At 38.6% G+C, this 203,228-nt stretch overlaps 2 protein-coding genes and 1 long non-coding RNA gene across 7 annotated transcripts; 1 reads left to right on the plus strand and 2 right to left on the minus strand.

Annotated features, from left to right (window-relative positions):
* Positions 1-4,595: 4,595 nt before the first annotated feature.
* On the minus strand, positions 4,596-112,504 carry triob (trio Rho guanine nucleotide exchange factor b). 4 transcript variants are annotated; one of them, XM_058392942.1, is made up of 58 exons: positions 112,249-112,504; positions 102,278-102,328; positions 80,184-80,258; positions 79,209-79,323; positions 77,811-78,003; positions 74,912-75,400; positions 73,424-73,546; positions 66,434-66,625; positions 63,328-63,459; positions 62,332-62,562; positions 60,898-61,020; positions 59,891-60,082; positions 57,242-57,411; positions 56,773-56,947; positions 54,053-54,248; positions 53,030-53,196; positions 52,561-52,680; positions 52,051-52,242; positions 49,437-49,586; positions 48,462-48,576; positions 48,209-48,324; positions 46,568-46,690; positions 45,987-46,178; positions 45,700-45,815; positions 45,370-45,436; positions 43,599-43,708; positions 43,449-43,518; positions 42,415-42,504; positions 41,628-41,720; positions 41,329-41,440; positions 40,308-40,498; positions 39,575-39,676; positions 39,091-39,233; positions 36,374-36,473; positions 33,312-33,555; positions 24,306-24,574; positions 23,359-23,529; positions 20,371-20,463; positions 20,125-20,273; positions 19,920-19,986; positions 19,458-19,561; positions 18,057-18,126; positions 17,851-17,940; positions 17,668-17,760; positions 17,242-17,292; positions 17,050-17,127; positions 16,251-16,442; positions 15,852-16,032; positions 15,291-15,739; positions 12,966-13,219; positions 12,358-12,463; positions 12,040-12,067; positions 11,754-11,916; positions 10,973-11,094; positions 9,798-9,870; positions 8,896-9,096; positions 8,142-8,280; positions 4,596-7,829 (listed from the first exon to the last, which is right to left on the minus strand). In XM_058392942.1, the coding sequence occupies exons 1-58, from the start codon at positions 112,313-112,315 to the stop codon at positions 7,284-7,286; spliced, it is 8,826 nt and encodes a 2,941-aa protein (XP_058248925.1). In that variant the 5' UTR covers positions 112,316-112,504; the 3' UTR covers positions 4,596-7,283. The 4 variants fall into 4 exon arrangements, with proteins under 4 accessions (XP_058248925.1, XP_058248939.1, XP_058248933.1 ...); XM_058392956.1 differs by lacking the exon at positions 102,278-102,328; XM_058392950.1 differs by lacking the exons at positions 102,278-102,328; positions 112,249-112,504 and adding an exon at positions 89,519-89,630.
* Positions 112,505-114,403: 1,899 nt separating this feature from the next.
* Positions 114,404-200,575, plus strand: dnah5 (dynein, axonemal, heavy chain 5). 2 transcript variants are annotated; one of them, XM_058402298.1, is made up of 80 exons: positions 114,404-114,641; positions 129,050-129,184; positions 129,278-129,362; positions 130,981-131,111; positions 131,970-132,188; positions 132,628-132,765; positions 132,856-133,032; positions 133,135-133,248; positions 133,376-133,483; positions 133,791-133,913; positions 134,051-134,266; positions 134,482-134,508; positions 135,243-135,350; positions 135,429-135,514; positions 135,713-136,034; positions 136,162-136,368; positions 136,962-137,133; positions 137,615-137,760; positions 138,051-138,225; positions 138,687-138,932; positions 139,618-139,814; positions 140,959-141,052; positions 141,131-141,273; positions 141,429-141,630; positions 145,130-145,365; positions 145,447-145,665; positions 145,903-145,965; positions 146,373-146,611; positions 147,700-147,940; positions 148,020-148,219; positions 148,462-148,615; positions 148,689-148,852; positions 148,982-149,138; positions 149,235-149,447; positions 150,383-150,607; positions 151,696-151,868; positions 154,014-154,192; positions 154,720-154,907; positions 155,788-155,982; positions 156,095-156,229; positions 157,176-157,283; positions 157,486-157,639; positions 157,728-157,874; positions 158,561-158,802; positions 158,921-159,091; positions 160,393-160,597; positions 162,301-162,443; positions 162,572-162,706; positions 162,803-162,925; positions 163,139-163,352; positions 165,181-165,404; positions 166,229-166,427; positions 166,573-166,745; positions 167,165-167,295; positions 168,439-168,592; positions 170,339-170,606; positions 171,925-172,156; positions 172,839-172,953; positions 174,492-174,668; positions 175,277-175,480; positions 176,965-177,144; positions 177,651-177,788; positions 178,627-178,762; positions 179,188-179,504; positions 179,968-180,123; positions 181,600-181,782; positions 184,839-185,082; positions 185,209-185,323; positions 185,659-185,849; positions 187,551-187,672; positions 188,116-188,265; positions 188,715-188,960; positions 189,795-190,014; positions 191,081-191,286; positions 193,588-193,791; positions 195,425-195,640; positions 196,320-196,532; positions 197,136-197,288; positions 197,574-197,805; positions 199,738-200,575. In XM_058402298.1, exons 1-80 carry the CDS (start codon positions 114,552-114,554, stop codon positions 199,887-199,889), a joined length of 13,935 nt encoding a protein of 4,644 aa, XP_058258281.1. In that variant the 5' UTR covers positions 114,404-114,551; the 3' UTR covers positions 199,890-200,575. The 2 variants fall into 2 exon arrangements, with proteins under 2 accessions (XP_058258281.1, XP_058258291.1); XM_058402308.1 differs by lacking the exon at positions 134,482-134,508.
* LOC131361287 (uncharacterized) lies at positions 174,580-177,014 on the minus strand. Its single transcript, XR_009205993.1, has 3 exons — positions 176,876-177,014; positions 175,331-175,484; positions 174,580-174,718 (listed from the first exon to the last, which is right to left on the minus strand). It is a non-coding gene; the product is annotated as an uncharacterized LOC131361287 (long non-coding RNA).
* Positions 200,576-203,228: the final 2,653 nt, after the last annotated feature.

A 203,228-nucleotide genomic window follows, 5' to 3' on the forward strand; every position in this document is an offset into this window, starting at 1 on the left:
TGTCTGATACTTATATCATTTTCTACATTTTCTACAAACATAAGTCTAGAAAAGATTCTAGGAAAAGGTGGTCACGTATTGGTTAGAGGCTGCTAAATTGTATTGTATTGTATTAAAGCAGATTTTAATGTATTACAAAAATATTGCACTGTTGCCCTGGTAACACATTGTTTGGGATCATATTGTAGCAGATTTATCAAAAATCGAATTGCTGCTTAATAAACAAGTTTTTCTTTTAATCTTTTTTTGGTTTTCTGTACAAACAACTTGGATTAATCATATGAGACGACTGGTCTTATAAAATATTTATCCTTATATTATGAGAATATTTCATCCAACAGTTCATTTGCTTTGTGTACTATTAGTGTTTTATTGGGTTTAATCAATCATTTTAATCATCAAGGCCTGAAAATGACCATGAAGGTGGCAAATTTAAAAAAAAAAAAAAAAACTGACCTTGCATTGTCTGAAACATAATAAAAAAATTTGAAATAAAAAAATCAACATATGAATGTTTGATAAAATATGAAGAACACAAACCTACGTTTGTGAATGATTGAAAAATATGCATTGAAGGCTGGATACAGCTATGCTGATACAAATGATCTGCAGACATTTCGGCTTCTACATAAATTGATTAAAAAGATTTTTCACAACAGATTTTCGGACATCACTGCACGCATTAAGACTCTGCAATATTCACTGAAAGATGGCGAGCTCCCCCTGCTGTTAAAGCCTCTTCCTCTTCAGCTTTTGCTTGCAGGTAAAGCTACACTGAGAGAGCCAGTGGTGTAAAAACTTTATTCTACATGATGGTCAGTTGAGACACACAGCTTTCAGATCAAGGGTCATATAAACGGGTTGTTTCGGTTTTTTACGTATACCCTAAATACTGCACACCTGTGTACCCTGAAAGAGAGTTGAGAGTCTCTCTTGAGGATTCAGATTAGATAAAGATAGCTGTGGGTGCATGCAAAGTAGTGTACATGTGCGAACACACAGAGTTGTGGTATGTTCACTTTTCACACCTGAACAAAGATGGGGGTTGTGAAAGATTTTTATTTCACACTATCAGACAAACAAGTCATCATTGCATGCAAACACGCAGAACAATGTTTTAATTCACATACTTCTTATCTCAGGGGTGGGGGAGAATGTCTAGAAAATAATTCTTGTGTCAAGTGTAAGAGTTGTGGTAGCATGTTTTCAGAGTAGTATGTTTTCAGACAGGCCTCAACACCTTCCCTGAAATGCTCAGTGACTTGCACAAGTTCTCACAAGCACAATGCAACGTGCAACGTGTCACAAAGCAGCCATGGTTGACTGTGTTACATCTGGTGTAAACTGTGCAAAAGGTGTTTTAACGTGCATGATGAGCAACATGTTTACTATAAAAATAAATATCTCAGTCAACAGTTTCCCAAAGTTTCTTTACTAACAGGCTGCATGTTATCATTAAATGAGTAACAGGGATTTTTTTTAAACCCAGAAATCACCTAATGACTGAATACAAAAACAAGACAATTTTCTTCCTGGATTTTCAAGAAATTCTACTGATGCGATACTGATACTTCAGGTGGCTTGGTAATGTGTTCAGGGAGCAGGGTTGAGTGAATGCTGAAGTTTTCTGAAGCTTCTATTTCATATGTTAAAAAAGTGTTCAAAATTCAATTCAGTCTGATTCGTAGAGCGCTTTTGCAGAAATATACAGAAAAATTTGTTATAAATTCATCACTAACGAGCAAAGCCAAAAGTAAGGATAGTGAAGAAGTCCTCCCTGAAACAATATGGGGAAGAAACCTCGAGAGAAATCAGACTCAAAAAGGGAACTTTATCTTAGTGACACCAGTGCGATTATAAATAATTTCCCTTCTGTAAGGAAATTCATTCTAAATTTAGCAGAAAGTTTTACCTGAAGTTTAAATGGTTTCTAAGTGGTGCCATCCACAGCATTCTCATGTATCTCCATGCTGTCCATGTTGGACATCCTTGGCAGTGACGAGCTGCCTCCAAGTGATGAGAAGTAATGAAATTGTTGAGAGCACGTATTTTACCTTTACATATACACTACTCACAAAGGATATTCAGCTTTCGGGTGAAATTTCAGGATGCACCTAAAATGTACTATAACCTTTCCAGGTGAACTTAATTTGACCTTCTCTACACTTTTGAATGCACATGTCCAACTGTTCAGTGTTTCAGTACGTTTTGCATAACTTGCTGTTCTCTAACAAGGTGCTTAACGGCAAAATTCACAACTGGTGTTTGATCCATGAATCGACCAATAAATTTTCTGGTTCAATTAGAATTGGTATTTAAACAGTCCTCTTCATCATGCTGTTCACATTTTGACATCATGAGACCAAGACCACACCTAACAATTGATCAACAGTACCTCACCATTGCGAGGCTTCAAACAGGATGTTCTCAGAGGGAAGTGGCCACTGAGCTTAGAGTGTCTCAGAGTGTCATCAGCAGGTTGTGACAGAGATTTAGAGAGACTGGAAGAGTCACAGAAAGGCATAGAAGTGGACGTCCTTTGGCCACATCCCACGTTGATGACCGCTTCATTGTGAACAGTGCCCTGTGGAACCGGATGATGAATCGCATCATTAGGGAACGGCTGCTGGAGGCTGGGGTACCTCAAATGGAGTGGCCTGCACTTTCTCCAGACCTGAATCCCATAGAAAACCTATGGGATCAGCTGAGTCGCCGTGTAGAGGCTCGTAACCCTGCACCCCAGAACCTCAATGACCTGAGGGCCGCCCTTCAAGAAGAGTGGAATGCCATGCCTCAGCAGACAATAAGTCGACTTGTGAACAGCATGAGACGTCGCTGTCAAGCTGTAATTGATGGTCAAGGGCACATGACAAAATATTCAGACATTGACATTTTTTGTTGTGGTATACCCACCACTGTTGTTGGCTTTTGTTTCAATAAATTGTTTGCGATGAGGAAATCACCATTGCATGCTTCTACTTAAATGCCCTACTTTCATGATATATCACTGTAGCGTGAACTTTTTACATTTTCCGTAAATTTCACCCAAAAGCCAAATATCCTTAACTTTTTGTGAGTGGTGTATAATTATGAACATAAGACTCTTACCATTGTTTGTTCCACATAGTCACTTATCTAAAATTTAAATCTACATATGGGCTGCACAATGGTTGAATTTAGCATGTAGTTTGACATGATACTGTATTAGAACAAATGCATTTATGTTGACCTTTTGATTTTAGTTAAAGATCAGAATCAGGAAATGAACAGCACTGTCACCTTTACTTCCCCTGCCAAAAAATGTAAACATAATCATAAAACTATAACTTTTTAATAAATCTTTCACACTAAATTCCCTAAGTAGAGGTACTGGAAATAATTTTGAATATGTTTCACAATTCTGGTACTTTCTATGGAAAAGTATAGTACAAATTGTACATTATTCATTCAAGAGGCCCTGTTCCAAAGCCCCATGTACTGTGACTGTAATCTACATAAACTGCAATATATGATAATATAATAAGTGATATCTTTTGATTATCAAGGAACTTTTAGTACTTGTTTTTTTCTTTGTATAAATATTTTGTACAAATGATCATTCACTGCAAATGAACTTTGGAGCAGAGCGAGTGTCTTTGTTCTACACACTTTCCTACAAGGGTGCAGATAACATCAGATATGTGTTTGTTCAGATCTTATCTTAACATCTGCAGATGAAGTGGTTGCCTGCAATTTTCACACCTTTACACTTCCTTACTCATCCTGGGCAGGTTGCTAAAAGGCATGAAGGTGCTTCAGCACAGATTTGAAAGGGTACACATACAAAACACTTAACGTCAAATTACATTTTGGGGCAAATCAAGTGCTTGTTCAAGTTCAGCTGTTTATAGAACCCTTAATGCTTTGTAAATGTTTTTGGACACACTTTAATTAACAATATTTTTGTTGAAATTTGAAATGAAACTGACTTTCTAGAAACACTGCCAGTGAATCATCATTATTCTGTAGTTAGTTAGAGCAACAGCACCATCTTATGGGAAATTTTTGTGTTAACCAATTGCCTCTTCTACAAATTTTACGTCTAAATGTATGGGTTTTAAAAAAGTCTGCTGTGTTATGAATTGATATTAACCTTCATTAAAAGTGTAATGATCTAGAAAAATCCATCAGCTGTCTTGGTTCTGAAAACCGTTGTTCTGTCAGTAAAACAGTGACATCTCTACTTAAAAAATAAATAAATAAATAAATAATCCCAACCAAGATAAATATCTTGTATCAGATCAACAGGGGAATGCTTTTTACTTAGTCTGGTTTGTTTGAGGTTTGCCTGTGAAGACTGAACTTGTGTTTTCCCAGACAGCACACTAATAATTAAAGGAAATGAAACTAAACCAAAGGAAATTTGAGGTTCTTAATCTGAGATATGATAAGAAAACAAAACAAAAAAATGCTAGCTAAAAGTTCACATTAGCCATTTCCATAAGGCAACAATGTTCTAGTTTAAGCTGAAACTCATTAACACTACACGTCCCGTTCGACTCACATGAACCTCAAGACAAAAAGAAAACAGCAGACCAAAAAAAAAAATACCAATAAAACGTTTTTTAATGTGTTTAATCTCAATAAAATATGTACAGCACAGAATGTGCAAAGGCATGGTTTCTGTACAAAGAAATTTACACAACAACGTGAGAGCCAAAAGCATTCAAAATGGAATTTGACCGCATGTAGAAAATAGGACGTAGCTACGAGGGTCTTCATAGTTGTTCGATTCTGTACAGCTTTACATAACGACAAAATAAATTAGAACAAAACAAAACAAAAAAACTGACCTTGTGTTGACCCATGCTTACTGACACGGCTTAACGTTCAATAAAATCACAACAAACCTGACTTTAAACAGGAACTAAACGACATTAAAACAACTATAATTAGAGATTAGCCTTGACCGGTTGTACAATCTTGAAGTAGCGAGTGACAGACATTGTTTATCCATGCAAATATACATCTTATACAAATACTAAAATGCTCAAAGAATGCGTTGAAATGATTGAAAGATGTAGCACTACTTCAGTTATTTTAGCAATTAAAAAAACAATACACAACAAGACAATAAATAAAGATTAATCTACACAAATGCCTGCATCATCATTGTTTTTAATCATTACTGTGAAACCAAGTGTGGGTTAACTTTGGTATAAGAATAATGAGAAGTCGTAACATTCAAAAATAACCAAGTGCGACAAAGATACAAACAACTTCCACAAAATAATACTGAACACAGGGAACTTAGCAAGAAATAGCCACAAAAATGAGACACCTCTGAGATTCATCTATAGTGGCTTATACACACACTCAGCATCAGCAGGTTTTAACACCACTTCTCATAAATAGCTGCGAAAATCCCAAACATTGCACATACACGGTTCCAACAAAATATGAGTGCACATTCACGCGACACTCCTGCGTACCTGGTAAGTCAAAAGGGGTGCTTCATTCAACGCAAAAGCATCTGAAATCAAATACATCACTGCAAAAATATAAACACTTCCTTGTTAATTTCTTTTCACAAACTGAAGGTTTATGTTAATCGGGTCACAAAGTTGTAAAGCAGCCTGCTTGCTAAGCTAGCTAGCAAGCAAGCTTATTAGCATGTATAGTAAACTACACCAGGAAAATATTTGCTGTTAGCTCATGAATACAAAAAAAAGAGCTTCTCACCATGTTACAGATGCTTTTAATATCAAATTCATGAGAATCCAATGTAGAAGTAGGGAAGAGAGACTTAACACGAAGCTACACGAAAGAGAGTCGGCTAGTTTAGTTAGCGATCTATGAAATGACAAGCATGATGGTGTTATTAGCAAGAAAGTAGAAACTTCTACAGAGTAAAATAAAGAGGTGTGAGATCAGGATAAACTCAAAGGACTGCTGGATCACAGTCTTCATGTAAGGATGACGTGAAGACAATATCACCACTATCAGCAAAATGGTATTGTGGGTAATGTAGAAAATGACTTACCAAAATAAAAACAGACCATGAAATTTAAAAAAAAAAACAAAAAAGTATAACAAACACAAACCATGGAGGGCATCGAGGCTCACATTAAGTAATTTGCAAGTCGTACACGGTGGACTTTTCCTTTAAGATGGCGATTCAAGTAACGTGAAATGGTGAGAAATCATCGGAGAGACAGATTAAAAACAATACTTAAACATCCAAGATGAACAGGTCCAGCTACAGTTTCTTTATTTCCAATGGACAAAATTGAAATTTTAAAAAAATGTATGGATTTGTTCCTCATACGTGCAGTATTTCTGGAAAAACTTGTTCGATGCACTTTATGATTCCATGGCTACAGCAATTCCAAGATGAATGGGAAGCATGATGCGTAACCAGTTTCATTTCTTTCGCTTTATATATTTTTTTGTACTCCAAAACGTCAAAGATCTCCTTTGCTGTGCTTCTATACATAATTTATACAAAATGCTTTCCTGAATACAGCTATACAGTACTGCAACAACCTGATTCAAAATACTGTCAAAAACAAAAGGCTTGCCCTTTTACTGGCTCATAGAAGAAAACTCTCAAAAAAGTCTCATTTGTGCTTCTGTGCATTTTTTTTTTTTTTTGTACAAAGAGGACATGGTAATGAGGCTGATGTGATCTGGATTTGTTTCCAAATGCAGGGTCTAAGGGATTTCAAGGGTTGGGAAGGGTTGTAGAGTTTTGTCAGCAACAGCAGCAGCAGTATACAAACAGCATGCCACTTTACGTGGCTTTAAAATAAAAAGGACGAGATTCCAGTTGGATTTCCATTTATGTATGATTTTTGCTCACATTCTTTCTTTAGAGCTTTCAAGATTCTTGGCATTTTCCACCAAAACATCAGTCTCCACTTTCAGGGCATCACTGTGGATTGACTCCATACTATCCATGATAGTCTTGACAGAGGATGAGGTGGTTGCCGGACATCCGAGTTCCTCCATGCTCCCTCCATCTTCCAAACTCCTGTTTCATATTCATGAAAAAACTTGAGGCATGGACTCTTGAGGGATGAGATGACTGCTGGGGCTTAAACGCTGGCTCACTCAGACTGAAGGCTCAGAGTTAGAATCAAATTTACTATTTGATTCCTCCACCCTCTAGAGACCTTCCGAGCTTCAGACTTCCTTCTTGCTCTAGGCGCCTTCATACCTGCCTCAGGAACCCACTTCCATTACACCATTACGTCGCTCTGTAGAAGAGGACCAGGTCTTAAGGGAGAACCCTCCGTGCTCTGTCATGCCTTACCCAGCAGCCGGCTTCTTAAAAATGTCCTCAGGTTATCCATTGGCCTCAAGTCACTCTGGTGCTTGCGCCTCTCAATGAAGGCCACAAGTCGTGCAGTGTCAAGGCGGACCAAACCGGAAGCAGCTCGGGGACGGAGCCATGGCTCACCCTGGAGGCAGGCCTGAGCTGAGGGTCGTCTGGCGGCTTCGGAGTGTAATAGCAAACACACAAAATCACGCGCTGCTCGGCTCACACCTCCAAAATAGTCTTCGGGGAAGCTGAAGTCCAGACGGCAGATGTTGAGGCACGTCTCCTCTGCACTCTCGTCTAAAAATGGGGAGGCACCACTCAGCAACACATACGCCAGAACACCAACGCTCCAGAGATCAGAAGTCAAAGCCACTGGCTCGCCAAGCACCACTTCAGGTGCGCTGAACTCAGGGCTGCCCACCAGAGGGTGAATGTAGGGGGAAGAAGATAGGATCATGGCATCGCCGAAATCTGTCAGCTTGACAATAGATTGAGCAGATGCCTGCTCTACCACTACATTCTCTGGCTGTGAAAGAAACAACAGATCAGATATTGCTTCAGGTATTGTGCCACAAGTCCACCAGGTCTTTTCAATGTTAGTTGTTGTCACAACATGGCAAAGACATTGAGATGCTAGGTTAATGATTGGAATGTTGTTGCTCAAGGGCCCAATAATGGCAGCTTGATGTTGCGGGGATTTGATCCCATGGTTCGAGGTTGGCTCTTGAGCAAACCTTTTATTCTTAACTGCAAAGTTATATCTACCTTTGGATAAAATTGTCAACCAAATTAAGCCAGTGAAAAAAAAATTCTGTGAAAAATCTGATCAGGCCCTTACCTTCAGGTCGAGATGAGCTATTCTACAAGTATGCAGGTAGTGTAAAGCTTCTAATATGTCCCGCAGGTAAAGAGCCACCTTCTCTTCAGTCAGGTTCCCCCAGCTCACTATGTAGTCCAGGAGACGACCCTGGTCAGCCCTGCAGGCCAACAACAACGAAATACTAATAACATCGTAAAACTGTTCTGGAAATCAGTCTGAATGTCCTGTTTGCTAGACTTTTTGCCCAATTGTTACTGAATGTTTAGTGCCTTTCTACGTTTCTTTTCCATATTCCCTAATTTTTAGCTTCACATTAAATTGTCCTTTCCGTGTTCACCTGTTGCTTGTATTCCCCTCCATCTGCCTGTCTGTACTCTCTGTCTCTCTGTGCTGCCTGTGATTCATAGTTATGGATTTATCTCACTTGTATTATTTAGTTATCCTTAATTTTTAGTCCTTTTTTTGTGGGCTGAAATGTTATATTTTACTATTTTTAAGCCTGTATATTTAGTATAATTCAGTATAATGAACTACATTACAGCCCAGCATAACCATGGCATCTTTTGATAACAAGGAGACTTGCAACACATTACATGCTCTAAGATTCAATTTGTCTTTAAAGTCTTTTAGTCCAAGTAAATCTAAATTTAAACACTCACTTCCTTTTAAACACTCAATTTCTGGCTTTCCACTCTCTGCACCCTACACTGTCAAAGTTCTAAGAATAAAACCATGACCAACTTGACAATGCCCAGCAATTTGGAGAGCTTACATTTCCAGCACGAGCACGTAGCTAATGTTGGTTTCGAATGTATCAAGCAGGCCCACCACGTTGGGATGCTGCAGGCAGCGAAGCACGTTCAGCTCCTTCATCACCTGCTCACGACGCATCAGCTTCTTGTTCACCAACTTTGCTACCACTGAACGCCGTGAACCTTGCTGTTCACACCACTTAGCCACGGAGAACCTGCCTCTGTACAGATGGTAACAAAATACAAAAGGGTGCAAGTTCATTTACTAACAGCTACACAAGAGGACTCCATCTGTTAAATGAGCAAAAATATCATGAATATGCAATTAGGGACATGCTAATATATTCATTTAGCATCTGCAATGATTTACAGTAGACTGGCAATGACCTGAAGTGCAATGACTAGTTATACCAAAGGGCAGGTATTAAATATGATAATTAATCAATAATAAGTTTATTTTCCCTAAAATGATATTGTTCACTAGGTTTATACAATCATTTCTCAGAATGAACAAACCATTTCCTTAAAATGATGACATCACCAATGGAAGGTTGCTTTGATATTAGATATTCACAGTACATTCAAACATTTATTTGCATTTTTTTTTTACATAGAACTAAAAAAAGGTTCATTTACACAAACAGTACAGATGACAGAAACATGGCATGTGGTGAGGTCTAATTTAAGGGCTTGACTCTTCAGTGAGTATCTTAGAGACCCAAACAACTCTAAACTATCAGCGTAAGCTAGAAGCCCATTTAAATATCGGTTTCTATGACTACTTTGTACTTGACATTATTCATGCAATTATTTGTTGTGTATCATTTGCATGCATTTGATCCCCTCAAATGTCTTTCAGTAAGCCAGGACTTCAGACTTTTGGGCCTGACTGTGCTCGTGTCAAAAGGGAGATTCAACTCACCTTCCGAGCTCCATTACTTCAGTGTAGAGCGACTCGAAATTCTCCTTCCAGATTATTCCATCACCGTAGGTACCTGTGCAAAGCAAAAGAATCATGAGGCAAGGCTGAACAGCTTGTCCATCAGTGAATGCTTGGGCTATAATTCTGCAAAAAGAAACACTTTCAAAATGAAAAAAAAATATATATATATATATAATATATATATATTTAAACAAGAGCTTGAATAAGCGATTCATTCACTTGAATCATTTTGTGCAATTCAATAAAAATTATTAATATTTTTTTATTTTTTTTATTTAACTTCCTTTCTTAGTTTCCTTTGTGGTTAAAATGTTCTGCACGCAGACATGTGGTTCTTCAGCTTTTCCATTACCTAAATGTCAATAAGCAGTGTGAAAACCATCTCACAATTTGCACAAATTTAATGCACTTATTTTGGTAACTTCCTGTTTTAACGTTGGTAAGACACTTTTGATAAGACCATTTTTTTGATGCCCTGCTTTGAGCACAGGAATCAGAATGAATTCCTCTCACTGCAGACTGATCCGTTGATGCTGTGTTTTTGTTTTTTTTAACATGACATTAGTGGTCTTTTCCAGAATGATCCACAGTGCTGTTGTCTTCAGTCACCAGTTCAATACTGGAGTATCACAGAACACATGTCGTTTGAGTCTATAGACTTCATCATCATCTGAATATGACCATTGCTATGAGTTGGAGATTTCTGATTGGTGGACTATTCTTAACGTTTCACACTTTGGTTTGTGTACGTGTTTGTAGATGAAACCCTAAATTTACTAGTGCCTGAACGGTGTGATGTCAAAGCAGAGTTACTGTTACCATGCCAAAGGTAAATAGTTTCCAGTAGCAGCATGTTCTCAAGTGTTTTTTTGGCTCTTTTATACGACAGCAATTGGCCACTGCTAACATTTTCCATCACCAGCTTCTTTTTAAAAAAACAACAACAACAACAAAAAAAAACACAGCTTGTCATAGATCTCATAATGCCGACATCTTGTATCTTTTGTTAGATATAAAAACATAACCATGGAGACAGTCAGGCCAGAATGAAATGAGACATCAAAATAACTTGTCATGGTTACCATGGCTACGTGCAAGACAATAGGCAAAATTGTGGAGTGTGTGTTCATGCTGAGCGTCAGACACACTTGTACCTTGCACTCTGAGGCAGGAGGACGAAGTGACCGTCCCGACGTCGTTAGTGGCGGTGCAGGTGTAGGTCCCACCGTCATCTACGGTCGCGGGTGAAACGCGCAGGGTCACCTCGCCCGTATCGCTGTGAAGACGCACAGAAGTAGGAACCGAAAAAATGTTTAAAAATAATATTATGTGCACAGCAAAGTTTAATAGAGAACAGATTGTGCGGCTGAGTGATTCATGCCCAGGACACTTTAGTAGTTCCTTCTACAGCATAGCAGTTATTGTAAATATTGGAGAAGTGGTAACTATGTGACAAAAGTCTTGCTGCTATGTCTACCGCAGGAATGTAACACAATAAAAAAACAATGTTGTAATACGAATAGAAGGCACACTATGTATTTAGATACTAAAATACTATGTATTTATTTAACATTTGATCCCACTGGACCAAGGATCATGTAGAGTATGAAGCTTGTGGCATAAACACAGACTATGATTATTAACAAGAATGTTCAGCAGTCCTTTCTGCCTAATCAGAGCTTTTGTGGTTTATATCCACAAAAGCTCTGATTAGGCAGAAAGGACTGCTAATAATCGTAGTCTAGAATATCCACCTTCTAGTTTAGATTTCGGGAAATAAATGATTAGAAAATAACTGCATGGGTAAGAAAAAAAAAACCCATACAGTTTTCTAGTTGGACTGTGGTGCCACCTAATGGCCAAGTTGTGTAATTACAAACACGTATAAATGAATTACAGCTGAATGAGTTCTGTGACTTGTGTCTGCTTGTGTACCTGTGTGTCAGTGTGTATCGTCCACCGTCACTCAGAGTGCTCTGATCCGGTCCTCGCCAGGAGACGGAGGCTCTTGGCTGACCGCCGACCTTACAGCGCAAGGTCACGCTCTCTCCGCTCTCACAAGCCAAATCAGTCAGTGGCACCAGAAACTCTGGCGGAACTGAGACACAAGACAGAGAAACACTTCAGTTTGGCTGATATGATCTTTATAAAAAAATAATAATAATCATAATTCACAATAATAATAATAATTATAATTTTATTATTTTTTTTATTTAATTACCATCGTAGATGTAGTTCGGATTAAGAAGCTGAAAGAGAAACAAAAAGCTGTAAGAAAAGTCTCACACATTATCATGCGCTCCGGCACCAATTTTAACATCGCACCCTGTCAACACACACAGCTGCAGCACATACATAACAGCTTCACAAAAGAGTACAGTGTGTCACAACTGGTGAATGTTAAATGTTAACAGGTGAATGTTAATTGGTTTGTTTGCTTAAACAAATAAATGAATACATTTTCTGGATTTGTGGTCATTATTTAGCTGTGTAAAACGTTTAGCTAAATAGAGATGAAGTGAAATGAAAGTATGAATACCTTTACAGAAACCTTATTCTCCTGCCGACACTCTTTCCTTCCCTCTTTATCTCTCTTCTCGGATTTGCGGCGGATGCGTAACGCTGTGTGCCATGACGATGACTTCCTGGGTTTGTAATGAGAAAGCGGGAGATAAACAAGTGCGAAGAAATGAGTCACAATTTGTGTATAGAAATTAATTCTAAAATTTCTCACTTTTTTAATACTGAAATGTCTGATGTCTGTTAAAAGTACAATTTGTCTTTTTTTTTTTAATGTCCAGAGCTGTCATAATGAAGAAAATGTATTTACGCCATTTCTATTAGCAGACATGTAAACCCAACTCTGAATACACATAACTTTCTCTATGTAAATATTGAATACATCAAATTTACTCACACTTGGCTCTATTTGTCTCTATAGCACATATGTGTAAAGGTGTAAGGATTCATAATTGAACTTGATAAGCTTAATGAACTGTCCTGTCCTGAATTATTCAGGGACACAAATTTATGCTGTTGTCATGCTTGTTGTCATGTACTTGGAAAGCTTACATTAAAATTTTGTAATATACAAAATGAAGTCTAACTCTAATTAGAATTTAATACACAGCAGGTCGTTTTGCATACTTTAGGGTGCTGTTGGTGTAGTCGGAGGCACGGATGGAGGTGTGGCCTAGGACATGGGCGGGGATCCATCCCTCTGCTGCCGGGCCCTGTTCAGTGGGAGCTCGGAACACTAGGAACATGCTCTGCTGGTTGGAAGCCAGGATCTGCACAGCCTCGCCCTGATGCACGCTGATCTCGTCCTCTTTTAAAGCCACATAGTCCTGGGTCACCAGCATGGTGGACATGCTGCTACTGCTGCTGCTGCTGCTTTCACTCTGACAGCACAACATGCGCAGAACATTACATTAAATATCAGCTTTGTTTGTTTGTAAATGCACACAGTGTTCCCCAACACTAATGAGTCAGATGTTAGGTGTCTCACACAGTATCCTAGGCTGTGTCTCAATCAGGTCCCTAGTTCACTAGCCAGGCTCTGTCAAAAAGCCCACAATGCACTGTAAAAACCAGGGAGTTTCGATGCTCACCATGTTCCTTTAACAGAAATGACATCACATTTTCTGGGCCAACTTCGTCTACAAACATAAGTAGCTTGTTATCATTGCTGTAGCAAATGTTTACTTATGTTAACTTGTTTTTCATTTATTTGACAATACGGTTTGTGGGAGGTCTAATGACTTTTAAGTGTTTAATGATTTTTTTAAAAAATTCTAGAAATGTAGCTAGAAAACAGCTAGAAATGTTGCAAGGATATATAACAACAATAAACAAAATGAAAAAAATTATGTCAGAAAGATTTTTAATCATCAGTGTCCCAAAGTGTAGCGAGCCAGGGTCTTTACCAGTGTCCGAACTCGTGTACACGATATACTGACTTATGACCTAGGGAGCATGGTAGCTGGTTGAGACACAACCTTTGACTTCTATTAGATGGTCATTTTAATGCATGCCGTTTGCCAATAATGCATGATTATGTTTTAGTCTTTTTTTCTATTTTTCACTTTAATGTTACATCACAATACAACAAATGGAAAAGAAAAATCTCTTCTCCAGTCTGCATTTTCTATCCCTGACTTTTTTTTTTCAGGTTAATAGACAAACACTTGTATTAGTAGTCAAAGGCACTGGTCTATAGTTCTGACCTGGACACTTTAAGTCAAGAAAAATCTGGCAGCCTCAAAGGTGGTCATTTTAGTAACTAAACCATGTCTACAGAGTAACTATGATTGGCTTTAAAGGTCTCAAACAGTTGAAGGATATTTGGATCGTACTAAAAACAAACAACAAACAACAGCTTACTTAATTCATGTTAATCTGATGTATAAATAAAGCCACAAACTTTTGATAATGATCTACGCCAAGGGGAGGACATTGTGTATAAATTCTTCTTAGTTGAGGGTGACGACACAGTTGGGATGCCATTGTCATCTCATTAAACACAAGATTTTCTAATCATTAAACTACTTATTTCTGTGAATCTCAGGCTTGAAACATCATTTTCTGAGTCGTCGCATTATAGGTAAAAATCTCCATTTTGGTTCTATTTAATCCCATTATATTCTCTCGACCCTGAACACGTTCACCAAATATGAAATATCTAGAATGTTTCAAGTTGCATCATCTAAATTTCCTGAGAAGGATCATGAGAAGATGAAAATCATATTCTGTTTTCCTTCATTGCAATGATAATGTGATGCTGGCTGTGATAAAACCTTCAACCTTCAATGTTACTTTGTCAGAAAAAAAAAGGAAATAATTTGAGTTATGTGAGCACACATCTCAACGTTTAAATGCAAGTCTTCTTCGATTCAATGTTGAAAAAGAGCTACATGGTTTAATTGGCACCGGTATTGTGGAATCACCCCAAACTGTTTCTTTCTTTTATTTGTAGTTTTATTGTATTGTACTGCGTGATTATATACAGTTGACATACTGTATATAGTGTGTATGCATGTATAAAGAATGAAGAAATGTTTAGTGGCATGAAAGCAAGGAATCAGTTGAGTCAGGAAGCTTCTCTTCATTAGGCAGCTTTAGTTTAACAGCATCGTCTTCTTTATGGCTTCTCAAACCTTTCCGAGATTGTTTAAAGCAGCAGTGGCAGCAGACTGAGTAAAAAACAGCCAAACAAAGAATGTTAGTATGGGTTAGACTGCTTTCTTGGATTGAGCTCTTTCTATGGTAGAAGAATGAATAGCAGAGGACAGATGTGTAGCCTTTTGGAGAACATTGAAGAAGCCGAGCTATTTCCGGTTTAGTAGTGGAATGCAGATAAGCTTAGGCCATTTGAGCCGGCGAGAAGTTTCTCTGGTTTTGGAACACATCCCGTCAGGAAAGTTAGTAGGAAGCCGGAATGAAGCCTGGGTTAGGAGAGAGTTGGGTCCTTACCCCGTTGCTGTGCAGGGAGTGCTCGCTGGCCGAGGAGCATGTGCTGACCCGGTCCGGTTCCTTGCGCTTCTGGTTCTGCTCTGGAACTGAAGCCCAAATGGACGACGAGGAGGCTTTGATGCCAGAGTGGCATGAACTCAGGGTGTTTGTTGAAGGTGAGATTAGTGGTGAAGGAAGCCCTGATCGAGGTCTGGATAAAGCGAGGGACATTGGGGACACAGCAGCTCGAGGAACTGAACGGGTCTCCTCGCGCTGCTCATTCAAGGGGACCTCGAGCAGGTGTGTCCCGAAAGTCTCAGGGAACGTACCTGAGGCTGATGGGGGGTGGGGCTGCATGGGTTGGGGAATTCTGGATCCACGAGGTCGGGAGCCCATGGGGACGCTGGTGCCTGGGTTGGAAGTGCTCGCGCCCACATGGTTCCGCTGGTACTCGATGGGAGATGTTAGTGCTGTGGGACAGAAAAAAAACGTTTTTAATAAAATTCTAGAATAAGAAGCACGTATTAGTAGATTGCATTGCTGAAAGCATAGTGTCCCAATCCTTATATAGAAGCGCATTACCATTGAGGAAGTTCCTCTGGTTCTCCAGTATGCTGCTAATCTGTTGTACCCATGTATGACACACAGCCGGGCTAGACGAGTGAAGGACGAAGCGCTCTGCGCCACCTGTAGATGACCTCGATGTGAGAATGAACCTACAGGGGTCGCTGTCTGAACTCTCCTCCAGACCCAACCAGCTGACCTGCAACCGAAAGAGAGACACAGGACGTCATTTTTCAAATCATTTAAGCCACTGAGAAAGACAGTATTGGAAATCATACTGAAGAGTGACATGTCATATATTCATCTGTTTATATTATTGTATTGTGATGTTGTGTAGCCTAGTTTTAGCCACACAGCTGCACATCTCTTGTGATTGGATTTGGCAGTGGTTTGGTGCATATTTTAAGAAATTCTCACCTTGATGCTACTCTTGAACAGATATCCTGGAGTAGAGAAGCCCTTCTTCTTATCAAGTGGCTCACTAAAGATAACGATCTGCTCGAAGAGGAAGACACGCCTCTCCTTGGCCCGGGAGAGTAGGCTGGAATCCTGATCTGACACCATAAATGTGTCTTGGAGGAGGAGCCGGCCCTGAGCTACAATTTTGCCCTAAACAAACACGGGGGGAAAATTAGAATAATACTCAAATGACCTTTTACAAAGCTTACAACATATACTATATTGGTTAAATAGGGGCCCTGAGGAACCTGAGATGGTTGAGGTGTGTTAGTCTGGTGGTTCAATTATCCAATCCTAAATTCCTTTTAAGAATTTGAATCTAGTAAATTGCAGGGAATAGAGTTCAGGCCATAACTTTTTTAAGGCCATTTACTGCACTTCAATTAACAGCCATATGTAGACCACAACTGATATTTCCAGTTGCAATCTTTTTGTTATACTATTTAAGGATTTATCACTTTTTAAAATGTAGCTTCTCAGTTGAAATAGCTGATTCTGGAAATGAGATCATACAGCATGGAAGCTCCTGTCCATCAACAAAGCCCTCTTTATAACTGTATGACCAGGTCTTCCTTAAAGAGCGAGCAAACATTTATTATCTGCATATGATGTCATTTACACAATTATTCTTTGCATATCAACAGCAACATGTCCAAACAAATCAACCTCCTTATTTCGCATCTCAGTAAATCAGGGCTTCTGTATCTCTTAACAAATCGTCCACTTGAAAAACTCATCCAAATGGTGAGAGTCTTACATCGAAGCCCTGGAGACGTCCCACGTTCATCATATCGTTGCAGCGTTTGGGCACAACACACATGACCTCTACTGCTTTCTGTAAAACATGGATGTACTGTAAAATGCAGCTTTTTATTGAACTAAACAAGGAAATGACTCAAGGGTGAGATAGTGGGGTGGAAAGAAAAAATGCCAAAGATGATGTTTTTACCTCTAATTCTGCCGAATCGACGCCAGCCTTTTTGGAGAACTTTAGAAAGTCCTGAAGCAGGAAATGAGCAGAAATAAACCTTAATTTCATCTCACTGAAATAAGACAAACCATCAGAGCAAGTTGTCGGGAAGACATGTATTTTTAGTACATTTGAAATTACATATGCTTGTGTATAAATGATGTCACACATTTAATTATATATTGCAGTTCCTAACTTGACATAAATCCTTTATTATGTTTCTGTAAATATGAATGTACCAAACATCACATGTTCATACCAGCTGCCCTGTCTATAGAAAGGCTCCTGTGTCATTTTTTTAATCTAAGTGCACGGAGTAATTCCATAACAGTGTTAAAATACATGATTACATCTGATCCCCAGGCACCACAGTAAGAGTGTATGAGTCAGAAGGAAACTCCTCACCTTTAACAGGAGCTGATACTTCATAATCCTCTGTACAGGTTTGATAAGCAAGTCTGTGATCTGCAGCCTGTGGCCCAAGCGCTGCTTTAGATCCTGTCAAAACACTTTCAATATGAAATCAGGTCCTGTGGCAATGTGGCTAATCATGAATTGATGACTTATTGATTCAGACTTGTTTCTTACCTCAAAATATGTGTCTATGTACTCAGATACAATGTGCTCAGATTTGGGTTTGTTCTGGCAGTAGACGATGTACATGTGTAATCGGCGCTCCTGTAAGACAATCAGACATTATCAACACAAAAATAAACAGTAAAGATTTATATAATCTTATGACAGCAACATGTATCACCACTAAAATGTAAAGTACAGTGGGAATCAAGACACACTTGTTTGATGAACAAAGATGCTAGCCTATTGGGATCCTCCAGGCACTTTTCCAGTTCAGCCAGGAAGAAGCTATGGAAAAAAAATAGTAAATTAAAAAAAAAATGGGGCAAAGTGTGCTTATATATCTACATTCTGATCCAAACGGACTTGTATATAACTTCATTAGGTTTTAAGTTTGGGACAAATCATTTTAATAATAAATTATTAAAGGACATTTTTGGAACAAATTCTTTTGATACCTTTATGCTCTAAATTTCAAATGGAATTACGTTAGAATACTATAGAGATATAGATTAATGTAGTTAATATGTGAAAACTGAGGAAAATTACATAATTTGGCCACAAATCAATAAATAATAAGGACCAAAACATATAAACAATCTTTTGGGGTCAGATTCTTATGGGTCTGCATAGTTTAGTCCAAAATATACATATTTATCTGATGCTGATATAAATTGGACCAAATTGTGTTGTCTTTTGAGTCTATGTTTCAACTCTAATCACCAACTACACCAATCAATACCTAATGAGTCTATATTTTGGTCCAAATTATGTTAAAACCCATTGGACCTATATTTTAGATACATCTTGAACCTACATATATGTCAACATCAGGGTTATATTAACCCTGTGGCCTAAAATATAGATCCATATATGCTTTTGATGAACATAAATAAAATGTACACCTAGAGTATATGAACTAGGCCTGTTAATCGATTAAAATATTTAATCGCGATTAATCGCATGATTGTCATGAGTTAATGCTCTCTCTCTCTCTCTCTGTGCCTGCCTCCCTGCGTGTTTGTTTATCCGCCGCTTCTACTTCTTTTCCGATTCCTGTTAGCGCTGCAGTACACTTACGCTCATCCCAAATGCTCTCATTGGTTGACACACGTCATCACCTTTATCCCAAGCCAATACGAAATGAGATCCCACCCCTCCTGTCACCCATGGTTTGTCTGTGTGTGTATTCAGAGCCACTGAGCAGCAGACTTTTTAAATTATTTACAAAATAATAAAAACTGCGTTAACGTGCGATAGAATATTTGTCGGCGTTAATGAATTAATGAGTTAACACGATAATAATGCGTTAACTTCCCCAGCCCTAATATGAACACAATTTGGCCCAACATCTACATCTTCACAACCATAATCAGGACCTAAAATACTTTTTTGGGCCAACCCATGTAGCCCCACCATGGTATAATATTTAAAATCTGAACACACTGTGTGTATACTTTATAGACTTGTCTGTATAGACTTGTGCTGTATCCACTGTAGCCATGGAGACTAGGATATGAAGGGATCTATAATTTCATCTTCCGCTGAGGATTTCTTACAGGCATCTTTAGAAATGTAAAATGAACAGGTGGATGCAAAATCCAGCATGCTAGACCTACTCTTTGTGCCAGTCATAGATCTGATGAATGTTTCCGAACACAATCTTGTCTTTGCCCTTCATGTCATCCGGAACCCCCTCCTCCTTCATACGGCTCATGTAGCCCTGCAAAGACAAGGAGAGTCCAAGAACATCGTTACCAGGGAGACAATGGCATGGATGTTAAACATGCAGTGGCACAATCTGAGGAGGTGGCACCACCCACAGCCACCAGTTCACTTCCTGTTCCAAGCCTCCACATGAGAACGGCTGTGTGAGACAGTTCTGTGACATTCTCAAACTACAAATGTGTCCATGAGGTTTGAAAAGGGTGAGTCATCGGATTCAACCGAACAGTTTACTGTATAATTATCCACATCCTGCTACACACAGCTTCCTATACTTTTCCAGTTCTAACAGGCATCATATGACCTCTGAATCTAATTCTAGACACCACAGTCCTATGGTTTGACCTCATTCTTACCTCCACCACCGCACCCAGGTCTCTAACATAGTCTCGCTCTGTGTCGACCAGCTCCAAAAGTACATAGCTGCAAAGAGATAGAGGCAAGGTTATATAAGGACATCCAAAAATTCTACAAAATAATTTAAAACAGTTTACCCCCTGGACTTTTGATTCTGTATTTAAAATAAACAGGACTAGTTAACCCTGGGATGTAGGTGCTTACTGGCGCTTCTTGAGTATGCTTGTTTTGCGTTCATCCATCTCTTCAGCAGGTGAAGAAGAAGAGAGCAGGGAGTTATCTGAGGGGTTACAGGAGGGACTGTTGCTGTCTACATGATCAACTGAGAGAGAACTTGGCCGATCCTCCAGACTCTGAGAGACAAAAAGTTATAGAGAAAAATGAGGAGTAGAATGACAGAGCAGGATAAAAATAATTAAGCTTACAATGATTTTAAGAAGCACAACATACCATCTTGCTCTTGACAAGTTCTTCAATGGCGCTGACAAGTTCAGCAGCACTTGGGGTCTCTGAACTGCTGGGCCGCCCAGAAAGGCGGGAAGCCTGAAGGTAGAGAGATAACTATAAGTTTATGAAATTGACCCAGTTCTAGGCCTGCCTTATGTTTTTGCAAAGCACCATTTAACAACCGTTGCCATCCAATATTGCCTAGATCAAGCTTTCAGCATCTGGCACACCAGCACATTCTGTGGACAAATTTTAATGGAGAAACCCTGAAACTGAGCGTGCAGAGGAAACCAGAGTACCTGCTGAAGACCTAGGTAAAACTGAACATAGACAGTAACCTGAGCATCAGATGAAACCTGATCCCTGGGACCCTGGAGTTAGGGGTGAGGACAGTGCTACCAGCTGCACCACCGTGCCACCAGGGCCAACCCCAAACAAAGTCTGCTTTGTATTGGATTGCTAATGGGTGTCACTTAACAATCACACCATCACCAAAGTTTGTTCTGTCTGCTCATATGTGAGTCCATTAATCTGCACTTTAGCTGGATATATGAAAGTAATACATTTTTTCTTGTAATTTAATAATTCCCATCCACTAGTTTTCCCTTTTCTTGTGGCAGCTACCAACTGAGGAGGGTGATGGTTAACATGTGCATCTGAAGATACACTTGAAACCAGCCTCACAGGGCAGCTGTCTATTTGGAAGAAAGCACTTTTGCTGTCTTGGATTTCTTGCTAAGGATATCTTTGCCAGACATATAGATGACATTGTCTATTTTAAAATCCTGAACCTTAAAACAGATCTTGTAGTAGACGCTTAATCAAGAACTTAGCCTAGATAACAACAGTAACTAAGTGTGGGAAAAGTCAGTTGGGTGTGACCATTTGGCTACTGATTTAATTTAGTTAAATATTAGCTGGAGCGGGGTAGAGGTGGCTGATATCATCAGAACAGCTTTCTACAATAACCACTGGCATTACAGTCTCAAATAATAATAAAAACTGGTAGGTATTTATATATTTTTAACTGATTTGTTATGACTGTTTCAGGTTTTTGGCAAACCTTGGGTACTGTCAAAAATATTTCATCATATTTGTCAAATTTTCAATACACAGGTATAATTTGGACTTATATTCATTAATCCAGAGTGAACAAATTCTCACCGTTGCAGTTCAAGGATCCTGTCCAATCAAGGTATGGGCAGTGGCTGGGTCCAGGATGGTTAGCCAATACTTACAAGGCTTAGGGTGGGGCTTGGCTTGAAAAGGCTTTTAGGTTCAAGGAACTACGGGTACTGGTAGCACATTGTGGTACATACTTTAAATACTCCATTAAAGGGTAGGGGGCATATTGTGCACTACACACTAGGGTTTAGTTTTGGCTTTGACCAGGTCTGACCAATCAAAACCAGAGTCGAGGGGCAGATGGAGTATTCAAACAAGCAACATTTGAGTAAAGGAATGGAAAGAATCAGAAACACATTTAAGGCATTTAAAGAATGGGAATAAGGAATTAAGAAAGAAGGATGGGTTAAGAAGAAGACTGGCTTTGCTGGAAAAGGAAGCTATATGGAGAGGTACAGAAACTGAGACAAAACAGACATGGAACAAAAATCGACAAAATGCTGTGAGGTGAAACCAGATTAACAAAGACAAAAAGTCAATAGCATTAGATGAAAAAGAGTAAAAGAAATAACAGTTTTAGCCAGCATTTGGGATAAACTGTAGCAACCACTAACTTAACCCCTAGTATCTATCCACATTAGACAAATCAACTACGGTTGCCTGAAGTGCCTTAGTCTTTATCAGTTTCGTAACTCTGTACAAATCCTTGTAGCATTTTGAAAACAAGATTTCCATGGTAATATACATTCTGTATCAAAGGAACATAGTACTAGGGCTGCACGATTATAACAAAAATCATAACTGTTGATTATTCCCTTGAAATTGTAATTGCGATTATTAATTACGATTATCACAATTTACATTAAATGATGCTTTGAATAGCTTTATACCATTGTTTAAAGTAACTGCATGCCATATTTTATATAAAAATTTTTAAAAAGCTGAAAAACTTCTATTGCTTAAGACTCAAATGTCACCTACACATTGCTTTGCATTGCATTGGTTTTTTTAAATAAAAAAAAAATTAAAAAGGAAATATATGCAAATATATATGGAAAGAATGCTAAACTAAAAATAAAATTAATTTATGAATCTAGGCTAAGGAGTTGCGGGAGGGGATGACATATCTCTTATCCAGTGTGTTTATGAGTATTTTAAACCCCGCGCTGGAAACTGTACTAATCGGCGCCATGTCTTTTGCAATGAAATGCGTAATTGCTTCAGTTATCTCCATTTGTCTTGGAGAAGCTGCCGGATACGGAGAAGCACAAAACGACGCTGAAGTGTTTTTTACGCTAAAACACTGGTCGTATTGCACTCTGTGGCTGAATTTTAAATGATTGAATTATTTCGTGGTGTTGCTTGATGGTGCAGAAACACACTATAACATGCCGCTCGACATCATCGCTGGTGAATCAAAAATAATTCCACACCACAGATAAAGCATTTCTTTTCGGTTCTTGATTCTTGATTCTTCTCAGCAACACTTTGCAAACTATCTGATGTTTCTTTAGCAGCGCACATGCTCGCGAAATTAACATGATGAGATAGACATGTGCAAGTGGATAATCAGGGCATGATAAGGACACGTCTACAGACTATTAGGCCTTTATTCGCCCCTCACAATTTAACATGCAATAAACACTCCTTAAGCACACAGAATAATATAAGTAGATATTTTTTTCTGTAATCGCAGCGTGGAACAATTACGTAATCATGGCATCTGTAATCGCGATTAGAAAATCGATTAATTGTGTAGCCCTACATAGTACTACCAAACATTGCAGATATCTATATGATGGCATTGCTATACATTAAATTCTCTTCATCTTAATCAGTGCTATAGGTGGAAGGGAGGAGCTTTACCTTTTCATCCTGCGAGTCCTGATGGAGGAGGCTATGCTGTTGAATGGCCATTGGTGGTGGCAAAGGCACGGAATCGGCGCCCTCTTCTCCCTCTTCCTCTCCACAGCTCTGCATGCCTGAAGAGGATGATTTGGAAAGTGTGCCGCTGCTCAGGCCCTCATATCTCATCCTCTGTAGAGATATAAAAGAAGAAGGAAAATGAAAAAAAGATTCTGTGCTTTTAGTCAAATGTGAATCTATGCTATTTGATTATTTCCTGTAAAAAACATTAGAAACTACAATACCTAATAACTTTTCCATCACTAACACAGAACTTTAATCCCAAAGCTACCATTGCACTTGTAGTATCATTTGGGATCATGAAGGAAATATTATCATTCTTATTTAAATTGTTAAAAATAGAACTTTCTATCCATCCAGTTTTTGAATAAATTGTCCTGTGCAGGTTCAGAGGGAGCCTGAAGCATATTGCAAGGGAACTGGTGCAAAAGGCAGGGAACAATCAGAACAACGTGTCAGTCCATAGCAAGGCACAATCACACACCCATTCACATATTACAGTCAATTTAGAGACACCAATCAGGTTACAAAAAATGTTTTTGGACTGGAGTGTCCAAAGCATGAGAACAAGCATGGACAGGAATCAGACCTCCAACCGCAGAGGTGCGAGGCATTATGCTAACCACTGAGTCACCGTGCCCTGATATAATTTTACCAAAGCTAACTGAATTAAGTTCCTTAACAAACCTACCCACTAGAAATGGTATGTAATCACAGGGGCATGTTCTAAGGCTACGTATTATTTTGCAGATCTAAGATATCCCAATCTCTTTTTCTGGGATGTCTAGTCAATAAACTTTTCTAATCTTGAATGGATTTAAAACATGGATTATACTGTATGTACATTTTACAACCTGCATTTTAATTACTTAGTCTTCGCCTCTTACCTCCTCGAGAGACTCGTCCTGTGGTGTTGCCGCATTTTCGTCCGAGTCCCTCTGCGATTCTCCACTCTTGCGGTTCTTTTTGTGCTTATGTGCGAGTTTCTTGGCATGTCCATCTGCTTTACCGCTGCTAAGACGTCGCACTGGACTTGTCAACCACTTGCGCAGGGTATTTCCAGGACGCTTGCCACCGGGCGAGCCGTGCAGGTGCCCTGGCTGCAGGGTGGCGCTGCCTGATATTCCCCCTTCATTACTTGAAACGGAGAGGGTGTCTGGAAACAAGTATGAAAGGGGTGAAAATGCTGCAATTTGGCATATTACACATTGCATTCATATCATTTGTATGTTATGCTCTACTATTGAATATATATATATATATATATATATATATATATATAAAATAATTAACAAGGTTGACCTAAAGAACAACCGCAACGTTAAAAGGTGAGTGTTAATGTGGCAGCTTAGTGGTTAAGGCTGGTTGCCACTGCTGGGCCCTTGAGCGAGGACTTTTACCCTCAATTGTGATAAATGAGATAAAATGAAAGTTGTTATTTCTGATCGTTGTCATGCTTACAGTGCAACATTCACATACTGAATTGTATAAGGACCCTTTAAGTTTGTTTCCTGTCAAGGTTTCTTCCTCATGTCTTCTCAGGGTTTTTTTTCCTTGCCTCTGTCACCTCTGGCTTCCTCATTAGGTATAAACCAAAATCTAGATTTATATCCACATATCTGTAAAGCTGCTTTATTGTATGAATAGTAAAGTCCCAACTGCTTGCTCATATACAGTACATACACTTGTGTGAGATTGCATGCTTTGACGCCAGAGACTCTGAACCAAAAAGCTGCACTGCTATTTTTAGTTGACTGCACCGTTTTCTCTTTCTACCTCTTCTCAGAAGGGAGAAGCTTTTTTTTTTTTTTTTAACTTCAGTACTGCGGCCGTTGAGCTGAACCAAGCAGAGCCTTATGTAAAGCTCGTGTAAGATGTTCTGCATTCTACTGATCTTCCATGATCTCCTCTAGAATCACAAGTCTTAATAACCCAGCGTTTTTGGAGGTTGCTAATTGGGAGCATTATTTTTGGGATGCTTGCTAATAAGGGTCTTTACACCTGGAGTGTGAAATGTGTAGAATATACCAGTAAAAATAGCCCGTGTTGTATATATGTATAACAATCTCTGAATAATGTGAAAAAATGTTTTTCTAGTGCACGTCAGTTCTGCAGGTGGAAACAGCTTCTTGATTAGAAAAGAGAACCCATGATATTTTCTAATGAACGTGGTTGGAGGTAAAATCTAAACAAATCCATTGTTTAAACCACAGACAACCAGTAGTAAGTCTTCCACCAAGCACCATATTAATGATTATGACAACGATTATGATTATGATTAATTATTATCACCATATCCCATATGCCTCTTCACAGTGAACACCGCTCTGGATTTATAGCTGCAATGCACGCTTGACAGTTAAGGTCCGTAAAAAAACAGAGGCTGACATGACGATACGTTTTCAGCTGTTGTACTCTGTGATTGGAAACGTTGCTTTGACCTCTGTAACGGTGACCTCTGAACTGTCGCTCGCTCGCACACACACACACACACACACACAAACATACATACACAACATCTGCCAAAATAACACAACACAAATAAAACCCAGTGTAGACAATGTCTTAGGCACTTATATTCAGCTCGACGTGAGTTTATGCCATCACAACAATTCTAACATTACACATTTATATTGTGTAGTGTTTTGTATATTTGCCTAAACTTTTATACAGTACCACATTATTCTGAATGCTTAACTCTGTTTGGTCTGAATCTGCTGATTTCTTTTCTGTAAAAGCAGCTCTCAGTAGTTCTGAATACAAGATTTATATTAATGTGCTGTGTCTTATTCTTTTACAGTGTTTTTGAAAAGTATGACAGACGCATCACATTTTTATTTTTTAGGTTCGATTTTTACAAACAGTTTAAAACTGTTGCTATGGTGATGTAAGAAGACGTTCATTCACCATTTATGGAAGGAGTTTCCAGTGCCTGAGCTGTAAAGCTATAAACGTTTACTTTTTCTAGCAAATGAAAGTCTTCAGAGGAGAGGACTTTGCAAATTATCATTAAAAAAGTCTGCAGTGGCAACTAACGGTTAGCCTCTGGCACATTAGAGTGACAACTGTTGGGGTTTATTCCTCTACATGTTTTACTGACATGCTTATAGACATGCTACTTTCATTTAATTGATAATAAATGATTTAATATGAAATACTCATCACTGGAAGATGTTTTTCTCACAATAACCAACACATTTAAGGTGTGTGTGAGAGTGTGTGTCCCTTAACACCTTCAATGCATCAAAGTCTGCAAGAAAAAGGACGTCATTCACTCCCAGCCAGAGGTGTTGCATATGCAGTGACCTGAGAAACAAAAGCCTCTATTCATATCTGTGTTAATGAGCGCTTCTTCCATCAGTCTATTTTAACTCCGAAGGAACCGGTTCTTTTCAGAGGCAGAAGAAAACTAAGGAATAGATATATTTCTCATAATATTGGATCACTTTATGGGTAGTGTTCTGGTGGCATAGAGCTTTCTGTGTGTTTTCTGTTCACAATAACAGTTCACATATTAATAATATCTACAACTTGAAGCTATGTGATGTAAGACTAGCATTCCCATTTTCTAACTTTTTTTTAAAAAGTTGCTTGTAGCAATCAGCATTACACATCGCTAGGTGAGATACAGTAAAATAAAGCTAGTTGAGTAGAAATAACAGCTCTTACCCAATAAATGATTTTGATACAACGAAAACAAAAAAAGGGTATTTTCATTGTATCACATTTCTGAAAAGAAACAAATTCCACTCTTTGTTGCAACCTAACTCGATGCAAGGTACTTAATGTAGCTAGCTAACAAACAGCTCTAAACAGAATGTTGTATTACTGTAATACATACAGTAGTAGGTTACTCTGTCTGGTATCAGTACTTTTCTAATTTGACCACTTAATACTAATAAACAGTTTGAAACTTTTTTCCAATTTGTGTCACAAGATGAGATACTAACTTTTACTAAGTCTACTTAGCTTATAGCTTATGCTCTTTCCATTACCAAACTTTTTTTAAATGCAGTGACAGAAGCCTGTTCATTTTGTGACACTTTTTTGTGGATATGGTACTTGGATAAAGGTCTTGGATTTTCTTCTTCTTATACTTAAGTGTCAAGGTTTAACATAAGTTTCATTATTATATACTAAGTTTACAACAGGACCAGCATTATCAATCTCTGTCTTATCACCTGAGGAAAAAGTCACTCATGAGCCTCACTTTCTGATTTTCGCTCGACTGATCACACTAACATCTGTGATAAAACAAGTGTTCAGATATTCAAACAGCTGGTATTTGATTACACTCTGAGTTGATGAGGCTTATATCTGTTTCACTGTGACAGGTTTTTCCGGCAACTTGATCAATTCACATTCAGCTAGCAAAGATTTAGCCGTCTTTAGTCAGGCTGAATGTTTTTATTGCTATGTCTGTTCGTACAAATTTTGTAGGCAGACACCAAGACAAGGTTAGAAGGTAGCCAAAATAAAAGCGTTGTTGTTTTGTTGTTATTTTGGCTAAAATACATGTTGTTTTGCCTAAAATATGTTCTTGAAGTACAGGTGTCAAAAGATATTATTGGCCTCAGTTCAGACGTAGTGGCATCCAGTGGGTTCCATAAAAATCTACAGACTTTCTTTCGCTGAACACCTTGACAGAAAAGCCTGATTAGTGCAGGGTGTTTTGGAGGTCTGTCGATTCAGCTGACCACTCATGCAGAACCGAGCATGGATCCATTAGTTATGTTATGTTTGACATAATCAGCTAATTGGGTGAAGTTATGTGTGTTTCTCCGGAGCCGTCCTTTGATGAGGACTGACCTCCTTTGAAGGCCCTGGTTTAAAGCTTCATGTTAACATGATGCAGGGACTTGTCCTGTCTGTTCCACCTCGATTTATGAGGGAGTCAATAGTCATGACACATTCTTGTCCTTTGGGGTGTGAAAGAAGGTCAGGTCCTGAGCAGTCTTAAGTCCTTGCAGTCTCTCAATTAAACAAAGATGTCTGCTTCATTTCCTCTGGACTTTCTAAAGACAACCCTGCACACCAACTGTTCGGAGTGCGACCATTTTAATCCTGAGTTTAGTGTTCTCAAAAGCAGGAGAGCAACCCACGATGCATCAACAGAGATGACCCAGTTACTTAATCCGTGAGCCGCAAATAAACAAGCATCTGTGACGTTGATTTATTTCATTGTTTTTATGTTGCCTTCAGATATAAAAAGCCAGCTGTCAAATGAATGATCTTCCAGTTACAGCCAAAATAATTGGCTTGTCTGAGAATGCTTGCCGAACTTAGTGCATGCACCACAAACAGAGATGTAGAAAGCAATGCAAGGAATGTACCACAGACCCCCTGGAGGCACTTCAAGCCCAACAACATACACAAAAATAATAGGTGAGAACGGGGCTGGCTCGTGTGGGGCAAATGGAAAAGAATGTATAAATAACTGCATTTGAACTCATAAATTAACATCTATAAGAAATCCTCAAACATAAAGCAGGATCCTGTATTATTTAGTCATCAGACTGTATAATATCAAGATCATTAAATACACCAATGGTAGAAGATAAATCAAGAAATAAGTAGATACTAAAGTAGAACTACACAAAGAAAGAGGCTGAGCTGTCAAGTCCATGGTACTTACCTAAATCCAGGAGCCAGACCTTGCAATTTTCAGTGTGTCCACTCGTTGATTTCAAATGATACATGGGACTTAAAGACAAAAGTGAGCTCAGACTGTGTGCCATGCTCAAAAGAGGTGTGGGTGCACGGCGTCTACTGAATGGTTTAACGGCAAACTGAAAATCTCCTGACACATAACGGATGAAGGAGGGAAAGAAAATGTGAGAGCAAAGTGAAGGGTTGTGCTGAGTAGAGAGACTGAGGGAGGCAGGGAGGGTGGAACAGAGAGAGAGAGAGAAAGAGAGAGAGGGAGGTAGGAAAGGAGGAATGGAGGGCGGGAGGTAGAGAAAAAGAGGTGGTTGCTGAAGGAAAAGAAGACACGGAGGAGGGGAAAGGACAAGCAAGACACTTTCCACTCTTGATGTAACTTAATAAAAAATAAATTTAACTTATAAAACTTAAAAAAATCTCTTTAGTACCTTCCTCAAACCATTCATTGAGCCCTTGTACTCTCTTGATAGGGAAGGAGTAATCCTGGAAGAGACCAATCTGGTCAGTATAGGAAGGTACAAGGAGAACCTCAAGAATTTTCTACTGATTTGCTCTGATCTGATCCCAGATCCAGTGGGCTTGGAATGCAGATAGGTTGGAAAGAATCTCTTCAGGAAGTGTAAGCTTGAAACAGATAAACCTAGACTAGCTAAAGGTTGTCTGGGCATTATGGACCAAAGTATATTTAAGCATGTTCCATTTGCCATTTCTTCTAGGTATTATGAGAGTACTTGTAGACATTTATAGAGAACATTACTAAATGTTTCCACAATGCTGTTATGAGATTTTCAATTGTAGGAGCAAACAATGCTAAGAAGAAAATCCTAACAGGCAGAGAGGAAAAAGATGCCCACAGTCCAGCCCACTCGGGTTCTATTGGCTCACAAGACCAAGCCTTGTAATTTCTTAGGTCAAAGAGCAAATTGATGACATTGCTTTAGCTGAAAAAGCAAGAGTGTAGTTTGTAGTTTGAGTCTAGACTCGTAAATGCTTATGGGCATCTTTGGGGATATTTCCATAATGTTCATGGGAACATTATGTGAGCAACATTCATGCATTTTTAAATCAAACCTTTATTACTGTAGATTTTTAGTACACTACAGGAATGTTACAGTCTTTTGAATACATACCGACTGTTCTAATAAGGTTCTTTCTTAGCCAGGTGGCAAGAACACTGGACTAGATTAAGACTGGCAGGTTTGGGTAATATCAGGTCACCTCAGCATTTCACCTACACAGACAAGTCCCTCTCTGATGAGTGATGGCCGATTAGTGCAGGAATATAGTAATGGCATAGTGAGGAGTACAAAGGTCCCCCTGTTGAAGGGTGTGTTTGGCTGGTTCCAGTGCCTGGGCCGTGGCCAGTAGGGCTTCTTCCTGTTGCTCAATGAAGACACACAAGGCTCCTTTGCCACTCCTTCCAGCACCAATCAAGATTCAGGGAAGGATTCGCCTTTGGTTCCAAAGAGTGACTAGCATGAATCATATACTGCTACACCCCAGTTGTCAAGAAAATCTATTTGATATTTCAGATCTATGGACTGTCTCTTTTTACACATTCTATAAATACTTACCGACCCTTGCTAAGAGAGCACAATCTGTGACCTTTCTCACGACTGCAGTCAAAAGATATACAGTCTTTCGAATGATGGAATGAGAACCTGACCTGGGGCAACCCTAGTTCTCTGATTCTGTAGCTGAAGGCAGGGTGATTCAAACATAGATAAAATTACACTCTGTAAATGCCTTGTATACTTTCAGGGTTGTAAGGTGGTTGTTAATTACTCAGGCAAGTCATGGATGGCTTGCAGGGCCAACAAACACTTCCACAAATTCCACAAATTCTTCATTGCATTGAACAGGTGTGATATTGTGAAAATAACCAGCTAACGAGCACTGCCATGATTTTATTCAGTGGTCAAACTTAAATTCTTCTAGTCCACATAAGGTCAAGACCCTGCAAGTGTGCACTGATTATGTGGTTTTACTGTTTAAAATACTTCACTAATTTTACCTTTCCTGTGGCAGCAAATTTATTTCATCTGGCTTGGATCTGTCTTTTATTACCCTTCTCATTGACTTTTTTTGAGATTCTGGATCTTTCCATTAGTGTTTTCCCAATTATGGCATTCGTCAATATTACCAGCATCTATTTGTTTAATCTGTTTAAAGTAAGACATTTGTTACAAAAACCCCACTAAGGGCTGATTTCTATAACAGACTGCACAATAAATTGTGTTCACTATGTATAATACAATGAAGATCCTTCAATGATAAACCTTTGATTATTAGCTTGATCTGGTAAATAAAGTTTCAAATTTTGGTTTATTGCTGCTACTTTACCTGTGGCTGTATCCTTTCCTCTCCACCTAGACAAGCATTGCAGCATTTTTCCATTTTTTATGAATTATTTTATTTCAATTCATAATTACTTAAAAAAAATTAAAGATGATTTTTTTTTTTTTTTATTTCACTGACTGCCTGTGGGTACCAAGTAATTATATCAGTTGCCACTTTAGCTTTAATTTGTTATTTAATAGATTTAATTTATTTCTTTTTTTAAATATACACCTGATTAGTATACACCTTATTATACACCTTAGTATACACCTTATATTATTCCAATATCTCTAAAAATGCTAACAATAAACATACCATTACAAATATTCACTAATTAATGATCTATTGAGAACCACATCATACTTTAAAGGATAACCAGATAATAGATGGGGGGGGGATTAATAATTCTCTAATATACTCTGCTAGAAAATGGCTATAAATGGGTAACATGCTCTTAGTCGGATGTTGATTCTTTTTCACATTGTGTTCTACAAAGGTAAAAAAAAAATAGACATGAATAGCCTTACTCCTGGCAATAGCTTCATTACAATAACAGTCCAGTCATCCCTTTAAAGCTGACCTCAGTTGCCTACGCTTGGTAACCGTGCCAATGAATGCACCTGACTTCCTCTTTGTTAGAAAAGTCTGAGCAAGCAGAGCGCTTTACATGATGTACTGACTCACAGACATGACAGTACACTGCTCTAATCGAACTGGTACATGTGGTCAGAAATGCTTAGAAAGCATGAACATATATATATAGATAATTTGCCATTCTCTCTTTGGACCTTCTGGATTGTCGGAAATACCCTGAAGCCATTTGATGGATGCCACAGGTTGCCACGTGACACAGTGTCTTCATAGTGTACTGCACTGTGAAGCATGCAGTGGTGAATTATGACTAGGGGTGAGACTAGTGTTCTGTTCAGTATAATAACCTAGTCTAAAAATATCACAGATTCCCGGTATCATGCCTATCAGTGATGTTTACTCTGACTAAGACAAGAATATCCACATATGAATCTCAAAGGATTGACAGTTTTTTGTGGACTCTCTGACATTAATTGACACTGCCAGGAAGCCCTGCCCCTTGCCTCATCACACACACTTTCAAGTAGACTCGCAGGACATTCAGAATGTGAAATAAATCTCTACTTATAAAGACTTGAAAAGTCTTTTCATTTGACATATGTGGTACTACAGACTACCCATCGTCTCTTTGAGCATGTTTACCATTGTATCTACTATCCCACAAGCATATCTGCAAGTCATAGATGACTGAAATACACCAAAAGACTTAAAATCCACTGATCCTAAGTTTTAAACCTACACTGAATTACCAGCCAACTAAAGGTTGGCATTCTGAGTCATCCTTGAAACAGCTGGAATCCTCCTACACCAGTAAGGACCTGTCTGTATGGAAAGCCCCTTAGGCTAGGGAATGAAATATTTTCTCATGAGTGGACCATACAGAAGCTAGTCTAAGCTCAATGGTGTGGAACATCAAACACCACAAAGCTGAGTCAAGAAAGTCATCTCACTCCAGCTTTGACTAAAATGCCAATAAAGCAGGGGAGTCCAATCTTGTCTAGAAATGGCCAGTGTGCCTGCTGGTATTCATTCCATCTAAGCAGTAGCAACACCTAAAAGTTAATCAAAATCCAAGATCAACTGATCAAACAAGTGGAATCAGATGTGGTTCCTGCTTGGTTGGAACAAAAACCTGCAGTCACATCAGATTTGACAACCTGGCAACAAAGCTTTAAAATCTGAAAATCATCATTCAGAAACATACTCCCTGAAGATAAGACAAAAAACCTGGAATAACCCTCAATCAATCCCAGTAACTAAACATGACTCGCTCTTCGGTGAAATTCCATCCAGCTTACCTTTATGGTTGAAGATCCCCTCCATCTCCATGCTGCTGCGAGAGTGGGCAATGCAGAGCATGGCACTGGGTACCAACCCTTCCTGGGCGGGTGAGCGGTCAGTAGTGCGCACCAGGCACCAATCGGGTCTATCCAGAGACCTCTCTAGCACCTCCACGGTCTGACCTCGCTTCACACTCAGCTCTGAGCCATTACTGGCCATGAAGTCATGGATGACCACAGTCAACTCGCAGCCACCAGACAGCTGTGGAAGACAGCAACATACATCTGTTTATAGCAGAAAAGGGTTGCAAAAGGGCGACCCTGGTTCAGTCCTGATCTTACTGCCTGTGTGGAGTTTTGGATATTCTTATGTTTGCATGGGTTTTCTTCAGGTTCTCTGGATTTCTCCCACTTCCTACATGTAGGTAGGTGCACTGGCTACTCTGTACTGTGGTAGCCTAGTGGTTACAGTGTTGGACTACTGCTTGGAAGGTTGTGAATTCAAATCCCAGGACCACCAAGCTATAAAATGATATAAATTGTAAGTCGCTCTAGATAAGGGTGTCTGCCAAATGACAGAAATGTCAATTTAAAAAAGTCAATAAACTACCCCTTGGTGTGATTGAGTGTACACCTGGTGTGCTGTGATTGACTGGTGATCCATGCATGTTGTATTCCTGCCTTGCACTCAATGGTCCCAGGAGAGGCTCTGGGTCCACTATGACCCTGAGCAGCAGTTAATGAAGATGAATGAATGGCAGATGAATCATGCATTAAGATATCTTAGATGCTTGTAGCTTTAGCACAAAAGCAATCATTGGACACCATGCACATCTAGGCTAATAGACGACACTTTTGATAAAAAACTAAGGAAAGGAAAGTTATGTAAATATTTTTTTTAAAAATGGATTATCTTGAAAGTCCTGAAAGTCCTGAAATGGGTACCATGTCCAGACATTACAGCTTAAGCTAACAGGTGTTGGTTTAAAAAACTGTTCATTATTTCCTTTTTAAAAAACAAAATCATATTTTAAATGCCATGTTACACATTATAGCATGTAAAAACTACAACTTGTTCAGCACAGCACCCACATAACGTATGAGCCATTTAAAAGCATCAATTCATAAGACTGTTTTATTTAACATGGACTGGACCTGTACAACAAATAATTTCAAGAGAAGATCAAATTTAAATTTGGTGAATCAATTTGATTCAAATCAATTGTTCACAAACATGATTCAGCATTTGAGTCAATCACATACCCACTGGTAGTGTGGCATAGCCAGTGAACAGAGGAGGTGTGCCACAGACGCTGAGCTTTTACACTCCATATCTTCACCTTCTGTGATCCACATTAAATATCAAAAAAATTCAAAGTCAGCTTTAATATCTACCCTTATAATCCTTATACATAGTGACAGAAAGCAAAACTCAAAAGGAACACAGCGTTCCTCTCCGTCATCTGCTCTCGCTGCCTGGTCCTTCAGCATGCTGTTGGAGGCTGATGACACTTCTCAGCGTCGCCGCGGCGACAGCATCACACGCTTCCCAAGACGGTAGAGCCATTTAAAGGAGCGGGAGACTAATTAAAACCGTGCATATGTGACGCGCATGGCCGGCCATGACCTTTTCACCTCGTCACATAGTGTGTTGACCAGTGCAACAGTGATATAGTGTGTCTGTGTCGGATTGCTAATTAAATCCTTTTTTAGCTGGACGGATTAATGAAGACATTTCAATGTTGAAAAATATATTTAAAAAAGAAATAGACAAATATGGAAGGAAATGATGTAGTCACACAGGACAGGTCACTTTAGAGATGACAATAATAACGTGTGTGTGTGTCTTGTAGAGGAAATAGATCTCACTACTAAGACCTTGTGCTCGTTACATAGGTGTTGCACATGATCAATACAGACAATTGTAATGAGTCATTTAAGCTTGATTCATTCCTTTCGTACAGTTTTTGAGTTTGGGTGATTGTGGGGCAGGGAATCCGATCATTTACAAATGAGCTTTAGTGTTTGAGTCAGTGAATCGTTTTGTGCATGAAAAAGATTTCATGTTTGATTCAATGAATTAGTTTGTTCATGAGCTAAATTCAGTGTTTGAGTCAATGAATCATTCTGTTCATAAACAAGCTTTGGTGTTTGAATCACTGAATCATTTTGATCAAAAATATGACTCATTGTCTGAGTTAGTGTATGCATTTTCTCACGAATAATTTTGGCCATGAGCAAGACTCATTGTGAATCCATTTCTTCTTGTGTAATTAGATAGATAGATAGATAGATAGATAGATAGATAGATAGATAGATAGATAGATAGATAGATAGATAGATAGATAGATGTGTACATTAGATTTGCAGTAGCCAGCAAATCTGCCTAGTTCAAGATTATTGATGTTTGTGTCTAGGTGTGCATTTAATTAAGTTTGTGCACACAGGAAACTGAGCGTGCCTGTGTGTGTGTGTGTGTGTGCTGGATGGAAGGCATGTGATGGCGATCGGGTGACAAAAACAAGTCTGTGGGAGAGGCGAGCTCAGCCAGAGAGTGGGTGGAAGAACGTCTGTGCTGTGAGGAGAAACTCCAGCGACGGCAGTAACTCTGTCTCCAGGTGCTTAGTTTGCTAGCTGACTGCAGCTTGGTTTATTATTGTAGCATGCAGACATCCAAAGAAAAACGGAGCTCAGAGCTAAGTCACATTTTAGTCTAATACATCTAGACATGGTTAGAAATAAGATGTGTGTATGATTCCATGTTTCAGAAATGCATACTGTAAATCATACTGTAGAAGAGGCTATTTACATCTGGCTAGCTGTGCTGAAATGCAAGGTGACCATGAGTTACTTTGCTAGCATGAGCGTCTTTCAGAAGGAAACACAATGATATAAACACATTCGAAATAAAAAAAAAAATGCATGGAAGCTCATGCACATCAACAAAGCAGTATTTTCACTTTCTTTCTAGTAGACTTCCTTTTATTTTATTATTTTATTATTCTTATTTATCCTGTGATAAATCCATGCCAGCCACATCAACGTGTTTCATTTTGGTGGGTGTATGTCTTCGCACTCACCTTGTCACTGTCCAGGGTGTTCTGGGAGGTGCGGGAGGCAATGGAGATTGTGTCTGGCTGGCTGCTCACGTCACCCTGACTGTCCAGCTCCTCCCCTTCTCTGTGGGTAAGATAGGTGAAAGTCAGGAAAGTGAAAACATGCACCATGAAGAGATCTGTCTGTCTTGCTGCTTCTCTCTCTCTCTCATCTATCTTCCGGTTTATCAGGCTGTCTGTACAGATATTTGCCTTTCAATCTTTTCCATCCATCCATCCATCCATCCATCCATCTATCTAATTGTTCCTCTGTACCCTGAGGATGCTCTTACAAAACTCTGCATGCTGGGCTTCCACTGGGTTTTTGTCCCATTTTTCAAATTCTTGATTTAGAAGAGGACCCCAGACTTTACTGCTATGTAGTACAATTGGTTGTATAACTGTTTGGAATATTTTGAGCCAGATTCTAATTGGGATTTGAACTTGGGTAGATTTTTAATGGCATAGAAAGCCCTTCTTGATTTCTCCTTAAGTCCATCCACAGACAAGCTGAGATTCCCATTTGCACTATATTTCAGCTCGAGGTATAGTGTAGTTGATGTTGGTCATACCAAAGGGTGAAGTTGCATCTCTTTCCCTGACCTCTGGATGGTTTTTGAAAGATTTGAACCTTTGTTTTGGTTGGTTTTCTAGTCCTTGACCCAGGTCTGACTGAACCTGTGCAGGATGTCAGTGTTCTGCTGCAGAGCCTCCTCTGTAGGAGACAGCGGGACCAGGTCATCTCCATAGAGAATTGACTTTATATTGGAGTCATATAGTGTGAGGCCAGGTTCTGCTGATTGATCTAGCTCTAGTTTTGCCAATTCATCAGCCCTGCCTCTGACCCTGCCCCTGAGTGAAGAATTCAGTTTTAAAATTTCCAATTATAATCACACGTTTATTTTTTGAGTACATTGTTTTTATGATATTGTCTGTATTTCCCCCTACTGTATACCAATTTCCATAAGTTTAGACCTTGCTACATATTGAATGAAATGCTTTCTGAAATCTACAAAGCAAGCAAATATTTTGGTTTTGTTCTGATATATTTGATATATTTGCCAATTGGGGCATGTAGTATAAAGATGTGGCCTGATGTTTTTGGTATGGGTCTTGTATTGATGATGCTGCAGAACAACCTCCCCAGATGCCTCTGTCATTGTTTGGGTTTAATTTGTCTGCATTCTTGAAAATGAGTATTATGGTTTCTTTATTCCAGCTGTCAGGGAAATGACCATCACTCAGTATGAAGCTGAACTGTTTTAGTATGGCCAATCTTAATTTGTGGTCTGTATATTTGAGCATTTCATTCAGAATGCCATCTGGTTCACATGTTTTTTTGTTTCGTAAGCCTGCATTTTATCAGTCAGTTCTTTGTCTGAAAAGGAAAAGTCCAATGGGTTTTAATATTTACCAACTGTATGTTCCATATTGATAATTTTTTCATATATTTGGGTTTGTTTGGGATTCATTTTTATTGCTATAAAGTTGTTTGAAAAGATTTTTCCATATGTCTCCATTTTGCATGGTCCCTTGTTGATGGTTTTTATTCATAAAATTCCAATTGAACCAGAAACTGTTCAAATTCAGAGATTCTTCAATAGTTTGAAGCTGATTTTAGATGTATTGTTCTCTCCTCCTTCTGAGTGTATGTCATATTTTGTATTGACTGTGTTTTTCTTTCTCTTGACTAGCCTTCTTAATATTCTTAGATCTTTTGAGGTTGGGTAATATTGCCAAATAATCAAATATGTAATTTATGTTCTCATGCCGTCTCCATTGTGAGGGTAAAAATTATTTAGAAAGTTGTTTACAAGTGAGCCTACTTTTGGGAGGCTGATAGCTGTAAATTTTTTTCTGTGCTGTTTTGAGCCCATCTGTAGTGTTCTCTAATGTTATTCAGCTTACTGGGCTGTGGGTGTATGGTAGTGTTTTTTGCCCTTTTGTGATACACTGTGATTTGGCTGTGAAATGAAAGGAGTGTTAGTGGTTTGACTGTGAATGCTCTGAAGGAGAATGGATCTAAGTCTCTGATCATGTAATCAGCTGTTGAGCAACCATGAAATTAACTATAGGTGTACGCAGCTTTGCACAGGACTCGCTGAAAACACTCAGTTTTTGCACGAACCCTTAAACCTTATTATCTTTATTGGCTTTAAATTTTTAGTATTTAGAATTTTTTAGTATTTATTACCTTATTACCTATGCTTGTGGATAATGCTGGAAGTTGTAAATTTCCCATTGGGATGAATAAAGTATCTCTCTGTCTCTCTCTCTCTATCTATCTGTCTATCTATCTATCTATCTATCTATCTATCTATCTATCTATCTATCTATCTATCTATCTATCTATCTATCTATCCATCCATCCATCCATCCATCCATCCATCCATCCATCCATCCAAAAGAGCCTCCACTCACCATACTGTTGACAAAGTACAGACCAAGGCTTTGACCGAGCTCAATCAGAAGCTTCCCATGTTTACATATGTGGTTGTCAGAGTAATTCCTTGGGAAGTTTACTATGTTTCATGGGAAGCTTTGAGCAAAAATTTTGTTATTCCCATTATCTTCGGTGTAGTCGGATAGTGGTTCTGTCCTAGCATTTAGATCCTCCCTCTCTCTCTCTCTCTCTCTTATTATTTGATGAGTCAGTCTGTCTATCTGTTTGTCTGTCTGTCTGCTGTGTTAAATTGTTGTACCTTCGTCCCTTCAGTCTTGCTCCCGTGGTGGTTTTAGGGATGTGGATGGGTTCTTTCAGAGCCCCCCGCAGGTGAATGGTACGTTCCTGAATCACTTCACGCACGTGTTTGATCCACTCCTGCTTATTCTCAATGCTGGAGGCCTGTGAGTGCAAATCACACACACACACACACACACACACACACATACACACACACATACACACACATGCTCACTTTACTATGTAGACTTGAGTGGTTACATAGGCATGTAAGTCCATCATAGCATCACAAGTGTGTGTGTGTGTGTGTGTACACGCTCGCATTTTACATGACTCATCAGTCTTAACAGGCCTGTAGCCCACACAGACACACTCCTGAGTTATATAAGCACAAAGAATGATGTACAGATTTGTACAAATGACTCCTGAAAGTTTTCCAATCCTGCTAAAGTCAACAAGCAGATGGTTCCAGTGTTCCATCAGCCACGAAAGCCGACGCCCACCTTCAGGACGATCTTGTTGTCTGAGGTAGGCGTGCGTCCGACCCAGAGTGCGAATTTACATGGATCTCCTTCCACGTGCTCCGTCACTCCCAGTTCAGAGGTCTAAAGATTGAGAGAGAGAGAGAGAGAGAGAGAGAGGTGAAAAGAAAGAAATTAGTTCAAAACATGTGCAGAAATAGTAAATCGGTATATTACTTCAAATTCAAATTTTATTTTTCACATAAACAGTAAATCATGTATTTTAGTGTCATAATAAGTAAAATAAAAATCAAATAAAAATAGTCACAATAAAAACAGAAGTAGAATTACCTGTACAAAAGAAAAAAAAATATATAGAGATATAAATATCTATACATATGTGGCAGAACAGGACGACTGTTGTGAATAAAGTGCAGATAGGTCCAGTTTTTTTGTGCTATACATGTACAAATCAGGCTGAAGTATTAGGTATTGTGCAGAAAATTCTAGAAAAGTTCAAGCTCTAGTTCTATGTGTTGAGGGCAAATGGTTACATAACTGCATCGCTTGAATTGAATTGGAAATAGTGGCTTAAATGAAGTCAGTAATTCTAGAATTGAGAGCATGCATATATCCTGATCAGTGGGAAGAAATTTCAGAAAGGTTTTTCCGCCACGTTCAGGTCCTTCCTCAGTAATTACTGCAGGACTAGAGACTGTCTAATGTTCCTTAAAATTCACCTACATGAATGTAACTCTGAAATGAAATGTCGTACCAGTAGCTTGCTCTTGTATAGGTACTTGCTCCTGCCATTAGAGTCTTTGACGTCTTTGCTGAAGATGAGCGACATCTCAAACAGGAAGAGGTGGCGCTCTCGACCCTTGCGGATCAGCGTCTTGGGGTCCCACACCTGGAAAGATTCCTGCAGGATGAGCTCGCCCTGAGACTCGAGATTCTCATCGAAACCTGAAACGGAGGTAAGAAAAGGTGTGGGAGAAAGAGTCAGAGATGAGAAAAGGGGAGAGATGTAGTGAAGGGGATGGGGTGAAAGAAAGAGGAAGATAGAAGGATAGAACAAGATTGAGACAGAAGGAAAGAGTTTGGTAGAGTGAAAAAGAGTAATGGGACAAAAGGAAGGGATGGAGACAGATGAACAGAGAAATGGAGAGAAGGAAAAGTAAAAAAAAGTGAAAGAGGGATGAAGAAAAAAAGGCATAAAACAAGACTGATAGAAAGGGAGATGACAGAAGGAAAGATAATGAAAGGTGGATAGTGGGAAAGGTGACATGGAGAGAAGGAGAGAGAGACAGAGATAGGTGTTAAAGAGGTAAAGAGAGATGGAAAAAGTGTAGAGGGAAAGTGTGATTTAGACAGAAAGATGATGGAAAAAGAATGATACGGGGATAGAAGAGATGTACTAAAATAAGAAAAGTGTGTGTGTGACAGAGAGAGAGAGAGAGAGAGGGAGAGAAATGGAACAAGAGAAAGAGGTAGAGAGATGGAGAGAAGAAAATGTGGAATATGTGACAGAGATGAAGTGTAAAGATGGAAAGATGGACAGAAGGAAAGAAATATGTATAGATAATAGAGAGAGGGAAATGGAGACAGAGAGACGGAAAAGAAACAGAGAAGTTAGTGAGAAATGGAGATGAAAAAAGAGATGAAGAGGAAAAAAGAGTGATGGAGAGAGAAATTAATAGAGTGATGGAGAGAAACTGAAAGAGATATGGGGAGTGGAAAAGACAGAAAGATAGTGAAAGTATGTGTGTGTGTGTGTGTGTGTGTGATGCACTGACCCTCTAGCATGCTGAGGTGCATGGCATCGTTGGCTTTCTTGGGCACGCTGAGCATGACCTCCAGGCCGTCCTTGATCTCACCTTTGCCCTCCTCACAACAGGTCAGAAGCTCCTACACACACACACACACACACACACTGGTATACTCCTTATAAAACAATAAGACCCCTGCTGATGAGGTTCTTGCAGAATTAGTGTGTCATAAACCAGTTGAAAGTGTGTATTATTGATCACACACACACACACAGACACTCACACATACATACACACAGCTTGGTGCCATCGTCTGGCCCACCCACCTTGAGGAGCAGCTGGTACTTGGTGATTCTCTGCACAGGTTTAATGAGATAGGAGGAGATGGAGTTTGCCAGCCTGTGTCTCTGCTGGATCTCCTACACCCACATCCACACACACACACACACACCACACACATACACACACACATGTCAGAAAGAAATACAGCCAAACTGAAATGAACAACATCACTGTGTAAAAATAGGGGCGAGCAGCATTGAGGCGGAGCCAGCGGGTCAGACTGGGCATCAGTGTTGAGATGATTGACAGGCGAGGGTTCTTGCAGGTCTCCATCACTTTCTCCTCCAGATGGAGAGAGTTTTCTGAGTTAAAGGGGAAATCTGACTGACACACTCTCTCTCTCTCTCTCTCTCTCTCTCTCTCACACACACCACACCACACAAATACTGGTTCTTGACACAAACAATGATTTCTGACTCACGATTTGAGTTTTCTCACATCAAATTAGTAAAAAAAAATGAAAGAGAACTCAGAAAGGAAGCTATTGGGGAAAAAAAAAACATATGACCTTGCTGGGACCTTGACAAAATGATTCAGCCACAGTAGTATCTAATGAGAATCTCAGATGAAAAGACCTTACTTTTTAAACCATTACACACAGGGGTGTACAAACTTTTGCACATAAAGAAATATGGAGAATGTTTGTAGGAGAGGTTGAAATACCAGTTAAATTTTAGAACATGACGAAAAAAGGAGGTCGGATATGTGTCCAGCAAGACGTTACAGGGGGTCATTCATAATTCATTTATTTAGCATTTAGTTTACACTTACGTCAAAATAGGAGCTGGCATGATCCAAGATAAGCTGAGTGGAGTCCGGCTTGTTCTTACAATAGTTCACGTACATTTGGAACTTGTCCGCCTGTAGGAGACAATAACACGATATTTAAAAAAAAGTGTGTGATATCTAGAAACTCACTGCCAATTTAATAGGAACACCTGTGTACCTGCTTATTGAGGCATTTATCCTATCAGCCAATCATGTGGCATTACAGCACACATACAAGTCAAGAGCTTCACAGCAGAATTGTGATCGATGTGACTTTTAACCCTGGCATGGTGGTCAGTACCAGATGGGCTGGGTGCTGATCTATTGGGATTTTTACATGCAACAGTTTCTAGAGTTTACACAGAATGGTGTAAAAACTGAAATAAACATTGATTTCTGCGGGTTCAGCCCTTGAAAGATAACAAAGGTCAAACTGGATCTGGAAGTGTTCTCTAAGATGCTGTTATAGAAAATTAATCAACTCCTTTCGACCAATCAGAATTGTGAATTAACCTTGTGATTCGATAAACATTATACTACAACACTGCTGTATTCTCCGTTCTGATTGGTTGGTAGTTGATAATTAATTTTCTATAACAGCAGCTTTGGCAGTACTTCCATCTGTAGTGCAAATCACTGGTTTACATACTGTACATTGATGCAGTCATTTAAATACATTACCGTTTCTATGGTAACAACGTACACAAGGACTTGCAAGAAGTATAAGAGCTTTAAAGTGTAATTGTTGCTACAATAAAGTTTTCTGTAAGGATACGTTTACGTTTATATGTTTATTAATGGAAAAAGTCTCCAGTTTTCCAGTAACTGTGCTGTAACGGTGATATAGTTAAGAAATAGAGGCTGGTTAGGGAAGGACTGTTTATAGCTGCTATAACATAAGTGAGAACAGGAACAAATTTTTTTGTGTTCTATAACATTAAATATAACTTTAAACCTGTGAATCTTCTGTTTTCTCATTTAGTTATATATTATGAGTCTGATTTTCTTGAGATTTGAATTCCCACCAAAACACTCACCCATGTGACAAAGCAATGACCAACATCTTCAGGCAGCTGCTCATATTTCTCCAGCTCTTTCAGGAAAATGCTGAAAGACAAGAATCAAAAGAAGGGGTGAAAACCTTTAAGTATAAATAGAAACCATTTCAGGACTTCAAGGACACTTACTTGTGGTGGAACTCGTAAATGTCCTGCATGTTGCCGAAAATGATGTGCTCTTTATTGACGATCCCTGGTGGAATCTCCTCCACACCGCTGGTCATCTCCCAAAGATATGTCTGCAACAGTGCAGGAAAAATGTTTCTCCTTGCTATGCTTGTAAATTTATAGCAATTTATTCTTTGCTTTCTTTTTTCCTTCCTCATGTGATACTTCCCTTTTTTGGTTGGCTAGTCAAGTAAAAAGGGATCTACTGCTAGTGCTTTAATAAAAGGCTGAAATGTGCTAGTTTCCATGCAAACGTGGCTAGCAAAGTGATAGTAAATAAAAATCTTAGAAATCAGTTCTGCTAAATATACTAATCACATTTCTATTTCATATAACAAGATCATATTAGCACCCTGAAAAACTGGGTAGGAGTATCCTTATCTTTTTCCTGACATGCTAAAATATGCCAATCTAACAGCACTTTTCCCAACGTTAAGTATTGTTATCCAGTTCCTGACATGATAATTTGCAGGTTCTCTGCTAACAATGTAGAGTACGCTAGTATTTTTCCTAATATGATCAAGATTCTTTTATAAGACCAAGGGAGCTAATAATAGTACAAGAGGCTGGACTGACCTAGTGCATTTCCTAGCCTTCAGGAAAGTATGCTAGTTCTTTTGCTAGCCAAACTGGGTCTGGTGATCTTTCATTTCAAGTGGATCTTTATTAGCACCTTTAAAATAACATGTCCAAGTATTGTAAATATAGTTCTCTTGGCATGGTTCACTTTAAATTCTTTCGTAAAAAGCATTTCACTACAGGTCGTACTGTGCATGATTTCGTATGTGACAAATAAAATATGAATTTGATTTGGTTGAATGTGATTATATTTCTTCTAACATTTGGGTGGTATGCTATTTTTTTAATCAAATATAATAAAGTATGCTCATCCTTTTGCAGTACTTGGAGATCTAATAGTTCTTTGGACAACAAGGCACGCTTTGGTTAAGAGGCTGAAGTAATTAACTCTTTTTCTAGGAAAATAAAGTCTAGTCTAGCTGTCTAATAACTAGCTTCTTAAAAAACAAAGCAGGAGTACAATAGTCATTTTCCTGGAAACTGGAACTTGCTAGTTTAGGGTTGAACATGCTAGTATTAAGTATGATCGTCCTTTTGCAGGACAGAGTTCGGACACTTCTCAGGACAACATGGTTCTTAATCTGTGCTTGTTACTTTGACTGGGTCGACAAATTAAATCTATGGGCTAAGAGCATTTGCTAGCCTGCAGCTAACTAGAGAATGTTTCAGATAACAGTGTGAAGTGTATTAGGATCCCATTAACAATAATATATATATCTTCATTTTTAATGATTTTTTTTGGCATGCAGCTGAAGTACACTAATATATTTCCTCACTATACTATGATGGTACTTTTGCTAAAAGTGTAAATGCTAAGAAGCTGGAATAAGGAATAAGCTAGCTTATTTGTTAGCCGATGCTAGTCAAAATGAGTCTTTCAGATAACAGTATGTATCAGGAGTATCATTTTTTGGTCTATGCTTGTTCTTTCCTAGCGGATTGTTTTTTCCTAGAATTTCTTACTAATATTCAGACGTATGCTCAATTATTTTGCAAGACCAATGGATCTAATGACTTTTTTTTTTGTAACAGGGTTGATTATGCTAATCTTCAGTTCTTCAGTCTTGAGGATGTATGTGTAAATGCTAGTTTCTTTAAAACCCATGCTAACTTCTTTAAAAACAGACACTGCTAAGAACCTAGCTGTACTCACGTCCATGCACTCGCGCAGGTCTCTGACATAGGCCTTCTCTGTCTGGATCAGCTCAGCCATTATGAACCTATTATGCAGGAGACACAAACACAACCATACAACATAATGTACACACAAGATTTGTTAGACAAGTGTGTGTGTGTCTTTAAAAATACGATACAACTGCTCTGGGAAAGGCTCTGTATTTAAGAGCTGAACTACTGTGGTTAGAAAATTATACAGATCCATGTCCGGGTTCCTTTCAGCGGATATGGGAGTGTGTCTATTTCAGGACTTATTGAGTTCTTGGTGTGTGTGTGTGTGTGTGTGTGCGTGTTAAATCAGACGTACTCTTTTCGCCGAGCCGACTTGCGCTTCTCCTCGTTGAGCTCATGATTGGCGTCTCGGAGCTTGACCTCAGCTCCAGGCGCGCTTGCTGAAATGATGTCCAGCTGCAGGTCTTTACTCTGCGGATACATATGTTTTTAATGCATAGAAAATAAAATAATTGGAATCCTTTATTTACTACAGCAGGCTACACAATATAGATACAGTATGTCTATTTCACAGGTTACATCATTACCATGCACATCTTTCCACACACACACACACACACACAAATCACGTGTCCTAATCACCTTGTTGGAATCAGAGGATATCCCCAGCGCTTTTTCCAGACAGCAGCGGTATTTGTCCATACGGAGTGAGAAGTCGCGGTAGCGCTTGTCCACTGATACCACCCATTTCTTGATCTCGCCCGCATGGGAGTGGCCCTTTTCACAAAAGCCGTCTGCCAGCTGGATCAGCAGCTTCACCCGCTCTTTGGTTTGCTAGAGAGACGAGGAGAACGAGAGTGAGAGACACTCGCTGACTCTACAGCTTCAGCCTGCTTTCTGGCAAGTCTAAAAAACGAAATCTCATGACTTGTTCAAATGTTGCTTGGATTATCGTTCATATCACATGTCATGTGCTTATGTTTATCACTGCCATGTGCATTTGTTTTGATTTCAGAGGCTCCGCCATGTCTTATCACAGGTTTATGACCCTAATGTGTTCACCTGTTTTGTGTTTCACTTTGATTTGATTGTCCATTTCTACTCCTATCTTCCCTTGTCTCAATGGTAATCTTCCAGTTTTCAGTTCAATTGATGAATTAATGGCTGATGTCATGAAGCTGATATAATTGGCCTCATTAACACACACACACACACACACACACCTTGGCTGTGATCTGAAACTCCTCATGCTCCTTCAGCAGTTCCTGTGTGTGGTGGATGCTGGAGCCTGTTGACGTGTGTGTGGACAAGTAGAACTCGCCTGTATCGTGGATCCACTCCAGAGCCTAAAACAGAGGAAAATGAGTGTGTGTGTGTGTGTGTGTATTTGTGTGTGTGTGTGTGTGAGAGAGATTTTTAGGTGTCCAGTAGAGGGAGCTCTCAGCCTACACACAATACTGTATCAGAATACAATAATAATAATAATAGTAATAATAATAATAATAATAATAATAATAACAATACACAATAATACATTAATTCCTAGTTTGTTACACAGACATGTGTTATTATTAGCATTTATTATTACAAATGCTAATACTATATTTACCTTTGAATTTGCAATGTTGTACACCCTCAATAACCTGTGCATTCTACAATAATAATGTAGTGAAAATATATTTTGAATAATCTGAGGTATTCACTAAAGAATTATGACAATGTGTCCAGCTACAGTATTAAGAAAAAAAGTCATAATAAGACCAAAAAAGGGGAAAAAAAACAAAAAACAGCTTATAAAAAATTACAGCATAACCTCTGACTCATTTAAAAGGGAAAATAATAAATAAATAAATAAATAAATAAATAAATAAAAATTGAATGTAAAAATAAAAGCTAATTAAGCAACACAATACCAAAGGCATTTATAAATAAATAAATAAAAAACCTAAGAAGATAAAGAGTATAGTGTATCTGCAAAGTCAAGAGCTCATTAGTGATATCATACTTATAGCCAATAAAGCCTGATTGTATGAAATATGAATCAATTCCAAGTAAGAAGAGTAGAAACTAAACTAAGTAAACATGCATGATTGTGTGTGTGTGTGTGTGTGTGTGTGTTCAGAACGGAGAGAATTTCCTCAGCTATAATTATCCATGCCTTAAATACAGGGCCTGTAATTGTAGCTGCGGTGGAGACGGTTCCCGTGTAGAACATGCCTATTCCCGGATCGCTGCGATCCATAATTACTACAATTCCAAAACATTTACATAGTAGAATATCATGACCTACATTTTTTAATTTAAATATATTGTGAGAATAAAAAAAACAAGTGTATATTAGGTATATTAGGAATATTTATGATATTCAGCCTCAATATATCAATCTGACTGATATGAATCAATGTTTATTGACATTTTTGCAGTTTGCATTAAATTAAACTCAAAATGTATTTATCTTTCAGTTATAATTAAACAATCGTTCTCTAGCATTTTACTGAAATGAATCCAATTGTTACTGAGGAACCACAAAGCGTAAAACCCTTTGCCTCTTTAACCCAATAGTTTCCTTTGACACTGGAGACTCCTTCAAAAAGCGCGAAATAAAAGCTTAAATAATTGATTAGTTTGCGATGTCCTATCATTAGGTGTGTTTTTGTGAAATATTATTTTAGCAGAAACGGGAAGGTCATGAGAAGAAATACAACAATACAATTATTAATTTGGTGGCATAATAGGAAAACAGGAAACAAATTACATTACCATAGCAACAGTAACTAAACACTACATACGTAGTTTCAGCATTAAGTTGGTCATTTGCCAAAATATCTGTGTGTCTGGGTGTGTGTGTGTGTGTGTGTGCTGACCTGCTTTGCACTGCGCTCAAACACCACATACTGCTGGCACTGGTCAAGCCTCCTCTTCCTCATCGTCCAGAAGTGAAGAACTCTGTTCTCCCTTTGCAGCAGCTCATTCAGGATATCTACACACATGCACACACACATACATGCACACACAAACATACACATTATGGTCACTAACAGATCTCATTCACTGTACCCTTTGCTACACAGTGTGTGTGTGTGTGTGTGTGTGTGTGTGTGTGTGTGAAGCGCTTACTCTTGACTTGCTGTTCAGGAGCTTTGATCTGTGCCAGCATGCCCGGCATGTTCACACTGTTCCTGTGCAGGTACTTCATAAACACGTCTGCATTGCGTCGTGCCAACGTGCATGCCTGCAAGGGAAAAAATAGGGCTTTAATTTTTATAGATATTTTCTGGTCAAGAAAAATAAAGGAATTTATTTATTGATTAATTCAAAATCCATTTCCCTATTGAAATAAATAAATAAATAAATAAATAAATAAATAAGGTCAGAATAATTAATTAATTAATAAATGAATTTATTATTGGGAACAGTAAAAAGTTTTTTTAAATGTAAAACATATCCAATTTAAAACAGAAATATATAATACTAATAAACAATACATTTTATATATATAACATGTTTAATACAAATAAACAAAGTAATAAAAGCTAATTTATTTAATTTTTTCTGAATCAAATATTTGTTCCCAGAGATAAAGATTAGTTTTTTACTCACTATTTTCCAGTGATTTTTAACATATTAATAAGAAATACAAAGTAGAAGTAGCAAAGAAAGCAAAAGTTCAAACATGAGCAGAGACTCATTAGCAACCTGAGAGACCACGAGTGTGATGGTGTTGATGGATGATGGTGTTAGCATAAAAGTTGACGCTGAATTGTTTAAGCAGAGAATTCACAAAAGGAGGTGAGACAGAGTGCTGCTGCATCACAATTATTAGGTGGAGATGACATTTAGCAAGGGCTTAATCACACTGCATCACTATTAGCAAGAACAGTATTGTAGATAATGTAGGAAACCACAATTTGATCATAAAGTAGATCTTGGACACTACTTTTCACTAGACTTTTCCTTTAATATATAACTCAACATCATAGTTAACCTTGTTAGCTAATATTCCCGAGTAAATGGACTACGTTGGCTAGCTAGCTAACTAACGATCATAATCATCTACAATTTTAATGTGTGTGTCTGTGCATCTAACTGCACCTTGAGGAAGGCCTCCTTCTGCTCCAGGTGTTTGCTGATCATCGGGGTCACGTGATCCGACTCAGAGTTGGGCCCGAGCTTATCGGATCCACCGCACCAGTCCTCTTCCCGCTTGTACTCCTGCTCCAGACTCTCTAACACACTGCACACCTAAAAACACACATACACACACACATTATAAACCAAGCCTGAGATTTACCTTCCTTCTTCCCTTATTTGCTGATAAGGTTTTGTTGTAACATACCTCCAAACTTTGTACTCTTGTCTGTACCATTTGTAGAAACATGTCCCTACTAACTCTGCACCCTTGTTTCCTCAATCCCTTGTCCACTTGGTTGTTTGATGAATGCTGAAGTAGTAGGACACTTAAGACCACAATTCCCCCCTTATTCTCCCCTCTGTGTCCTAGTTTCCTTTGTGAGTTTCATGCATCTAACCTATTTCCTGTGTTTCTTCTGAGGATTCATATACTTCTTTGTCCTAAAATGCCACCCTTGTAACCTTGTTCCCCTGGTGAACATTGTAACAGTATGAGTCTGCATAAGTTCATACAAATATGCTATTATTTCCTTGTCCCCTTGCTTAATCAAAGTTGCAGTAGTATGTCTCCTAATCCTGTACCCTTCTTCCCTCTTTACCTTGTCCTCTTGTTCCCTTAATTCTCTTGTCACCTTGTTCGGTCAAAGTTGCAGTAGTATGTCTCCTAAACCTGCACCCTTGTTCCCTCATTACCTTGTCCCCTTGCTTGGTCAATGTTGCAGTAGTATGTCTCCTAAGCCTGCACCCTTGTTCCCTCATTACCTTGTCCCCTTATTTCTCGTCACCTTGTTCGGTCAACGTTGCAGTAGTATGTCTCCTAAGCCTCTACCCTTGTTCCCTAATTATTTGTCTTCTTGGACCCTTAATTCTCTTGTCACCTTGGTTGGTCAAAGTTGCAGTAGTGTGTCTACTGTATTAAGCCTGCACCTGTGTTCCCTCATTACCTTGTCCCCTTAATTCTCTTGTCCCCTTGCTTGGTCAATGTTGCAGTAGTATGTCTCCTAAGTCTGCACCCTTGTTCCCTCATTACCTTGTCCCCTTGCTTGGTCAATGTTGCAGTAGTATGTCTCCTAATCCTGCACCCTTGTTCCCTCATTACCTTGTTCCCTTATTTCTCTTGTCCCCTTGTTCGGTCAATGTTGCAGTAGTATGTCTCCTAAGCCCGCACCCTTGTTCCCTCATTACCTTGTTCCCTTATTTCTCTTGTCCCCTTGTTCGGTCAATGTTGCAGTAGTATGTCTCCTAAGCCCGCACCCTTGTTCCCTCATTACCTTGTTCCCTTATTTCTCTTGTCCCCTTGTTCGGTCAATGTTGCAGTAGTATGTCTCCTAAGCCCGCACCCTTGTTCCCTCATTACCTTGTTCCCTTATTTCTCTTGTCCCCTTGTTCGGTCAATGTTGCAGTAGTATGTCTCCTAAGCCCGCACCCTTGTTCCCTAATTACCTTGTCTCCTTGCTTGGTCAATGTTGCAGTAGTATGTCTCCTAATCCTGCACCCTTGTTCCCTCATTACCTTGTTCCCTTATTTCTCTTGTCCCCTTGTTCGGTCAATGTTGCAGTAGTATGTCTCCTAAGCCCGCACCCTTGTTCCCTAATTAGCTTGTCCCCTTGTACCTCTTCATTCTTATCACTCTCAAGAGAGCACGCTTGTTCCTTTGTTCCCCTGTTCCCTTGGTCCCTCATTCCCATGTGACCTTGTTTGCTTGATGAACATTGTAGGAGTATGACTCCAGTGATCCCTCTCACTACCTTGTCCCCTTCTTTTCTCTTTACTTTGTCCTCTACTGGCTTGGTGAATCTTGTAGCACATGACTCAGAACTCCTCAAATGTGTCCCCTTGTTAGCTTTACTTGCTTGGTGAAGACCTGCTTGGTGTAGTAGTATGGCTCCTAAGACTGCACACTTGAACAGTCATTCCCTTGTCCCCTTACTTGCTTAGTGAATGTTGAAATAGTATGGTACCAAAGACTGCACCTTCGTTTCCTTATTCCACTGGCCTTTGCCCCCTTGTTCCCTCATTTCCTAGTTGCTAGCTTGGTGTATTGTCTCACATTGCCTCTGAGGTGCCAATTGTTCCCTTGTTCAAACCAGTGGTGAATTTTAGACTAGTATGGCTCCTAAGACTGCACCTGGTTGCATCCTTGCTTTCCTGTTCCCTTAAATGCTGAGAAGGTCTGCAGAATTATTTACTCTAATTTGCTCCCTTATTCCCTTCTTCCCATGTACCCTTGCTTCCTTGGTGATTTTTACAGATTGCACCATTGTTCCTTGGTGTACATGAATTCTAACTTGGTCCTTGGTCCGATCACTCACCCCCTCTCACTTTCAACTCTTTCCAGCACTAAAATAAAGGGTTTGTAGGTATGTGTTTGCATTATAACAAAATTCCCTTCTTCTTCATTCTCTTCTCATTAACTCTTAACTTGCCACCCTGCTCCCTTAGTCCTCTTGTTCCTTCACCTATTTTGAGATTTTGTCCTAAATTTGCACCATCTTTTCTTTGTTTATAGAATGATCTATAGATGTTTGTATAAGTGTATACGCAGCCTTGTTTACTTGTTCACTTGTCCCTTCACCTGCTCTGAGGTTTTGTAGAAGGCCACAGAAGCATTGACCAGTTTGAGTCGGTCTTCCATCTTGAGCATGAGCTGCTGCCAGTGAGATGCCACCTTCTCAGCACACTCGCGGATGGTCTCGCTGTCATAGTGAGCCGCCTGCAGCATAGCCTCAGCCTTCTGCTGCACCTGCAGTGCGCTCTGGTGTGTCTTCTACAGCCCAGACAAGGACAGGGAAGAATTGCAATGCACATTTCACTAGGACTCAAGAGCTAGTGCATTAGTCAGCAAGGATCATTATGTAAACTGCATTATTGTGGCATTTCTACAGTATAACATCCAGGAACAACTGCTAAGTCTTGTATGTTAAAATGTGTATGTTTTTTATGTACAGTACCTATCATCATAAAATGCTCTAATGAAAGTCTATTATTATTATTATTATTATTATTATTATTATATAACATCTTTCACACTTTTCAGAAGCACATAAAAGCGTGTGTGTGTGTGTGTGTGTGTGTGTGTGTGAACCTCGATGGCATGCTGGAACTGCTCGTGTTCCCTCTGTAGCTGCTCGGCCTCCTGCAGAGAACTGGCTGTGATCAGGCCGGCATTCAGCATGGACTCACCGTTACGGATCCATCCCAGGACCTGCAACACACACATGCACACACACACACACAAATACACACACACACCTGTTTAAGACCTGACACTACTCATAGTGTACTAAATTGGTACTACAGCATAGATTTTTAAAAACATTTTTATATCACTATTACTTTAACCCGCTGCTTAAAATTAAAGTTGATACCAATGCCAAAGTTTCTTCATCAGTTTTAAAAACTAATGAAACATGATTAACATGATACACTACAAATGTTTTTATTTTTCTGCAAAGATCTTGAGCCAGAACCTGCAAAGATTAATGACTTGTATGTGTAAAGTGTTAGTACACACTATATACATATAGTGTTTTTTGTAGGAATGTGTGTGTTACCTGTTTGACCTCAGCCTGTAGGTGGCGCAGCTGGACACACTGCTCCAGGTGACGGCGGTGATGCTCAGCCGCTGCGTCCAGCTCCTGCTGCTTCTCATGCAGGAAGTCCAGCAGATCCTGAACACGTGTGGCCATGTCCACATCCCGATCGCACAACAACTCTATACCTAGAGAGAGAGAGAGAGAGTGAGAGAGAGAGAGAATCATTCATTAATATATTACACTTATAATCATTGACAATTTGCTGTAATATAAGAGGAATAAATGTTTAATCAGTACACATTATTATTTTCTTATTATAAATAATTATAATGATTATAGGTCAAAAGGTTTATGAAAATCTGATAAAACAGATTTCTCCTATAGTGGAACTGCACTAAAATCAAACATCAGACAAATACCAAAGGACAAGATGCAATTCTGCAGTACACACACACACGCACACGCACACACACACACACACACACAAATAAGACTGTACTCACATTTCACTCCTGCAACCAAGAACTGCATCGGGCTGAAACTCTGAGCTGACTCCACCATTGCAATTCTATTAGGTGTGTGTGTGTGTGTGCATGCGTGTGCCACTGAGATGTCTGATAAAAATTGGTTTCGCTCCAATTCAACTGTCTTATGTGTGCTATACAGATTTTAAATGTGTGTGTGTGTGTATGTGTGTGTGCGTGTGAAAGGGAGGGAGCGAGTGTGTTAGGCAGCCAGAGCAGAATGTCTAGTGATTTCTACAGGATTACAGCAGTGTGTTAGTCTGCTCCCGCTGTGTGAGCTGGCTTTGGTGTATAGCATTAGTGTTAGCTGCTCCACCCCCTCTTAAGCCTACTAGGTTAACCCTCATTCTCATACTCACACACACACATACACACACCGACACATACATACATACATCGTAAAAACACAATAGAGTAATTATACCTAGTCCATTCCTAATGCCATTAATATTTAATACTAAAAAAGACAAAAGTGTGTGTGTGTGTGTGTGTGTGTGAGTACGACACACAGACCCACCTGAGGCCTGCACTTCAGTGACATACTGCAGCAGCTCCTGGCCCTGGTGGATGGCGTGGAACGTCAGGTTGTTCATAGTGAGCGCTTTTTCTGCATGCTGCTGAAGTCTCTGCTCAGCCACAGTCAATTCCTCAGTGTCAAACTCACCAAGCTGCTGGGACAATTCATCACTCCACGACTCCAGGTCTGAGATCACCTACAAACACACACACAAGCACACACACACAAACACACACACACAAACACACACAAGAGGCCTAAATGAGCATGAGAAACTTAAGTACTGTCTCCAGTATAATATTGTGTGTGTGTGTGTTCAACTGCTGTGATGCTAATTAGGAGTGTGTACCTTCTGAGACAGTTCCTCTCCTTCTGAGACACTTCTGAAATCAATACATGAAGCCACACCTCTTTCATAGACTAGTTGAGATAAAGGCAACACCTCCTTCATCTATACTGCAATCGAAGCCACACCTCCTTTACTCTGAAATACGCAGAAGCCATGCCTCCCACATTTTGACCGAAAGACACAGAAGCTACACTTCCTTCACTTTAAGATACACAGAAGCCACGACTCCCACATTTTGACTATGACTGAAAGACACAGAAGCCACACCTTCTTCACTTTCAAAGACACAGAAGCCACGCCTCCTTAACACTGACTGACAGACACAGAAGTTAAACTTTTTTTAAAATGCCAACTGACACGAAATGAACGTAACTTTCACAATCATAGAAGCCATGCCTCCTTCACTTTTCCAGCCTGAGTCGTCATGCTTTCTGGAATTTCACAGACAGATGAGGCCACACCTCTTTCAATTTGATTAACAGATACACAGGTCACACCCCCTTTACATTGTCTAACAGACACAGAGAAATCAATGATTTTGACTTTTACTAACAGATACACAGGCCACACCTCCTTGTTTAGAAATAGATAGAGAGGCCACACCTCCTCACATGGACTAAGATAGAGGCCACACCTCCTGTAAATGGAATTAGACACAGAGGCCACACCTCCTCCATGGGGATGAGACACAGTTGCTATAAGTCCTCCACTAAAAATATTAGCATTTTTAAATCCGTATAAAACTGGGGCAGCCGTGATGAATAAGACTGCTTTGTACAGATGCCACACCACAAGATGGCGGTAGAGGGTTAGATGGAAAAAATTCTGTTCAAGTTTATTTACTTTGCAATTAGCAAGTTAGACCACACAGTTTAACAATTGACTATATGTTTCTGCCCGTAATGTTTTTTTTTATTATTATTATTATTATTATTATTATTATTATTATTATTTGTTATTAGCTCACATATTAGCTATACATATTTGTTAGCAGTTATTTTATGCTTTTCTGGTTAGATATTAGCTCACTGGCTAATAGCTAATAATTACCACATAAGTTTTAGAAACAAAATGGTGTTTGAGCCTTGTAGTGGAAGTTGCTAATTCTTTTTTATTCATTCTGAGTATTTTATATTTCCGGTGCATCTCAGGAGTGAAGAAAATCATTTAAGGGGTTACATTAAAAAAAAATATTTTGACTCATTTTGAGCTTCTGTGCTAGCAAAAAGCTCACAAGCAAAAATAAAAAGGGAGTGACATTAAACATGATAACCTCAGCCAGCTGTCTCATTGCCAAATCTCTCTCTCTCTCTCTCTGTCTCTCTCTCTCTCTCTCTCTCACACACACACACACACACAGTCCTGAAACACAGCCTCATATGAAACACAATGTTCTTTATCACCATAAACCCTGTCTTATGAATCATTCGGCTTTGCGCAACAATAACGTTAATATGTTACGTACGACAGATACAGACAGATTCACAACATGACATTAGAAAATATTCCTGGGCACAGATCTGCTCTGCCTAGAAGTACCTGAAGAAAATTACCTCGAGATGACTCCCACCTTGAATGAAAAGAAACATCTTCGTGTCTTCTTTTTCTTGGAGTGTTAAGTTGGAAGCAGTGGTTGGACACAGGAGCAGAAGTCAGGAAGAACGCGAGCAAAGGGAGTGTTTCAGGACACACACACCCACACACCCTAGTGCTGTCACTGATGGGCGCTTCCCACCCAACTCTTCACTTAACTTCCGTTATACGATGTTCAGGTATTTTCAGGAAAGACCATTCACCTTCTCATTCCTGACTCAAAAGTTACTCCTGTTACCAAAGGACCTGGCTGATGACTCCATTGCTCTGGCTATGAACTCGTTTATGAAAACGATAGCACCTGGTATTAGGTGACATTACCCCAGCCACTAATAAGCAGCATGTTTTACAGGGATCAGGTTACATTGGTTGTAGATCAGGTGTCGTGGGTGATATTGAAATCTCCTAGACTCACTTTGGCTAACATCCATCATTTAACTTTTTTTTTTTTTTTTTACTTTACCTTAAATTAAAGGCATGATCCTAGATGGATGTATCCTATAATTGCCAATTAACAAATAACTGTCCATACTCAATATCTATAAAATAAAATGCAAAATAATATAAAGCACAGGATGAAGGGCTATTCTAGAAGCTGATGAACCGTGCTCATGGAAACCATTTTGCATTCATCTAGAACTATTCCTTTGCAACATACAATACTGTTTAGATGTTTATTTTGTTTACTTTGTTTATTTGACCTGGCTGGTCAATGGACTGTAGTTCTTGCCTCTGGTATGATTTTCAGCAAGCAGTGAGCTGAACTGAAGGAACTCACGTCAATGGCGTCCCTCTCGAAAATGCGCAGCTGGAGGAACAGCTCCAGTTTGATCTTCCTCTCCTGAAAGAGCTCTTCCATGCGAGCCTGAGCCTCGTCCAGCTGCTGCAGCACACTTTCAATGTGTGCCATCGAGCTGTTGTGCGGAGTTTTGTTACTGGAGATTGCGGAGTCTCTGTAGATGAGAAAAATGGCATGGGTTAAAAATCTACCATTTTCTGAACTGCTTATCCTGCCCAGGGTCCCAGAGTCCTATCCCAGGTTGGAGACACCCTGAACAAGGTGCCAGTCCACCACAGGACATAAGCACACACACACCACACTGGAGGAGGAACCCAGAGTAACCAGAGGAAACCCCTGAAGCTGAGGGAGAGCAAGACAGTATGCAGTAAATGAATAAGCTGTTACTATGGAATCATTGCGAATTCAGCAGCACTGTGGTATAGCTCTTTCACTGACATTTCAGTACCTGAGCTGTTGAATGAGCTCCTCGCCCTCTTTGATGACGTTGACGGTAAACTGCAGTGTGGTCTGCTGCTGCTGCCCAAAACGCTTGATCAGATCCTGCACGGCCTCTACCGACTCGGCATACACATCATCCAGCAGCTCCTTCTGCAGCTCCTCCAACCATGTCCACAGCTGGACAAAATAAATAAAAAAAAAGCTAGTCATTTTTGCTGTTGTCACCTTTGTTTTGCAAACTGTTAACGTCTGTAAATTGGCCTTGAGTAAGATACATTGATAAGAATCCAGGTATGGGAGGCTCTGCCCTCAGGCCGTGGGTATTTTCCAATATCTATTGTGCACTTTTCTGGCATCGATCTTCAGGATCTAATTACCTTGCCAAGCTTACTTGGCATACAGGTGCTGGAGTCTAAGCTTATGAACACCATGACATGACCTTTTGGAAGCATGATAGTTTATGGACTTAGTATGTCATGGCACAACAAATTACTGCCGATGCTTTCTCTATATTTTTAAAATGAATAGCCAAAGAATACAAAGTGCTACAGGTCAGGTTCCATTCCTGGCCAAGTAACTAATCCAGCCACTGAGGGTTTAACTATCGGTGCTATTTCATTAATCTGCTAAGCTGCTGAACAATGATGGTGGATGCCAGTTTTTGGTGAGGAAATGGCAATCAGAAAATAGAAAAAAATGTCAAAGGTTAGTCATGGGCTACATTGACTGAATGCCATCTTTCTGAGACAGTAGATGGTTATCTGATACATTTACTGACAAGACTCCCAAATGGTAGAACTCTGAATTGCAAGACCACAGTGTCATCTCTCAGAGCTCATGGGTTCTATCCAATAAAAGAGAAGAACACAATGGCGGCACATTAGCAGGGAAGTGGTAGCTCAGTGGCTAAGACATTGGTAGATGGTTGTGAGTTCAAATGCCACTGCTGGTCTTTTGAGCAAGGCCCTTAACCTTCAACTGCTCAGATATACACTACCAGTCAAACGTTTGGACACACCTTTTAATTCAATGTTTTTTGTTTAGGGATTTATTTTCTACATTCTAGAACAATACTGGAGATTTCGAAACTATGAAATAACACACATGGACTTAAGTAATCCATATGTAATGACAACAAAAAACAGTCAGTTGTTATTTTAAGACACGAAGGTCAGGTGTTCTGGAATAGTTCTTGCAAGAACAGTATTGTCAAGTGCATTTGCAAAACCCATCAAGCACCATGATGAACTGGCTCACATGAAGACCATCCCAGTAAAGCAAGACCAAAACTTACCTCTGCTGCAGAGGAGAAGTTCATTTAGAGTTACCAGCCTCAGAAATCACCAATTAACAGCACCTCAGATTAGAGCCGTTATGAAGGCTTTACAGAGCATCAGTAGCAGACATATCTCAATATCAACTGTTCAAACAAGATTACAATCATTGTTTTACAATGTAGAAAGAAATAAATATCAGGAAAGACCATGGAATTAGAAGGTGTGTCCAAACTTTTGACTGGTAGTGTATAAATGAGTTAAATTGCTAGTAAGTTGCTCTGGGTGTCTGCCACTGTATAGTAATGTCTGAAGGAAGCAATGAGAGGTTTATTAACTGTATGGAAAGTATAGCTACTGAAGATATGTTTATCTAAAAATTCTGAATTGTCTAATAACTGTAAGGGCGTCTATTGAAAATGAATGGCTCTGGGAATGTTGTATGATGGAAAATAGAATTCATTGTTGTTGTTGCATGCTTTAATTTTTTATTTCTAAACCCAGCAGCTTTAAAAGGGCCAGACAGACTCCAAGATATAAAATGGATAAAAGGACACACAGATACAAGGCTGACGAGATAGAAGTGATGGGAGGGAAACTCAGCTTTCCTGGTGCTGTTGCCATCTGCCTGTACTGGCATGCCAAGGAAAGTGGAGCTCGAGTCCCAGCAAGTCTGGCGAAAGCTTTTTTTTCCTTCTTCCCTTATTCCATTTCCATCTCAACCTCTCGCTATGTCCATCCCACAGTCATGAACTGGAAGCCTGTGCTAGTCTCTATCCTGCAGATAGCAGATGGCTAACCTTGTGCCATATGGGCGCATTAGGATAAGTGTTATTTTATGCTATTTACTATGGCATCGCTTATGCGACGCAATTATCTTCGCTAATGCGTGCGGACTACGAACACAACCAAGGGCAGGAGTCCAGGGTCTATCAACACTCCAACCGACTTCAATGGACCACAGTTTTGGAAAGAAGGGGGGAGATTTTGGCTCTGCAAATGGAGCTAGTTACACTATAAATAGGGTAATAGTATAATATTGATTCTACATTTCAATAGCTCTCACACAGCTAGCTTCATTAAAAAATGTTAGCATGCAATTCTGAAATATTTGGCTAAAATGTTTGGTATAAAACCAGAAAAGATGACTGCTGATGTAAACTAGCTGGCCTTAAAGCAGACCACAGATCCAGACATATATACAAAGATGCATCAAAACAATCATGGAAGAACAGGGTCAACACCAATTAACCAGTATTATTTAATGGAGATCAATAGATGTCTCTGGTCAGAAAGAAAATACCAAAGTATTGCTCACTTTAAGCCAGAATACAAAATTTGTTGCTTCTGAACTGAACAGTGTCTTGATCACAGAAACGCACCTCTTTGCCATGAGTATGGAAAGCCACGGACATGTCCAGGAGGACTTTTCTCTGCTCCACGCGCCTCACAAAGTCCTGAATGCGGTCCTGCAACTGATGGGCAGCCTGGTAGATCTCCTCCGGGTCACACTCGCCGGTCTGAGCCAGCTGTTCGGCCGCCTCCAGCAGTTTGTCAGCATTAGTGTATGTATTCTGAAAAAGATCCGAACAGACTCAAGTGATACAAACTTTTAATGGACCTTCATTGACTTCGCTTTTACTTCCTTTTGGTTGCATTCACATCAAGTTCTTGGTAATTAATAAAATGTTGCTTGGCATAACATTTTTAATTTTAGTTAGATTTACACTAGATAACTACTTTTTTCTTCAGTAAATTCAGAGCAAAGACATATCCTGGTGTGACAATTTTTTTTTATAATATTTTAATCATTTATACGAAGAATAGGATTACAGTTGTTGATGTAGTGACTACAGTTTTGACATGGGCTCTGTCTCCAGATCTGTTGTTTACTCAAGTTGTGCTACTGGGAAGTTGTATTTACAAGCAGGGACGTAATTACAAAGTCTGGTGCATACAAATCACTTTGGATGAAGCAAGATGAATTCTCTTAATTAATTGGAAACAATATAGGAATAACTCCACTTCTAAAAAATGAATATTTTTTAAAAATGTTTTTATTAATTTATGTTAATAATTTATGTTAATGTATGACCCTAACCTAATGAAGACATCCAAGGGTGCCAGTACTTTAGTCTAAGTTAAACTTAGGGAAGGCAGGCATGCAAGACAATTCAACATGGGTTCTTTCAAGGGAAAAAAAAGGAAGACAAACATTGTAGATGTATAGAGCACGGTTTAAAATTGACGTTTGCCAAATGACCTCATGTGTATATGTACCAAATAGTACCATGATGCAATGGCAAATAAAGGTTAGCATAATTCCTCAACTCTGAGCTTTATGTGGAATTCTGCATGTTTCTGTGGATGATTTGGTTTTTCTCCTCACCTGTGCCACCTCTTCAAAATCTTCATGGCGTTTCTGCAGAGCTCGTGCTCGGTGCAGGGACTTCCCCACTCCTGTGTGCTTGCTGAGAAAAGCCTCGCCGTGATTCTCGATCCAGTCCAGGACCTGATGGAAGAAGCAGGAGATAGTAGGAGAAATATTAATATAATAATAATAAGCAGAAGAAGAAGAAGAAGAAGAAGAAGAAGAAGAACCACTAGGGGGCTCCTGTGAGCAAAATATGAGCCTCTTGTGAGATGAAAAAAAGCTTGCAGTGAAGTCGGTATCCATCTAGTTTGATTTCAGACCACATCGTTTTGAACCTACAAAATGCTCAGTCTGGGACTTTTATGGGCTAGTGAAGCTGTGTGCCGTATCATGTGTATGGAAATGTGTTGTGTTTAAGATAGGAGACATTAAGGAGACATTTGTTAACACTGAAGGACAGAGTGGTGTGATGCCTTATGTCATGAAGCAGACCATCGTGACCTTGATTATTTTCCAATAACGACATCCCCTGAAGTGTACATTAATGACTAGAGTCACAGTGCCTATGGCTTCCTTCAACAACCCGAATAATCAACACATCACACTCTTGCACGAGACAGATTAACGCTAAATTTTTTCTTACTGCTTAATATTTTGCGATTTATTCTTTCTGTATTAAAGGCTTCATCTCAAAAGCTCCTTTTTGTGAATACAGCCCCAGTGCTCTATTCACTATAGCACTATAGCACCTTTAATCTGGCATATGGCGTTCTGAACGTTTCCATGTGTATGTATGTGTGTGTGTGTGTGTTGTGCATGGTGTATTAATACGAAAGTGGAGAAGGAGACCATTTGCTGTACAGATGTGTTGCATGGGGGACCCCTTCGCCTGCCTATTATTTTACGGGGCATACCCTTGATGTAATAAGCCTGCTGAACAAAGTTACCATGGCAACCCAACCTTTAAGGAGCACATGTATGTGTTTGTAACTGAATGTTGAGGTGGAACTGAAAGAACTGAAAAAGTAAGAGAAATAAGAGACCTAAGAAGTGGGCTAAAACTGCTTTTTTTTTTCTTTTTTTTTTGGGGAGGCACAAGCAGTTTTTGATGATTTGATCCGAATCTCACTCATGGAGTGTCACAGAGTGTCATTATTCCACACAGAGTGTTCCTGATGTAATACACACAAAAATACACACACAGAAACCCTGACCAGACAAGAGCTTTGTGCGCTCTATACAGTAGCTATGTAGCTACTTTGTCTACAAACACGGCAGGCAGCTTGTGAATTCTTTTTGAATGTTCATTAGATCAAATGTTATGAAATATTGTCTAAGAATGGTATTGTTCTACCAAGGATGATGGCATTCCCAAATGCTACAGATTTATTAATTAATTCAAATTAATTGAAACGACTTTGCATGAAGGTTGACTGGATGGCGGCGTACCTGTTGGACATCTTGTTGAAAGACGCAGAGCTGCAGGCGCTGGTGCAGACGGAGTTTGCGGTGCTGCCAGATGTTCTCCAGCTGCCGCTGGTGATGCAGCACCTCGTGGATGATGTCCAGGACGTGGTTCACCGCCTTGGAGTAGTTGGCCGATGCTGTTAACGAATCGGCGCTGCCTTGAGTCAAAGGGCGCTGGAGTTTGTCCAGTAGTGCTTTCCCATCTTGACTCACCTGTAGAAACATGGATTCTGTAAAATTCCTACAAAACCATTAGGCTTTTCCAATTTTAAATCTACAATATTAGGAAAAAAAATGAAACATGTAGAATAAGCTGGCTGCATAAATATGTACACCCCTTTCTTTTGGGTTAGAGCCTACCACCTTCATAAATTTTTGTGAATTTAAAAATATTTATATTCAAATCTTCCTGCATAGCCATCTTCAAGTCATTCCAAAGGTTCCTGTTAAACCTCCCTAGCATCTCCCTAGAACGATGCTGCCACCATCATGCTACAATGTGGGTACAGTGTTCTTTCACTTGTTTTTCTTGGTCTTATCTGTTTACAACATTCAACAGGCTTGAGATCACTTCAATTTAATAGACCTGGAGCGGTTTTTAGAGCAAAGGAAGACTGGTATAAAACTTTTCAGGTAAACTCTTACCCAAAAAAACAGGTTACAGTTTTTCTTCTTTTTCATATTTTTTCTTTTCAGTTTAATTTTCTTGCTAGTAATCAGATCTAACATGATTTATCTTGGTTTAATTTTTTTCTTTTTATATCACAGCAATTTCCAACAGGGTTTAAACCTTCTGATATCCGCTGTAGCTAGAAGTTATCTTGCTTTGCTAGCTAAAAAACAGCCAAAAGAGTCGAAGTAAAACAACGTGACATGAGTGATGTGTTGAGATGGGGTCAGAATGGTCCTATCACAACTAGCAATAGTAAAAAAAAAAAAAAAACATAAAACACAGAAGGAAGCTAAAAGAATCTGTACCTCGGAGTAAGCAGTTGTGACGTGTTCGTAAAGTCCTTGGTGATGGTGAATGGTATCTTCCAGGTCCTGAAGCTCTGAGGGGAGTTCACCCTCACCACATGCCTTACACCATGACTCTACATTACTCAGGTACTGGGACAGAAGATAACGAAAAAATTACCACTATTAACAAAAACACACACTGCCACTTAAAAGTTTCATTTGAAATAAAAGGCATTGCGTTGAGCACAAAACGAATTCCTGTTGAGCATTGTGCAAGAATAAAAATGGAGATTTGGCCAAAACCTTGAGCTTTGTTACGACAAATGTAATATTTGATCACGACAAAAAAAAAGCAAAGATCCATCCATCCATCCTTTTATCCATCCATCTAGCAGAGACTCATACGTCTACTGTATGAAAGCCTATCTTTTCTTCTTTTTTTTTTTAAATGGGAAGAAGAACAAAGAGCACATCAACCTAATTACGCTGCTGACAACAAGCAATTACTGTTCAAAGAGGATGATAAAAGAGGAGACGAGAGAGTGTTGCTCTCTTTTTCACTGTTTTTCTCGCTTTCACTCTCTCTATCTGGAGCGTGTAACACACACCCAAAAGCTTTTTTTTTCTTTTTACAGACACACTGCTCTAAGAAAACCTCTCTACTTATCTAAACTACATAAAGCTTAAGGATGACTTGAAGGAAAACTGTCCTTTGTCTTACAGGTTACAGGGAAGTGCAAAAGTTTGCACACCCTTACGACCAAATGAAGACAAAAAAAAAAAAAACAGGAATCTTTTGGAATAAATTGCTGTTTCACAGATGTTCCTTTTAACAGACAAAAATGTTCAGATAGTCAATGTTAAGGTGTTCACAGTCAAAACAAAAGGATGTTTTGAATCTTTCTTTCTGGATATGATATAAATATTTTCATCATTAAACAAAAGCAAGAGACTTAAACCCAAACGTATATTTCTCATTTTGACACTTTTGTTTTATTTGTTTTGTCTGGTTAAGGAGTTTTGGTTAAGTCTGGAATTGTAATGAGTAAAAAATTAAATGTAATTACCAGCATGTGCATTTCTTTGAAAAAATTCAATAATAATAATAAAAATAATAATAATAATAATAATAATAATAATAATAATAGTAAAAGACATTACCATTCTAGTATTAGTAAAAATAATGCCAATTAAATTACAGATATCTTAAATCATAGTATAAATATGATGATTTAAATATACACTTTCAAAACATTAAATACAAACACAACTTGCTATAAATTCCTTTTATTTATGATAAATTGTAAAAAGATTTTCAGCCCCAATATGGGGGGTGCAAACTCAACAATTGCTTTACTTATTATCCTTAATAAGTGTCAGCTGTGTTAACCAGAAAGTCTTCGCAGGCAGAAAGAGAAAAAAACAACAACAGAATTTTACCTCCTAAATCCTAGCATTTGTCAATGGATGAGATAGCTAATGTTTTTCCCCCAGCAAAAAGGGATAAAATTAAAAAGTTTGACTAATGTTTCTTTCTTTTTTTTAACTAAACAAAGAGTCCCACCCACTTGATTTCCACTTGGGGGATGTGGTAGCTTAGTGGTTAAGGTGCTAGACTACCCCAGATCCACCAAACTGCCATGGCTATGCCCCTGAGCAAGGCCCTTAACCATCAATTGCTCAGTTGCATGCATTTAAATGAGATAAAAATATAAGTCACTCTGGATAAGGGCATCTGCCAAATGGCAGAAATATAAATAAAATGTAAATTTCTATTGGCTGACCAGTCCAATTCATGTAGAAATTTATCTTTCAAAACCTGCTTCCTTCCTTCAGTGAGTGAGCTCTGAGCTGGAAACAAAATCAATAATAAAAACATATCTTGGCACCTCTGAATCATTGCTCTGAAGATTCACTTTTTTTGGGCTTTGGTTAGGTCAGTGTAAACACTATGTGTACAGAAAACTGAAAACAGGACTTCGTTGCACGACTGTAACCATCTGCACCTCAACACAACAAAGATCAGGGAGATGGTGGTGGACCACGCCTCAAACGGAGCCTGTGACCATCAGCGGTCACTGTGTGGAGTTTGTCAAGACCTACAAATACCTTGAGTACAGCTGGATGATAAAATGGACTGGACTGCCAACACAGACGCGCTGTGCAAGAGAGGACAGAGCTGGCTGTACTTCCTTAGAAGGCTGGCGTCCTTTAACATCTGCAAAAAGCTGCTGCAGATGTTCTATCAGACTGTTGTGGCGAGTGCCCTCTTCTATGCAGCAGTGTGCTGGGGAGGCAGCATCAAGAAGAAGGACACCTCACGTCTGGACAAGCTGGTGAGGAAGACAAGCTCGATTGTGGGCTCAGTACTGGACAGCCTGACATCAGTGGCAGAGAGACGGGCGCTGAGCAGGCTCCTGTCCATCATGGACAATCCACTTCATTCACTGTACAACATCATATCCAGACAGAGGAGCAGTTTCAGTGACAGGATGCTGTCACCGCCCATGGAAGTCTTTAACTCCACCTCGGAGTCAGTGCTGACACCACACTCTGTCCTGGACTGTACAACAAACTATATGCTACGCACCATACACTGTGGTTTGCACGCTGTTTTTGCAAATACCCAGTTGTTACCTAATACATACAGAGTTACCTCATTATGTCTGTTCCTTCAAATTCTTGTTTTTGCATATTACTTATCTCATATTACCTTTAAATCTCTCTATTTATTTATTTTTTGTTATATTAATTGTATTATAGGTAATTTGTTATATTTTGTTATATTTTTATTATATTTTGTTTTTTGTTTTGTTTTTTATTATTACCCTTAAATATGGGTATTTAATATTTTTGTTATATTCCTAGCTTATTTTATTTATTACCTTATTGCCTGTGCTTATGGATACTGCTGGAAGCAGTCTATCTATCTATCTATCTATCTATCTATCTATCTATCTATCTATCTATCTATCTATCTATCTATCTATCTATCTATCTATCTATCTATCTATCTATCTATCTATCTATCTATCTATCTATCTATCTATCTATCTATCTATCCAATAGTGCACTGATGAACCTGACACCTTGTAATTAAGTAAAACCTGTATTTTTGCCCTACCTGGTCTGCTTTCTGGTGGAAGCTGGCCGACATCTCCAGCATAGCGCTTCTCTCATCCAGTGCTGAAGCGAAGGCTTTCCACTCTCGCTCAAGCTGCGCTGAGAGCTGCTGGATCTGCATTGCTGCGTAGTGACCACCCTCCAGGAGCCGCTTGCCCACTGCTACGATGCGGCTGATATTCACGTACACGTTCTGCACATTAACACAAGACACACACTCCTGAATGCAAGCTGATTTTTTTTCGTCTCATTACTTTAAAGGTTTCAATTTCATCCTTTCTGTTGGGTCTCCATATATCGCTTTGATCTGGTGTGAGGTGTCTCCTTATAAGCCAAACAAGGATTATTATGACATTTTATCGGAACACATAATAGCTACTTGAATCAACATGAAATTTATATAGTTTGTGCTCTTTAAACCTTACATCTTTCCTTCAGAAAGCAGCAGATTGAGTGCGTGACCTTCTTCTCTTGGTTAGAGTTTTGTTTTAAACTATAAAAGTTTCTCCTCAAAGACCTTTAAATAGGTAAAGGCTTGATTTCTGAACAGCATTCAAGAGATAACCCTTTACAGAAAAAGATACCTAGAGACAGCTTATGTCTCTAGGTAATAGTTAAGAACCTTCTAATAACAAATGAGAGAAAGTGTACATGTTCTTCAAATTTGGTCAATTTAAGTCAAAATCCTATTTGACCTGCCAGCTGTTGCTCCACTTTAAACCTCTAAAACAGGGATTGTTCCTCACACACACTCAGACAGAAGGAGAGCAGCTCCTTCTGGACTCTACCACATCTGATGCATCACGGGTCAGGAAGGCAAACTCTGTAAGAAGTTCAGAATTCAGTCACTTGTTCTTTTATATGTAATCCCTAAACATGTGCCAACATTGCTCACAAGAAAATTTCAGTGGGTCACCACAAAATCCTTGTATATTTTGACAGGATGGATCCATGGTAAAGCCATAAATGATTAAAAATATAAAATTAAAATATCAATGTAAAGTTGGTATAAAATCTTAATTCATAAAACTGTTTCAAAAAAGTTCATGCCTGGTACTGAAGACAGCTTGTACTCATTTTATACTGCATATATCAATAAACAACAACTTAGGTGCAAGATAAAGTATTTACTATTGATCAACTCATGGTTTAGTGAACATTAGTACACTATTGAAAATGAAATGGAAAAAAAAAATTACCAGGTCAACAAAGAAATTCAGTCCAAATAGGAACACTATTATATACATTATTATAGCTTGGACAGGATAGCCAAGAACAACCTGACTGATTACACAGAAATGCAAAATGCTTGCTAGCAATTTTTTCCCTAAGATGCTCACCAAGAAACAGTAAGAAAATTGCAAGGTGAAAGTCCGACCCATCTAATTTTTTTACTAAACAAAGATTTAAGAAGCCACAGTCCAATCCACATGTTTTCTATTCGCTATAAGGTAAAAGTCAGTGTTCTCATAGACAAATTCAGAGCAAAGCAAAATTAACTTCTTCCAGACAAATTACCAGAAGTAAATGTATCTTTGTAGCCTTTCTGCCAGATGAATTGATGTCTTTTTGTTATCTCTAGTATTTTCAGTGAAAGGGGTCAAAAATCATAAATGCTATGGGTAAAGGAAAGATGTTGTCTCCTGTGTTCCTGCTACAGATTTTGTGGACATATCCACAGCATTAGAAAACAAACATCACATTATAAAGGAGTTCTACTTGAAACCCCCAAGAAAACCTTCTCTTCTATGGTCCTGCATAAAAAACCTTTAAGCAAGCATAGACTAGATAAAAAAATATGAGAGTTTTATGTCAATATTTAAATTTTTAATACTGATCACATTTAACTCACAGGCAAAAATGACTAGCCTCTGTGGCTAGGTGTTTTTCAAACATGCTAGCCAATTTTCAAGTAAAAATATTCTCTCTAGTGCCCAAATATAACTATGTACTTATCTTACGTATGTATCTTATTTCTATAAAAATCCAACATTTATCTTTCAAGAGAGAAAATATTTAAATCAGGAAAAAAAACAGAAAAATTGTTGACTTGAAAATTTTCCATTTAAGTATAATGTTTTTATTTTGTTTTTATTTACTTATCCTCCAACCTTTTTAATGGTATCATGTTGTTGATACAAGTACAATTAAAGTTGGTCTTTTCATAACAAATGCACACAAAAGGCTTCAGCTAGGTGAAAATACGTAACTAAAAAAAAAATTAATGTGTGCTTTGGAGTGAGCTTTATAGGGTCTACAGAGAAATTTGCAGCAAAAGGTTTCCTTTCAAAAATTAATTTTATTTAAAAGCAATTAACAAGAAATTTTAAGGAGGAATAAAACTCTAAAGAAAGAGTGTAAGTTATCTAGTTACCAATTAATAAGACTGGTAAGTTAACAATGTTATCTGTTTATTCTGAATCCTGGTAATAAATGTCACTGGATATTGCATAGTTAATCATGAGTTGAATCCTAGTTCATGCTGAACTAGGATTGAAGTAAAAATTTTACTTTATACATCTTTTTTAATGTCCTCTTTTCCAAATAAGTGCAGAATGCCAAATAAACAGATACCGTAGCAACATTGTAATACTCGATTGTATAGTTGTAGCTTAAATAATTAATATCATTCAATCCCTAATGCACATGTAATGATAGCATGTGCAGGAGCTCTGGTTACCAGACTGTTACCTCAGACTGGGGTAATTACCCAGCCCGGGGGCATTTGTAAGAATCAATACAATGAATGCTCAGATCTGTGCCTGGTGGGCTATTTTTGATTGGTCAGGTTGAAACTGACTGAACCAGTACAACCAAATGACACGTGCTTTAATTCCACACATGTACAGGATTCTTGGGAGCTTTATTAAAGGCGACTTGCTTTAAAACTTTTGGATTCTGCTTTGTAGTTACTAGAGACAATTTTCTACATTTCTAGAGCTTATAAAGATTGTGTCTGGAACAAAAGATTTATATTATATTATTTATATAATATACAGGACATTTACTGTATATTAACCTTTATAATATTCATTATTAGGTGAGCAGCAAAACAAGCACAATACTTTAATTACTAGCTTGCTAGTAGTAGCTGTATTGGTTACATAGCTTGCAATAGAGCCAATGACTAAACACTTAACCCTAAACCCTAAAGTTGAGTAAACAAACACAGTTTATTTCATAATGTGTCATGTGTTAAAAATCCCAAGCATTTTTAAAGGCACCAGGTAATGCTCAGCACGTTTCTAGAGCATTAGCACAGCATTAGTATTTTCAGTAACATTTCACCTTAACTGCTCCTACAGCTGAAAATTCCTATTATCATGAAACTTAGGCTAAATAAAACAAAGTGATCATTTATATTAACATGAAGTGATCACTTATTATTAATTATTAGTAAATATTTATGATGAATCACTACAACAAAATTGCTAAGGTTAAGATAGTTAGGATAGAGACCATTACGTAATCAGTAAAGTATACTGTATTTACTATATGGTAAAATATAATAAAAGATGTATACTCTTAAAAATGTTTTCTTAAATGGTACTTTGGACAATTAAGGGATCTACCTTTAGAATCCCTTAGGGTAATACCTAAAATTTCAAAAGATTTTTCTATATGGATGAATCAAAGAACACTGTGCAGTACTAGACTTTGAAACACTGATGTATTTCATTTTATAATTTAGACTTCCCCTGAAGTCCAGACCTTTGACAAATCATGTTAGACACGCTTGACAACTATGGGACCACAATGCTTAACGTTTCTAGAGTAATGGGAAATTCCGACAGAGCGACTCTACTGTAAGGAAGGAGGCCTTGCATAACTTTCTGGCAAAACCACATATATAACATTACACCATCAGAGCCAAGCCAAGAAAGCATGACAGGAGGGCACAGTCTCCTGTCTATTTTATGGGGTGAAAAGAATAAATAAACGCTCAATGACAGTGAAGCAAATTGATTCTTATAGAACACTGATAGTTTTATGCCTAGAAACCTTTGAAGAGTATAAAATGTCATTGAAAGGGGCCCATGCATGAGAGATCACAGAGTCTTTCTTCGAAAAAGAAAATACCCTCATCGGTCACTGTACTAGGAACACCTGTACTCTTACTCATTCATGGAGTTATCCAAACAACCAGTCATGTGTCAGAAAGGAAAAACACAAAATCATGCAGATGCTTAAAACACCTGAATGAGCAGGAAATATGATCTTAGAGAATTTGATTGAGCTGTTATACTGCTAAATTTTTGTGCACAACAAGTTCAAAATTTTACACAGAATTGTGCAAGAAACTTTCAACTTTCTGTGAGTGGCAGTTCTGTAGGTTAAAACACCTTGTTGATGAGAGACACCAATGGCCAGATTGGTTTAAGCTGACGGGAAGGTTACGGTAACTGAAATAACCACTCTTGACAATCATGGTGAGAAAAAAAAGCATGTCAGAATGCACAGCACATCGGACGACATCGGTGATGGTGGTGGGGGTTTAATGATGTGAGGAATCCTTTTTTGTCACACCTTGGGCCCCTTATGGCCACAATTTGCCCCATTTTATAATAGGTACTTTCACCATACTCCATGACACAAAGCAGAAGTCATCTCAAACCGGTTCCATTAACATGGCAATGAGTCCAGTGTACTTTTAATGGCCTCCTAGTAAGTAAAAATGACATGTGCAGCAATTATGTCATGCAATCACGTCATTTCCAAGCCTTGTGGAATAGAAATGTCACAAAGAATTGAGGCTGAGCAAAGGGGGTGGGTCCAACACAGTATTTCTAAATTTTCCAAAGAAACAGGATGTTTCAAGCAACATTTAAGTTTTTTTTAATATCTGTTGACTATCATACACTGTGGTAAAAGATTAAGGCAAATAAGAAATCAACAGATGCCAATAAATGAGATAATCTATGGATCCAGCTACAGTATGATCCTTAGGCAGAATGAGATGTTTTTTTTAATGGCTGTACTTATGACTACAAAGTGTAACCAAATGGACACAAGGAATCATTTTTAACCCTTTCCTCTGCTGTCATTAGTGTCTAAAGCTCAGCTATCGAAAAGGTTGCAACCAGACATTCAATAAACCATGGAATAAACATTGGCGTTCTCGTAAAATGCCTATTGAATTGTGAATCAATGCAGCTGAGGCTAATTGTAGGGGTGGGTTTGAAGGGGTAGAAGGAAGAGACCAGGGGAAGATGAACACAAAAGGACAAATGCATTTCTTTGCTATCCCATCAGGCAGGTGAAAGCTCCAGGATACTTGCTTTTAACGAAAATGAAACGAAACAGCCTTTATTTGTCACATATACATTACAGCACAGTGAAATTCTTTCTTCGCATATCCCATCCTTGGAGGTTGGGGTCAGAGCACAGGGTCAGCCATGATATGGCACCCCTGGAGCAGAGAGGGTTAAGGGCCTTGCTCAAGGGCCCAACAGTGGCAACTGGGCAGTGCTGGGGCTTGAACCCCTGATCATCCAGTCAACGACCCAGAGCCTTAACCACTTGAGCCACCAATTTATGCTAGGGTTGCCTGAGGGTTGAATTTATGCTTTTATGCTAGGGTTGCCTGAAAAACTAACTAGGCTTGAAAGTTATAACAAAATTTCACACCAGTGAAATTTAGTGCATTAACTGACAACTCAAGTTCTGGAGACATAAAGAATTCTTTATTCTACCTTGATAATGTCTCTATATTAGAATCATTACTCTTGAGAAATTGGTATTACAACTAACAGGTTTTGTCTGACATGGTATTAGGAGAATTGGGCTGTAACCAGTTTCTTTATTTTCAGATCATTAGGCAAGTGCTTGGCCCCATAAAAAAACCCTCAGCTGAAATATATAGCTTAGCAGGGGATTTCAGGAACAAGTAGCACACGTTAGAATGCAGTAGCGAATAACAGTTGTCCATGCAGGACACTTTAAGTTATTTTATATTCACAGGTCCCTAAAGAGGACACTAAAAGGTTTTCAGTCAGCTTGTTGAAGGGCCAAAGTCTGAAACTCCTGGCATAGGCAACTGAGTTTTGGTCCAATTAACAGAATTGTCTTCAGAAGAGCCAATGAATTAGAAAAGCCCCGGAAACCTTCATGAGGTTCTTGTAAGAAGTGCTTTCCATTCCATTCCATTCCTTTCCTTTCCTTTCCTTTCCTTTCCTTTCCTTTCCTTTCCATTCCTTTCCTTTCCTTTCCTTTCCTTCTCAATTTTGTTTTTTCATAGTATTCCAGTCTATAGTATCTCCTCTTTTATGGTCATCATCATTGTTTCACGCATCTATGTTTCCACTGTGAAAAATGGACTTCCAGCACCCAGTACATGATGCTGCCTTTCCTTGCTGTCAAACAGCTAGCAACTTCCTGTAAAAAAGGACAATCCTCTCATGCAGTCCTTCATTGATTGCATTTATCTGAGGCCCAGTCCCAGTCCCAAGAATAGAATTGAACTAAGCCTTCCTCCCAGCTATTACAGCTCATTTGAACAGACTGAGTCAATAGTTGCATGTTCATGGCATCAAACAAACAGTGTGACACATCATTCCAAACATTAGAGAGAACAGGATATGTCATCCCTGCTTGTGCTTGGATTATTTGGAATACAAAACTAACAGCTTCCTCAGGGTAAAAAGAAATGAACAATTGTCATTCTGTTTTTTGCATCTCCTTTGGATTAATGCTCTCATGTGCTATTAATTATGATTTTAAGTACTGATTAAAACAAGGTGTCCTGTTAAATATGGAAGAAAACACATGGGGGGTATGCTGTTAATAATAATAATCAACAGGGTGGAGTGTTATATTTAATATGACCTGTTACTTCCAAGTTTCTCTTTTTCTGATAATAGCAGGTTCCAAATACTGAAACTCCCACATTTCTCTAAATGATTACTGTACAGAGAGAGCGAGAGAGAGAGAGAGAGAGAGAGAGAGAGAGAGAGAGAGAGAGAGAGAGATTGACTGAAATGCTGGGATTTACCATGCAGTTCATAGCGAAGTGGTTGTGTTGGGTCTGCAGCTCCAGTACGTGCTGGTGGTTGGCGCCAATCTCAGTGTAGCTGGTCAGGAAAAGGCCCTTGTTGTGAACAATCCAGTCAAACATCTACAAACAGTAAAGAGAGAAGTGAGATTATAAAAGCAGGCAACTCAAGGCATGGGGCACTGATCTAAACCAGTATTTAGTATACTGACCAGCCATTAGCAAAAAACCCAATTTAGCAATAAGACAGTAAATGTTAGTATTAGTCTCAGTAGCAAATTGTGACAAATGTACCATGGTTTCTGGCTATTTTGTTTAAACTGGTATAATTGCTAATATTATACTCTACCACTGGCAAAACGCTGCTTACTATTTAATACATAGACTATCATTCTACTATATCAGTACCAACCACACCACTATATACAATCAAAATAATTCTATCATTCAATATCATTAAACCATAAATATTAGCACCAATCCTACCGTTCAATATTTATTAAACAATAAATCTAAACCAAACATAGCATAGAACACAATACTACAACATTACTATAACTACACAATTCAGTATCAATCAAAGAAATTACCACTAAATACACCGTCAACTACCCCGTTCAATTCCCTTCAAGGTATTACCCCACCTACACCATTCAATACCTTTCAAGAGTTTTAACCATCACCTACACAATTCAATGCCATTCAAAAGTATTACCACCAACTACACCATTCAACACTCTCAGCATCAACTACATTCACATAATTTGGCAGTAGTGCCAATGACACCATTTAATACCATTCAAAAATTAATTTAGCTCCAACTATACCATTCAGTACTATCATTAACAGTTCCAGCCACACCATTCAACACCATTCAAGTGTTACCATATTAACCCCTAACCATACCGTTGAATACCATTTGACAGAATGAGTACCGACCAATTTGATCAATACTATCCATACTATGCAATGCTATTAACAAAAAACAGTAGCACTAAACATATCACTCAATACCATTCAACACTATAGTACCACTTAACAGTGCGACCACTAAATACAGTATTCAACACCATTCCACAGAAATAACTAACCATCCCATTTAACACTAACCATCCCATTCAACAACTCCACTAGAACCAGGCACACCACTCAATATCAGTGAACAAGCATGAGCTATGAAACATTTGATAAAAAAACAACATACCAGTACTGAGAATATTTAACATTACCATTCACTCAAAGTTTTAATGCAATTCTGTGCAACCAGCACCTTCCTTAACACTTAATACCATTAATCAATATTAACCATATGAATCAGAAGTCTGCTTTCCAAAACCAACCACTCAAGAACCGACACCTTTAACAAGGAGCCCCTGATAGATGTAGATAATAACCCAAATTTAAAAAATTTACTACCAATATTAGCACCCAATTTAACACTTACCATCAAAAATAAAGCTAAGCTGTTATCACTGTAGCCCTACGCACCTTCTCAGCGTCCTGTTCGAAGAGCCTCAACTGGAAGCACTGGTCCAGTTTGAGCTTTCGGCCATGCCAGGCCTGGTGCAGGTGCTGGCGTGCAGAGCGCAGTTCCTCCAGCAGAGCTGAGACCCTGGGCGTCAGGCCCTGTACATCTCCCCCAGTCTTCGTTCCAGCCTGTACACGCTGCAGCAGCCGTTGGCCCTCAGCTTCCAGTTCCTCAGTTGGAGCCTTGGCTACACGTTTCTTCAGAGCACTGTGCTCGTCCATAGCACATCGTGCCACCTCCAGGTCCCCAGGGAGCTCGCGGCGTGACACCAGCTCCTGGAGCTCCTTGAGGCGGGAGAGTGCACGCGCCACGTTTCCTGCAAACTCCTCAAAGGCCACACGCACCTCAATCCATTCTTCATGATCATAGTCCAGACTTCCCTCCAGATCGGCTGTCAGCTGTGATGGGTCCACTGCCTTGGACAAGCCCTCCAGAGACACCATTATGGTCTATAGCAATGCAGGGAGAAATAAAAACACCATTACTTCACTTTGATGGCAGCATAACGTTTAACCATTAACCCTAAACATGACCATTTAGACTACACTTCAGCCCAAATTAAAATATACACATATATATATAACTCCATCCAGGGTGTATCCTGCCTTGATGCCCGATGACTCCTGAGATATGCACAGGCTCCTCGTGACCCGAGTATATCTTGGATAAGCAGTACAGACAATGAAAAGAAAATATATATATATATATATATATATATATATATATATATATATATATATATATATATATATATATATATACACCACAGCCCCCAACCACTCTCTTATCTAACCCTCAATATTTCATTTAAATTTTTTATTTCAATTTGCCACTCCACAGTTCCTGAAACCTTCTAAAACCTTCCAAATACCAGGTGAACTGGAGACACTAAATTGGTCCTAGTTGTGAATGTGTGTAAAATGCTATTGCTTTTAAAGTGCTTACTGAAGATGGATGGATGGATAAATATATGAAATGAATGAAGGAATCTCTGGACATTTATATATATATATATATATATATATATATATCCTTATTCATATATGCTTTTAATACCTGACCAACACAGCCAGGTAATGCTAAGCAAAACAAGCTTGACCTGTAAGATTTTTTAAACAGCATGCCTTCTAAAAGTCATAAATATTGGGTGGAAAAAAAGTTTTAAAAGCAACAATAAACAATAAACAATAAACAGACAATAGACAATAAACTCATCAACAAATTAACATTACATGTTCAAAGGCTAAAACTCATAACTGCAGTTACACTAACCTTGTGTTCTACAATATGATCTCAGCCTTCATATCGCAGGATATTTTCCTGTTATCTTCCCCTCAGTGGGAGTTTTCCTTTCATACAGGAATTGTGCTTTTACAAACAAACCTATAAAGGCTTGTGTGCAGAAGGAAAGTGCTCCCTGTCAGATCATTTACACCCCATGCTTTACTTAAGACTAACCAGAGAACATTCCAGAGATTTCATGTGGTTAGAAACAACATTGAACACACGTGGAACTCTTGGCTCTATGAATCAGCTCCCTAGAGAAAGTGGATTTTTAACCTTTTAACCTTTCTATCTAGATAGATAGATAAGATATCTATATCTATCTATCTATCTATCTATCTATCTATCTATCTATCTATCTATCTATCTATCTATCTATCTATCTATCTATCTATCTATCGACTATCGATAAACAGTTATAGATAGCGGCATCACATCACACCCCGAATATTCATATACCACATATATATATGATGAACATTCGGGGTGTGACGTGATGCTGCTATCTCTAACTGCTTAGAGATTTAAAGATCTGTATTTGGGTTAAATTCTAAAATGGGTGTGGCCTTAAAAAAGAGCAGAACTGCTGTCAGCAGGGTGTGTGACACTTCCACAACCTCAGCTACGTCACCAGATTCGGCCTTCAAAATAAAAACCTTTCATTCACACGAAAGAAATGCAAAAACAACTAGCTTGCATCCTATTCGTATCTCTACAAAACTGTGTCCCATATGTTTACATTAATACAATGTATTGTTCAGATTCATACATATCATATCATTTTTCATTATTACTGCAATAAAAACATTGTTATTATATTTTATATTATGAAACTAGAATACTTAATACTATATAATCATTATCAAAAACATAATCAATGTAATGTTTCCTTTTTTTTTTAAAGAATAATGAATTTATTTATTTATTCATTTTGTAATGACGTATTCTTCTACTGGAAAGTACAATAGCACTAATGCTTTAGCTAACAAGCAAAAAAAATATTGACTATCAAATACTGAAGCTAGCTAAATTTTACAATTTCAATATAATCAACAAGCCCAATTGAGGCTGTAAATTAACATTACATTAGTAAGTGAAATTTTAGCTGAACGATGTCGAAGGTAATTCAGGTTCTTTCCCCTGAATAATGCGCTCAGTCATGGTGTTTCTTTTGTAATTCGCATTTTAATAACTGCAATATATAGAACTGACTATATGCTGAATAAAACTGCAGATATAATCTGGTTTCTATAACCCTGAGATTTTATTGTGCATGATTGTTTTTGTCATTTCAGCCTACAACAGACGCATAATTGAACACGTAAGTGATGGTTTTAATTCTGTGCTGTGTTCTGTTGCGTAACCTGATTGTACGGGAAACCGTTTTATCTTGTCTCCTGGCTTTAAATGGGTCAGCTCTAATTTTAACAGCTCTAGTTTTACACTAGCACAGAAAATGGTCCTGATTTGGGTTTTGAACATAAAACTGGCACAAACAGTAGCACAGAAATCTACACACAAAAACTTTCTGCTTTGTTGATGTAGAAATGTAAGTTTTTTTTTTTAACACCGCACCTCAAACTCGAACTTAGAGCTGCCAAAGTTGGTCCTCTGCTTCTGCCAGAAGTTGTCGGGTTTGATGATGAGCGCGACGTGGATGCAGGACGGGAACGACTCCTGCAAGATCTTCAGCAGAGGTTTGATGGAGTCCCATTTGGAACCTCGCATGTCGACGATGACGGTGAAGCCATGCCTGCTGACCTCCTCGCTGTGGAGAAATGAGACTTTTGAGAAGAGTGTGCTGAAGAGTACTAGGAATCTGTAATACTCACTGTTACGGCGGAGGAGAAAAACTTGGAAGAGAGCTAATATCCACAGCTGCACTTTCCCCACAGTCTGAGTCTTAGATTAAACTGAACAGAGCACATGTGCTCCACTGAATCACACTGACCACCCAAGGGGAGGGAGGAGGGAGAGAGAGAGAGAGAGAGAGAGAGAGAGAGAGAGAAAGAAAGAGAGAGACTGACAAATAGATGGAGAAAGACCGGTAGAGTGAGACAGACAGAGTGAGAAAAACAGAAATAAATAGAGGAAGAGACAATATGGGAAAGTATGGGAAAGTCACACACAGAGTAAGAGAGAAGAAACAAGCACAAGAGAGTGAGAGAGAGAGAGAGAGAGAGATAGCAGGGAGAAACAGACAGAGAGAGAGGAAAACAAAGATTGACAAATAGAGGGAGAGAGAAAAAAGGAAAGAAAGACAGTTGAATGAGGAAAGAGAGAGACAGGTAGAGCTAGACAGACAGAAAGAGAAAGACAGAAGTAAAGAAAGGAAGAGACAACGTGGAAAAGTATGGGAAAGACACACACAGAGTAAAAGACAAGAAACAAGCACAAGAGACATACAGAGAGAGAGAGAAAGAGAGAGAGAGAGAGAGAGAGAGAGAGAGAGAGGTGGATGTGGACACTGATAGAGCATGACTGAGAGATAGAGAGAAACAGACAGAGAGAGAGAGAGTGAATGTCAGATGGGAAAAGAAAGATAGATGGACAAGAAGGAAGTGAGAGACAATTAGAGTGTGACTGTGAGAGACAGACAGAGACAGAAAGACAGAGAAAATCACAGAGACAGAAAGAGAAAAAGAAGAGAAAAGAAACAGGTAAGAGGTAGAAATGAAAGGGTGAGAGAAAGAGAAGTATAGAAAGGAAAGACAGATAGGAGGTTGAGAGAAATCTCATGTGAGTAAGGGCTGAAAAAATTAATTTGTGTATGAAAGAAATGAAGGGACAGAGATACAGATAGAGAGACAATAAATGTAACTGAAAAATATGTAAAATGATCAGAGAGCTGCTAAAATGTGAAGAAAAATCGAATGAGAAATCTTATCAGTTTGAATGCATCATAATTATTAAACACGATTCTGGAGCTCTAGAAAGAAAAGAATGGAAATGGACACGGAGGGTAACCCTGACCTGGGGATGCCTGCGAGGTAAGCAATGAGGCGTCGCAGATCCTCCTGTCTTATTCGGTCATGGTTGGACCTGGCTGGGAAAGTGAGAACCGGGCCTCCCCGTCTATCTCGACCTCCTGCAGAGCAGACCAACACATTACACTCTGACCACTCAGTTAGTCGTCAGTTGGCCTACATGCTCAGATACACATTTCAGTTTCAAAAGCTCAATGGGATTCAGGTCTGGACTTTTTAGGTAAGCTAAAGATCATTGCCTTGCTGGAAGACCCACTTTCTTTTTGATGTCTTGATATTTCGCTTCCTCAAGATGCCATCTATTTTCTGAAGTGTTTCATTTTCCAGCAAAACACAACACGGTGCTATCACCACCCTGCTTTACAGCCGGGACATGTTCTTCGGATTCAATTTTCGGTTCACCTGATCAGAGAACACTCCTCCAAAAGGCTAGCCATCACCTGTCTGGCTTTTTCATATTCCTTACATGAGAGCCTTTCAGGACATGACATTGCAGGACTATTTGACTACTTTGGTACATGCCTATAAGCCGTTCACCAGTTTGTTTGGTGGTTGAAATGAACTTTTCAGGTTGCATGGTAAAACAGAACTGGCCAATCAGAAGCTTCTAAAAGTCATTAGATATATTTCTGGAATCCTCCAGATTGTTTGACAAGGCAATGACAGTAAAATAAAGCTGAAATAATTTGAAATGGATTGTTTTAAAATGTCCCTCTGATTATTAGATTATTTAAATAATAAAAAAATGTTTTGTGAGCTCACAGAAGCCCATGACTGTTAGTGTCACTATGATTGACAAAGGAGAGAGAAAGAGAGTGTACGCCATCCCTCCCACCCAGTGAGCATGGCCAATTTTGCTCCCTTGGCTTTCGGCCACAGAAGTCTATGGCGTCATTGGAATTCAGACTTGCGTTGCTGTTCCCCTTGTGAGACGTGTGACGCACATCGTGTGTTGACTCGCCTGATAGAAAAGCCACTTTCTCTTTCAGAATGGGCAGCACCTCGATGGCCTTCATCTCCTCATTTCTGTTGAAGCCTATAAAGATATAAGAATAGAGCCGTCACACGTTGATAATCATTTCTGCAGCACACACAGCACCACATACCCACTCTTACATTTGTCACAAGCACACCATTTTATTTTATATCCTCTTCATTAAAACCGTGGCAGTGCCATGACATTCGGTAAAGCACTGAAGTACTTTTTTTGCTCCCCCGTCTCCTCACCAGATGGCATGATATTAATACCTGAGAAAGGGTTGCATCCACCTGTTTATATGCAAATGTTTATGTACATTAAGAACCTGAATGAGAAACAGCTTTCTACTAAAGTCTCTAAACATTAACCATCTATCGGGTTTCTAAATCAGCCCATGTTGCCTCTTTTTGCGATGTGACATTAAAAACAATCGAGAGACGAGGAAGCAAACCGCTCCCGGTCGTGTATTATTGATGTTTCTGGATGTGGTCAGCGTGTTTTTTAGTGCATGCAGCTCCAACCTTGCTGGTATCGATCCCATTAGCTCAGCCAGCGAGTCAGCAGTAGAGTCAGGCATCACTGCCCATTATAATGCATTATGTCACTGAGTTTAACTGCCCTGCGCCACATGACTTTGGGGAAATGATCATTCGCTGCAGAGAGGTTAGTCAAAAATGAGACAATACATGTATAATGAGCATTAAAAGAATAATAACTTGTAATAATAACTTTTGATTCTGACCTTCTGCGTTAATTATATGGTCAAATGTTTCCTGTTTTTGTTAATACAGTAAATCAGTACTACCTGATTTGTGTAATAGTATTAGTTTGGATAGTTAGTTAGTTTGGAAACCCTCTATGTTATGGTTTGTGAGTGTAAGACTTTGGCTGGTATGGGATATCCAGTGAGTGTGGAATATACTTTACGTTTTTTAAAATCTGTGATACTACTTTGCGCTTTGAGCCCCAACACACTTCTTGTATGCATGTGTCCTTAAGCATAAAAATTTTGTAATCTGTCACAAAATGCATCTGCCATTTCTCACTCAGGCTGGAATAAGTAATACTGTTCTGAGAGCAGTTTCTCCAGAGCGCATAGACAGGCGACTGACATCAACAGGTGTCCTCTGCATGGCTGGGAAAGTCACAAAGGGGTTCAAGGTAAAAACTATTACTCGAAGACAGGCGTGCTTACATGAACAAACCATAGCTGAGACGCATGGCATCTAAGAAGTCGGATACACACTGTCATCGGCTGCCACTTTTAAAACCACAATTGGTCTACTGGGGCACTGATAGGCTTCCAGGCTATTTCCGGGTCAGCATATTGTATGCTGTTTCAAACCTTAAGGCAAGCTAATAAGACACCAAAGACTCTTCCTTTTGAAGGAAATTCCAGTAAACAAAGATAAAAATTGCTGTACAGAACGAAGCACCATACATAAATGTCAAACCAGTGGGCAATGATGAATAATATGTGTCATTTCCACGTACAGCTATAAACAATGAAGCCGAAGCGCACAAATGTAATAGCTTAGGGAAGGTGGGAGACATAAATCTTTGGTGTGAGCTGTAATATCTTAGTCACATAACACAGAGCTAGGATCAGCAAGATAATACACAGGAGGGTCCTGCGTATCTGATTTTTAAAAGCACTTATGTTCAGACATTTGAAAGACAAGCCTGCATACTGAATAAATGCATAAGAATAAAATCTTTTGTGATGCTAAACAGCACTACGATAGCTATAACAACATGGTCTCTATTCATGTTAAAAATGCAAAACCACAATTTTACCTCAGGTTTAACCATCAGCACACAATATAGAAAATTGTATTCCAGTTTATGTTGGATGGCATTCAAACAGTTTTTAAATGATTTCTGAATGTTGCTTCAATGTTGCTACATCATTCTTACTGAAACTAAAATCAGATCCTGGCTAATTACATTATGTATTAATGTAAGCACTCACAAGACGAGACTGCATGCTTGCATCAATCAATATTAGTATATAAGATACTGAAATAAATATAGCACACTTTATGCTAACAGCATTATAACAGATATTAATAGAAAGCAATGACCAGCCTTGTAATCCTCACCTTGCTAATGCTACAGTAAAAACCAGTAAAAAAAAATCTTTACCTCAGATTTAGCTTTTAGCATCAAAACAAAAATATTGTATCCGTGCATATTTTTGGATGAATATAATTAACATGAATATATTCGAATCATTGATTTTAAACATTTCTTAATGTTCCTACTATGTTGTATCATTCTGAACTACTAATGGCTAATAACAAATAAAAGCTAACTAGGGTCAACCATAAACCATTCAGGTGTTCACAAGATTAGTTACATTCTGCCTTTACAATTTGTCTGTCTCAATCATTATTAGAAAATAATATCAAACTGAATAAATGCTGTAATCTTTTGTAATGTTTAAAGCATTCAACAGATGGTAATAGTGCTAACTAGTGCTGTAGTCTTTACCATGCTAATGCTAAAAACAATTTTACCTCAAGTTAAAAAAGAATTAGTGTTATTTTAAAGAAGGAATATATTATTGTAAGGAATTCCTGCTAACTTATTTAGATTCTAAGAAAATTTTTAACATACTAAGAACCAGTGATGGGCCGTGCATTTCACACCTAGGCCTTCACTGGTGTCCTTCCTGAATTAATCCACCTCCATAGCATCATTATGATGCCACGGCAATAGATACTAATCACCCGTTAAATAGCAAAGTAAAAAAGAAATTAGGCTACAGTATTTAACACCTCACAAGGAATAGTCCATTTTATTACGGTTACTTTTCTCAAAAAAGACATTCTTGATGCCGTATGCAGCAAACTGCAATCTCCGGAGGACGCAGCATCTGAAATGAGACGCAGCGAATATAGAACAGTGCGCTGTCACAGGCTCTTGTAGCGAACATGAATTACATTACATATAGCAAAAAAACAAATTAACACAATTCAGTCCCACAAGTTTCCTTTCACTGCAGCAAAAAAAAAAAACACAGTTGACCCCGGGGATCTGGAATGAAGGCCCAAGAAAAACCAAAAGCATAAATGGTTCTTGAAAAAGCTTATCAACTATTTTGAAGAATCAAAAGGATTTTCTTGAAAAGTCCGCCTTGAAAATGCATTTGTAAGGATGTCTGCGACCAAATCGATTTCTTCTCCTCTGTCAGCCATTGTGAGTTAAAATATATATATTTTATTTAGTTTGTGCGGTTCGCTGCCTCTGACTACTCCAATTATACAATCAAAAGACGGGAAATTGCTGACGTAATTGTATGCCTGCTAGATCGCCCCAGTGATGCCAACTCGAAATCTGATTGGTTAATGGAACAGTTTCATTGCCACTTAATTTAAGTTCCGGGCGCCTGCACTATTAATTCTGAAGGCCTTACGGCCGAGCAACACATGATGTCAGCCTCTGTCTGAAATATGATTGGATAAATACTCTTATCATAAATATACACTACTGGAAGCAGCGCAACCAAGAGAAAAGCTATGAGATGTAGAGAATAGACTATTGGGAATAATTTAATACACATTCATGGAAAAATATATTAAATATATTAACATGCAAGTCAGTGATTCAGATCACTGCTGTTTAGGCCAGCAGAGAAGGCCTTGCTGGCCCTGACGGTCCACCACTGCTAAGAACTGGCATTTAGGTAGCACTTCTAAGTGTCCCTACAATATTAACACAAATGGCTATCACTGCTGTTAATGAACAAATGTAAGCACCAATGATTAATACCTTTGCTTTTAGTCATGAAGAATTCAAAACCTGATAGTAAACAAGTCACATTTGAAGTACAACCTATTTAACCTAGCTGCAAAGTGTGTTCATTAATCTGCTAACTCTTCCAATTAACTGCAAAGAGCTTTACAAACAAAGTAAAGAAGATCCAGCTTTTTTTTTTATCCCCATGTGATACTCAAGTAATCAGCCCACAAATTTGGCCAGTATTATCCGCACTTCATTTGCAGCTCATGAATAATAAAATGATAACTCTCTGCAGGATGCTAGGCTCAATTTTCAGTGCTAAGTGCTCCGAGTACAGAGGGTCACTGTGTGAAGTGAAGCATTGAAAGCGTGGTCATTAAAGATGAGCTCGTTTTACAAATGGGAGATTTGACTACAGTCTAGAAGTCATGGAAATGTTTTTTGGGGTCCAACACTGTGCACCTTCATGCTGTGTTAAAATCTTTCAATTCACTGCAGTGAAGGCAAGATCAGACAAGACCAGGTTGCAGGGGTTCTTCTTATATAAGATCTTCTTAAAAAACTCCTGCTTGAATATGCTACAGGCCAGCAGGCTTGAAATACAGTAGATACATATATAGAATAAAATTATAGCTAAAGAGTCATCCCCTGTTGTCAGAAATACAAGTACTCATTCAATTCTCTTAGTTTTTATTAAATTACTGGCTTTTTGGGTCCAATTGTGTTCCACGGAGGTTTGCACTGATTTTTATAATCTCACAGAAATTCAGTCTGATCACATTGCTATTACTGACTCTCGACTATCTGCATGCTAATAGCTAGCTGACACAATACAAACTTCCGGGATAAAATATAAAGTGTACCTATCAACATACAGACTACTGTGTATTGCGTCTTATTCTCATTTTTGTATCTGCCAGACACTAAAAAGTCATCGTACTACTTTAATTCTAAAGAAATTTAGTGAAGTAATATGTAAAAATCTAGCAAGTAGATAGTAGATTTTTCATGTACTGCAAAGCTGAATTTACTTCAAATAAAACTAGTCTGAGAAATTAAAAAGGTACATCTCAGAACTTCCTCCAATGGTGTCCTTTGATTCAAAAAATTTTGATTAAAGTTCCTGCCATGTAAGTAAGTAATATGCTTACAAACTGCAAAGAGGCTCCATCTGAAATAAAGCCATAGCAGTTAAGTACAGATCACTCTCAGTGGTTCGTCAAAAGTTTTCATTTTGCCCTTAGCAGGTCTGAGCAAATGAGGCGAGACTGGTGTTTACAGCCGAGACAGCTAACAGTGGGGAGGGGGGGGGTATTCTACACTCCCTAACATAACAGTCTGCTTGCTTGATTAAGAAACAAACAGAAATGGGTTAGGTGTAGACCAATATCTTCAGCCCAGACCAACAGCTATAATAAAACCGACAAAACAAGGCCACGACATAGTTTATGTAGTCTGCTATTATAAGGTTTAACCCATATTCATTTAAGAATACACTAAAATACAAGGCACCAAAGCAGTTTTTTTCCAGGTGTTTGTCTAGTACTACTTAATAACAAGCCAAGGCGTCCATCACCAACCATCAGACCACAAGTCTCACCACCACTTGCTCTCAAAACTAAGCTCTAAGGTGTTTCCTGTGTCACCACAGCAAGTGGTCAAAAATCGCAAATACTAACGGCTAAACTGTACATGTTCCCCACTTCTGCTGTCTATTTCAATTTACAACAGACAAACTGAAAGACTGTCTCACCCAATCTCCAAAATTATTTCCTGAAACAAAGACTTGCTTTAATCCAAGTAACATCATTATTAAAGAAGATATATAAGGGAGAGTCTGTATTAACAATGCGGTTTAAAAGCATACTGTGTTTTCATCTTTCTGGTATCATTCCCACTTCAAATCTTTAAAAATAATTGTTAGCTACACATGGGTGACAAATTAATGGAAAAACCAATAGCTCTGTTATGCTTTTCAAATTTCTGGCAAGATTTAATTCTGTAAAACTTGTCTCTTTAATCATATTTAGTATGTCATATATTGATGAAATCTAATTGGTGGTGCAATTTGGTGTACAGTGGGTATAGGAGGTATTTTTCTGCAGCCCTGTATAGCTTGGCATGCCACTCAGGGTGTCTGGCTTTATGCTCTTCTGCCTCTTGGGCCCCCTGTATAATCTAATTGAAATGGAAACTCTCTAGATGTGTGTACTGGCCAGTGCTTGGCTCCATTTCCTACTTTTTGGCTCTGGTCTACATATAGCTCAGCCTCTGAGGTAACGATGTGCCATTTTTGCAGCTTCGGGGACGCTGGATAAGCAGGCCAGGCCTGGGCCGGGTCTCTGATCCCACTGCTCATCTCATTCTGCCAGTCCGCATCAGTCTTCAGCCATCACCATTTGTTGAACGAGGTAGCAAGCATCCCAAGGACAGTGGTGATTGTAAATCATACAAAATCTGCAAAACTATAGCCCCATAAAACCACTCTAGAGGTCAGAATCTGGCTTTCTAAAATCTATAATAAACATCATTCTACAGGAAACCACAGATATCATAACTGTCCACTTAAAATCTGAACTGAAACAGAAATCTTATAATGTCCAAAGAGCAAGAAAGAAGTCATGATTTGCTCATTGTTAATGTGTTGAAAAAAAATTGATTTTATATTGGAATAATATGAACCTAACTAGAGACATGAAGCTTATATTTCACTAGTAGAAAGAAAGATGAGTGATACTGCTGTCTTGATGTTTACACACCATACTGCAGATTGGTCTTATGAAAGCTTAGGGGTCCAAGCACCAAAGTAATGTGTTCTATTAATGGTAAGTTCCAGAACAGAAAGCTCTGTGGCTAAATATTATCTGTGGTATTTATTTTACAAAAATAAAACCTTCTATAGACTCCTGGGATTTTACAGTCTATAGAAAATGCCAAAAGTCTTTTATTTAAAAAAAAACAAAAAACAAAAACAACTCAAACCAACTCGTCTGGCACCACCATCAAAGTCACTGAGCTTCCATTTTTCCCTATTCTGATGTGGTCATATGATTAGAAAGTGTGACATCAAAGGAGGATGTCAAGGATACAGAAGGAAAAGGAAATGTTCATAATTATGTTTTAACTACACAATTTGAAGTTTGTCTATACCCCGAATCTATCAGTCATCAGTATATGTACTATCCATATCGAGTTCAGCTTGAATTTCAGTTTTTCACACAGGAATTTTATACACAAACAGAAAAACACACTGAAAAACCAAACAAGTCTTCAAATTCCCTGCATGTTAATCATGAAATCAAACACAACCATGTTGAAAACTAATAAAATAACCTTGCAACAACTTTTCATTTCTCCCAAATTAGCATTCAGGGTAGGCTTTTTTTAATCCTACTCGTGTGTGTGAGTGTGCGTGTTTGTGTGAGCTCACTTTAGCTCATTTCTCTCACACATCAGCGCCTCTGAATGTGCACTGTACCTCACATGAGTTACAGCTCCCTGGGACCGTCCCTCCATTTCCAGCCTACATTTCTCCCCCTCTCCCTGGCCTCTTCTCTGGCAACCTTTCCTGCCTCGCTCTCACAGCAGCTTTTTTTATGGACCTTGTTCACAAGCCTTGATTGCTTCTTGTTTTACAGTGGCGGGACACGGCCCGAGTGTCCCCCCGAGGACGGCTTGGTTGTCAGGTCGAGATGAGGTTATGCTCTCATGTGTCCTCTGGAAATGACATGGGCGATGCAAAATCCCTCCCAGACCCCCTACCCAAGACGTAATTTCATTTTGCATTGCCATCCGTATGACGAATGGACACTGTTTTCCCAAGCCACACTGGCTTCTCTGGTATTCCATGGCAAGAAGGTATTGATTCCTCAACTACAGTACGGGAACTGCTGTTTATAGCTACTACAACATAAATGATAAGAGGAACAAGCTAGGCTTGTAGATGTACCTCAACATTATATATAACTGAAAAAAGCACGTTTTTTGTTAATAAATACAAATTTGTAATCATTAATCGCATAAGATTTCACATGCCAGAGCACTTCAGTTCAGTGAGCACTGTAAATAATTGCTGTGATATAAAACAATACAACTCCAGGATGCACTTACAGTATATAGGGAAACGTATCTCTGGGGTAGTAACAGTAACTTCACTTCACACTAGGCCTTGCTGTTGTTGCTTATTTTCCTATAACATCAAAACCCAAATAGGTTTATTATTTACATTTATTTGTTCTGGTGTAAAAAAAAAAAAGAAGAAGAAGTTGCTTTTTGTTGCTTGGCACAATCTTTGCTCTAGCAATCAACCCAACTGGCTGCATACAATGAAACAGACAAGCAAACCAGACAAAACGGCAACAGAGTATGTATAAAACGGTAATTGAGTTTGTATAGTAAATAAAGACCTAATCTTTTAGCAGTCTTAAAAACTAAATATTGGATGCGCCAGAATTCTTGACCACTCTATTCTTTTCTTCAGCTGTCCTTATCGTTAAATCTTCTCAGCAATATCTTATTTGCCATTGCTCAAGCTCAGTATGGGTGAACCACAGGAAGTCACGATACCTGAGAGCCGGATGAGCCTCATCCCAGCTTGGGCGTACTTCCAACTGTGCGCATCCACATCAGTGCCCATGCTAGGAATACATCTATCTATAACATCCCGTACGTCTGCTACCATAGCCAGACTAGTGGAACTGTGGAGACTTGGTTTAAAAGAGGAGGTAAAATGGGCAGTATGGGAAAGAAATGGCCCTGCTATAATGGCCATTACCACTAAGAAAGGCGGTACAACTGTAATTCACCTCCCTTAGTCTGTAACTTAGTGTCTCACAGCTGCAAGAAAGATTTACTGCTGGGACTGTGGGTGCATGTGCTAGCGGTCTGGGACTCCATGGAAAAGGAAAGCTTGGCAGGCTATCCCGAGTCAAAATAGCTTTTTTTGTTTTTGTTTTGGGTAATATTTTTTTTTTCTTACAAAGTTTGTACATTTCTTATTTTGCTTGTCAAACACATTAAATGTAGACCACTGACTTTCAACTTCTGGTGTTTGGTTTCTCTTTAAAGCTTAGTCAGGGTGTCTGTGATTTCTTTAAATATGTCGTCTCAGGGATGGAAATCACAACCTACCATTATCAAAGAAGCTATATTTATTATTCCGTTCTCAAAACTAGTAGCCTGATCCGATGCAATCAGCAGGTTTAATCCAAACCACAATCATGTAACAAGCCAGGTCTTAATGTTTTCATGAAGTCCAACCTAATATTTATCTAATGTTATCTAATTCTTGATTTGGTCAGAGTATTTGAAAGCTGTGGGCAGATTAAGCTGGACTAAAAGCTTCGAAAGCACTTCAAATGAGAACAGAAATTCATCATTATTTTCTCATAACCTGCGCACAACTACTTGCTAAGATGTAATGGCTTTAACTGTGTGTAATCTGCAAGCGTTTGCAACACAAAATCCATTTAGGAAGAATGCGTGAAGAATCACTGAGAGTTTACAGAACACTTTTTTTTTAACTGCACAGATCCAAGCAAGCTACAACAAAATATTCTCTTTATTTACGTTACCTTTTTCTGGATACTGGCCATGCTCCGTGAGACACCTCTGTCTGTCTCGCATGAAGCCTACATAGAGGAAGCGAAAGAATACGGCAAAACTTTCCATGTCCGTTTCGAATAAGCAAATAAAATCATAAATTACAGCATGCTATCCACAAAGTATGATCATTTAAAAGTCTGAATACAACCAAATTGTTATAATCTGTGGTAAAGTTCTGCTGATTTGTATATCCCTTGACGCTGGCCTTCTTTCTGTGTCTGCGAGTCACCATACAATAAAGCCCCTAACTTAAAAATAGGCTGAGATACTTGCTGAGTTTCTGTCACTGGTAGTGTCAACTGCCCGTCATGTGAAAAGAGAGGGTGGGAAGAGGGATAGCGTGGAGGGAGTACATTACGGTGGTTACGGAAAAGGGACACGCAACTGCACACTGGTGGCATGCTGGAGTGTCATCCAGCCCAAATCCCCCTTTCCATAATCAGGTGATTGTCCGTGACTGCCACTTGTTTAATTATAACCCCAAGTTGACACAATGGGATTTAGTTTGCCCTTTTCTGCCAAGCCTCTGCAATGACCTCGGTCGTCACTGGCAAACGATTCAGCTGCTACTGCTGAGAAATCCCCTATTCTCTGCAGGAGCACACGCTGGATGACTGGCTCACTGTTTCAAAACAACTTTAAAAGCAGGGACAACTCCACATGTGTCAGCTGAAGCCAAACTTAGCATTGACTTCTGGGCGTTCCACAAGGCTCTATCCTGGGTCCGTCCATAAAATGCTCTCTGTAAACAACAAACCACTGAGGCTCTAAGAAAAATAAGCTCAATTCCCTAGAACAGACAGAACCATATATTTTCTGAATAATGCTACTATTTTCACACAAAAAAGGCATTTTCATGGAAACCCAGCTGCCTCCAAACAGACCAAAGCCTATCAACCAACTTTTCGATCAGGTTTTAATTCAAAATAACTATGTTCCAGATACAAATCCTTGTTTAATCGTTAATACTCATTGCTGCTAATCCTTAATGATTAACCTTAAGCAAGAGACACTTCACAACACATGCACTTTACTTTCTGTATAGAACAGTTGCCCTGCTGGTATGAACACATGGCGTTAGGGACAGATGATGAGGGAGCGTTGCACTGCATTAAATGCATACAGTGCACATTTCTACTTTAATGGTCATGCAACCTCGCTGAGTTGGAAATTTTCACCAGGAGAGAATCTGGATTGGGATCAGAACTTTTACAAAGTTCTTTGTATACACTGTATACAAAATACACTTTTTTCTTTGCATGATTAAATAGTGAGACACTCTACAATGTCTATCATGGGCATTAAGATACATAAGTACTAATATAATTGCAGCACAACTTATTATAAAATCCAGCATAGTAGCGTCACAAAAATACATTTCTATGGAAATTTACACAATTATAGGGAGTTACACAATGCTAGTTACTGCTTTTATGCTCTTTTTTTTATTTTATTTTACAAATTTAGAATCAAAGTTTACATATTTATATGCGAAGTTTGCATAATGATATAAAAAATTCTCTGTATTTATTTATGAAGATTATGTATTTAAATATGTTGTTTACATATTTATATACAAACTTATTTATATAAGAAATGTACATATTTATACACAAAGTTTATGTATATATATATGTATAAAATGTATGTATTTATATACAGAGTTTACATACTTATGCCCAAAGTTTAGGTATTTATCAGGCATCAGTGTTGCCCAGAGGAAAGTTGTGAGATCAACCATCAAGTTGAAACAGATTAATTCGTTTTACATTATTTCCTATGGGGAAAAATAATTCAGTTTTCAACCAAAATGGTATTCGACCAGACTTTTCCAACGAATTAAGGTAGAACACCGAGGTACCACTGTACTTGTTCTATTTCACAAACTATAACAAACTGGTAGGTTCATTTTATCCAAGCTAAGAATATATAAATGAACCTTGTAAATTCGTGTGGTCTTTGTCCTGTGAGCTTTATATCTAACCACTGACCTGAGGCAACTTTTTGTTGAGGCCAGAATTTTATGTTGCATTCCACTGGATCCCAGTCTCGATACTTAAAGATCTCTGTAACCACTAATGCAAGGTTTAAAGCAAGAAAACCCTGAAAGATCTCAAACTCAGCAGGAGCAAGGAAGATAACATGCCCTTGAGGCACATCCATCCATTTTCAGTACCTTCACTCTACACAGGGTTTCAGGGAACCTGGAGCCTATCCCAGGGTACTGGGTACATGGCAGAGGACACCCCATATATTTTCTGGAGATGTCAATCACTCTACAATGAGCCTCCTGGTGGTCCAGCGGCAGGGTCCCGCACTCTTGTTGCCACGCTCTTGGTTTGATTCCTGACCCTGAAGAGTTAACTCTCAGTGCCGGTCCCAAGCTTGGATAAAATAGGAAGAACATCGGGCGTAAAATCTGTGCCAAATCAACGCATGCGGGCCAAATGATCCACTGCGCTGACCCCGAACAGGGAGCAGCCGAAAGAACAACAACAACAACAATCAGCCTACAGTAAAAGTATTGTCTCGAACTGGGGGCAGGAAACCAGAGTACCCAGGGGATACCCCAGAGTTGAGGCAGGAATCGAACCCCCAACCCCCCAGAGGTGGGGAGTGCGAAGGCACTGTTCCCCTTTGATGCAAATCGCTATATAAATTTTCCAGATAACTCCAAAACAAGTACCACTACAAATACCCATTCATTTATTTCTCGCCTCTTTTTCATGCATAGGCTGAGACTTATCAATCCCAGAGTCTGTAACTCAGATCTTGACCAGGGCTACGAAGTTAAAAGAGGTCTTAATCTCCACAACTTTCCATTGTCCTCTGAGTGATCGTCGCTGCAGCCATTTCCCATCATTTTCATTGTTCCATAAAGCTTTCAAAAACAGGCTGAGTGGTTTGGATGACCCCATAGAAGCCCTAGGGCTCGCTTCGGATCCAGCAGTCTGAAGGTAACAAAATGACAGAAATAAATCTAGCATGACTAGCATGTCTGGACAGGACCGAGACAGAAACAAAATGGATGATATAACCAAGAGCCAGTAAAAAAAAAACAAAAAAAACAAAAAAATGACCAGGTCCTGAAATACCAACATATCACTTAGTTTGGAAATTTGTTTTAGAAGTTCAACATATAGTAAGTCACCCAAAATAATAACTAAATGAGGTCCTAGATATTTGATCTACACTTAAAAAATGGGTCATCAGGGTTAGGGTTCTCGGAATGGGCAACAGGGAAGTTGGTCAAAAACAAAGCCATGTCCACTGTATGAGATTCTGACCTCAGTGTCTCTAAAAGGATGCTTGTTTATTTTATACTGCAGTTATGAGACTAGGTTTGCTAAAAAGCAACTGACACTTTTAGCAAACCAGAGTGAGACCATTATTTCATTATTTCATTCAGTCTAATTAAAGATATATAAAAAGATTTTTACGTCATTGTTAGTCTTGTTTTATGTGGCAGTACCACGTTTGACATTATGTAGCACTTGGTCTTTCTTTTTCGATTTTATTTTCTCTTATTACAAATTAACAGTAAACTTTTGTTGTAGTTTCACAAAGGGAAGTATCTAATCACTGATATTGTTACGTTCTCTACCAAGAAATACTTATTCACCATTTGTGAAAAAAGTCTCCAGTGTCATAATATGGTAACAGTCCGAAATCAAGCTATTCCATCAAGTTTCTCACTAATCTAAAGTCTAAAGGCTTGATGATTTTGCATTATGTTGTTTGTGAGGCAACTGTTAATAGCTGCTATTACATAAGTGGATATGATTCTCTGATGTTACCTTTACACATACAGAGAATCATAGCGACAAAGTGACCCGAGATCATTTATTTTCAGTGAGAGCTGGTGAATTCCAGCAGACATGAGCGACTAGATATGTGTCATCTCATATGATATGATGCATATACACTGCTGAACTTTATACACAAACGGCAACTCTTCCTGCAGAATGTGTAATATTAGCAGCAAGAAAACTGATTGGAATGGTAGTTGCTCCACCCACTCATAAACATTATTACTTTGGCAACCAGTAGGATAAGAATGCCTACTGGTTACTTCATAGTACAGCGACTGGCGACTTGTGTGAACGTAGATTAACAACTGTTTTCAATGCCATTCAATGAGGCATAAAGGAGGTGTGGCCTATAATTTGATCAGTTTCAGTGACAGCTTTCATTTTTCATATTATAATTACACATACACACAAACTGATACAAAAAATTATAGGGAAAATGTGGCCTAATGTCTAAAGAAGATCAGCTATTCAAAACATTTCAATCTCCAATAAAAGATCTAAAAGTAGTGGTCATTTTGGACAGATTTCCATATTTTAAATAAAGTTTAAAAAGGAACAGTATATGTGTTCGTCTTAAATTAGGATGCGCCGCTCTTATTTTAATTGTAGGTCTCTCAAACTGGGTTTCCATGTCAAAACACACACACACACACACACACAACCAGAAGTGGCAATGCTCCACCCAAACTGTCTTTCCTTCCTTTTCAAAGCCACAATAAAGCCTCACTGTCTGGTTCTCATTAAACAAAAAATAGCCATTGCAATAAATATATCCTAAAATCTAAGAAAGGATGCCCTGATTTTTGTAGCCCATAATCTCTCCCAGCAGATGTCAGCATACACTGAACTGAGCTGTCGCAAATGTTTAGCTCTAGCCTCCTCTGGCAAAAACTGATTTCTCTTTTGTGATCCTCTCTAATAATACACCATACAGTTTCTCTATAAGTCATATACAAACAAATTCAGGAATACAAACTGACATAGTCCTTATACTCTCATTGATACATATATCTGATGCACATTGTGTTTTTTTACTCTTATAACTAGAAATATAAACGATATATAGCTATACTATTTTGTTGGTCTGTCATCTTATCATATGTAAGATATTATTATTCAGCCATTACTTTTTCCCTGTGCAGTAAGCAGGATTTTTAAAAGATTGTTATCACCTGGTAAAAATCTTACTACTGTGTGGCAGGTGGTGGGATTCAGAACAAATGGTTTGCAGTATAATTACAGCAACGAGGTGGGTGACAACAATTTCAGCATAGATACAAACCAATGTTTAAACACTGCTACCAAGGACAGAGTTTAAACATAGCTACTTATCAAACACAATGTTTAAGCATAGCCACTTACCAAACACAATGTGTTTGCATAGCCACTTACCAAACACAGTGTTTAAGTATAGCTACTTACCAATCACAATGATTTTGCATACCCACTTACCAAACACAATGTTTACGCATACCTACTTACCAAACACAATGTTTAAGCATACCTATTTACCAAACACAATGTTTACGCATACCTACTTACCAAACACAATGTTTACACATACCTACTTACCAAACACAATGTTTAAGTATAGCTACTTACCAAACACCACGTTTAAGCATAGCCCCATACCAAACACAATGTTTAAGCTACATATGAAACCTAATATTTAAAACACAGCTACTGACCAAACACAATGTTTAAACATATGGTTACATTAAAAAAGCATAAACATATTTTTGTGCAGATCATTATTAAACCATTTCCTACCAGGAACAAATTAAACATTTGATTCACTTCAACAAGGACTGAGAGCAAATCAGCGTATTCATTTAATCATTTTCCAGTTTTCTGCCACTATCATATCTGGAGCTATCCCATGAGATTTACTGTTGACAATTCAATCAAAAATAACTGTCTTGCCAAGAAAGTTAGGCTACACAAACAAACTGGTGGCAGAGAAAGTGAGAGAAAAGAAAACAATGATTGACCGGAAGATATTTATCTGTCCAACAGCTGTGCACCAATATATGTACTCTATACCAGGACAGTGATGATGTCATCTGTGTCTTATTACGCACTCTAACCTTCTGACCTCAGATTAGCACATGGCTTTTAGCCTCCATGAAAAAGCACACTGGGACATAGGGGTGTGCCACAGGGGGTTGGAAGAGATGGCATTACAACTAGAGAAAGCATGTGATGTTTACTAAACCCTTCATCACGTAATAGATCTTTCACGATTATGTTCTGATGTAGAGAGCAGCTGGAACTCCACAGATAAACAAACAGAGTAAACACAGCAAGGACAATAAAGCAACTGTATTACTTAATATCAGGTGTATATGCACACCATGTACAGTATATTGAGTTTACATACAGCTTACATAACTTTTAAGCCAGAGCTGCCATTCGTTCTCCAAGTTATTACTGGTGAAAGCCTAGCGTTCTCCCAAGTGACAACCAGCTGCCTTGCGATGTCATCACATGCTCTCTCTCTGAGTAAACACACACGGATGAGCTTTATAAAGAGCTGCCAAGAAAGTATAAGCTTCACCATATCTAAGGAATCGTTTTGAGGATCCACTTTCACTTACTGAAAAGAAAACTAATATAAATTACAAATATAAACACTCAGGGGTGTACTATTTAGAAAAAAAAACAAAACAGCGAGGTATTATGACACAAACCAACAACTCTACCACCCAAAAGTTGAGGCAAAAGTAGAGGTATTTTATTCCTCTTGTACCACTGTTTCATCCATCTGTATCACTTATCACTCTATCCTATGTAGATGCACAGGAACCCTGGGGTCTATCCCACATCTCTCTGGACACAAGGCAGGATCACACACACAACCATTCACATCATTTTAGACAATTTAGAGATGCAATTCAACCTATAACACGTCTTTAGACCAGAGGAGGAAAACAGAGTACCTGAAAGAAAACCCTAAAACACAGGGAGAACATTCACACATAGTAAATGTGGGAATTAAACTCCCAACACTGGAGGTGCAAGACAAACCTCCTAACCACCCTAAACTTTGAATTTTTTTTTAATCCTAAGTATTGCCTGTTATCATGTACTGTATTCTGTAGCAGCTTTACACAGTAATTCTGTCACCAGCCTTCCTCAGCCACAAGATTGGGGAAGCAGCTTGATGGTTTTGGGATTTGAACTCACAACCTTCTGATTAGTATTCCAACACCTTAACCACTAAGCTACCTCTTCTCGCCGAGCACAAGCTGGCTACTTACCAAACACAGTGTTTAAATGTAGCTACTTACCAAACACAGTGTTTAAATGTAGCTACTTACCAAACACAGTGTTTAAATGTAGCTACTTACCAAACACAGTGTTTAAATGTAGCTACTTACCAAACACAGTGTTTAAATGTAGCTACTTACCAAACACAGTGTTTAAATGTAGCTACTTACCAAACACAGTGTTTAAATGTTAGCTAATTAACAAAAACACCATAACAATTAAATATAGCAAATTAAATATAGCACCATAACAAACACAGCAGTTAAAAATTCCAAACACCATTTAACCATAGCTACTTACCAAACAAAGCATTTACACAGAGCTACATTCCAAAAACAGCATTTAAACGTACTACCATTCCAAACACTGTTTAAACAGAGCTACATACCAAACAAAGCATTTAAACAGAGCTATGTACCAAATACAGCATTTAAACATAGTACTATACCAAACCTTGTTTAAACATAGCTACTTACCAAACACTGTTTAAATGTAGCTATTTACCAAACACGGCATTTAAATATAGTACCATACTGAACACCATTTAAACATAGCTACTTACCAAACACTGTTTAAATGTAGCTATTTACCAAACACGGCATTTAAATATAGTACCATACCGAACACCATTTAAACATAGCTACTTACCAAACACTGTGTTTAAATGTAACTACTTATCAAACGCAGAGTTTAAACAGAGCTACGTACCAAAGAAGCATCTGAAATTTTTTGACCTCATTGTCTACTGGAGGGTGGATAAAAAGAAGGCGATCTCACATCCCTATGGCCTCCTGTGCCAATATCAGACTCATGATAACTGACATCTCCGGGCCTTTCAATGATTAAAAAAAAGAAACTTAGACATGTTTGCAATATATCATGTTTAATGTGTTTAATATTGAGCAAACAGCAGCAGGCATACCAAATATCTGTATCTGTAAAACCGTATCCGTTCTCACTGCTATCTCACCTACACATCAGACACCGGGTTGTGTTATATATGTGCACACAGCACACCACTGCAGTGGGACCTCGGAGATATGACAACGAGCTGTTGAGAACCGAGACCTGGCAACCAAGCATGAATGTTCATGAAAAGCACAGTGGGATGGTGTTTATCAGGGAAGGGGGGGCAGGTGGGTTAAAGTGCCCGAAGGATTGAATTGAAGGATTCATTATTCAGTAATCATGTATGCCACACTGTCATTTTCCAATATTCAGGTCACCATTTTTTGGCCTCAAGCCTCCAAGCATAAGTACGTTAAAAAAATACCAATACAATGCTAATGCACTTGGAATTACATTTAGAATGGAATTAGTGATGGCTTATGCATTTGCATAATAATGCAAAAGATCCCCAGTCAATAATATGTGACTGGTGGAAGTGCCGTTCACAATATAGATGGCTCCGCAGAACCCGCACGCAGAAAGAAATGTGTCCTCCTCGTCCCAATTCCAGGAGGAAACTCCTTGGGGAACAATTACATCTCTTGTTTACATTGGGCAAACGCACTAAAATTAGCCATAGTGCGCGAGCAGCAGGGTGCTGTTCAAACAAGTGAGGCTCAATTTGCATAACGTTGTGGGTTTTTTTGCCTCTTATCTCTGCAAACGGTTTTGTCTGTGGTCTTGGAAGAGTGGCTCAGAGTGCAAGATCAATAAAGTGGAACACTAAAATTCGAAAAACGTTCAATAAATCACTGATCGGCTTTAACTACTGGGATGGCGACACTATTGGCAAAATGGCATCTGAAGCTAAAAACAGTACAATTAGGATTTGTGTTGTAGTTTCTCTCTGGTGTGCTGTTAACAACAGGTTGGTGTAAGGTGGCTTAGTGCTTAGCACATTTGTCTTGCACCTCTGGGGTTGGGGTTGATTCCCACCTCTGCCCTTTGGATATTCTCCCTGTGCTTCAGGGTTTCCTCTGGGTAGTGATTGTCATTTCTAGTGTGTAGTGATTGTAGTGTGTGTGATTGGGCCCCGTGGTGGCTTGGCACCTGATCCAGGGTGTCCCCTGCCTGGGGTTGGCTCCAGGTGCCCTGGGATCCATGAAAGGTATTCTCTTACCAGCCCAATCAGGAGTGAGAATTCACCAGCAAGTATACAGCAAGTTTTTCTACTGATTATTAACCATGAAACCTTTCTATTACATCCATTTTGACAAGTCTTAAAAGTCTTAAAACCTTTGATAATCATGGGTACAAATTATCCTGTATTAGTTTAAATTCAATTATTCCCATGTGTCGTGTCTTGTCAACACTATAATTCATCCAATTCCTAATAGAAACTCAGATGTGGAACATCTGAGATTAGTCAGGATGATTGCAATAGCACACAAAAGTGATTAAGGACCACATTCTTTACATATTGCAAAGAACAACAACATGACAATGACTAACATGCAATTTATTGGCACACTTTTTATAACTAAAATAAAATTTTACACAGCTTCTTCCGTTATTGTTCTGAAACTTCGAGCAGAGCTGAAATACTGGAAAAGGTGATGTTTTGCCAGGAAATTTGCTGGAAACACTTCAATAAAACTCCCAGTAATGTTCAACATAAGCCTAAATCTTACTATAGTCAGAAAACTGACACCACAAAAGATAAATTTTTTTATATGTTTGTGTGCTTGGCGTAATACTTATTTACGTAGTCTGCATTCAATACATTTAAAACAGGCAAAGGTCAAAACCGAGAAGTACAAACTCGTAAAATGAGGCTGGAAATTAATACTATAGAATGTACAATAAGACTTCGAAGACTTCGACGTGAACACAAAACAGGTGAACACAATAGGGTAGCAAAGCAATGACAGGACCTGGGGAAACAGGACTTAACAAACAAAACCCAAGCACATGTCACATCTTCGTCATGGGAACCATGATGTAATGGGAGGATCTGTGATAGACAGATCCCGTCCAAGCTGGTTTTAGCTATGCACACAGAGGAAGGAATAGTGAACTAGCTAAAAATACTGTTCATAAATTAGCCAGAAATCAAAAAGACCAATACATTTTGAAATGGTGACTAATTAAAATTAATTTAAAGTCTTGGGAAATTGTTTAAATTCATGTTAGTGCTTGAGATACATGGGTTTCAAACTCCTTTGAAGAACTCTGATTGATTGCAATATAGTCAAACAATGAAGATTTATGTAATTGAGATCGGATATGTAACACTTACATCTTCCATGTTAAACTCCTGGAAAGCAGTGAGGTTTAAATTCACCTGCCAATGATTTATCCAGGTCATGGCAGCAACACACCGCTAGATAATTTGGATATTTCTCTTTTACATTGCATTAGCTGTGCTTCACTATTTTAGTAACTCTTGAGTAACCCCTGATGTGCAAGCTGATGTGCAAGCTATTACAATAATTTTGTTAACTGATCATCAAGGCTATACTATTCATAAAACCATGAATTCTCTCAGAAAAAGCCTATTCAGCACTCTGATTAGCCTCACCATCGGATGGTATTATTTGGGATTTGAGGGTACTTCCGATCGAGAGGCCAAACGCAGATCATTAGGCTTGCACCAGCAAGCCGCCTGGCTTCACATTGTGATAAGGGTCAACAGGCTGTCAAACACAACTTGCCAAAAGTCTACAGGGCTACAACAAACAGAGGTTTAGCCTGGGCTTATCTTCCCAGCTAGGTATGAATAGAATTCCTAGAGGTAATAATTGGTAAGTAAATTCTCTGTTTTTGAATTTGACTTTCTCTGTGGGTTATTTTTTACTTTCTCTGTGGTGCTGTTTGCTGTACTGATGGGGCAAAGGCACTAAAATTTATATTGCTGTTTTTATGAATAGGTTAAACAAGAAACAAAGTGGTACAACAAACAATCACAAAGTTGACTATTTTCCCAAAACAGCACATTTTGAAGTGTCTTATTCCTCATAAATGACACATCATATATTTTATCCATTGATAGTTACACTTAATGTTGTGGAAGATCTGCAAAACAAGTTAGTTCCTGTTGTCACTTACACTACAGCAGCTACAAATGGTCATCACTCATCTTTATTCATCTGAGGCTGCTCATCAGTCAACAGAACAGCAACTTACCTATGAGTAAGTTATGAGTAAGTAACTGGAGACTCAAAAATGCAAAATAAAGTTTCCTTTAAAACATTTAAAAGGAAAAACAATTACATGTTGTTTTTTAATCTGCTTTGGTGTCTACTTGTATACTTTTCTACTAGTGGAGAGGTGTCAAAATTGCTAGCAAGTAAAATTTCATTTTACCACAAAAACAAATAACATTTGCATTCATTATAAATGTCTTATGCTCCATAAATACTACATTTTGCCCTGCACTTTGACCAACCAAAGACCACAGTCCCACACTCCTGTTTTCTATTTGTTTACCAAAATGAGGTTTGTGAAAACTCTAAAGCTTTGCTAAAACTCTGCTATGGAAAAGGTAACATATTAAAACAAGTGCAGTAATATACAGCAGTGATTTGTCTTACAGCTGGAACTACGGGGAGAAAAATAATGTGTGAAGAAAAATGATTTGGCTCAAAAATGGTGTTGCATGCTCCGAGAACCTCCTACTTATCTAATATAACAGCCAGTGTTTAAAAAAACTCCAGAAAGCTTCATTGGATAGCACTTCCTCACACCATACCATATTTGGTCATGTTGGTGCCTGTGGATTAATCAATGCTAACGAGATTTAGGCTTGCTTCAGTTATTCTAACACTGTGTTTTATCTAACTGAATAAACAGCCTTGGCTTTCAAAACATCACTGAATGTGGTTTTCAACCTGCCTAATAAGAGCCCCGGATACACAGCTAATAGTTTGAAGTCTTTGCTCCAACACAGACACTGAAAGAGACTGTCTGGGCTTTCAAATCCAGTCCGAACTGGACCGGTAACTGTGGTGGGTCTAATCTGCCCTGACGGCCTGCTAAAGGCCGCTGGAAATGGGCCCAAAAGCCCCTAAACCTCCTCCGGAGAGCTTCTTTGTGCAAATATTTTCTGGTCCAAAAGAGAGCAGCGGACCTAGCCTGAGCTCGGCATGAACTTAATACACTTCAGTGTCGAATTAGAGAAGAGGCTTGGCATTGCTGGAAACTCAGAACCTGATGTTGGTGAATCCGTCGCTGTTGGTTTCATTTTAAAAATTCCCAGTACCCAAAGATAGCTAGGCATTTATTTATTCATTTGTTTGTTTACTTATAGTTTCTATTCCTACATTCATGGAAAATTCTTAAACAGTGTTAAAATCTATATGTACTGTATCTGCCGTGGAAACTGTAAAAAATATTATAGAAACTAGATTTAACCAAATGAATATAAATATTTTGATTGAATGAATGTCGTTGTGTGTCAGTGTGTACTATAGAATCGATGAAGTGCTTTTGCTAATTAAGCCTTTCCTTCAAATTAATGCTAATACAAGTGTGGAAAATTCTGCTACATCAACATGATAACAATTTGCATAAACATGTTTATGATTTATGGCATCGCTAGTATGTAGCAGAATGAGGTGAGAAAGCTGGCACGTTTTAGTTTAAGCCACATTACAGGAACTACAAAGGACCAAAGCAGAGCACAGAACATTACAACCCAGATTTTGCACTTACAAAGCAGATCAAAACAAAGTCACCGCTCAAGGATGATCATCTCACCTGTGTGTCCCGCTAAATCAAGCTTGGGGTCACACTTCGGAAGAGAACAGTCTGCAAAGAGAGAGAGAGAGAGAGAGAGAGAGAGAGAGAGAATCAATGAAGCAAAGGACACTCAGTTCTTTGGAGATGGAGGATTAAAAAGCTTTGATGTGCGACCCGAATAAGAAACACGATTTAACAACATGCCACATGTGGCACGGCGCAGACAACCACGTTACAAAACATGTCGTAAGAGACAAAACAGAGCAGTTCAAAGCCGTTTTGTGGGCGCTTTGAGGGAAAATGCACACAACATTTGGAATACTTGACTTCAGGGCTTAACACAGTGTGCCAGATAAATATGTAGATACCAGTTGTTCTTAAACAGACTGGAACAGTAAAAAAAAAAAAACTTATAGTAACCACAGTATTCAAAAATCTGGAATTGAGGTTTTGGGTGTTGTCAAATTCCTTTTTGTTTCAGTTACAAAATGGTGATCAAATCACTCTTTCTTCTTTCCTGAAGTACCTCCAGACAAACAGTGGTTTCAGCCTGATATTATATTATATAAGGTAAAGTAACATCGTGTAAGACTGTACTGAATAAAATACTGAGTGTTGAATAAAACACGACAGGTCTTTCCAGCCTTTCATATTAATATTTTAGTCGTTATTTTGTTGTGTTAGCTAAGTGTATGACAGCCTGCAGTATTACAGCAGGTGCTAAGTCTTTCATTGTTTTGATTTAACATTACTTTACAGTTCATAGACTCTAGATTAACAGTAAATCAAACTACTTTTTACCATTCATTAGAACAGTTTCATGTTATTTTTTTTATGTTTTTTACTATTTTTCTCTTGCTAAGAAATCTCAATAACATTTGCTAACTAGCAAACCAACTGAGTTGGCCTATTTTATGCTAGCTGGATAAACAGCTGAGAGGAATTTGTATGCTTAGTGTGTTAGCCAGATTAACCGGGCTAGCTAGCAGAAATTGTACCGTTTGTAAAAATAAAACATGTTTTAAATACAAAATGTTGTACTATTTATAGAGAAGCCACAAGAAACTGCCACAAAATCTTGAAAAGCCCTCTGCTTAAAAAAAAAAAAGTAGCAACATCTGATTTCAATATATCTGTGTTCACACCTGTTTAAACACACCATGGTTCAAAACAAACAGATTAAACAGTGCGTATGTGAACGCACCCTAAGCGTAAAGCACGCACTTTTGATGTCGCGTAGTAGCATGAAATGGTATCCTTTAGAGGTAAATGAAGCAAACGATCAGTGTAGAGTTAGATACACTAGTAAGAATATAGATAAAAATGTCCTTACTTAACATAGTGATGTGTTTAATGCACTTTATTTATCTCTATAATGAGATATTATATTTCTGTGAAGGTTAAGAAACACACTCTCTCTATTATTTTGTGTAGCCACATAATAATCAAGAAATACCATAGAGAACCTAATTGAGACCAGTGTTCATCTGAGGTGCTCTGGTTAGTTCCAAGTGTGTGGGTGTAAATCCTGTTGGACTGCCATACATACAAACACATAGTTTCCAGCTGTGCACAAACCACAAACCCTGAATGTTTTTTTTTCCGTTTATTAAAACACCCGCATATATTAAACTACTCCAAGTTCATTTATTTGATCCATGACTTCCTATTATAGTGAAAAAGGACCAACCTCGGACGAGCTCATGTGCTGGGAGAGATACGCAATGTAAATGTCTTTTTCCTCTCAGCTTTGTGTGCAGTTCCATTTCTGTCAGACACACATGGTTACACTTGGTGTGCACTCCAGAGGGTGTACATATAATATACTGTACACGTGTGTGGTCCATTTGGTACTGTGGAACAGTAACAGGTCTAGGTTAAGACCCTTTTTAATTTTTGTCTCAATTCCACGAGTTAAAACCACTAACAGATAAAAGTAAATAACATTGATTATCTTCTCACAATAGCAGCAGTTAGTTATCAAAGTTGTTGTGTTGGATGCAGGAAAAATGGGCAAGCGTAAATATCTGAGTGATTTTGATAAGGGACAAATTGTGATGGCTAGATGACTGGGTCAGAGCATCCTCAAAAAGTCCAGGTCCAGGTATTCCCAGGATGCAGTGGTGAGTACCTACCAGAAGAGGTCCAAGGAAGTACAACCAGTGATACATCAAGGTCATGGATACCCAAGGCTTACTGAAAATGGAGAGCGAAGGCTAGCCTGTCAAGTCCGAGCCTTCAAAAGAGTTACTGCAACTCAAACTGCAAAGTCTTGGTGCCAGATACCACAGTACGCCTTCAGAGGTCTTATGAAGTCCATACCTTGATGGGTAAAAGCTGTTTTGATGACACACGTGTGCAATATTTGGCAGGTAGTTTTAATGTTATTCCTGATTGGTGTGTATAATCATGTGTATAATTATGTTTATTTCCTGTAAGATGTTTAAGTTCCCATTTTTGGAAGGAGGCTCCATTAACATTAAGAGTGAAATTTCAAGACAGAGACCTTGAAAACACAACGAATGGCTTTTTACAGCCGTTACAACCTACTGTAAGTGATAACTCGTCTTGCAGACTTTTCGCAACATTTAATGCAACTATACATGTATAAAATGTACAGCACATCATTCTTAATTAGAAAAAAATTGTAATTATTGGCACACTTCTGTAGTGTAAGAGGATTAATTTGACACTTTGGCATATGCTGATATAGATAATGTATACACTGTATATGTACAGGTTTTCTGTAATGGAGTCTTAGTTCACTTTTTTTATTACATACTTTTTTTTTTACACTTTTTCCCCACCTAAATATCATTTTCTATTGCACCATTCATGCATATTCTTTCTTTGTAATATACTCTTCTGGATATCTAAAATCAATGACAAAAGTCTGTTTGTAATGCTTCTGTCCTTCCTCATACTGTAAAAAAAATAAGTCTATAAAACATAAAAAGGAGACAATCCAGAATTATTACTGATCTGGGACCTGCCAAGTTGCTACTAATGGTTGCAGGTCTGATATCAGCCCGTGATCAGACGAGGCTTTTATGGCCGGCTGCTCTCGGTTCTCTTGTCCAGAACCCCAGGTGGAGAATGAATTATTCACTTTTATCCAATTTCCATCCAAATGGAACTGCAGCTGTGGGTGCAGATTTATTCTGACAGTATCAGTAAGGCATATACACCATGCTTTCTTCATTATCTCTCTCACATACACACACACAGTGACATATCATCTTAATAATAGAAACAATGTCCTGGCTGTTTGGAATGAAAAAAAAACCGATATGGACTTGGATAATAAAGCACAAGTTCGGTCCATGAGTCGCTGCAGAACAAAGTGTTCTTGTCGTTTGGTATCTTTTTAATGACTTCCAGCTCTGTGTGGTAAAGTCCAGTTACAGCTTGTTAAGCATCAGACGAAAGAGCATCCTCTAGCCTGCTTTCAGATAAAATAGATCAGCATCAAACTTCCTTTAAACAGCTTTGGGCTATTGGAGGTGCACTGTGTGTCAGGGTTCGTTAGGAGATTTCAGAAGAGGATGGGAGATTAGAAAAGATGCTGATAGACAGAGACAGAGAAAAAGATAAAGAAACCACCAAAAACTTGAGCTCCTGCCAAATGCTCTTCCTCCAGTTCCCAGTGGGATGATATCGCATAGCCACTTCACGACCCATGTGTCTAGATTCCTCTGAGGCCAACTGGCAATTACGTTAGCATAGAATGCAGGCCAAACAACAACAACATAAAAAATGCTCAGAAGACCCATGGCTGATGCTGTTATACATCAAGCAGAACCAGATGATGTGGATTTAATCAGTATTTTGTAACGCTTGAGTCAAAATGCATCCTGGGTAAATTTGACAACAACGAGGCAAAGCTATGACTTTGTAAGTTGAAAATAAGAGTGGTGTTTGGACCTCAGATTGATTCACACACAAGTCTAATAAGATTTCCTCGATTTATTAAAATTGCCATCAAAATTACAGTGTTCATATACCACCCAAAACATCATACAATACATTACTTAGTCATACAGTATGTAATAAAGTAGGAAAAACCTGGACATTTCTTTGGACTGTTCCATAGTTTCTCATCGACAATGAGTCATTGAGAAAATACGACCTATTAGATGTGTATTGCAAAGACATCCTACAAGAAACATGCAATAGTCTATATTACTATAAATATATAGAATTCATACACACCACAGAAATTAGGCAGTGCAGGGAAAAGTTCCAAACCACAATTGCCTCCACTCCTGGAGCAAACCCCTAATCAGACATAATAAAAGCAGCGAATAACTCCAAAAGATCTATGGAGACAAAACCTCCACCCCAGATTACAGGAAACAGAAAAGCTCAATTATTCTACCACTGGGAAATGACAAAATGAAAATCCCATGGGAAAGTTGCTTTGACATAGCCAAGCTTGGAGCAGTAAAGTTTCTGAAAGCATGTTCATTTTGGCACTTTCTTTGCAAAAGGTTATTAGTTTTAGTCATTTGCCTTGAAAACTGTCCATTCGTTTCCTTGTTGCACAACAAAGATGCACAGTTTTTCCAGAAGAGATGTAAGGACTTGACTAGCTGAAGAGGTTTGTACAGTTGTCAGCCTGCACCATGGAGGTTATTGTCACCTGCATTGTCGTCTGGTGTCAAATCCTAAATTTTGTTTCTGTCTCTGACCTTGTCTTGAGACTTGCTGAGACTGACAGAGACTGACTCATTTTCCCTGATTGTGTTCACCTGTTTCTTGTTTCCCCTTAATTAGTTTGTGTACTTTTCCTGTCCGGTTGGGGATGTTGTGATTTTGCCATCAGTACCATCAGTTTCTCGTTTGCGGTTTTTCTAGTTCTGTTGATCTGATCCTAGCCACTTTTCTTTGTTTATTATTATGGACTATTCTGTTTTCATCCTATCTGCATGTGTGTTTCCCTATGCTATGGCTTATGAATTGCTCATCGATTCACCCAAAAAACTTACGTCCGTTTCATCATTCTCAAAAAACTTGATGGAATCAATACTGGTTTGATAGGCAGTATAAGAGAATTAGAACCAAATGCCTTTTTCTGACAGAATAGCAATTGCTCACCAGGCAGACATAAAATCCATTCACACATCAGTTAAACCCTTGATCTGGAAAACAGATCATTCACACAGAGTAATCTGCACAAGTTTGCATTAGATGTTGCAATGACCTCTAGGTTTCTTGAACAGTAATTTCTGTGGGCTTCTTTTATAGTACAGACGGAGACCACAGAACCACCGCAGTGGAATATAAATATTCAGGAGCAACTGCATTGCCTTGTGCTATTAGAAGTCAAAATCCAGAGGGATGATAGTGACAGGCAGTTGCCACAGAAATTCAGAGAAAGCGCCACATCCCAGAACTCTGGATTGGTTATCAAGTCTTAGAAATGAAGGCTTGAGATGCTTTTCAGTCATCAGCTGCCAGGTACCAAGTGGTTGGGGTAGGTCCTGACAGACTTAATTAGGACACAAGTGTGTTGTGTGTGGAGACTTCTACATTAAGAGTGGCCATTTGTCAAGGCACAGTCTGGCATAGACCAATGGTCATGAGCTTGTGGAATTAAGTTATGTATGGTACATCATGTGCACTGGACAAGTGACGATCCATACTGCTGCACCTATAACATTTATAACATGCTGTTCTCCCCCCAGTGGTAGAGTTAATTCTGCTTCTGTCATGTTATACTTCCTGGTCAGACTTTCAGCAGGAAGACTAAGCCTTGTATTATGTCATCACAGAGCTACCTGAAATTACTTCCTGAAATTGAAAGAAAATAACTGGGAGAATGGAGAGGATTAACTTTCTGTATAAGATACATTTTCCGTAGGAGTGGGTGGCATAAATAAAACATTTTGTGGGAGCTGGTAACATTGGTCAAATTTCTGTGGGAGCCACTGGGAATGTTCAGCTTTACTCCTGGAGCAAGGGGTGTGGGATTGGTGGGATTCCAAATTTTCTGTGAGTTAGGGGAGATTGGTTAAACATTCCATGGGAGGAGATGTTGGAAATGTGGATTGGTGGAATTTGGGCATAGGTTAGATTTTCGGTGCAAGCAAGAGACAAATTAAACTAGACAAATTTTCTGCTAGAGGGGGTAGGATTGGTCAAACTTTCAGCAGAAGTGTTCAGAAATGTTCAAACACTCTGCAGGGTTTAGTCAAGTGTGTGTGTTGCAGTTGGTGGGATTGCTCATAATTCCTTCAGGGGCCCATTGGATTGGCCACAACTGCTTCTGCAATGAACCAGATTGGTCAGAATTCTTTTAGTAGCAGAGAGCAATCTTGAACATAGAAATAAAACAGTCCTGGACACAGCTCCATAGTCCACTAAAGGTCTAAAGAGTTTGACTAAGACAACAGAGAATGGATACAGTCCGGTAACACAAAATGTGTTTAGTCAAACTACAAGGAGGAAGAGTGTCTAAGGCAGGAGTGTCCAATCTTATCCATAAAAGGCAGATGGGGTGCAGGTTTTCATACCAATCAAACAGGAGCCACACCTGATTCCACCTGTTTAATCAGTTGATCTTGGCTTGCAATAAAATCAGGTGTGGCTTCTGCTTGGATGGAATGAAAACCTGCAACCACACCAGCCCTTTCCGGAAAAGTTTGGACACCCCCTCGATGCCCTGATGCCCAGAGCCCCAAAGAACTGGAGATAGTTGTCTATGTTTTCCAGTACTAGAAAGATAATCATAAATCAACAGAAAAAATCTGTCTCCTCTTTTCCAGTAATTAAAACTCAGGTGATCTGGTCACCTTACTTTGCTACTTTGTTGTTAGATCAATTCAGAATGAACGTCCATAGCACAAGGTCCAGGAGAGCATATTTGCCCTGCTATGTGTGTGGGAAGAATTTTTCTTTTATTCGTGTTTGACTGGTACAATGGTAGCTGCAAGCATAAGGAATTATGTATACAGCATCCAGCAGTCAGGGAACGGTTTAAATCCCTACATAACATGATTTACAAGCCATGGAAGAGAAGATATTCCATAACATGACACCAAAACAACCTAATACATTACATCTAAAGCCCGATGTAATGCATCACATGGTATTGATCCAGCATCTCGATGTAAGATCCCAGTGGCATAGAACCACTTTAGGATTCTCTAAATTTGTGATGGTTAGTTGTTCACCTTTCATTTAATCTGTGTCAAGATTATAAAAGCATACAACAACCATAAAACAATGCTCAGAATTAAGATAAATAGCCATGAAAATGTGAAATTGGTCTAAAATTTGCTGTTGCTAGCATTTTCTTTTTCTTTTAAAAATATCATACATATATATATATATATAAGTAGTAGTAAGCAAAAGAGAAAACACTTCGGATCATGCTGTTATTGGAAAACAATCAACTTCTGAGTAGTAAAAGTAACCCTGGTTCAAGACAGATCACATCACATCACATCACTCTTTATCATTCTGCATTCTACCACCACATCATATATTTTTTTTAAAACAGCACATTACTCTGTTTTATTCCTTACATATAGATACTGCAGTCAAAAGTCCATGACTTATACAAACATTTTATATTATATTCCATCTTTCTGGGAATTCTGACTTCTGGGAATTTGGAGAACAACACTTATCTTTTCTAAGCTTTTTCATGTTTTCTGTTTATATGTTGGCCTACATTAGGGGTGTTGAAAGTCTTGTCCTAAGGCTAACATGATGGCCAACATGCTGCATTTTTCCCTTTCACCTCATGATGGCAGCAGACTGTGTTAATATACTTAGCTAAAATGCCAGAACCAAATTAATTTTGTGCCAAAAGATTAAAATAAAATACAAAGATCTACAACTTCCAATAATTAGCTGCATTTTTCATTATCTCTTTCTATCTCTCTCCACATCTCTCTCTGTCTTCTTGCTTTTGCTATTGTTGTTTCTTTCTAAGTTTTGACACATATTTATGGACAGGCAAAAGGCGTTCACATTATATTTGTATTAGTCAACTGATTCTGGAGTGGGAGGTGCTCTGAAAGTGAGCCCCACCCACTCCATTAATGGTGGAACTGCCTTTAACAATGGCGAAACAAACAGAGCCAGGTGCTTAGAAGCACCAGGGAAGCTGTATTGTAGTTGCATTAAAAAGCCAAAAGTAATAACATGAGTAGACACTAAATTGTTTGTATATACAGTCACAAGTCTTAAATATCTTCATTCTATACAGTAAAATTACAGTTATCATTAGCTAAATTTTCTGGTTCCATTTCAAAGGTCTAGGTCTTACAATCTCCCGCCTGTAGATGGCCAAGCATCATCATCAAGCCTCATCATCAAGTTACCTTTCAAAACTGCTACTAAATGGGATGGTACGAAGATAAATAAAACGCATCTATTAACAATTCAGTAGCTATTCAGCTTTTTAAAGCAACTGCAATACAACTGCTTCTGAGCACTCCATGTCAAAGGCAGAGTCACTGTTAAATTAGGCATGGTTAGATTTCAGAGCCCCTCCTACTCCAAAATCATTTGACCAATAGACATTTTAGATGATCGCCCTAGGCACGCCCACTCCATTAACGAATGAAGCTGCCCCTACAAAAACATAGGAACATTTCAAAGATTTGACTGCGACTATTTGCAATATGTTGCTTGTGGAATTTATTTTTTATTTAAAACAATTGTCACAAATGAATATGCATATTTTTTTCTCTCTGACCACACTTGAAAATTTATTAACGAAACCAAGAACAAGGCTAGTTTCCCAAGAATCAGTTTGGGAAGAAAAGTTTGTACACCCTCAAACATAGTGTCTCACCGATGCTGCTTCATCATTTCAAGAACAATTTAGAATAGTGAAGAAAATATATAAATAAATTACATTAAAAATAAACATTAGTTAAAAATGTGCACATCACTTTGCAAATATGATGATAACAGTTCCTAACCCAAGCTCAAACCCCTCCCCCCACCCTCAATCATCTGAGCTGTGCAGCTTTTGTCACATTTTGTCACACCTACATTTAATTATTTATTTATTTTTTAACATCTAAAAAAATTATATTTTATCCAGAAACCAGCAGGGGTGCAAACTTTTGCGCGCTGGCTTGTCTGGCGCATAAAAGATTCATTGATATACTTTTTTATCCTAGTCAGAGAAAATGCAGATCCAAAACCTTTCCAAGGAACACTGGACATCGGAATACACACACACACACACACACACACACACACACGACACCTTACGTGCAGTTTTTAGGGGTCCAAGCACTGAGTGCTTGTTATTTATTTGTTTATTTATTTATTTTTATTAGGTTACTATTTAGGAAAGCATGAATAAAAATGTTTAGATATTGTAAGTGTCTGTGTAGCTAGTGCAAGATGAGTAATGTCAGTCTACCCTGCAGGAGAACCCAAGCACTATGCAGGATGTTTATAATTATTACGTCATTCCACCCTGGAGAGACAGAGAGAGACCCAGATGAGTCTACGTCACGGATGAAAACAACTAATGCAGGAGAATGCTAGAAGATCCAAAAAGGAGAGAGAGAGAGAGAGAGAGAGAGAGAGAGAAGCTCAGAAGAATCATCTTGCACGTTTTTCTTCATGCACGTTTGGCATAAGATATGCGACTCAACGCGCGCGTGGCTGACTGTTTACATCATTCTAGCGCACAACAAACTACACACAGCTACATAAACATGCATCTATGGAATGCAAACACCAGTATAGCCATTGCATCATCACCACCACCACCATCACCATCATCACCACCACCACCATCATCATCATCATAGCGCGTGCACGCAACCCCATCTGCAGCCTCATAGCTGGGTCATCATCCTCCTGTTCTCCAGAGCAACCCACCCACCCACGAGCTTTTGTTAGTTTTCTCACGTCAGCGGAGCAGACCGAGACGCAGGACCGAACCGAAACCTTTTCCTCGAGCATGCATTTCTTCTTTTTCCTTCTTCCTCCCTTCTTCCTTCGGTACTCACCGGCTCTAAAGAGCGCCGCTACATCGGCTCCGTCCTTACACACGTCCTCTCCTTCCCCCGAGCTCATGGCTTCCTCAAATCACGATTCAGCAAAGAGAAATAAAATCTTCCTCCAGTTAAACGATTTGAAAAAGAAATAATAGTGGTGAAGTTTAAATATATATATATATAAATCCCCTTTCCTTCTTTCTTCATTGCGAAGAGAACCAGGTTGTCCAGAGAGCCGCTCGGTCGCGCGCCGAGCCCCGACCCTCCATGTTGGTTCGAGAGAATCACCAATGAATCGGTTCTCTGTGTTTGTTAACGGATCAAAGGGGAATCGTTTCGCATGCGCTGATAACGAATCAAATAGCATATACAAAGCTGCACGCGACCCACAATAATCACCATAACACTATATTGTTGCTTTCCAATATATCATGGCGTGTTATTATGGGCCTCTGTTGTCGACTAGAATCCTGCTGAACATCAGATCAAGCATGAGTCCTTCTGGAAGACTTGAAGCCATTTTAAAATGCATTTAACATTTAAAGAATACATTTTTATTACATAAGCTCTTCCATCCTTAATACCCATGTTACATTGTGTACCTTGTATACATACACTGTATGCACAAAAGTCTGTAAACATCTGACCAACACACCCATATACAAAATGTTGTCACAAAGCTGGAAGCAAACAATTTACAAAGTGTTTGTATGTTACAACGTAACAAATTCCCTTCATGAAAATAAGAGGCTCAAATGATTGAATGAATGAAATGATCCAGAGTTACTGAAGATGATTGAATGAATGAAATGATCCAGAGTTACTGAAGATGATTGAATGAATGAAATGATCCAGAGTTACTGAAGATGATTGAATGAATGAAATGATCCAGAGTTACTGAAGATGATTGAATGAATGAAATGATCCAGAGTTACTGAAGATGACTGAATGAATGAAATGATCCAGAGTTGCTGAAGATGACTGAATGAATGAAATGATCCAGAGTTACTGAAGATGATTGAATGAATGAAATGATCCAGAGTTACTGAAGATGATTGAATGAATGAAATGATCCAGAGTTACTGAAGATGATTGAATGAATGAAATGATCCAGAGTTACTGAAGATGATTGAATGAATGAAATGATCCAGAGTTACTGAAGATGATTGAATGAATGAAATGATCCAGAGTTACTGAAGATGATTGAATGAATGAAATGATCCAGAGTTACTGAAGATGATTGAATGAATGAAATGATCCAGAGTCACTGAAGATGATTGAATGAATGAAATGATCCAGAGTTACTGAAGATGATTGAATGAATGAAATGATCCAGAGTTACTGAAGATGATTGAATGAATGAAATGATCCAGAGTTACTGAAGATGATTGAATGAATGAAATGATCCAGAGTTACAGAAGATAAGTGGTCGCAATTCAAATGAATCACATACAGCTTGATTCACTTGATTCGTTCAAAAGAATCAAATCGGCGAAATGACTCGTTATTCCCTTTCACTATAAGGGAAAAGGGGTTGGGTTTAAACAGAGGGTCTTATGGAAGAAGTCTCTACACACACGCCCAAGAAAGCATCATTTTCATTTTTTGCTTAACAAAAGCACCATATTACCTGACTACTGGCCTCCATGTTAGGAATTTTGTGAAAGGGTCATAATTGAGCGTTAAGTAAAAAAGAAAAATCTGCAGTAATTAGAAGAATAAAATAACATTAAACAAATCTTGTAAATTGTCAAGATGCTTTTATTTTGCATCTATTAATCGAGAACTAAGCGGTGTCAAAGACATTTTGTTAATTGATGCAATTTTAGTTTATTGGGGTTTGGACAGTATTTATTACGCTATCAAATATCGCCCTCTATTGGTAAGGATTAGAAATTACATACTACGCAATATACAGAGTAGATCACTGATTCACATTGAATTCCATCACAATCAGGACAATTCCATGTTGTTTCTATTCTTTAACTATTTATTTTGCATTCTTAAATTCAGGTCAGTTTATTCTTCAAGCTGGTTATTAGCGCTCTCTCTCTCTCTCTCTCTCTCTCTCTCTCGCTCTCTCTCCCCCCAACACCCCCACCCCCCACAGACCTTGCGCGTGCATATCCATGGCAACTACCAACAACATTTTGGGCTCGAGCGCGAAAAAAGTGCGTAGCTGTGCTCGTGCAGTAGTCTATGGATCAGGAATTAGAGCAAAATAAATTAAAGGGAAAAAAAACAGTTTCAGTCATTTTTAGTACATTTAAGAATTAAAACTTAGGCAAGTTTAGTCCAGTGTCCAGGGTGAAAGGATGGCGTCCGCTGTGCGCTCGTTGAGGTCGAACCCGCGAGGACGAGCGACTCAGCCCGTGACCACCGGAGAGAGCATCCGGGACTTACAGGTGAACATTCTATTTATCTTTAACGTTCAATAGTATTGTACATGCGGGACATTTCCAACAGAAAGACACTAAAGTTACATTAAAAAATGATGGTCTGTCTTAGTGATCCTGTCTGTCTGTCTCTGTGTGTTTCATATGTGTTTTATCACAGTTAGTATTTTAGGTTTTTTTTTTTTGGGGGGGGAGGGGGTTCATATAGTTAAGAATTTCTCAAAAGTTTCAAGTGAACCTGTTATAACAGAAGTACTCTATTACATGATTCAGCATAATGGGAACCTTAAATAGGAGAAACAACAGGAGAACCCTTAAGAAACCTTCAAAAAACAGATCTATCTATCTATCTATCTATCTATCTATCTATCTATCTATCTATCTATCTATCTATCTATCTATCTATCTATCTGTCTATCTATCTATCTATCTGTCTGTTTGTCTGTCTGTCTGGTCTCTGTAGAGGTGTCCAAGTCAGAAAAACACCACTTTGTGTGTATTACTCACCCTATTCTTAGATATTGCAGCACACATTATTTTATTGCCCCATGTTGGTTTCTTACTTTTATTGCCTCCATGTTGGTCATCTACTGTGGCTTGGTGACTTCTGACAGTCTAGTGTCTTTGTCTAGATTGACACCAGCCACTCCCTCAAGGGTACAAGGTGTAGTACACCGGGTAATATGTGTGGTTGCTGTTTCTTATTGTCGCTAGAGAGGGCTGTATGTTTATGGAGGGATTTACCCTGTGGTCCTATAAAAGAGAAAAGTGGTCATGCTACTGCTTAAGTATTGGCTGTGATAGTTCTGAGAGTCAGTAGAGGACGTACTGTCATTTCCGCTCCAGTGTGTTTCGTGGACAGAGTTACTCCGTGGTGGATTTCACTTCCTTCCATTTCCATTAATCTCTACAATACAGTAAACAAAATCTAACATTTCTCATGCAGTTAAAGAACAAATGTTCTCTGCATCTTCATTCTGTACACACAAGCCATTATTATGGTAAATCCATCAGACTCTGTAATGCACACCTCAGCTTTCCTTGTACACACTGCTACAGCAGCTCCTTCTGTGGACTCTGTGACAAACCCTTGTATAGCTGTTTCACTGTCATCAGATGTCACTTCAGCATTGTTCTATTGCCTAGATGCTGAGTCGCCGTTTTGAAGGACGCTATTTTCGTCTAACTCTCACTCTAATCTCTCTCTAATCACTATAGTCTGATAATATTATTTGCCAATCACCATGTTGCAGATCTCTTTCTCTTGCTTTGGTGTAAAAACTGCTACACCAGCATGACATAAACATCTAGTCATTACTTGCTGTAACTGGAATAATGTAACTGGAAGATTTTCAGTACAGAGTGAGTATATACCTGTTTTCCCAGAGGAATATATGGATAATTGAAGACACCATGGAGTGGGTCACTGTGGAGCAGTTAAAGACTGGTTAAAAATTTTGTCTTGGACAAGTCTGAGTCTGTGTACTCTAATATACTACAATCTTCATCTTACCACACCACCACCACCACCACCACCACACATCCTTACTCCTTAAGTACAGAAGCTCCATGGTTCATCTGTTATAATTCTGGTGCAGTCTATTACACCTCCTAGCATAGAGGCCTCTAAAAATCATCCAAATAATCTTTTCATGTACCTTGCAAAACAGTTAAATCTGTAGTATACACTGACCAGGCATAACATTATTGACCACCTGCTTAATATTGTGTTGGTCCCCATTTTACTGCCAAAACAGCCCTGACCCGTCTGTTGGATCAGACCACACGGGCCAGCCTTCACTCCCCACATGCATCAATGAGCCTTGGCCACCTATGATCCTGTTGTCCACTGTTTCTTCCTTGTACCACTTTCAATAGATACTGACCACTGCAGACCGGGAACACCCCACAAGAGCTGCAGTTTTGGAGATGCTCTGATCCAGGCGTCTAGCCATCAAAATTTGCCCCTTCGTCAAACTCACTCAAATCCTTACGCTTGTCCATTTTTCCTGCTTCACACATCAACTTTGAGGACAAAATGTTCACTTGCTGCCTAATATATCCCCCCCACTAACAGGTGCCATGATGAGGCATCAGTCTTATTCACTTCACCTGTCAGTGGTCATAATGTTATGGCTGATCAGTGTATATTCGTGATGAGCAGCATCATGTAACATAACCAGAACTTTACACATGATATTCCACATGAATGCCCCAGGCTCACAGTTTTATTTGTTTTTTTTATGTCTAAGACTTTCTGTAATGTATGTGTAAAACTTTTTTTTTTATCACAGATAAATTTTCTTTCATAAACAACCTACAGCATGTGCAAGGTAAATATGAAATATTGAGGTAAATATCATAAATAATAATTATTAAACAGCACTTACAACTACACTAACTTGAAATTTGATTATGTAAAGATAATTCTTCCATAATACCTAAAAAATTGCATCATTATTTTGGCATTAATATGCAAATCTATTTTTTATCTCATGCTTGTTGTCCATTGTCAGTTATTAAACATGTAAATTTTAGTCACATTCACTAAACATAATGAGTATAAAATATAAGGAAGTCCCAGATCATGCAAAAAAAAAAAAAGGGATTGTATATACCTCTTCTGTTTGTAGTAATACTGTGATACTGTCACTTTGGAAACAAGGTACAACCCCATCACCCAAACTACAGACTGGAAATAAAATATTATTAACATTTTTAGTAAATCATTCATCACTCAATCATTTTGTAAATCTTCACTTGATATACAAAAGTTTTGAAACACTGATTATCTGCTTACTTGTATATGATGATTACCTGCAATCGTGCAAACGCATTCGTGATGCAGCTCATTTGCATGTAGTGACACTCCCACAATATTCCATAAAAGGTCAAGTACACAGATAGCAAAATGTGGGGATTGAACCTTCAGCAGGACATATCAATTAAACCACTGTGCAAAGTTTCAGACCCAAATGCAGGATTAAAACAGACAAGGCTCTTTATTAAGAAAAGAAACAACCCGGGTATCAGAAAGAACACACAAAAAGCAAGACAGAATAAACTCAAAATATGCAGAAATCAAACAGGTGTCACAATACACTAGCCAGAAACCTGATAAAGAAAAGCACTAGACTAGACAGGTAAATATAGGGCAACTGCTCAGGAGAAAATAGTAAACAGGTAAGGGCATAAAAGGTAGGGAAACAGATCAATAGATCAGGTGGGACAAAGCACATGTGACAAAAAACAAAATCTAAACAAAAGCACATAACAAAGGCAAAAAATAAACAAGGCATAAAAAACAGTCCAGCCAGAGCGCCGTCTGGTGGTCAGTCCAAGCTGTCCCTGACACAGACACAGATTGGATTTAAATCTGGAGAATTTGGAGCCAAGTCAATTCCTTGACCTCTTTGTCCTGTTCAAACCATTTATGAACAATTTGTACAGTATGGCAAGGTGTATTATCTGCTAAAAGAGGCCACTGCTATTAGGGAAAACCCTTGCCATGAAGGGGTCTAGTTGGTCTGCAAGAATCTCCCTGTTTAGGTAGGTGGTACATGTCAAAGTAACATCCACATGAATGCCAAGACTCAAGATTTCCCAGAATCACACTGCTTCCACTGGTTTGCCTTCAAGATCTGCTATTTCGGACAACCCTGTAATCTAGCCATCACAATTTAGTCCTCAGATCCTTACGCTTGCCCATTTTTCCTTCTTCCAACATATGAACTTTTGGAGAAATGACTGTTCACTTGCTGCCTAATACATCCCACCTCTTGACAGGTGCCACGGCAACAAGATAATCAATTATTTTTTTTATTATTCACTTCACCTGTCAGTGATTGAAATGTTATTTCTACAACTAATAATAAGCAAGAACTAACTCTTCTATGGCTAATGCATGGGCTTGTGTTGGCTCACCTCCTTTATTTTATATCGTTTTTCTTAATTTCAATGATATAAAATTACTCGTTTTCACAAAATGTTCTCGACGGCACTTTTAGCCCCGACCTTGTGAACTAATGATAGAGATGCCAACCCACTTGTGTTAGTTGCTCTGGAAAAGGACATCTGCTAAAGGCTATAAGCGTAATAGAAATTTAAGCCTTTTAAACTCAACAGTATATCACAGAGGTAGCAGTAAGTGCAGTAATCCATACAAAGTACACCATATCTAGTGAAACAAGCTGGGATTTCCATTAGTTAATCTTAATGAATACCATATTCAGTAACTATTATGATTTGAACTCCACTGGCAGTCCTGGGATTTGAGCCGATCACCGATATCTTCTCTTTAATTGTTGTATAAGAATATCAGGTTCATGAACATGATGCTGGCGACCACTAGGGGGTGCTCCTTACACATTAAACAACCTGTTTGCAGCCCTGGACTAAAAAACAGTCATTGTTTTTGCTAAAACCTGACACTTTACTTTTAAGTGCCTAAGTGATATCAGTAGGATTTCTGCCTGGTGGCCTGGATAAGTTTAGAAAAAAATAAAACAAATACAAACAAATACAAGTTTAGACCAAAATGCTGTGCTTTAATAAACCATTATCATATATTTTTTTCTAAAATTATGTTTCTAAACTTGTCTAGGTTTTATGTAAAGCACAGATTAGGTATGTAAGGAGCCAGCTAAAGCTAGCCAGCTAGCTAAAAGTGTTTTCCTCATGGAGTTCCACTGGTTTACCATTGATGTGCTAGCATAGAGTATTTTTGAGGTGAACTGGACTAAATTGTTTTGACTTGCTACAAATTTCATAATTCTATTTTAATGAAACTATGTTTTTTATTAAGATTCTAAACTTCTAAAAGTAGCCAATTTGACAAACTTGCCTGTAAAAATCAGTCTATTTCAATAAGACGCTTTTGTGTAAATTGCTAGCCTGTAGCTAAAGGTATTTTCCTCACAGATGTGCCACTGGTTTAGTTTTGCTGTGCTAGCATTTTTGTGGTGAACTGTGCTAAATTGCTTTGACTTGCTACAAAGTTCAGAATTCTTTTGTTTTCCTAAAACTATGCTTTTATTAAGCTTCTAAACTTGTCTAGGCTTTTTGTGAAGCTCCGATTAGATAATTGAGGAGCCAGTTTAATAAACCTGCCTGTAAAAATCAGTCTGTTTTAATAAGATGATATAATTACTAGCCTGCTAGCTGCGTGTCTTTTCCTCACAGAGCTCCCCTGGTTTAGTTTAGCTATGCTCATAAACTAAATTTCTGAGTACATCTGGGGTGAAGTTTGTTTTGATTAGCTAAGTATTTCTTTGTGACTCTTGAGAAGTGTATCAATTTACTTTTGAGCATTTCTTAAAAACACAAAGAGAATTCTACAGGTTTAGTTTTGATATGCTAGCAATGTGTGGTGAAGTATGCAAGTTTATCTTAAATGCAGATTGAAAAGAATTCCGCTAATTTTATTTTCACATACTAATTTATCAATGTACCCTTTGAACACATTAGTATTCCTGTATTCTGTTAAATTAATCAGTGAAATCTGTCTTTTTATTGATTCACAAACGTGCTCATGAAGGATCTTCTTTTTTTCCCCTTTAGGATGATGGATCAAGGCAGTATTTTGTTTGTCCAGATGTTATGTGCATATGGAAATGTGCTTGTTGATTCATTCATCGTGCAGTTGCCAGCTGTGTGCTAATCAGCACACCGGCACAGTTAGCATCTGTGTGTTTTATGCGAGTGTTTACTTGAGGCAAGGTCGAGGACATTGCCACATGCTCTCTGAAAGGGGATAAGCAGAGTTTTAATTTATGCCATGGCAACACACAGGGCTGTGTTCCAATACACTTTTCAACACTCTTGTCAGCTTTTCATCATGACATTGGAATTCCTCAAAAGTATTCTCTATTTGATTATATTACAAAATTTATCCAGGTATGCTAATTTATAAATGTACACTAACTATAACTACAGTGTAATTTCCACACTGGCAGAAATGACAAATGTTGTTGTTGTCCTTTGGTTGCTCCGTGTTCAGGGTCGTTGCAGAGGGTCATCCAAGCTGCACATTTTGATTATGGTTTTTACACAGGATGCCCTTCTTAACAAAAACCCTCTCATTTTATCGGCACTGAGCCACAGTGGCTGGGTTGGTTCCCTGCCCAGGAATCGAACCTGGGCCACGGCTGTGAAGGCATGGGATCTTAATACTGGACCAACAGGGAATAAATGCCTGAATTAAAAATACTAAATAGTAATAAATTGGCATAATATAAATTTGTAAAAATGCCTTTATTAAGTGTCAAAAATTTAAATTTGTGTAAATGTTGTAGCACATTTTCTCACATGGAAGGTTCTCTGAGACCAAAATAGAACTTTTGAGTCCCCAGCCCGGATATGGCAGGATGGGCCTCCTGTGCCAAATCAAATGACCTGCTGTGGCGATCTGTAGTAGGAGCATCTGAAAGAATAAGAAAAACAACAAGGCACTATGCTTGTCAGAAACTCAGTGTGAAGCATGGTGGTGGTAGCATCATATTATAAAGAATACTTTTCATCAGCAGGGATTTGAGCTGAGGTCAGGATGGAGGAACAAAGCAAGAAGTAAGGCAATCCTAGAAGAAATCCTGATCTAATCCAGAAAAACCTGATTGTGTTAGTTTGTCTGAGTCGACTTGTATCTAATTTACAATCGGTGGAAAGACTTTTATCCAGTCTGACAGACCTCGAGCAGTGAAATATCAGGATCAGAGCTGATAGAGACAATGTGGTTCTACCAAGTATTGAAATAAATGGTTTTGAAATAAAATGCTTTGTGGAGGTGGTACAAGTCCAATTATGTTTCAGATCCAGTAATGAAACGTAAAAGTTCATAGCGGGTGAATATCTAAGGAAGATGCTGTATGCTAGGATTGCAGAGTATACACAAAGAAGTATACTTAGCATCACAACGTCCTTAGAGCACTTAACGGAGTACTAGTACAATTGTGCTGCAGATAGCATAGTTAGAGAAGCATACGTAGCATTGCGACACGCCTAGCATACTGAAAATAGTATACTTAGCATTGCTATATACTTAGCAGTCCATACTTGTTCAGAGGAAGCTACACTTTTTTTTTTAACAGAGAATACATCATATATAATTAGATAGCATAAAAGCGATTCTTGGGAGTGGGAGTGTTGCCAGGTCAGAGCTTTTACAGCAGGATCTGGCTTCTTTTCATTTCTTGCCACTGGATGATTGTTGTCCAGCTACAGGATGCAGGTTTTGGGGGTTAGGGATTTTGTACACATTACATTAATTACATCAATCTTTAGCTTGCAAAATAGATATGTGGATAGTCAATTCAACTGTAGTGTAATTATTGCTCTTCAGTGATTTTTTTCTACCCATTCTCTTTATTTAGGACGACATGCATGGTAACACAAAACCAATACGAGACAATCTAGCTCAATTTTGCTAGTGTGAACCTGGTGTGATTTATTGTCCAAGAACAACAACAAAAAAATAATTTAGAGTGATTGTGCGAGGCTTCAGTTCACATGCATGCCATATTGATTGTTAACCGTTGCTCATTTGGTCTTTTTGTGCTGTTTGATTGCTCCACATCTGGGTCTTTTTGTATCAGGAAGCTAAATGTGAAAAACAGAGGCACTCAGTTATCTGATTGTTGTGTGTCTGTGTGTATATTCTCTGTTTGTGGGGAACAAATATCTCCATGATGACAGTTATACATGACAGTTTTGACACTGTGGGGGCATTTAGCAGGTCAGTTTGTGTATGTGTGTGTGTGTGTGTCTTCACCAGTTTTCAGTCCCTCTGCATAATTCATTATGGGTCTCTGGTTACACGAGCCCTTGCTAAAAGGCAGCGCAGTGCAGCAAAATCAGCCGTGACTCTTTGAAATATTGATGCCTTCAAAATGCCTTTAAAAGCAAAGCTTCACAGTCTGGGTTTTTGACCGACAGCTGCATCGGCTCACAGGCACTTTGGGAACTTTTTACTTGCCCGGATGTGTGGCTTTGAGGCTTTTTAATTGGCCTAATTGGAAAGTAGCAGAAAAAGCCGGTAATAAGAGCTTTTGGAGGTTTGCGGTGTTCTGGGAGCCAATGGGATCACACTTTTCAAGACGAAAGCACTATTCAGACTGAAAAATAACGTTAGCATGAGACATCTATAGTAATGAGCACTTAGCTCTTGCCCCTAAAACTACAGTTTCAAGGCTGCGTTCATATAATGTCTGCTAAAAGTAATTGATTAACACCAGAACAGAGGAAAAATTAAATAACTTAATAAAATATATATAATATATTTATATTTATTTATATACTATAATACATCATTGCCGCTATAGTAACAACTTGCAGTAATGAGGACTTACATTTTGACCAGTCCACGTAAACAAAATATCATAATTATTATCATTATTTCAGAGAAAGTGGATGTTCCGTGAAGCAGAAAAGCATTAATACTGGATACTCCTTTCCTTGTTACCATAGAAACAATGTTGTTTTAGAAAAAGCTTTACTTAGATATTATCACTAAACATCTTAAAGCATCAACTGATCACTCAATAATCATTACTCTAACATTTGTTTCCAAAATCCAAACACAATAAAACTGAAAACTAGCCATGCAAAAATTACATATTTGCTGTTATTTGGAAAAAAATGTCTGATTGCAAACATTGAAAATCCTGGAACCAAACTTAAATTAGCTTTTAGAAAGTATATTATGACCTGCATTTATTCCATTTAGTGAATATTTAGTGAAATTTTCTAAAAGCTCTGATGGTTAACGGCTTGTACCTGATTCAGTAATTCTAGAAATGTGTGTGGCCTGACTATTTTCAGTCGATAGTAGCACCCTCTACTTTGATATTAGAATCAGATATTTGGACCCTATCTTACTTTCACCTCATTAGCATACAAACTGCTGTTCACACAGCCATTTACAGGTACGTCCAAAACACTCCTAAACACAGGGAGTGTGTATTGAGAAACTCTGCACTGTATGGAGTTACACAAATGTTTATTCCTTTTAAAGCTAGTCCTTTCAAATACACATCCTACATTCAATAGGTGAAAGAGGACACAACCACCTTCTGTTGATCAGCAAGCAGAAGCAGATGGTCACCCAACACTACGTGAGGTCACGGAAGAGTGAATCAAATACGCACGAAGACAAGCTTAAGATTCTAAACATTCGGCTTTAATGCCCATGATCACGGAATCGGAAACTGCCATATTAATTAAAAGGGGGATTACTTGGGAACTTGGCCGAGATGCTGAGCAATGGACCGGAATTTCAGGATAAGGTAAGCCGAACCTACACGGCTCAAGTTTTTCCTAGGTTTACTGGGTGTCTTGTCTGCACCTCAGTGTTATATACTGCAGCTTTTAACATCCTAGCAAAGTGTGTTTCTGTAGACTCACAAATATAGTAGGGACGTGATATTATTCCATGATAAGTCAGTTAAAAATAGTTCTATAGTTAACTGTATGTTTGTAAATAAAAATTGATAGTAAGTGTAGGTGTTAAATGAGTCATGTAGTAACAGTTGCATTGTAGAACATGTATAACTAAAGAGATCATGTGAGAAAATGTAAATAAATACAATGTATTCTGCAAAAGTTTCAAAAAAATTATTCAAGATGCTTGGCACAATGAACTAGCCAAATTGTCCTATTTGCAAATTTTGGCGAAAATCATGATTTCTAAAGATACTGACTGAGTGAACAGCTAACCTTAAGCAGCTACCTAATTTTGTTGTATACACTGAACAATATACACTACATGAGCAATAGTATATGCTTGTTGCACATCCCATTCTAAATCCATAGACATTAATATAGAGTTAGTTTCCCCTTAGCTGTTGTAATACCCTCCACTCATCTGGGAAGGATTTTGGAGTGTGGCTTCAGGGATTTGTCCATTCAGCTACAAGAGTATTAGTGAAGTCAGACAATGATGTTGAGTAAGAAACCTGGCATAGGGTCGGCATTCCAGTTAATCTCGAAAGGAATCATTCTGCAGCAGGCTTGGGCCGCTTTAGTTCCAGTGGAGAAAAATTGCAATGCTACAACATACAACTGTGTGGCAGCAATTTTGGGAAGGCTCACATCTGTTATACTGATTAACCTTTGCAGAATTCTGACTGCCATCATGTCTTGTACAGTTAAATATTATTAGATAGTTTGTGATAGCTTGTCAGCTCCCGCTAACCCCGCGGTGTCCAGTCTTATCTGGAAAGGGCCGTATGGGTGCTGGTTTTCAATCCAACCTTGCACATCTGATTCCACTATACTCATATGTACAACCATTTCTTAAGAAAGATGTAACACCAGCTTCACACTCCAGTGCATCATCTTCCATTCAAGTGGATCATGATTTTCACGAAGCAGATTTAATTTCTATCCAATATCACCACTGTGCACTATACTGTACAACATATATACGTATTGTACAAGTTTAAACTGTATATACTACTTTTTCATATAAGATGTTAAGCTACTTCATGTAGATAAATGGTCATATAGTATTACTGAATAGCTGAATTTATCAATACACCTGCAGCCTACACCGGTACGGCTGGCTTTTGTCCAAAATGAGAATTAGACACTTCATTCACACAGTGTAACATCACCTTCACAGGCATTCAAGACAAGTATCTGTCACATACACAATGATGTTTTACCAGATCACTGAAATCCAGGTGTGTGTGGTCTGTAAGGTATGAATACTAAAGGACAGGTAGATTTTATGAACAAAGTGTAAGTGGTTCCTGATATCCAATTCCTATCTAGTACTGTGCTGTTTCCCAAATCGACACTGGCTTCAGAAACTATGATGTCCTATGTATTTAGGAAGCAGCTTTGGAAACAAAGTGTGTCAAAGGTACTGAAGGTAAGACAAGATATGTTTTGTTGCACACTTTCCACCTCCAGAATCTTTTATACTTGCATGATGAGAGGAACTTTCCTGGAGTGACCAGATATGGCTGTGTGTTGGACTTTTTGGTGAATGTTGTTTTGTAGTAGATCTATTAGCTATTAAATAGTGATCTTTCTGACTGTTTGGCTACTTGATTGGTGTAGCCTTTGATCCTGGTTTTCTTGGTTCTCTGTCACATGATCACATGGGTAGAAAAAAATGATCTAAAATTGGTGTGAATTTGTGCAATATTGGTATAAAGCAAGAAAACTCCATTTTCAAATGGATTTGTTTCCACTTTCAACCACTGCACCACTCTGTATAGAAATGCCATTCACAATCTGTTGGTATGGACCAATGTGTTTGTTTGTGGTCATTAACTTTCAGGGCATTGTATTCTCGGTCCGAAAAAGCCACCTGGACATATTTGGGGGCATGTTTACTAGGCAACAGTTGCTGCTGTGTGATACTGTTTCTTCCTAACTAAGGAGTTCTACAGGTCAGTAACTGAGCTTGCTTCCACTTGCCTGGGCTTGTCTTACTGTTCCATTTGGGCATGACCTCAAGTTGGACCATAAATTTTCACTCTGCTGTCCTGCTGTTTGGCTAGGTGTTTCTTACTTCGTGTCAACCAGCCGTGATTTGATCAACTATAGGAATAGAAATTAAGATAAATTTTGTGGACATGTGCAGACCAAGTCATCAATTTAGTCGACGGTGGCAAGAAATGTGAAACTCTAGAAAGCAGAAAGCTCAGAGAACACAGGCTAGAGGAACTTCTGATTTGTCTTAGAATTTCACATCATCTTGCTCTAGTAATGGACTATTGGAACAATTTTAAAAAATGGAGGAAGGAGATTTGCAGAAGTCCACAAGTGGTTCAACCTTGGGAGGTCTTGAGAATTGAAGGAATGAGTCAATTACATTTGGTGACAGTGTACTTGACATGGACAAGACATGTAAAAAAAAAAACAACAAGAAAACCTTTTGATGGTATACTGTTAAAAGAAAATAATTTACAGGGTGCTGTAATGCATTCTGACAGAAAGGCAAGTTATTGTTACAACTCCTATGTTAATTATTTTCCAATAAACATAATGATGATGGTAATAATAATAATAATAAGCAATTTATTTATGCTAATATATTCAATATGTGGTGGCTTAGTGGTTAGCATGTTCGCCTCACACCTGCAGCGTCCTGGGTTCGAGTCTCGAGGCTCACTGTGTGAGTGGAGTTTGCATGTTCTCCCCGTGCTTGGTTGGTTTCCTCCCACTGTCCAAAGACATGCTTCTTGGCTGACTGGAGTCTGTAAATTGCCTGGAGAGAGTGTGTGTGCCCTGTGATGGGTTGGCACTCTGTCCAGGATGTATGCTGCCTTGATGCCCAATGATGCCTGAGATAGGCACAGGCTCCCTGTGACAGGATGATAGATTGGATAAGAGGTACAGACAATGAAATGGAAAAAAAAAAAAGTATTCCAAGTGCTGTAATCCATGCAACAGACATTATGTAGAATCTGATCATGCTAGGTTTATATTAGTCTTTTTATGTATAAATTTACACAGGAACACAAGTAGGCTATGAATGTTTTCCCCTGTTCATTTAGTATTAATTCTGTCTGTATCCAACTTGATAAATGAGGTTTATTGTTACATTTAAGTTAGTTACTGTTGCTTTAAGGCAATTAAGAGTAATCCTCAAATCACTTGAAACCATTACTGTAACTCAATATAAATATAAATATATACCTCAAGGTCTCTGAAGTATCTTTAGCTTTTTGCACAAAAATAAATACAAAAATTAATACAATTAAAACATTAGTTTCTGACTCCAATGAACAACCTACTTTTTTTTTTTTTCAATTAAAGACCACCTACACCCCCCACCCCCCGCAGAAATAATTTAGTCAGGGGCAACATTTACTTTTTAACATTTAGATCACACATTTAGTCATTCAGATAATGATCAGTTTTAAGTAATGTATGCTTAAAAAACATTTCTACACACCTTTTCAAATTCCTGACAATATCTTCTGACCAGTCACAACAGAGTATTCAGCACTGTGGTTTAAGGCCAAATTATCATACTGCCATAGTAACATCAAAATACTCACTCTGTCACTAACAAAGCATTATCAAAAAAAAGTGAAGATGAAATGAGACAATTGGTGTACAATGACTGTTGACTTTAAAATCTGTCCGAGTTGCTCAGCACTCAGCGTACAGTAGACATTCTTACGTGCAACCAGCATACAGGTTCCTACTTCCCTACTTCAGAAAATGTAGATTCATGTCTAGCGTACAATATGCAGTTAGATTTATTGGCTAGCTGTTTTTTTTTTAAATAGTGTTTCCTAGCAGCCCAGGCAAGCAACTTTTACAGTCTCCGTCTTTTAACGAGAGGCCCCAATGAGTCTGGTCGGCCAGTTTTTTGGTCTTTGTCCTATTGTGTCTGGCTGTCTGTCTGTCTTTACGACGTCCTAAAATCCACTTGGAGAAGAATCCAAAGCAACCGGTCGATGAGTTGAACAGATTCCCATAAGGGGCTCGCTGAAGTTGGAGCTGGGGCTAGAAGCTAAAACGCTCGCGATTGTTCAGTGCAGAGTTCGGAACTTGTCCAGAAAGCGGGACTCAAGAGGAACCTGTATTGGATGAAAGGAATCGGATGTTCAAGGTTTTTTTTTTTGGGGGGGAGGCAGTTTTTTTTATTTATTTATTTGTTACCAAATTGTATGATGAGTGACTCGAAAGCAGTCCAGCCTAAAGTTCAGCTTCATTCAACTCTGATTTCGAACAGTCAGATTACAGCAATTAAAGTACGTAGTCTGTCCTTGCTATTGTTTTTTCGATGGTAAACATTTGTTGTTTATTTGGATTAACCTTATTTTAGCTAGCTTGTTTCTTTTTGCTTCTAATTTATTTACTTTTACCTACTCTTTACTTCACTTAGTCTCGCAAACTAGACTTTTTATTCTAGCTTTTGTCAGTAAAAGTGGCCAAGAACAGCCCACTTTTACAGCAAGATGCCATTTGACTGACAAATAACCAAGCGGAGACGTCCTCTCCTCACCACTAACTGTTTCAAACTGAACTTCCGAACAACTTTTAATGACTTTTATTGTTGATGCTTTGCCAGTGACTACATCCTGCTCCAGAAATCTAGAAGCTGAAGATAGAAACTGCTAATGAGATGCTTTAGTTTGAGAATAATTTCAAATAGCTGTTCTATGTTAGGTTACACTAATGTATGCACCACATGCTACTTTAGTAATATTATTAAAAAATATATACCATTAAGATAAAGTTTTAATGTTTATTTAAAAATTAAAGGTTCAAATTGTTGAATTATCCTCACTGTCCTTGCATTCTTATTAAGAATTGTTTCTAACACAAAAAAGACAGTAAATCCAGACTAAACTGCATAATCTCATTTACATAATTCCACTTGTGTCCATGGCAACATGAAACTTTTCTTTCGAGATTAAAATTTTGCATTCTGTTTCTGCAATTCTGGTTCCCAGCAAAAGCTGAAGGAGGAGCGCGAGGCGAAACGTGCACGACTGGACGGAAGACATGACTACATTCTCAGTATCGTGGCTTCCTGCGTCGGCCTGGAGAAGGCCGAGGTGGAGGATGGCATTTTGGAAGGTGCTCAGGTATGATAATACTGTAATGATTCACTGTGTGTCACTATCGTCTTGTCTCTGTCCAGGTCCACGATGCTTATAATTGACTAAAACACGTTTCAGATTGACCGGATGGAGCAATTCTTTGCTGTTGATGGTCTTCCACACCTCATGTTTTACTATCAAGACACAGAGACCACAGAATCAGGTTAGTGCATGATGTAAAGTGTGATTAATAATAGGGTCAATTAGGTTTGGATGTAATAGGGGCCAAATTTGTGTGTCCATTTAATACAACTGGCTTTTTTTTGTCAGTTAGTTTGAGGACTGTACAATTTGGGTAAAGTGTGTTACAATTATTATTTAAAAATGAAATATTTTTTTAATATAAAAAATATTAATCCTTATTTTGCCTTCTTTTTTATTTGTTAAAACCAGGGTTGACGATCAATTAAAAAAACAAAAACCGAATTATTCATACAACTTGTTCACGATTCAATCAGGATTAAAGATTGTAATGATGGATTAATGTAAAATCACAGAATCATCACAAAGGAAGTATATTTCTATTGAAATACTATCATTTAATAGCATCTTTTTTTTTAACTTCTCTCCTGTGAATAACAGATTTCCAATAAAACCATGAGGAAACTGAGTATTAGCTTGAACGGTGCTTTTACAGGAAAAAGACATATTAAAGTGCTAGTTGATTATCAAATCTGTCAAGTCCAATTCAAACAACTTCTCTCAGTCCGTCGTCTTCTACTATGTTAATATGGAGGCAGTTTTTAAACTCTCCAGTAAGCCAAAGCATTGCTTACCTTCTCACGTACACCTTTTGTTTTTTTTTTATATATATAATTCTTTGCAAACTTTTTTCACATGAAACTCCTTCTTTTTACTCCATCCATTTTAGCCAGGGTAGTTCAGTTTGACTTCAGCCTCCACAGGAAGTAAACAAAATGTCTCAAAAATGAACGTGTTAATTTTCACACAGCTTAAATATTCCAGCAACTGTGTTTCATTTGCCCTTTTAATTAGCAAGCTTGAAAGTGTTGAATTCATTTGCCTCATTAAAGCGTGGATCAACTTTTAACAGTCAACACGTTTTATATGAACATGAACAGTACATAACTGGTTAAAGTAATGAGTTTGCTGTAAGAGTCACAAGAGACCCAATAAGACTCTCAATAAAAGCTCAGTAGCTCCCTAGGTCATGAATCAGGATACAGCATGTAAAATATCTACGTTTTCTATGTCATGTAAATTTGTTAGCTTAATCACATGGTACTTGCAGGGTTGAATGCTGGCTAGTGGATTTTTTTTATTTTTTTTCGTTAAACACTCATTGGAATCAAACAGAATAAAGTACGCTAAGGTAAGGAACCATTTGAAATCATAATCAACAGCTCCTTACATTTGAAGATGAAGTTAGTGGTGATGAAGATTGTCTCCATTTTTTGAGCTGAGAGGCTTCACACAGTGAGCGTCGAAGTGGTGCATTATGGGATTGTTTGGGAGCAAATGTACACTAGAAGGCTTTTGTGATGACCAAATCCCTGATCAGTGCCCTAACTAGTGAACTAGGGAGCTGATTGGGTCACACCCTAAAAAAGTGTGTAGGAAAATGAACGAACCCCAATTCACACTTGTTGGTATGATCATTTAAATATCAGGGTGTGCAAACTTATGCACTCAACCATGCACTCATGTGTGTTGTATTTTATTGTCAGGATTAATCTTGGTCTTGTATTTGAATGTATATAAAGTTAAATATAAAGCAACACTTGAGCAGTGTTATTTATTTTGTCTTTTCATGTCTGTAGCTGTTGCTTCCCGTAACAAAAAAGCGAAAGTGTTCGTGACAGAGGGCAGTGATGTTGCTCTGACCGGTGTGTGTGTTTTCTTCACCCGGGCGAGTACTTCCAAGGCCATCACTGCTGAGAACATTCACAGGGTACGTCCGAAACCCTTTTATTCATTTGCTCAACCCTTCAGAAGCCTCAATTTATTTGGGCTGCTTACTTAATTACTTACTTCAGCTTCCATTTCTGAACATTTCTCTTTCTTAACAACTTTCTGAATTTCATTTCGTTTAAACATTTGATCATTTTATTAAGTAGACAAAGTATATTTTATATTATATTTATATTTTAGTTGTCTTTTTAGTTGTTGTTTTTTTGGGGTTTTTTTTTTACTATTTTTTACAGTGAATGATTTACTAAATAAAAATAAACTAGTTCATGCAACTCAAAACAGAAAGGTCAGAAATGTTCAATATCTCTGAGTAAACCTAGACTACTCTGATTTTGATTTTTTACTTCAAAATCTTTTTTTTTAATTGTTATTTTTACATATTTTAACTACTCTGATTTTTTTTCTCAGAGATTTTATTTCCTTTTGAAAGTTATATTCATATTATTTATATAATATATTATATTATATTTTCATGTAAAATTGTTTTTTTTTTCTGTTTATTTTGTAGGTATAATCTTTGGCATTTTCTTTTATTATTTATGTTTGTGACCAAAAACTATGTGTCTAAAGTCATAATTTACTAACTAATTAAAGGAGGTTATTTTTTTTATTAGGATTTGAGTAAAAAAGACAATTTGTATATTGGACTATATTTTAGAATCATACTAATCTTACAGTTTTCTTTTCTTCTTGATCATTTGAAACTTTGCAATAAAAGGACCAGAAAATCGAACAAGGCAGTTTCATCGACTCAAATGAGACATGAATTAATTGAATCAGTGAATCAAATGATATATGGTAATGGCCCTATTAAATTTTACACACTGTTCTTGGTTAGGAGGTGAACTTCAATATGCTGGACACAACAGGAGTGGGTTTGCTGAAGAGTGTGGAGCAGCTGCTCTCCGAGATCTTCATCCCCACACTGAAGAAGATGAACCATGGCTGGGGCGAGCTGTCCAGCCCTCAGGCGCATACGGTTAAACAGGATTTTATCAGCTCTCTTGAGAGCTTCGTATCTGTGCTCGCCGGGGCACAGGAGAGCCTGGAGGAGAAGGTGACGCATGCATGCACACACACACAAACACACACACACACACACATTATGTTGATATCGATCCACTTTCTTCTGTGGAAAGAATTTTAAATGTGAAAGACTGGAATCTATCTATGAGGTCATTTGTCATATGGCTTTCACCACTATAAATTTCTGTACTGTAAAATATTGATGCAGCTGGTAGCCCAGGGAACACACACACACATGCACACACACGCACACACACACATGCACACACACACACACACACACACACATACAGATTAAATCTGCCATCCAGGAGAGCCATATAGACAGCTTCAGAAGAAAAATGCTCATGGGACTGAACTTATCACTTCAATTCAATAAGTCACTGTGGACATGAACAGTGGGAATGTTAAAAAAGGCCTTTGGTAAAAGTCACATTTGCAGTAAAATGTCTTTTTTTCTGATCTCCCAGGTGAACCTCAAAGAGTGTGACACGTTTGATCTGAAAACCCTTAAAGGCCCCTCAGACTACACAGCAGTGGCCAACAGCACTGAAGCTATGGAGAAGATTGAAGCCTGCATGAAGATCTGGATCAAGCAGATCGAGCAGGTAAAAGAAATCAGTAAATTAATGCGTGCACTGCATCGACTGAGAAGAGATGTTCAAATTAATCACAACACTCCCATCCTCGTTCCTAAGGTTCTAGCAGAAAGTGACCAGCTGAGGAAGGAGGCTGACGATCTGGGTCCTCGAGCTGAGCTGGACCACTGGAAGAAGCGCATGTCTCGTTTTAACTACCTTCTGGATCAGCTTAAGAGTCCCAATGTCAAAGCTGTGCTAGGTGTTCTCATGATAGCCAAATCCAAACTCATCAAGGTGGTAACTCCAAAACTCAAGCTATTAAAGTTGTCCAAGGTGTTTAAGCTGGTTAATTAAGAGGCTCATTCACTGGTGGCCTATATTTGTTTGTTCTCACAGGCTTGGAAAGAGCTGGACATCAGAATCACAGATTCAGCAAATGAGGCCAAAGACAATGTGAAGTATCTCTACACACTTGAGAGGTTCTGTGACCCCCTGTATAACAGCGACCCTGTAAGATACAGACTTTCTTCCTCACGGACTAGCTGGGTTTTTTTTTTTATACAAACCATAATTTGTTATAATGGTAATAAGTTGATTTCACATTAAACACTTAATAGATATTTGTTTCTTAACACAGGTGTCAATGGTGGAGGCTATTCCTGGGCTCATAAACGCCATCCGGATGATTCACAGCATCTCCCGTTATTACAACACCTCAGAGAAGATCACATCCCTTTTTGTTAAAGTAAGATGAAGATGGACAATTCTTTTTTAGTATTTTTGTATTACTGTTTGCATCCATCAGCTAGTCAAAACATAAACCATCCTCCATACTGTAGAAGATCATTGATTTTACCATGTAAGCTAATTTGTAACCATGTAAGCCAAGGCCGTTAGCCTTGGAGCTGATCAACTCTGGACTAATTTTAACTAACCAGATTTTGTTTTTAATATTTAAGCCAGAAGACACTTTAGTCTAGACAACTGATCTGGATAAACAGTTTCTTGAGGTGATTCTGATACTCAGGTTATTCCAAACTTGTTCTATTCAGGTCACAAATCAGATGATAACAGCATGCAAAGCCTACATTACTAACAACGGTTCAGCCACAATATGGAACCAGCCTCAGGACGTGGTTGCAGAGAAACTCCGAGCTGCCATCCGTCTAAACCAGGTAACAGAATTTTACATGACAGCTGATAAATTACTTTTTGTAATGAATGTCATTTACGTCTTTAACCAGCTCATTTTTTAAACATGTAACCTGTTGTATGTATGTAGTTCTTATGAAAGCATGGATTTATTGATCAGGAATACCAGGAATATTTCCACAAGACCAAGCAAAAGCTGGAGCAGAGTACATCAGAGCGACAGTTTGACTTCAGCGAGATGTACATATTTGGCAAGTTTGACACTTTCCAGAGACGCCTGAACAAAATACTCAGCATGTTCAGCACCATCAACACCTACTCAGCCCTACAGGACTCCAAGATCGAGGGTCTGGAAACTATGGCAACAAGATTTCAGGTTTGCCCATTGAAGATAATTCTAATGAAAATAATATTTAATTGGGATCAAATGCTTACTTTTACCAGTCTGAATGAAAATATACATAATAATTGGAATGTATTTTATAATACTTCAAATACCCACAGCATTACCCACAACAGCATTAGATCTTATAGCATTTAATGTGGTCGCTAACCTTAATATTCATGCTCTTTACTGTCCCTAATTGACAGACTGCAGAAATGCAAGGAAAATGGGAGGTAATCTAAAAAAAGAGTACTGGTTGGTTAGATTAAATAATAGTGCATGTCTTTTCTTCTTCTGTTTCTTCTGCATGTCCCTGCATGGTGTAACCAAGATTCAGCTGTGTCTTTTTACCATAGACTGAGCTCAGTATTGTGCTCTTTCTATAACATGTACATTTATTTATTAATTTTTACAGTAAATTCATTTCCAAGATCCACATAAAAGAGCGCTCCTAATGGAGAGCTAATAATACCATTCAGTCACCTTCAGGCCATTAACATTCATCTGATCTTCCCATCACAGTGTAGAGTTTATTCACCTCCAGTTTTTTAATTTGGTGAAAGGTGTTGCAGAGGTGTCTTGAAAGGCAGTGGACAATGTGCTTGATGAATAATTGAACAAACGCTGATAAAGACCTAATGCAATCTTCTGTTCTTTGTAATAGCTGACAGACTGTGAATATTTTATAGTGAGTTGCTTTCCTGAGCAATTATAAAGGACTCGGCAAGCTAGAAACAGCTAGTAAACTTTAACAGTTTAACCTTGCTAAAAACCAACAGCCTAATTTAACCAGACCATGAGCTAATGTTAGACTGCATGTACTAACATGCTAATACATTTAAACATATGCGATTGCCTCAAATAGCCTAAAGGAATGGTATCAGAGGAAAAGAAACTTTCCTCTTGACTCAAATGTCACACAAGATGTTTTGGCTGTCTGAGGCAAATATATGTGGTCTTTCTCCAGAATATTGTGTTTGCGATGAAAAATAAGCAGTACAATTTCCTGGACCAGAGGAGGACTGATTTTGATCAGGACTATGAGGAGTTTTGTAGACAGACCACTGAGCTGCATGTAAGTAGATCACTAAGGAATACTTAAAGAGAACCATTACCAAAGAAGAAACATCTAAACTGAAGCCTTTGGTTTCAGAATCAACTCAAGACGTTCATGGACAACACATTTGACAAAATTCAAAGTACTGAGAGAGCCTTGAATGTTCTGAAGAAATTTGAAAGGTGAGCTGCTGTCATTGTGCACTATGTGAATATATTCACTATTATTTACCAGGATATACACAGGTAACATTTTTATAACCTTTACAGCTTTACTATAGTCAGTTTAGTCAATATAAGACACCAAATTGAAATTGCATTGATTTTCTGAACTATTCATATCCCCATCAGCTTGGTTGACTTTTTGATTTTGTTGCCCAGACTTGGCATCCCAGACCTGGGAATCAGTGATAAGTACCAGAGGGTCTTACAAAACTATGGCCGCGACATTGAGATGGTGTCACGCATCTACAGCAAGCAGAAGATGGACCCGCCCATCGCCCGAGGGCTCCCACCCATCTCGGGGAAGATCCTCTGGGTTCGGCAGCTGTACCGGAGAATCCAGGAACCCATGGAGCTCTTCCAACAGCACCCAGGCGTCCTTGATACAACTGAGGCCAAACGGATCATACGCAATTACAATCGCGTGGCCAAAGTGCTACTGGAGTTTGAGATGCTGTACCATCAAGGCTGGATGGCACAGGTTAGATTTACTGTTAAGATTTACTGAATGAAATCTGTTTTGTTGGTGTTGGATTCAGCAGCATGTCTTTGGACATTCTTTGCCTCACTCGTACATGGAGTCAAAGCACATGACTGTTGTTTTCTAGATCGAAGTGGCTAAAGTGGGCCTGCAGGCCTCTCTGCTGGTCAGGTGTGCAGAAACCCGGGACTTGTACGTGAACTTCGATCCCCAGATCTTGACCCAGATCCGCGAGACTGATTGCATGAGCCGGATGGGACTGGAGATCCCCCCATTCGCCACCATCTTACAGCAGCGAAAAGAAGCCCTGAAAATGAACTACAACAAACTCCAGGTACAGGCAGGGTTATAGATTGTGTGATGCTGTGAGGGATGGGAGTGGTTTGTTGATCTGCCAACATTAGCACATTATGCGCAGGAACAGATGAGCCGATCAACCTTTTAATCAAGAATGTTTAACAGTTGTACATGTGTTTTGAACACTCTGATTTTAACTGACAACTTGGAAGCCCTGTCCACTTTTCTGCCATTTCTGCCAGATCACACTAGTGATCTCTTGTCTTCTTTTAATATTCCTGCTTGAAAAGTGCTGGCAAGGCTCTTTTGCCTTCTGTCAGGGTAAATTAAGAATGTTTTGGTTTCTAACAGTGTATGTGATTTGACTAGGCTAATTTCAGACAAGTATATAATTAACATCAGTTAATTATGTCTATTTTAATTTTTAATTATGTAATTTCATTTTTAATAATGTTAACTATATACTCTGCTTATCTAATAAAAAAAGAAAACAAAGCCTTTGGAAGTAGAAACTGGAGTATGTGTATGTACATACCAGGGTAACATCAGCTCACCAAAACAGAGAATCTTCTATATTAATGCGTGACTTGCTATAATCTAGCTAATTGGTGTGTCTTTTTGCACTCTTAGATGGTACTGTCAGAGAACTCCAGAGTAAGGGCGAAGATCCAGCCTGCTTTCGAGCAGCTGCTCACACCACATGTGGCCAAAGTGGACGAGGCTATCCAGCCAGGCCTGACCTCACTCAACTGGGCCTCATTGAATATCGACAAATACCTCGACCACATTACCGTTGCACTCGGTAATAAAGAACAATTATAATCATCAATAAAGATAAAGATAAATTAAGATGCTTTTCTGCTGACCACAGTTGTAAGTAGTTTGGATCACTGCAGACTGTAAACAAACCAGTCTAACCATTCTCCTCTGGATTCTCTCAAAAACACATTTCCTCCTGCAGACCTGCCACTCACAGGATGTTTTTTGTTTTCTCTATAAACTATAGTGTATTGTCATTTCAATACTTTTGACAGGGAATGTATGTATCTTACATCTCCTACAGAGATTTAATGATAAGATACAATAACATATAACGTGTTATACGAAAAATATATGTTACATATATCTCCTACATTTTAAATATATGCACTATAGGGCATTCAATCATCTACATGTGCCCCCTGTTTACCATAAGCATCTGCCCTGTACATGCCCAGCCCATATGCGTCTGATACTAATATTGTCCCCTACATGTCTGATGAGTCTCCTCTGACTGTATCCAGAGGACTTGGAGTTGCTCCTGGATCGAGCAAATGACCTAGTGCAGTTCAGGATCGATGCTGTGCTGCAGGAGATGAGCGGAGCCACGCTGTGTGCACTGCCTGAAGACGAGCCAGTCACGTGTGAGGAATTTGCGCAAACCACCAAGGTGCGTCCATGACATTTACACACATTTACATGCATTCAAATCAAGAGTGCCTTACCAAGATATTTCCAAATTTATGACAAGCTTATTTAGTTCTTTGTTCATTTATATTTCTCAAAAATCATCACTTCCTTTCACTCATACTTTTAAAGGCTGCATGTATCAATTATTGAAAGAAAATGTAAATACAACAAACATTACAGTTAGGATTCAGCATGTTTTGCTTGTTTTGTTAGTAGTGGATTATAACTGAAAAAGTTATGGCATATGGTTGTGTTTTTATACTGGTACAGGAGCTTTGCATTAAAGGAGCCCAGCTGCTCCACATAAAGAGTTCTCTGGTAGAGGAGGCAGCCAATGAGCTGATAAATATGCTGCTGGAAATCGAGCAGAAAGATGAAGAGGATGAGAAAAAAGTCTCAGACGAGAACAGAGCTGAGAGCAAAGAGGGACCCGCATACAGCGATGGTGAGAGTGTGGATCACTGAGCTTCCTGGAAGTAAAAGTTAAACCTTTGTATGATGTTTAAAATAAAAACTAAGAAAATGAATATGAGAAATGTTACTACTGCATTCAGACAAAAAGAGCTGGACAAAATCGAACAGATGATGGACAGAATATTGTGGACCAAATGGCACAGATGACATACAGAGTGTGTGGACAAAATAGAGCAGATAATATACAGAGTGTGGGGGATCAAATGGCCCAGGTGGTGTACAGTATGTGCATAAAAGATTGTACCAAACACACTGGAAACACATCATGTTGAATAAAATTGGACAGAATCTATGGGGAAGATTCAGAGTATGAAAGACAAAACAGGACTGACAGTGTATTCAAGGTGCAAGGTGTATAGAATATAATGGGCAAAACAAAACAAAAATGTTTTATTTTAATTAGAACCCTTATGTTTACTTTCTCGCCAACAGAAGAGGAGAGTAAATCTGACATGGCTGCCTTTTCCCGTAACACAGCCACCCTAAGCACAGGACCGTCCTCACCTCAGATGAGGAAGAAGAGGAAGCGACACATGATGGAGGTGATGGAGGAAGAAGCCCAGGAACTTCTATCACACTTCAGCCACCGCAACTTGGATGCTCTTCTCCGACTGACACGCAACACACTGGAGGCGCTGCGCAAACGTATCCATGCGTCCTCGCTCATGCACTTTCTGGGTCAGCAAAATCACTTTCTTTCCAGATATGTCCATTTGGTTAACGTAAGGAAACTGTATCATTGTAACAGTTCAGTCGAAAATCCAATACTAATCATATTAGTCAGACTGTGATGGAATCTTGGTTTGCAAATCTAATTGTATATAAAAAAAAGTTGAGATGTTTAAGTTAGAGTTACCTTAAGATCAACAGAACTCCCATCATCATCTAATGATCCAGTCTGATGCTAAAGATGGAAAGCAAAGTGCTTTTCAAACATCTTTAAACACTGGGTGAATACCAGCCTATTAATCTTTCATTTCATCTAAAATGAACAATTCATGGTACTGGACTCATATCTGACAGTCCACAGACATCAATAAAACATCTAACGATTTTAAATTTTAATTGGATTAATTCTGTTTTAGATTTTGTAATTTAGCCTTCCATTCTTGTAAGCATTCCACTGGTGGCTGACTGGAAGCATGAAACAGTGCCACATTAATTTTAACATCACGTCAAGCAACAAACTAAAAAAAAAAAAATTCCACATGTTCAGGTTTTTACTTTCCTAAAGTTTGTTGTACACACTGCCAAGTGTTTAAATTATGTAACTGTTGCGCAGGTTGTGTCACTCCTGTTATTCCAGCACGTTCCTCTGTACTCCTACAATGTGCTGACCTCTATTCCTTATTTCCCTTTGCAGCAGAGGCTGATTCTACTAGCAGACAGAAGAGTGGTGGGCAGCAGCCCATCTTCCGAGCAGGAGTGTGTCTCTCCATCCCCAACATTGTCATGATGCCAGCTTTGGAAGAGATCCAACAGGCATTAAATAAAGCCGTAGAGTATGTGGTCAGTGTCAGCAAGGGTGTCGGCCAGTGGAGCAAAGAGAGAATATCCAAGGTAGTATTGTTTCTTTGGCCAATTACTAAAAAAAATTAAATGTTCTTCACTTATGAGAAATTTCTACAAGATGGGCTATGAATAGCAGTGTGATCAATTGCTCAGTATGACAAAGTTGTTTATACAGTATTCTATCATATTTAACATTATTTTGTCCCCACTGTCCTTAACATCACTGCCACCACTACCATCAATAGCATCACTGCCTTCAATAGAGTCACTATCAGTAGCATCACTACTGTCACAACTGTAAATAGTGTCATTGTAATCACTGCCATCAATAGCATCACTACTGTCACAACTAGTGTCATATCCCTACTACTATAAGTAGTATCAATGCTGTCATTAGCGTCACTGCTGTCATTACCTTCAGTAGTGCTATAATTGCCACTATCAGTAGCATCACTACTGTCATATCTGTCATTATTCCTACTACTATCACTGTAATAACTATCATTATCCCTACTACTATTGATAGCATCACTACTGTCATAGCTGTCATTATCCCTACTACTACTAATAGCATCACTGTCATAATTGTTATTATTCCTACTACTATCAATAGCATGGCTACTGTCATAACTGTCATTATACCTACTACCCATTTTAATGTCAAGAGGAACGATAAAATGATTTTTATTAGAACAAAGCTTTCTAAAAAAAATGTCAATCAAAAATACAATCTTTCATAGATTTTCCATATAGTTCTTTTGGTCACGGTAATTATTTTTATGATTTTTGATTTATTAAATTTTATTGTTTGAATGAATAATCCATATCTGTCATGGAAGAGCCTATGAAGCTGATGTGGCAATAAACTCCAATACAGCAACAGCAGCAACGCTGTCTGAAAACTCCCATCACTACAGTCACAGATGAACCATTTAGGCTTGATGGATGAAATGATGCTGATGCTGAAGGGAGTCCTTAAAACATGATTGAGAAGGTTCTTAAAATATAATGCAATTTAAAAATGCATTTCGAAGCAGAAGTAAATAATAATTGCAAACCATAATAAACATTTCCTCAGTTGTTAAATTATGTAGCATGCCTATGCTTTTCACCATATTTACATGGCTAGTTTGTTTGTATTAATATTTGAAAGGGTTTATAAATGATTTAAAATATGTGTTTGGTTCTCCAGAAGAAGATGAGTGAAAGGCGTATGGCAGCCCTGCAGCAGGACAGCAAAGAAAGTGATTCTGAGGATGGAGAGATGGCGCACCACAGCCTGGCTGGTCAGCCGTCACTGTACTTGATAACAGAATGTTAGTGATAAATTGATGCAGGATCTTTAGAGCTTGCTTTGTTTTCAGATGGCAGCGCTTCAGATGTCTCGGCTTGCAACAACCAGGCTATTCCTTTCCAAACAAAAAATTACTATAAGAGCGTCTCAGAAAACAAGGAGATCATTAAGCTGGTGACTGTCCTCAGCACCTCCATCAACTCCTGCAAGAAGGTAACAATGACACAAGGACAAGATTAAAACACACAAAAATAAGGAAGAAAACATAAATTAACACACTTTTAGTTTAACCAGATAAGTTATCCATCATAGTGTAAGGAATGTCCCTGAAACAAGTTCCCAGGAGTGCCGATTCTCCTCTGACACAGGAAGTGATGAATGCCTTCGAGCGCTTCAGCCGATATCACCACATCTGGAGGAAGGACAGAGAGAGCACCATCCAGCTGTTTGTGCAGGGAAATCCTCTGCTGGCAGAATTTGAGTCTCAGATCCTCTACTACCGAGACCTGGAGCTGGAAATTAATGCTGAGCCAGAGATTATCACTGTCGGGGCACTGGCTTTATATACAGGTGAGCCGTGTCTGATCGCATTACTGCCTCTCCCCCAGCCTGGCTATTACAACCACTCAACTCCTGTCCTGTTTGAATATTTTAAAATCCCCTTTTTTTATCTAAATATATTATCTATTAGCACTATAAATGTTATTTATCATATCACCTTCATATGCTTGATATCTAATCTAATATTTGAATATCATTTTTAAATATTCAGGGGATATAAAACATTTGCACAGCCCTGTTGTTTTTCTTTGTAACTGTATTTACAAAAAATAGTCAGTTTAACACTCTTTATTCCACCTTGTTGCCCTCATGCTCATGTAGCCCTTTTTCCTTTGACTTGTCATTATTTGGGTGTTGTATGATGTGGGGAAAAAGGGACATCTCTCTAACAAAAGAAATCTGTTTAGGGTAAACTATTATTCTCACTCTATTCCATTAGCATTTGAGAGGCTAAGAGCATAACTCTACTTCAATCAATTAAAATAAGCGAGGGTTACACAAAGTTACACAAAGTATTCATTACTGACTCTTCTCCGCTGTGAAAAATCAGACAGAATGGAAACAACACTATAATTCATATCTCACTTCAACTTTTGTATTGACAAAGTAGCACAGGTAAAAATTAGACGACACTCAAATGTGTGTGTATATGTATACACCAATCAGCCATATAGGATAGGATAGGTAGGATATATTAGGCAGCACGTGAACATTTTGTCCTCAAAGTTGATGTGTTAGAAGCAGGAAAAATGGGCAAGCGTAAGGATTTGAGTGAGTTTGACGAAGGGCCAAACTGTGATGGCTAGACAACTGGGATCAGAGCATCTCCAAAACTGCAGCTCTTGTGGGGTGTGCAGTGGTCAGTATCTATCAAAAGTGGTACAAGGAAGAAACAATGGTGAACCAGTGACAGTGTCATGGGCGGCCAAGGCTCACTGATGCATGTGGGGAGTGAAGGCTGGCCCGTGTGATCCGATCCAACAGACACGCTACTGTTGCTCAAGTTGCTGAAGATGTTAACGCTGGTTCTGATAGAAAGGTGTCAGAATACACAGTGCATCACAGTTTGTTGTGTATGGGGCTGCATAGCTGCAGACCAGTCAGGGTGCCTATGTTGTCCCCTGTGCACCACCGAAAGTGGCAACAGTGGGCAAGTGAGCATTAGAACTGGACCACAGAGCAATGGAAGAAGGTGGCCTGGTCTGATGAATCACGTTTTCTTTTACATCACGTGGATGGCCGGGTGCGTGTTTGTCACTTACCTGGGGAACACATGGCACCAGGGTGCACTATGGGAAGAAAGCAAGCTGGCAGGGACAGTGTCATGCTTTGGGCAATGTTCTGCTGGGAAATCTTGGGTCCTGCCATCCATGTGGATGCTACTTTGACACGTACCACCTACATAAGCATTGTTGCAGACCATTTCATGGAAACAGTATTCTCTGATGGCTATGACCTCTTTCAGCAGGATAATGTGCCGTGCCACAAAACAAAAATGGTTCAGGAATGGTTTGATGAGCACAACAACCAGTTTTAGGTGTTGACTTGGCCTCCAAATTCCCCAGATCTCAGTCCAATCAAGCATCTGTGGGATGTGCTGGACAAACAAGTTTGATCCATGCAGGCCCTACTGTACCTCACAACTTACAGGACCTAAAGGATTTCGCATTACCAATTTAAACAAGGCCTGTAAAACACCAATTTAACCAGAGTGGGTATATCAACCAGAACTGAATTTTCCCAGAGTGCACTCTGTAATTTAGAATGTTCTTTAAGCATGTTCTCTTAGCATTAAAGGTCATTGGCACACTCACTTTGGAGCTCATGAAAGAAACCTTGGTGGTACATCCATGTTTGAATTCAGAACAGCTCTTACCGAGTCCGTAGAAACCAGTCTTCATCAGCCATGTCCATGTTCTTGAAGCATCACCAAATGAAGTTATGCGACTCCCCAAATTCACATTCAGTGAATACGATAGTGGCTCACAGCCAAGAGAAAGAAGTTTTTCCGAGCATACTTAACATTGAGGATAACAAACTACAGATTGCTAAAACAGCACAACCCATGTCTCGCTTTGATGCCTGCTGTTTCCATTTTTCCCGCCTTTTCTCTTCTGTTTCCTCATCCTATCTTTGCTCTGCCCCCTAGCTTCTAGCTCTTTCTCTTTCCTCTGCCCCTTAGCTTCTCGTCTCATGAACACACACATTCAATAAGGGAATTCATGAATATGTAATACACTACATAAGCTTTCGGTTATAAGTACACATTTCTTCAGTAGCCCTCAAAACCAAACATAGAAAAAGATAATATCGATGTAAATCAGGTTATTACGCTCAAAACGATCTGAATGTCATATGGTATACATACACTATATTGCTAAAAGTATTGGGTTGTCTGCCTTTACATGCACATGAACTTGAATCAATCTGTAAGGTTATTATGGAGTTGTCTCCATAACTATAACAAGCTATAACAGCTTCAACTCTTATGGAAAGGCTTTCCACAAGGTTTAGGAGTGGGTTTATGGGAATTTTTGACCATTCTTCTAGAAGCGCATTTGTGAGGTCAGGCACTGATGTAGGACGAGAAGATCTGGCTCACAGTCTCTGCTTTAATTCATCTCAAAGGTGTTCTATCAAGTTTAGGTCAGGACTCTGTGTAGGCTGGTCAAGTTCCTCCACACCAAACTCACTCATCCATGTCTTTATGGACCTTGCTTTGTGCACTGATGCGCAGTCATGTTAAAACAGGAACTGTTCCCACAAAATTGGAAGTTGTTCAAAATGACTTGGTATGCTGAAGCATTAAGAGTTCTTTTCACTGGAACTAAGGGGCCATGGCCAACTCCTGAAAAACAACCCCACACCATAATCCCCTTCCAGCAAACTTTACACTTGGCACATTGCAGTCAGGCAAGTACCGTTCTCCTGGTGACCGCCAAACCCAGAATTGTCCATCAGATTGCCAGGCAGAGAAGTGGGATTCGTCACTCCAGAGAGCACATCTCCACTGCCCTAGAGTCCAGTGACAGCATGCTTTACACCACTGCATCCGACACTTTGCATTTGGTGATGTAAGGCTTGGATGCAGCTTCTCGGTCATGAAAACCCCTTTCATGAAGCACTCTACGCACTGTTCTTGAGCTAATTTTAAGGCCACATGAAGTTTGGAAGTTTGTAGCTATTAACTCTGAAAGTTGGCGACTTCTGCGCACTGAGCACCTCAGCATTCCCTGACCTTGCTCTGTGATTTTTCGCGGCCTACCACTTCGTTGCTGAGTTGGGTGTCCCAAAATTTTTGGCAATATAACGTACATACATTCATTTCTATCTTTTGTGTTACCTTCTTTGTTATTTTATACTGTATATTTACTTGCTTATGTATTTATTCATTTTTCTAATGTTTAGTTATTTTTGATATGTTTCTGTGTTTCATATTTATTTTGGGTTTTAACACAAATTCTATATTGTAGCTTTGACAATTGACATTGGTTTGTTTCGCTGATAGCCGATCTTAAGCTGGCCCTCACGGCCGAGACCAAGTGCTGGATCGTGGACTTTGGACGGCACTGCAACAGGAAGTACCGCACTGAGATGGAGCAGATCCTGACATTTGTGGACGAGGCCAGCAAGAAGATGAACCGGCAAATCAAGGATCTGGATGACATTCGCATCGCCATGGCAGCACTCAAGGAGATCAGAGAGCATCAGATCTCTGTCGACTTCCAAGTGGGACCAATTGAGGTAAACACCGAAACAGGATAAACGCATTTTAAATTCTATTACATTATTCTTTCCTCCACTGGCCTGTTCATGCCTCCTCAGGAGTCCTATGCCATGCTGAACAAATACGAGCTCTCTGTGGCAAAGGAGGAGACGGAGAAAGTGGACACGCTGCGGTACGCCTGGGAGAAGCTGCTGAGCCGAAGTGCTGAAGTGCAGAACGAGCTTGTTGCTTTGCAGCCCAATTTCCGGGAGGAGCTCATCAGCAACGTGCAGACATTTGTAGTCGATTGTGAGCATTTCTATAGCGACTATGACAAGGTCAGTCGAAGGAGATCATCAAAACTGGTTAAGCATGAAAGCTTTTGAACTTTAAGGAAACCATAGTAACTGTAATACTATAAAAAAATATATATTTTTTTACTTAAATACACACTGTTTCAAGATTTGTCATGTATATATAATATTTGTAATATGTAATCAATATGTAATCAAATGTAATATAATGTACATATAGTAAAATATAATAGGCATTTGTCATTCTTGGGTTATTTCTAGGATGGACCCATGGTGGAGGGTTTGGCTCCCCGGGAAGCCAGCGACAGACTCATTATGTTTCAGGTAAAGTCACATGATCACTTGAATAAAAATGTTATACTCATTCACATTCACTTTTATAGCTGCAAAAGTGTAGGTGGGCAGAGTCAACTCCATATTAATAACCTACTGAATGAGCAAGCTTATATACAGTAGAGAAGATGGTCAAGTGTCCAATTAGTTTTGACCTGTAGTACACATATAAGCTCAGAACAATAGATTTCTTTTTGTCAATTTATCATTACATTTAATATTGTTATATGCATCTTCAATAAAGTTATACGCATTTATAGTTTTTGTGAATTAAAAGAACTCAGCATTATTTTTAATGGCTTAAAATTCCACATTTCGGTTAGACGTTAATTTAAGTGCTGTCAAGTTGCAAATGATGATATTCTTTTTTATTCTTCTGACCTTGATTTTCGGATCAGAACCGCTTTGACAACCTCTACCGCAAATACATCACCTTCACCGGCGGGGAGGAGTTGTTTGGCCTGCCCATTACCCAGCATCCTCAGCTGCTGGAGATTAAAAAGCAACTGGCGCTGCTGCAGAAACTCTATGGCCTCTACAACAACGTCATCGAAACCATCAATAGCTATTATGACATCCTCTGGGCTGATGTCTACATTGAGAGGATCAACACTGAGCTGCTGGACTTTCAGGCGCGGTGAATGACTAGAAAATTGATCATTTTTAATATAACATATTATAGTAGGTTGCATTAAAATGGATGAATTCAAAAGTGGATTTCAGTCACAGTGACCGAATCCTGCACTCCATTTAAATAAAAGTCAAATTTGTAAAATTTATTTATTCATCAAAATGTTTCATTTTCACTTATTGAAAATGAAGTACTGGGTAAGGGTATGCTTATTTTCCAGAAATGCATGGCATTCTTTAAAAAGAAGTATGCAGGTTATGCAGTAGGTCATGGGATTTTCCAGAAAAAAGAATTACTACAGAATGGTTTGCAAATTATAGATATAACATATTTGAAAGTTTGAAAGATATGAAACAAAACTTATTATATACACTTTTTTTACTTAACAGTAAGAAAGGTTCTTTAGAATATAAATGTTTTGGTACAATATTGAGTATATTCTCATGTAAAACAAAGGAAGGGAAACAAACAAATATATAAAAAGAACAAAAGAGGGCTCTAGGGATTCTCTATGAGTTTAATTTCCTCTATTAAGTTACAGAGTTTCAAGGCATTCTTCTTCTCTGTTAATTTGAGTGATAAGATATAATGACACAGCTACCTGAGACATATGTAGCTGTATTTTCAGGAGTCTATGCTTATGTAAAAAGACCTTTCTGAGAATGATAATTATGTTAATTGTGTCATAAATAAACCATAGATCACGTTTTATTTTGCTAATTTAGGGAAATGCAGATCTTCCCAAAAGTCACATATTTTATATTATATATAGACATATTTACATGAGGGAAATGATTAGAAAACTGTCATTAAAAGAAAACTTGTGATAGGCTTAACATTAGAAACCAAACGAATCTTCGGAAACTGTCAGTCTTTCCGTCTATAATAATTCATTGGAAATGATGACTATACACTTTCCAACAATTGAATATAAACTTATGGATATCTATATAAAAATAAAGCTTATTTAACTGAATAATCTGAAAAATGAAAGTCTAAAAATGATGTTTTGCATTTATAATCCTCTACAGTTCCAGCTGTTTACAATATAAATTGCAAAAGCATACCATTTATTAACAATAATTTGTGTATAGATGCCGTAAGCTGCCTCGTGCCCTAAAGGAATGGCAGGCCTTTTTGGACCTGAAAAAGAGTATTGATGAGTTCAGTGAGTGCTGCCCACTCCTGGAGCTGATGGCCAACCGTGCCATGATGACGCGCCACTGGAAGCGCATCACCGAGCTTACGGGCCACACCTTCGAGGTGGAATCCGACACCTTTAAGCTACGCAACATTATGGAGGCACCACTACTCAAATATAAAGAAGAAATCGAAGTAAGACCTCAATTTTCCAAGCTCCTACTGTTGGTAATATTCTTCGGCTTGTATGTCATTTTTGCTTTTTGTGCATTAGGATATCTGTATTAGCGCCGTGAAAGAGCGAGACATTGAGCAGAAACTGAAGCAGGTGATCGCAGAGTGGGACAACAAAACGTTTACGTTTGCACAGTTTAAAAGCCGCGGAGAGCTGCTGCTACGTGGAGACAGCACATCTGAAATCATTAGTAGCATGGAGGACAGCCTTATGGTCCTGGGGTCGCTCATGAGTAACAGGTGAGAGTCCAAATTGTCCATTGTCCCTATGCCATGGTGAAAATTCATGAAAATATTTTTTAATCAGTTGTGCTGTTGCCACATTTGTAGCTGTTTATATAACGGTGTAAATGAGCAGGTGTACAGCTAAGTTTATACTGACGTATATAATATTATGTATGTGCTAAGCAGGTAAAACATGTATGATTCTTTCATAAGCAACCTTGCAATGAAAATAATTTTCACCTCAAACACATTTACAGGTACAACACTCCATTTAAAGCTCAAATCCAGAAGTGGGTGCAGAATTTGTCCAACACCACTGATATCATTGAGAACTGGATGACAGTGCAGAACCTCTGGATCTACCTCGAGGCTGTGTTTGTGGGCGGAGACATAGCCAAACAGCTCCCCAAGGTTCTCTGCAGTTATCTCTTTACATTATTTATGCATTTCACTGTGCATGCCCATTCTTACATACCTTCCATAGGAGGCCAAGCGTTTTTCCAACATCGATAAATCCTGGGTGAAGATCATGACACGGGCGCACGAGATGCCCAACGTTGTGCAGTCATGTGTAGGTGATGAGACAATGGGTCAGCTTCTTCCTCATCTACTTGAGCAGCTTGAGATATGCCAGAAATCTCTCACTGGGTATTTTATTTCTTTTTTCTTCTCCATATTTCTATGGAAACCGAGTTGTTGATTACTTTACTAACAGCACCCCAAGTTCTAGGTTAAAGGTTCATTTTTGCTAACCAGGTTGTCATCTTTTGGTTGAAGGTATCTGGAAAAGAAGCGTCTGCTGTTCCCTCGTTTTTTCTTCGTGTCTGATCCAGCTCTTTTGGAGATCCTGGGCCAGGCGTCTGACTCTCACACCATCCAGGCTCACCTGCTTAACGTCTTTGACAACATCAAATCCGTCCGATTCCACGATAAGGTTTAGAACAGCTGTACTTAAGGCGCTACCTAAGCACAAACATGAAAATGGCTAGTTAATGAAAAAATGACTTAAAATGTTAATCCTCTGTCTTAGATATATGATCGGATCCTGGCCATCTCGTCACGTGAGGGCGAAACTGTGGAGCTGGATCGGCCCATTACCGCCGAGGGCAACGTGGAGGTGTGGCTTAATGCCCTCTTGATGGAATCCCAGAGGTCTTTGCACCTCATCATCCGTCAAGCGGCCTTGGCTATCCTAGACCCAGCCTTCCATTTGATTGACTTTGTGGATTCCTTTCCTGCACAGGTACTCAAGGGTTAAGTCTCTAAAAAGTAGTAGAAATTAAACAGAGCAGTCAAAGTAACAATACCCATCATTTGCTGTCTTTAAGGTAAAAGTATATCATCTGGATCATCTACCACGAATTATTATGACTCGTTGACAATTTACACTTTTTTTAAAATATGAAAAAAAGGCCAAATATTTTTAGTTTAGCCATGAAGTTAATATGTAGGTACTTTTAATACCAATAATTGGTCCAAAATTAACCAAATACCAAAAAGCAATGGTAACCATAAACTTTACATATGTAAAAACAAATGAATAAAAGATAAAATAATTACTCAAGCATATAATAAAACAAAATAATAATTGTTTTTTGATTTATTTATTATTCATATCTCTTAATCATTATATATACATTTATTAAAATGACAATATAAAGTTAAATATTTTAAGTTAAAAATCTTGAATGCTAAAGTAAAAAATGTTAATTAAATCAGCAATTTCGAGGTCTACTGCTGGCTTTTATGTTAAAAACAACTATCATTTAATGCCAAATGTAATAAATATCTGCAGATATATCTAAATTCATGGCAGAGATTTTAGTTGGGTTATGCTCTGGAGCACACTAGGCATAGGCAAGAGTAAAAGGTTCACAATTTATTTGTGCTGATCCAAATAGCCCTGAGTCTTAGCCTTTAGTCCTGCCATCTAGTCTCCATTGCAGTTCTGTCCTTATAATATTTTGTGCAAACAATCTCTGATCATAACAATTTCTAGTCACAAACAACTTCTAGTCACGCATACAGAACGTCAGAACCTCACAAACAACTTCTCCATGTAAAATTTTCCATTACAGTTATTTTCTTTTTATTCTGTTTATGACATCCTACAAAATCTTCAAAGTAAAAGCCATTGGTTGTTTTGGTTTTTAAATTCGTTATTGTTTATTTCTGTAGGTGGGTTTGTTGGGAATCCAGATGATCTGGACACGAGATTCCGAAGAAGCTTTGACTAATGCCCGTTATGACCGTAAAATTATGGCCAAAACCAATCAGTCCTTCTTGGATCTTCTCAACACTCTCATCGACATGACCACCAAGGACCTGAGCACAATGGAACGGACTAAATACGAAACCCTAATCACCATCCACGTTCATCAGAGGGACATCTTTGATGACTTGGTGAGTAAAATAGATTTAAAATCATCTTGTATAGCAAACATTCCTAGACATACAGACACAAATCCTGACGCCTGTACACACTCGTTATCTCTATTGATCAGGTAGATAGTTATAAGTTGAGTCTTGATCATGGAGCAGTCTCAGCCAGGTTTCATCCGGTCTTATTCATATGCAAACATTGTACTTTACTGTCTCCAATTGCATTTCAGAGTCTGAATGAATATGAAATTGCTGGAACATTCAGCTTCCTAAAAATTCAGAAACTTCAGCAAACAAACCTGTGTTTATAGAGTTCCGCACAAGCTAGAAGGCAATCGCTTGAACGACTGCAAACCAAATTACTCTGCTTGGCCTGTTCCAAATATAACACAACTCTGTTTATCCGTGCTTTGAATGGAAGCCAGATTTGCAGTATTGAGTTATGTAAGTTTTTATATATTTATATAACTGCTCTGCACCCAGCTCCATCTCACACTCTCTTATAACTGAGTTTCAACTTTCACAGAGGAATAATTTTGCCACTGTTGCATTTTACATTGCTGAGGCTCACAGAAGTGTTGGAGTCGGGTTTAAAAAAAAAAATTGGGAAAAAACCCCAACACAGCATTGCTAGCTTGGTTATCAATTCATTTAGCAATTATATATAGTGTTATAACTAATAATTATAAATATTTTGGAATTATTTAGCGCAATTTTCCAATCATTTATACAACCCATTTGAATCAAATCTGCTTCTGCTACCTTTCATTCATTATTAGCATTTTGCTAATATTCCATTGCATTTGTTTTCTGATTAAGGTTTCTCAGATTTCCACTAATGTATGTATCACATTCATTTAAAGTTCCTTTTCCTGTTTTAAGATTGTTTTAGTTTTTCTAATGTTTCAATGATGTTCATTTAACATTCCTATAGCAAAGTTTGTCTTGTTTTTGAAAATGTTCAAAACATCCTACAATGTTCCGTTAAGGTTCCTCAAGTGAGCCTCTAACCTGTCTCTAAAGCTTCTGCAAAGTTTTTTTTAAGATTCCTCTTCCTCTAGTTCCTGTAATGTTCCTCTAACATCCTTTAACTTTTCTTTGCTTTCTAGTGTCGTTTGCACATCAAAAGCCCCACGGACTTCGAATGGCTGAAGCAGTGTCGCTTCTACTTCAGTGAAGATTCAGACAAGATGCTGATCAGCATCACAGATGTGGGGTTTGTTTATCAGAATGAGTTTTTGGGTTGCACTGATAGGCTGGTCATCACTCCACTAACAGACAGGTAATCCTGGAAGGAAGTTTTTTTTTATTATTTAATTAATTAATTACACTAAGTCTTTTTATTACTGTGTGTCAGAATGCTAGTTATATGAACACTGGATAACCTCAAGGTGCAGTAAATATCACCTGGATGCTGAGATCTTCAAGTGATTACCATATAGTGTGGAATACCTCTAGCTCTGAATGAGAAGGACACACTGGTCAAAAACCTTAGTTAGATATGCAACTAGAATTCTATTTTACCATCCTAACCTGGGTGTGAATCACCTACATGAGGAACTGATTCATCTTAAGACTGACTTGGAAATGAAATTAGCCCATTCTAGTGCCACTGTGAAGGCCAATGTAATTCTTGTGGAACCTATAGAAAGTACACCGTTTTATCTAGATTGGAGTATTACAGACCATCTTGAGCAGCATCCCTATATTTAGTAGACATTCTGTGTAGAGGACTTGTAAAGCCCATGGTTATGACATTACCCACCGGCCCTGTCTCACTGTTTATGCTCCATGTGTCTTTTAACAATCATACTCACATGGTCACCCCAGAATAATTTGCCAAGCATCACTTGCAAGGGAATTTATTGCCAATCAATGCAATTCTTTTTGCTCAAATGATTTGTAGCAGTTTTTAGAGAGGCCCATTTTAGTTTTTCCATCCCGTCTTGAGGGACTTCAGTACAACACTGGGCTTTTGGGCGAGTGTGGTTGAGGAAAGTACTTTAAGTAGGGTTTTGACAAGTTTATAAACCTTTAGCCATTCACAATGCTGGTCTCAACCAGTACTTTACAAGAAAGTGCCAAATCCACAGTCGCACATAAGCTAGCTGACAGTGCCAAATGTATCTCTTCATTTGGCACAACACTGTGGGGTAAGAGCTGGGGTAATAGTCCCACAAGGAGACTACTTCTACATTTTTTAGTTTGAAGAGCAGACCCAGTCTCAATATTGTGAAACTTGGGAAAAGACTCAACACATGTAGCAGATGGTTGTTTTAGCCTGATTGTCTGTTCCCTGGCATTGACTCCAGATTGTAACTGATTAACTAGGCCTATTCTTTGCTGTGCTGCAATAAATGAGAGCAGCACCTTCCCGAGAGGGTGGACACTGTCCCACCCCAGCAGGCCAGCCTCGACCTCAAAACTTTTCCAATTATCTATAAAGCCAACATTGTTTTTGGTGCACCACCTGGACATCCAGCAGTTCAGCTTATTGGGATGGGGCCAGAGTGTGTTACTTCATAGTGTATCGTATTCACTAAGTTACTCACCTTTGCAATATTACTCAGTAATCTCTGGCTAATGAAGACGTCTTTAGCCCCTACATGATAAACTACCTTTGAGAACCTATGCTTGCCAAAGACCCTAAGATTACTCGTTATGTCCAGTGCCCTGGCATCTGGTGTACACTTTGGCTTTGCGATTATGCCACTGTATCCTCACCTGTTTGCCTCGCTATTAGAGTTTTAATGCCGGACTTGGAAGGTTATCTCCACCTAAGATATCCAGAGTTTCTCCTACAAATACTACACTGCTCTCACTGTTGCTAACCCTCTCTAGCACCTGCATGTGCACCTCTACTACTGTAATGTTCTCCGTCATAGTGCTAACTAAAGTACACTAGTAAAACTATTGCTAATGATAGAGGAAGAATCACTGAACATCCTGCAGCTAACACACTGGACATGCTAAATGTTTTCCAAACTTTTCTTTCCCTTGGTTGAATATGAGCTAAATATTAAAAGGATTCCACATGGATTTCCTCCAATTGCATTATCTAAAAATAATAACTGCGGCAGGAAAGTGAAAAATATAACAAACAAAAGTGGCAGTGCAAAAACGTTGATTATGGCAAGTGAGTTGCTCTTAGTGAGGCTAACCATGAGTGGGCACACCTGAGTAGTTTTCTTCCCTTCCAAGTTCATGTAACCCTGGTGACTGATGTTTCTGATGGTCAGAGATCTACCAGCACTTGGTAGTGTTTTCAATCTGGTATCAAGAATTTGTGGGCTAGATAGACGATATTTAGTTACACATTTTGGTAGGCACATGCGCATACACAAGAAGGAAACAAGTTAGTTCTTATTGACTGAAATATGTAAAGATGATAATGCATAACTAGCTAGTTTGTTTTTTCCTGATATAGGTGCTACATTACTTTAGCCCAGGCATTGGGAATGAGTATGGGTGGTGCTCCAGCCGGACCAGCTGGAACCGGAAAGACAGAGACAACCAAAGACATGGGCCGCTGTCTGGGAAAGTATGTGGTGGTCTTCAACTGCTCTGACCAGATGGACTTCCGAGGTCTTGGAAGGATATATAAAGGCAAGAATAGATTTTTTTTTTTAAGTTAGCAATGCATGTCTCTTTAATGGAAGTATCCAGTTACTTGAGATTATTGTGTTTGTGAGTGTAAGAAATTGAGCACAAATACTGAATACTGGATACTGTAAAGTGAAGAAGATCAATCATTAATTTCAAGCTCAATCCAGTTTTTATCAGCTATATAGAAGGGCAGCTGTCTATACGTTAACTGTCACTAGGCTATGATGTAGCTACTCTATGAATACCACCTAAAACATTCATGTAACATATACAAGAAAATGTATCTTGAATTGTGTAGTACTTGTAGCACTTTAATTCAGAGTACTTTGTAATTAATAGATAAATACTATGAATGTGACCAGTAGTATGTAATGGTAACTGCTAAGTATTTTCCAGTATATACCAAATATATGACATTCAAGTACAGTATCCTATGTGGAACTTTTAGTTTTTTTCCTAAATAAATAGAATCTTGTTGTTTTCTTGTATATTTCATTGTACATTATCTCATATATTTCTTTCTGAAGGTCTCGCTCAGTCGGGTTCCTGGGGTTGCTTTGACGAATTCAACCGAATCGAGCTGCCGGTGTTGTCAGTTGCAGCACAACAGATCTCCATCATACTAACATGCAAGAAGGAACGACGGAAGAACTTCATCTTTACTGATGGAGACTTGGTAGAAATGAATCCCGAGTTCGGCCTCTTCCTCACCATGGTGAGATGTGGGGGTGGGATGAGATCTGGTTATACCTTGATAAGGATATCTGAGAGGCAAATATAATGATATAAAGTAAACCGTAATATTGGGATGTATAATAATTATACGCTTCAAATGACCTCTTTAATATAATACATATGCTGACTGCTTTCATAATTTCCAAGCACATGCTGATTCATTACTCATAAATAAGCGTTTATTTTGGATGTGTCACTTTCCCCATGGAGAGCACAAGCGGAGCAGACGAGGGTTTTCCTGTTCTCCAACTGAGACAAACAATAGTGTTGAAAATTGTTGCCACAGCCTATCGTCCTCAGATCATTCGGACAGGATTGCTTTTCATTACAGCTGATCACGCCAAGCTACTTCCACTTATATATTATTTTTTGTGGTCAAATAGAAAAACATGGGGAAGTGTGAACGAGGGCAAATCTGAAGCCCTATTGTCTGTAGATATCCAGTATATGGTAGAGAAAAATAGTTGAAGCCTATGAAAATAAATGCTACGAACATTTGATTATTGTGTTCTTGGCTTTTCTTTAGAAAAGTCTGTAAAGAAATTCTGAATTTTGAAACAAGATGGTTAAAAAATAATGAAATAATTAAAATGAGTACGTAATATTTACAAATACAAATTTCTCTTTGTCAAATTTGTCAGTTCTATTTATTTTTTGCCTTGTCATTTTTTACTAAAACACTAATTCAGAAGATTTTAAACATAATTGATGTGAAACTGATTAGGTATTCTTCTACTTCTAACCCCCTCTGACATGGGAACCTGGGGCTTGTGTAAAATCTGTAGATGGCATATGATGAATAGAATTTATATCCAAATTGTGTACATTTAATTTCAACAATTTTATCATATGGTGTATAGAATCCTGGGTATGCTGGCCGTCAGGAACTCCCAGAGAACCTGAAGATCAACTTCCGCTCGGTAGCCATGATGGTTCCAGATCGGCAGATCATCATCCGGGTGAAACTGGCCAGCTGTGGCTTTATCGACAACATTGAGCTGGCCAGGAAGTTCTTCACCCTGTATAAACTGTGTGAGGAGCAGCTCTCCAAACAGGTCTAATAAAGTGAAATATTCCTACATATATAATATACAATATATATATACATATGTACATATACAATTCGGTGAGAATGCGTTTGATGTAAGTTGTGCCTCGATCTCTCAGGTTCACTACGACTTCGGTCTGAGAAACATTCTGTCTGTCCTGCGCACCCTGGGTGCAGCCAAACGGGCCAACCCCAATGACACCGAGTCTACCATCGTCATGAGGGTGCTGCGGGACATGAACCTGTCCAAACTTGTAAGAACATCAGCTCTGTCTTGTACAGTTGAACCTAAACACATCATGAAATTTAGGAACCATTCATGACTGGCTCATATTAGAATTAGTTAGTAGCAATGATTTAGCAACATTTTCCCCAGCAAGGAACTTTATATAGACTGATTTCGTAATTGACTTCATGTCTTTAAAACTATATTTGACATAAATGAAATGTTAAGAATTTTTTAGGTACTTTAAGCATTTTTTGAGATTTACTAGCTAGATTTTGTGATTAGCAGTGTTACCATTCTGTGTGTAGCATAAAGGCACTTTCACTAAAAACTTTTTTGTTTATAGAAAATAATTCATTTAATTTTAGCATAGCAGATGCGAACTGATTCTCTCTGTTTGCATTTTCTCACTAGACGCAAACAGATAAAAAAATTTAAAAAAAATTCACAGCTAGCTTCCATGATTAGCAATTTTAGCACTTACTTAAAAGTCAGAGTGAAACTGGCTTGCTGTTTTTGGCCAGCAGGTTTTTGGCTGGACTTGTTACTTAGAATTATTAGAATCTTAGAACCTTGATTGTTTGATGTTAACATTTATTATTAGCATAGAAGTTTGACTTTGGAAAAAAAAAGTTTGTTTGTTTTCTGGGATGCTGCTTCAAACTTTTCACAGCTAGCTTTCATGATTAGCGATGTTATAGTTTGTTATGAAGGTGAAAGTAGTTAGCTAAAACAAAATGCTAGAGCAAAGATGAGTGGGTTTTGGGGTTGTTTTGGTGCTAGAAATAAAGTTTCTAAAGTTGTACTTTGCCTTACTGCACCACTTGGCGCTTATTTTGAACATTTGAGCATTTTTTTTTATTACAGTGTTAACAAAGAAAAGTAGCCAGCTTTCAAGATTAGCATTGTGTATTAAGAAAGCTAGCGTTTAAAAATTGTTACCTCTCTGTCTTTTTTCCGGGTTCCATCACCAGATTGATGAAGATGAGCCGCTGTTTCTGAGCCTGATCGAAGACCTTTTCCCTGGAATACAGCTGGACAAGGCTGGGTACCCTCAGCTGGAAGCAGCCATAGATAAACAGGTGAGAGTCAGAAAAAATGATTGAGCTATTAGACAATGAAATTCACTTGTTTTTCAGTGAAGATTGCCAGTAGAGTAGAAACATGAGAGCAGAGAACCTGAAACACACAAAGACATGAGGGGAACATGTGCAATTCCACACAGGGTTCAGGATCGAACCTCAGAGCTGTGAGATGACTGAATTTTTAAAAACGTGTGTGTAGGTTACAGAGGCCGGCCTAATTAACCACCCTCCCTGGAGGCTAAAGGTCATCCAGCTGTTTGAGACGCAGCTTGTGCGTCATGGCATGATGGCACTGGGTCCAAGTGGAGCAGGAAAAACCACGTGCATCCAAACACTCATGAAGGCCATGACAGGTAAGAGAAAACACATACATATGATACACAGAATTACATGCAGCCCATCAACTCTAGGCATACACTGTGTGTATGTGTGTGTTTTCAGATTGCGGTCAGCCTCACAGAGAGATGAGGATGAACCCCAAAGCCATTACGGCTGCGCAGATGTTCGGCCGACTCGACGTCGCCACTAACGATTGGACCGACGGCATTTTCTCCACCCTCTGGAGAAAGACCCTGAAAGCCAAAAAAGGTGCTTTTCCTTTTTTTCTTTCTTTCATTAAATTTTGCAGAACGTGTCTATTGTATCTGCAAAGATGTCATTAATATTTGTCATGCATCGATATTTGTCCTATGATCCCTGATTCCTTTGCCAATAAAGATTCAGCAAAAATGAACTGCATGATGGGATACCATCCACCATACCAAGTCTGAAAAAAAACGATCTCCGGAGCTTCAGACAGAATTAGAAATCAGTGAAGAAGCCGCACAGACAGCCTGCGCTTCTCCTATGATCAGATCACGTCTTTAATCAGACAGAAGCTCGAGTCTGAGTTCAGCCTGAGGGCAAAATATAATCAAACATATGCAACTGTGTTATGCAGCTTTATAAGTGAGGATGCAAGCTTGTTAGAGCAGTCATGTGTCTGAAAATAAATAGAAAGCAGATGCAACAACAGTGAAGAAACAACCAAAACAACAACGTGACAAAAAGCTATGTTTATCAGTATGAATCAGTGGCAAAAGAACAGCTGTAAACTTCACATGAATAGAAAATTCAGTATTGTTATTTTCATGCTCCCATTTCGCAGATCTTTTGCCTTTCTGTTAGTCTTTATGTCCTTTCTCATGGATGCCTTTCAATTTCTCCAGCCTGGTCTCAGCACAGTCTTACCCCTCCATGTCCTCCATGTTCATTTGATTCCCTTTTTGTCTCAGGTGAGCACATCTGGATTGTGCTGGATGGCCCTGTCGATGCCATTTGGATCGAGAACCTGAATTCGGTGCTTGACGACAACCGCACGCTGACACTAGCTAATGGTGACCGAATCCCCATGGCGCCCAACTGCAAGATCGTTTTCGAGCCACACAACATCGACAATGCTTCACCTGCCACCGTATCACGCAACGGCATGGTGTTCATGAGCTCCTCTGTGCTTGGCTGGAGCCCCATTCTCGAGGTGAGGACCACATGCTGCATACCACATCAATATATAAATAAAAACAATTCCTGAGTAAAAATACAGCATATACTATGACAAAAAATTACTGACATCTCGAAATGATTCTTATACGCAGGGCTGGCTGAGGAAGCGTTCGCCGCAGGAAGCTGAGGTTCTACGTGAGCTATTTTCCGGATCTTTCCCTGAGCTCTATCGCTTCAGTGTGCAAAGTCTGGACTATAAGATGGACATGCTGGAGGCCTTCATCATCATGCAGTGCATCAACGTGCTACAAGGCCTGCTTCAGGTGCTCAAACATAGACAGATACATGCAAAAGTTTTCACCCCCCTCCACAGACACACTTGCAATTTAGTGTTAATGACTGATACTGCCCAAAATTGCTACTCTTTAAAGTCTGTTCAGATTTTCTGCACACGTTTCACTCTGAGAATCCGAAAAAGGGAGGTTGCAAACTTTTCTATTTATTCTTCAACTCATACTGGTGTTCTCTACAAATACCCATAATACACACAAAAAAAAATTTATTGGGATATAATTTACAACAAAACTGCTTACATAGCATCATCTTTCACATCACTGTTTGAAAGCCTCACTTTCATTTTCCGAGCATCTCTGTTTTTTTTGTTTTTTTTTGTCAGTATCCTTTTTCGTCAGGAATATAGTCTCGCATGAAAATGCCACACGTTGTCTTTTGTATTGTCCTTCAAAAAGCGTTTCCTGTCTGAGGTACAAATCACAAATTTGCTCCCCTCGGTCTCTAATGGGAATGAGTGGAAGGTCTATTATATCCTGCAGCTCGGCAGAATTGAGTCTGTCACCTCCGGTTGCACCTCCTAGGCTTTCATATAATGCCATGGTGCATTTGCGTCAGCGTTAACGCCAAATGAAAATAGAGAATAATCAGGATTTCCGAAGATGTGGAAGCTTGAGGAATTATGAACTGGGTTTTAAAACTTCAACAATTTACTAAGTAATTAGTTTATATTAGTGTGTTAGTTATTTATATATTAGTTATTCAGTATGTGACATAATATTAATTTACATGATATTATAATGTTTTCTTTTGTGTCTTTACTTAGAAACACGATGAAAATAAATGTCCTAGTGTTACTAACACAAAAAGGATTACTTTTAATTACTCTTATACCATGTAATTCACAAGCCACTACCTATATACAAAATACTATGTACAATACTGTAAATACAATATAGAAGTGTAAATAAATCAAATAATACAGCTACCAGTTTTTCAATGATTAAACAACAGCACATCATGTTTTTTTTTTATCCATTTATAGCTACATTTAATGTTGTGAAACTAGTCAGTTTCAGATGTTTCCTCACAGCATCTCATGAAAAAAATAAATAAATAAATAAATAAATCCTGTTCATTATTAGATTTAGATTATATGGAGCATATGCCATACAAATCTGACAAAAAAACACTGATGTCAGTTCATGTATACCCGTTGCTTGGTAAGATTTAAGTTTCAGCGTCTTTAAGTGGAGCATTTTTTAAAATTGTGAGTAAAGTCTCAGTGACATTAGGCTCTTTCTATTCGATGATTCTGATTGTGTGTGTGTAGGAGCAGGGCGGCGAGGTTACGCGTGAGCACATGGAGCGTCTATATGTCTTTGCCCTCATGTGGAGCGTTGGTGCTCTCCTCGAGCTGGACGATCGGAGGAAGATGGAGAGCTGGCTGCGTCGCCATGACAGCATCCGCCTGGACCTGCCGGACGTGTCTTCCCGCGGCGAGGACACCATGTTCGACTACCATGTCACATCCGACGGTCCGTGGCTTAAAATAAACACGATTACACGTGCACACACACACACACACTCTTTCTCTTCTTTCTGTTCATTCCATTTTGTCTGCCTCTCTCGTGTTCAGTCTCTTTTTATTTCACACGCTGACTATAAATTGTCTGGCAGCATAAATCGACTCTGCATCCTTCAGCGATCTGCACAATTGTCTCACATGGCATGGATTACACACACACATTTCACACACTGATTTTCTGATTTTCATCCTTAACAGCTCTTTCTTGCTCGTTTTTATTTCCTTCATCTCTCCCTCTCCCTTTGTCTATTTTATGCTTGGCTGATTACCTCAAGACCCTAACAGTCTTATAAAACATCACATGCCTTTTAAAGTCCCTGTTTTTGTCTTTTGCTCTAGATTCAAGATTTTCTGCCTTGTTTTTCACCCAAATCCTGCATGGGGTATAATTTCATCAGTGTGAACATAAATAAGAAATACAGCAGGAAGTGTGTTTTATTGATGTGCTTTATTCCACACATAATGCCTAACAGAATGCAAATTACATAAACACTTATCGGACATTTTTATAGAAGAATGTATACCTGCTTATTCATCTAATCGGCCAATCGTGTAGCATGTAGGTAAAATCATAACAATGCACCAAACATCAGAATTTGACTTTGGTGGTTGTGGCACGGATGTTATCATAGTGCCAAATAAACTGGAGTATTTCAAAAACTGTTGAATTTGTGTTCTCCCACTAAGAGAGGTCAGATGAGATTAGACAAACCAATAGGCTACAGTAACTCAAATAAGCACTCTTTATAACTATGGTATGGATCCTGTGATGGATCCTACATTTACAGCATTTTGGCAGACACTCTTATTCAGAGTGACTTACAATTTATCTAATTTTTTAAACCATTTTTTTTATGCAATTGAGGGTTAAGGGCCTTGCTCAGGGGCCCAGCAGTGGCAGCTTGGTGGACCTGGGAATCAAACTCACAACCTTCCAATCAGAAGTCCAATGTCTCTACTCTACTCTTGTAGTGCTGTCTTTCTTTCATCTACTAATGTTTCATTCTGGTCAGAGATATCAGGCTTGTCTGGCAGTAAGCTTTGATCCATGTTTTTCTGTTCCTATCTCTAGAGTTCTAATTAAAATTAGAGTTCTATCTCTAATATATCACTTTATTTTATTATATAAATGAAGAACAAGTCTTTATTTGTATACATTACAGCACAGTGGAATTCTTTTTTTTTTTTTTAGCTTGTTAGGGAGCTGGGGTCAAAGCACAGGGTCAGCCTTGATACAGTGCCACTGGAGCAGAGCGGGTTATGGGCCTTGCTCAAGGGCTCAACAGTGGCAGCTTGGTGGTTCTGGGGCTTGAACCTTTTCAGCCTTCTGATCAGTTACCCAGAGCTGTAACCGTTGAGCCACCACTGCCCCTATGTCTCCATCTATCATAATAATTTTCATATTATATTTTACATCTTAACAATTCTCCTATACCAAAGGTTTACTATACTCTTCCTCTACCTTTTTCTACATTCTTTATAGTACGTTATTCTGGCATACTAGTACCTGCATTTAGTCATTCCAGTATCCCCATCATGTCAGTGTCTCTACAATATCACAGTATTTTAATGAAATGGTAGTGTTCCACAGGTCTATCAGTTTTAGCTCATGATGCAAGGTCAAAGCTTTATTCCACTGGCTTGATTTTTTAGGTCAGTGGGTTCACTGGAACTCTAGTGTAGAAGAATACATCTATCCACCAGACTCGACACCAGATTATGGCTCCATCCTGGTGCCCAACGTGGATAACGTGCGCACAGACTTCCTTATTCAGACCATCAGCAAACAGGGGAAGGTGAGAGAAGCTTCTCCAACCATAAAGAATCTCCAGTTAGGAAGTTTTTTTCAATTTACATCAACATTCAAATTTCTATAATATCTAAACTAAATCGTTTTTTCCCCCACACCCTTCATGTCTTCCAGGCTGTGCTCTTGATCGGAGAGCAGGGTACTGCTAAGACGGTTATAATTAAGGGATTCTTGTCCAAATATGACCCGGAATCACACATCACTAAGAACCTTAACTTTTCTTCAGCTACCACGCCGCTAATGTTCCAGGTTCTTGCATATTGAGTACTCTTTGGAAAAAGGTGTTGGGATGGAATTTTGATTGGATTTCTACATGATTTTAATTGGTTGTTTATTGGTTTCCAGCGCTCTGTGGAAAGCTACCTTGACAAGAGGATGGGCACCACGTATGGCCCTCCAGCAGGCAAGAAGATGTCCATCTTCATCGATGATATCAACATGCCTGTCATCAACGAATGGGGAGACCAGGTATGCTGTGGTATAAACATTGAAAACATTTATTAATTCTTTATCTTATTCTGAAGTCTGATTTAAGTATTTCATCACACATCAGTCAAGGTTGTTAATTCTTCTTCTGGAATGAACAGATGAAAATATCTACAAATTTCTACTGCCTAGGTTCTTTCCAGCCTAGGTAGAGTTTTTATAAGTTTATACCATACACTTTCTCCTTATATAAAGGTCACCAATGAGATTGTACGCCAGATGATGGAGCAGAGGGGCTTTTATAACCTGGAGAAACCTGGCGAGTTTACAAACGTGGTGGACATCCAATTCCTGGCGGCTATGATTCACCCGGGTGGAGGACGCAATGACATTCCCCAGAGGCTCAAAAGGCAGTTCTCCATCTTTAACTGTACTTTACCCTCTAACGCCTCTATCGACAAGATATTTGGTCAGTATACACAAGCTTTCATTCTGCTGTGCAGAGAAATAATAGATATGAGGAGCAGGATTTTGAGATAGGATGGCTACCACCAGGGATATGAGAAAATAAAGCACCGTTTGTTTAACACAGCCGAGAATCATCTAAAATTTCATTTAAATCGTAGCTATTGTGTAGATGTTGTAAAATATACTAAAAATGTATGGTTTTGGGCTGTAACACAGTAACACAATGTTCATCTTGCCTAATTTACTACTATGTAATGTAGTAATATAAGAGCAGGGAGCCTTAGGATGCTCAACAGCAGCCTGAAATTTAACTACACCTTGGCAAAGCTTTACCGAGAGTGTAATTTATACTGGATGATATTTTATTGTCCCCAATAAGGCCAAATCAAGAGACAGGTGAGGGTGATAATGGGTTGGAAATGACAGTTAATAACTAATATAAAAGGGCCACAAGTGAAGCGGCTGAGGTGATGCAATGATTAAAATGACATAGTGTTATCATTTTATACATCTAATTAAATGAAATTTGTTCAAGATTTCTATAAAAACTTATTGAACAACTCGGTGTCTCAGAATTTAATAAAGGTTTCATATCTTGTCCTTGTTGCTGCAAAGTCACACAGCACACAGTGCCATAATTACATATCGATTGGTGCTCACTGTTCTGCATGTTTATTCTCCTGGTCTTGAACTCAGATCATTATATTGAAAGGCTTCATCTTATTATCTTTTCGAAATTGTTTTTTAGCCACAGGCCTTCACCCTCCACCTTTCCACAGATCTATTCTGGTTGCTTCATGTCTCATTCAATGATTTATGAATGCTTTCACCACTTTGCAAAATAAAATCAGAACTATATCAGACAGTGTCACAGTAGATATTCAACTTTCTTTCTTTTTTTTCTACAACCAAACAAAGTATTATGTAATCAAGGCACAGCACTTAGACACTGGTGTTACAGAAAGGTTGAAGAGAACAGCAGACAAAACAACATGCTATTATGGATGAGGAGCTTCCAATCTTGCATCACTGCTAATGCAGAACATATGAAAGCTCCTTTATATATTGAGCCATTCTGTGTTGATTTCAAAGTTGTGCTTAATGGTATTTCAACTTTCTGTATTTTCCTTTATATTGATTTCCTCCTTTTTATAGGTAAACAACATCTGCCTCAATTGTACTAAGTCTTATTTTTGTTTCTCCCCTATGGTGGTTGATTACACAGGTATTTTAAATATATGCAAGCCCATATTTATAGCAATTAAAAGTAGGAAATTGTCAATTACAGCAAAATCCTGGAGGTTCCTGGGGACTATGAACAACTTAATTATGTAAGAATGTAATCATTTCAGGGATAATTTCAGGGACAATTCCAGGAATCAGTGTTAAAGTCCATAGGAGGTCAAAATATAGACAGACTGTTGGAAAGTATTCAAAATTGTTTTCACGGTTTCACAAGGAAATATAATTATTTTGAAAAACATGTCTTAGTAGGAGGTATTTACAGATTCTTTACTAAGCTGTACACACTAACATCAAAACAAACCTGAGAGATATATATACAAAGTAAGGTAAAGTAGTGTTAAGGGGAACAGTGATCAGGAACTATGGAACAGTCTGAATGTTTGTTTAAATATACATTGATAAAACCTATTTTTGTGCAAATTTATCTTTGTCTTTGACAAAGCCACCCTCATTAAGTGAGTGAATAAGGAATGAAAGCTACTAAATTAACTACTAAAACCTTAGTATCAGTAAAAACCCTTAAGTTTCGCATGTACAATCTTCTGTCACGTTTATTTCACACTCTCTGTTTCTCTTTTAAACAGGAGTGATCGGTACAGGTCACTTCTGCTCTCCTCGTGGTTTTTCCGAGGCTGTGAGGACCACCGTCGACCAACTCGTACCTCTGACCCGCCGACTCTGGCAGACCACCAAGCTGAAAATGCTGCCCACGCCGGCCAACTTCCATTACATCTTCAACCTACGTGACCTTTCCCGCATCTGGCAGGGCATGCTGAATGTCACGGCCGACGTGGTCCATTCACCTAATGTAACGTCTGATACCAAGAGTTGTTATTACAAACTAAAGCTATGTTTAAAACACATGTTTACACAGTGATAAGCCATGATACATTATGAATAATTTTCCCCCTATTTTCTTTTTAGTAAATGTTTTTTTAGAGTATTCCTCTGGTTTAAAAAATAATAATTAGTTTTGGTTAAATCTAGTTACCTGTTTTGATGGCTTGAAGAAGTATGGATTCTGGCTTTCAACAGAAAATGTAAAAAGGCCAGATCCCCCAGATTAAAGCAGCAAAGTGGGATGGCATTTTTGTAGCACTTATGGAATAAGAACTATAGCAGACCAGGATAGGATGATATAGGATCGAATGGTATAGTGTACCATAGGACAGCATCACATTTGATCAGATAAAATGGGGTTGGATAGAATTAGACAGAATGTAATTTCTGTTAAAAAAAAAAAAAATCAGCTCTCCAATTATCAGTCCATAAGTCCCTGTGAGCATGCCTAGGGCCAGTGGCATAGGCAACTCCCTAAGACAGAACTAATAAGAAAGCTTTTCACAAGCCACGTCTAAGCAGGGGGGAACAGTCATTACCTGGCTGACACTAGAAATAAGATAAGATGGAATGAGAAAGAAAAATTGGCTCTACAATCATCACTGCTTTAGGTCTCCTTGAGCAAGTCAGTGACCAGTGGCAAGAACAACTCCCTAAAATAGAGCTAATGAGAAACTTTGGGAAAAGCCATGTATCATTGGCCACCACTGGATATAAGACACATTATCATAAAGCATTATCAACCAGTTTTAGCTTTTATCATTGACCACTCATTTACTATCCATCCTGAAGGTCCTCCTGCATCTATGGAAGCATGAGTGTAAACGCGTAATTGCTGACCGCTTCACAAGCCCCGACGATGTGGCCTGGTTTGATCGGACACTGGCTGACCTGACACAGCAAGAGCTGGGTGTTGAAGCACGAGCATCTGTGGAAGTTGGAGAGGATGCCTACTTCGTAGACTTTCTGCGGGATGCACCAGAGGCTACAGGTACCATCAGAACCAGACACAAAACTATATTCATTTTGTTGGAAGCAAATGCATTCCATAATCTAGTGAAGATCTTACATTTCTATCTATTCTTAAGACCCTGTAATGTAGACGCTTTCATATATGATGGTTGGTGTCTGAGCAGGGGAGGAACCAGAGGAAACCAGCTTCGACATGCCTAAAGTGTACGAGCCCATCGTTTCCTTTAGTGGCTTGTCTGAGAGACTGAACATGTTCCTGGAATTATACAATGAGAGCATCCGAGGAGCTGGCATGGACCTGGTGTTCTTCACTGATGCCATGGTCCACCTGGTCAAGGTATACAGAAGCATCATGATCTTGTAAATCGTGTTTAAATAACTCAAAAACAGTATGACTGTGCTTGTTCTAACATTGTATTGTTTCTATAGTAACAGTTAATCCATACTGCCTTTTCACATAATCTATGACACCTGGTTGTTGCTAATTTTTCTCCATCAGCATAAACAACCCCACCCCAACCACGCACCCCAGCCAACCTACCAACCCCCACTGTTAAATTCTTTGCTTATAAGTTATTTAAATGCAACCTGTAAGTTATCTTGGGAACTTTAGCTCAGCTTGAATGCAAAAAAGTGCTGCAGCCCAAATTTTAGTATGCCAACAAGCAACTGTCCCACATTGTTGGTTATGACTTGAATTGAAATCCCTCTCCTCATTTTTCTCTCTCTCTCTCTCTCTCTCTCTCTCTCTCTCAGGTGTCGCGGATAATCCGCACCCCCCGTGGGAATGCACTCCTAGTCGGAGTGGGCGGCTCAGGCAAACAGAGTCTGACGAGACTGGCATCTTTCATCGCTGGCTACAAAACTTTTCAGATCACACTGACTCGGTGAGGCGGCCGTCACACACCTGCTCTATTATTAATCTTGTTTCCATAGACCATTTAAATGATTTAGGGCTTAAAAATATCTGCTGCATGTTGCATGAAAAAATGGAAAAAAAAAAAAAAGACAGGAAGTCTAAATACACCGAAACAATGGATAAACACAGTATAATAATGAATAAATCATACATTTAAATGTAAATGAATTTAGACAATAAACAGCATTTTATTCAGTGTACAGAATATTTAGATATAAATTTCATATTTTTTTAATCCACAGAGTAAAAATGTGTATTATGTTTCACACCTGATGAGGTAAAAGAGCTGCATGCAAATTTCAGTCATGTTCACAAAGTGCTTCTTTTTGTTAATTAGGAATGTGGCCAATATGCCTGTTGAAGTATGAGTGTGATAAAGAAATGTGTCTGTCAGAGTGTGTGTGTGTGTGTGTTTGTGTCTCTTGGGAGAAAACAGATGGCTTTCAGCTTGTTCCCTTCACGACACAGACTGCTCATGATTCTCAGCAATCACGATGTCTCATCACATCATGTTCCAAAACACACACACACACACACAAGGGTGTTCACACATGCTTGTGAAAAGATTCATAAAATACACAGGGATGAAGAAAAGAAAAGAAATACTTGGATAGCAGATGTCAAATTAGTAGAAACCTAGTGTTTATAATCTTACATTCACTACAGAGTAATGCTTTAAATATTGAAAAGAAATCCACAGCCTCTGGTTAGATGGGTTAATGAATGGATAAGGGGTGTGTGGTTGTTTAGTGGTTAGCACATTAAGGATTGGGGGCTTAATTCCTACCTCCACCACCCTGGGTGTATGGAGTTTGCATGTTCTATCTGTGTTTTCCTCCGGGTACTCTGTGGTTTTCTCTGGGTACTCTGGTTTCCTTCCCAGTTTTAAGACATGTGTTGTAGGCTGAATGGAATCTTTGAATTGTCTGTATTGTGTGGATACGTTTGTGCCCTACAGTGGATTAATAAAACACCCTTCGGGATATCCCCCGTCTTGTGCCCCTTGGAAAAGACTCCCTGTGACCCTGCAGTACAGAAAATGAATGGGTGAATGAAATATGAAATATGTCTACATAATTAATGTAAAAATGTATATCACTTCTTTTTGCAGATCGTATAACACTTCGAACCTGATGGAGGATCTAAAGGCACTCTATAGGACGGCAGGGCAGCAGGGACGAGGTGTTACGTTTATCTTCACCGACAATGAGATTAAAGACGAAGCTTTCCTCGAGTACATGAACAATGTGCTCTCATCTGGAGAGGTCTCTCTCTCTCTCTTTCTCTCTCTCTCTGTCTCTCTCACACACACACACACACATACACACACATGAGGTGATAGGTCTGGACCATGTTCTTAAACAGTTAATTCTCATACCACACCTCACTCACACACATTTATACACAGACACACATGTATACTTATGACACAGAGAAAAAGACATAGGCAGAATTTAGGTTTTAATGTTGAACAAGGAACACAAAGCAAAGAAGTGTTAAGTTGTGGGTTGAAGCCTCCAGGGAGTGATCTGTTTATCGCCTTGCAACCCTGGCTGCATCAGCTGCTTTCCTTGAAGCCATTATCGTTTATCAGGCAATTAAACACTTGAAGAGGGAGAGCCGCCTTTGATAGCACTGCTCCTGCTGAGGAATATTAATGAACTACGCTAGCATCTATTGATCATGCAGCGTTTTAACTTGTAACGTTCAGCGTTGGGCAAAAGTCATGCTGTTTTTATTTCATTTATCAAACACTAATATGATATGTGAGCTTGTTTATATTTTAGTCAAGTGTTACAAGCATTATTCAAATCAACCAGTTTTATTTTTTTTTTAATTTTGTACTTTTACTGGGATGGAGCAGCCCAGAGGCTGCACCACTTTTACTAAGATTAACAGTTCATGGCTTCTTTTACTGGGACATGCAGAACCAGGGGTCTTGGTGCCTTTGCAGAGACTAGGTAGGTACTAGTGTCACTGCTTTTTAACAAGAGACCATCATTCCTTTAGTAAAATTAATAGTGACCATTCCTACTTCACTGAGTAAAAAGTGCTGAGGTCCTACTCCTTGACACATCTACTGGGATTGATAGACATAGGAGTCACCGCTCTGTCATATACTGGGACTGACAGGCACAGACCCCAGCCCTCCTTTACTTCCTTTACAGGGACTGACAGGCATCCCCATGCTTCTTTTACTTTCCTTACTGGAAATGATAGTCACAGACCCGAGACCTTCCTTACTTCCTTTATCAGGAGTGACAAGCAGTCCCCATGTCTCCTTCTCTTTCTTTACTGGAAATGACAGGCACAGACCACATGCCTGCTTTACTTTCTTTACGAGAATGCCAGACACAGACAACATGCATCCTTCACTACCTCACTGAGACTGACATGCACATATGACCTCTACACCTCCTTCATTTCTTTTCATGGGACTAGGAGGCACAGACCTCCTTTACTTCCTTGACTAGGACTGACAATCACAGAGCCCATGAATTCTTCATTTCCATTACTGGGAGTTACAGATACCGACCTCACACCTCTTTCACTTCCACTACCCGGGACTGAAAGGCACAGACCCAGATCCCTTCTTTATTTCCTTTGCTGGGACTGGCAGGCAGACCCCATGCCTTCTTAACTTCCCTTACTATAGCTGACAGGCACAGATACCTTCACTTGTTTTACTGTGAATGCTAGACACAGACAACATGGCTATTTCATTTAGTTCACTGAGAGTAACAGGCACAATCTCAATGCCCCTTCACTTTCTTTACTGGGACAGAGATTAACCATCCCCACCATTCCTTTACTTCTTCCACTAGGACTGGCAGGCACAGAGTCCTTGACTCCTTTACTGTACTTCCTTTACTGGGACTGAGAGGCACAAACCCCATGCTTCCTTTACATTGTTTACTGATACTGACATGCACATAAGTCATGCATATAATTCCACTATGTACATGATTTATTCAGTAAAATGACCCAGGGAAAAATGGTGTTCTCTGCAGGTATCCAACCTTTTTGCACGTGATGAGATGGATGAGATCCTCAGTGACCTTGTGCCAGTCATGAAAAGGGAGTTTCCTCGGCGACCTCCCACCAATGAGAGTCTGCGTGACTTCTTTATGAGCCGCGTAAGGCAGAACCTACATGTAGTGCTATGCTTTTCACCAGTGGGAGAAAAGTTCCGCAACAGAGCTTTAAAATTTCCTGCCCTCATCTCGGGATGCACTATGGACTGGTTCAGCCGCTGGCCTAAGGATGCCCTTGTTGCAGGTTTGCTAAATGTTACACTAATTAAGCATATATATGCTTATCTAACACATTTTATGTGAAAATACAGTTTGGAATGGGAAGGGGTAGTGATACAAATGGGGTGGAGATGGAGGTAAAATCTGTAATGAGGTACACCGCAAGCATGGAAATAGGACTTACCATAATTAAATGTGGAATGAGATGGGGCATGTACACATGGGTTGCGAAGGCATAAGGGATACATAGTGATGGAATGTGGACAGAGATATGACCAGGGTGCATGGCATGTGGTTGGGCTTGTTGGAGTGGGAGGGATATTTATACAGGCAGGTATGGATTAGTGACGGTGCCCAGAGGTAGAGGATGAGGATGGTATGATACCTGTAGTGGGGAAGAGGAGTGGAGAGGGGTAGGGATAAAATCATCCCTACATCCTCCTGCAAGGATGTATTAGAGAAAGATGGGGTCTTTGGAGTTTTGTCAGTGTCTACAGGAATAAGCTAGAAACAGTGAATAGGGAATAGACATGTGGGGGGCTACAGGGAGAGAATTTGCATAACTGGTTCAATGTGAAAATGAGAAATGAAGTAGCCTAAACAACTCAGACAGTTTCGTGACAAGTGCAGATTTTAAAAGGGTATTTGGGGGTAAGCAATCACTAGTTTGATCTACTGTATACTCCTCAGCTTCCCTTAATTTACTCTGTATTATCAGCAAATGCTTTTTTCATTTATTCCCAGTCCCTACTGTGAAGTGGGCAGGTAGGAGAATCTTGTGCAACTGGTCATGTCTCAATTTATTGACAGTTATGCAGATCGGCATGGCAGTAGGCCTAAGGGGTGTTACTTTTAGATTGGGCTGATTGTTGTATAAATAGGGCTTTTGTTACCTATATTTTGTTTTTTGTGTTTTAGTTTAAAATGTTCTTTCTTTGAGTTCTAAAAATCGTTCGAGACTCTCTTCCTACTCTGAAGAATGTAACCCCAAATGACACTAGTGTCTGCTTGAAGGAAAAAGAAAGAAGGAATGTGCTTTCCTTGGCAGCATCAGTACAGATTATGTACATTTGGAGTCAGTTTTAATGAAGTATGTACAAAGTTTCAGGTACATTCTGGCAAAGTACTGACTGTGTCATCGACTGTAGTTTTAATTAAAGCTAGTACAGTAACCTATCCTGCAAGATTTTCATTTCATTTCATTGTCTGTACCGCTTATCCGATCTATACTCGGGTCACGGTGAGCCTGTGCCTATCTCAGGAGTCATCCTGCAAGATGCCAATGTTAAATAAAATAATAAAAATAATTGTACTTTGACTACAGGTTTTGTATCTTTTCCCAGTCTCTGAGCACTTTCTATCCACGTACGATATCGACTGCTCGCCAGAGGTGAAACAAGAAGTGGTGCAGTGCATGGGTTCCTTCCAAGATGGTGTAGCTGAAAAGTGTGTGGAATATTTCCAGCGATATCGGCGCTCGACACACGTCACGCCAAAGTCGTACCTCTCCTTCATTCAGGGCTACAAGGGCATCTACAAAGAGAAGCATTCAGAAGTTCAGACCCTTGCTAACCGGTATAGTCACTGCAAGATTATTACCCTTACTAGTATGGGTACTATGTACTAGTGTTCATTTATCAAATGTTAGAGCACAAATGTCCTAGTCAAGAAGTGTTTTTACATATAAACTGTAAAAGGTAGAGTCCTAGACACCTGATAACATTCTATAAATATAACAACCGAAGGCTAGGATAGATAGATACAAAATTAATGGCACTAGCTTGTTGATTAGACTGATTATGAAACATTATTTGGAGAACTGTTAAGCTAGTAAGTCGAATTAGTTCTACACTATTAAAAAACTCAGTGCTGTAGCCAGAGCAAATTTTTTTAAATTCTTTGAGTCAAATGAAAGGTGTGTAGTGCAGGATATTCAGATTTATTTCGAAGTATTCTTGAATTACAATTATTGTTTAATAAAACATTTTGATAGGGGACTTCTGTATGTAAATGATTTATACTTGATTTCCATCTTTCAGCTTAAATCTAGAAACTGTAATTGTTCTTTGGGTTGAACTCTGGGGGGAACACAAGGTTTTATGTTGAAATCTAAAAAGGTATTTTACCACTGCAGTGGGTTCTATATAAAACTTATAGTAAAAACCCTCGAGGACACAATTTTCCTTTATGAGACATAAAATGTTTTGTGGAACAAATAGTTAGACATTCCTAAAAGGGTGTAATGAATTCTTCTCAGGATGAACACTGGCCTTCAGAAACTGAAAGAAGCCTCTGAGTCAGTCGCTGCTCTCAGCAAAGAGCTGGAGGTGAAGGAGAAGGAGCTGCAGATTGCTAATCAAAAGGCTGACATGGTAGGAATGTTTATGTTACTGAAGCTATATCAGTCTGTTCTATAGAAACAGTCAACCAAGAACCTTTAAGAAACCTACATTCATTCATTTATTTTTTCATTCAGGATAGAAAAAGAACACAAAAAACAAACTAAGGAATTTTAGGGCAGAAACGAGTTTTGAGACACAGTTATCAAAAGCTTTTCTTCTACATCAGCACACTTTAGTAGCAAATTTCAGGCCAAATTTTAAACTTATGCTGTTACCCAACTAAGGAGTTGCTTAGCAAATGCTCTCTCTATTGCAGTAAGCTTTTGACTCTAAGAGCTGGCTAACTTTTATTATGCAAACTACCGTATATTTGAGGACTAAAACACTTGTTACTGATGAATGCTTAGGAAATGTTAAGTAAAGGTCATTTTACAAAAAACGTTACCATATCAAAGACTATACTTTTTTTCTTACTGAGTTTTGTGTTGTTATGGGCAAAATGGCAAGGCAAAATGTGAAGATGTGCTACTTCATAATTAGCTGTTTATTTCTGAGTTCTGCTTAATTTTTTTAATTTTTTAGAAGGTTCACAATTTCATGGGGTTCACCTGCCATGATTCACCTGAACACAGTAACCAAAAGGAAAATGTTTAATCTCTTTTTCAAATGAAAATAACAGCCAGATATTAATACTATGTTTATAGAGGTCTTGTGACTGTGTCTTATGTCCTTGAATTACATTCCGCCTCACTTTGATGCTTTGGATAAAAGCATGTGCCAAATGTGAATATTTTCCATATTTGTAATTTCACTGATGGAAAAAGCTTCGCTGTAGTGTTTTCTCTACTCCCTCTTTCATCATGGAGATTTTATTTCTGTGGTCCAGAGCCAAGGTGAATGTAATAATGTACACTGCGAGAAATGTGCTAAACCCAAATACCTTAATAATCACTGAAATGGACTTTCCTGTAAGTCCTACAAATAAACTTTAGATGATGGATTATTTTACATTTAAAGCGCACTGTTGGCTCGGTGCCAAGGTCTCAGAACTGCTGCCATAAAAAATAAACGTACTATACATCTTGTAATGTAAAAATGGATTTATTTATTCATTGGTGCATGCATTTATAAAGAGTACATTATAAGGAAACTCTAAACCAAGCACACGGTTAAGGGCATTTAATCAAGGGACCTACTATTTGTCACTCCTCAAATTTAATCTCGCAAGTTACAAGGACACAACTTTAACCTTGCAGCTAATAGGGTAGGATAGCATCCAAAAGTGTTGCCAGCATGGACTGATTTTCAGGTATTATTAGGTGCTCACTTGATCAATAGTTAATAGCACTACGTAGTATAGCTAGTTCCTAGGTAGATTTCATAGCTAATTCCATATGGAAATTTAGAACCAACTTGCAGTTTGGACCATTAAACTTGCCTTTTGAGCTAAATTGCATAATACGCATGGATCACGAAATATATAAATAGATGCTGAAGTGTTCTGTAGATTTTTGGGCATGGTCCTCGATAGTAGGCGAAGTATTTATGTTGTCTTTCATCTCTGGCAGGTGCTAAAGGAAGTGACTGTTAAAGCTCAGGCAGCTGAGAAGGTCAAGGTGGAGGTGCAGAAGGTGAAGGACAAAGCGCAGGCCATCGTGGACAGCATCTCTGCAGACAAGGCTGTGGCTGAGGAGAAGCTTGAGGCAGCCAGGCCAGCGCTGGAGGAGGCTGAGGCGGCGCTGCAGGTCAGATTCAGGCTCCTGATGACCAATTAAAAGAATGATTTGGTGCATTGCTGGAATAAGTAAAAAGAAAAAAATGTGAAACAAGGAAGAAACAGAGGAAGAATGGTGTGTGTGTGTGTATATAAGACAAGAGAAAAAGTGAAAAGAGGGTAGCAAAGAGAGAAGCATAACAAACAAGAGGAGATAGAGAACAGCATAGCTTTGTGTGTGTGTGTGTGTGTGTGTGTGTGTGTGTGTGTGTGTGTGTGTTTTTTTTTTTCATTGTAATTACAAGCTGCCTGTGTGAGTATAAAAATAGAGGTGCTGATGGCACCTCCACTGCAGGGGACAAGGTTCACACACACACACACACCTAACTCACTTCCATTCAGACTGACCGGAAAGCCTGAATGGTTAATTTTGATCAGCCAATCACAATCCAAATTATTTGACTATTTTGTAAATAAATATATATTTATGTATTGTCACTTTTAAACTTTTATAGTGGGCAGTTTATGTTTAGCCTCATCTCACTCCCTCCTATTGCTATATTACATAATCACTTATCACTACATGCCCAGAGTTCAGAATTTCTGTTTGAAACATTCCCGATTTATCCGCCTTTGCAGACGATCAAGCCATCAGACATAGCGACGGTACGCACTTTGGGCCGTCCCCCTCACCTCATCATGCGCATTATGGACTGTGTGCTGCTGCTCTTCCAGAGGAGACTGAACTCCGTGAAGCTGGACACTGAGAGGAACTGCCTAACTCCATCATGGCAAGAGTCACTTAAGCTCATGACAGCCGGGAATTTCCTGGGGAGCCTGCAGGTATCTAGTTGAAAGAAAAATAAACCAGACTAAAATTATTTATGAGATATATAGCCATTTAAACTGTACCTTTAATTTAGTAATTCAGAATAATTCAGTAATTGCATTTCAGTGTGGCATGACTGCAACACAGTGATGAAAATGAAATACAGTGCAACAGGGATTGATTGTGGCATATTGTTGAGAGTCACATATTGTCTGTCTGTCTGCATTGTGCTGCCTGCGTATTGCATTTCATGTTTTCCTACAGCGCAATTATTTTTCTTCCTTCCACTAAATCGTCTCCATACCTTTCACCCGCACTATGGTGATAGAATAATCTGGTGAAACATCACATTTACACAGCTTTGTTCCTTATCCCAGATGTTGTAAGATGCAGCAAGTCATGTTTAGTGTCTCTTACTTTTGTTTAGCTTAGTTTAGCTTAGTCTCTTACTTTTGTTTCGCTTAAAAAGTACTCATTGAAATACTAAAGCTAATGATTTAAGCGGCTATCACAAAGCCATTTAGTCCTAAGGACACCATCATAAAGCAGACTAAATAGAATCACTATTATCTTTTACATCAGATGTTTTGTTTAAATACTATATAAACTCCATGAAGTCCTGTTTAGAGATTTAATGACAGACACATTATGAATAATAACATTTACCAATTAAAAAGGCATAATGACAGTATACAGGACATTGAACCTGTAGGAATATTAACTGTAACCACAGATATATTTTAAAACAAACAAACTGATAAATTAACATAAAGATTCTGCTTACCGATTATTTAAAGACACAGTAACGTAATAACACAATAATAAACTACACAGAACAGTTATAAATATTGACCTCAGACATTTTGATTTCAGATCCTTTAACGGTAAAACAAATGACACTGAATCAGAGAATATTTACTTTGTAGACTTACAAAAAGACTGTAAAATACTATTAACAAATGATTTACAGGCACAGCGATGGTACAGACTGCACAGAAATGTATTTAGCATAAACTTTTACCTCAGAAACATTCATAAATAAGTATTAAAAGGTTTACTGAGAATGTAAAGGCACAGCTACATAAAAAACATTTAAAAACTTTTACCACAGATGTGTGGAAATAACTATGAAAAGGTTAATTTCACAGAACAATGATGGTTCAGACTAAACAGAAATGTTTTACCTCATGTTTTACCTCATACGTGTTCATAAATCAGTATTAAAAGTCCTGTTTATAGCTTAGGGGCAGTAGAAATGACACTGATCCACATGAATATTAACTTTTATAGCAGATGTGTTTTGTAATTACTATAAAAAGACAAAGTACAAGCTACACAGAACCATTTAAAATATGGTGGCCTACATAACATTTTGAGTGGAAAGAGAGTGTATTTTAGGTGAAACCGACCTGAAAAACTAATATGTCAAGCCTGATGAGCTAGAGCTGTATACAACTGCATCTTATTTGTACTAAAACGAATATTCACGTCTTTGCAGCAATTCCCAAAAGACACCATCAATGAGGAAGTTGTGGAGCTGCTCCTCCCGTACTTCGATATGTCTGACTACAACATAGAGACAGCAAAGCGAGTGTGTGGAAACGTGGCAGGCCTCTGCTCCTGGACCAAAGCCATGGCCTCCTTTTTCTCCATTAATAAGGAAGTGCTGCCTTTAAAGGTGAGCCAGGACCCAACCTCTATTTTTTTCCCCCACAAAACATAACCATGTAAAAAGGACATGGCCATGAGCTTTGCATTATTTACTAGACTTATATTCTCATACTGCATAATTACACAAAACAAATATTTCTGGATGTGGTGGTGTAGGAAAATAGTCAACTTTTTACAGGGATTTTCTTGTAATAGCATGTCTCACATCCCAGAAAATGTAAGCGTCGAGACAAAATCAGTGAGAAGACTTGAGGATTTAGACAGGATTTGAAAAGAAACCTTTTCTCCTCTGTGTTTCACCAGAGAGAGGGATTATAAATCATTTTACAGATGTAAATGAAAAAAAGGCAAACAATTCTGAGTGTTCATGGGATGTTCAGTATGAGAAAAGGACAGTGTTTATGATTACAGCAGCAGATTTTAGTCTGCCAGGCGAGATGATCTATTTCTGTACTAATATATTATACTATTTCTGTCACTCTCTGATGATTCCATTTTTGTCTTCTCTTCCAGGCTAATCTCGCGGTGCAGGAAAGCAGGTTGGCCATCGCTAATGTGGACCTGCAGAAAGCTCAAGCCGAGTTGGACGAGAAGCAAGCCGAGTTGGACGTGGTGCAGGCGGAGTATGAGAAAGCCCTTATGGAGAAACAGGTATATATCTTTAATCATTTATTTGTAGAATAATAAAGCTTTATTTCACTTTCCACAAAAGTCTTAAGACACACTTCCCATAATATGTGCTCACTTTTTAAGATCACATGACCAGATATGGATGCTGAGCCTCTGCAGCCAATGAGAAGCCTGTCATATCTCCTCTACACAAATACACTTTATTGTGCAGGGAAATCTTGACTTCCAAACTTTTTTGCTACTTTTCCAACAAAACAAAACACCAAACAACAAAAAGTGTTCCCAGGTGCACATAAGTTTCAATACTTTGCAAAAAAAAAAGCGTAAATTTCTTCTGAAAAACAAACGGCTTGTTGACGGGACGTCTTCACAGCATGTTCTCTTGCGAATTAGATGAGGGTGTTCGCGGGGCCTAATCAGCCGCATTAGTGTCACATTCATTAGCTGATAATTGTGTGATTAGCAGCCACTGGCTGACTGGCCTCACAGCGCTGATTGAAATTAAATGTATTTGCACTTCAGGGAGCAGAAGTTGTCTTTTGTGAAAGAACAAACACTGAATTTGAAATTGAATCTTCTCTGTGATTACTAGAGGTGCCCAACTGAACCAAGCTAATCGCTAATTATGGAAGTCATGCTTATTATCTATAGCAGGTGTTGTTTTGTACAGGCACTTTGACGCTGATGTAGCTTACAGTTTAGCATGTGAGGAATAAAACATGATGAGCTGTGCCTTTGTGTGAATACCATATCAGGGGCCTTCATATCAGGGGGTGTGGCCTAATAATGATGATTAAGCTAAACCTAATGCATTTAAATGTTATAATCTGTAATATGAATCTATTTTTTCGACTCGTAGAAATTTCTAGAGGATGCAGAACGTTGCAGACACAAGATGCAGACGGCTTCCAGTTTGATCAGTGGCCTGGCTGGCGAAAAAGCTCGCTGGACCGAACAGAGCAAAGAGTTCGCTGCTCAGACAAAGAGACTCGTCGGTGGGTTTTTCCATTCAGCAGCAGTTCACACAGACGTCTAAATTGTGCCAGACGTCTCATTTTGAAAGAAATGTCAGAGAGTCTTAAAGGTCTAATTGCAGTTGGTTTTTTTTAAGGGCTACTGTTTGTGCTTGCAATGAATCTCAAGAATATTCAATTTTAAAAATCAAAAACAGGATTTTATTCATTTACAGTACATGTTAGGAGTGAGGTACTACACTGAAGTATGGTTAAAAAATTAGCAGAAAAAAATGCATTCTTTATTCAAATGAGTCAACAATAATTTAATTAGTTTTACAAAAAAAAAAAAAAACTCTACCGTGAAATCTATAATGTTTCTGTAACTGATATTGACCGGAAAGCCTAATATGATTTCTACCTCTGAATTTTATGATTTTGTTTTTTGTTGTTGTTGTTTTCATCAGGAGACGTTTTGCTGGCCACAGCCTTCCTCTCCTACTCTGGCCCATTTAATCAGGAGTTTCGCAATCTCTTACTGGGTGATTGGCAAAAGGAGATGAGAACACGGCACATTCCCTTTGGCACTAACCTGAACCTCACCGAGATGCTGATTGACGCACCAACCATCAGCGAGTGGAACCTGCAGGGCCTCCCTAACGATGATCTGTCCATCCAGAATGGCATAATCGTGACTAAAGCGGCTCGATTTCCACTGCTCATTGACCCACAGACACAGGGTAAGACCTGGATCAAGAACAAAGAGGCCAAGAACGAACTTCAGGTGAGGGAAAAGGACAACTCATCCAAAGGCGACTCTTTACTCATGATATTTCAACCCATGTATGGAGTTAGATGAAATGAACCTAAGCTGACTTTATGTGATTAGCCTCATTCCTCCCATTTATGGTGATGACCAATGTCCAATGAAATATTAAGCAATGCTGTTCTATTTCCTAAAACATCTTAAGCAATGGTCACATGGGATAATTCCACCAACATACTCAGCTTACTAAAGCCCCCATGCTACTACTTGTGTGCCACGCATCACACAGCCATACCAAAACCACCAAGCCATTTTCAAAAATTCATTCATCATTTTCAAGGGTTTCTTGCATTCCCAAGGCCAGATTCAGAGTTGTCTTTGCATAAATCCTTCCTCATCTCTGGTAATAGCTTGTTCTAGGTAAAAGTACTTAAGGCAAGAGTGTGTGTGTGTGTGTGTGTGTGTGTGTATGTTGTCTCAGATCACGTCACTGAATCACAAGTACTTCAGGAACCACCTGGAGGATAGCCTGTCTCTGGGGCGCCCCCTGCTGATAGAGGATGTGGGCGAAGAGCTCGATCCTGCTCTGGACAACGTGCTGGAGAAGAACTTCATTAAGACAGGAACTACATACAAGGTATTACACTAGTTCACCAATTAGACTAATTAGACTACACAAACCGAGTAATATGATACTCTTCTGTAGCATTCAATACTTTAGCCACAAGTAAAAATCTTAAACGACTTAATAGAATATCTGTTTCTGGTTTCTTTAATAAAACACCCTTTTTGTCACACCACATTCTAGAAGCCAAAGACAGCCAGAGTCTAAAACAAATGCAGCTGTAACCAATAGGAAAATGTGCAAGTTATGTGGTCAGTCAGATTAAAGAAATACATATACATAAAAAAGCATTTCTTAATTTCATTGCTTATACTAAACTTCATTTAAACCTGTTTCTTAAGGAATAGATTGAACGATGTAGCGTGAGCATGATCAAATCACATAGTATCTCACCAGGATGTTGGTGCTGATGTTGGTTCGATTCTAAGCTCAGGTGGACCTTTGGTATGATTTTAATTAGGGTTTTAAAAATACACGCTCAAATCTTGCCAGATGTATGAAACTAAATCGTATTAATGTTATTCAGTTTAAACACATGATCCAATGTTCACATTTGAATTAAGTAAATTCAACAAGCTTGAATTCTGGGATTGGTTGACACTACTCTGATTAACATAAAAATGAAGAAGGCAGGGGCAGTATTGTTCGAATAATGTGCTACAGACAACCGTGTAATGCTTAAACAGCTGTGCAACTCTGGATCACCTCTGATACCATTTGTTTTTGAAATCTAAAACAGCTGGCTACAAGCAATTGCTAATGGTCATGAAATGCTAGCAAGAGACATCCTCAGGAGATAGCATACAGAACCGTTTAGCTTAAACTGCTTAAACTTTGAGCACCAGCAGAGACTTAAAAAAACAACATCTATTTGTGGAGTGTGAAATTACTCATCAGCAGGTTCGAGCAATCAGAAAGGCAAATGTCTGATTAATAGGATCAAAACCGAAAGGAAGTTTTGAGTAATGAAGAGCTCCAAAAAAAGATGAGCGAGTGAGCAGAGGTGGGCCACTTCTCCCAGGTCGCCTCATTATCAGATCTCTCAGCCCTGTATGCTGGAGCTGGAAATAACGAGCCGATGGCACCATCCAGAGCTGTGACAGGCTTCACTCGCAGCTCTGTTAACATGGAGGTGCAAACACCTGATCTCCAGCTTTAATAACAGATCCAAGGATGAGAAGACGACGCCGTTTTTTGTGCCATCACACCACATTATTGTCACTCTATGTGTCACATCAAACTCTTTTGTTTTTTTATCTCCAGACAAACCACCATCGCCATTCACACCTTTTTTTTATAGATGTCATCTGCACTTGTCTAAGGAGCAGAATAAAAAGATCACAGAAGCCCCACTTATATGTCCCAGTATATTAATATTGATGCTTATACAAGAAAGGATTATTCAAAATTAGGACAAATGGGTTTTAACAAATATCATTGATTAGGTTTATTCAGCCCAGCATGTGCACTGCCTAATTTTTTAAAAAGGTAAAAGTCGGAGATAAAGAGGTGGATGTGATGAAGGGGTTCCGGCTTTATGTGACCACCAAGTTGCCCAATCCAGCGTACACTCCGGAGATCAGCGCCCGCACAGCTATTATCGACTTCACAGTCACTATGCGAGGTCTGGAGGAGCAGCTGCTCGGCCGCGTCATCCTCACGGAGAAACAGGTGTGTTGATACCCACATTACATCTGGCATCTTTATATTTTCATGATGCTTGTTGGTTGTACAGAAAAGCAAACTCTCAGACATTTTCAGGAAAGGGGTAGTGTAGAGATTGTAGCTTCTCTATTGCTGACACTGGAGACTCCTTCCATTGATTTTACTTAAACATCTCTTTATTGATAAAATAAGTTTCATACTTTTGCACATTTATACTTTTACTTACTAGTTAATTCAAATTAAGTTAACACATTCTTTATGAGACAATTTAGATTTTTTTTCTCCCTAAAGTTTCTGTAAGTAATATTTTTTTCTTTGTGCAAACTGATTGATAGAATTTTCTTTGAGCTTACTTTTTAAGAAGAGTCCGGTTTGTGCTGTCTGCCACTGCCTCTGAGCTTATATAGAATAGAACCACACAGAACCACACAGAGTCGGGGTTCGAGTAGCAATGCTTTATCAGAGTTTACTGAGACAGACAGGGAGTATTTATACAAACTAAAGGCGTGGTCTTTGTCATTATCAAAAGGAGTGCAATGATAGGCATCAAAATTGTCAACAGAGATGGGTGGCAGAGGTCACTACAGGTGGGCTGACAATGGAGTGTCTGAGCTCAACACGTTGTTTATTCAATCGAAACAAAGAATTCCTTGGTCTTAAACAAAGGATATCATGGTCATAAGATAAGGTCATAGACAAAAGACATCTCGAAATCAGCACAGAGCGTGCCAAGATATATTCAAAATATATCACTGATTAGGATTTTTATACAAAATATATGTTTACAAAATATATGTTATATTAGTTTAATGTCGATGTATTTATATATTTATGTAGATTTTATGAATTACTTTCTAGTTCTGGTTATGACTCAGGATGAAAATATGTGAACACAAAGTTTGGCTGTAAGTGAATGTACAAAATTGAGTAATTTATATTTAAAAGATATTGCAATGACAATAGTTCTTCATAGTGGAATTTCTGGACTTTGGAAGTGCATCCAAAAATGACTTCTACATTCCTAAGCACAAGACAGATCATAAAGTAGACGTTTGTCGTTGTCATTATTCACTCAGACACATAAAGGAGGCATTGTACCTGCAATATCAGGCCCAATGAGCAACACTTCTCATTACGCACTCACATGTCGTTTTAATTAAACAGTACAATGCTCGTTTTATTTAAATTACAGGGCTGCTTTAAACTTGACAACCACTTTAATAACCTTCCTGTCACTAGCACAGACCTGTGATAATAATATCTTTTAATATCCACTTGAGAAGTGGGCAGTGGATACAGGCACATAGTTAGCTTAACAATGACTTTGCTACACAGATGGCTAGGAAACCTTTTCTGGAAGAAAATATTTGTAATTATGCTTGATCCAGGCTCTGAAAGAGTCCTGAATTAAGTCAGGTTAATAAGAAACTCTTCATATCAGGATCCACATTGTGACGTGGTTAGAGACAGAACCCAAGTCCATATAGTCAGAGTGATGAGAATTCATAACCATGAATAGTATTCTCAGCACTCTGACTATATGGACTTGGGTACTGTCTCTAACCATGTTACAATGCACATGATAGATAGTAGCAAAGAAAGATAAGCAATACTCGGACATACATTAGCTGTAAAAGCAAAAAACATGGTCCAAAAAACAGGCAGGACAAATGTACAGACTAATGGGAGCTGAACACAGAACAGGTGCACACATTAAGGTAACAACCAGAGATGTGGATAGGGATAAAAGCCCAACAAAGACACATGGATATAATATAAATAAAAGCACATGGATAAAGAAAAACCATTACAAGCAGCTATGTCACCTGTTTATAACTTAGACCCCCAGTCACGTGAAAACGTATGTGAAAGTTACAAAAAGAACATATACATGCATATAGAAAGGGGAGTTTTAATGTATTATACTTTCAAACATTAAATCAAGCATCAGCAAAAATGTTGACTACCAGGCTTATATTCATCTTTATAAAACCTTATAAACTAGATTCAAAGACTAGTTTATTTGCTCCTCGTTTTCCACTTTAGAGGGGAATTGAAGTGCCGTTCAGTGTGCATTCCTTCCAAATGTCTGACATCAGGGAATAAAAGAACTGGCACTCAATGTAAACTGGATACTCATTGTAATGAGTGCATGCTGAAATCTGTGCCTGCAGATGCTTTAGATTATTATCTCAGGGGATTGCTGATAAAAGTTAAGATGATCTTAAGAGGATATAATAGGGAGGATAAAGACTGTGAAGCCACTTTTCCCATGCTAGCAGTGTTACAGAGTTTGCCCTCAGCTTTTCATTTTTCAAACAATTTGGAACAATACGAGAAAAAATAAGCCCTCCTGTCTGCATTTCAGATGGATAAGTGGAAGAGGGTATCTAGAGTACTATTAAGGCAGTTTAAGGCAATTTATTCTTGACTGCTGGCCCGCTAACAGCTATAGAAATAGCACCAGATATTGAAACAGAGGCGTTCATTGAACAAATTGAAAGCAATGTTTGTAATGGAGTTGTGCTCTCTTTTTGTTGGTTTGAGTGGGGGATTAGATTGGGGGAAGAATAGATCTTTCAATTCTAGGAAAGGTATTTTTGAAGCTTTTGGGAGGAGGAACGATTAGGAAGGGGGTGGATCTTCAAATTTACAATTTTGAATTTGCAAATCTTACCCCACCCTAATAGTTATATCTAATATTTTCAGATTATGGCAAAGAGGCTGGTACTGTAGATTTTTGGAATGGGTTAGATCTTTAACCAGTAGGAAATGGTGGTTTAACCTTTGGGATTTGAGCTTTTGGGTAGAGGTTAGATCATTAACATCCATGAAATTGGTTAGCACTTAAGGATTTTGGTCAGGGGTTAAATCATTAATCTCTGGGCTTAGTGTTTTATTTTTTGGGAAGTGGGTAGATGTTAAAGCCCTTCAGAAAGGGCTTAGATCCTTAATCATTGGAAAGAATCTTTTGCTTTGGGAAGGGGTTGGATCTATACATTTTTTTGGGCAATGGAATTTGGGCAAAATGTGTTAAACAATGGATTGTATCTATGCTCCAGGAGCTGGAGAAGGAGCGCACAGATCTTCTGGAGGATGTAATGGCCAATAAGCGAAAAATGAAGGAATTGGAGGACAATCTGCTGTTCAGACTGACCAGCACTAAGGGCTCACTTGTAGATGATGAAAGCCTGATTTCTGTTTTGGCCAACACTAAGTGCACTGCTGAGGAAGTCACAGTGAAGCTCCAGATTGCTGCTGAAACTGAGGTCCAAATCAATGCAGCCCGAGAAGAGTACAGGCCTGGTACCGTAGAACATCTAAATCTAAGTCTTGTTTAAACAATAGCTGTTTTAGAGATTTATACAACTATTGTTAAATATTTCATGTTTCATAAGTTACCTGGTGTTTTATGTTTCCTTGCTGTGTTAGTGGCAACCAGAGGTAGCATCCTGTACTTCCTGATCACAGAGATGAGCATGGTGAATGTGATGTACCAGACATCGCTACGGCAATTTCTCGGCCTGTTTGACTTGTCTTTAGCCAGGTAACACCTAACACGTGTAACTATGATGATGCTGCTCTGACATATTCCATTTGCAAAAAGTCAAAGCCTCAGTCCAAGTGAAAAAAATAAAAATCACAATGCTACCACTACCATGCTTCACGGTAGGGATGGTCTTAATTTGATGAGCATTAGACTTGTTTTTTTTTTTTTCATTATATGACATGTAATTGAAGCCTCATATTACATTGTGAAGTGACATTTCCTATTGGCTTCCATTATAAATGCATAGTTTTATGAAGCCTCTCTTAGCTATTCAAAATATATTGCATGACAGTTAATAGCAAAAATGTTGCTGTTTGTTTTATATTAAACAGGTCTACAAAGAGTCCAATTACAAGCAAAAGGATTGGCAATATTATTGAATATATGACCTATGATGTGCACAAATATGCAGCCAGAGGCCTGTACGAGGAGCACAAGTTCCTTTTCACTCTGTTGCTTGCGCTCAAGATCGACATGCAGAGCAACCGAGTAAAACATGAAGAGTTCCTGACCTTAATTAAAGGTGAGAGTCCATGAAGAATCATTCTCCATTTGTGTCTTCCACTCAGAAAATAATGCTGTTCATGAAAAGAAAAAATGAAACATACACAGAATCAGCTACATAACAGTGGTGGGATATTTTACTGGGATGATATTGTGAAAGGATGGTATTGTGGTTGTTCTGCAGCTGTTATTCTAGACAAGTATAGAAAAAATAATCAGGAAAATATTTTATTTATGTTTAATGTCTGTAGTTCACTGCCTGTAATTTTAGAATCATGCTATGTTAATGATTACATGGATTGATGCTGGATTGGATGACTGAAATCGCCTGTGTGAAGTTTTTAAGCCCACCAAAAAAACCAGGGATAGAAAATGCAGACTGAAGGAAATTCAGTGCTGTCAAATGTAATACAAATAAATAAATAAATAAAAAATAAATAAATACATACATTTTAATAAATACATAAAGCATTTATGATGAATAAGAAGATGGCAATATAAAACTGTAATAAAAATAAATATATTACAAATTTGTTTTTTTATTTATCAATATGGCGTTCATCTTCATTATTCAGAAGCTTACTTGCTGAGTGTTAAAAAGTTTATATGCAGTAAGCTTTAGACTAAAGAAGCAAAATTCACACATCGTACAACGATCTCTCTTTTTTTTTTTAAATAATAAAAAAATAAGGAAAAACATTTTAGGGACTTAACCAAGTGTAAAATAAAGTATGATACAAAGGAATGAATAAGACGTCTACTGAGAGAATGAAGTCTACTAATTTCTACCTGTTTGTGCTCCAATGAATACGTCTTTCCGGCATCTTAAAATTAAATTAGTGTGGGACCGTAGTGGCAGATGTGTCACGTTTCAGTGATTAGCTTCAATGCCAAAACACGGTGCCCACCGTCACACATGATGAATTCTGAGAATTTTTAGCAGTGCCTGTGTGGGCAGAAGAAGTAAAGTTTGATGACCTCCTAACAGCAATTAAATTAAAGGCGATGTTGAAAAGCATGACAGATATGGGGAGAGGGTTTAAAATACACTCGAATTATCAAAAAACTTGACATGGGGTTAGGAGTCTAACCCCATCTATTTGTTGTTGTTGTTGATTCTTTTCCCACAAATTAAATGAAATAGTCTATATGAAATATTGATGAAATATTTATAATGAAATAATTAAATATTTCTTCTCGATTCGATTCTCATTCCTTGGGTTATACAGCAAAAATATAATATGATCATAGGTTTTAGGATTTAAGGGTAGTAGTTCTTGACCTGAGCTACTGCTATGCCTTTGTCATGAGTATTAGTAGTCTGTCGTATGCAACCTATGATGACCTCTTCTGTTAACAAATATCAACAAGGGTCAGAGATTTTTGGCGTGCTTTTTGGTGTGTTGTATATTAGAGCACACAAGCTTCAAGTTCTCCTTGAATTTGTCTTTCGAAGTCAGCTTACTATTCATTTCTACATCTTAAAGCACATTATTCAGTCACGGTGATGAATAATGTAGTTACTACAGTGAAATTAATAGGAAGAGTGTGTAGTTGCTGAAAATGCCAAATGTAAATCTGGATCCAAAGACACGTTATGAGAGTTGAAGGGCTTCAGAATAATGATTTAGTTACTAATGAACCGGCAATTCAGAGATGGTGAAGCATCGATAAATCAGAGTATTACACAGCACTGAATGTGTGTGTGTGTTTTCCTCAGGTGGAGCATCTCTGGATCTGAAAGCTTGTCCACCCAAAGCAGCTAAGTGGATCTTAGACATGACATGGCTCAATTTGGTTGAGCTCAGCAAGCTGTGGCCATTCTCCGACATCCTCGATCAGGTGTGTGTGTTTGTGTGGTTATACACGTTTGTGTCTTCACTTGTCCAGTTGTCTACTGTAGCCTCCAGTTCCCATTCTTGGCTGAAAAAAGTGCAACACAAAGTGGTTGTCTGCTGTATCCCATCCCCTTTAAGACTCAAGCTTTCTGCTAATCATGGTTGTAAAGAATGTTTATTGAAGTAACTGACGGCTTCATGTCAGCTTGAACTGCCCCTTAATGGATTGTTTTTTCACACTGAGGTCATTTTGTGCCACATCTCTTGATGGTGATCTCTGGATCTCTGACTTTCTTTTGTTTCTCTCTCTCTCTCTCTCTCTCTCTCTCTCACCATTTTCTCACCTGATCTACTGATGGCATGTTATATTTATAGGAGTGTTTGGAAGCAGGTTTACACTCACACTATGTGTTAATTTTGTGTGTGTGTGGGTGTGTGTGTGAGCAGATTAGCCGTCATGAGAAGCAGTGGAAGATCTGGTTTGATAAGGAAGCCCCAGAGGAGGAGCCGATCCCCAACGCCTATGACAAATCTCTGGACTGCTTCAGGCGCTTGCTTTTCATTCGCTCCTGGTGTCCGGATAGAACCATTGCACAGGTTACACAAGCATTCATTCAAACCGTTTTCTCCACCATGTGCTTTTTTTCCTTCATTTCAGTGTTCATTATCTCACATGCACCATGTCGACATACCAGCTTTTCAAAAAACTCAAAGCTTTGCATATGTTTTGTTGTCTTCTGACTGAACATTATAAATATAGAAACTCTTGTTGCTACGGTTACAACTCAAAGGAAATTACCTGCCTATATTCTTGTTGCTTTCAATTAAAATATATTTCATGCACCGTTGCTTATAAGCATTTCCTTGTTAACCACACTTTTTATTTAACAGCACAGTAAACCTTAAGTATAGATTTAAGCTAAACCTTATTTATGTTTGTTGCCATAGTTCCGTTCCAGCATGGTTACACGAGGAGCATTGATTTAGAAGTTCACTTGATGTCAATTCATTCATTTTAACTTTCTAATCTGCTCATTATTTTCCAGGCTCGTAAATATATCACTGACTCTTTAGGGGAGAAATATGCCGAGAGCGTGATTCTAGACCTGGAAAAGACGTGGGAGGAGTCAGATCCCCGCACGCCCCTCATCTGCTTTTTGTCTATGGGCTCAGATCCGACTGACTACATCATCGCCCTGGGCAAGAGGCTCAAGATCGAGACGCGCTACGTCTCCATGGGCCAGGGACAGGAAGTCCATGCTCGCAAACTCTTGCAGCAATCCATGGCTAATGTAAGCGCATGTTTATAATTCAGTACTGCTATTGAATTCTCAGTTCTGACTGGTCAGAATGTATTTCTAGCAGCAGCAAGGACAGTAGTTATGACTAAAACGATTACTTTAAAGCACTCCTGTAGTAATTAACATTATATACACACAGACTTGTATGATCATCACATCACATAAACAGCTAAAAAATCTCAGTAATTTGCACTTTAGTTCACTTTCAGTTTAACTCTATACAGTAGACGAGAAGCAGTACATCATATGTCCGGATTCTCAGTGTTCATAAAACAGTAAAGTTATGTAGAAAATGCCAGATGATCTACTGCTTCTGCTGAGATTCTGCAGTATGGAAAACCTGGACATTGTGCTATCCAATAAGGCAGTGGGACAAGTGTTAAATGTTGACCAAAGGAAATTGTTAAATTGTTGAAGGATTAAACGAACAAAGAAAAAAAAATTGTTGTAGTTATTGAAAATAAAAGATTTTGCAGATAATCTGATGTCATATGTGGATATAGTAGCATGTCCGAACTGTATTCATATACACACTTGAACTGATCAGGTACATACTGCAACAATAGTACTGAATCGAAAGCAGTCACTGCAGGACACATGTTATGACTGTAATACTGAACAAGAAAAGAAACTATATAAATAGACTGCCGTAAATTACACACAGGTAGATTATCGTTTATTACCCACTCACTCTCTCTCCCCTGACTATTTCACAGCTGGTGCTCAGACACGCCCCTGACTACCACACATGACAAACTGCTTTTTTTGTCTTGTTAACTTCAAATAAAAGGGAAAACTATTATGTATTGTATTTGTTACACATAGGGTGGCTGGGCTCTGCTGCAGAACTGCCATCTGGGGCTGGACTTCATGGACGAGCTGATGGACACGCTGACGGAAACGGATTGCATTCACGAAGGGTTCCGCCTGTGGATGACCACCGAGGAGCACCGGCACTTCCCCATCACGCTGCTGCAGATGGCCATCAAATTCACCAACGAACCACCACAAGGGCTGAAGGCAGGACTCAAGAGAACATATGGAGGTTAGAGTGGACTGACAGACAGATTTTTTATTACTTTGTTTGAGAGTACGATATGCAATACCTCTTATTTCTTAATTTGGTGAACTTCTTGGACATTATTAGATATTAATTAATATTCTTTGTAATTAACAAATGCATCTCTATGTGCCTAAAAATTTTGCTTCAGCTGTTTCAGATTGTCTGTATAAAGACTTAAAAGCAACATGCTAGCTAGAACATACTAAATTATAGCAATTAAACCAATCACTCTGCATTTGGCAACCCAGTCAGTACTCTACACTGCATGAAAAGGCAGATTTTCGTCCCCGTGAATGCCTGATGACCTCTCTTATCACCGGCAGTTATTGACAATTCACAGCCTGGGAAGTTCCCGTTCGCGAGTGAGAGAAACAGTCGTTATCGTACCATGGGGTGTATAGGGAGGGGCTGTGTGTGTGGAGGTACAAGGTGCGAAATGTGAATTAGCATATGACTGAAACCATCTTGAATGTTCTACAGTACCTACTGGATGAAAGCACAATTTTCAAAACAGAAAGATCACCTGTGATTGGCTGAGTTATGTGTTGCTATAGAGTAGACCCCTCCCTTTTCCCTTTTGTTTTATATATATATATATATATATATATATATATATATATGGCTGTTGGAGCACTTAAGATTGAAATGTTGGAGGTTGACCTTCATGCTGAGAAGAAAAGGTTCTTTTTCAAACAAAAAATATTTGATATCACAAGCAGTGTCATTTATGTAAAGATCAGGCTTAATCTGTTTGTTCCCCACTGTGACTGGGAATATTGTTTGTTCTGAGCGATGAATGGTGACGCTTACGGGTGGAGAATAATGAGCACATTTTATTTATGCACTGATAAGATGACTTCAGCTCTCGAGTTCACTCAGCTGTAAAATTCACAAATTTACCAAATGACCTGGTGCCTGGGTGCTGTCAAGAGTGTCTATATAGCTTGAGGCCCAAATTCGATGAACTGAAATGTCACTTTTTTGTGCCTCTTGTGTCATTCAAGGGGATGAAACTCTCTCTCTCTCTCTCTCCCTATCTGACTCCCAGGGATTAGTCAGGACCTGCTAGATGTGAGTAATATGCTGCAGTGGCGGCCGATGCTGTACGGTGTTGCCTTCCTGCACTCGACTGTCCAGGAAAGGAGGAAGTACGGCCCACTGGGCTGGAACATCCCATATGAGTTCAACCAGGCTGACTTCAATGCCACTGTCCAGTTTGTGCAAAATCACCTAGACGACATGGACATCAAGAAGGTGAGACAGATTAGCTAAAGTAATCTGAAACTCTTCCGCCAAACTTCCAAATCTATGGAAGAATTAGGCCACTTTTTAAGTAGTACATAATAGGAACAATCATTCTTTTCACCAAATCAACTGCATTCAAATAGCTCTCTCTTTTTTTACTGTAATTATCCAAGCATTGACCATACATAATATAAAACCTTAAACCACTTAAGCCTAAATTCTTAATGGTTGACTGCACCCAAATGACTTACAGTGAGGGAAAAAATTATTTGATCCCCTGATGATTTTGTACGTTTGCCCACTGACAAAGAAATGATCAGTCTGTAATTTTAATGGTAGGTGTATTTGAACAGTGAGAGACAGAATAACAACAAAAAAATCCAGAAAAACGCATTTCAGAAAAGTTCTACATTGATTTGCATTTTATTGAGTGCAATAAGTATTTGATCCCCTATCAGTCAGAAAGATTTCTGGCTCCCAGGTGTCTTTTATACAGGTAAGGAGCTGAGATTACAGTAGGAGCACTCTCGGGGAGTGCTCTTAATCTCAGATCGTTAACTGTATGAAAGACACCTGTCCACAGAAGGAAGCAATCAATCAGATTCCAAACTCTCCATCATGGCCAAGACCAAAGAGCTGTCCATGGATGTCAGGGACAAGATTGTAGACCTACACAAGGCTGGAATGAGCTACAAGACCATCGCCAAGCAGCTTGGTGAGATGGTGACAACAGTTGGTGCGATTATTCCCAAATGGAAGAAACACAAAAGGACTGTCAATCTTCCTCGGTCTGGGGCTCCATGTAAGATCTCACCTCATGGAGTTTCAATGATCATGAGAACGGCGAGGAATCAGCCCAGAATTACACTGGAGGATTTTGTCAATGATCTCAAGGCAGCTGGGACCATAGTCACCAAGAAAACAATTGGTAACGCACTACGCTGTGAAAGACTGAAATCCAGTAGTGCCCGCAAGGTCCCCCTGCTAAAGAAAGCACATGTACAGGCTCATCTGAAGTTTGCCAGTGAACATTTGAATGATTCAGAGGAGAACTGGGTGAAAGTGTTGTGGTCAAATGAGACCAAAGTCCAGCTCTTTGGCATCAACTCAACTCGCCTTGTTTGGAGGAGGAGGAATGCTGCCTATGACCCCAAGTACACCATCCCCAGGTGACAGAACAACCACACCGCATCAAAGGGAGGATAGACGGGGCCATGTACCATTAAATCTTGGATGAGAACCTCCTTCCCTCAGCCAGGGCATTGAAAATTTGTCGTGGATGGATATTCCAGCCTGACAATGACCCAAAACACACGGCTAAGGCAACAAAGGAGTGGTTCAAAAAGAAGCACATTAAGGTCCTGTAGTGGCCTAGCCAGTCTCCAGACCTTAATCCCATAGAAAATCTGTGGAGGGAGCTGAAGGGTCAGCCGCAAAACCTTAATGACTTGGAGAGGATCTGCAAAGAGGAGTGGGCTCAAATTCCTTGAGATGTGAGATGTGTGCAAACCTGGTGGCCAACTACAAGAAATGTCTGATGTCTGTGATTGCCAACAAGGGTTTGCCACCAAGTACTAAGTCATGTTTTGCAAAGGGGTCAAATACTTATTTCACTCAATAAAATGCAAATCAATGTATAACTTTTTTGAAATGTGTTTTTCTGGATTTTTTTGTTGTTATTCTGTCTCTCACTGTTCAGATAAACCTACCATTAAAATTATAGACTGATCATTTCTTTGTCAGTGGGCAAACGTACAAATCAGCAGGGGATCAAATAATTTTTTCCCTCACTGTAATAACCCACAAGATTTGCATCTTTGTGTAAAATTGAGTGAAACAGCTCATTTTGTCTGTTTTGCATGTTTGTCATAAATGCAGTTTTCTACAGCAGAAGGTAACTGTAAACAAATAAATTCAGTATCTAAAATGTGAATTTGTGTGTCTAAATTAATACAAAAGATGCAAAGGTATTAAATTTGTGGAAACCTGTTTCCACTGGGGGGGGGTACTAAATAAGTAATAAAACAATTAAATTTTATTAACTAAAATGAGTAATCAAATAATAACTAATCAAATAATGAGTGTTTCTTGGAAATTGTAGTTACCAAAGTATTAATTAAAGAGCAAAATAAAATAAAAGTTATTTTGATCTCACCCACAACACAACCACTACCTACATGCAAGATAAAAGCAAGGTATTAATTAATATTTTGGTTATTTGGGATGTTTATGACTTGAACCTACAGCACCTGGTTGGATTTTTTCATTTTTCACTCAGTTAAAGTTACGTCCTTGTTACCCTTTTCCCAGGGAGTGTCCTGGAACACAGTGCGTTACATGATTGGTGAGATCCAGTACGGAGGCAGGGTGACTGACGACTACGATAAGCGCCTACTGAACACCTTTGCGAAAGTTTGGTTCAGCGAGAATATGCTAAGCCCTGATTTCCAGTTCTACAAAGGCTACAATATCCCAAAGTGCACCAATGTGGATCAGTACCTCCAGTATATCCAGGTTAGTTAAGCAAAGTGTTTCAGCTTTTCTTTTTCAGCTAATGCAGTTAGCAAGCTTGTATTAATTGCAGTTATTACTGCATTTATCAAGGGAAAATTTTCGCCCACGAATGCTAAATTTGCTAATGTGTGTCAGACAAGAAGAAAATGAGATCGCTTTTTGCTGTCAGTATTGAGACATGCATTCAAGGAAAATGTCCGTTATTTGCGTTTCATATAACTGACTTCGCTGAGGGTCCTTGAAATCTTGGTGTGTGCCACACATTACACATCAGGATCATTTTTGCTGTGACTCATTAAGACCACAAGCATGTGTATGGAGAGGAAAGAAGCTACTTGGAGACAGTGACAACATCTACATCACATTGATCCCATTGCCATGGATGTTCTGTTGTCATGATATAACCATTGTTTGATCTGTCATACCCAATGAGCTTATCATAGTGAGACAGAGAGCACAGAAGCAGCGAGACATGAGATTATAGGGCACATAGATGATGCTATCTATGAATGGTGCAAGAGTGATGGCCAAGAAAATAACAGCAAAATGGATCTGCTGAAAAGAAAGAAAAAAAGTAAACATGGACGTATTGTTTATTCTGTCTTCGGGATGTATAATCTATGTATAAATAACAGCAAAATAGAGAGTGGCACTTAGAATCAGTGTGCAGACACTCCTTAATCAACTGATGAGTGCTGGAATTCTGAGTGATTAAGAGATTATTTAAGTCTATGTTTATATTCAAACATCTGCTAAAGTGTTTGCCACATTCCATTAGACATAATGAGTGGAATAATGAGAAGCAGCCAGTGTTTCACATTCAACACATATGACCTCTAATTTAAACTAAAAGTTATCTTTAGCAAAGTCTTTGGAAAAGTCATAGCAGTATGCTGGCTAGGTCCAACACACAAACAGTCAACGGTTCAGGTGAGAGTCTAGAAAACTCAATCAAGTCCGCGATCTGCTAATTGCTGGTCAGTTAGAGTTGGGAGACTTGAGCACTGTCAAGTCAGGAAACTTGAGTGCTGCTAAGACAAGAGCATCAAATCCTGGTGAGTCAGGAGTCCTGAGCACTGGTAAGTCATTCACACCAACGACTAGAAACTATAGCAAGTCAGGAGTGCCAAGTGCTGACAAGTCATACGTACTGACCACTGTCCATGAGCAGTTTGTAGCTCTGAGTGCTAACAGGTCAGCAAACTTGAGCATTGGTGTGTCAGGAGTCTTGAGCTCTGGCAAGTCAGGAGCACCAAGCATAGGTAAGTCATGAGTCTCAAGTGTTGAATAGTCAGGAGTGCTAGCAAGCCATAGCAAAACAGAGCACCAGATATTGGCAAGTCAGGAGTCTCAAGCACTGACTTGTGCACTGTCAAATCAGGGGCCAGTCTAGCTGAGTCTAGCTCTCTTGCCTCTTAAAAAAAGAGGTTTCATCCTGTATATTAAAAGTTACTTATTATCCTTTGTGGTACCCCTTAAATATGGTTCAACATATGGTTCAAAGTTCTACTAAGATTCATTACTAAAAGAACCTCTAAAGCCTAAGGGTGTATCTAGTTTTTTAGTAATATTTTGTATAACTACAAAGCTTTTTATTTCAATATCCACATCTATCTATTCATACATCTCTCAGGGCCTTCCAGCCTATGACACCCCAGAGGTGTTTGGCTTGCATCCCAATGCTGACATCACATACCAAAGCAAACTAGCCAAAGACGTACTGGACACCATCCTGAGCATCCAACCAAAAGACAGCTCCGGTGGTGGTGGGGAGACAAGAGAGGCTGTGGTGGCTCGACTGGCCAATGACATGCTGGAGAAACTTCCTCCAGACTATGTGCCCTTTAAGGTTTGTATAATTATTTATTTATTTAATGGTAAATTATGTTATAACCTTTAGTGTGAGGAATTTATAATCATGCTATTTGGTGTGACCCAGAAGAGGATGGGTTCCCTTTTAAGTCTGGGTCCTCTTAAGGTTTCAATGAGTCTTACCTTTTCTTAGTTCCTTACCTTAGTTTTACCTTTCTAGCTCTGGCTTGGTCATTAGGGATTTTTTTTTTTTTTTTTAAAATCTGTATTTCTTTAAAGCTGATTTGTGACAATGTCCATTATTAAATAAAAATATATGTCCATGAGAATAAACCTTTTATTGAGAATTGTGCAATGCAGTGCTTTAAACATGTTTAAGCCCTTTTTATGTACAACTGCAGGTGCTTACGAGACCAGCAGGCACTAATTGGTATCCACTTATTTTTCCTCTCAAATTAGCAGTGACCTGGGTCACCGGCTGCTTTTTTTCTCCCTCGTTATTAACACTCTCTAAATCCAGACCTTTTAACTTTTCCTACCCTAAGCTTTTATGCATGAAGGACCCGATTAATCAAATCATTAACAGGTGCTAGCTACTCTGAGAACATTGTGTGTCAGAAACATGTGTACCGATTTAAATTAATATGCAGGGTCACAACAATTTTATTTAAGATAGATTACCTATTCCTATGGTGGTATTTGTGTCTGTGTGATAGGTGAGGGAAAGGCTGATTAAAATGGGTGCCCTGCAGCCAATGAACATCTTCCTGCGTCAGGAGATTGAACGCATGCAGCGTGTATTGGTGCTGGTGAGGAACACACTCACGGAGCTCAAGCTGGCCATCGACGGCACTATTGTCATGAGTGAAACCCTGCGTGATGCACTGGACTGCATGTATGATGCCCGCGTCCCCGCTCGCTGGGAAAAGGTCAGAGATGGGGCCCCACCCAACATGTTTCATGTCCATTCCAAAGATTGGAAATCATGTCTTTTTTAAATTATTAATTTAGCAATACTTTTTAGCAGTACTTTTTTTTTTTTTTTAAACAACGAAACAAATCTTTTACAGTAAAACCTTTTTATATGACATGGCATTTGGTAAATATTTATAGATTTGCAGTCATGAGTCTAAGTTCTCTGTGAAAGAGCACTAATCTGTTCCAGCTATCATGTTCACTAGTTTCATTTTTATTAACAGAAATCAGATGGTGAATTTACTGAGAGGTCAAAAGTGCAGCTTGAGTGATGTGTGTCTGAATATTAAGAGAAATATGAGAAAAAAGGAAAGGGTTTAAAGACATATGAATATTAATGTCTTTGGTAATCTTATGTTTAATACACTTGTCAGGTTCAGGTTCCTTCTGTTCAGAGCCATAATAGGAGAATGACTCCTGAATGACAATCAGCTGAATAAAAACAATTCCTTTTTGTGTGTGTGTGTCTGTGTCTTTTTGGGTCTCTGCTTTTTACTTCTTGTCCTAATTGAAGGAATTTAATTTGTGTCTATTTACTGTGTGTGTGTTTGTTTTAGGCCTCCTGGGCCTCAAGTACACTGGGCTTCTGGTTCACTGAGCTTTTGGAGCGAAACCGCCAGTTTCAGGCCTGGATATTTGAGGGTCGCCCAAACTGCTTCTGGATGACAGGCTTTTTCAACCCACAGGGCTTTCTTACAGCCATGAGACAGGTCTCACACACACACACACATACCAATATTGCTCTACTTGTAAGGAGCAGATATCATAGTGGCATATGAGTACCTCTGGCTCATCCTTAGGATTTGTATGAAAATGTTCAGAGAGTGGTTTATGTGTATGACTTTTCTCAGAGGCACTGAAAAGCTATGACACAGCTGGAACACTGATACACTCACATTATTTTCATACTTCTGTATAAACAAACATAAAAATCAGGTGAAGCCAGTTCCAGTACTGGATTTCACAATGTTCATCTCCTTTTTCAAACCCTGCAGGAGATCACTCGTGCTAACAAAGGCTGGGCCCTGGACCGCATGGTTCTGTGCAATGAAGTGACAAAGTGGATGAAAGACGACATCACAGTGCCTCCGCAGGAGGGTGTCTATGTCTATGGGCTGTATCTGGATGGAGCCAGCTGGGACCGCAGAAACTGCAGACTCATCGACTCTAAGCCCAAAGTCCTGTTTGAAATGATGCCCGTGATCAGGATGTTCGCTGAGAACAATGGTGAGATATGCTTATTTGTTTTAATTTGTTTTACTTATATGTTTACATGCTCCATGTAACATGGCAGGAATTTTTTTAGGACAATCCACAATGTTATATGTACCATTCTATGTAACATGTATAATGTACAAACAGTTGTAACCATTAGTAAAACAATGAAGTGATGCAATAATGTAAATAGTGTAAGTTATAGACTGACACATGCTTCACAATACAGTTCTGTATCTCATCAGCTAAGCATTTCCACCAACAGAACTGCATCTTACTGGATGTTTTACATTTATTGCTCTATTCTGTGTAAACTCTAGCTAGAGACTAAATCATTATCTGAAATGCTTGTACGAGACCAACAAGCATGCCATGAGAAAGTCACAGAGATCTCCCCTCCCCATTCTGATGGTTGATGTTAGCATTAACAGAAGCTCTTAAATTGTTTAGCTGCTACATGATTGGCTGATTGGAAAATTGGTTGAACGAGCCAGTGTACAAGTTGTTCTGATAACACTGTTGGTGACAGGAGCCTAGTTTATTAGTGGAGAAGAAATGTAATACCCAGATCATCTTGTAAGAGGCATGGTTAATATCTTGGCATTATACATTCATGGTGGAGACAAAAAAATAGTCTTGAGGTAACACGACGTCCAATAAAAAGAGAGAGAAAAAAAGCCATTCTTTAATTCCAAACCCCTGCAGCATTCATTATTTAAATGTGTTCCAGTAATCACAGTTAAATGAATCGAACATTTGAATGTCATACACAATATTGTATGACATTATGATTTATTCAGAGAATAAATGTTCTATGCCTAGGGGGTCTGGAGTGCTGGTACATGATGGAACAAATGTCCAATTCTAATAGAAAAGACTATTTATTCAGCAAAATTTAACAAAGCATTGGACACAGTTTATGCTTATTAATCATGAACAAATTACTTAACAGTATTTGGAATGGAGATATATTGGTATCCTTTATGAAAATGTGATCAAAATATGCAATGCAGTAACATTGAGCTTAAACCTAAGGGGACACTGTCTTGTACAACAAGTACAAATAAGTTGTGAGGAAGAAAGAAGGTATTAGAAGCATTTTTATGTGGAAAAGCTCTATTTAAAAAAAAAAGAAAATTATATGAATTATATTGCCTGTGTCAAATGTTTGTGTTTACTAAAATGATTACAAAGTATCTAGCACCATTGTTATTATAATAGTTATTATTATTATTATTATTATTATTATTATTATTATTATTGTGTATTAAAATGCATTACTGTTTATAAAATGGACATAAATAAACAAACAAACAAACAAACAAATAAATAAATCAAGATAAAGTGGGCTTTATCTTATCAAAACTGAGAAACTCATTGTAATCACATTATCTCTATTCTTTTTATTTATTTACTGATTTATTTTTTATTATTATTATTTTGGAAGATATGTCGACCATGTAACAATGAATTAAGCTGTGGCCTCAGCAAAGGTTTATTAAGTCTAGGAGAAATTCTCATATGGAAAACTGACTTCTGCTTCAGAATACTTGTTTGTGTTCAGGTCAGTCATTTTACAGACACTATGCTTTACATGCTGTCTAAGATCTGGGGGTGGAGCTTCTTGAACAGTGGGCTCAAGGGTTTCCAAAAAAAAAAAAAAGAAAAGAAAAGAAAATCTTACCTAATGCAGCTTTAACTGACCTTACACTCCACGGATACAATAGATAGATAGATTGGAGAATCCACTGAGGAATGTTTTCAGCATAAAATATGAAGGTTAATCGTTATAAAAGGCTTCAATTTGTAAATTAGATTCAAATCAGAACTTCTGGTTCTGATGAAATAATAATGCTAGTTGACTCAGACTACTAAATGTTACTGTGATGCATGTGAGTCATGTTAAAATGTCTAAGAATTAATATAGTACTGTTTGATTCTCAGGTGTGAAGGACCCTCGCTTCTACTCCTGCCCCATTTACAAGAAGCCTGTGAGGACAGACTTGAACTACATAGCCGCTGTAGACTTGAAAACAACTCAGCCACCCGAGTACTGGACCTTAAGAGGTGTAGCTCTGCTGTGTGACGTGAAATAATGATGTAGATCTGCTTACCACATGACTGAGATGTTGCAGGTGTCTGAGGTGTCATTACAGTTACGTTAACAGCTACAGATGGACCTGCTGAAGTAGGAAGATATTTAAAGACAGCAGAGTTACAGGTACAGGTTTCTGTTAACCCGCTATCCAAAAGTGTTTTATTCCTTTTATACCACAGCAGTTTATCAGCAGTTACTTTAAGTAATCTGAAGTTACCTTAAGTAATCTACTACCTTTCTATTTAAGTGCAACACATCTTACTTTTATCAGTTTCTAGTCAAACAAGTTATTATTTAGCATCTAGTAGCTATAAACAATTAAAAGTCTGTTGTAAATTCAGAAGAATGATTTAACAAATCCGTGAAACTGGAGTCTACTTCAATAAATATTCACTAATCATTCTCTTAAAGAAATTTTTAAGTTAAGTAAAAACATGTTTTATTATTAGACCTAAAATCACATTGTTACAATAGAAATGCCATGCTGTTAGAAGGAGCACATCAATATAAACCTGCGATTTGAATTACAGGCTGAAATGCTTTTAGAGCTGGTGTTATATAAAATTATTCAAAACCTTCTGACCAATCAGAACTGCGCATTCAAGAGCATTGTGGTATAAATAATACTGTATGTATAAAATTACAACAAAAATATAGAATTTGATTAAAAATCTGATTTTTAAACCTAAGTGTCTGTGTTTTTTTTTTTTTTTTTCCATCTCTGTGAAACTGAAATCTTGTACACGTAACATGGAACAATTTTTCTACAGAATCATTCTACAAATACTTTTTTAGGATCAGGATCAGTCGCATGCCACTGTGCTGCCAGAACTCTGTGTACCAAGGTGCACTTTGAAACATACGAAGTAGTGCATTAGCTTGTCTTTTCCCAGCATGCATTGTTCTCTTACTTGACGAACCTCGGGGCCTCCCGCAGGCAGCTGCCGCAGCTCGGGGAAGCGTGTACGTGCGAAGAAAAGGGCACAGCGATCGTCTGGTTAATTAGCAGGCACGATCAGGTGTGCAAAGCCGCTTATTAACAAACTCGTGGACCTCCGCAGCACGGCACAGATGTGCTAAATCACACTTCATCGAGTGTCGCTTAAAAATATTTATTTCTGAAATACTTTTTGTTGGTAACGAGGTGGAATGATGCAATACACACTACAAAATATACACACTTTGTATCTTTTAAAAATAACAGCCAAAATGAAATGGTTAACTTTCTTATTACGAACAAATAATAATCCCACAAGGTTGGTCTGCCTAATAAAATGGATGTAAAGGATAATCCATGACTAGGTGAGCATTAACATTAACAATTTCACTGTGTATGGAGCTGTAACTGTGTGTTACTATGGTTACAGTTGTTACTAGGCAATGCATTAATTTAAAATGAAGATTAAAGTTCCATTGACTGGAACTTCCTTCCTTCACAACAGTTTGAACCCACACCTTTGAGCAGTGCTTAATTTGTTCCGGGAAATGTCCGATTTTCGTGTTTTGCATTCCGGTATTTATTTTAATCGATCCGGCATTAACTTGTGCCTGGTGACCTGACAGCGTATGTGTGTGTGTGTGTGTGTGTGTGTGTGTGTGTGTGTGTGCGCGCATGTTAATGAGTGAGTGAAACACAGCGAACAAGGCTGAGTGGGTTTATGCAGATACACTTAGAGGTAACGTTTAGCTATTGGTCCTCAACATATGTTTTTGACCAATCAGCTTTCTTAAGTTTACAATTACTCTCATTGGTTGGTGATTATTGTTTCGCGCGCAGTGAGCAGCGGAAAGAAAGAATGGTTTATTGGTCTACCTAAATAAAAATTATAATTTCAAAATGTCAAAGAGATCATCAAACATATTTTCATTTTTTTTTAAATCCACGAGGAAAGCTAATGGTGTGCCTGATCAAAAGAGATACCGAGAAGATGGAACTGCACACCTGGATGAAGATAGCGGGAGACAGAAGCAAAGCGAGTTATACGAAATATAATATAAATATAAATATAAGAAATAACGGAGGACGCAACCACGGTGACAGAGACCTCCACTGATCAGATAAATGATATTGAGCACAGTCGTACTAAATTGCGTATGGTAGCAGAACCCAGAAGAGCCAGTCAGTATACAATTATACAGAGTTGTTAATGCAGAGGCTGAACAGATTGAAATGACTTCTACAGTATTTCGAACAGCTTACAAAGAGGCAAAACGCAATAGACCTGCCCATGGATTCGAGCACGAAAATAGATTCCAAGAGTTAAATGGCATCGACTTGGGGCGTATCTTAGGCAATATGTTAAGCTGTCCATTGGGCCGCGCAGATATTTGGTCCGCCCAGGGCGGCTCAATCGGGTGGCGCGGTTTCGTCCCACTTTTGATGTGTTTGGCTTCCCATAATTTACAAATTAAGCACTGCCTTTGAGCCAATCAGAATCCATTATCCAGACAGACAAAGTATGGTTCTATTATTGGATTATTGTTTTACATTTTTTTCTGGATATTGTCGTGGCAAATTGTAGTGTTTTTTCTACTTTTATTTTTAAAGAAACCATTCAGCAAATTTTAGCCTTAAATAAGAGCATGTGGAATAAAGAGTCAGTATAACAAACTCTGGAGTAAAAACAACTAATCCTTCTGAAATCATTTAGCTAAATATGATCAAGCTGTGGGATAGCGTCTTATTTGCTATAACAAAAGAAACATAGGCGTATAATATTCGCCTCATTTGTAATCATTGACAAGCTTTTTTTTAATGGCCTTAGCTCAAGTGGTTAAGGCTGCGGGTCATTGACCGGAAGATTGGGGTTGAATCCCCAGCACCGCCAAGCTGCCACTGTTGGGCCCTTGAGCAAGGCCCCCAATCCACTGTGCTCCAGGGGCGCTGCATCATGGCTGACCCTGCGCTCTGACCCTAGCCCACAAGGATAGGATATGCAGAGAAAGAATTTCACTGTGCAGTAATGTATATGTATTGCTAGTAGTTCAAATAGAGTAGGTGCAAAATAGAAGCATATTTCATTTAATGATAGACTGTTGTATCCTAGAGTGATGCATAGTCCAACATACTTAACGTTTCTCCATTTTTTCCAGAAGCACAACAACACACACACACACACACACACACAGTTTTAGGGTTGTTGTTTTTTTGTTACTAAATTTGACTAGTTTAGGAACATGTTGTTGGTTGAAAAAGCAAATCCTTGGGTGGTGTTAAAACCTAATAATCAGACTGATATCTAATCAAATGTGAGTTAGAGTAGACTAAGGAAAAGTCTAATATCTTGTTAATTCCATCCTTGTTTCCTACAAAAATAAAGAAACATAAGGAAAAAAA

The sequence above is a fragment of the Hemibagrus wyckioides genome, linkage group LG01 (assembly GCF_019097595.1).
Source record: "Hemibagrus wyckioides isolate EC202008001 linkage group LG01, SWU_Hwy_1.0, whole genome shotgun sequence".
In the NCBI taxonomy this organism is placed as follows: Eukaryota; Metazoa; Chordata; class Actinopteri; order Siluriformes; family Bagridae; genus Hemibagrus; species Hemibagrus wyckioides.

Coding starts and splice junctions, on each gene's coding strand:
- dnah5 (XM_058402298.1), top strand. CDS start 114,552: ATGGCGTCCGCTGTGCGCTCGTTGAGGTCGAACCCGCGAGGACGAGCG. Junction 132,189..132,627: donor AGGAGAGCCTGGAGGAGAAG/GTGACGCATGCA, acceptor CTGATCTCCCAG/GTGAACCTCAAAGAGTGTGA. Junction 145,666..145,902: donor TCTATAGCGACTATGACAAG/GTCAGTCGAAGG, acceptor GGTTATTTCTAG/GATGGACCCATGGTGGAGGG.
- triob (XM_058392942.1), bottom strand. CDS start 112,315: ATGAGCTCGGGGGAAGGAGAGGACGTGTGTAAGGACGGAGCCGATGTA. Junction 80,259..102,277: donor TGATTTAGCGGGACACACAG/GTGAGATGATCA, acceptor ATATCTTTATAG/GCTTCAACAGAAATGAGGAG. Junction 61,021..62,331: donor TTCAACAAGATGTCCAACAG/GTACGCCGCCAT, acceptor TTCTTCCATCAG/GTCCTGGACTGGATCGAGAA.